General features: G+C 37.2%; 21 protein-coding genes, 6 long non-coding RNA genes and 3 pseudogenes across 53 annotated transcripts in view; 12 read left to right on the top strand and 18 right to left on the bottom strand.

Annotated features, from left to right (window-relative positions):
- Positions 1–101, bottom strand: part of LOC149047692 (uncharacterized) — a 14,047-nt gene extending 13,946 nt beyond the window's left edge. For 4 of the 5 annotated variants that reach the window (XR_016185787.1, XR_016185784.1, XR_016185786.1 and 1 more), the window contains exon 1: positions 1–100. This exon is cut by the window's left edge and continues 499 nt beyond it. This is a non-coding gene — a long non-coding RNA (uncharacterized LOC149047692). The other variant, XR_016185788.1, reaches the window with a different exon arrangement.
- Positions 102–15,062: 14,961 nt separating this feature from the next.
- On the top strand, positions 15,063–25,842 carry LOC113677008 (uncharacterized). Of its 4 annotated transcripts, none has more exons than XM_089203647.1 (4): positions 15,063–15,090; positions 21,476–21,595; positions 24,117–24,165; positions 24,633–25,842. In XM_089203647.1, the coding sequence occupies exons 3-4, from the start codon at positions 24,132–24,134 to the stop codon at positions 25,397–25,399; spliced, it is 801 nt and encodes a 266-aa protein (XP_089059773.1). In that variant the 5' UTR covers positions 15,063–15,090; positions 21,476–21,595; positions 24,117–24,131; the 3' UTR covers positions 25,400–25,842. The 4 variants fall into 4 exon arrangements, with proteins under 4 accessions (XP_089059773.1, XP_089059771.1, XP_089059772.1 ...); XM_089203645.1 differs by lacking the exon at positions 15,063–15,090 and having other exon boundaries at positions 21,463–21,595; positions 24,633–25,410; positions 25,705–25,805; XM_089203646.1 differs by lacking the exon at positions 15,063–15,090 and having other exon boundaries at positions 21,463–21,595; positions 24,142–24,165.
- Positions 25,843–27,808: 1,966 nt separating this feature from the next.
- Positions 27,809–28,538, top strand: LOC149047691 (uncharacterized; annotated as a pseudogene).
- A 536-nt stretch (positions 28,539–29,074) lies between these two features.
- LOC113676976 (mitoguardin 1) lies at positions 29,075–37,279 on the bottom strand. 2 transcript variants are annotated; one of them, XM_027193722.2, is made up of 13 exons: positions 36,948–37,279; positions 35,514–35,660; positions 35,303–35,389; positions 34,632–34,981; positions 34,033–34,124; positions 33,745–33,813; positions 33,214–33,286; positions 32,988–33,074; positions 32,022–32,120; positions 31,226–31,360; positions 30,702–30,755; positions 30,162–30,278; positions 29,075–29,988 (listed from the first exon to the last, which is right to left on the bottom strand). In XM_027193722.2, the coding sequence occupies exons 1-13, from the start codon at positions 37,123–37,125 to the stop codon at positions 29,752–29,754; spliced, it is 1,725 nt and encodes a 574-aa protein (XP_027049523.2). In that variant the 5' UTR covers positions 37,126–37,279; the 3' UTR covers positions 29,075–29,751. The 2 variants fall into 2 exon arrangements, with proteins under 2 accessions (XP_027049523.2, XP_027049524.2); XM_027193723.2 differs by having other exon boundaries at positions 35,303–35,353; positions 36,948–37,276.
- Positions 37,256–51,617, top strand: LOC113676975 (integrator complex subunit 5). The gene is made up of 25 exons (XM_027193721.2): positions 37,256–37,373; positions 37,645–37,849; positions 38,437–38,564; positions 39,058–39,109; positions 39,276–39,378; positions 39,693–39,788; positions 40,295–40,484; positions 40,638–40,770; positions 41,652–41,715; positions 42,123–42,223; positions 43,155–43,213; positions 43,396–43,568; positions 44,217–44,325; positions 45,172–45,294; positions 45,684–45,751; positions 46,419–46,639; positions 47,359–47,468; positions 47,614–47,647; positions 48,100–48,266; positions 48,697–48,911; positions 49,397–49,467; positions 49,871–50,019; positions 50,577–50,681; positions 50,920–50,980; positions 51,456–51,617. The coding sequence occupies exons 1-25, from the start codon at positions 37,269–37,271 to the stop codon at positions 51,557–51,559; spliced, it is 2,946 nt and encodes a 981-aa protein (XP_027049522.2). The 5' UTR covers positions 37,256–37,268; the 3' UTR covers positions 51,560–51,617.
- Positions 51,618–52,095: 478 nt separating this feature from the next.
- Positions 52,096–59,231, bottom strand: LOC113677014 (uncharacterized). Of its 6 annotated transcripts, none has more exons than XM_089203639.1 (4): positions 59,026–59,225; positions 58,506–58,747; positions 55,665–55,709; positions 52,096–54,377 (listed from the first exon to the last, which is right to left on the bottom strand). In XM_089203639.1, the coding sequence occupies exons 3-4, from the start codon at positions 55,675–55,677 to the stop codon at positions 52,273–52,275; spliced, it is 2,118 nt and encodes a 705-aa protein (XP_089059765.1). In that variant the 5' UTR covers positions 55,678–55,709; positions 58,506–58,747; positions 59,026–59,225; the 3' UTR covers positions 52,096–52,272. The 6 variants fall into 6 exon arrangements, with proteins under 6 accessions (XP_089059765.1, XP_089059767.1, XP_089059769.1 ...); XM_089203641.1 differs by lacking the exon at positions 59,026–59,225 and adding an exon at positions 56,179–56,236 and having other exon boundaries at positions 58,506–58,590; XM_089203643.1 differs by lacking the exon at positions 55,665–55,709 and having other exon boundaries at positions 59,026–59,231.
- A 742-nt stretch (positions 59,232–59,973) lies between these two features.
- On the bottom strand, positions 59,974–61,643 carry LOC149047690 (uncharacterized). Its single transcript, XM_089204293.1, has 3 exons — positions 61,595–61,643; positions 60,812–60,962; positions 59,974–60,401 (listed from the first exon to the last, which is right to left on the bottom strand). The coding sequence occupies exons 1-3, from the start codon at positions 61,641–61,643 to the stop codon at positions 60,107–60,109; spliced, it is 495 nt and encodes a 164-aa protein (XP_089060419.1). The 3' UTR covers positions 59,974–60,106.
- Positions 61,644–63,038: 1,395 nt separating this feature from the next.
- On the bottom strand, positions 63,039–65,285 carry LOC113677007 (uncharacterized). Its single transcript, XM_027193755.2, has one exon. The coding sequence runs from the start codon at positions 65,283–65,285 to the stop codon at positions 63,198–63,200; it is 2,088 nt and encodes a 695-aa protein (XP_027049556.2). The 3' UTR covers positions 63,039–63,197.
- A 2,948-nt stretch (positions 65,286–68,233) lies between these two features.
- On the top strand, positions 68,234–69,523 carry LOC113677003 (adenosine receptor A3-like). Its single transcript, XM_027193751.2, has one exon. The coding sequence runs from the start codon at positions 68,380–68,382 to the stop codon at positions 69,286–69,288; it is 909 nt and encodes a 302-aa protein (XP_027049552.2). The 5' UTR covers positions 68,234–68,379; the 3' UTR covers positions 69,289–69,523.
- Positions 69,524–71,944: 2,421 nt separating this feature from the next.
- On the bottom strand, positions 71,945–84,717 carry LOC113676978 (autophagy protein 5). The gene is made up of 8 exons (XM_027193725.2): positions 84,574–84,717; positions 84,237–84,364; positions 78,663–78,741; positions 77,961–78,038; positions 77,280–77,364; positions 76,000–76,094; positions 73,567–73,615; positions 71,945–73,258 (listed from the first exon to the last, which is right to left on the bottom strand). Exons 1-8 carry the CDS (start codon positions 84,682–84,684, stop codon positions 73,059–73,061), a joined length of 825 nt encoding a protein of 274 aa, XP_027049526.2. The 5' UTR covers positions 84,685–84,717; the 3' UTR covers positions 71,945–73,058.
- Positions 81,257–82,282, bottom strand: LOC149047689 (uncharacterized). The gene is made up of 2 exons (XR_016185783.1): positions 82,007–82,282; positions 81,257–81,520 (listed from the first exon to the last, which is right to left on the bottom strand). It is a non-coding gene; the product is annotated as an uncharacterized LOC149047689 (long non-coding RNA).
- LOC113676977 (dimethyladenosine transferase 1, mitochondrial) lies at positions 84,717–86,992 on the top strand. The gene has a single exon (XM_027193724.2). It carries the CDS (start codon positions 84,735–84,737, stop codon positions 85,824–85,826), a length of 1,092 nt encoding a protein of 363 aa, XP_027049525.2. The 5' UTR covers positions 84,717–84,734; the 3' UTR covers positions 85,827–86,992.
- On the bottom strand, positions 86,807–90,845 carry LOC113676980 (uncharacterized). Of its 2 annotated transcripts, none has more exons than XM_027193726.2 (4): positions 90,558–90,845; positions 88,512–88,763; positions 88,035–88,193; positions 86,807–87,411 (listed from the first exon to the last, which is right to left on the bottom strand). In XM_027193726.2, exons 1-4 carry the CDS (start codon positions 90,739–90,741, stop codon positions 87,194–87,196), a joined length of 813 nt encoding a protein of 270 aa, XP_027049527.2. In that variant the 5' UTR covers positions 90,742–90,845; the 3' UTR covers positions 86,807–87,193. The 2 variants fall into 2 exon arrangements, with proteins under 2 accessions (XP_027049527.2, XP_027049528.2); XM_027193727.2 differs by having other exon boundaries at positions 88,035–88,163; positions 90,558–90,840.
- LOC113676981 (uncharacterized) lies at positions 89,932–93,128 on the top strand. 2 transcript variants are annotated; one of them, XR_003446760.2, is made up of 3 exons: positions 89,932–90,226; positions 92,730–92,818; positions 92,930–93,128. It is a non-coding gene; the product is annotated as an uncharacterized LOC113676981 (long non-coding RNA). The 2 variants fall into 2 exon arrangements; XR_003446759.2 differs by lacking the exon at positions 89,932–90,226 and having other exon boundaries at positions 92,618–92,818.
- A 1,177-nt stretch (positions 93,129–94,305) lies between these two features.
- On the bottom strand, positions 94,306–94,953 carry LOC113677002 (uncharacterized). The gene is made up of 2 exons (XR_003446763.2): positions 94,625–94,953; positions 94,306–94,528 (listed from the first exon to the last, which is right to left on the bottom strand). It is a non-coding gene; the product is annotated as an uncharacterized LOC113677002 (long non-coding RNA).
- Positions 94,954–96,155: 1,202 nt separating this feature from the next.
- Positions 96,156–96,858, bottom strand: LOC113676999 (uncharacterized). Its single transcript, XR_003446762.2, has 2 exons — positions 96,506–96,858; positions 96,156–96,380 (listed from the first exon to the last, which is right to left on the bottom strand). It is a non-coding gene; the product is annotated as an uncharacterized LOC113676999 (long non-coding RNA).
- A 739-nt stretch (positions 96,859–97,597) lies between these two features.
- LOC113676985 (uncharacterized) lies at positions 97,598–106,688 on the bottom strand. Of its 5 annotated transcripts, none has more exons than XM_089203635.1 (5): positions 106,486–106,589; positions 103,087–103,182; positions 100,832–102,079; positions 100,425–100,484; positions 97,598–100,029 (listed from the first exon to the last, which is right to left on the bottom strand). In XM_089203635.1, exons 3-5 carry the CDS (start codon positions 101,945–101,947, stop codon positions 99,544–99,546), a joined length of 1,662 nt encoding a protein of 553 aa, XP_089059761.1. In that variant the 5' UTR covers positions 101,948–102,079; positions 103,087–103,182; positions 106,486–106,589; the 3' UTR covers positions 97,598–99,543. The 5 variants fall into 5 exon arrangements, with proteins under 5 accessions (XP_089059761.1, XP_089059763.1, XP_027049535.2 ...); XM_089203637.1 differs by lacking the exon at positions 106,486–106,589 and adding an exon at positions 104,841–105,131; XM_027193734.2 differs by lacking the exon at positions 103,087–103,182 and having other exon boundaries at positions 106,486–106,688.
- A 3,533-nt stretch (positions 106,689–110,221) lies between these two features.
- LOC113676994 (uncharacterized) lies at positions 110,222–125,070 on the bottom strand. Its single transcript, XM_027193744.2, has 14 exons — positions 124,036–125,070; positions 121,181–121,411; positions 120,538–120,770; positions 119,934–120,191; positions 119,132–119,450; positions 117,729–118,845; positions 117,294–117,486; positions 116,999–117,120; positions 116,344–116,533; positions 115,813–115,989; positions 115,445–115,605; positions 114,699–114,825; positions 114,280–114,353; positions 110,222–113,820 (listed from the first exon to the last, which is right to left on the bottom strand). The coding sequence occupies exons 1-14, from the start codon at positions 124,502–124,504 to the stop codon at positions 110,625–110,627; spliced, it is 6,867 nt and encodes a 2,288-aa protein (XP_027049545.2). The 5' UTR covers positions 124,505–125,070; the 3' UTR covers positions 110,222–110,624.
- A 1,137-nt stretch (positions 125,071–126,207) lies between these two features.
- LOC113676982 (cilia- and flagella-associated protein 157) lies at positions 126,208–132,630 on the bottom strand. The gene is made up of 7 exons (XM_027193728.2): positions 131,667–132,630; positions 130,731–130,998; positions 130,037–130,180; positions 129,404–129,541; positions 128,605–128,810; positions 127,938–128,130; positions 126,208–126,763 (listed from the first exon to the last, which is right to left on the bottom strand). The coding sequence occupies exons 1-7, from the start codon at positions 132,254–132,256 to the stop codon at positions 126,629–126,631; spliced, it is 1,674 nt and encodes a 557-aa protein (XP_027049529.2). The 5' UTR covers positions 132,257–132,630; the 3' UTR covers positions 126,208–126,628.
- A 7-nt stretch (positions 132,631–132,637) lies between these two features.
- LOC113676984 (uncharacterized) lies at positions 132,638–134,269 on the top strand. Its single transcript, XM_027193731.2, has 2 exons — positions 132,638–132,790; positions 133,236–134,269. Exons 1-2 carry the CDS (start codon positions 132,729–132,731, stop codon positions 133,936–133,938), a joined length of 765 nt encoding a protein of 254 aa, XP_027049532.2. The 5' UTR covers positions 132,638–132,728; the 3' UTR covers positions 133,939–134,269.
- Positions 134,270–134,503: 234 nt separating this feature from the next.
- LOC113676983 (deoxynucleotidyltransferase terminal-interacting protein 2) lies at positions 134,504–140,291 on the bottom strand. The gene is made up of 6 exons (XM_027193730.2): positions 139,937–140,291; positions 138,933–139,062; positions 138,632–138,727; positions 136,625–136,789; positions 135,602–135,711; positions 134,504–135,049 (listed from the first exon to the last, which is right to left on the bottom strand). The coding sequence occupies exons 1-6, from the start codon at positions 140,236–140,238 to the stop codon at positions 134,941–134,943; spliced, it is 912 nt and encodes a 303-aa protein (XP_027049531.2). The 5' UTR covers positions 140,239–140,291; the 3' UTR covers positions 134,504–134,940.
- A 1,925-nt stretch (positions 140,292–142,216) lies between these two features.
- LOC113677006 (T-box transcription factor TBX20) lies at positions 142,217–153,713 on the top strand. The gene is made up of 5 exons (XM_027193754.2): positions 142,217–142,914; positions 145,554–145,836; positions 146,989–147,129; positions 147,545–147,606; positions 152,948–153,713. The coding sequence occupies exons 1-5, from the start codon at positions 142,388–142,390 to the stop codon at positions 153,111–153,113; spliced, it is 1,179 nt and encodes a 392-aa protein (XP_027049555.2). The 5' UTR covers positions 142,217–142,387; the 3' UTR covers positions 153,114–153,713.
- A 3,574-nt stretch (positions 153,714–157,287) lies between these two features.
- On the top strand, positions 157,288–161,280 carry LOC149047688 (octopamine receptor beta-2R-like). Of its 3 annotated transcripts, none has more exons than XM_089202716.1 (3): positions 157,288–157,656; positions 157,889–158,012; positions 159,822–161,280. In XM_089202716.1, the coding sequence occupies exon 3, from the start codon at positions 159,860–159,862 to the stop codon at positions 160,949–160,951; it is 1,092 nt and encodes a 363-aa protein (XP_089058842.1). In that variant the 5' UTR covers positions 157,288–157,656; positions 157,889–158,012; positions 159,822–159,859; the 3' UTR covers positions 160,952–161,280. The 3 variants fall into 3 exon arrangements, with proteins under 3 accessions (XP_089058842.1, XP_089058843.1, XP_089058841.1); XM_089202717.1 differs by having other exon boundaries at positions 157,889–157,995; positions 159,822–161,279; XM_089202715.1 differs by having other exon boundaries at positions 157,889–159,705; positions 159,822–161,221.
- Positions 161,281–161,971: 691 nt separating this feature from the next.
- LOC149047687 (uncharacterized) lies at positions 161,972–163,017 on the top strand (annotated as a pseudogene).
- A 3,355-nt stretch (positions 163,018–166,372) lies between these two features.
- Positions 166,373–169,043, bottom strand: LOC149047686 (substance-K receptor-like). The gene has a single exon (XM_089203634.1). The coding sequence runs from the start codon at positions 168,145–168,147 to the stop codon at positions 167,062–167,064; it is 1,086 nt and encodes a 361-aa protein (XP_089059760.1). The 5' UTR covers positions 168,148–169,043; the 3' UTR covers positions 166,373–167,061.
- Positions 169,044–170,559: 1,516 nt separating this feature from the next.
- LOC149047685 (uncharacterized) lies at positions 170,560–175,891 on the top strand. 2 transcript variants are annotated; one of them, XR_016185781.1, is made up of 3 exons: positions 170,560–173,024; positions 173,550–173,665; positions 174,564–175,891. It is a non-coding gene; the product is annotated as an uncharacterized LOC149047685 (long non-coding RNA). The 2 variants fall into 2 exon arrangements; XR_016185780.1 differs by lacking the exon at positions 170,560–173,024 and having other exon boundaries at positions 173,031–173,665.
- An 845-nt stretch (positions 175,892–176,736) lies between these two features.
- LOC149047681 (dopamine receptor D2-like) lies at positions 176,737–202,774 on the bottom strand. 4 transcript variants are annotated; one of them, XM_089203632.1, is made up of 5 exons: positions 185,771–185,870; positions 184,275–184,579; positions 182,021–182,615; positions 181,626–181,758; positions 176,737–180,142 (listed from the first exon to the last, which is right to left on the bottom strand). In XM_089203632.1, exon 5 carries the CDS (start codon positions 180,116–180,118, stop codon positions 179,036–179,038), a length of 1,083 nt encoding a protein of 360 aa, XP_089059758.1. In that variant the 5' UTR covers positions 180,119–180,142; positions 181,626–181,758; positions 182,021–182,615; positions 184,275–184,579; positions 185,771–185,870; the 3' UTR covers positions 176,737–179,035. The 4 variants fall into 4 exon arrangements, with proteins under 4 accessions (XP_089059758.1, XP_089059755.1, XP_089059754.1 ...); XM_089203629.1 differs by lacking the exons at positions 181,626–181,758; positions 185,771–185,870 and adding an exon at positions 202,683–202,774; XM_089203628.1 differs by lacking the exon at positions 181,626–181,758.
- Positions 185,684–187,110, top strand: LOC149047684 (dopamine receptor D3-like). The gene is made up of 2 exons (XM_089203633.1): positions 185,684–186,583; positions 186,789–187,110. The coding sequence occupies exons 1-2, from the start codon at positions 185,730–185,732 to the stop codon at positions 187,000–187,002; spliced, it is 1,068 nt and encodes a 355-aa protein (XP_089059759.1). The 5' UTR covers positions 185,684–185,729; the 3' UTR covers positions 187,003–187,110.
- LOC149047683 (dopamine receptor D2-like) lies at positions 190,858–193,208 on the bottom strand. The gene has a single exon (XM_089203627.1). It carries the CDS (start codon positions 192,803–192,805, stop codon positions 191,714–191,716), a length of 1,092 nt encoding a protein of 363 aa, XP_089059753.1. The 5' UTR covers positions 192,806–193,208; the 3' UTR covers positions 190,858–191,713.
- LOC149047682 (uncharacterized) lies at positions 199,502–200,696 on the bottom strand (annotated as a pseudogene). The gene has a single exon (XR_016185779.1). The product of XR_016185779.1 is annotated as an uncharacterized LOC149047682 (transcript).
- Positions 202,775–210,000: the final 7,226 nt, after the last annotated feature.

Raw genomic sequence — 210,000 nt, 5'->3', positions numbered from 1 at the left:
TGCAGAAAACAATCGTGTTGTAAAGCCGAAATGTTACCAAGTTACACTTCGCTACTTAAAAGTTAAGCAATTTTCCTCAAGCTTTAACTGGAACAATACTTTTAATGCCCTACTAACCAACGGAGGCATAGGGAAAGGCATTGGTGACACCGGGAAAGGCATCAAGAAGAATGATATTCACGTTATGTAACTTGTTGTGTGACGAAAAAAACGTATCTTGACTTGTTCAAAGCATTAATCACAGTTGGCTTCCTTTTCACTTGAATTTTGTATCCACAGCCTAAGATGAGAAATTTAAAATTTCTATCAGCTGAAGTTCTTTTACTGCATATTATATCTATTCAATCGCACCCAATTCACGTGGAAAAAAGGCAAGTAGGAAAACACTGAGCTTCGAGAAACAGCCATGTTAAGGCTAATGTATTTACCATTCCTTAAATATTTACAATCAAGACCACTCGTTTAGGAGACCTTTTCTCAAAAGATCCACACGTGCAAATAATGCTGTTTTCCGTTCGAAATGTTTTTTTTCCTATTCAGTTGAACAACTGACTTAGCGTTTAAGCCGAGAAAAAAATCACAAAGTTTGAATTCTGGGATGTTGTCCACTGTTGGCTCCATCAAGTTACGATTCTGCACCATTGTCGCTCGTGAAAATCTATCTTAACGTCACGCACGTCACGCAGCTAGCTACAAACCATATATATAATTATTCTTGGTGCCTTTCCAAATGCCACTGACTCCCTCTCCGAAGCCTCCATTGTTTATTAAAGCAGTAAAAGATATGAGTTCAATCAACACTTTTGAAAAATTGCTTAAACTGTGAAGTAAACTGTTAACATTTCGGCTTTACAATACGATTGTCTCTGGAACAACAAATTATGTCTCTATATGAAGTATAAAAGCTGTTTCACCGCTGACCGCTCATATTTGGGTCGTTTTTTCTATCCCCGCTCGTCGCCCGTGATGTAGTAACTCCCAAAAAGTTATGCGCTTCTCTTGACACTGCAATCAGCAAGCCAGCGGATTCACTTTGCTAGCCAATGACAAGTCCTAAAAGATGCATGTGATCATGCGTGTGATCGGAAACAAAGAAGACTCCATTTGGCGCTCGCAGAAATTTTTTTTGGGATCACTTTCTGAAGGAGCTTAGAAACCAGGCTCAACTCAGTAGCCAAGCCTACTGAATTTGTGCCCAAGCCTTTTCTTGCTTGCGTGACATTTTTTGTCACATTAGAATACAAGGAACTTCGGCGAGTAGTAAACACAAGCTCAAATTTTTAAAGCAGCAAAGAGAAAAACGTTTTGAGACTGGAAGGTAAGTAAGTAAGTATTTTGGTGTTTTACAACCTAAATTTAGTGTTTCCTTTTGTAATTTTACAACGTAAATTGTCAAATCAATAACTCGTAAAGCTTACAGCTAAAATTTAACTCTTTATTAATAACCTTATACTTTCTTGATCTGATATCTCAATTAGCGATAACACCAGAAATAATTTGCTTTTGTGGTATATACTATATGTATACCTAACATGTTGAAGTTCGTTGTCATGAAATAATGCACTTAGCAACAATTAATCTGATTACACAAACTGAGTCAATGTTTAAATTGTTCCCTGGACTGCCTGGACTGCCTGGATTGCCTGGACATCTGAGGCAACTGATAATGCATTTTGGGAGTGGTAGGGATGCTTACTTCATAGTGGCTATGGCTGTACCTGTCCTTGAATTTGCCCTATTGTTTGTAATAGATTTTCCATGCATTGTCTGTTATTTTTTTTCAGGAAATTTTAGTCTGAAAGAAGAAAATTCTTTTACAGAAGAATCCTTTTCCTGTAACGTTTACAACTGTTGCTTACATTTGCCATATTTCTGATATTTTTATCATAACAGAATTTTTCACAAAAATTATTTGACATTGAATTCTTATACAAATACTGCAAGGTCAAGCCTGCCCACCAACCCATCAAGATGGTGTTGAAAACTGTAGTAAGGTCTATTGAATATAGTTAAAGCACTGAATTTCACTCCATGACTTAATACTACAAAATATGGGGCTTTTTTATGATTAGGTACCGAACAAAAAAAAAATGCTTTCTTGGCTCATTTGGATCAAGCCACCCAATATAATTGACAAAGATTATTTGACATTGGATTCTCATACAAATACTGCAAGGTCATGCCTGCCTACCAACCCATCAAGGTGGTGTTGAAAACTGCAGTAAGGTCTATCGAATATAGTTGGAGTACTGAATTTCACTTTATGACTTACAATTACAGAATATGGGGTTTTTAATATAACAAAACAAAAAAAGCTTTCTTGGCTCATTTGGATCAAGCCACCTAATATAATGCAATCAATGTCTTGTTTTCTATATCATGAGTCATTGCTCATTTGGAATTGATATTTAAATCTAAATTATAATCATTTAAATCCAACTGAATGTATTTCTTTTATTACTTTTCCACTGACTGCCAAACCAGCAAGCCTTGAGGCATTTAACTGTGAGGACTTTAAAAAAGGCCCTATATTGTTTACACATAGCTGTTTTGGGGGAGGGGAGTGGTAAAGTTTCAAATTTGGTTAAGAGTATGTAACATAATAATAATAATGATAATAATGTTAATAATAATAATAATTCATTTTTTCCATCCTTTGTTGCAAATGCATCTGACCCAGAGTCATTATTGGAACATATCAGAATAGCCTTTTTATTAATGCAAGGCCTCAGTGGTGCACAGATATGATATGAAAATAATTTTTGTGTGAGGCATCAGTCAATTTAGGAATTACCAAGTGTAAAATTTCAAGTCAATATGGTCCTGAAACTACTCATTTTTGTAGAGGGTGGAGCTGGGAGGGGTGGAGGGGTCGAAATTATTAGGTTTGCGTACCGTTTTCACTCTTTGCACCCTGAGCACTCATACACGCACACTTCAGATGGATGCTCAACACAACAGCGTCAAAAAATAATCAAGCAAATGACTAAGACGTGCAAAGCTTCCACGGTTAATATAAATTTACCGCTATAAAGAGTGAAAAGGCCTTACAGATTTTACACGTAGCTTCTTTAAAGGTACAACTGCCTATGACGTTCTAACAAGATTATCAAGTTGTCAAATACGTATTTTCATATGATTGATACCAATTGCTTTATTAAGTCGAAATAAGCTTAATGTCAAGAATAAATAAGCGGATTACTACACTTACGACGAATTTTGTGGTCCGTTAAAAAAAGTACTTGGTTCAGTTACGTAGTTCACCGAAAGGTTAATTTTTTTTGCCTGCTAGGATTTCTTTTAACATTGAATACATTTTCAAGACCTGTACTCGACGAGGTGCACTTCTTGCGATTGTTCTGCAATCTAGCGAGTCCTTCGGAAAAACGTCACCGAGAGCAGAGGTAAGACACTATTCAGAAGCAAGTATTTTCTAGGTTTGAACTTCCTTTCGGTTCCATTTGACCGTGAGTAGAGTTTAGAATTCTCGAAGAAAGCGTGTTTTAGCCAAAGGCAGAAGATTCGTATTTGAACGGAGCGCAGCGAGATAAGGTAATATTCTTTCACGCGAAAATGAAAAAAAAAATAGGGTTAATAGATAACTTCCCATTTGTTTTTTCTCGCGCAAGTAACAAAAATGTTCCCTTGCCTGTCCCCATCCAATCGCACTTCAACCAGTCGGGGGAGGTGAGTATAAAATTGTAAACAAATCATCAGAAGGCTTGGTTACCCAATTGAGCCTGGTATCTAAGCTCCTTCAGAAAGTGATCCCAAAAAAAATTTCTGCTTGGCGCTCATCTTTGAATGTACTTTTCATCGGTTGATCGCTCGTGTGTTAAGTTATTTCTTTTCTCAACAGTTTTGTTTAATAGAACATTTCTAAAGATAGATTTAATCGTGGTTTAATAGGAAAACGAGAGCAGCGCGAGTGTTGTAAAGAAAAGAAAGTCGTTGGCGCCGTGGAGTTAAAAGAAGGGACAACAGTTGACATACTGACTGGTACAAACAAGGGTCGAGTGGCCATTTATAAGGCTACGATTTTGAAAGTTTGTAGTGAGTAAAAATTGCGATATTCGTTACGTGATTAAAATATTATCAAAGAATAGATATAACGGCTTGAATTAAGCTTGCATAACGCTCGGCGCAACTGAGACTAGAATAGTTCTGAGAATCGAATCGGTCACTTGCATGCCGCAGTTTCTTAAGCTTATGCTTTACAATAAAATAAATCTATCAGTAAGGTTTCAAGATTACTTTAGTCACGTATGGGAACATTCAAGAGTCATAATACAAACTGTGATTAAACAAACCTTATTACATAAAGAAGCCCTCCTTGGTAAAAACAAAATAATGTGTTCAGCCCTTTTTTATTAAAATCTATGGGAGAGATGTATTGACTCCAATATAAAAGTCATTCAATATAACAGAGATTTCCCAATCCTAATGCACTTTGTTAAATTGAGATTCCAATGAATGCCATTTTACTTATAGCTATCAAAGGCCTTGTCTGAGCTTTTTCTATACATTTATATGTATTATTTTTTTCAAATTCAAATGTCATGGAATTTAGATACAAAATGGTCAAGCTTCTTGTAGACAACCTCATTCAAGGCCAACTCGTTGTGTGCCCAGGGAAAAAAAGACAAACAGTAGCTAAGTCTGCAGTTTAGGATAACTTCTTTCTCATTTATTGTTACAGTTACAGCAAGATTTTAATTAAAAAATCAATTCTATTTAACTGAAATTAACCCCTTCACTCCCTAGAGTGCTAGGTCAAAATTTGAGAAGAATTGTTTCTGAGGGCAAAAGGATTAATACCATTTGTATCATCATCCAAAATTAAATGATTCATTTTAAGACTATTTTTAGACAGATAGTATTTATTGCAACAAATATAATTGTATTTCATGGAAAAGAATCAATTATTCACAATTTGTGTCAAACCAAATTTAATGATTGATTAGGACTATTTTATATGAATAGCTGTAATTGAGGATTAATCTGTATAAAGTTTTCAAGAAAAGAAAAATAAATCAGATTCCATCTATGTTGATGTTAATAATTAATCAAAAATATTTTCATTCAATAAACTTCATTGAATACTTGAATTTCAGCTGGGATTTTTAATTTTTAGTATTTATTTCATATAAGTAGCCTCAAATTTTTGCTTAAAATTCCCAGTAATTCTTAAACATTCCTAGGAATTCCTGAAAATTCCTAGGAATATTTTAGATTTACAGCTTTTCAGGAAAAGTAATTGGTGTTCTGAGTTGGAATTCCAAGTCCTCTTGGATATAAACATGGAATTTCTGGGAATTTCTAGGAACTTCTAGGTTTTTAGAACCAGAGTTGTTATGATTGGGAATTCCCAGTCCGAATTTATAGTGAAAATTCACACCTTTTATTCCTAGGAATTCCTAAAATTCCAAAATCCATTTTGAAAGAGCATATTGAGATGACAATGAGAATCATACTGCTGTTCTTAATATTAGACTTATAGGTAAATATCCGATGCAATACATGAAGTATAATCATGTTATGGCTCAAATTTTTTCTAGCTACAAGTTTTCAAATCAGTTTCTTTTTAGTTATAATGTATATCAACCTTAAATGTTTGTTTCAGACAATGATTCATTTTAATTACAAGGCAAATTAAACTAGTTTCAAAACATTTACAGTCCAGTAATAATGTTAATTAAGTTGACTGAACATGCATTGTTGTTAAATTTGCTTTTTCCTTATTATTGACTCCTGAAGTCCTTTTTCAGTTGCTGGAGCAGTCTAAGAAGAGAGGGGACTGGAAAATTAGGTAAAATAATTTAAACCAGTTAAAGTTGCAGTAGTCTGACCAGACTACATGTAAATTGTAGCTAGTGATACATCATTACTATCATCAGGCACAAACAAATAATATTTCTAGTACTTTGATTTGTTTCTTTTCACACTAATTGAAATTTGTTTGTTTGTTTTTCTTCTTAGTCCCTCCTTCACACGAAAAACTTTACATTTTGTACTAGATTGCACAATCAAAATAAGCAGTGTCATTCAGCTTTATAATCATTTAGTAGTACATGGTTTCCAAATCAATATTACGGGCAACAAAGGGTTGAAGGAGAGGAGGGGAAGGGGCCCACTGTGCACGATTTGGAACCTGATGTGAACCAAGGTTATTTTTGTAAATGTATTTCGCTTAGCAAACAAAGAGTCTAGTTAAAAATGATAGGTTTTTATGAAGTTTATCAAAACAGTACCAGTTTTAGTTGTCCACAAAGAAACCCTGGATAAAATGGAGGCCTATATATAGGCATAAAAAATACACATTCAGTTATGAAATGCTACTATAGTTTGTATGAAACGCTATTATAGTTTGTGCTGGCTAAGTTTGTATTTCGTCTGAATAGGTTGAGGAACACAACAAGTTTTGTCACTGAACATCTCACAACAAATTATTAAACTTACGACGAAGCAATTCCTGAGACAAATTACTTAATTCCTGTGGATTATTGTTCATACTGAGTCAATGGCAAAGTCGTAATAGGAGACACGTGGGGAGAGGGGTGGAAGCGGAACTTCACTTTATCAAAACATTTCATAAAGCTGTACTTTTCAAAACTTATCTTTTTAAACAGAATTAGCCATTGTTAATAGCAAAAGTTCAGTGCAAACTGATCACTAATTACGTTAGCCATATTGCTGTTGATCTGAGTGAGTGAATGAGTGTCATTTGGTTTCATTTGTACAACTCGATTTTGATCCGAAATAATTCTCGGCAAATTCTGGAGTATTTCGAATCTTTTTCGGGTATGGTAATATATTATTGTAACACACCATTTCTGATCAAAATATACAGGTTAGGATCTTAATTCACACAGACTGTCACTGTGATTCCTTCTATGTATTTATTATATCAAAAATACATTAGAAAATTGACAATAATTTATGAATAAAGATAGTCGTGGAACTGTCACATGGATATTATGGATAGTTATTGACCACAAAAGCTCTGATTTCCTGCTGGCCATCTGCTCTGTATCTATGCAAGTGAGGTGAGTTGTCTATTTTTACACAATGATTTTTCACTATTTTGCGGCAAGAGCCAGGCTCAACTTTCTGTGCATTTACAAAGTATTTGTTTCAAACATTTTATATGTTTTTTGATAATTTGTGTCCTTTGCGTGTCAAGAAAGCAACATCTAAATCGAGAGTCAAAAAAAGCCAGCAATGGGGCAAAACAACTCCATTGGGAGTCAAACCCAGCGATGGGACAAGACAACTTCAGGAGGCAAACAAACCCAGCAGTGGGGCAATACAACTCCTTCTGAAGGTGAACAAACCCAGCAATGAGACAATACAACTCCTTTGGGAGGCAAACAAACCCAGCAATGGGACGAGACAACTCCTTTGGGAGGCAAACAAACCCAGCAATGGGATGATACAACTCTTTCGGGAATCAAACAAACCCAGCAGTAGGGAACAAAATTTACTTAATATACCATACATTGTGAATTTTGCCAAAATTAACTGTTGAACACCAAATTATTTGTGCAAACAATATAAACAATTGTGCATTTCAATAAATGCATTCATGAAAGTTGTACTTGGTTCTATATATAATCAAGTGCCCATTGATTGCAATGCATCTTTAGATAAAGAACTGTCAGTGTCTAAGATAAATTTACTGAAATGTGTCGGAAATCAAAAATATTCCTGATTGTGTTCAAAAGTTAAAAATCAAAGAGTAAGAGATAGAGAACCATCATGCATACCATTGAAAAAAATGTTACATTGACTAAATAGTATACAAATAAGAACCAAATGCCAAAAAATGCGAAGAAAAACATTACTTTTTTCTTCTGCTTTACATCACATTGCTAGAAATTTTAAGCTTAAATGGAACAAAGACAAGACAGTTTCTATAGTTTCTATTATAAGAAAACTATCAAATCAGCAGCTACATATGTATCTCCACAAAGAATATTAATGTCTGGTGATGTTGAATTAAATCTCGGTCCCATCATAGCTATTACTACTGAAAACATTTCCTTTAGTAACCCTAATTTTATATTGCACTGTAGAATGTTCAGAGATGGATTAAGACCATTAGATGTTGACGGTGGAGGTGATTGTTTATTTAAATCAATATCACACCAGTTATATGGTGATTCAAGTCATCATGTGGAAATCAGAGCCATAGGACTTGGTTATTTGACAGACAATCCTGAACGTTTCATAGAAAAAGTAGTTGTCATATGACTTGGTTACAGTATTTATCTGATAAGTCTATACAAGGTACCTGGACAGATAACATTAAAATACAAATGCAATGATTCTAAACATTCACATCATATAATTAAGTGAAAACTTTAGAAAATTGACATAAGTTGAACCTGTACATCCTGATTGTTAGAAAACTCAAAAACAATCTATTTAGGACATGTAGATGAAATGCATCATGTTTCATCATGCAAAGCTTTGTGTAATCCAAATTCAATTCAAACTGATTGTGAACCACCTAGTAATTCAACTAACAACAATGCTTGTACACTTTCTAGTCAAAAAAAAGTATCCAAAAATTCTCAATTAAATAATTGTAAATATAAAAGGCAACAAAAAGCTGAATACAGGAAACAATATTAATAGAATTTGTACACAATGACCCAAAAAAAGGCAAAACAAAATAAATTTCAAAGAAATTATAGAGCAACTCAAACATCTCCACAGAAAAAAGCAAAATGCAATGACTACCAAAGAAATTATAGACTGAAAAACTTCAAGTACACCTTAGAAAAAAGCAAAACATAATGAATACCAAAGAAATTACAGTGCTTCCAATATTTCTACTGAGTTATTAATTAAAAAATTCCATAAAATAGTGAGTCAAGGGCCACTGTAGATATGCACCTTGCTGTGACCAGTTGTGGTATAGACATAGTGTACTAAATGTTGACAAACTTTGACAGTCCAATCCTGACATTAAAATTTATCTGTGTGATAAAAGAAGAGTTGATAACAAAAAGTGGATTTGTATGTCAGCATCATTTGATTAAGAAAAAGATGCCACCATGTGCAGTCGCTAAAAAAAAGGAACCAGATTTTTTTTTACCTTAATTTATTAGAGTGTAGATTACTAACACCAAGAATTACATTTCAGAAATTAATGCAAGCACCTAGAGGAAGACAACTTAAGATACATGAAAATATTGTCAATGTACCAGCTAATGTAACTTTTACACTTGCTATGTTACCACAGGTACCAAGCCAAACTGCAACAATCAAAATTAATTTAAAAAGAAAGCTACAGTACAAAACTTCAGCATTGTCATTAAATGTCAGACCACATAAAGTTGTTCAGGGAACAAAATGGTTGATTACTAATAGCAGTTTATATAGAGATGAAGGTATAGTCTTTGATAAAGACTGAGTAGATAAGTACAATATAGAAATTGCTCAAAATAAAATTCATAACAATGATGGTTTACAATCAGAATCAGGTGATAAAAATGCTCACAGCAATAGCAGTTCTGACAAATTAGACAACAATGAGTTAAGTGAAGGTGAAGCAGAAATACTTGTATGTGTAACTGATACTATGTTAACAGCAACTGATTTTTTAGAAGATAGTGAATGGCAGAATATTTTAAACATAGCTCCAACTCAAGGCAATTGACCATTGAGTGTTTTTAGAGATAAATATTGTGAAGAATTAGCCAGATTAATTTGGACAGATTAATTTGTCATGATGAGGGATAGACAGATTAATCTGTCATGATGAGGGATATATGTTTTTGAATGCATTGAGAGGTTCACCTCCATACCTTGAAAAAGCTAAGAGAGATCTGTTTGCTATGATAAGACAGCTAGGATCCAGATCCAGCATATAATGATAAGATAATTAGTTGTCATAAGCCAGTACATTATCCTAACAGCCTGACATGGTAATTTTCCTGTTATGACCTTTGAATGACATGTGTTGCATACATACTGTTTTATATTAAATGATTATTGAATACTGAAATATATTTGGCAAGGGTACTTCTTGTTCATGCATGTTATTACTGATTTTTTTATAAAGTATTTAATTACTGACAGTACATATAAAATAAGGGCCTTCTCTCATTTTCCTCTTAATCTGGTTAATACACAATTCAACCCATCTGGCTTTCATGAATTTCTCATTGGGATGGGAAAGTAATTCTTTACCAGTGTAACTTTCACTGTATTCTAGCTGGTAATCTTCCTCTAGTACTGTAAGCATTGATGGTAAATCTGTTAGCAGTAAAAATGATTGTCTTGATAATTGTGACAAACTGCTATATAGTTGATTTCCAATACGCATTATTTGTTTCAAGTCATCAGGATTGCCAATTCGTTTCCTATTGTGGTATATTAATGCGCATAAACTAATTACAACACATTGTTGCCCTGCATTTTTTCCAAATACAACAATATCTCCTTAACTAGATGGTGCTTTTATTGTTTTACTGGGATCCACATGATGTATACCAGGACCAGGGTTTTCTCTATATCATTATAGAACTAGTTCTTTGTACAATTGCCTCTGTGAATTACACCCTTGTACTCACTATATGGGGAATTGCATGGAAAGAACCTTGAGTATTTGAGATATTTCTTTCCGTGTTTATCTCTACTTGAATTGTAGACATATCTCATTGAAAAGTTAACGTTTCTTTGTCTAAAATTGGTTTCCTTCTTATTTTTTGTTCGAACCTGACTCTTGTTTTATGTGTACTTTTCTTTCGTGTTGCATTATTTTTGATAAGATCATGGACTTTCGATGACTTTGATACGTTTTTACTTAATCGGGTCCGTAAATAACTGCAGTTTTCTAATTTTCTGAGAGAGACGTTTTAACATCCTCACTGGTACTCTGCCTGGTTCATGATCACGTTTATGGCCATGGCATTCACACACAACACGAGTACAATCATAATATACACTATTTGCACAACGAGATCTGAATTGTCGTACTTTTATTGACACTGTAACATCATTATGTATTTGTACATTGGTCATATTGACAACTTTTTCTAGTAGATCACAGTCATCAAGAGTGTTCATCATGTCTTCTACTAAGCACGTACAACTCCATGCGAAGAGCAAACCCACATTCATGATCGCTTGGAAAATAATAATAGTGATTATGTATGAAAAGCCAAATCGTACTTTACAAGTATTGAACCCATTAAAACCAATAACAGAAACAGAATATCTGACGGAAGAGCTTAGCTTAGATATTTAACCTTACTATTCAAGTTGCTTCTGTCAGTATCCTTACCCAATTCGCTGTTGTTAGCGCCACCTTCGAAGTTTTGTTCACAAACATTCTTGATTTTTTCAGCAAGTGAGGTGTTCGTCTCTGCATCATAGCTTGTTGTTAAATCGACTGTTACAGTTTTGCCAGCATTTTCGTAGTTTGAACTCACATATGGCTCATTTGTTCTCTCGTATAAGACAGGAATCTTTGTAACGCGGTTCTCATAATACAGTATTCTGTAAATTATGTTGTTTACAAAGAGCGGACACATGACAACACAAGTTGTCGCACTCTCATCACCAGTTTCCGCGGTTTACGCAAGGAACGCCTAGGACTATAACCCCCCTTTTGGCGGCCAAGAACGGATTGCAATTTAAGACTCGGGCTTTCTTACAGAAAGCCCGGTGGCCAATTTACGTTTTCAACTCAGTTGTTAACACTAAATTACCTGCTATACTCTCCCACCGACGTAGCACCACAGTTTCGTTAGAAACTTGCCCCCTTTTCTACGGAAGCCCGAGTAATTACAACCATGCTTGCCTGAGTGCATGCAGAGCTAATATGGATATCCAGTATGTATTAAATGTATATGCATGTGCAGTATATATAGTAAATTATACTTCAAAAGGACAAAAAGGTATGAGTGAACTGTTACGACAAGCCTATGTTGGAGTACGATGAGGAAATCACAGCATTAAACAACAAGTCAGAGATATTGAAACTAAATTTCTTAACTATATTGAATGCACAAGAAGCAGTGTAAATTGTATTACAATTACATATTAGAAAGGCATCTTGGCAAATCATATGTATTAGTACTTCACCTCCTGACAACAGGGTGGAACTTTTAAAACCAATCTATGATATTGAAAATATGGATGATGACAGTGAAGAAATCTTTATTAGTGGTTTGTTAAAGCGATATTGTAAACGCCCAGCAAAACTAGAAAACCTTACACTTGCAGACTGGGCTGCACGGTATGATAGAACTGAGAAACCATTTGTAAAACAAACAAATGAAATAGACGTTGATGGTCTTCCATTCCATGATAATAAAATTGAAGATAATAATGTTGAGTGTACAAAGAACACTTGTGGCAAAACGAAAAAGCGAATAGAAGCTAGAATAATAAGAAGTGTCTGGTACAATAAGGAAGCTGAACCTGAAAAACATTATTGGGAACTAATGATGTTGTTTACTCCATGGAGAAACGAAGAAACTGACTTGTGAGGAATACGTTCATTATACCAAGAACACTATATGTTACTTTATTATGTAATCAATGAACAAATGAAACAATACCCTGTCTGTAATGAAGACTTCAATGAAATCTAACAAGAAATGAGTATAATAGAAGATAGATATATTGATACAGCACCTTGTACACAAATAATTGAACAACAAGACCAAGCTGAAGGTGATCAGGACTTGCATCCTGACTTTAATGAAAACTATAATCTATCAGATGATTTAGGAATACCCTCAGTTGATAATACTGAACCTTTGATAATGAATGAATTACAAGATAATGAGTACAGACATATGGTACAAATATTGAACAAACAACAAAAGGAATTCTTTTATCATGTTCTTCACCTTATAAAAACATAAGATGAACCATTTCTCCGTTTCCTAATTGGAGGTGCAGGTGCAGGTGAATCACATCTTACCAAGGCTTTGTATCAAGCAGCACTGAAATATTATAATGCTAGACCTGGCGTCAACTTTGCTGAAACAAAAGTGTTAATTTTAGAACCTACTGGTAAAGCAGCCTAAAATATCAAAGGCAATACCAGTGTGTTCAATGTACAAATCAACAATAGACTTAAAGACATAAAAGGTATCCCACTGCCCTTTGGTGTTGTAAGTATTGTTGCTGTTGATGATTTATCTCAGTTACAACTTGTAATGGATGGCTATATATTTAAAGATATGGATAATGATGAATATGAAGTTCTTGCTACTAATATCTAGCAAGAACTTTTTCAGAATGTTTGAACTCGAACAAATAATGAGGCAAAGAGAAAGTAAAGTCTCTGCTGAAATGTTAAATGGGTTAACAGATGGAAAACAAACAACAGAAGATATTAATAACTTTGAAGAAAAGACAATTGCTAACACAATTCCAAACTATCCGAAACATGCACCACATCTCTATTCAAAATGCAAAAGTGAATGAGTTCAAAAACAAAGCACATAATGCTCTATCAGGAATTAAATGTTCTATAGAAGCACATGATGGTGTCACTGGAGCTGATTCACAAGAACTGAGGGAAAAAATATCTAAGCTAGTACCGAATGATCCCAGAAAAACAAAACAATTGTATTGTTTACTTAAACTAGCGGTAGGAGAAGGAACTGAGATATCTCTTAACACTAGAACAGATGACGGTATGACAAATAGTGCTGGTAATGTTGTCAAGCTGTATTACAAATACATCAGACAAACAAACCATCTGGCATAATATGGGTACCGTTTGACCATGCTGATGTTGGTGAGAAAACCAGACATGACAATAGACAGTTGTATGGCTAGAGTATTGATCCAACATGGACACCAATCAAGCCTGTTACCACACAGTTTGCTGTAGGCAGGACAAGATTAGTACAAGCTGTAAGAAAATAATATCTATTAAAACCTGTTGCTGCTAAAACCATTCATAGATCACGAGGTGATACTGAAACTAGAATTGTTGTGAATTGTTGAGACTAGAAGAGCAATACCTCACATACATTATGTTAGGCTAAGTAGAGTTTACCACTTTAGATGTCTTTATATCACTGATCTGTGTGAAAACAAAATCACTGTTTGTGGTGATGTTAAAAGAGAAATGCATCGTTTGAGAACTGAAAGGCAATTGTCTCTTTCAGTTACTCCTACATAAAAAGCACCTAGAATTACTTTCTCAGCATGTTTTCTAAATGCAAGATCTTTGCACAAACACATAAAAGATGTGCGTAAAGATAAGAATTATTTAAGTACTGTCGATGTTAATATTTTCTCAGAAACAACATTAACACAAATTGACGACGGTTGCAATTTATTTTTAATAGAAAACAACAGTTAATCACTGTTTGGAAATGATACCCTACCAAGACATTCACAAAACATGCGACCCTTTGGGAGTTCAGCAGTGTATAGCCGTCTTGACTATTATCCTGGATATCCATATTGCTTTAATAGATATGATGTAGAAATACGTATTTTAAGATTTTTGATAATTCCTCATGCAACAGAGGTAGGAATCTACAGATCAGCTGTAGTATCAATAGGAGACTTGTGTAGTGCTGTAAACTGACTCACAGAGTACACCACTTTGCAATTTCGTCATAAGAGACAATGCTTAAAGTCAGTTAGTAACATGTAGTACTACTGACAGTAATACTTGCATTGACTACATCTACAATACCCTACCTCAAGAACAAGTAAACATTCAAATTTTGTGCTTTACTGAATTGCTTAAATTAAAATTAGTTTTATGACTTGGTAAAATTGTTAATAAATAGTAAGTTTATTAATAGTTAGATCCTTATCAACTGTGTTCATAAAATGATGCTATTGCTGTGCATAGATTTCATCCAAAATCACTAAAAATGACTCAAGAGCAATTGAAGCGTTAACTCATTAGCTATGGTTTTCAGTTGAAACATATTTTCCATAGTTTGTTCTACTAGACATATCATACATTGGCAACAATGGCTACCAAAAAAAGGTGAGTGTTTCTCTTAACACTACACTCAAATAAACTAACATTATCTAATATATGTTTTTTTTTTCTTTTTAGCAACAAATCAAAACAAGACTCAGACTCAGGTATTAACAGGACAAAAGTAATTTTTTCTGTCATTTGTTGCTGAATTGTTTCATAAAGAATTCCTAGTCTTAATAAATATATAACAGATAGAAGTCGTCATGGACTGTAAATGGTGCTCAATACATTAAATTAGAGCTGAGCATATATATATATATATATATATATATATATAATGTCGGGATGTACATAAAAAATTACAGCAAAAAAAGATTCACTATTAAAAATGCTTGCGCATGTAATCATTGTTGGGCTGTCAAATTTCTATCCCTAAATGTTGAGAAACTAACTCAACGTTTTGTATTCTAAATGTTACAATTAAGTGCAGTTTAGGCTAGTGTCTCTTAAAGGAGAAATCTAATGTTTTTTTGTCTTTGGTTAACTCTTGAAATCTTGGAAAAGTCCACCAAAGCGTATCTTGTATGTCTGTGGTACGTCCTCGTTCTTGATGCTCGTGAAGTCAATGACGAAATTAACGACCGAAGTCTTGTTGCTACGGTTCCGAAATCATGGAGTTTTATTCGTATATGTATATTTATGTAAACGGAAAAATAAAACATTCATTAATTGTAATTTATTTTGCAGAAACAACACGTGAAGGATATGTACATTTATTATCAACAGTTAAAACAGCGAAAAATACTACAACAAACTACTTAAACTGTAATATCCAAACTTCTGAAGATGAAAAAGTTAAAATTGTCTGCTATTCTCCAAAAAAAAGAACCAACTTGCTGCAAGCAAAACACAAGGAGTGAAACGCTTGTCCACGACAAGCCTTTCATGTGATGCTTAATCACAGTGCAAAATTCCAAAGGATGCCAAAATTACACCTCCAGAAACAAGCTTCTCGTTTAACAAAGAACTCTCATCTCAGTTGCACAAAGTTAAAGAATGTCTCAGCCTAAATATCTATGAAACTGTTGACAGAAAAGTCAAAGTGATGGAGGAACCTGAAAACAAGACCTCTGTTGTGCATGACCAAAAAAACAATCTGTAAATCTGAGTGTATAGTTGCAGATAGTACTGACTCTATTAAACTAGTTTTTATGGGAAAGTATTATCGATAAAGTAAACGCTGGAAATAGTTACAAGTTTCAAAATGTAACAATTCGATTGTTTGATGATGAAAGGTTCCTTAATACCAACAAAGACACTATCGTTACTGAAATTCCCATCTTACCTGATGTCAACTTGGAAATCTAAGAATTCCAAGACAACTTAATCACCAGACAATGCTTAGATGTTCAAATTAACAAAAAACCTTCATGTTTTGTTTGTAATACTGAAATTGCTCAAACGAATTCGAATGAGGAAACAATAACATGAAACGACTGCAAGGTAACAACACTTAAAAGTGCAGTTCAAACCAAACTGATTGCCACTATAGTTGTGAAAAATACTGACATTGGTGAACTGTTGAACTTCACCTGTTTCAGCGATGGTATTGAAAATTTTCTAGAAACTATCAGCTGCAAAACATCCGTCAATGAAATCGAATAACAAGAACTTCAAATGTTATTTTTAAAATGTGGCCCCAAAGAAATTCGTATTAATCATGTCACACACGTAATTTCACAGTTTCTTCTTTGATTTATCTGTAATTATGAGTTCTTGTTTTTATAACGTTATTACATTGTTGGATTAACTAAGAACACTGACTTTAACAATGCAACTGAAACCTTGTTTTTATGGTTTTAAGTGTAAATGTTACACCCATTTCGAAACGTTGTTATATTGTTGGATTATAAGTTCTTGTTTTTATAACGTTATTATATTGTTGACACTTGTTGTTACATTATTGCATTGTTGACGCTGGTGAAATGTCCAATTTCACGTGCTTTAACAATGGAATTGAAACCTTGTTTTTTATCGTTTTTATTATACCTATTTCAAAACGTTATTATATTGTTGGAAATAAATACTGTTTACAAAGTTGCACATTGCACATTTTTCTGACGATTCAAAACAGGAATCCCACTCCAATAAAAAGTGCATATTACTGATAACAGCTTCAATGGCATTCTTCAGTTGGTTGAAATGAGAAATTTTATTAATTACATGAAAATTAATTCATCTTGACCCACTTTTACACAGCGCTAGCACTATGCAGGCTTTGGCTGCTTTTATTTTGTTTAAACAAAGAAGTAAAACAAGGAATAATACATCAAACTCTGAGACCTTATCTTTCAAACTGCACAGATCTTTGGTTCTCGCTATACTCATATGCAGATTTCTGTGTTATTTTGTGTTACCATCGCCACATTTGGACAACTCTCTGTCTTCATGATATATAGTTATTCGTATTACCTACATCGCATTTAAAATTTTCGTAAAAGAATAAAAAAAAGTTGACACTAGCTAAAAAATATATTGTTCTAGACGTTTCGGCTACTACTGTTACCTTCTTCAGCAAAGATAAAAATGCAAATGTCTAACGGCGTTCCGCTTTGTATATGTCCAAGATGCGTGATAAAACTAAATCTCGAAGGAATTCCTTAAGTGTAAAAATAGTCTCTAGAGTATTTCTAAAGGCTCTTAAAATTCTCAATGTTATTGTATATTTTTTGGTAGCGTTGTGTTCGTTTGTGACATTTCTATCTCGCACGGAATGTCAAGCTTCAAGAATTAGTCTCTGTCGCCACGCCGATGACTTGTCAACAATTTCAACACCATCCAAGTCTATTTGGTGACTGTGAAGCAAATGGCGTTTGGCCAACAAAGAGTTTTCATCCAATGTTGCTATGGCCTTTGTGTGTTCTTTCACGCGCGTTTTTAGTACGCGCGATGTCTCTAAACACAATCACAGCCTTTACATTTTCTCTTGTACACGCTTCCTCCGGAAGCCTCTTTCTTGTTCTTGTCATTAAGGATTTTTTTTTAGAGCCATTAGAAATACTCTAGAGACTATTGTTACACTTAAGAAATTTCTTCGAGATTTAGTTTTATCACACATCGTGGACATATACAAAGCAGGACGCCGTTAGACATTTGCATAGTTATCTTTGCTGAAGAAAGTAACAGTAGCAGCCGAAACGTCTAGAACAATATATTTTTCAGCCAGCATCAACTTTTTTTTATTCTTTTTACAAAAAATTTTATATATGCCTGGCTACACACCGAATATTTTCACATCGCTTTTATATAACGCGTAGAAGAATATCTTTTAACATTCCCTGACCATGAGGTAAATCGGCGAGAGCTTGGGGAAAAAAAAAAAGACATCAGCTCAAGGCCTTGACTGAATTATCCATTTAAGCAACATGCTACTGAAGGGCAACTTCAAACGTTTAAAGGCACAATTGTTTATTTTATTCTTTTTTTTTTTTTGTTAACAGGATTTCTGTACATGCCAAACAAAGACAGATCCATAAAAACTTTGTGGCTTTAAGGGACAAAGGACTTAGTGTTATTCAGTTTGCAGACACTCCGCATGTCACAAGAAAGTTCATTTTAGAAGTACTTGCACACAGCTGGTGGCTCTTTGTCCACAGTTTCATTCCCTGGACTGTTTTGCTTAGTGGGATGGCAACTACAGTTTTTTTTCGGAGATGCGGTATGTTGCGTTCATTTGTGGTCGAAATCCTCCAGTCCAAAAGTAAGTAGGGCGTTACTCTTCCTGTTTTCGTGCAGCTTCATCAACAAAAGGACTGCAAGCAATTATCAGTTTAGTTTTTTTTTTCGGAGAAACGGTATGTTGCGTTCATTTGTTTTCACGAAAGGTCATTAACCAAGTGGAATAATGCAAAAATACCGAAAATTTCAACACGTATATTTTCTATGCCTCGCCCAGCAAACAGAGAGCGATTAAGTACACCCAGGACCACTTCTGAGTTCATAGCATTCTGTCAAAGAATGAAACAACCCGATTACATTTATGATACTAGATCAATAGCCTGGAGGAACGTCATTGCTATTGAATGAGACGCGTTTGAATGTTTTCTTAAGCAGTCAAATTACTTTCTCGGAAAACGTCAACATACTAATACAAGTTATGTGGAACTTTGCGCTAAAGGTACACTTCCATCAGTTTAGTTAGCGTATTTTGAGTTCCTTGTAATAATGTTGAAAACAACAATGATCACGATTAAATAATAATAAAATGGTTGACCGATACACCGCGTTGATTAGGATCGTTATCAACTTCATTTTAACTTAAAACAGCCACGATTGCCTCCTACCGTCATTCCCTCGGTAACATTGTCTCGCATGAATTTTATTCATAGTACTGAAATTAGAAGTGTCTTAATTTTTTTCATTTTGAGAGGGAAGACCATCGTTATTTCAAAAAATAACTTCATAAAATAAGCTTTAGTTACTATTGGTTCCAGAACATGTTTCTCACTGAAGTCACCAAAGGAAAACTTTTAGTTATTCAGGTCTTCCGGCTGAAACGTTAAGGTGAGATCCACTCCGTTAGTTTATCTTTCCGTCTCGAGAAAACTTATTTCTGCACTTGAGTAAAACAATCGAACCAATGCTATGAACTTTGCTTAATGACTAATCAGAAAAACTACGAGAGCATTCATGATCAAAGGTAAAACAACAAAGCGCAAACTCTAACTCTAGCTAGGCTCACAATAAGAATAAAACACGACGCAGTGCCTCAGATACTTGTCAACCTTCCTGGCCAGTTATTTGAGAAAATACAGTTTTTACTTAACTCTTGAATTATATCTAATTAATAACATACGCATGACTGTCAAATGATTATAAATTAATTTATCTTGAAGGATTCACAGAATTCTTTCAGTTTGTCATCTGATCCCAAGAATTCCCAGGCGAGAACTAGAGAAACATACTGCGTCACTACATAGAAATGAGCCATGAAACCTTAAGGGTCCTGTGTTCACAAGAACGTCCAAAATCAGTTGAGCAGCGACACCATTTATACAGAGAGGCCCTTCTTTAGTCCCTGCTTATATAAAGTTACAGTTTAAAACTTCGAAAACGACACCACTAGTTACAATAGCTGCAAATTTAGTTGGGGTACAAGATTTTGACACTTTCACCCTAAGATCTCGTTAGTAGTTCTCCTTACTGTCTGCCATGAAACTTTTATAATGTTGGTTTGGAGAATTTGGCATTGAATCAACTAATAATCACCTGATTTATGTTTTTCTCTATATTCATAGCTTGTCTGCTCGATATTGTATTGATATTGTAAGAAGAAATTCTGTCTCAGTTTAAATAAGGATCGACTATAAATACTGTGTATTTTGGTTTTAAACATAGGTTAAAAGAGATAAAAATGTCAGTTGCTGGAAGTGGCAACAGACCTTAAGATAAGAAGTTTTAGCCTTTAAAACTCCCCACATGGCAGTAGTAAGGGCCTGTCGACATAAAGATAACATCAGCAATAAAAATATACAATACTGTAATGGAAATAATTGCATGTTCAGATGAAAACAATAAAATGGTAAGCGGCAAATAAAATTTTAAAACAGTAATTGAATACGCCTCAGTGTTATTCAGTTCGCAGACACTCAGCGTGTCACAAGAAAATTAATTTTAGAAGTACTTGCACACAGCTGTGTGGCTCTTTGTCCACAGTTTCATTCCCTGGGCTGTTTTGTTCGGTGGGATGGGAAATACAGTTTTTTTTTTCGGAGATGCGGTATGTTCCGTTCATTTGTGGTCGTAATCCTCCAGTCCAAAAATAACCAGAGTTTCCTGTTTTCGTGAAAGAGAAAAGAGAGAGCTCATTAACTTTTGTGGGTTTGTATGCAACGAAAAAATGACGAACATCGTTAGAGTAGAAAAATAAGGGAAAAACACCAGAAACACGATAAACTACTTTCACTTGCGGTCATTTCTGGTCTTTAAAATGAAAAACTAACATGAAAATATGCTACATGGTTGTTTTACTTTCGAACAAATTATTTGTTTCCAGTCTTAACGACGCATTAATTTTATTCGACCGTGACCAAATCTACAAGAACGCAAGAGTTGTCCGACATCCTAAGGCATGGTAATAAGTCATAAAGATTGTCAGATATTTTGCGAGTTTGGCCAAAGAGCTCATTGACCTTTGTGGGTTTGTGTGCATCGTAAAAATGACGAGCATAGAAAAATGAGGGAAAAACATAGGGAACACGATGTGCTGCTTTCACTTGCGGTCATTTAAATGACCGTGGGACGACCAGAAATTTCTGGTCATTAATGCGTTAGTATCCCGCTGAAAACAAGCTGTTTTGATCATAAATTCTTGTAATCTTTATTTCTCTGACCTTGCCCTGAAAAACGAAAGAGTACACCCGGGACCACTTCTGAGCACATAACATTCTGTCAAAGAATGAAACTAGCCAATCACAATACTAGATCAATAGAAGAACGTCAACAATATTGAACGCCCTTTTTTCCTTCTATCAACTATTTATTTTGCAGCCAACCTTAGCGACGAGTCATTGTTAGTCACTGGGATCCTACAGATAACATTTCTTGAGCATTTTAAACGATCATCTTCCTTCAACTTCAGCAACTTCTGAGAAAAGTCAAAGAGCTTTGGTAAGTTGATTTCTCATTTCACTTCACTTGTTATTGGTTGATCAACCAGCGAATGCATCTGCACAAATTTGTTCTTTGTGCGTAGAAGGCGACTTCAAGCGAGGCACTAGCTGCATGCCATTAGAGTCTATGGGACAGAGGCCGTAGACTGAACTCTAAAAATCGAAACTTGACGACATTCTTCTCTAAAACATTTTTGGTGAGCGAAATCGATGGCGTCGTTATTCTAAAGAGATGCTCTCAAAATACATAACGAAGAAGAATGTTTACTTTCGGTTCGAGACGCGTTTGAATGTTTCCTTAAGCAGTCAAATTACTTTCTCGGAAAACGTTAACATACCAACATAATTTATGAGGAGCTTTGCGCTAAGGTTACGCTTCCATTTGTTTAGTTGACGTATTTTGAGTTCGTTGAAATAATGTTAGAAAGTACAATGATCACGATAAAATAACGTGGCGTTGGTTCTTTACAATTCGTGTTCGTAATCAAACATTTACTTCGGCACAGGTATTACTTAAAAAAACTAAACTCGGTAGAATGGTTGAGCGATACACTGCGTTAGTTAGGATCGTTATCAACTTCAGTTTAACTTAAAGCAGCCAAGATTGCCTCCCACAGTCATTCTCTCGATAACATTGTCTCGCATAAATTTTCTTTATAGAACTTAAAATTAGAAGTGTCTTAATCTTTTCATTGTGGTGCAAGACCATCGAAGTTTGCCTTGTAAAGCAATGCACATCGTTATCGACTTCATAGCATTGAAAAACGTTGTTCGTTTTCAAAAGAAAGTCACAAATTTGCCACCGAAAAGTTTCGATCGACGTGCTGTTGTCGGTATGGAGGTGATTATCTCTATGGGAGAGTCAAAACAGCTTTACCAATGGCGACTATCATCAGACAAAGTAGACGCTCTCTATGATTTTAAAAGATGATTTTATGAAATGAATTTCGGCGTGCGAAAGTTTTTTTTGTCCAATTTAGGCAATTTTAATCAGGAAACATCAAAATATCTTTCGATTCGCCTTGTGAGAAGGGTTTTTACCTCAGTCATTTCAAAACAACTTCGTAAAATAAGCTTTAGTTACTAATGGTTAAAGAAAATTTTTCTCACTGCAGTCACTGAAGGGAACCTTTACTGTGATTCAGGTCTTCTGGCTGAAAAGATAACGTGAGATCCACTCCGTTAGTTTATCTTTTCCTCTTGAGAAAACTTGTCTATGCACTTGACGCAAATAAAACAATCGAACCAATGCTATGAACTTTGCTTAATAACTAATCAGAAAAACCACAAGAGCATTTATAATCAAAGTTCAAACAACAGAGCACAAACTCTAACGAGGAAAGGCTCACAGTAAGAATAAAAAACAGCAAACAGGAATATAAGTCATATAGCGCAAAAAAGGAGGTACAATTTTTTAGGAGTCAGTTATACAGAGGGTGCATCACATGCACTCAAACCACAAACCGAAGCAATACAAAAGTTAACAATGGCGTCCTTTTCTGTGTAGCTAAGTACTTCTAAGGAGGACTTACCAATGATAGGAGACAAGAGAATTTTCTCTGATTAGCAGCGGATTATTTCATTCCGAATTTATGGCAAATTTCCTTTTGAAGGATCTCGTTTGGTTACGTGAAGCGTCTCTGATTTCGAGGCGAAAAGCCTTTCCGTTCGTTTGGAAATCGTTTTTTGCATTTTTCCAAATGGAAATTCTTTTTCGAGAAATATTTTACCCCAGTTAGCGCGCTATATCATTTTTAGACTGAAGGAGGAGACCTATTAAGGAATCACTTCCGTTTTGATTTAAAACCTTCATATCTTTATCCGAGATCCAATATCTTTGCGTGAGCGGTATTTTAGTTTATTCCTCGTCCATCACCATATCTAGTTTGTGGAGTAGGGAATGTTGCATTTGCAAAGTGCTTATGGCTGTCTATTTCATTAGTTCGGTCGCATATGGAATTTCGAGCAGTGCAAGGTAAACGGACAAAAACTTACTTTTTTGTCCACCAAAGACAGATACTTAGTGCACAAGGGCACTTTGTTTTTGTTCAAAATATTCTTTATTATTTAAGCTTAACTCCTGAAGGTTCTCGATGAAGATAGATATGTATAATTATCCGGTAAACTATAACCCGTTCTCTTTTGAGATGTTTGTTTTTTTTTTCTAGAAAATCATGTGGCCACTTGAAACCAACACGACTCAAGTCTTCACGTAATTTTGGCCTGTTTCCAATAATCATTTCGGGGGAACTGAACAAAGATAAAATGAAAAGTGTTCTGACCCGCAGAGATATGGGCATACTTAGTCTCAATAAAAGGGTGCATGTCCTCAACTACATGGTCTAAGTTTGGATAATAGTATTAATTTTAAATGCCTATTGATGAATTGGTGATCAAGCACGGAGCTGGCAATCATTGTAAACGAGTGTTCGCTATTTCGCTACCCTCAATGAAGTACTATAAGGTTAATTTTGAGATAGTGTTCTCTCTTTTGCTAATTCCAGTGTGCTCTCTTTCAGTTGTTATCTTCGTTGATGTTTTCAGATTCTATGATGGGTGACGCTAAAGGTCAGTCGATTTTTTTTTATCAAAATTGTTATTTTTCTTATTTTGACGTTATCTTAAATGGCCCGCTCCTCTTTTTCCAGCTCTCTTGCACACATAAAAGAGCAAATTGATGGTTCGGTTAATTTTTAATTTAATACTTAAATTACAGTATCGGCAGAGAAAGGAAGATGCCGGCGTTATTTTCCCAGGTTTTGTAAACATCATTAAGGTGTGTTGTAGATCGGCCAGTGTTCTTTGATCTGCATGGAAGTTTTAATTGAAGTCTACATTACAGTAAATGGCTAATCTGTCTTCCTCAGGCCCCCCCCCCCCTACTATTTCGATCGTGTTTTGCTGTACTTCGAGACGAGAAAGCTATCCGCTAAGAAATGAAAAACAATCTCCTCCTCTCCTCTCCTGCTCTGACCCTGATACTCATTTCGCTGGAAATGTGTAAGGAATCTGAATGAATTCTTATTCCTTCCAAGAAACCAGAAAAAATCCCCAGACAGCGCGGAAGGTCACTTTTCATCTGAGTTCCTTTTCACCGGATGTAACTCCCTCTTCACAAATACCCTCTCTCAAACAAGGATCTTTCAGCAGCGCCTTGTTCAACGATCCAAAGAGTAAGATCATCTGCGATCTGGCCAAGGATTCCGATTATATCCAGGGCATGGTTAAAGGAACACTTGATCCCAATGTCTTTGGCGGCTACACGGTGCAGGATGCTGCTTATTGCTTCAATGCAGTTGATTCTTTCGAACAAGCTGCTGAGAAGATGCAAGAAGTTGGCAAACCTGAATTCGCTTTACTTTACAGGGCCCAATCAGAGAGTTACAAAAGCTACAACCAGTATTTTGTACAAACATGGCGGCTCCAAAATACAGACAGTGTGGTTATGGGGCCGGCAGCAGCAACGTACGTGGGATATGAGCGTGCCTTGAGCCAAAACGATCCCAAGTACCTGTGTATTGCCATGTTACCATGTACCATGCTATGGCCCTGGATTGCCGACCAACTCATCGCTTCAGTCGACAAGAACAACCCATATTACGTCTGGTTTGAAGACAACAAGCCAAGCCCGGGCCACAAAAGCCACCTGGAGAAGTTCGTAGATAACTTCTTTGTCCAAGTAGGGCCTGAGGAACAGCAGAAGTGCCTTTCCATTTTCCAAGAAGGTTTGGTTAACGAAGTGAATTTCTTCCGCAGTGCCTGCGATCAAACCCTGTTTTACTACTCGTCCTTCCAGGAGTAACTTGTAAAAAGATCTTAATTTTGTTGTTTGTGGTTGGAATTAGTGTGTCTGTGCTGCTTCAGATGATACCTCTGAAATAGAACTAAATAGGAAATTTGTCCAACCACAAAAATTACTCCTTTTTTATCGTATAGGAACATGTAGTTCCTGATGTAACTCCCTGATGACGGAGACGAAAGAGGGGGTAGGTACCTATACTCTTACACTAGAACCAGCTGGCCCTTTTTCACAGGCCATAATTCCTGATTATTTAGCCTGGACTTGAACATGACTTCAAGGCCTTGTAAACATACCAAACCTTTTTGTTACTTGAGTTTTAGTTTTTTTTTAACATCAAGATAACATCAACAATGTAGAATATACAATGCTGTAATGGAAATAATTGCATGTTCAGATGACAATTATATTTAATGGTAAAAGGCAAATAAAAATTTAAAACAGCAGTTGAATATGCCCTAATGTTATTTGCAGACACTCAACATGTCACAAGAAAGTTAATTTAAGATGTACTTTCACACAGCGGTGTGGCTCTTTGTCCGCAGTTTCATTCCCCTGAGCTGTTTTGTTCAGTGGAATTGCAACTACAGTATAACGTACTTTTTTTTTTTTTTTTTTCTGGAAACAAAAACTTCATACTCCTCAGGGGAAAGAAGCTTTCTCTTACCTATCCCCTCCCTCTCAGGGTCAACAGAAATCAAAATGTGGCCTCGAAATTATTGTTAATGTTTCATATCAAACTCATGGGGTACAAATAGTCTTAACATGAATATAGCGACCACGCCCAGTTCAACGCCCCACTCAAATCGAGTGTAATTTTCGAATATTTTACCATCGTGCGAATTCTCTACGGAAAAGCACTCAATGTACCTCTGAAATTTTAAACTATAATATTTTGGCTTTCTATTTCGCTAATTTTCTAACTTGAAGGTAAAGTTTTTCCCCCGTCATTTTTACCTTTTCTCGGAGCGGTTGCGTGAAATTAACAAGGCGTTTTTGATCAAAACACAACCAAGCGAAGGGTCTCAAACGATATCTCTTTTACGTAGGCGCAAATTAAAAATGTACCGCCAGAATCAAAAAGAGTAACAAATTTCCTTTGTTTTGATATGTAAAGTGTCGAACAAAAAGCAGATTTACTCCCATCATTTTTACCTTTTCTCCGAGCGGTTGCGTGAAATTAACAAGGCGTTTTTGATCAAAACACAACCAAGCGAAGGATTTCAAACGACACCTCTTTTACGCAGGCGCAAATTAAAAATGTACCGCCAGAATCAAAAAGAGTAACAAATTTCCTTTGTTTTGATATGTAAAGTGTCGAACAAAAAGCAGATTTACCCTCGTCAAATGGCGTTTCAAAACAGCTGTATCTTCCTCCTTTTGATTTTTTCCTGTTTTGTAAGCGTGAAAGCAGTAGGAGAGGGATCTGGAAAATCAGAGAGCGCTTCGGGAATTAATCTGCCATCGTTTACTTACGAGATAAACAAGTAAGATTTGTGAAGTTTGTCGCAGTATGAAGTCTAAATAAATGCCTTTTCTAAGCTTGTTGGCTGTATTTTTCGTAAACTTCCCCGATTAATTTTTCGTTTCAGCTTACTAATCTATACTATTTCAAAGCAATGTAAAGACGAAGACGGAGAAAACCATGAATTTCGGCCTACAAGACCCTTTATTCGTTCCATTAGGCAATTTTGATTAGGAAACATTAAACATCTTTCTTTTCGCCCCTTGGGAACGGTTTTTGGCTCACGTCATTTCAAAATAACTCCGTTAAATAAGCTTTAATTTATTTACTAGTGGTTATAGAAAATGTTTCTCACTGAGGGAAACCTTTAGTTGTTAAGGTCTTCGGGCTGAAACGTTGCATGAGATCCACTCCGTTAGTTTATCTTTTCATCTTGAGAAAACTTGTCTCTGCACTTGAATATTTGAATGACAGTATCTTTCTTTCCACCATTTTCTTCTTATTTTGACGCTATCTTAAGTGGTGCGCTTCTCCAGCTCTCTTCCACACACAAAAAGCCAAACTGATAGTTCGGTCAATTTTAATTTAATACGTCAATTAAAGTATCAGCAGAGGAAGCTAGATGCCGGCCTTATTTTCCCAGCTTTTGTAAACATCAGTGAGGTGTGTTGTAGATCGATCAGTGGTCTTTGATATGCATTGAGGTTTTAATTGAAGTTTACACTACAGTAAATGGCTAATCTGGCTTCCTCCCCCCCCCCCCCCCCCCTTCTTCCCTTTCTATTTCGATCGTATTTGACTTTACTTTGGAATGGAATTCGAGAAAGTTATCCGCAAAGAAAAGCGATCCCCTTCTCTCCTCGCCCGCTTTAAACCTGATTCTCATTTCGCTGGAAACGTGTAAGAAATTTTAATGAATTCTTTTTCCTTCCAAGAAACCGGGAGAAATGCCTCAGACAGCGCGGAAGGTCACATTTCATCTAACTTTCCTTTCACAAAGACCCTTTCTCAAACAAGAAGGATCTTTCAGTAGCACTTTGTTCAACGATCCAAATAGTGAGATCATCCGCAATCAGGCAAAGGAATCCAAGTTTATCCAGGGCATGGCTAAAGGATCACTTGACCCTAATGTCTATGGCGGCTACATGGTACAGGATGCTGCTTATTGCTTCGATGCAGTGGATTCTTACGAACAAGCTGCTGAGAAGATGCAAGAAGTTGGCAAACCTGAATTCTCTTTACTCTACAGGACCCAATCAGAGAGTTTCAAACGCTACAACCACGATTTTCTACAAAAAATGGCGGCTTCGAAATTCAGACAGCGTGGCTATGGGGCCGGCTGCAGCAACGTACGTGGGATATGAACGTGCCTTGAGCCAAAACGATCCCAAGTACCTTTGCATTGCCATGTTACCAAGTACCATGCTATGGCCCTGGATTGCCGGTCAACTCATCGCTTCAGTCGAGAAGAACAACCCATATTACGTCTGATTTGATGAAAACAAGCCAAGCGACCAAAGCCACCTGGAAAGGTTCGTAGATCACTTCTTTGTCCAAGTAGAGCCTGAGGAACAGCAGAAGTGCCTTTCCATTTTTCAAGGTTTGGTTAACGAGCTGGATTTCTTCCGCAGTGCCTGCGATCAAACCCTGTTTTACTACTCGTCCTTCCTGGAGTAACTTGTAAAAATACGTTAATGTTGTTGTTTGTGGTTGGAATCAGCGTGTCTGTGCTGCTTTAGATGATACCTCTGAAATAGAACTAACTCGGAAATTTGTCTAACAACAAAAATTACTCCTTTTTTATCGTATAGGAACATCTAACTTGACATTAGGACGGGGACGGAGTAGGGGGTGGGGACCTTTAATCTTGCACTAGAACCAGCTGTCCCTTTTTCACAGGCAGTAATTCCTGATTATTTAGCCTCGACTTAATCATAACTTCAAGGCATTGTAAACATACCAAGCCTTTTCGTTACTCGAGTTCTAGTTTTTAACCCTTTCACTCCCTTCAGATCTATTTAGTAATTCTCCTTACTGTCTGACATACAATTCTTAGTGATGGATTGGAGAATTTGTTGATGGATAAAGTAGTAATCCCTCAATTGATATTTTTTTTATCCTCATCACTTGTCTGCTTGATATTGCATTGATATTGTAAGAAGAAATTCTGTCTTGATCACTCATGGTAGTAAAACAAAGAGGTGAGGCTGGAATAATTGACGAGATCAGTAAAGTGTGTTTTTCTTGCTATGAGGGATAGATAAAGTTATTTTGTCTGTAATAATAAATAAGAAACAGTTACAAAAATGTCATTACACTCATCTGAAACACTAAAATAATTTAATGATATTGTCTTTAAGAGGGGACACAAAACCAAATGCTTTTGTTTCAAGTCCATGCATCTTTGTACAGCTCTGTACTCGTGAATCCTTTAAAAATCCTTAAAACCACTGTTGTTCATATGTACAATTGGCAAGCCATTTGTACCTCCAAGTCTTCTGACCTTGCCAAAACTGGCATGGAAAAGTGACTCTTGATACGAAATAGACAAGGGATATCAGGAGAAATCGAGAAAAAGTAAGATGTCCAATTTTCTAGCCACCAACAATAAAATGAAATATCTTATGATCATTTCCTATTTAAAATAATTACCAAGATTTGTGATCCACTGAGTGGCAAGATTTTCCCTCCAAGATAAAAATATACTCAAATATACTCCCAAAATCTTGCACTTCAACGTAACTGGCCTTAAATTAGAAATCCGAATTATTTCATCGCGCTATTTCCACTCTTAGCATCACGCAAGTCATTTTTCTTTTTGATTGACAAGGTTCGGCGGTATGGTTAAAAAAAAGCTTCTTTTGTCAAGTTGAATTGAAAACGTCTTCCTTTAGACGTGTTCTTCATTTTTTTGAACTTCTTTGCTAGGAGTGGTCGGTGCCTCGATCAGCGTTTCATCAAAAGAAGCAGCTGCTTGCAGAAGCTTGGTTTCACAGGTATCGCTATTCAATAACTGTTCGCTTCTTTCTTTGGCCAGCCTCACGATTGAGTCGCACAAGCTTTCAATTGACGAATAATCACAGGTTGTGAAGTCAAACAAGTCCCTGATGAAATCAAGGATAAGGCTCTGCAGAGGATGAAAATAATACTTTAAGGGTAGAAAATAAAGCCGCCTGCATGTCTACACAAAAATCAATCATCCTGAGCAGTTATTCGAGAAAATACAGTTTCTACTAAACTCTTGAATTATATCAAATTAATGACATACGCTTGACTGTCAAATGATTTAAATTAATTTACCTTGAAGTATTCACAGACTATTTTCAGTTTGTCATCTGATCCCAGGAATCCCCAGGCGAGAACTGGAGAAACATACTGCGCCACTACATAGAAATGAGCCATGAAACCGTAAGGGTCCTGTGTTCACAAAAACGTCCAAAATCAGTCGAGTATCAACACAATTTATACAGAGAGGCCCCTGTTTTGTCCCTGCTTATATAAAGTTACAGTTTCAAACAACAAAAACGACACCACTAGTTTCAATAGCTGCAACTTTTGTTGGTGTAAATTAGATTTGACACTTTCACTCCTAAGATCTCCTAAGTATTTCTCCTAACTGTCTGCCATGAAACTTTTGTGATGTCAGTTTAGAGAATTTGGAATTGGATCAACTTATAATCACCTGATTTATATTTTTCTTCATTCTCATAACACGTCTGCTTGATATGGTATTGATATTGTAAGAAGAAATTCTGTCTCAGTTTAAGTAAGGATCACCTATAAATACTGTGTATTTTGTAAAAATAATAAAACGATCTATGGCTGGAAGTGGCAACAGACCTTAAGATAAGAAGTTTTAGCCTTTAAAACTCCCCAGATGGCTGTTGTAAGGGCCTGTCAATATCAAAATAACATCAACAATAAAGAATGTACAATGCTGTAATGGAAATAATTGCAGAATGTTCAGATGACAACAGTAAAATGGTTAAAGGCAAATAAAATTTTAAAACTGTAGTTAAATAAAATGCCTTAGTGTTGTTTGCAGACACTTTGCATGTCACAAGAAAGTTAATTTAAGAAGTGCTTTCACACCGCAGTGTGGCTCTTTGTCCGCAGTTTCATTTCCTTGAGCTGTTTTGTTCAGTGGGATTGCAATTATGTACAGTATAATGTAGATTCTTTTTTTTCTGGAAACAAAAACTTCATTCTCCTCTAGGGGAAAGAAGCTTTTTCTTACCTATCCCCTCCCTCTCAGGGTCAACAGAAATCAAAATGTGGCCTTGAAATTATTGTTAGTGTACAATACAAACCCCTGTAAAAAAATGCATGAATACAGGCAAGCCTGAGTTTTTATTATCACATACTGTTTCCTTGATTCGAGCTGACAACCATCTGTTTTGAACAGCAGTGGCTACTGTGTAAGGAGGGGTGGCTAAGTCATCAAATGCATCTAATAGTACAAAGTCCAGAAGTACGTCATAGAACGAAATTTCAACCACCTTAAAAGAGACCACAGAACATAATTTTCAAACTGAATCATCATATGTTACATGGATTTGTACACATTCTTGGTAGTAGATCATTCAATGGGTACAACAGAGCATGAATAAGAAAGGAAAAGAGCTTGTCAGACATATCAAAATATCCAATACTTGACAAATTCAGATAATCTACACCATAACAATCACATTTTGGTAGCCAGGACAGGATCAAGTTGTGCCACTTTACACTGTAAATTCATTTCCTACTACACTACTAAGCTTACTTAAGGTGCGAGAATTTTTCCAGACCTCTACATGAGAGGCCTCACATAGAGTTTTGGAAAATCCTAGTTCCTGCAAATCAAAAACCAGAAGTATTCAGCACTATCTGTGCTCCCACAGGCAATATGACCCATAATGAACCAGTTTTTGCACCTTAATGCGACTTGTTGGAAATTCTGAGTAATTTCCCAAAATACTTTATTATTTTATCAGAAGACAAGACTGACTAAATAAAATTTGATGCTGACTCACATATGTCAACAGTATTTTGCAGCTTAAATTACAAATCACTCTAATCTTGGTCTGATTTGAACTTAATTCACTTAAATTAAGTTAAAGCATTTATTGTAAGTATACACTCCAAGATTTAAGCCACAGTGTTCATTGTTAGTCTTACTCCTCTCTCATTCAGCTCCTCTTTGATTTGCCCCCAGTTTTCTGCTGATGACGAGTACTCCACCAACTCATCAAATGCTGCTTGAAAGTCAGATGGATCCTATACAAAGTGAAGTCAGACAAACTGAACAGGGTTACATCATTCACATTTTCACCTTTGCACACATGCACTTCAGTGTACCCTGTTAAATCACAAGTTCACTGATACCCAATCAAGAAAAATCAGTAATAGAGAACAACGGTTCCCATTTCCAGCTGTTGGTAACTTGTTGGTCAACAGTTGGCTAAAAGGTTACCAACACATTACTAACACATTACCAACAGTCAGCTGACAGTGTTAAGTTGACCAAAATTTGATAGAAAACTGTAGTGCATTTAGGGGATTGGGAACTAGAAAAACTTTTCAATATGGCTGATGAATGAAATCAAGTTTTGCTAGACAATGCAAAAAAGTGGGCAAAAGCCATTATAGCTATTGAGAGTATAGTGCAAGGTATCTTTTTGAAATGACTTTTCCCCTTTTTATGTAGTTTTAGAAGTATTCAATTGGTAAATGTTTACGATCATTTTAGTTTATGACCCACTGACGGGTTACCGACAGGTTACTGAAAGGTTGCCAACAGGTTACCGACTGTTGGCCGACAGTTGGCCGACAGTCAGCTGAGACTTTGGCTAGAAACATAACAAAAACTGTGTCAGCCGACTGTTGGCCATCTGTCAGCCGACAGTTGGCCAACAGTCGGCTGACAGTATCTTTCAAGAACTGTTCTTCACTTTTACTGAAAAATTTAGCAGGAACTTTATAGTACACTGGTAGTAAAAGTAGATTGTAAAACTGCACCAGGAAATTTCTGTCATAAACTACTGTCAGTAGTAAAGATTAGGAGATATCTGCAACAGAAATAGTAAGTAATCACAGAAAGATATTCATACAATCAAATGCCAAAGTCTGCACTCAGTATTTTACCTTGCCTGCACTTTCAATGACAGCTGACAAAGCTTGTCTACCAGCATCAATGAACCACTGTCGTGTTTCTGAAGACAAAAACACCATCTTGAAAAAAAAGAGACAAAGAGGATCTGAGAAAAACAATTTAAAAATTGATGAAAGGACTTTCCAAAAAACTCATAGTGAACATGTCATATAGTTAATTAAATTTACTATCACTGAAAAAGATGAAAACAAATCAAACCTCAGAAGCCTGTCTCACACAGTGAACTTTGGCAAGAAATTCCATGTCACTTTCACATCCCACCTCATTTGTTCTAAAATAAATAAAAACAAACAAACAATGTTATAAATATGTTTTCAAAAAATTGGAAAGAATTAAATGAGATCTATCCAAGGACAAGAGCAAATATTGTTTGACTTTATATTTTGAAAACATGGGATCTTCTTAGTTTACCTCATCATGGGAAATAAATATTTATTTAATGATGACATGAAATAATGTATACAATGTATGAACTTAAAACAACTTAAATTAATACAAACTGAGGAAAAACTTGCTTTCCAATAAAACAAATTATAACATTAACACAAAACAAAGGAAAAGAATTTTGGCATGTTGTGACCATGCATAGGAACAAATTTAAGTTTAACTTAAATTTACTCTTATAGTGAATGAGTCATGTAAAAGGTACAGCTACTGTGATACACAAAACAAAACAAAATAAAAGGGGATTTTCCAATTTCATGTTACTTATTTTGTTAACCATTGCACCTGATCTTACGACAGCAGATACCATGACGAATGTAATGATGCAGTCCAGACACATAAAACTCAAGGTGACTAAAAGAGTAAACAAAAAAAACAATCAAAATATGTACAGCATACATTAAATCAATCTTCCAACTGTTGAACTTATGAAAGTTTGCATATACATAAACTATAATATTATGGTGGTAAAACACATGAAATTGTCACCATTATTGAATTATTTAATTACAGAGCTGTAGATACATGTAGTTTACTTGCTTGTGATAGAAGCACTAAATTCTATTGGTGTACCTATGACTTCCAGCTGTATGAAGAACAGCTTCCCTAAACAGCTTCAGTCGCTGTGACTCATTGACAAGTCTCTCATCAGTGATATCGTCAAACTACAGAACAAAATTGGTACAATATATGTTTTAACTCAGAAGAAACATCACACTATTTATATATTTAATGCTGTCTGATTGTTCAGCCCAAAAGCAGCATTGAGAAGCTAACAAAGTCACATAATTCTGGCAACCTGAGTACAAGTCATAATTTCATCATCATATGGTAAAGTAAAGAGAAAATTTTTTTTGTGAAAAGTCTGGAGGTCTACACATACAGTACCCATAAAATAAACCAGACAACTATCTGATAAAGTGCTGCCAAGAATTGGAATCTGTGACTAACACAAAAGGAAGACGGAAAGTTGGAGAGAAGGAGACAGAGAAAGAGCTAAAAAAAGACAAACAAACAAACAAACAAACAGGGTTAAATGGAAAAAATTGAAATAACTCCTGCTTGGTATTCCAAGGTGGCTTAAGGAGTATCATCTTTTAATTAAACTTCAATTACCTTTTAATATTTAATTATTCTACATTTAAATTGAATACTTCCAACAACAAAAGTACCTCTAACTGTGCATTATCAGATGCAGACACAAAGGAATCAGCATCAGAAGAGTTCTGATCCTCCAGATCTTCACTGAATTCCAAGGGTATTTGCTCCTGTAAACTCCCATCATCAATCCATGTCAACATGTTGCTTGGTGTCCGTGTTAAAGGTGTCTCCATGAGATCATACTGTTCAATCACTTTCCGCAGCTTTCTGGAACCACTAATCAAGGCATTCAGCTTTTTGTCCGCTTCAATAAGGAAGAATGAGTTTTTTCCTCCCTGAGAGAGACCTGGACGCCGCCATTCCATCACATAATCTGTAGCTTCATACCAATGTTCCAATGCCATGTCAAAGTTTTCAACACCTGTTTTGTATCACAAAATTCAATTGGTAGGTCACATATAGGAAAATAAACTTTAATACTTATATAAAACAAATAAGACACTTCTGTACAAAATGTAGTTAAAATCTTTATTATACATGTACCTCTTTACATTCAAGAGACTCTCAAAATGGTTGTACAACTTTAATTGACATTTAGACTGATATGTTTATATACATTCATGGAGTAATGTCCTTTGAATGAGAAACAATTAACCTGCACAGGATCATAGCTCCTTCGTACACAAGGACTTTGGAAAATCAGGAGTTTTAAAGTATTCAGGATTATGAATAAAAAACATACCTCTCTTTATAAGCTCCTCAACAATTTCTTCTTCATCTGTGATAACATCTCCTAGGTCAATAGCACTATCTTCAGAAACCCTTCCATCTGGTAGAAATTGATGTAATTTGTACTATCCAGTAATATTTTTATTTTAAGTAATATTAGGCTAAGCCTAAACTATACAGTTCATGAACTCTAGCAAGAAGAAAATAATCATCCAATTATTTACCATTAACTAGAACACCATCATCCAATGCAGCATTTGGTGATTGAAGATTTGCTGCATGTCTTCGGAACACAACTTCATTATCTAAGCTTGTTGTACTTCTAGGGGTGTGTCTGGAAGATTCACCAGCTGCAGATATCTTTGAGCTCCCTGTCAAAGGAAGGAAAATTTGAATAAATGAGTACAAAAATAAATCAAAAGACATAACAGGTGTACATATATATACAGCATAAATCAATCATTATCTGGTTGTTGATAGCAACTGTCAGTACTAATGAGGTTCACAGATTAAATAATTTTAAGCTACAAGTGTATGACTGATATTCTTGTAGAATGCTACACAGCAAAAGTACAGTAACCTATTTCATTGTTAGTAGTTTGCCCTTCTGTCAATTTTCTGCCACAAGTTGTTTCAAACTTGAAATCATACATTCTAATACATTGATGCAGTATGTGAAAAGAATTTAAATCCACTAATACAGTAACCATAGTGATACTGATCAAAAATAAAATTTCAATGTCTTTGCATACTGCATGACAAATAGGATAATAAACTTCTGGTGTTATTTATTGAGTGATTATAATACAGGTATGTATGCACTTATATTTTAATGTTTATCAGCTTTTTTGATCACAATTTCTTCAAAAAACCCTATATACACTGCACGTGCATCCGCAGTTTAAAGTACTTTTGACCTGAAATGATATATGGTGTTACAATAATAGGAGGTAACTAATACATATGTGAAAGAGGAATCATCATTATACATTACATAGACTCTCACATAGGCACTAAACAGTTATCGCTATCGTGGCCAAGCCGAATTTTTTTTGAATTTATGAAACCACCAGTATTGTTTCTGTCAATATTAACCACATATTTTGCGGTGAAAAACTTCTCCCTGAGCAACGTTCATTAATATTTGCCTGAAATTTAACAGACAACGAATTTCATACTAACTCTAATGACTTGCCATTTCAAGTACCTCGTCGCGCACGTGAAAAATATCAAAAATGTCCCTCAACAAACAATGAAATACTTTCAATATCATATTTTACTGAGTATCAACATTGTGTCACAGCCATGGAAAGGTTTTGTCAAATTATGCTTCTCCGATTTATTTATTGATAATCTGGCTATTTCATGATCAAAATAATTCCCAGTAAACAGTAAGTTTGAAGTACTCTCAGAAATAATGGGATAAAAAATAATTATACCTCTACCTGAACAAAATTGTACAAATTAATTTTTCTGAAAACAATGTAAGTTGTACAATGTACAATCAATATTGAAAGATAAACTGGAAACTAAATTATTGATGTGTGTGGGCTCGCTAGCTACTTTCGCGAATTTGATTTCTATCAGCTCAAGCCTAGTTTGTCGACATGAAGGAGGATTATTATTTAAATCAAACCACTTTGCCGTTCTACCTTTACCTGCTGTGAAAGTTCTCTTTCTTCTCAAAGGCCGATCGTTGTACGATGAGCTCTTTCCAGTTGATGGTTCACGGCGCTTCCGTTTCAAATATCGCGCTGTTAGAAACAGGAGAGTTCCTGCGCCAAGCGACAACGCAAACAAGGCAGTGATTTGCAACAATCGCGACGAACGAAACATGTTTCAAATCACGAGTCAGCTTACATGTCATCTCACTCACACAGTAAAAGTGAAAGAGCTTTTTCCACAGGAAAACAAGTTCCCATCCTAAACTATTGGTAACTTATAATGCTGCAAGGCGTGCAGATTCCAGCTGATGAAATATGAGCCCGTTATTATTACTTGTCTGCGGTGAGATTCCACACAAGAAAAAGACTGGAACGACTACTAGATGCAAAATGGCGGACAAAGCAGCGGAAGAATCCCAGGTAAATCTCGGAGCATTTTTTCAGGCCTTAAATAAGTCTGTTTAAATTCATCTTCTCCACCGTTGAACCCATAAATTTTTAATCTTATATTGATTAGCTCTACCTTACTTTGAACAAAATGGTTTGATTGGTTTGTTTTAGTTTACGAAATATGGTATGCATGCACGTTTTTGTAAATTTATCCAGAAATTGAATTGATTAACGCACAAACTCACATTTTGATTTTACAAGTGTACTTTCATAATTTTTTTTTAATTTGCCTGAAAACAAGAGTTTAAGGCTTCGTCTGCAGTCTTTTCTGAGTGGAAAGGATGAAACAGGGAAAATCTTGTCCAACGCTGAGAAAACACAGTGTGCGATTGCGCTGCTGCACTCTCTTCCTTGTGCAAGACATGCCGTTTTAGAGCAACTCTGCGATGTGTTTCATGAAGCTGTTCAAAAATATATGGTAGAGTTAGAAAGGCAAGCATTATCTGGTACGTTTTTTTTCCATGTGTGTTTGCATATTTGTCTACAGCTGTGTACTCCGTAAGATAATACAGCTGATTTTTCTGTTGTTGTTGAATTTCAAATTCTAACTTAGCCCGGTAACATTTTTGTTGTTGCACTTTGTCCATTGGCAGGTAATATGCTTAAGAAGCTCTCTTACTATGTGGAGATTGATTTTGAAAAGAGTTTGCAATTATCCTTCTTATAGTAGAGTGGTTTCATGATTTTACAGTTTTACAAACTACACAAGCACATCATTTTCATTTTCTGAATGGATGGAACCATCCTAATGTTATAGGGGGAGGCTTCAGTGCCTTTAAGAAATTATGGTTGTGTGTGTATGTGTGTGTGTGTGTAAATGTGTTATATGTCATGTGTTATATGTCACTGATGTATATTTGACTGTAGAACCTCATGTAGTGTCTGCCATCTTTAGACTGTAATAAGTTCTATCATCAGGGATGGGTGGTGAGAGAGGTCTAAGTATAAATTTCATGAAGTCTCAAAAAGAACATTTGATCAAACAAATGCATAAAGAGGACTATTTTGAGGTTAGTTTCTTAATGCATTTAAGGGACTACAGCTGTCTGTCATAGAGATACCCTGGACCCTGAGTTAATATCTGCTTTACAGAATGTCAGTGAAGTTGTATGCAGATTTGTTGATAATAACCCTACTGCCTGGGCACCACTTATTTGTCAGGTAATACTGACAGTGTTCAGATAGTTTGATTTTAAGGTTATGAATGCAGTAGCTCATCTTTTTATTGCATCTTTGCTGTCATCTTCCTCCTGAGCTAGGCAAATTACATTATTCTATTATGAGCTTCTATTGATCTGAAGAGGTAGACTCTCTCTACCTGTAGTTTTTATGTTTTCCTTTCTTCCTTTTTTTCTTTTTAATTTTAAAAAATTTTGTTTGATTTATTTTTTCTTTGGTTTCTTTTCTCTTTTTGTTACTGATTATTTAATTGTAACAAAAGCAAACTCTTCAAGAACCTTACTTCAGTGTCTTTGAGTGCAGTGCAGTGATACAAATTGTATGAATATGTATAGCATATGACCTTGTTATTTATTATAACTGCAGTTTTTAATTTTGAAATAAACCAGTTAATTACAAGTGAAAATAAATAGAAATTATTTTGCATCATGCACCTATTAAAACTCATAATCTATTTTTTTTTATTTATATATAGTGGTCTTTGAACCTTCTTGGGCAAGTTGTCACAAAGAATAATGGAAGGAGAGGTCAGTTTGACCAGCATTTTGATGATCAAGCTGAATATTTACACCCTTACACCCCTTGCCCATCTAATTGGATGATAAAAGGTTTATGCAAATGTCTATACTTGTGACAAAAACAAATTTCTTTCATCTTTTTTTAATATCATGAATAATTATATTTTCATTACAGCCACTGGCATAACTTTGTCTCTAAGTGAGGGTCTTCATAAGTGGATGTTATTTCCTGCTGTTCAAAGATTGATGGATATTACAGTCCATTGCAGTGCAAAATTGTAAGCTACCTTTATGTTTGTATGCATGCAGTGTAACATATTTCTTGTCAGTGTAAGAATGGCTTTAGGGTAATTTTGCTTCATAAGGTGTTTTATTCAGCTCTAAGAATAATTCATAGTTATTTAAAAATGCAAAGTAATGCACCTACATGTAATGTTTTCATTACAGAAGGCAGACATGATCATAGTCAATTGTTGTTATTTAAATCTTGTTAAAAAAAAAACAACCAAACAAATGATTATTGAGTTCCTTTTAGTTCAATTTTAACTTTTTATCAATAGCAACTATTGTTTTAAAATTTTTTATTTGCCAGAGTTAGCCGTGGTGAGGCTGACGTATGTGTGCAGTGTCTGCTTCAAATAGCAATGAACAGCTCTCCTCATTTGGACTGGGTTGTAGCTCATATTGGGTATGTGTATGAGATTTTCCTCTGTTTATGGAGAGAATCCTAGCACATATATCATGGCACCATGCACAGAAATACTTTACAAGTTCTTTGTAGGCCAAATGTGTAAGAGTCAGAGTTTCCCGAAATAATTATGCTTGTCAAAGTCACTGCAAGTCATTTATTAAGTTTTAATCATTCTTTTAACAACCCTTGGCATGTATTCATGTCTAAACACATGTGAATGCCTATTGAACTGTTTTAGCTGATTTCTAAACAGGTCTGTGTACATTTAATGTAAATTTATAGTAACGTAATAAATGTGATTTTAATGTAAATTTACTATAACAACATAATAAATTAACTTAAATTTGTAATAATGTAATAAATGTGATTTTAATGTAAACTATAATAATGTAATAAATTAATGTGATTTACAGTAACTTTTGTGAACATCATTAGTACATCAGTCTCTATTGATGATCTATTGTTTATGAGGTGAATATTAAAATACACATTTTTTGCTGCAGGTCTCATTTCCATCAGGTCTTTATTCCTAAGTTGCTGTCTGCCGCACTTAAAGAATACACAGCAAGTCATTCCCCAGGGGGAGGGGGTGGTGATACCTTTGTCATGACCCCTACTGTAGTGCATGTTCTGACATACCTTTCTCTTCAACATTCCCAAGAAGTCAAGAATAACCTGCTAGCCATGTTTCATGTAAGTGAAGCTGTTCTTGCTCTCTCTTAGTTACAAACCAAAGAAAAAAAATCAGCTGCTTTGAAGAATTCAGAATCAAAGAAAAATTTGAACCCCAGCATGAATATGTTTATCAAGACTGGTTTCAAGTATTTTTGTGTTTATGATTTTCAGGAAAGTATCGCAACCTCTCCAAAGTCCAATGTTGAAAGAGAAGAACAGTTATCCACTCTTCCTTTTCTTCTACACATTGCTACATCATCACCTGACTTACTGAGAGGAACTATCACTGAATTTATTACTGCCTGTAAGTATTGTTTTGTTTCTTTTTGGGTTTGATTATCATGGGGTGAATTCAATTTAAATTTATTTTCATAGGAACCCTAAGACCCTGCCCTCACCTTTCCTTTCATTGAAAAACATTTGAAAAAATCCATGTATAAGTGCGTGTAAGTCATGGTCCAAGTACATGTAGGGCAAGAAAAAGGTGAATGGCCATTGTTGCAGCTCTGTGATATGCTAGCTGAAATAAGAAAGGAAGGAAGAGAATTGATGTGTGTCTGTAGCTAAATACTTATTGACTGAGTCAGATCATGCCAGATGGTATAATGTTTGGGTTTTGGTCATGACACATTACAGACCTTGTTGCACCTTGTCCATACTTGATGACCTCAAGCTAAATATTTTCTATCAGGTCCTCCTACTTAGTCAATAAGTATGTGTACAGAGTACAAATTATGTACTATTTCATTCTTTTAATTTCTTAGTTAGTATGGAGCAGCTTGCAAAAAGACCAAACTTTGTGGTGGGAATTTTAGTTTTGATGTTTGAACCATCGAATGTGATTTGCAAAATTATATTGAGATGATATATAATGGGAATCATACAGCTGTTCTTAATATTAGGTTTATAATTAGGTAAATACCAAAGTAATACAGTTATGTTGTATAATTATGTTATGTTCAAATTTTTTCTTGTTACAAGTTTTCAAATCAGTTTCTTTCTAGTTGTAATATAAAACCTTAAAGTTTGTTTCAAACAATGATTCATTTTAATTACAAGGCAAATTAGAAACATGAAAATTAAACTGTTTCAAAACATTTACAGTCCAGTAATGATGGTGATGCCTGTTGATTTAGTTGACTGAACATGTATTGCTGTTAAATTTATTTTTTCCTATTTTTTTAGTGACTCCTGAAGTCCTTCTCCAGTTGCTGGAGCAGTCTAAGAAGAGAGGGGACTGGAAAATTAGGTAAAAAAAATTCAAATCAGATGAATAAAGCTGCAGTAGTTTGACCGGATTACACTGTAGCTAGTGACACATATTTTTTATCACACACAAACAAAATAATATTTCCAGCACTTTGATTTGTTTCTCACCATACTAATTATTGAAAATTTGTTTGTTTGTTTGTTTGTTTTCTTAGTCCCTCCTTTATGTGGAAAACTTTATATTTTGCACTAGATTGCACATTCCAAATATGCATGCAGTGTCATTCAGCTTTATCATCATTTAGTAGCACATTACCATTTACATATAGAATTAGAGAATTGTTTGACTTTAACTTTTAGTTCAATACTATCCATTGCCCGATAAGGAAATTATTTTTATTTATTGAAAACTTCTTGAAGATTTTACTTCCCCCCAATGTTCTTCAGCTTGGTGTCATCAGTTGTCAATGTCATAAAGAACATGGAGGAAGGAGCACTTGAAGTGTTTCAGCTTCTTCTTGAAAACTGTCAGAAGCCTACAGATAGAGGTATCAGTTAAAATACAAAATTTGGTGTTACTTTTTCCATATGCTGCCTGTTTTAGGAAAGATTTCCTTTAGATTTTGCTTATTCATTAGTACTACTGACAGTACTAACAGTGTTCATCAGTACTACAGCACTAACATTATGTCAGAATACACTATTAATACACACCATGTTTGTGGAATAGTTTGCTTGCTGAATTGCATGCTATCCCATCATTGACAATTTTTAAATGCGAATCTTAAGATCTACCTTTTTGGTCTGGCTTTTCTTGAATCATTTTAGACCAGAATTTTATTTTATCTAGTAAGTGTTTATGAGCATTATTTAGCCTGATTTGTTTTATTTTATTGTAAGTCTCATTTACATTTTATATGGTAGGCTTAGGTTGTTATAGAATATTTTTATCGGTGAATCATTGTAGAGCACTACTGATCATTTCTAACAAAAATGATCAGTAGTGCCTTACAATGATTCACACAGTATAGTAACTGTATGTAAATCACACAACAAAATACTCAAATTTTTATTATTATAATTATTATTATTATTATTAAATGTTTGGGTGAAGACTGTATGAAATCTCTACATGTATTTGATATGACAAAAGTGTTTTGAAGCTTTTGATTGAGAGAAAGTGCTCTGAAAGTAACAGAATGGAAAAAACGGAGACTGCATTTGCAGCAAAACATTCAATCAAATGAATTCTTGAAATCATTTCCAAGAGAGCATCAAGTTCTAACAATGATCACTCTATGTAATTTTTATAGTATGTTGAATAATTTCTGGATGCATGTTAGTTAATATACATTACACAAGTTTCTTGCATGCATTTGAAAATTGCTTATTTCCCATTGAATAGTCTTGTACTGTATAAAACAAAAGAGCATCTTACTGTCAATAATTTGTGGTCTTGTATTTCATAACTAACTGCAGAGTCAAAGGAGGTTGATTTGGCTCAAGCTGAATTGCAGAAAACATTCAGTTTAACAATGGTGAGTTATGTGACTTAATTAATAAGAAAGATGGGGAATAAATTGATTGATATATATGTCATGATGTGCTCTTAGATCTCATATTAACCATTGTAATGAATGATACACTATTGACTTGAATTATGTGTCATTTCCTTTGTACTTGAAAAAAGAAATTTAAGTCAAATGATGTAAATTTGCAGGGATTACTGCTGACTAGACTTAAAGACATTGCTATAGAGAGGCACAGCCTGTTTTACAAGAACACAACCATAGCTTCACTTGACACTAGAAAAACAGAGAGTGAATTTCTTACAGAAATGGCTCATCACACAAAAGATCTGTGCCAGGCACTTATCACGTCAACTAGGAACAAGTTAGTACTCCAGAAAAACATCTTTTCTGCTTTATGACAAGAAGTTCCATCGTGTATGTAAAAATTTAAGTTGGGGACATGATTAGTTTATTTTTTTGTGTGTGCATGTTTGTAAGCAAGCCTCCTCGGCCAATAGATCTTTTTTAATTAAATTTTTATTTCTTGGAGTCAAAATTAAGTTTTATTTCATAACCATTATGTACACCATAAGACAGTGCTGCTTAATTTTTCTCTAGTGTCCTTTGACTTTTAACAATATCCATACATATATCCACCAAACAGGTAATGAGAATAGCAAGATAATTTGATATTATCAACTGAGGTGATAACATAAATTGGCCACCATTAAGAGTTTCAAAGCTGACATTTTGGGCATTGGCTCTTTGTTAAACATCAGCTTTGAAACTCTCAATAGTGGCCAATTTACAACATCAACTCAGGTGATGATACCAAATTACCTACATTTGTTATACTCTCTCACCAATGTAGCACCATATGCAGTTATTTTAATGAGAATACTCAAACTTATCAGGTAGAAGTTATCTTGATCAAACACCAAATTCTCATAACTTATTACAAATGTACATGTACATCTCAATGGAGAAGTGGTCAAGTCATTTAAAAAACTTTTAATTTTTATGTTTACAGGGTTTCTAACACTTTTCAAATGTTAGTCACCATTGCCATTTACAGTGGAAGAACTTTAGCAGCAGGGATTCTCAACCATGTTCTGCTGAATAGTAGATCCAGTCAATCGGTAAGATGTCATCAATTTGTAACTTAAATGAAGTAGATAAGTATTAGCCTCTATTTGGCGCAAAAATATGCACATATAATTGTCTGCTGACATTATCTGGTCTGAGATGTAAACAGTTCTCTGTGCCTCCCTCCCTCCCCCCTTTAAAGGGTTAAGAGCTAATTTATAAATAGCTGAATTTTCTAAGATTTTACAACTTTCTGTAACTGTACTTGAAGTATCTGAAGTGTCAAAGGAAAGACAAGCATTGCTGCAGAGGAAGGAGGGCGGGGGGAGAGGGGTTGCATGCAATATGCAGTAGCATCAGATTCATGTACATACATAGATTTTAGCAAATTCTGCAAGGTGTTCTGTTTTACATGTGTACATAAGGACAGGTTACAGAGGCTGTATCAGTCAGTCTTGTATGCAGATTCAATTGAATACAAAGTGAACTGGTGCTTAAAACTGATAAAATTTGTGACTTTGCTTGTAAAAAGAATTCTTTAAAATGTCAGCATAATATTATAAATATGCCTGAAATGAAAAAAATGATATTAATGAGATGATATTAGATGACAGTCAGGTTTTAGTTCCTTAGCCTGAAATGAAAAAAATGATATTAATGAGATGATATTAGATGACAGTCAGGCTTTAGTTCCTTAGCTGTCAATTATCATTCATGACAGCCATTTATTTTAGGCTCTCATTAAAAATGATGGAGACCAATCAGTGGCCCATAGAAAGCATGTGCTGGGAAAAGGCAATTTTCATCAGTAGCTGATTACACTGAAATTTTGTCTTTTTGTCTGGATATTGACAGTTTACAGGTAGAGGTTTTATCTGACAGTGATGGTTTGTTCTTAGCTTCAGCTATTTGTTCAACTGCATTGCGATCTTGAGCTGTACTACACACAGCTGTTGGATGATGTTGTGAAAACATGTCTGTCAACTGGCAAGTATCCTGGCACTGCATCACACTCCAAGAAGGTACTGAGCCATCACATTTATCATTGTGAGGAAGTTAATTTTTCAGTTCTTTCAACCAAATCAACTTTTTGAAGTTGAGTCCAGCATTTTTAAGGTAGAATGAAAATGAAACTGTTGGATCCTGATATTTGCACTTTTGGACTAAAATTGGTCAGATCTCATGATTATTAATTTTAAAAAATGCATTTTCCAAGTAGTTACATTTGTCTTATCAGTTTTCACACAAACTGGAACTTAACTGCAAGCAAAATGAATCCTGGATGAGCTGAATGCGTTTATAAAGACGTTAGACGGAGAAAACAGTGATATAGACAAATAAAGACGAGAGACTTGATAAAGACAAACGTAGACAAATGTAATCTTATTTTGATCATGTCGTTTCTTTTAAGTTGCTGGGTTTGTTGAGTAATCTTCATGAATTAATTTCCATTGGAAGCAAAAATGCAAATCTGCTGAGGTACGTGATATTGCAAATAAAAAAAACATTGTTGCCAAGCTTAATAAAAGAAGACTTGTTATTCATTTGAAAGAGGTAAAATCATCTTATGAATGAAGAGGCCTAACTTGCTGTAGTGAATCATCACAGGGCTTTAAACTAGATCAAGAAATATAATTGATACATAAAACTTAATAAATGTATGACAAAGTCAGAAAAGAGAGACAAGAGCCATGTACCACCGACCTGCACCAACCCCTCCCTCACCCTCCCCCCTCTACTTCCTGCTTTCAGGATTTCTGTGACTGTTCACTGATACCCGTTTGCGCCCCTGCGGGGTCAGGCTGTTCAAATTGTGGTAGCACTATCTACTGGATAAATACATACTATGCTATACAGGGAATAGCGTTGCATGTATTGTCAACACATCCGCTGGATAGTGTTTTATCCACTGGATAGCGTTATCTGCCCCCAGAACAACTTTGCCTTGGTGGTGGGGAGAGGTATTTGAACTCAAACCCAGGCCATTCAATACAGACTCCAGTGCATTAAACACAGGACAACAGTGTTTTCTAGGAACTTTTTCAAGGAACACCTGTTTTCATGTATGTTAGCATGAATTTTAGTATAAAATTAAGTTTTATTTTTAATCATGAATAACAAATATCTTAATCTCCAACCAATACAGGTCAAAGATGTGTACATCACTTCAAAGACATCACAGCCTCCTGACTAATTTACTGATTCATCCAAACTTGGACGTCTCTTTGAAGTCTCTGGAGCTTCTTCTGTCGTTGGACAAAATTATGCCAGACAAAGTTTCTAACATGATGAAAATATGTAGTAACTGTGTGGGGCTGTTCTTCAAGTTGTTAAACAAACTGAGAAAACAAGATGGAAGCATAAGTGGTGAGAGCTTGTTATTGTTTGGATGATCAACACTCTGCATGGGTTTTGTGTCGGACTGCTTTGTGTGAAGATTATGATGAAGAAAGAATTTCAGCAAACAAATAATACCCCTAAGAATTTAGCTCCTTAGCTTACAACTGCATTTAGATATTTCTGTGTTTTTTCCGTTTCCTTCATGCCATCGTATCAAACAGAGGGAACTTAAAGACTTGTGGCCGATATTCACCTCAATTTTCTAGTCAATTTTAAAGTGCTGAAAGTTACTGAAATAGTGCAAGTAGATTTTAATTTAGTAGGCAAACATGGGCTAAAACCTCTTTTTAACGTTATTCTGCACTCCATCTAAAGGGACTTATATAGGAAGATTTCCAGTTTCTTCGCAATTAATTATCGCCTCCCAATTCATCACCTTTCCATTCTTAAGAGGAACAGGATGAATATTTTACCTGTATATCTAGTCCATGAAAGAATTGGCACACAGAATCCACCACACAAGAACACGTTTGTTTGTTTGTTTTTTCTTTGCAGATTATTTCATTAAAACCAAGTGCTAACCTAAAGAAAAAAGTTCAAAACCATGTCGGTCTAGTAGCAAAAATTCAGTAACCTTTAATAAGAGCACTTTTGAAGTCACCAGAAAAATGCAAGGGACTCTTTTGTGGCGAGCCTTTTCATCAAACACTAATTGTCTGAAAGGTTTTTAATTTGTTTCTTTGCAGAAACAGTGAAGTCCATCAAACTTTGCAGACAGATGGTTCTTCTTCTCTCCAAAGATGACAGATGCAGACTTTACTTGATGAGACTTCTGGTGGAGGGAACACTTAAAAAGGTAGGCTAGCAGAAGGAAAAGATTTCGGAAAAGTTAACCACACCAGTTCTATAAATTTTAGCTAGACCTGGGACAATACATTTGAGCATTTGAATTTTTCGTATCTCGGTAGCTTTTCATTTTGATGTCATTTTGCTTTTTATAGGAGCACGTTTCCTTATTTGGTGGAATTTTACCAGGTTAGTTAGAATATCAAACAAGCTTGAGAACTCTCAATTCATGCTGCTCAGAGTTTGCACTTTTAGGGATGTGGTTGATGTCTGGGCTGAATTTTTTTGGTGGATTTGCTTCAGTCTGTGCTTTAATGTTTAGTGCCACCAAATTAACTTAGATGTGGACGGTTAGAGACTATAGAGTACGCTATTCTGAGTATCTTTCCATCTGTTTGTGAATTACAATGATATTTTGTAAAATTTATTCGACTGGAGTCGAAACCATGGCTGAATTGCAGGGACTTGTCAGCCATGAGAATGGTTTCTGAGACCTGATTAGGAAAATCCCTGAATACCTCAGACATTCATCCTCCATAAGCGTGGTATCAGTTAAAATAAATTTGAATTTTTCTCAGTTGATAATTTCATACATGCACACTCCTGTGTCCATTTATTGATTGATTGATTTTGCGTAACAGCTGAACCAAGTGACTCAGAGAAGGACTTAACAAACATTAACGTGTCATTATTGGAGAGAAACAGAAACCCTCATATCTCTTCGCACCTTCCTTTAACTCCTTCGTCGGTTTTCTTCAGTGGAATTGTGGGTAACATAGAGAAAAACAACAGAATAAAGGCACCTGAGGTGAAGTACTGATTTAACCCTGGTTTAGGTTATTTTCTTATTACCTTTAATTCCACGAACAAGTTATCTCGAAATGAGGGAATTTTTTAATATCATTCTGAGTAGGAAAACATACAGACTGTAGTTGTGATGATGTTAAGTCAAAGAACAAATAACGATGATGTAGTATTAAAAGGCTGATAGCATTAAAATAAACCAAATATGGACATGAGCTGTCTTGCTTGATCAAATATTTTTCTTCTATCGTTTTGCGCCTAATTTTTCTTGTCTCCAGCTATTACTCTTGTCTCTCTTTTCCTATTTTGTCATATGTTTCATCATTGATTTGGTTTATTAATTGAGGAGAGGAACTGAGCGCGAATTGGTTCTATAGCTGACAAGTACTGGGAGATTCAATTTAAAAAAAATTGCATCTATTACATTTCTTTAGCCACAAGTATGGCAGCAGACGAGTCAAGTGTTTGTGGATGTTGTGTTCATGCTGTGCACGTGTGATCAGGGAGATGCAGACGGTTCTAACCTTGCTCTTCACCATAAATATGTGGACTCTTTATCGTTGCTGCTGATGGAGCTTGTGTGTCCAGATGTTGTACCCATTAGCTTTGATTGGCCAGATGATGAAAGTCTAAAGTTTACAATTGAACGGTAGGTTAACATAGGCATGTACTCGAGGAGGTGTTTCCCTGGGATATCAGATATCTTATAGATTTCAAGATCTCTTTCCCACCTAGTGTTAAAATTGGGATTGTACACCCTGCGGTACTTCAATTAGTTGTAGGAAACAATTCCCAGGGAATTTTTTAAAAAGAGCCTAAGGGATACGTTGACGGAAGTTCCTTGGGATTTCTGAACTCTATAAACATCCTTCCAATATGTGTATATTCAGCTCATCTTTTCAAAATATTTACCTTGTAAGAGGAACAATTGGTGAAGCAGATCTGAAAATTCAGAAGTTACTGGAGCCGTTTTCAATCTGATCGGGGAATGTAACGCTTATGTCGATGCGACAAAAATTTTCCGTAACATCATAAAATAAGCAATGTCAATATGATGGTATGGAAAATGTACGGTGTCGTTCGCCAACACCAAGAAAACTATCCAAACATACTTGATCTGATGATTTGTTACAGCGACTTACGGATAAAGAAAACATTTGACGATAATCCAATCCTGTGGGCTCTTGTAAGCATTGTGGCAAGAGGTATGTGGTTCCTTTTTTCTTGAATATTTTTGTTGATTGATACTTGTATACTTCTTGTGGTATGTGTTCTGTATTTAGCACCAATGGATTGTTTGATGGATCTACCCTTCAATTTTTTGGATTGTTCCGTTGATAATGTATCTACCCAAATTGATTTCCAATCATTATTGGATTTCATGACTGTTACCGCGAAACAGTACATCGCCCAACTAATACGTAGCTATTCACTTTAAGCTTTTTGTGATGATAGGCCTGACTGACTTGTACGTGCTCCCTCATTCCATTTAAAACTGCTGTTGTCTTGAGCGTACTGAACAGCTCATAACACTCACCTAAAGTAAACGGTATCATGTCAAGGAAAGTGCTGAGATTTCTCATAATTTATTTCATTACTCCTCATCAGGTGTCTCATCACTGTCCAAATGCAGCCCTCTAGTGTCCAGTCTGCTAGCAACTGTTATGTCCAACTGGGAAGTATATAGAGGCTCGACAGTTGACCAATCATCACTAAATTTTAAAGTCACGTGTTTCATAACAGACATTATGACAAAGGTGAGTAATGCAAAGAAGCGAAGTGCAAGCTGTATTCACATAGCAGAGCCTATGAAATACGTGACAATTAGTTGACGAAGAACTTTCGAGTGTTCTCCCTTATTTTAAGCATGACAGGTAAAATAATTTCCAAACCGGTAAAGCAATCCATTTACCCGTTGAATTTTCAAGAATTGCAAGCAATTTTAAACGGTAATAAGAGGTACTACAAGCGGTAAATGTTACCGGTTACTGCCTGAAAAGGAGAATACTGACTTCCTCGTCGAGAACAAGAAGTGTCCTTCTGCTCATTTCTGGGTTTTTACTCCATCGGTAGAGGAAACATTTGTGGATCTGTCCTCGTCATTCAGTTTCTTTGGTAATTTTGGGTTTGAAAAGAAAACTGAATCCTCTATACCACATTCGAAAGAGTTTTAAGTAATAACTAAATTTTTTGCTCCTCTGAGAGTCATTACGAAGGAATGAATATATCTCATGAATAGAGATGTAAGCCTGTGTCTCTTTCGGCTGAGGAAGAAAAACTTTGCTGCTCAGTAACACTGTGATTCTTTTTGTAGGCAAGTTGGTTGCCTCCTCCGCTTAGTCGGGTTGGTGCTGTATTTGGTCTCCTGAAGCCAAAGGAAATTTATACCATACTCAACACCATGTGGAAAGTCCTTAAGGTGAGTATATGGCATTGTTTACTTGTCTTTCTGGTGTGGTATAATATTTCCTAATATTTCAATTTACAAGGTTGTCACAGCCCTCGAATTAACAACACGTTTCACAGATAACTTTCGATGTTACATGAAAATCATGTCAACCACATGCATATCCAGAAAAATGAACAGCAAAACTTTCATTCGACGGTATAAGTCGAAAGACTGAGTTCTGTTCCATACATTGACGTTTCTCTTTAAGGAATTTCCTCCTCCAAGTTCTGCCATGACACCAGAAGCTACTCGGCAAAGGTGGCAGCAAGGTAACAAAACTTCTTATTTGGGGTGCATAATTCCTATTCTCTCGCATTCCGGACATATCTCCTTTTACTGTTACCTTCGAGCATCATGATATCTAAACGTTATCTTTGTTATTTTACGCACCTGCTGTGTTGTTTTGTGAGGCAGCAAGCTTTGTAATAAATGAAAATTATTTTAGTATCTTCATATTTTTGTCCTGTGACTAAAAAAGGGGAAGAGAGGAAAAATGAACGGAAGGTCTGTAATTTTGCCTTTGTAACACCGTTGTACAGGGAAATATCACGCTGCGAGTCAGTGCGAGTGACATCATCATTTTGTGAAGTCAAGATATCTAGTTTGCTATACATCTCATTATTAAGAAGAGTACTCTGAAACATTACGTGGCAAGCTAAGTAATGGCTCTGTCACCAAAATCGCGCTGAGCTTTAAAAAAAGATCGTCGCTCTAACCCACTGAGTTATGACTTCTTTTTTTCAGGAACAGCCTTCAAAACTCAAAAGGAAGTGGTGAAGGCGATCTTTGTGAAAAACATTGAAAAACTTGGTCATCATTATGCTCGTGTGTTTGACGAATCTTGGTAAATTTGTTTCTAAGACTTGTACCGTGCTAATGTAAATAAATTGTTAACTTTCAGTTACCTTTCATTTGTCATATTTTGTCTGTTTTGGTTCATTTTGTCTTTTTTTTGTCTTTTTTAATTTCTGCGGGATGCCAACGTTATCTAAAGGGGTCTTGTGTCGGATGGTGGTGGAGGTAATCCAACCACCCGACTACGATCCCACGATGTCGTGCCCAGTCGTCTCCCTTTGTTCTAAATGCTTGCGCACAAAGCTTTAGCTTCGAGTGTATAATCAGCAATGTGAAAAAAAAACAACAACAACAACAACAACAGCAAAAGAACGTTTTGTCGGTTTTTTTGTTTCGTTTTTTCCATTTGTCTGCTATTACGATTGGGACTTAAGTGACGGACGGACGGTCTTGAGAAGTGAATTGAATTGATAGATTGTTATATTCTTTTGTTGGTGGCCGGAAAATCCGTACTCTATGGCGATAACGGTCAATCTATTTCCCACGCTTTTAAATTTTCTGAAAAAGAAAACGCTATCCGACTCACAAGTTAAACTTTTGTTTCCGCATTTTAATTGTTTGATCTTTAAATATATTGCTTACACTGCTATTGATTATTGGGTTACTTCATTACGACAAAAATCACAGTATCGCAAAGAATCATCTGGGCCCTCGTAAGAGATTAATGGTGTTTCCAGCCTCCGAAAGACAAAACCTTAACGTCTCACTACGCGCTTTTGTCTTCACTCAGGTACTTGCCATGTTGGTCACGGCATTTGTACTGTTCATTGTCGAAACTATCGCACCGTCGTATCTCCCAGTTGTTGTTTCTCCAAGAAACTAAAATGCTATGTTGGTGTCCGGCTCCTGTCGTCGTCAGCTTTCTGAACGACTTTCTTCCGGTCTTTGCATCTTTCACTTCTTGAGCTTCCAAAGTTATTTCATGTTGGTGAGGACCTGGGGGAGTCTTTGTGGCGTCTGCCATTCGAAGTGTTAGTGGTCTATCTGTAGGTGCCGTTGGCAAAACACCAGAGCCTGCAAATGGTTCCCTATAGAGATAGCCGTAGGATTGTGATTTCATGAGCAGATCTTTCGTTGCTTCAAGTTCCTTCCACACGGCGCTGCCTTCTCCATGGATAGGCATGATGGGATAACGCTGACGCAAGACTCCAACACCTTTTATATCTGGAAAGAAGATCCGCGTTCCACTTGCTCGACAGATCCGCACGGTTTTGCCATCTCTTTCCAAAACACCAACGCTGTTTCTGGCTGTGTCTGCAGAATCGGTGCTGATCTCCTGCCCTGTGAAAAATGCAGAGGGTGTCTGGTAGTATTTCTTACTGTTGGTACCATTATAAGCCTTCTCGGGAGTTATTCCGCCAGAGCGACCGCCTTGAAATACTGTTTTTCCATACGCCTCTCTCTCTGAGCCTTTGTACTCAAGATTGAATGGATTCCATCTGTTTAGGGGCGTCATGTAGATTATTTCAAGTGGAATAGCGTACGTGTACTTCTGGGAGACCGTTGTGCAGCGTGGTTTCCTCTTTGGTCCTTTGCAAGTTTTCAGTTTCATTCCAGCTACTTTTGGTTGACTGGTCATAGCCACGTACAGGTTTGCATCTGAATAACCACGATGACGTATAGACTGTCCCATGGCGTCTCTTTCCAGCACTTTGAATAGTCGATGGTAGTAAGCAGCGTTCAGTTTTCCTGGTTTCTTGGGGTTCATACTCTGGGCAGCCAGGTTAAATGCTTCATCAGTCAGATTGCCGACATAGTTGTCCTTTCCAGGAATCTCTCCCATGAGTTTATCAAGCAAAGTGAATCTGGGATTATTATTGAATCCGTCGGACCACTTGTTGGAGTCTTTGGGATTGAGTTGGAATCTTGCTGCTCTGGTATTTATCTGTTGCTCATATTTCCGTTCGGCGGGAAGTCTTGAATGCAGCTCATCAACCATACGAAACCTGTTGAGTGGGACGTCTCGACTTAAGGGATGACACAGAATCCGATAATTCCATTGCGCAAAGACGGGGATGGTGCCATTGATTATATCTATAATTGTAGTTGGTAGAAAGGAAAAGTTCTCCAGATTGTCTTTTCTTCCGGTGTAAGAGGTAAAGCGAACTTTCTCTTGTAAGTCAAACCAGGATGTTGCGTCAATGAAATGTCGGTCGCTCTCGAAAGGTTCGTCAATATCTTCGGTTGCAGTGCCCCAGGCTCCCTCCAGGTAACAGAGTACTGGCTTGAAGTACTTTCTGTAATCTCTAACTGAATAATCTTGATCTTTCCACGCCTTGAACCATTCGCGCATCTCAACGACTTGTTCGTCTATCGTAGCTTTATTTTTGACTTCTGGTGGGACTTCTGGAAACGGAATTTCTTCAGTAGCATGGTAGTCTGTACTTTTTTTACTGGCCTTGAAGAGACGGTAATCGTTGTGCCTGGTCCTGAATTCCACTCCGTTAAGAACACCAATAAATTCTCCTAAACCAACTGTGCGAATATTATTGGCGTGTTCGTGAATTGCTAGAAGCCTGTTAGAAAATCCGTGCGTTTCCGAGTAGTAATTTCGCGTGCCATCGTGCCCAAGACGTACTTGCTTTACACCAGAGTCGCCATCAGATCTGATTCTTTCTTCGGTAAAAAACTGCTGCAACATCACCTGGCGGGACAGGGCACCCAAAATATTCCGGAATGTTTTTAGCTCTTTGGCAAGCTTCATGTCAGCATCCCCAATTGCATCTGCTACGTCGTTAAGGACGTCAGCGTAGCATGTACGACTTGCGCATGCCAAAACAACGAGTATTACTCGGAAGGGTGGATTCATTTCTATCGAGAGAGTGAAAATGTTGTCATTAATAAATGATTAGCAACCACTATAAAAAAAATCTACGATTTTATAAAGCGTCATACTGAGTGAGCAAAGCAAGGATTTCTTAGGAATATCATGTAACAAAGCTTCTTGGGTTTGGAACTTTGTTGAATGATTGTTTTACTTTCCAAGTTGTTGGAGCATAAAATTGTTGTATTGCCAGGATTTGAGCAACAATGTCCCATTTCGAGGACTTGTTAATCTGAGGGAACTGAGTGAAGTGACCGTCCTTTTTACGTGAGAAATGACCAAATAATAACAAAGAGTCTAAGCGAGTGACCGCTAAACAAGATGCCGCCAGATTTTATCTTTTATTTGTTTGAGTGTGTTTTCAAAAAGATTTCGAAGATGATCGAGATTCCCCAGCCTTGCACTGCCAGGTAAAACTCATTTTGCATATTTCTGAGTCAAACATCTGCGTGAGTCGTGGGTTAAAGAGTGCTCAAGGAGTTTCTCTTAGTGAGACCCTTGTTGATCTAAATCATGTTCACACATATCCACCAATATGTGATTATACGAGCAAAAGTCGTGTTAAACTAAATCGGAAAATGGAAAGATTTAACCTAAGCATGAATCCGCTATAATTCAAAACCAATATCACTTATCATATATACGTAATTCTTAATAGCATCCTAATAAACGTGATCATTCTTCGAAATTGACGACATGATATCCACATTAAAAGGTACCAAAAGTGTTTTCGCGATGACACTTTCCATTCAATAAATATATCGAGAGTTGTATATGCACTCGATTAAGGTTACTTATTGGTCCGGCTAATTTTTGCTTTCCTGAATATTTTTTTCCAAAGACCTACCCTATTTTGCGAAAAGGATTCAAACAAACGAATGTTGAAAACAATGGACTGAAATTGAAAAATATATCAGCGTAGAGAAATAACATGCACTACCTGATACTAGTACCTTTTGTTTAAAGCCTAAACCTTTTCCCTTGCAAAGCTTCTCTGACTAAGTACCCTCTCGTTTCGAAGTCCGCGGGAAAATGATTCTGACTCCAAAGAGTGTGTCCTCTTTAAGGGTTTTAGGCATGTCAAACTGCATGAGTCTACCTTAATGTTCATTTTAATTCAATATTCGTCGGTGTGTACTTGTTTTGCAATTCTTTACAGAAAGGTTGTTTGAACATATGGTTGTTTCCGTCAATTCATTAAATGGGAGCCTTTGAGATTGTACGATATTTAGAGCTGACATTGACCTAGCAAATTTCAGATGAACAGTTCTCACCATAACTAACCATATTGTTTGTGGAAGGAAGGTTTCACTGGGCACCTGAAAGAATACTCAACACATTACTTCTTTGTTTTCTTTTCAGCAGTTTGTTCAAGTTAAACTTTAAATATTTGAGTTTACAACGCTGACTATTGTTCCTGTTTAAATAGCTTTCTTTTCCCCAACTAAGTGCTGTTTGAAATATCATGTTTTTCGGTTTCTGTTTTCTCTAAAAGCATGTTTACTTACCTGTGTTGCCCAAAGCGACTGAAATGTTGTAAACTAGCTGATTACTTTCTTTTTCCTGTTAGCTGCAAAGTTTTTCTATCGTGAATTAAGGACAAGAAAAGACAACCACGTATGAAACGAGCCCGAGTATGATTTGTAGCATGTAACTGGCATGCTGTTAATCTTTTCTCATCTTGTTACGGTTTGAAATTGTTCAAGGTCACGTAGAGATATTGGCTGCATCGTGTTATGTTCATCAAATAAAATGACTTCTTGACTTTAAAAACAGTTTGCAGCTTACACTTTTGCTTGGTTAAAGCCTCTAGATCTCTTATGGTATTGTTAGATGGAGTTCATGACTAAAAAAAAAAAATCAAGAATAAATTGAAATAGAAGTCAATTATTGAATGACAGACTTTTAAATGTTCCCTACAAAGGAAATATATCTTTTCTCTTGCTGTAGTTCACCAGATGTCAATTTTCCCTCCAAGTTTCAATACGTAGAGATTTCTTTTTCATCCTTATCCTTTTTTTCTGAGGATCAGGATGATAGTGTATAATCTGCAGGAAAAATGAGCACAAGCATTTGTTTGTGCCCGGCGATGATAAATAACTCTACTGGTGTGCGAGTCTTCTTACTACATTAGCTTTAAACCGTTCCATTCTGCACATTTTCGGCTCTAGTTGTCTTCATACATTAATAATTTAACGTTGCATCATCAAAGTGGGGTATTTTTCCTATTACTCTATTAATTAATCTACTTGTTCCACAACTGCACCCTTATCAAAGACTGTCCAGCTTGAAAGTTCTACAAACAGCTCTTAGAAAAACCAAGCAAGTTTCATGTAGCTTAACTGAGCTCACCCTTACGGAGGAGAAAAGTTTGGACTTGAATAATACAGATCGTAAAGACCATTAATTAATATTTACACTAAACAGGATTTGTATGTCTACCTCCTATATTGGGGCTTTTGGCAATTAAAGGTTCTTCAATGGAGAAAAATTGTCCAACTTTCCAAAAGAATCCTACGAAGAAATTTTTTGCAGAGGTGGGATGTAAATATTGTTGTCAGCCGAACTTTTGATGACATTGGAAAAACACCTGAAGTTCCATTGATATTATAAAAACAAATAAAACGTTTCTTTTCATTTTAGTTTTGTCCTACTTGGAAAGACGAGATTTTAGATGCTCGTCAAGATTAATACAGTTTCATCTTGACTTATTTGTGTCAAACCAAGAACTTTTCCTTTTTTCAAGTTTTCGTTTCTCTAAAACGAGAAGCACGAATTTTCATTTATAAATCGACTTTTAACATAAATACTAAATAGATGTACCTTACTAGCACCCGTAATATTAAATTTCAAATAGTATGTATGTTCCCGAAGTAAAAAAACACTTTTTTCCCACAGGAAAACTAAATTGTGAGATTTTCGAAGGCTACGGTTTTTTCCTACATGTTCTTTTTTCACATTTAGCACAGACAGCAAAGTCCCCCTAATCTGTGAATCTAATAATGATCTTTAGACGATTTCGTTGTCATAGGACACCAACAGTTGAATACCTGAGAAAACTACCACTAATCGATGAGCCAGCTGCATTGTTGACAATTTTTTAAAAGACAATATATCTTCTTGAACGCCAGCTGAGTAACCACATACATTTTCATATGGAAAATTTCACTGGTGGGCTGCAAACTAGAGGCTGCATTACTGAAATGCAACAGAGAGGAAAAGAAGAAAATTCTAGCGGACAGTTCATGTTCTAATTACTCCTCCGGTTATCCGTAAAAACATTTTTAAGCAGTTGTTGTCGCTCGCAAATTACACTGGATTTCTCCTTTCGAAATTAAAGATTTGCATTTCGCAAATTACAGATTTCCATTTTGTGCACATAATACTGCCTTCGTCGTACTGCACGTTTTATAAAAACGTATAGAGGTTCAAATCCCTTGAGTTATTTATTTACAGCGGGAGAAAAAGGTCTACTGATAACAAAGAAAGTAGCACACTAGAAAATTTTGCCTTTTGTACTAAAAGAATCTCGTCCGGCTTTGAGTCCGAACAAGACAACCAAAAAGACAACCGCAGTAAGGCCGTAATTCTTATCTCAAGTTACACATTAAAAGTCACACTAGATCGTAGTTTCTTAAGTACTATTCAATTTCACATATCAAGATTTATTTTTTTTTATTGTAAAATTCTCACGGTAACGTTGCAGTAGCCATCAATACAGGTCAAAACAGTTCTAGTCAGTTGTTCGCGTGACTGATTGCTAGTCCTCAAAACATCAAGTTAAATTTGCCAGCTATGATTAGATAACATCATAAACTCCCGGATAATATTCTGCGATAAGTGCCGTCCCACTAATCGAAAATTTGGCATTCAGTTTAATCGTCTTGTTATGAGGGTTAGTCAAGGGATACTTGAACTCTTCGCGAGCTAAATTAATAATAGTTTAACATCATCGACGCCAGTTTGCAAAGGTAGGATAATGAGATGTTCGCAAACTCAAATAACAAATTCCATCGAGGTCAATAACTCCACTCAAAATACAGCTATCGTTTGTTGTTGATGTCATCAGTTTTATAGACGATTAAAATGAAATAAGAGTTAAGCTGATAACTTACTTCAGATTATCACTCGGTATAAAGTGGAGGCAAAGAAGCGATGGTAGATGATACGTCGTGTTGATCCAGAGAGGTTAACTTCATTCATTTGAACTTCTCGGTAAGTTTGCTCAATTTTATACATTTCCTCAAAGCGGTACACCGTCTGTGTTTCCACGCTTTAAACTATTTCCTGAGAAAGGCAAACGGCTTGTACGTGACGCGAGTTGCGGCCAAGATTAATACGTGACGCGTGAAGTTTACTGAAAAACGAGAGTGATTCGTGAATTTATGCACCGGTGTGAGGATTGATTTGCCTCCCGAAATATACATGACTAGTTTTCTTTCATTTTGTGAAAACCTCAAGATTTCTCTGAAATGCTGTTTACAGTATACGTGACGCGTGAACTGTCCTAAAATTCGTGCGTGAAACGAGATCAGGATCCCCTCTCTTTGCTAACCTCTTCCTAATCGTGAGTCGCACACGCCACGCTAAATTTAACCCTGTAAATCAACCTATACAAGAATAGAAATTATTTACCAAGGTTTATCGGCTTTTTGTGCAAAGGTAATTCCCCCATGCATATTTACTTCTAAGGACTGAACTTCGAAAACCTAACAGGTTAGGTGGAGTCTATTCCCAGAATAGGCCCAATAAAGCTCCGGTTTTCTTTTTTACAGTGAGTATATCCTCCGCTCAGACACTAACAAGGAAATTCCAGAAGCGCGCTTGCGGTGAGCGAAGTCAGTCTCGAATTTTCGTACTATATATGAATCGTGGGGTGATACGTGCTCAGCCTACAATTGACTCATGCGTGAATTTTCTTAAAAGTATCCGCATCTTGTTACCTACGTGTCCCATTGCATGTATGACGTACTGAACTCTGTTAAGGGCACACTGATCCATAAATTTCCGTTTCAGTTAAGGCGTATTTTGGATTTATGGCTAAAACTGGTATTATTTTTAGGGTTTTCCACTCTTTGTGAATGAAGTCTGTATTTGTTATTTTCTTTCTACAACAGGATGTAGCCTGCCGGGCAGGCCTTACATTGAAAAAGTCGTTACATACAGTCATCATCATTGTTCCTTCCTCTCCTTGTGAAGAATAGGGCCACTCCTTCTCACTCGATCTCACGGCCACGCTATCCTCTGCACATATGGCTGCCTCAATTCAGGTTTCTCAGTACTTGTTCCCTAAGCTCTTTTTCGACTGTTTTTTGCCACGTCTTGCCCGCCGGTCATCTTGGCCTTCCCTTGCCTGCTTTTGCCGGATTAAGAACAATGCGTGGGCTTGAATAGAGTTCCATTCGTTTGCTGTAAGGGTTGTTGACATTTCAGTGTCCTCTGGCACAACGCTATTGAGAAACAGCTTATTTTCTTCGTTTGTAACAATATCAGGATGCTCTCCCACCTTTCATCACTTTTAAAACGAAATTCTTGGGTTTTATAGCTGGTCAATTTCATGGGACATTTCAAACAAACGCTCCGGCTTCATCACAAATTACAAATATTCTAATAAATAACATGTTACGAGATAATTACGTTCTCGTGTGGTATGGAACGAGGATTAATGAACAAACTTTTAAATAAAGAAGAACTATAGATCTTAACTCAAAATATTTTAACCTGACACGGCAGCTCTGAATTTTTTGTCGAGAAATGTCAAAAGAAACGGGTTGAGTGCGGAGTTTAGGTAACCAACCATTAACCGCACCACAAAAACTTTAAATGGGATGTAGATGCTTCTGCAAAGGAAAGAGAGAAGACTGACACAGGAGCACGGTAACCAGCAGCATAATAAAGCCCCCACTAAGTAAAATATCGCCTTACCACTTTGTTCATTCTTCAAATACATCTTATTTTCTCCGGTGGAGCGCATTCTTCGGCTGTTATCTATGTCGACGTTTTTGTGGTAACTGGAAACGATAAGGTAAATGCCACTCGTAACCATGATTAGTAAAATGAAGTTCAGAACAGAGATGGGAAGAAAAAAGAGCGGAAGCAAGGAGACATAACAGAGCTCAATATGAACGAGCTCTTCATCTGTTTGCCATAACGGGAAGTGAGGCCAACAGTGAACTGTAAAGCCATATTATGAGGCTTACTGTCAAACCTTTCTTCCCAGTCGTGAATCCGCAAAGGCGAAAAGGATTCCCAGGATCACTGAGAATCTTGTATAGATCCACGCTGACGGCCAAAAGAGTCAAAATCGAGGTAGGGACAGTCGTGAGGTACAATGTGACCCGCGTCCTGCACATCATCTCTCTATTGTCCCAGATGCTCTTTGAAAATGAAAAGAGATGCTCTTTATTTCAAATGGCTCAACTATAGTGTCACTGTGAGAAGATCTGATAATGCTAACGAGAAAAAGATGTTTGTTGGATTCTTGCGCAGGTTTCTGTTAGCGACTATGGTATACAAAACTAAAAGGTTCCCCACGACTGCCGCTGCTACTATTAAAATGTGACACGTCGCGACTGAATATTCAAACCCTGTCCCGAAGTGAAAGCTGGGAGATCCTTTTCGCTCGATTTGTTTTCTGCTGACGTGTTAATTGTTCACTGTTAAGGTCACGAAAAGACTTTGGAGAAAACACGGCGAAACTTGCTATATTCTTTGAACCTTACAATGCGTCTCACTTTCGCCAAACAAAATAAGAAGTTCCTGATAAAGCGTGTCACTTCGTACGTTATATCACAACCAAACATGAAACCAGTCACGGTTCTTGAGAAGATATGTTTCAAAGAGGTCTTTTACACTCACCCAAACATGGCTGTTGGGGCAAGCTCTTTCTCTATTTTGCCCTGCACTATACTTATTCCTTAACTAATCCTGAAATACATGAGAATACAGCATTATGTCAAGGAAGGCCTTGCTGATAGAAAGCTAGGAGAATTTTACCAAGTTTTTCTTTTAAATTTTATTCATTGTAGAAACAATTTGTGGACTTCAAAGGAATTCATTCGGAAACAAGTTTGCCGATCGTATGGGTCAATTGAAATAAAACATTATGTACATCTGCAGTACCGGTATTTCTTTTCTGCCGTTCTTCGGAAGATAAAGTTAAAAAAAACATATGGTGCAGGTGGAGTCAAAAAAAACTTTTCACCGGCTGGAGTTTTGCCTGATGATGATGCGAACCATTTCACCTTCGTCATGTTATTTATTTAACCTGACCTCTATTTGCTAAGCTTTTAAAAAAAATGAAGAAGCAGGCTTTTTAGACCAAGATCATATAATTTATACCGCACTTTGCAAAGAACTCAAAGAACCCGATGTGAACACCCTTAAAACTGCGCTTTGTGGACTAAAACGAGGAAAAATATTTTCTTCACAGATGCAATATGTATAGGTAAACGTAAAATCAGGAAGGCAAACTAAGAAACTAAAAGAGGCGTTCATAGGGAAGAATTGTTTCTGTATTTTCTTACCTTATCATTCTTCCTTGTAAATTTTTTTATTGTGGTGTGGCGAATAAGTTTAAATGAAAATTACAAAAAAACATTAAAAAGGTAATGAATTCGGTAACACCGAAAAACTAAACACTTGGAAAACACACAAATATGACCTACTGGGACGTTTTCGCATTTGAGTTATTGCGTTAACAAATTTGATTCTGGTAAACGAAATATTCTCTGTAAGACAATTAACATCCAGTCTCCACCTGCAATTAGACTAAAAGCAAGCTGTAAAGTTCCCTGTAATTTACCTTCGCCGCACGATACGTTTGTATCAATTTGTTACGGTGACACCGAAATATCAGTTATCTTTAGTCTGTTTGTCTGTTTTATGTTAGCCAATTTGCAACGCCATCGTACATAGATTCATAGCACATAAACCTAACATGGCGCCTTTTTAGAATGTCACTTGGTTGCCAGGCGCTATTAGATTCCTTAAGATATCAAATATGTCTTATTTTAGTTGTTTTCTTTTCATCAAGATCAAATGATCTAGGTTTGTTTGGTCGTTTGGGTTTTTTCCGATTTCTATTGGAGAAGAACAGAACTTTCAAGCAAATGAAAAAATCACAGGTAGCGACCACTGTCGTATTCGTGGCTTTTCTGATTCGAGAGCAAACTTCAACTTCCTATGGTGACGCTCGCTGTAAACAAAACAAAACGGCCAGTCACTGGTTCCTCTTTCCATATGGTGAATAAGAATGAGGTAGCAGAACTCATACGCGTGCAAACAGGTGGAAAATACTGAATTGGGAATCGCATAGAGGTCTGGCGACAAATATTTCAAGGGGCTGCTGCGTTTCAAGCGAGAAAGACTGGTAAATTTTCTTTTTAGAGACTTCAACTGCTTCAGTCTCAACTGGCTTATCGCCATGAAAATACAGACCTAAGGAAAGCATTCAAACGACTTCTATTTAGAGTTCCACATTAATATCATTGTAAAAGGCAGAAAGCTGCAGTCAGTCATTCGTTGTAAAAAATTCCTGTTTGCAGAAGCTTTCAAAACTCGATAGAAGTATATCACCCAGCTATCTGCCTAAGCAGCATTAGATATGCAGATGCCGTTGATAAGCAAATTCTTTAAGGCACATAATTGTTCCCCTTTTTTATTTCAGCCTTTTCCCATGAGGCAATAACTACTATTTAATAAGTATAGTTTACTAAATTTTCCCAGTTTCTTGTTTGAAATAAAACTGAATATTTCTAACGATTCCCTTAAAGAAGAAGAAAAATAGTGCTGTGTCAAATGCCCCTCTAAGCGTTTAAATCTTCACTTAAGTACATTCCATGTTGGTCGAAACATTTGTACTTTTTCTCGTCGTACTCATCGCATTTGCGAATCACCCAGATGTCGTTTTTCCAAGCAACTCTAATGGTGTGTTGATGCCCAGCTCCCTGCGTCGTTAACTTTGTAATGTGCTTCCCCTTTGTCTTGGCGTCTTTCACCTCTTGTGGTGTTAAAGTGACTTCGTGAGTGTGTGCACCTGGGGGAGTTCTTGTGGCGTCTTCCATCTGAAGTGTGAGCGATCTCTCTGGTAGTGCTACTGACCCGACAGCAGAGCCCCCTAATGGTTCCCTGAAGAGGTATCCATAAGTTTTTGACTGCAGGAGAAGATCTTTCATAGCTCCAAGCTCTTTCCACACTGCGCTTCCCTCTCCATGAACAGGCATTATGGGGTAGCGCTGACGCAAAGATCCTATTCCTTTTATAGGTGGAAGGAAGACTCTGACTCCACTCGCTCGACAGATCCTCACCCTACCATTTCTGTCTAAAACGCCGACGCTTTCTCTGGTAGTGTCCGCGGCATCGACACTCACCTCCTTTCCCGTGAAAAATGCATCAGGGGTCTGATAAAACTTCCTGCTGTTAGTACCATTGTAAGCCTTCTTAGGGTTTCTGTCTCCATTTCTTCCATTTTCAAAGACTGTCTTTCCATATAGCTCTTTATCGGGTCCTTTGTACTCAATATCAAAGGGATTCCAATTGCTTAAGGGTGTCAGAAAAATTATTTCCATGGGAATGGCATATGAGACCTTCTGATTGACTTCTTTGCATCGGGAGTTTGGCTTTGGTCCCTTGCAGATCTTAAGATTCATTCCGGCCACTTTTGACTGACTGGTCAAGGCCACGTACAGGTTTGCATCTGAATAACCACGATGACGTATGGACTGACCCATGGCATCTCTCCCCATTACTTTGAACAGTCGATGATAATAAGCAGCGTTTAGCGTTCCTGTTTGTTTGGGATGAACAGTTTGGGCAGGCAGGTCGAACGCTTCATCTATTAGATTGCCTTGATAGTTGTCTTTTCCTGGAATCTCGCTCATGAGTTGATCCAGCAAGGTAAATTTGGGGTTAGAATTGAATCTTTCGGACCACTTTTTTTTGTCTTTGGGATTTAGTTGAAATCTTGCTGCTCTGAAGTTTTGGTGATCCGAGTAATTTCTTTGAGCTGGAACTCTGGAATACAACTCATCAACCATACGAAACCTGTTTGTGGGCATGTCACGCCTTAACGGATGGCAGAGAATTCGGTAATTCCATTGAGCGAAAACAGGTATAGTCTCATTAATTAATTCCATAATAGTAGTGGGTAGAAAGGAGAAGTTTTCCAAATTGTCTTTTCTCCCAGTATAAGAGGTGAAACGAATTTTCTCTTGTAATTCGAACCAAGTTTGAGCATCAATGAAATGCCGGTCGCTCTCAAATGGCTCGTCGATGTCCTTGGTCGCGGTTGACCATGCCCCTTCAAGGTAACAAAGTACAGGCTTGAAGTACTTTCTGTAGTCTCTAACGCTATAGTCTTGATCTTTCCACGCCTTGAACCACTCACGCATCTCAATGATCTCTTCTTCTACAGTAGGTTTACTTTTGACCTCTGGTGGAACATCGGGGAACGGAATCTCTTCTGTGGCGTGATACTCTTTGTTTTTCGTACTGGGCATGAACAGACGGTAATCATTATGCCTGGTCCTGAACTCCACACCATTGAGAACTCCAACGAATTCTCCTAACCCAACTGTGCGGATGTTGTTAGTGTGGTCGTGAATCGCTAAAAGCCTTTTAGCATATCCATGAGCTTCCGAAAAGTAATTTCGGGTTCCATCATTCGCAAGACGTACTTGCTTTACCCCAGAATCACCGTCGGATCTGATACGTTCTTCGACAAACAGCTGTTGCAACATCACCTGGCGGGACAGAGCTCTTAGAGTGTTTCGAAGAGACTTAATTTCAGCGGCAAGGTTTTTTTCTGGTTCATCCTTTTCGTCCTCAGCGCGGGAATCAAAGGCTCGAGAGGTAAGCAGATATAGAAAAGCCAATATATGGAAGATAGAAGCCATTTCTGTACCGGAGTAAAATAGGTTATGATCAATGAAAATAAAGAAAGTCATTTCCCTCAATCTTTAGATCGCTTTGTTGAGTTACTAGAACAACGTGATCTGGTCTCTTTTAAGACCTTCTGAAGAAATTGAAAATATCATAATCAAGAGTCTCGAATTGAGAGCAGATTTCTTGCTCAGATTGCGCATTTCATTTAATTCGTTAACATGTGGTGCGGGGGATCTGCGCGTACCATCGTAAGGGAAAGTTTTGATTCAGAAGAATTACAAAAAGAATTTAACTGACTAAAATTTCTTCAATTTAGTATCGGGAAGATTTACCAATGATTGTCTGTCGATACAGTACAATTCATACCTGACGTTATCGCAGCTCCAAAACTTAAAGTTAGGCTGAAGAAACCTTCTTATCTTCAGGACCTGTAAAAGGTTATGCGGTTTTGTTATACTGATTATTAGCTTTCATGCCATGCTGAATAATTATGAAGAAATATTTAGCAAGTTGAAAACTTATTTGATCACATGTAAGAATAGTTCAACATCTCGTTACTATGTTATATACTTTGAGAGGAGTATTTCCAACTGAAAAAAGAATACTCTTGAGTAGAAAAGCAAAAATAGTAATGACAAAGAATAGTGCAAGACAAATTTTTTCTTTGTTTCTGATCTCTCTCAGCTACTGGATATTTCAAGTTTACAAACAGGCCTGGTATTTTTATTCAATCAACTTTCAATTCTCTCCATTCAGTAGCTTAGTAGGTTCCGTAATCAAGTCCTATAGTCCCAGACAAAAAACACAATTACAACTTTCTCTGATACTTAAGAAAGTATAAATATTTGCTCATACGACTTTTAATCCCAAACATTGGTAGGAACAAAACCTGCTGCGGTAAAAGGCTTTAACCGACGAGGCTTTCATTTTAAAATGCTGAGAGAAATTGTAAATCGGACTTAGCTTTCTACAAATACCAGGAGTTATAATAACTTTTTGTTTACTTTAAAAGCGTTCTCTGTTTAAAGATCTCTCTTAAAAGAGTAAGCCGCGGCCAAAAAAATACTCAATAATTTATCCGTCAATTGCTCGATATTCTAAGTTTCCGTTTTCAAAATCTTTCTCATTTTCATTCCACTAACAATTTCCATCTTGCACCTTAAATTTCATAGTTTTTGCGGCTCTATATGCTCGACGCCGAAAGTTGATTAAGTTTTTTTTATGAAATTATTTGCTTTGTAATCATCCTGCCGTTTGAAACCTGTCTACTGTAATTAAAATGAATAAATACTCAACATCTCAGGAATAATTTCTCAATTTGGAATCAGAGAAAATTTGTTCTGATGTGAATTAAAAGATGCTGAGCGATATTGTTTAGCCCTGATGCAAGGTGATAGAGTATTTTAAAATCCTTTCAGATTTTAAAATAATATTGCTATTATTGTATAGGTCTTGTTAAATCAGATGCAGCAACAATTTAGTATATCCTTGCCTAGTTTCCATATTTGTCTTTGTAAAGTTATATTTGGCAATTGTATATCGAGCCCAAGACAAAATCTTAAATTCTACACTATATAGGCCTGATGTTTTTAGCTCTCGAAAGTTTACTTACATATCTTGAAAATTAGAGCCCAGATTGATTAAGAGAACCAAGTTAAAATTTGCAACAAATACAGCAACTTAAGTCTCAATGAGAACGCTTGAAATAACAGCTACATAAATTTCAAATCATGCATATGCCTCCCATGATATGTGCGCGTGAAAAGTCATTATTACTGTGTATTTTTGTCTCTAATAGCTATCTTCTTTCCTGTCAAATTATGGCGTGTAACATACGTAGATTACGGGCTTTAAGTTTTTTGAATTTGCGCAAGTTCCTCCAACAGCAAGAATAAACTTTGGCAACATTTAACGCCGCGAAAATTTACTGCATCCAATCAAATGAATCGGAGAATCCGAATTTAGTTTTAATTCGTATTGTTCGCATTAGGCCACCTACGACATCATCAATCGTGGATCGAGCTCTACCATGGATTACTCGTCGACAACAAGTTGTCAAGAAATTTAAAACATTTTATGGCTCTCTCCTTGTTTATGTGCTGCTAGTTAAGGAAGGAAATAGTTTAAATCCAGTTCCAAGCAAAATTTCATGTTGAACTGCAAAATTTATCGCCACAAAACACAAAAAATAATCATAAGTCTAAGAAAAAAAAGCGCCTCAGAATTTCCATTTCCATGGGGCGATGCATATTACAGGAATACATTTCTACAAGTTTCTGGCTGAGGGAGACGATAAGGAATCAATATCACTTTTACCCTCAAATCTACCAACAATTATTAACGTGCACTGAGCCAGTCGTAAATAAAAAAAAAAGATTATATTTTTTTCATTACTTCCATGCTTTCAAAGATAAATGGATGAACGAGCCGGGTGGCAAATGGAATTAAAATATCAAACAAGAAAGATGGACAATATAGCCTCCTTTTTTCCGTGGGAGGCGGGGGTTCCTCATAAAGACACATGTTACATTTCCCACTGCTTCATTTTCGTTTTAAAATCCAATTGCCTTAATTTTAATTTTTGATTGATAATATAACTAGTCTTTACTTTTCTTTTTGAGAACTTCCATCCATGTTTCCTCGCCAGAATTCCGAATAGTTAATTGTTGACTTATGTTCAATCATACCATTAGCACTTATTGAAATAACGCTGAGTCCGATACGAACGAGCCCTTGACAAGACATTCGGGAGAGATTAGCAATATAAGTCAATAAGCTTCCGCAAAGAAAAAATTGAATACTCACGATAGATGTGGCCAATAAATTTATTTTATTCTTTCAAAATGTGTTAAAGCAATACGTTAATACGTGTCACATTATCGATGGCAATCAAAAGATCAAGCCAACGAAAGGACAGAACTGATAAAGTCAGCTAAAGAATATTGACCTTTCCAGATAACTGATTCTAGAATTATAACTATGTAAATCAAATACTTTCTACTGTATTTTCAGAAACGTTGAGGCCTTTTAAGGCGGACAGAAGGAAACTTTGTTGACGATCTCCTCTAAAAACTGCAACGAAAAAAACCTAGACCGAAGACTGCCATGACGAGCTTGTTTAACCAAACTTTGAACAGCAAGACCAATGAACAGCAGATCAGAGTTAGCCAGGCAGATGACTTTAACAATCTCATAATCAAATGTGTTGTGAATGCAGTATTCTCGTTAACAGCTTTGGTGGGAAACGGTCTCGTTCTTGGCGCGATTTGGAAAACCCCTTCTTTGCACTCCCCTTCCAATATTCTCCTCTTTGGGCTCGCCTCATCAGATTTTGGCGTGGGTCTTATCGTGCAGCCATTGTATGTGACCCTACAGATCATTGAAGTTGTGACAAAAGAATACTTAACCTCTGCATGGACGTCGTACAGAATAACCCAAGCAATTTTTGTGTCAACAACGCTATTAACAATAACAGCAGTAAGCGTCGATAGATTTCTCGCTCTGCATCTTCATTTGAAATACAGGGCCGTGGTAACAGTCAAGCGAACTCTGATTGTTTTATTTCTGATATGGATAGCAAGCGTTGCATATGGTTTGACGGTTTTAATGGACTTATTACACCTGTCTTTCTGCGTTACGATCGTGTGTTCAAGTCTGATTGCAACTTCCATAGTCTATCACATCATTTTCAGAATCGCACGACGCCATCAAAGGCGCACCCAATTTCAAATGCAAGAAACTTTGAATAGAACGCGATTAAGGAAGCCCGCAGTCAATATGTTCTTGGTGTTTCTCTGGTTGTGTTTATTTTACACTCCCTATCTTTCCATAAGAATTGTCGTTAATATTGTTCGGTGGCCGTTCAGCTTGGTACGCCTCACTCTCAGTTGGTCAGCTGTCTTCGTTTATATCAATTCCTCCTTAAATCCTTTAATATACTGCTGGCGCATGCGTTACTTGCGCAGGGCGATAAGGAACTTTGCAAGAAACCAATTGCCCAGCGTTTACAAGTGATTATGCGAAAAGCAACTAACCTGATGAGTTTGAAGACGCGTCACAATACATTTATTTGGAATCATTTACTTCTCATGTAAATTATATGGACGACTTCGACTTACCTCAAGAGATTGTGTGAAGCATTTGAGTCTTAACACTGTCAGATGAATGAAAAATATTAGCCTTAGGCTTTCTGTTTTGTCTGGAGTTATTATTATTATTATTTTTATTATTATTGTTATCATCATCATCATCATTATTATTATTGCTATCATTTTTTGGCGGTGGAGTGGGGGTTGGGGCGGTTTATTGCCCTTTCTTCACTGACGCTCACGGTCGAGAGCCTCTAAACTTCGCCAAACTTCTTCCAAATCCGAAATAATGTTTCTCGTGAAAGAATTCTGAGCTAAATTATTTTAAAATAATTTATTAATTCTAAATTATTTTTTCCAGGGTCGAGGTAAAAAGTCACATAACTAACCAAGCATCATTGAGGTCAGCAATTAACGGCATTGATTTTCAAAATTAAGAAATCGTCAAGATCGAGCCGGGCTCGCTTTCTGTATTCTGAAAAATTGTGTTATGTTGCGCCATTGTTGGTTAACCCTTTAACTTCCAGGAATGACCAGGACAGAATTTCTCTTTACAATATCAGTACAATATCAAGCAGACAAGATGAGAATAAACAAAAATATCAACTAGGGGATTGCTAGTTGATCCAATACCAAATTCTTCGAACTACCACTATAAGAATGGAAAGGCAGGCTGTAAGGAGAATAACTATTGCGATCTCGGGAGTTAAAGGGTTAATCGATAACCCGATATTCAGTTCTTCCAATCAAATCCTCTTCCACGTACCCTAACTAGTGGAGTACAAGGGAAGACAAGAGTCTTCAAGGGTAGCGCTCAGAGGTTGCGCTTTCATGGCTGTGGTCTAGCAGCGCCCAGTGGCCCCTAGCGCCTAACTTTTGCTCATGGGCGACTTAGGAATTTTAGTTTTTCCATAAAAAGCATATGCTGGACACCCTGGATTTCACAGTTTCAGAGCTCTGGGCTCTCTTCAATTTTCCTTAGAGCACAACCTTAGCCTTTTGCCATCTTGACCGAAAAATGTCATCACGTCATCATGGTGAACACCACAAACCACAAACCGTAGGCAACCAAACATCACACATCAAATTTCACCACAGAACTATCGACCAATCAGCCGTTATTCTCAAATTAGTCCCGCCGCAGGAGCGCGCACTAAAATTAGAATTAACTAGACCCTGTGAGCAGGGTAACTGGGATACCTAGATGGTACTGGATCCTTGGAATCAAGTGTAGTGATACTACGGGTGTCGGATTAGTATACTGAAATAGTGAGCTCAAGTCTGGCTAAGGGCATACACCTATTTCAAAACATAGGCATGCTATGCATGCAAGAGTTATTTTTTGTAGGTTGGGTGGATTACTGGTGGTCTACATTCTTACAAAAGGAAAGAAGAGTATTAACGTGGAAACTGAACGAAAATGTCGAATTACCTCACACACAGGTATTTTGTGGTAGATTATGTGTGTTGTGCGAATAAATGTAACCAAAAATAAACTGTATTGGTGCCACAGATACCTGTTAGTACAAAATGCAGTCAGCAGACCGGATATAAAATATAGACTGGAGACTGCAGATTGGGTACAAAATGCAGACTGAGAATCTGAAGAGTTTTTACGTCTGGTAAATAATAACATGTCATCTTACAGCTTACCGAGCGTCACGCAATCGCTTTTCCTCGATCAGCCTTCACGATTATTTGCACTATTGTGGAAAATTCCTGGCCCATTTCTTGATGAAAATCGATCGTAATATAATTTCAAGCCTTCAATATACTCTTCTTACTTTGTGCGCGAGTTGGTTTGTCTGATGTCTGTACAGATTTTACCAACGTAACAAAAGTAGATGATGTGAATAACAGTGATGGTAAAGCAAGCTTAAAACGGCAGAAATCACCAGAAACTACAACGGATACACAGTTCGCGACTCAATCCGGTCCAAAATTACCGCTCAATAACATCTTTTAGCGTGGATTGGCGGCGAACAATACGACTTGTGTATGCGTCTGTAAGTATTTCGAGCGTTTGCGCTATAATGCTTCAGGTGATCGTAATCAGAACACGTTGAAATACAAAACGACCGACAAGAGTTTTCTAAGCAAAAATCTCGTGTTCGTCATGTGACCCGGACCTGTACGTGCATGACAGCGTCAATCATCATCAAGATAATACGTGATCAGCATGTGAACACCTTCACCCTCATTGGATCACAGTTAGTTGTCATGGTGTTGAGGGCGCAATGACCACTGGGTACTATTGCGCAATTTTTCCATTTTTTGGCGGAGGAGAAAAAAAAAGAAGACGACTATAAAACAAAGGCATTTTATGACTGGGCTACCACAGGTATCCCAGTAAAAAACATTCTCATTGGAAGAGGGGTATGTATGGGGGATATCACTACAATCTTAGGAAAAAAAAAAGGGAGTATGACCTTCCCCGTGCGTGCACCAATCGTTTCTAGCGCTCATTCATCCCTGCAATGTGTAGATTAGCGAACAACCTAGTGTAAATGTGCGTACATAATTCTATTGATTCTAAGCTTAGTAGTATTATCAATTTCCTTCAAGCATAACCTGTATTATAGTAGTTTATACATTTTCTTTATTTATTGTAAAATATTGGGCAATTCAGCCTTTTGGCTATCTATCTATCTATCTATCTATCTATCTATCTATCTATCTATCTATCTATCTATCTATCTATCTATCTATCTATCGATAAGTTCTCTAAGGTGATATTCTCTTGACAACGGTTGATTGTTGGCTTATGATTGACAGGTCACTTGGTTAGAATTTTCATGCATATATCGTTGGTATGGCTCTTGCTCTTTAATTGTTTTTACCAGGATCTCCTTGGATATCATCACGATGTCTTTTCCGACACACCGTTCCAAAACCGGCCATAGAGCCTTTGATTACAACCGAAACGAAAGCTTTACGCTTCGTGGAATCCTTCGCACCCGAGGTGCATAAAAAAAAACTTTCGTTTACCTCTAAGCAAAAGTGAAGAATTCAAAAGTAGGTTTATGAAGAACACGGGCTTTAAATTAAAACACCAGAATGTTATGGATAGTCTTGCGTACATTCAATATCTAAATGTCTTTAAAGTCACTGTTACTTTACAGTTGTTCTATCAATAAATTAAAAAAATAAATTCCTTTATACAAAGAAGGGAAGAGTAAAAAATCTCTCTCATTAAATTTTCCTGGACGTCATTACCCGCCTGGGAGTAGTTATTTTTTGTGAGTTAGAAAACAAATGAGTGTTATCTTGGTAACCTGTGGTGTACAGTATACCGCAGGTAGGGTACAGTATATCAGAGGTGGGTTACAGTATACAAGAGTTAGGGTACATTATACTGCAGGTAGGGTATAGTATACCAGAGGTAGGGTCCAATATACCAGAGGTAGGGTACAGTATAGTGAAAGTAGGGTACAGTATAGCGGAGGTAGGGTACAATATACTGCAGGTAGGGTACAGTATACCTGAAGTAGGGTACTTTTTTTGGCCAGGAGAGCTTTGGAAAAGGCATCATGCTTGTCTTGACTTTGAGTTCTCATTAACTGCTTCTTAGATTTTCCTTTCTTAAGCTATCATGATCATTGTTGTTTAGGGACACTTGATTGAAATGTGGTCAATAGGAGTTACCCCTTCCAATCCAAGACGATAAAATGAGTTTAGATGCCCCCTTCAATAACACTACACAACCCGGACGATAACAATGTACAAAAAGTTATCAGGATGACTAAAATGTTCACTGATCCAGTGTATAGGTGTCTCTAGAGGGGGCTCAATTCCTTGAATCAGAATCCTCCATTCATTGTCTATCTTTGCAATGCCATTAGCAAACACCTCAGGAGCAAACTCATGTAACAGATCACCAAGTGTGTGCTGCTCGCCTATCAATGAATGCAGATGAAATTTTTAATATCTAATTGAAAAATTTTGTTTTGGTTTCAATACAAACAGAGGAGAATTTGTTTTAGTCGTGAGAGCATACATTTCTACAATAGAGACCTTTACATTCTAGTACTTCATGGGTAGTTTACATTCCTAGGACATCTACAGGTTCAAGTATTTAGTACAAGTGAAACAATGGAGAATGCAGTTAAGCAATGGACTGAGGGAATAATTTTGCAGTATTTCAGTGACAGAAGATAAAAATCTTAAACATTCCAATCAGAGCTCTATGGAAGATGACACTTACCATTTTCATTAAAGGGTCTGAACAACTCCTGGATAAACTGTTTGTCAGGCTGCAAAATACAATGCACCCAATTATATAACACAATTAGAATGGGCGGAAATCACCAGCACTTCAAGATAAACAAACATAACATAAAACCATAATAACTTCTGCCACACTTGAGTTCTAGAGGTAACAGTTCATACCAGTAATAGTAGAAACCCTCAGTCTCAAATGGAGCAGACTTAACTCCTATACTCCTGAGATCCAATTAGCAATACTCCCTTCCTGATGCTTATATTTCACTATAAATCAGTTCAAAGAATTTGGTGTTTCATCAAGGAAAGTTTGACTGACACATGTATGTTTGTATTCTCTTTATTTTTGGGCTGGATAATACTATGAGATTTCAAGAAGTGTTCTGTTCTGATTTAACCTTTTACACCCCAACAGTGATAGGGATTTCAATTCTCCCAACAAATTCTCCCTTTAATCATAAATTAAGGTCATGAAAATAAAAGAAATGATTGTGAAATGAGGGAAACGACCTTTTAACGGTACACAGGTTCCAAACAAGGTACGTAATTTCCGGCCGTTTACCCGCGGGTAATCTGTTGATTTTGCATTAAACGCGCGCGGGGAGGGGAAGTGCGGGTTATGTGACAATTTTAAAATCCACCGGTAGTTGAATTGAAAAAACTTATCACCAACATGCGTTTCCACCTCTCAAATGAATTTTATTGTATTAAGAGTGCCACAAAGCGGCACAAAAACATGATGCCGACTCGAGTTTATTTCACGCATAATTAGTTACGTGACGAACAAATTGCTATCGGCACGCGTGAAAACGAAACCTCGATGGTGACAAAAATAATCCAAAGATATCCGGCGCATTAGTAACAAATTTCCATTTAACACTAGCTTGAGCTAAAGAGAATTTTCCCGTTTTAAGGGACTTGTTAGGCTCAATAGAACCGGAGATATCGACTTTTTCAGTAATCGCCGACAGTACTTTATAATTCAAGTTTTAACACTCACTCAGCTTTCTTTCAACAAATCAACATGGCGCTGAACGATCGCTCGCACAAAATGTGGCCACAAATTCGCATTCTGTCAAGTATGAACGTTGAGATTGGGACGTGGGCCGCTAGTGTTTTTACTGTATAATTTTATCAATAAAGTACATGCTAATATTGACACAGAATTGTGCACGCGTCTGAATTTCTTTGACCTTAAAACTCGACAAGGACGCTTTCAAGTTGTCGAAAGTTCAGAGATTCCAACCCTCCCGATTTGATCGGGAGTCTCCCGATTTGATGTCTTGCCTCCCGCTCTCCCGATTTTTACCAAATTCTCCCGATTTATCATAAAATTCTGAAAACTAGGGGAAAATTGCTAATCTTTAGAATTTTTGGCGATCTGTCACTGTGAAACACTCATATTATACTTACTTTCTTCGTGAAGAGCATTATGGTATGTTATAACTCAGGCCGGAATGATGTCAAAATTCAAGAAATGGCACTTGAGAGAACCTAAATTTGCAAAATTTCCCGGGGGCATGCCCCCTGACCCCCCTAGAAGCTCGTGCCTTTGGCACTAATAATTACTCCCTATTTTCCATCACATGGGGTTGGAATCTCTGAAAGTTAGATCAGACAGCTTCTAAAAGATTGAAATGTATCACCTTTAATGTCACGTTTTCGCCACCAATAAGTTGAATAACATAATGTGGGGGTTATCCACCAGTGCGGGTAATCGGCCGTGCGGATAAACGACCGGAAATTACGGTACATGAAATAAATGTCGCAGTGCTGTGTTATGGAACACTGTTTGTGACTATGAACAAGAAGTTGGACACTCAAGTCTCAATAATCTGGAAATAACACCTACTCACTACAGACTACTTAAAGGAATTCAAATTTAACATACTTTCCGCTTCTACTGCTTGCCTTATACACACCCATCTTGTTTTTACTTAGAAGTTACAATATATAACATTTTCTATTTTTGAATTCAAGTAATATTTAATACACAACATGCAATTTTCCTTCTTTCTTCTCACAAGCTTGTAGCTTTAAAACATTATTGTGTATAAATAAAGGTCATCTATTGATCTCTTTATCTATTCATCTGAAATCAGAAAGCTCTTGGTTTTTAGACAAATTCTCCTTGTCAGTGCCATAGGAAATGTGTAGAGAATACACATACTGATGTCAGTTAGGGTGTTGAGGGTTACAAAAGGGAAAAATTTAGTAGGCAAGATGAGCTAAGCATGCAATTTGGCTTCTAACAATTAAATCATCATTCTAATCTCACCAAAGCACAAATATTTGCACTAAAAGGTACTTTAAGTGTTCATCAAAAAGTATCCTCTTGTACTGTTTTCTGTGTCCCCAATGGGTGACCGCTTTATTGACATAATCCTGACGCAAGGAAAAGCCTTTAAAAGATTACCTGAAATATTTTGAAGGGGATATGTTTGAAGTAAGGATCATCTCCTGTTCTCTCCATCAGACGGCGATTTACAGCCCAAAACTGCTCAAATTTATCTGTTAGATTTAAAAACAAACTATCATTCATATGATATGTGCTCAATGATTCTCACAAGTTATGTGCAGTGAAAGCAATTACCAAGGGTGAAGTCTAAAAATTATGATTGAATGTAGCTTAAAATTGCTCCTTCTAGATTACACTTGAAGGTTTCTTATGAATGCACTGTGAAGCCACATGTTGGATGAGATGGAAATTTAAAAATATAATGATAAAATAATAATACTTATATGGTGCCGATATCAACATTGCTATTTTCATCAGTGCTTAAAAATAAAAATATTTCAAAATTACCCAGACTACTTAAATTGTAAAAAAAAACTGCATAAAACCTACTAAAATCAAGATTAAAAAGTACATAAAATCACAAAAAAGCTTTCTGAAATAAAAATGTCTTGAGTGTTTTTTAAAAGAAGCCAATGAAGGGCTACCCGTACTCCTAATTGCATAGGGCAATGAATTCCATAGTTAAGGAGCAGCAGCAGCAAAAGATCGATCTCCTAACGTTGTTAAAGTCTTGAATTTCACAGGGTTTAGTAGCAGTCCATCACAGTCAGAGCATAACTTGTACTTACATGCTTCTTTTAAGACTAATAAGTTCCTGGAGATAAAAAGGCGCTAAGCCATTGATAGCCTTATACGTCAACAATAACATCTTAAAGTCTATTTGGAATTTAACCAGCAAAATTGGAGTCTTTGTTCCCCATGAGGTTTACAAGTCAATTTTCAAGCTAGGAGGCTAATTTGGTTGAAGTTTATCCTATTTCCTTAACATTAAGCATCTAGGACCAAAGCTACTCCCATCAGTTGGGGTTTCAGTCCATTGCAACTAACTACTTAGAATTTCATTTATCCAATTTGTTTTGAGGCAGAATTTATTTCAGGGTAACTCTTTTTCATCCTATACTGACAAATAGGAGCCAAATTTGTCTGGAAAACACTGTTATTCAAAGATTGTACTGCATCCCTAGATGCAACACTTATTCACAGGTAAATATGGTACACAGTTCTCTTTATTACATATTATCACCTCTGAGTGGGGGAGTTTGTTCTCTCAGGAACAATTCTCTGCCTCTAGTAGAGAAAAAGAACTGAGACAAACGTGGACAAATATTTTGCAGGGAGCTTGTGTTTGGGATTTGTAAAACTATGTTTTGGTACAAAATACAACATTCTTCACTCACCATTACTTAAACCAAGCCATAGTTGCTTATGATCTTTCTTCTGCATCGAGTTTATAACTTGTGATCTATGCTTCAAATTGTCTGCCTGGCAAATGAAAAGTACATAACCAAATGAATGTACAAATAAATACTTTTCACAGATAATTATGAACTATTTGATAAAATATTCTCCTCAAAAGTTTTCAAATTTGCAGAACTATGACCTGTATTGGATAATCAACATCCTAAACCTTTCTGTTCATGATTTTCAAACATTAACAAGGCATAAGAAATTGTTAAAAATCAAATTGACTGTATCCAAAATTATCCAAATCACATTTATGGGTAAAACTGTTTACCACCCCGATTCAGTTGTTAATGTTTATAAACAAATATGGAAAACAAAACTATGGATCAGAGCTGTCCTAAAAACCCAAAGAGTGACTAGCATCCAATTTCTTCACACAGTAATACTGTTGAATCATTCATTTTTAAAGTTAGTGTAGATCATGATAATAAAGGAAATGATCACCAACCTAAGAGGCTTCAACTGTTTAGAAAATTATCCTTGTCAGTAACAAAGAAACAGTAAAAAGAAGGTTATGGAAAATATAGATACAGATGTTAGGCTGCAAAGGGTTAAATCTTTCATATTGTTACCTAAACTAATAAACTATTACTAAACATTTACTTAACTGTTACCTCTTTCACAGCAGACATAAAATGTGACTCTATAGCTTCTTTTCCAGGACATCTCATCACTTCAGTTTCTGGAAATTTCTGCAGATTGAATTTTAGAGTATCTATTACAAACTCAGTACAAGGTCTCCATTACATTGTAATTACATTTGTATACTCTGAAGGTTCCAGCAATTCAAATGACTGAGTTAATACCACAAATAAGATGTAAGTTTCCCTTGGTTGGGAAAAAAATTGAAACATTTCTGTTGTTAATGAAGAAGCTCAAATTGTTCTCAAATTAGTCTCTTTATCCACATTACACTTTTGATATCTAACAGTATACAGACAGTTTATCACATATGACCTTGGCTAGTATTAATGTAAATAAAGACCTAACTCAGCACCAAGTTCTCTGTAACTTGTTGAAAGAAAAAAAAAACATTGGAATCAATATCAGTGTCTGAGTAACTGTGCACCTACCCCTCCCCACACCAAACCAACTTTAACTAGTTATCAGGGAGTTAACTGTTCTTGGGTTAAGAGAGGGGTAGGTGTTCAGACACAGACAATGATCCTAACAGTGCATGTAACCCAAAGGTTTGGAGTCCACCTCCTCATGGAACACCATAAGGTTTCAACCATAAAAAAGATGAATTTATAAGTTTGTGATGTAAATACGTTTACCAAGTTCAGCTATTTGGAAATTCGATATTTGCTAATTACCTGGAAATGAACTGTAAGATTCCATGGTAAAGAAGCAGATGAACCATGTAGGTCAAACAGGACACCAATAGGATAGTGCCTAAAGTGCAGTAAAACATAGATCACATGACTTTGTCCATTAATTCCTCTGGATCAATTAGGGCAATTGAAAGGAAGAAAGGAAAAAAGGAAGTCGCTTGTTGTTCTGATTAGCAGCATATATACGTAATAAGTAATGAATCAATGTTCACTAGTTGAGTGCAAGTAAATTCATCATTGATAATAAAGACATAGTGTTCAAAGGGATTACACTCATGTATTCCAGATACTGGCTCAGTGCCACTAACAAATGAGCTACAAAGCTAGGCAAATCTTGGGAAATGTAAGACATAATGAATCAATATTCACTGGTTGACTGCAAGCAAATTCATCATTGATAATTAAGACTCAGTGAAAAAAATTCAGGGTTCAAAAAGAATTACACTCATGCATTCCAGATACTGTATTTACTCGTGTATAAGTCAACCTTTTATGACCAAAAAATCACCCTCGACTTATACACAAAGACCTGATTTGAGCAATCCAAGAAATTAGCATAAAATTTACCTGAAGTCCATTGGGAAGACCAAGTTTATAAAACCAGTTCTAATTGTGTTTGAATTTTGTCACTTTTTACCGCATTCTTCCTCAACAAAAATGTTTGAAATAATAAATTTTAAGTGGCTTAACAAAAAGCTACTGGAGCTGATTTTTATTGTGACTTCAGACTGTAGAGCAGACATTTTTGCCTCCAGCTTTGCTGCTGTTAACAGTGCTGAACTTTTGTTTTCATTGAATGATTTCAGTGGCTTGGTGACCTGGCTCACATGGTCTTGTATGTTACCTGTGATCCTTCAAAGTTCTTCGGTTCTCCTTCGGTCTAATTAATCTTCCTTCAATCTCAGCATTAAGATAGAGGCAATATTAATGCAAGATTTCATTTTCAATATGATTCACAAAATATAGTAAAATACTTCTCCAGTAAATCGAAGTGCTCATATATACTTAAATCGTGGTGATATCAACAAGTGCTAATAAACTTCACAGCATATGGTTACATTTTGCTCGGCATTTTTTTTAATTCCCTGTGTTTTCAATACATTCTCCAAAATAAGAGTTACTTCTTTGACTTGAAATAAAGAAAAATCTGATTTTTGACCTTGAAAATGAGGGGTCGACTTATAAACGAGTTCAACTTATACACAAGTAAATACAGTACTAGCTCAGTGCCACTAACAAATGAGCTACAAAGCAAGGCAAATCTTGAGAAAAATGCAACTTTTGATTGGTTCTTAAATCCTTGTAAATGAATTTGAAAACATATAACAAACATGGTTAAAATTGTTTACTAGACTTATTTTTTATTCCGAAATTTTCTTGACCCTTTAACCACTGAGAGTGACTGGCATGTAATTTCTCCCAACAGTATAACCCTTGCAACACACAGTCAGGTTATGAGAATAAAGGAAATGATCACCAACCAAAGATTTTCTTGATTGATAAACAAATTCTCTTTGTCAGCACCTTAGGAAATGTATAGGAAAAAGTATGGAGAATATGCATGCGGATGTTAGGGTGTAAAATTTTAATTCCACGCAATATCTACAAAATCTAACTAACCTTTCAGACATGACCTGGTTAAATCACCTAAAAAATTGACCTTTGAAAAATGACCTGTTTAAACAACCTTGAGAATTGGCCTTGTCTTATATGGTAGAAAAATCCTCACCATGTTGTGAGAATACCTGCACTAACACCCATTCATAAATCCTTTAGTCCAAAACTGTAACCTCTAAGAAAGATCAGCAACTAATTTCTCCTGACAGTATCGTGGTTGAATAAAAAATTAAGGTCAGATGAATTAAGGAAATGATCGGCAACTCTAGAGGCTCTTGACTGATTAGCAAAGTTTCTTTATGAGTACCTTGGTAAACGTATGGAAAACTTGCAAACTAATATTAAGGTAGAACCCTTGTGAAATGGCTTTTGGAATTCCTGGGAATTTATTCCTAGGAATTCCTAGGAATAAAGGTGTGAATTTTCACAGTAAATTCGGACTGGGAATTCCTAGGAATTCCTAGGAATTCCTAGGAATTCCCAACCATAACAACTCTGGTTCTAAAAACCTAGAAATTCCCAGAAATTCCAAGTTTATAGCCAACAGGACTTGGAATTCCTAGGAATTCCAACTCAGAGAACCAATGACTTTCCCTGAAAAGCTGTAAATCTAAAAAATTCCTAGGAATTTCTGGGAATTTTTGGGAATTTTTAGGAATGTTTAAGAATTACTGGGAATTTTAAGCAAAAATTTGAGGCTAATGATAAAAAAACCCAGCTAAAATTCAAGTATTCAATGAAATTTATTTAGAAGCTTAATTAAGGCTTACATGTAAAATATTTTTGATTAATTATTAACATCAATGTGTGGTAATATTAGGATGGAATTTGGTTTATTTTTCTTTTCTTGAAAACTTCATACAGATTAATCCTAAATTACAGCTATTCATGTAAAATAGTTCTAATCAATCATTAAATTTGGTTTGACACAAATTGTGAATAAAATCTGTTGATTATTTTCCATAGAATACAATATCTTAAGTTATATTTGAAAACCAAACACTCTTGGGAGTGAAGGGGCTAATTACAGACAAATAAAATTGATTTTTTGATTAAAATCTTGTTGTAACTGTAACAATAAATTAGAATGAAGTTATCCTAAACTGCAAACTTAGCTGCTGTTTGTACTGTTTGTATTTTTTTTCCTGGGCTCACAATGAGTTGGCCTTGAGTGAGGTTGTCTGCAAGAACCTTGACCATTTTGTATCTGGATTCCTTGACATCTGAATTTGAAAAAAATAATATATTAAAATATGTATATTTAAAGCTCAGACCAGGCTTTTAAGATGGCTATGAGGAAAAGGGCATTCATTGGATTCTCAAATTGAGAAATCTCTGTTATATTGAGTGACTTTTATATTGGAGTTAGTACATCTCTCTCATGGATTTTACTAAAAAAGGACTGAATACATTATTTTGTTTTTACCAAGGAGGGCTTCTTTATGTACTAAGGTTTGTTTAATAACAGTTCCTATTATGAATCTTGAATGTTCCCAAACGTGACTAGAGGAATCTTGAAACCTTACTGATAGGTTTATTTCATTGTAAAGCATAAGCTTAAGAAACTGCGGCATGCAAGTGACCGATTCGATTCTCAGAATTATTCTAGTTTCAGTTGCGCCGAGCGTTATGTAAGCTTAATTCAACCCGCTACATCTATTCTTTTATAAGATTTTGATCACGTAACGAATATCACAATTTTTACTCACCACAAACTTTCAAAATTGTAGCTTTACAGATGGCCACTCGACCCTTGTTTGTACCAGTAAATATGTCAACTGTTGTCCCTTCTTTTAACTCCACGGCGCCAACGACTTTCTTTTCTTTTACAACACTCATGCTATTATCATTTTCCCATTGAACAACAATAAAAGCTATCTTTAGAAATGTTATATTAAGCAAAACAGTTGAGAAAAGCAATCAACCGATGAAAAGTACATTCAAAGATGAGCGCCAAATGGAGTCTTCTTTGTTTCCGATCACGGGCATGATCACGTGGATCTTTTAGGACTTGTCATTGGCTAGCAAAGTGAATCCGCTGGCTTGCCGATTGCAGTGTTAAGAGAAGCACTCAACTTTATTCTGACTTCTCCGACCGGTTCTCTGCTTCTAGAAGATGGATACCTTGGTGATATAAATAAAGATGTGAGCTCACTCTATGTAGAAATAATCGACAAGAATCGATCATATTACAAATGCACGATTTGTGGCTGAAAGTTGTCGAGGAAACAAAGACTCGAAACTCACTTGAGTCGTGTCAATGGCAAAGGTGAGAAATAACACAAGCCAATCACAGTTTTGAATGCGACTACAAATCGTCTTTTACCCTCATATTTATAAAAGAAGGATACCACATTCGGAAGTATAAGAGATACATAGATGATCCCAGTGTACCAGTACCTAAATCTACAAAGCTTGACCGTAGCAAGTGTTCAGCAACACGTTCCAACACCGCCATCTCGATTCCTTAGTCAGTCGTTTCCACTGAACTTAAAGCAGTAGTGACAACAGAGTAGAGTGCGTCTTACAAAGGAGAAACATTTGTACAAGAGACAGAAGTAGCTATATGCAATTACAGAGGTGCGTTGGAACTCTGGTCCACAAATAGTTATGCACTGCCCGAAGTATAAAACAATTTTGTTGATAGCTGACAGACAGAAAAGAACAACAAGTAAACTTTTTATTATTGAAGTGTGACTAGCACTTTTCATTTTTGTATAAAGAAGGACTTGTAATTTGCACCAAAAATAAAAAGATGTAATATTTTTTGGGAGATCCAGTGATTGGGACATTTAAGAAATTAAGTTATGAAAGGAAACTTGGTTGGTACTTCTCACTACTAACAAGTCTTGTTGAAAAATATTTTCAGATCAGAGTGTCAAACAAAGTAAATTGAAGACATCATTTAAAAGATGTTTTTTCTCAAAGGGAACATTGACTACCTCTGTCTTGTCTGCATGCCAAATGTTTGCAAAGTGTGTGGATGATCCACAAGTATTGGAACTCTTACAAAAATGTTTTGTAAGAATAAAAACAGCAAAATAAATTACAGCAATTAGTCATGAAAATAGAGCAAAAAACTGAAAAAAAAAGCAGCAACAACAATCATGAAAAAAGAAAGATTAATCAGGTGTTGAATTGTTTGTCTAAGGCATGAAATTTCTACTAAAAGTATTGTCAACAAAAAGTCTCTGACAGCGTTTGAGGCAACTGAGCTTGACTGTTCCAAGGTTTTCTAACAAAGGTAACCAGTAATGTAGGTTAGGGAAGTAAGATAACAATGTAATTATTGTTAATTATTGTGGAAGTTGAAAAATTTCCATTTAACATAACTGACAGCTGGTTCATAAGAAAATCCATATTAATGTAAAGATTTACTAAAACTTAGTTGAATAATAAATTTCATGATCTTTAAGTTATAAACATGTACATGTATGTACATCTCTTGGTGTGTTTTGTATAGCATACCTTTTATTGAGCCAAAGTTTTAAGCCTCTGAAATTACTCTTTTTCTTAAAACCTTCACATTCAAGGTATTGAGAATTTCTTAGAATTTATGTGGACCTCAGGGTATTAAAATTGCCTCAAATTCAATTCCCAAAAATTCCCAAGAGATCCACACTTCTTAAATTATAGGTAGTTTGTAAAGCTGAGAATTCCAAGGAATTCCTAGGGATTCCAAGTCCTCACAAAACTGGAGTCTTCCTTTCCCAGAAATTCCCAGTAATTCCAAGCTTTTTAAATCAGAGTTAATTTGCATAGTTGGGAATTTTTGAGAATTCCTAGGAATTCCCAGAAAACTGGGAATTCAGTTCGCAAGGGAAATACTAGAGCAAATCAAACATATACAAATTGACCTGCGGATAAGATAAGAAGTAATGACTAGCCTGTATTTTTCACACACTTTCGCCTTTAAGGTAGAATCTTAGAGACACCTACCATTTCAATGGCTGTCCATCATATTCAAACCACACTTCATCAACACTTTCATTACTGATTGCCCTTTGGAAATGTCGTTGAACTTTATCCGTGACAAGAGTCAGGTAACTCAGTCTTGGGACCAACAGCTGAAAGACATATTGAACCAGTTATTTTCTACCTACAGAAATTATTATAAGAGATCCATCATGGGATTTCAGAAACACAGAAAGAAAAATGTTTCCGACTGCTATGAAGAAATTACACTGAAGAGAAATAACTCACTGCTAAAACAGCTCAATGCATTCAACTTGGCACTTAAACCACCTCAATTTACATAGGGTAAAACAATACTTACGTAGTAAGGATCTGGCTGTTCTACGGTAACCACCTCATCTGAACTTAAATTAAAACAGACAGGTAATCTTCCGTCCCATATGTATCGTAATACCTCCCTGTCCTCCGCCATCTTGAAACTAAAACATTCCCAGCAATCAATGCGAACTATTACATAACAACATGGCAGCTAAGTGGAAGAGTTTATCGTGGATGGTTAAAAGTTTTTATTCCTTAAATAGGACTCTTTCGTTGTACCATTCACAAAAATCATCCTTGGTGAGATACAATTACAATGATTTATATACGCAATTGAAGAGAAACTACAAATACATTCTAGACGAGAAATTGGCCGCTAAAATTGCAAAAAGGCTTGAACCTTTACGAGACGAATCAATAGTTGTAACAAATCCTGGGACGGGAGTTCTTGTGAAAGCATTATTGAAAGCCGGAGCGAGTCATGTTATTGGACTTGAACCGGAGAGGAAATTCCATCTGTCGTTAACAGACCTCAAATCGGAACTTCCAGAAGGGGAAAGATTTGAAATCCTTCATGGTGATTTCAGTAAAATCGACCCTCATCTAATGAAGAAAGATGTCTGCATCCCTCCAGCTATTTCATCCGAGGATGTGCTTCGATCGGTTAAACCCCAGCCGTGGGAATCCGATCATTTAGCAGCGAGATTTATTGGTATCGAGGCTGCTGTTAACCCTGACGTTGTGCACCGAAATTTGTTAAGGCATCTTGGGGCAATAGCAGCAAAGAACGGCATCTTCCACAAAGGGAGGAGTGAACTGGCTTTTTTCTTTGCAGAGGATCGAGCGCATAAAATCACTGCTCAGTTTGGGAGTAAATATTACAACAGACAGTCAATCATGTTGGAAATGTTTTGCGATGTAAATATTTTACTCCGAGAACCCTGTTCAATGTTTTATCCTGTTCAAAGAAAAGAAAAAGATAGTTTTCTGACATTGGTGAGTATTATACCTAAAAAAAAACCAAGTGTGGACATAGCAAGGGAAGATCTGGAATATTTAAACTACTTTATCAGACTTCTTTTGGTTAAACCAAAAAGCAAAGTGTTAGATGTAATGGAAACTATTAGCCCAGGAAGCCATACGATTTTTGATGAGCTAGAGTTTGCAGATGATCTTACAGTAAGAGACCTTTGTACTGAGCAGATCAGTCAGCTAGCTAGTGCTTTTTTCCACTGGAGAGGAAGATCACTGAATTTTTTCTATGATGTAGGAAGTCATGAAGTAAGAACAAAGTAGGAATTGAGTAACCCCAAGCTCTCTACCTGTAATTATCAATAAACCTCATTCTGATTGTTCGTATTGGCTTTTTAGTGACCAACTCAGACCTTCACCCCGGGTGCTTGCCTGAATGTTTTTTCTTTCATTTTTTCACTATTTTGCTGATTCTTTAAAAATTCCATTCTAACAGGGAACATAATTTAGGAAATGAGAAGTCTGGCTAGAAAGAACTTATAAGCAAAAAAATTATTATTTTTGATAGCCTGATCTGGTTGGCTGGTTCTGACTTATGGTATGTAACCTGAGAGAGGTGAATAAAATGCCCCTTGTTCCCCTCCCCCTCTTACCAACCATATTCTTTGTGACAAACTTAAATGCCCATTTTTTAATAATTGTAAGGAAAAACAATCAATTTGATGTCACTATTAAGTCTGGGCAAGGTGACATTCTTTGGTATCTTGTTTGACAATGAACTTCAAAGTAAGAAAATTGGCCATTCTTAAGAGAAATCTAAGGTAAAAATCATTTTAAGTCTATTGAATGTAAATCATAATATTTGTTGAGCCTTTGATGTGTATGGTTTTCACATTTTTTTGGTTTCTGGGGTTCCTTCAATTGAAAGGTCAATTTTTTTGTGGAGAAACTATATAACATGTAAATCAAGAAGGGTGGAGATTGATCATGGAAATTTTCTCTGAGGCCCCTTTAGTCATGTAGCAGACCTTCTGATTAACAGGAGAAGTGTTTGATGGGGTTAAAAGGATTATGTGCTGAATGTGATGGCATGATTTCAGTCAGTTTCATTTGTTTCTGCCTGTTACAATGATGATTGATGGCAGAATGTAACAAAATTACAAGCCTATCCCTGAGCCACTTTGTGGAAAGGGGCTCTAATAAGGCTAATAATTTTGGTCCCTTTTTACATTCTTTTCTTTCCTAGCATATGGTGGTTAATATCAGAGTCTGTAGGGTGTCTGTAGGATGCAGCAAACAAGAACTTTGTAAGAGTGAGTCTATTTTATTAACAGATCAGTTCCTTTGGAATAAGCTTGTCATACACGCTTGTCAAGATAATTTTTTTAAGGAAGTTAAATTACTTCATACCTTAGGGAGTGAGTTCTTGTGAAAATCACCCCTTAATGACTAAAGCTGTTTGTTGTCGAATATTACAACTGTAATGATAATTTTTAATGCAGTTTGATATTTGAGCCTTGTTTTGTGACCTTGCCCATGTTTGCCAATGTTAAATAGCAGTAATAATTTTTAATGCAGTTTGATATTTGAGCCCTGTTTTGCGGCCTTGCCCATGTTTGCCAATGTTAAACGGCAGTAATTAACAGCTGGTAGCATTGTTCCAACAATGTGTGATGTTGGTGGTACAGGTATTATCCAGATGTCAAAAGTGTTCTTGGTACCATGAAAATTATCACCAGTACCACAAAACCCACTATAAAACCAGCTAACATGTTATCGAGTTGCTTCTGTTGGATTTGAAGCTGTTCCTCTACCTCTTCCTTTAACCTCTCATAACATTCTCTTCCCTTTTTTAACAGTTCTTTGTATTCCTTAAGTTTTTGCCTCAACACCTCACTTCCTTGGCCTCCTATTAAGTTTAAAACAAAATTACAGGATCAATGTGAGTATCTGAGCAACTAAGCACCTACCCCTCCCCTAACGTAACAACAATTCAAAGGTGCTAGTAGTTCATTGTTGTTGGGTGAGGGGAGGGGTAGGGGTGCAGTCGTGTAGAAACTGACATTGAGCAAAATTACTTATGCATTTCCAATACCCCTTACATGGGGCTATGGAAAAATATTTACTGTTCAGCAGATGGTAACAGCATACTCGTGACTCACGGAAGGACTTTTCATTCAAATGGGAAATTGAATTGATGGGATGCATTTTTCAAAAGGCATCATTTCATCAAACTAATATCTGTGAAGAGAGAAATTTTAAGCCCACCTTTCAGATACAGTGATTTTAAAGATCTTTAATTTTTTTTTTAGAATTCCCTTCCATGAATCGTGAAAGGAAAAGTTATTTCCCGCGAAACGTGCGTGAGGGGAGCCCACGAGGGGAGTCCACGAGGGAAGCCCACGAGGGCTGATCATAGGCCTAAGCTACATGGGTCCTACATGTACAAAAGTTAAGAGAGCCAGATGGTGACCCAAAAAAATCAACAAACGAAAAAAATACTGGTACCAAAAAGGTTATTTAAGACCGTACCTTGTATGTCATCCAGCATTTCTTTAATAATCTCAATCTTGATGGCATTTTTCTCGAGTCGTTCCTCGTGGCTCGTTAGAATCTGCTTGTGCTGCTCAAACCTTCTCCAGGGGTCACTGAGTTTAACCTCTGAAACGAGACAGTGAGGCAACTCAATAGCTGGAGAACGAAAAATGGAAAGCATTTGCTTACAAAATTAGAACTCAATTTTTGATAGTAAAGTAGATGGTATACCGGTACCGGAACTCTGAGACATTCGAATCTTAGCGCAATGCAGGACAGTCTTTTGACGCTAATGGCTGGGCTACGAAAAGTCTCCTGAAGCTTAATAGTCCCGGAAAGAACAGCATTGTTCCCAACTGCTTGGTAACCTGAATCATTTTCAAGTCGATTTTGCTGAAACAGTTTTATCGGCCATTAAGATGTGCCTCCAAGCTGAAAACCTCTAGATTCAGTTTACGTTCTCCCCTTGCTCGCCTTGCTGATTTTCTTCTCGCTCGTTGGCTAGTTTTCTAATAAAATTTTCTATTTCTTGTATCTTTGCATCATGATCCTCGAGGAATTTCTTTTGGTCATCCAAGACACGCTCCAACGTGTCTAATTTCGTGAATAGTTCATCTGAGGATGGCAGTGTTTTAGTTTCATGTGTTGCACCGTAGTCTTTGGTTGGTTTCTGATCGTCTTCACTGGGTAACAACTTCTGCTCTAGAGAGATGGTCCTGGAAGACCCTGTGCAAAAATGAGTCAATAATTAATAAACACACACACAAAAAAGACCTCATCATATAAATGCATATCAAATCAAACAGTCAATTTGCTGGTACATATTTTAAGGACTTAAATGAGGCAATCTACGATATCCTTGTTATCCGTGACATCAAGCTCTCCGCATTGAACGCGCAGAATGACTCGACTCGCTCCAAGCCTTTCTTTCACCTAACATATTTAAGGGGGTAAGTTTCTGAAGAAACTGGGGTGCTGCGTCGGTGGAAGAGTATAACAGGGTAATTAAGTGTTATCAACTGAGTTGGTAGGAGTTTAAAAGCTGACGTTTCTAGCGTTAGCCCTGCGTCAGAGTAGTTTCACCTTGGAAACGTATACCCATACGGGCCAAAAACATTCTTTTGGTTGTTTTCAATTACTTTACATGTTTCCACTTGTCTTCTTTACTCTTGACTTGATAATGACGTGAAGCAACGTCGAAACGTCGTCAAAATGCCTTTTCAAACAGTTTTAAAACGTTTTTTTGCATCTTTATGAAGTTCTTACGTTTAATTTTGCAATCAAACGAACCAAAACAATACAAAAATATAACTAAATAATTAAAACAACTTTAAATTCTCTACATAGTTGTATTCTTCTTTGCTTTTTCTTCTTGCTTCCTTCTTGGCCGGTGAAATATCTCGAAAGAGATCAATTTGTTTGAAAACTTCAATAACTGTTCTAGTAGTAACTGTTGCATTACGAAAAGCCGTTTTTCCGCTCTTGTACAATTGACCAATCTCAGTACAACTAGTGCTTAGTATACTTCATGATATGGATATAACCCTATTTACAGCTTACTTACAAGAAAATGATATTCAGGAAAACGCATTGTGAAAATCATGTCAAACATCAAAATCCTAATAGTTTTACTGATGACGAAAATCTTCATATCTTAGCAATATTTGGTAAATGATAATAAAAAAAAGATTGTCTTTCGATCCTCAGTCTGAACGATCTGTTAAAAAATAGTACTTAAACACTGAAAACATATTGACTGATATATATGTAAAATGAGCTGAGAAAGCTAGTTCATTTGCCAAGGTTTTAATGTCATAATTGACTCTTGTGCTTGAAAAAGATACTGAAAATGTTAAGGGGAATAAAATGTGACAGTTAAATGAAAATGAATATTCCTGACCGGACTTTCAGTGGGTGGCTTTTATATTATTTTCATTTCGGAAGTTCACCGATTCTGCACCCTTTCTTCAAGGAAGAAGTTATTATAAACAGGCAATCTCTGAATAAGTTGTTTAATTTTGGAACCAAAATTTAACCATTCTGGACTAAAATGTGATCCGCCTTCATTTGACAGTCAAAGAAGGATTGTATTGGGATATCTCGCTCTTTGATCGTCGCTGTTAGCGCTCAAAGAAACTTAAACGGGAATTCAGTTTTATGAAAACATCTTCGTTAGAAAAAGCGTTATGGTAAGTGTGCCCAACAAATGTAGTATTTGCCGATCTCAATTTAAGATTATCTATCATAAGATGTAGTAATAATGATAATAACGAAGCATCTTTGATCCTAACGCTCAGTGACATCTTGAAGTCACGGAGCATATGAGACAATCATTGTAAAAATATTGCCATCATCGCGTATGTGAAAAGTTTACAAACAATATTCTTGGTTGGAGTCAACAACATGCGTCAAATTCGAGTTGCTTTCTTTAAAGATGAACCGGAATTTACCACGAACAACTGTTTTGTTAACCGTGTAAACTCACAAACGGTAAATAAGAGATATTTTTAAAATATTTACCATGTTTTGCCTTTTCGTGCGATAACTCAAGTTTTTCACGCCATTCCTTGAATTTTACCAACAACTGACCCATTTGTTTGTAGAGTATTACTCGAGTAGAACTCGCCCGAAAAAAACGAATTTTTGACGCTGGATAAAAATTATTGTTTGAAAGGCTCAAAATTAAGCTGGAAAAAGACCGCATATGTTTATTATTCAAATTAGTTCATTCGTTTGTAGTTTCTTGTGCTGCCCGTTGTTTTTACTGAAGTTTTGCACCTGTGAACAGCAATGCCTCTTCATTGGTAGAGAAGTTTATTATCTTCTTTTGTGATAAGATTGGACCATTGTAATGAATTCATCACTTATCAAAATTGCCTTTTTAATGCAGGTGTCACGTTTGAAAAGCTCCTAAACATTTTACAAGCCCGTAACATCCGCGCCTCCTTACGCGAAAGGATTAACAGACACTCTGCCACAAAACATACTTCATAATACTAATAACTGGAACAAAATTTCTACGCGTAATCCCGACTTAACGTTTTCAAATTTTGACTGGGAAAAAAACGTTACTTTCAAGACGTGTGGCGCCTAAAATTATTTTGAAATTAGGGCCTGTTTACATGGAGGTGGGGGACCCCAGGTAGGTGAGGTAACCTGCCTAGTCGTGGTCAAAAAATAAAAATGCCTTTACATGCAATCTTACAACCCCGGGGTGCTGGGGTGAGGTTTCTTGAGGTTGTTGTTACGCTTGCAATTAAGGAGTTTGAGCAGAGGCGTCCCAAGCTCATATCTCGAAAAAGACGAAAGATTAATTCTCGGACACAAATGTATTTATTCATGAAAGCGTCACGCGTTGTGTTACGCAGTGTTTGGTTTCGCGAGAAACCGTTGACTTAATTCGTTATACGGAGTAGTTTGGGAAACCAAATATAGTCGATTTACAACGCTAAATATTCCGAAATGTGAAAATTTTTACATTCCTTGTGTGTCCGTTGCGGTTTCTGGTGAATTCTGCCATGAGACGGCTAGGAAATGTAAAAAGTTTTAAAACATACATGTTTCGCTTTTGAGCTTTTTGCCATGAACGCTACCCTGGCTAGGCGAGTTACCCCACCTTGAGACGTTTACATGGCAAATTGTCACCCCGGCTGACAGGGTTACCCTACCTGACAGACAGGACAACCCGCCTAGGCGGGTCACCCCACCTATCATGTGAAGGTGATCAAAATAAAATAAGAAATTATATGGACAGGCGGGTTACCTCACCTACCAGGGGTCCCACACCTCCATGTAAACAGGCCCTTAGTGCCATACTTAAGATAGTGCATTCAACAACTCTTATCTTTAAATTGATTCTTTTCTTGTCACCAAAGATGCTTGAAATATCAACTGGGCCTTTCCTCTTTTGACGGTCGGTTGTAAGAAATATTTTAGGTTGCCATTGGCTGGAAACAATTTGGAAGTATGAAGAATTTATTTTGTATTAAAATGTCGGTTTAAGAAAAATGTGAAACACCCGGCATCTGATAATTTTTTAAAGAAAAATTTGCATCAAAGCTACATGGACATGGCTGACTGCCTTAACTCCAACCTTCCCTTAATTATAAGTGGGAAGCAATGCAGCTTTTCCCTAAGTCAGTTCTTATGAAGGATTTTACTTAAAATGACTCAAACCGCTGTTGAAGTTTTGAAAGATTGATTTTAAGGGCGCGAACTGTAAAGTTAAAGAGAGGCGTAGTTAGCAGGAGATAAGGCCAGGAGAGCCAGGAGGGCCAGGAGGGCCAGGAGAGCTCCGACCCTCCCATTATTTTTCTATAATTTTTCTGACGACAAAATTCTGTGAAAAAAGAGGATTCTCACCTGGCAAAATTTCACTCATTACAGTAATTACTCAACATGCACCCATTACATATTTAGTGTGCCCAAAACATATTTCAGACGCCATAAAACCTCTAATAACATTTAATTTTGGTATTCAGAGACAATTTCAGCCAATTTTTAAACTCAACTGAATGGCTGTTTATGCAGTGCGTGATCAACCGATGTGAATAAAGGTATAAAACGCACAAACTTCCCTGGGCAGAGCTCAGTTTATCTTTCATTGCTGCTGTTTTTCTCACGCTTCGGAGATTGTTGAAACGATGGATTCTCGAAGAGTCACTTTCCTCTTATTCTGTGTTTTGATTTCAGCCTTCATGATCTGTCAAACAGAAGCAGTGTTGGGTCCTCGTCATCCTGGATCACTAAGGATGAAAAAAGATAGAGAATTATTTCAGAAGGTACGGTGTTGTCAACTGGGTCTATTGCCTTGCTCTTGTAGACCAATAATGATGTTTAGACCAACGACGTTTATTTGATTACTGTTAAAGCCTTTTTTTCATATCTTTCAGCGTTCATTTTATCAAGCGAACACTGTCCGTGACATTTGTGTGGCTATGAGGGAAGTTTGTGAACAAGAAAATGACGATCAAAACGGACTCTTTCAATAAGTTCTTTAAGCAGTAAAGATTATTTCAAACTGAAGTGTAATCTCGTCCGGTATCCATGTCAGAGCGATAAATAACAAATAATAAATCGTTTGAAATATCACTAACTGTTTCCAGAATGTTTCTTTCTGTTCACGGACTCTCGGTCACTTCTTCAATTCAGCCGCGAAATTCTCCTCATCATATATCCATATTATCATACCCCTCTCCCGCTGTCTGACATGTCTTGAGTTTAGAGTTCCACTCTCGCAGATTCCACGCCTAAATTAGATAGCCTCCCGCACTTTCCTTATTTGCCCGTTGGGTACCCGTATCGTTTTCTTGAGTATGAACTGTGACGACATATACTACAGTCCTCAAGCTCCGTAGGCAGGTGTGGCCGTTAGCAAAGCGTTAAAATATGGAGAATTTTCACTTTTCAATTAGGGGACAAAACAATAGAAACCAAAGGGTCCACTCATTTTGTCCTGGTGCAAACTATCTTAATAAAGATTCCAAGTAATGAGGTGGAGGTGGAGGCGGAGCGGAATAAGACAATTTTCACCAATCATCCCTAACAATTACGAACATGTAAAGTGTTGCTCTTAGTACATGCTATTATCATATGTCATTTGGATCATTTCCATCACGGCAGGAGACGATCAATATGTTACTAAATATGATGATGATGTTAATAATAATAATAACAACAATGATAATAATGATATTAATAATGATAATAATAATAATAGTAACTGACATTATAATATTCATTGTGACTGTCGATATTATTACCCATCAGAGTAATTTCCATTCAAAATATCCTCATTACGTTCGAGGATAAACTTTAGGGAAGGAATACTATTAGTGCCCGTTTGAAGGTTTCTGTGGGCTTATCGCCATGTACTTTAAAACCGGGAAAGCTGGTTTGTGTCTCTACTCTTACAATTGCGTTTCCATGGTTTTTTTCAAGTCTGACTTTGATATGTTGGGTTCCACGATAAAATCTGGAACGCACTAAGGTTTTAAATTCATTTCGGACTTATCTTCCCTTGCACTTTGCCTTTTTTCAACTCTTTTCATTTACTAAATATTTTCCTTTCTTTAAAGCCCAACTAGTATGATTTAAACTTTATCCCATTAAAGGAAAAGTTTTTTCAGGAACACTTAAGAGATATTATCAATACGAGATGATATGTTTATAACGCGGGCTCATTGTTTCCTTTACCTCCCGACAAGAGTTACTCAGTAGTCAAACGAACATACCCTCCCCCACCCTTCAAACAAATTAAAAGTAGCCATTGAATTTTACGATTGATTTTATTTATTTTACTATCTTTCCTTACAATCCGTGATCCACAATATTCTACGAAACTTTACATATAGTTTTGATTATTATAACACGATGCAAAGAAGCTTTAAACTTGTTATGAGATGTTTTCATCACTTTCTTTTTCCTCCTTCACAGACGCCCCTCATAGCCACGCATAAATCTCGAATAGTCCGTCCTTCGTCAAATGAGTTCTGCAAAATAAAAAACAAAGAAACAAAACAAAAGGAAAAATGTGGTTACGTTAATGGCGTTGGAGAGTGATGAAGAAGCCTGTATGGACACTGAACCTGGTTGAAGTTCCCTTCATCCACTTCTGGTGAAAACTTTGAGTATCTTTTCCCATCTGAGGGTGGGGCAGGGCCGAGGACTGCTTTACTTTGAGTGATAAAAGATGCTGACACCAAAATACACATTAGAAAAACGGCTGCTCGGAAATCCATCCTGACACGTCTCAGTTTTGTGGAGTATAACTTTACTTGTCTCAGGCTGAGCCACAGCTTCCTTGTTTTATTCTTTTCAGTCAGCTACCGAAAGAATTGAGAATATTCACAAAAGGTCTGTGTTTAACGAGTAATCTTTTCAATCTATCAATCCGTATCTTCTCCTTATCTTAACAAAATGTGAGGAATTTGGCAGGTGTGAATGAAGTGTGTCTATAGGACGCCGAATGTAACACCGTAATTACTTTGATAGGCCCAAGGGGATGCTTAAAATTGGCCAAAGCTTCAGGATGGGGGGAAGTTTAGGAGATGGCTACTGATCAGAAACTCAATGATGAAAAACAAAATTGTTGTTAATACCTTTCACTTTACCACTCACCGTCGCTCAGCTGTAAATTTAATAAACTCTTAGCGCGCTTCATTCATTGAATGAATGAAAAATTTACAATATTCAAAAGAAAATATTGAAAGTAAGAAACTGACAATTTCGATCCATGTCAAGGGTCCACTCATTTTGTCCCGGTGCAAACTATCTCAATAAAGATTCCAAGTAATGAGGTGGAGGCGGAGCGGAATACGACAATTTTCATTAATTATCCCTAACAACTACGAATATGTAAAATCAAGCCGGCATAGGGAAGCTCAGGGTAGCGTTTGCTCTGAGTACATGCTATTATCAAATATTATTTGGATCATTTCCATTATGGCAGGAGACGATTAATATATTACAAACTATGATGATGATGTTAATAATAGTAATAACAACAATTATAATAATGATAATAATAATAATGATATCAATAATGATAATAATAATAGTAACTACCTTGGTAATATTCGATGTGACTGTCGATATTATTGATGAACCCATCAGAGTAATTTCCATTCAAAATATCCTCATTACGTTCGAGGATAAACTTTAGGGAAGGAATACTATTAGTGCCCGTTTGAAGGTTTCAGTGGGCTTATCGCCATGTACTTTAAAACCGGGAAAGCTGGTTTGTGTCTCTACCCTTACAATTGTGTTTCTACGGTTTTTTTTAAGTCTGACTTTGATATGTTGGGTTCCACGATAAAATCTGGAACGCACTAAGGTTTTAAATTCATTTCGGACATATCTTCCCTTGCGCTTTACCTGGTTTTCAACTATTTTCATTTACTAAATATTTTCCTTTCTTTAAGGCCCAACTAGTATGATTTAAACTATATCCCATTAAAGGAAAAGTTTTTTCAGTAACACTTAAGAGATACTATCAACACGAGATGATATGTTTATAACGCGGGCTCATTGTTTCTTTTACCTCCCGACAAGAGTTACTCAGTAGTCAAACGAACATACCCGCTCCCACCCTTCAAACAAATTGAAAGTAGCCACCAATTTGAAATTTTACGGTCGATTTTAATTATTTTACTATATTTCCTTACAATCCGTGATCCACAATATTCTCCGAAACTTTACATATAGTTTTGATTATTATAACTTGACGCAAAGAAGCTCTAAACTTGTTGTGAGGTGTTTTCATCACTTTCTTTTTCCTCCTTCACAGACGTCCCTCATAGCCACGCATAAATCTCGAATAGTCCTTCCTTCGTCAAGCGAGTTCTGTAAAATAAAAAAAACAAAACAAAACAAAAGGAAAGTGTGACTACATCAACGGCGTTGGAGAGTGACGAAGAAGCCTGTATGGAGCTCATATTTCTTAAAGTAACGAACATAAGACACTGAACCTGGTTGAAGTTTCCTTCATCCGCTTCTGGTGAAAACTTTGAGTATCTTTTCCCAGAATTGTTCCCAAGGCTTATGACTGCTCTGCTTTGAGTGACGAAAGATGCTGACACCAAAATACACATTAGAAAAAAGGCTGCTTGGAAATCCATCCTGACACGTCTCAGTTTGTGGAGTATAACTTTAATTGTCTCAGGTTGTGTCACAGCTCCTTTGTTTTATTCTTTTCAGTCAGCTACCGAAAGAATTGAGAATATTCACAAAAGGTCTGTGTTTAACGAGTAATCTTTTCAATCTATCAATCCGTATCTTCTCTTTATCTTAACATAACGTGAGGACTTTGGCAGGTGTGAATGAAGTGTGTCTATAGGACGCCGAATGTAACACCGTAATTACTTTGATAGGCCCAAGGGGATGCTTAAAATTGACGAAAGCTTCAGGATAGGGGGGAAGTTTAGGAAATAGCTACTAATCAGAAACTCAGTGATGAAAAACAAAATTGTTGTTAATAACTTTCACGTTACCACTCACCGTCGCCCAGCCGTAAATTTAATGAACTTTTAGCGCGCTATACATTTCTTTGGATGGAAAATTTACAATATTCAGAAGAAAATATTGAAATTAAGAAACTGACGATTTCAATCCATGTTTATCTCGATACTGTCCACATACCAGGCTAAAAGAAAAGTCGATCTTAAACTTTTTGTTTAAGGGCAGTAGTGAAAGGGTGGCTTCCTAGAGAGAGGGATTGAGGCCTTTTAGAAATTTGAGGTTCTAGATAGGGGGTTTGTTACAAAAGGCGGATCATTCAAACATTAACGCAAGGTACAATTTTATTCCAATCAACACAGTTTTGGTCTTAGTGATGACAAGGAAGGCAAGGGAAGACGCACGAAAATATATTTTATTATGGATCAAGCTTGCATGTACGCAAGTGGAACCCGGTAATTTTTTTTTCCCTTACTTACGGAGTACTTCCTCCAATTCAGTATATTACCGGGAAGCAATATTTTGAAATTTCATCACTACGTCGTGCAATAACTCATCGACAGGGTCTTGCGATACTGTGAACACAAAATCCCTCTCACCACATGTAAAATCATTCTCGCTTTATTCTCTACTTAACTTAGCATAATCAGTGCAAATAATGCTGTGAACATTTGGTTATTTTTTGATTTGTTTTTTTACAAATTTAAGGAACCAATAGACACATTTTCAAAAAAATCGTTACTAAAAAATGCAATTGGTGTTTATAGCAATAAAAATGGAAAAATAATATTCTGGAAATGGTTTTAACGACCTCACCAACGATGTTATCTAAGGTCAGTCATCAAAAACATATCTTCTAATCTAACACAATGCATACAAATTTCTCATCTTAAACGCAGTTGCGTGCACAGAGCCATACAAATAGTGAATTAATTATCTTCCAGAAGTTTATAACTACTTTGCCAACTATGCTACCCCAGGTTATTTAAAGGCAAATTGGTGAAATTAAACTCAAGCCAAAGAAGCTAAATGCATTTGCGTGCATCCATGTAATTCAGCAATTGCTAAAACACTGCTTAGGAAGATTAAATTTTGTAATAACTTAAACATGGCTAGAAATCGAGGACATCACTTTACCATATAAATGAATTCGCCACAAGATACTAGCATACACCAATCAATATATCGACATTGCAATCCTCTTAACCGATGCCCATCACACGAGTAATACTTTCATCACTTCGAAGCAATCTAAACTTGACTAACGTTGGCAGGGGCGTAGCCAGCTTTCAGTTCAACGTTTTATAGGCCTGTACCCTAAGAAAGTACAATTTTCATTTTAAAATTTGCAAAAGTCATACTACTAGGCTTACGGAACAACTGACCTTGGCAGAGAACACATGTTTTTAGAATGTTCACCAAAACAATCTCACGAGACATTCGAAATGAACAACACAGTACTTGAAACACAACCAATCTTCGAGAACTAAAACCTAAACAAAACCTCCCGTTGAGTACTTTAAGCAAGGTCAAGGACAAACTCAAACACAACCAGCGATGACAATCATCGTACGAGAGTTAAGCCCAACTATAAGGGTCCAAGACGCATCACTCAAAGGGTAAAAGACCCTTTGAGTAATGTGAGACTCGCATAAAGATTTCAAGATAATCTAACAGGCCTAAACAATTCTCAAACATTTAGCCAGAACATTCCTAGTTTTAGTAGTTCCCAAACATTTCGAATTTTGGTAATTCATGACAATATTATAAAAGTCCACCGGGCGGAAAAAATTGTGGGCCCAGGCCTATAGGAGTATAGATTAGCCACGCCCCTGATAAGCATAAAATGTGTTTTTCTTGTTTATGATTCACTCTTTCAAACCAATATGAAATATAAATTTTATGATTTACGATAATTCTCTATGCAGCTATCACATACTGGGTTCACCTCCAAAACTTTGCAAGAAATTCATACAAACGTTACCCTAAAGTTTTAAAACTATTCCACCGGCCAAAGGTATAAAATATATCTGTCATGTCTATAAAATAACGGACATCTGATGTCAATCAATTAAACCTACGTTCAACCAAGTAATCAAAATGTAAAAAGTCAGTTTAGAAAAATATTAAGTTTTGGAAATAAATAGTTCTTTGATTACAGATTTGTTTAGTTTTTCCCAGTACACAGTAGTGCCTTTTTGTAACTAGCCTTTTGAAAAAAAAAGCTTCATCACTTAGGATTTCCTTTTTTCTTACTTTTAATTTTCAGTTTGAACTTTGGACAAACTGGCGCTGGATGGGAAGAAATTCTTACAACCAGCACCTTAATAGGCAGCATGTAATTTTTGTAGATTAGGAGGTGAGAAAAATAGATATAACGCTTCAGCGGATTTTGAAAAGATTACGATTCGAGCGGACTAGTTGCAACCTTCTAATAATCAATCACTGGAACGTTTTGCATGCCTGCGGACGCAGCATACCAGCCTCTTAAGCAGTCAGTAGTATTACTCACTCTTTTTTAACAGTTATTGTTTCGTTATGAAAGTAAAGTTCAGTCATCCAGACTGGACGTAAACTTTGGCCGGCGAACACAACGCTTCTTTCTCTTGTCAGTTATGACGTCACCACCACCTGGCTGACTGTTGTGACAAACATTTCCGACGTATGTCACCTCCACGTGTTTTCCTTTTTCTTTTCGGATCACAAATCGCACCTTCACGTTACACTCTGGTCGCTTGCATTCTGCACCTCCTCTGAAGAACACCGCTGAGTGGATTTTGCGAGAGTTTTCTGATCTTACGTGATTATTCTTGAAGCGCAAACTGCACCATGGGTTGCTTTCTTTGACTTTGCTAAGGAAGATTCGTGTCCAGTCGCCACTCAATAATCGGCCACCGCTGGGGAATGTGTTGATTGGAATCCTCTTCCAGTCTTCTTTGGACAGCTTAAATCTCGCCGTAGTTCCGTCGATATTCTTGCGGAAATACTTTTCATGTTTACCATCTTCATCGCCATCATCTGATGAGTCAGAATCGTCCTATGAAAACGAAAAACCAAGGTTACTTTTATTCTGACTACATTATTTACCCTGACTATATTTATTTTCTGCATAGACCTTTTGTTCTAAATATTTCTTCTGCATTTACATACTTGCCATTGTCCTGTCCTATAATCTGCCGAACCCCTATTATTTAGCCTAACACTTCACCCGATATACTCTTCACTGCAAAGATTCCATCTTAATTCCCTGATGATGCCGTAGATCGGCAAAAGCTCGGAAAACTAAATTTTCGTAGCATACCTGGCCTCACTTGATTCACACGTCTGACTTTTGACGCTATGCTACTCAAGGACAACATCCAACGCTTGACTAAAGCTAACAATTATCATAATCAATTTTTATCGAGTACGACTGACAACGGCAAAACCTACCAATTCATGGTATTCTTTCTGTTGCAGATCCTGTCTGATTCCATGGGCGGTGGATTCAAACTGTTTGAAAAATAATACCAAGTCTATTTTTTTGCCATGAATAGTATTACCTCTATTGATCATCATTATCATTACTGATATTATTATTATTTTTATAATTATTGCTCTTGTTGTTGCTGTTTTTTGATGTTCTTAGTGTTATCGCTGTTATTGTTGTAGTTACGGTTTCTGTTACTTTTGTTGTTGTTATCACTAAAAAATGGCAACAACAAAAGTTATATTTAATAGATGGAAAATAAAACTACAGACTACAGTAAAATGCATTTGGTAAGAATATTTCAAAGATAATGGTAGCAAAACAAAACATTAAAAGAAAGACATAAAAACCCAGATATGTCACAGCTCACCTTGCCTGCTGCATCGCTCATGACCTCACCATTCCATGTTGAAGGAACCATGATGACAGAAGGACGTTCATTTCTCAAACCAAAGGCGGGAAAATGAGAGGAACCTGGATCGGAATGATGACAAGAACAATTACAACTGGGTCTTGGCTGAGCTCCTATCTCATACGGGGTCAAGGCTCTGTGGGTACCCCTGAAGGTATTCATTTGGAGACCTGGTGCCTTTTCTTGATTAAGCACATCGTATGGTGGTGACAATCTATCAGGACCCAATTGATCACGCGGAATTGTCCCGTAAGTACTCGACTGGTAAGCGGCCAGTCCCGCTGGTGAAGGTGTCACTTCTGGTTTGCTCCGGGTTCTTTCGCAGGGGTCATAGCCACTGTCGTAAACATAACTAACAGGAGTCCCAGCTTGGGAGGTCTGTGAAATTGCTCCTCCTTCTTGGGTATCACTCTCCATGGGATAATAGTAAACTTCATGACTACCACCGTTTTCGTAAACTGGAACCGTGTACACGTTCAAAATTTTTCCATGGGGCATCTCCTCGGAGACACTCGTGGGATACGAATCCTCTGGCAGAAGTGGCTTCTCGATAGAACCAATCGATTTGATTTCGTATGGAATCTTTATCGCCCCGTTAGATCTTTGCCCACAAGTATTCGAATGGTAAGCTTCATCTGGCCGCGATTTCTCGATTCCATTCGGCTTGCTTCCGAAAGGAATCGGTTTCTCGATAGTTCCAATCGATTTGATTTCGTAAGGAATCTTGACCGTTGCATAAGACATTTGGCCCGAAGTATTCCCATGGTAGGCATCAGCAGGCAGCGTTTTCACGACGGTTGCCATCGATTTCACTTCGTAAGCGATCGTGTTGTTGGTCGTTATTCCCTCGTACACACTCATTTCCACACAAGGTGTCTTTCCATATACATCCAACTGGCCCGATTCCATCATTAAACCGTTGTTGTTCTCAGCAGAAACACGTACGAGTGTTTCCATCTGTCCATTAGCGTGATTCATCAATCTTAAACTTTCTTCTTCGCGACAGCAAGATTCGTCAGAAGCCAGCGGCTCCAATTTTGGACAAACGCTTGTAATGTCGTGTAGTGAATACATATCAGCCAAAAACAGTTCAGTATTTTCCTCAGAGTGCCAAAGAAACGTGAACACTTAACTTGCTGTATGCGGTGAATACTTCGGCATAGCTCTTTGGAAACTAGTTTTGGGCTGTGGTGATCACGGGTCCAACTGGAAAGAGAGCAAGAAAGCCACAGAAATAAAAGATCAGTAAACTTCAAACATTCAATTGATTGGCCTTGTGTGTAACTTGCAATAAAGGTTTTCTCTCACAATTATTGAGTCATTTCGTTACACTGGCAAGAAAACTGAAGCTCATTCTTGGCCATTGAAAAACGAAATAGTGACTGCGGACGTAAATAATCGTTTCATTTTCGAGTGTTTTTATCTCAAGCAATTGTTCATTTTAGTAGAAGTCAAAACAGAGGTATCGATCTTTTTTTCCGTTTCGTCGCAATAATATAAAAATATTCTTTCAGTTTTAGCCGGAAGCGCCAGAGCGAAGGGTCACTCTTGAGATATAAGCATGTGATTAGCCTCTCGATAACCAAAGATTTTTTTCTACCTTGCATGACATATGTATGTGTTCTATTAGGAATAAATGTGAGACCTCTGCACAATTCAAGAAGCTTTAACGGGTCCTTTTTTTCTGAATGCGAGCCAAGTTTACTGATTTCGATTAATGAAGTAAGGCACAGGGAAAAGGAGGCATTGTAACTAGTTGTAGTAAATCAAAAGTCGGTCAATCAACGCATACGACCGAGCTCAAAATTTACTTTCTTTCTTTCCTATCTCCTCACTGGACGGTGTCGCCCTTGCTAATCGTAGCAGTATGCCAGCTGCTATCACAATCGAACCTAGCACATAGCTTTAGCTCAACGACAAATTTCCTCTACATTTGTATCTCAGTTGGTAGAGCATCCTACGCGAAATCAGGTCTAAGTTTCGAATCCTCGTGGGATGCTTAAATTTTTTTTCCCACGCTCGTGACTGATACTTGCAGCGGTAGACATAATATAACAAAGTTCATTTTCTTACATCCTATACAAAGATAAATTCGCCTATATCGATACGGCCATTTCCGGTTCAAGACTGAATTCTCCCCAACTATGTTTTGAGAAATATACTGGCACTCGTACCTAGAATTAGTATTTTATCTGTAAACAGAAACTTCTGACCTTCTTAGTCGAGTGAACAAAAACATTCCAAGCAGTAACGATGTCTCACGGTTATGTCTCACAGTTATGTCTTCCTTTCACCGTCTTCACGCATTTCTTTTGTGACAACGGCACCAATACGATGAAAATGAAAATAGAATTATGACGTAAATATAAGATGGTTCTTCGTTCTTATTAACGCTATCGTGTTGTAAGTCCCAAGGATTTTTAATCTCTTTGAAGTTATCAAGCTCTTTTTGTCTGTGTGACATTCAGTACGATAGCTTTGTTTAAAGTAACTTAGCCACTTATGCCTATTTTACTTTGAATTTTCGGTACGTATTGATGTCATTGTGACTTGTTTTCAATGCAGGTTATCAATCTCAAATCAACAAATTTTGTACTTTACACATCTTATCAACTTAACAGAACTTTTTCCTTTTTTTTTTTTTTTTTTTTTTTTTTTTTAATATGAGCGCCTAGCACAGGAGACTTCTATTCTTTTTACGTCACAGGGAAAGATAAATGAAATGCAATCTCGTTGAAAACCTCCGCTTAAAATTTCCAGTCTGCATGATCATTGCGTGACCTCCTTTTTATCGCTCTGGTGATGTGGTAAGTGCGAACTGACCTGTGGAAACCAGTGGTAAAATCCGGGCACGCAGTGTTGTAATATGAGTTCCGCTTTGCGGTCACATATTATTTTTAAGATAATGCGCTCGTAAATTAACCGCTCTAATATCATAGATCTTATATACAGCATATATTCCGCTCAGCGTAGGGAAGGAAATACTCACAATTTAGTTTAAACCAAAAAGTTGTAAGTTAACAAGTTCGACAGTCAACTGAAAGACATGACGACGGAACCTAGCACTACGTGCTGCTTAAATTTCAGCTGTGTTTAAACAAAAATAATTACAAATTCCGCTATGCAAATTCTTCAGATCGCAACACGTAAGTTCCGATTCTAGATTTTTCCTTTCTTTACGAAAACGAAATCTATGACATTTTTTCCGGCTAATCCAGATAAACTCGTAGGATTCCGGGTCAAAGGAAACTTGAGAGGGCAGAACGTTTGTGCTCATTTCTTTATTTAAATCAAAATATAGGTCTACTTTGGAAATTCCAGCTATTAAAATCAACTGAAAACAAAATTTTACGTCCTCAAGACGTAGAGGTTATTAAAAGACGTTCTACAAGTGGATAATCCTTGTTCAATTCAAGCATTAACAACAGCACGTTCGAACCCTAGATTCTGCCGCGTCATTGTCTCTCACGTGCTGATACTTTCACAGATAAATCTGCCGCGTTTAGAAACCAACGAAATTGTCCAATTATAGCTTTACTAGTGCAGTCTGGTCATAAAATCCGGTAAGGGAATAAAACGTGATTGCATAACAACGACATTATTGTGTAAACTAAACAGAGAGATTATTATTCACATCCACGTGGAATTAGCATTCATGCGCATCAATATTTTGCATATTTTGCATGATAATATTACTACACGCGCTGGTCACAAACCCAGGGCAAAAAGACAACTTTTAGATGACAACTACTACTACAATTGTAAAGTTCTTGATTGCAGTGCACTGCTTCATGCTCCTCGATCCCTTACTACAGGAATGTGATTCCGTGCCTTCAGCCTGGAGACTGAACTCAAAACATCTTCTGTAAAGGTTTTATTAACTAACCTTCGATCTAATAAATACCATCTGAATCTGAGGTATTCGAAAAATTAAAAAAAAACCTATTAATGAAATCGCTCTACCAACCTTTATGGAGGGTTGTTTTCGTGTCTCAATTACCAACTTGTCCAGTTTTAAAACGAGATCTCTATTTCTGTGATCATTCCACATTTGAGGTATTTCAACATAATCAGTGTCGATCGAACACAACCTCCCGATCAAATCACACTAGTATGTTCAGGACCTTCTTCATGTAAATCAAGCTAAACGATATTTGAGTCCAGACGCTGTTTAAGGAAACAAAAAGAGCTGTGTATTGAAAGTAAAGCGACAGAAGAACAGAAACGTACCTTCTAGGAATGACACGCCTCCTAACTCAATGAATTCGATGCGTGACACAAAGCAAAGCACTGCGTTGGGTCATGTGGGCAGGTGGGTGGGGGTCAAGGGAAGGTTACGCGCGAGAACAAATAAGCGATGAAAACCAAACCGTATTTTCTGATTCGTCAAGCCTCATTTCCCATTTTACGTTAAAAAATAAGATAGGATTGCCAGATAGATCGAAAAAGTAGGGGTTTTCCTAAGCGACAGACTACCCATAGATTTTATCGCAAACTAAGACCGTGACTAATTCACCGGAAACCTCCAGAACACTTACTGTTGTCGAGGGCAACCTCTTTATTCATGATTAGTGTTTGACGTGTAACCAGAATATAGTGTCCACATGACCTGACGCATGACTTATGAAACAGAAAAGCTGACTGATCTTGAATTCACACTGTGTAAGCGAATCGAGAAAAACAACAAAATGGCAGCCAAGATGTGTTTAACCAAAGCTGCCTTATTAAACAAAGTATAAAACATTGCGACACAATAGAACATCCCAAGACAATTAATAGTGTCTATTACGCAGTTGACAATCAGCTCTTATTGAGCAACTAAACGACACAAAGTCCAGCGGAACTTAGCGATCTGTCGCTCGTCTCTGATATCAGCCCTAAAGCGAGATTAATTACGAAATTCAAATCACGCTTCAAAATACTCTGCTTCAAATGAATCAGTAATTTCCTGCTACATCACAGTTATGATAAAAATGCGCCCTTATTTAACAGCCACCACAACGAAATAACGGCGACTTCACATGGAGAGTGACCTTGATCTTACTGCGCGCTGATTTCATGCGGAATGCTGCGAAAAACTATGCATGGTTTCGCCTGAAGACACATAGATTTGCATCGTGGCGCAAAGTAACTAAGACACATTTTGTTTCATCATCTAAAGGTTTCACTAAGCGAAAATGTTATTCTCGTAATGGCAACAGATGACGAAAATACACACAAAGTAATTTTAGGCTAAACAATTGTGTCCAAATCAAGAACTCGGTTCATTTCTTCGTAGTAGCGGAATGTGATTCCGTGATGCTGGCCTGTTATCCGAAAACACGAAACAGCGCCATACTAGAACAAGCTGAAGAACTCAATGATTAGACTGGCCGATGTTATGATATCAGAAAGAACCAAGTACAAAAAAGGTGTCTAGAAATAGATAAGCTTCAAACGGGAATAGTTCGGTAAACATTCAACACAGACACGATCTCATTCTCCGGTTTCAGCGGAAATAAAGTCCTGCTCGGTTCGCAAGCGAATCTAACGGGGAACAGAATCAGTCCCATGTTCAAATATTAATAAACCGCTTTGAATTATTGAAGAAGTATCTTTAAAAGGCTACTCACCAAAAGCGGGTATTTTTGGTTCTGTTTGCGTAGAACTTCGAAGCTGCTCACAGACACACAATACAAACAGGCATGCCGTTCTGAGTCACCGAGTTTACGTTATTAATAGAAGCATACCGGACGGGTTATATTTGTTTGGGACCGTGTGTCACTCAAGAGGGACTGGGGCGGCCCGATCAGCTCGAGGTGAGGGTGGTTTGGAATATTAAAGTTATATACTAATAAAAATAATATATACGTGTAAGTTATAGAATGTAAAGTAAATAAAGTGGGTCTGAAAAATTGGTTTTCTGAGAGAGACTATCCAGTCCCCCCTTACCCCTCCCCCCCTTCCCACCAGCGAAATCAACCGTGAGAGCGGAAAACTCTTTCATTGCCAATTATGCTCCGCATGGGCTTAAAGTTCTGTTTTCTTTAAAATCATCTCAAGCAATTTTCCTGTTTGGTTTGTGGTAGACCAACTTTACTATGTTAAATCATAAGGAATGCGAGCCTATCAATACATCATTTGCGCGTTTAAGACATGTGGAATTAACTTTAAACAATCGATAACATTCCTTGATTAATCTGTTGGACTCCACGTGGCCGATGGATGGTTCACATTAGTTTAAACTTCCGGCAACGAATGAACTGTGGACTCTCTCGTAACTCTGATTATAAAAGAGTCGATTGTTTAACACAATAGGAACCGCAGACGAGAATAAACAACGGCCAGAGTTTCGAAGAGGAGTATACGAACACCGGAGAACGAATATTTCAAGAAGAACAGCTGACCAAATACATGCTTTCACTTCCGGTGATGTGCACGCTGAATGAGATTACACAAAAATATGAGGAAGTTTTTACATTGATTGACAGCAGAGGTTGGCCCGGGCCAACTTCCTCATCTTCCAGGAACAAAAGGAATGAACCGAGCGTTAAAGCGCTCTTTAAGCAGTGAAGAAGGAAAAATGAAACGAAACGTAACGATATTTTGTTAGTATCATACTCAGAGAAAAGGCGCAATTTTTTCGCGCTTCGCGCTCGCCTAGCGCTTGTTTCGTTCGCCTGTGAAACTAAAAAAAAATTACGCCTGTTTTGCAGGCTACGGCTGACGTTACATTTGGACATTAGTTCTCTTGGCCCTATATAAAAGGCCGCTGACAAATGATTGAAAAGAAATCGGTATAGAGCGTTAGCGTTTCCGACGTCTTGCTTAGAAGAGAAAGAAATAAGGTATATCTTAATTCAGTTGAATTGTGATGCAACAGTTTCTTTGACTTCCGGTTCTTGTTGAACTTATCAACTTCCACTCAACGCTGATAAAAATATCCAAGCTTATGACTGAGGCCCGGGCCGTACTAGAGCTTCTTTTGTTTGTTAAGCGAAAAATCTGTCAACAAGTAGCGTAAAGTAAGTGCGACCTTGCCAAATTTTGCGGATCGCCAAAATCCTCAAAGGAGCCGATATTCTGCTTCTTGTTTTTCCAACTAGTTAGCTGTCATCGTTCGCAAGATATGTCTAGTTGCAATTTAAGCGAGAATAAACTTTGGTCCGATAGTGTAGTTTGGCGCGCGCGATGGCAGGACACAACAATTTTTTCGTTGTCCATCTGGCCCTCAGTTTTCCTCTGGGAAGCGAGGAATTTTGAGCCAAGTTTTTATTCGAATGTCTATGACTCGTACCCTGGCCCGGTCATTGCATGGCGGCAATTTGGAGAACGATCGGCTTCAACGAGTACTCTCCTTCCATTGGAATTATCGAAGCTAGCACAAGTGGTGCAAGCTGCAACCAAGCGAAGTACGGTACATGGTCTAACCGCTGGTCGCCGGGAAGACCTAAATTAAGGACGGTTTCGAAAGCGAGCTCTATTTAAGTGAAGTCTTTGTCTTCTTCGTCTTCTTCGTCTTCTTCGTCTAAAGGATGAGACTGGCCGCATAGAAGCTTGTTGATAATGTAATTACAATACAGAAAACCCTACGAAAAAACCCGCAGAGCCGCGAAGATAATCATTCGACCCCAGTCCTTTCTTGCCCAGTAATTCGAGCGGGAAATTTTCCTTATCTTTAATAGAGGAAGATGGGTTTGTGATTGACGTGTGTGTCAATCAATGAAGTTTTGGCCAGAGGATACTAATTTGATGCGACCGCCGCCAAAAATTGGAAATCGCAAAATTTTTGCCGATATTTTGGCTGGCGTAAAATTGGGAAATATTTAATTCGCTTTAGTGCGACCCGGCCCTTAACCCCTTTCAGACGAATTGGCACATTATCCAACCTAAAAAAACTTACTTTGATTAGAGTGCCCAATTTTTTATGACTGATGTATTTCCCTTTTTAAAGGCAAAAAATCCAATTAACGTTAATCCAATAGATTAGCGAATTATGTGGGAGACCGAAAGATTCGCTCCGTATCCCGAAAAATTCCATATCCGGGATGCCGTCGATAATCCGGGAGAGTTGACACCGAAACTCCCTAATCCCTTCTCTGCTAAAATGCTCTGTCTTTTGATTTGAATAATACCCAATGATAACAATTATTGTGATGATAATACTTACTTCTCAACTTTTTCGTCTCAAATTCGTATTGCGTGGCAAGACCAGGAAGCGGTTGTTTATATTCTGAAATGACGGTTAAAGTAAAGTAGGAGCTCCAGTAAAAAAATGACAAAGTTTCTCGAGTACAGAGTTGACGCTAAAAAAAATTCATAGAATGCGTTATTTCAACAGTATTTCGGTTCGCTTTCCCGTCACGTCATAAATATGCATCCTATTGACTCATACTCGAAATTTTTATTTGAACCACTCGGTCCCGCGCGCAATCCCGTTAAAAAACCATAAGCGGGACCTTGCGCTTATACGATACCCTGAGCCAGGCTCTCTGTCAGTGGGGACGAGCCAAAAAGGGAACGACCCGGAACATGCCAGCTAGGAATCAACGTAAGCCATAATTTTCCCTCACCCAGTAAAAAAAGCAATGTTGCGGGATTTTTTTTTGTGTGGATTGTCATATGACTCACTGTAATAAATATCTTCGATCTCTTAATTTTCGGGACTTTATTTATTTTCCGTGAATTCATTTTCGCACATCTAGGCTATATGGTGAGCCCGCAAATTCAAAAGCCATACAGCGTTATACTCAAGCGCATTTGGTGTCTGGAATATAACTCGTCACGGTACCACACAGATCAGCAATAAGGAAGACTTAGGTTCGGGTAAGTTATTTGACTTTCAGAGTTGTTCGGGAATTATAATTCTCTGGTTTACCAATAAAGTACGGAGAGAATATTAGAGAATGAATATCGCTCGCGTTTACTCTCACGTGTCCTCTTGAGAGAGCAGGAAATAACCAAAAGCGAATTGCGCTGTCTGATACTGTCAGGCTGAGGAGAATCAAAACTCTCTCTCTCGTAAGTTTAAATTTTACTACGAGTTTCAGGACAATATATCCGGCTTGAATGAGGGACGGACCAAATTGTACTGTGTGACCATTCCAGGGGGCATCGAGAGAAATTTCAGCGGACCATTGTTTTAGTTTCAGGGAATTTCTGAATCTTACGGAAACTGTACTTTCTCAATCTATAGACGAGCGAATACCCAGCCTGTGTAACCCGTTGAATTCTGATGGCTAAAAAACTAACAGATTTCTCTTACGGTTTTTTCCTGTACAGCTTTCAAAATGGAATTTTTTCTTTGAGATTGTATGTTGTAAACGATCTTTTCACGTCTCCGGCACAAGGAAACACAACGAATAATAATGAGGTCGTTTTGGTAGAAATTTATCACATGAAATAAGTGTCTCCTGTGCATAAAAATTTTGAAAACTAATTAATAGAAAGAAAATTGAAAGGGAAAGCTGCAACAACATATAGAAAACACGGAAATTGTTCTTGAAATAAAATGCTCTTGTCACGTTTCTCCAGCTGTCTTGAACTGTTTCCAGTTAAAGTCTGTCTTAGACAGAGAAATATGGCTGCGTTTTAACTCTGAGAATATTAGCATATGTCCATCTTAATTATTTTGTCGAATTTCTTGCAACTAAGTTGATCAAATGGAAAGTCGTATTGGCATTTTCTTCTCAGAAAGCAGGAATGTGTTGACTCCTTGTATTATTTCCAAGAAAAGTCTAATTAACTGATATATTTGAGTAGGGTAGACCTCTCACTCGCAATCGCCTGAAATTTTTTTTGGTGATTTCACGATGCCTTCTAAGCTTGCTCTTTTTTCTAAATCGTAAGAACCTTTTCGTTTTGTAAAACGCATCTGAAATGGGCTTATTTTGACTGGGGAATGACTTTTTGCTTTCTCAACTTTCTCAATTTTTCCTCCGCTAGAGTTATTTAGCTCTGGGATCTCGCCGTTTTTAGAGGAGGCATCCCTCCAACTGCCGTTGGCCTTTGTAGGAGTTTTTATTTCATTTGCAGTCGGCATCTCTTCAAATACTTCCTCTTGATCTTCAGCTAAAACCTCTAAAGGTTCACTTGGGAGCTCAAACGACTTTCTCCTTCTACCCGGTAAGCGGAAATGCCGTTGCTTAGAAGTTTTTACATCAGAGCCGTCTGAAGCTGAATGAGCCTCTTTGGGTTTTTCAAAGGCCTGCTTTTTGTTTTTTACCAGATTACCGTCATTTCGGCTCTTAATTTGTAGAATACTTCTTCTTTTATCAGCAGGTTTAGATTTTGGTTTAGTGACACTGGCATCTCGCATTAGTTGTTTTCGTTCTTCAAGCGAAAGCGACGTTGCTTCTTTTCTAGTTGATCTTTCTCTGGATTGTTGTTTTCCAAGATCCAACAAAGTCATTTTACGATTTTCTGATTGAGGTACAATGAACTCTGTGTTGCCGTTTTGAGTGATGCTGGGGTTTCTATCTTCTTTTTTCTGCGTATGCGTGTCCATATCTTTAAGGCTTCCATTTGCCGTTGATTGCTCCTTCCCAGAATTGACAAGCTTACGAAGTTCCCCATTACTTGCAGTCATTTGCTTTTCTTTCTGGCAATTTCCGAGATTTTTCGCGTCCACATTCTCACCTTGGACGTCATTGTATAGAAAAACTTCGTTTTCATGGGAATAGGTCTGAACAGAATTCGATACCTTAATGATTTCATCACTGTTTCCTTGAGATGATTCTGTTTCATCAGAAACGTGGTTTTTTCGGACGTCAGATTCGCAGCAGGGATGATCTTCAGCAATCTCTTTCTCAGGCTCGTTTTCACTGTTTCTTCCCACGTCAGTCACGTCTTGATCTTTTGCGATGCAACTGTCTGATGTTTTACCAAGTAAAGCCAGACTTTCAGCATCGTTGACACTGTTGTCATCAATGGGCACATGTACTGTAAAACCGTCCTCCTGCGATGAAGCGTCTTTTGTGATGGTATTTTCGTGAAGAAGCTCAGGCGACTCTTCATTGTTTTCCTCTTCTGTCTTACCCTTTGAATGCTCAGCTAGAGATTCGCGAGGGATTTCTCTCTTAGTCTGAATTCTTGACTTCACTGGACTTTGTTCGGTTATGCTCTGCCGTAGTGCTTTGTCGCCGTCTCTGCCGCTTGCCGAACGTCCAGACCTATTTCTTTTCACTCCGTTTCTTCGATGATCTACACTCTTTGTCTTTGCCACTGGTGGCCGCGTTCTTGACCTTTCCAAATCAACACTCTTGCTTTTTGTGGCAAGTCGTTTTGAAATTCTTTGTGACGATATTGCATCAGAGTTTCGTTTACTTGACAAGTTTTCTTTTCGATTAGTCGCACGAGAAGTATTAGGGTTACTTGTTTCGTTTTGCCTCGTAATGTATGTTCGCGTTGAACTTCCTTGTCGTTGTTGTGTCTTTGTCTTTGCCACCTTCGAGTCAGCACTTCCAGAAGTCCTATCCTTTCGTCTCGTGTTACTCGTTGACGCCGCTATATCGACGCTCTTCGCTTGTGAAACTCGTCCATGCCTTACAAGGCCATCCGTTGTCGATCTTCGTTTAGAGCTGCTTTGAACAGTTTCTACGCTTTTACTTTTCCCCTGCTGCTGCTTGGTCCTTTGGGTCGGGGGCAGGGAAGGTTTAAAAGCAGTTTTACGGCGTTCTTCTTGATTATGTGTTTTCCTTTCTTTATGCGCCTTCTTTTGACTCTCAGTGGAGGAGTCGCTGCTTGTGTCATTGATTAACATGTCCAATGTTTCACATAAAGTTTCCAGTTCCTCATCTTTGTGCTCGTCTTTGGCTTTTCGACTCGTTTTGTTCTTCTTAGGTTTGTCTGTTGTCTCTTTCTCCGAGTCAGCCTCTCTCTCGTTGTCTGTAGAGCTTCCTAAGGTGTCAATAAGATTTCCCAAAACGGAGGACAGTTGGTCTGCTTCATCTAGAACGGCCTCTTGCGGCGAGCGAACCTCTAACCGCTCAGAATGCGAATTTACTGCACTACTTGTGGGGAAATCTTCTTCATCTGAAGTGATGCCAACAGTGGAAATTTCCGAGTGTATTGGATTCTCCATAAGTAGATCGCACGACACCTCTTGTTCTTCGACGCGCCTTTGAGAGAATCGCCTTGTAAATGGCGAGAAAATAGGTCCGCAGTTATCGCTAGTTTCAGTTGACTCTAGACATGTGTCTTCACTCACACAACGACGAAGATTTCCTGGTTTCTTTTCATCTACTCTATCCGAATGACTAGTTTCAGGCAACTCTAGAAGCATGTTTTCACTCACAGAACGACGAAGATTACCAGGTTTGTTTTCATCCTCTTTTTCCGTATGCTTATGCAGCTTTTGTGATGAATTATCGCTGTCAGTAAATCGTGATGAAGTTGGCCCAAGGTTATCGCAAGTTGCACCTGCTTCCAAAAGAGTATTTTCGCTCACAGAACGACGAAGATTACTTGGTTTGTTTTCATCCACCTGGTCCGAATGGACTTGCTGTTTTTGTGATTGTTCATCTCTGTCAATTACTCGTGATGAAATTATCTCAAAGTTATCGCAAGGTTCACTTGATTCCAAAAGTGAGTTTTCACTCACAGAGCGCCGCAATTTGTTTGGCTTGTTGACGTTACCTTGATCCAGATGACTGCGCAGTTTCTGTGACAATTCCCTTTTCCTGGATGATGAATATTCCTTCAGTGAAGTCCCAGACACGCCAGTTTTCGCTCTTAGCCGAATGTTTACCTCATCCAGCGATACTGTTCTTTGCAATACTCTTAAACCTCTACTGTCATTAGTGCCACCAGATTTTGTCTTCGTGCTCAAATTGTTCCTAGGTGAAGATAAAGCTTCTTTCAGTTCCAGTATTCTCTCTGCCAAATCTGAGGAATTCGCCCTACGCAGGTTCGGAGCATCTCTCTTTGGGGGAACACTGCTCTCTACTTTAATTTTCTCCTCTGTTATACTAACAAATAAACAAAGAAATAATTTTAAAACTAATGAAATCTTGAAATTTGGCATTAGATTCAACGCTTTGTAGCATATTATATCAGCTTCCTAAACAAAGCAGTTTGTACGTCTTATCGCTACCTTTTATGTGCAGTTTTTCACAGTAACAAAAGTTCATCTTCTTGTATGGCTATTTTTATATTAGTACCATTACTTGGTCTCTCTCGCTGTAGGCGCTCAATTTTGCGTTTATTTGCTTCTGACCCTAAAGAAGGAGTTTTTAAACCGAGATATGCTTTTTGATTATCCACAACCTTTACAAGTAGCCCAAGTCACCTGTTTAAGAAGTCAAATTCATAAACATTTCTTTGAGAAAAAAAGGGTCCTAAAACGAAAATCTGTACTCCAAGAAGAGGGCACGGTGCATCAGAAGAAAGCTGAGCAGCCGAGCAAAAAAAAAAAAAAAAACATGTACCTCAGGTACTTGTTAAGCAGTATCATTGGTCCCTCAGTCTGCTTCGATAACGGAAATACAATGAAACTGCCAATCTGCAAGAAGAGAAACCTTATATGACTAAAGATAATATCACTGTGGCCTTAGGATCAATAGAAATGAGCAACTTGAAATGGTTCATGAGAATGAACTTTTACTTCTTGAGAATAATTTGAGAACTTTCACTCTCTCTCAACTCATCCTTCCTTCCCTCTCTCCCCCCCCCCCAAAAAAAAAAAAAAAATACCCTACAGCTGGTTGTCTAAGCGCTGCAATCTTCACATGCTAATAGGAGGTTATTCAGGAATTAACGGTCGTAAAGCCAGTCTTCTCCGCATTTGTTACAACAGACCGCCTAAAAGAATACCGCTTTTTAAATTGCAGTTAAATTGAAGTGATACCTCTGTCCAACCGCTTGAAGTCATGAACAGCTTGGCGTTCCTCAAAGACCAAACGTGTTTTCTAAACCTCACTCTTCCCTTGAAAATCCTGTAGTATCTTTCATCGGTCGGGTTTTTCTGAATTTGCCTGGAAAATTGTAGAAAACAAATATGAAATAGGTCAATCTAAGAAAACATGTCATTTAAACCCTAGGTGGAATTTTTAAAATTATTTTCAAACTTAAAACGAAGGGGACATTCGTGTTATACAGAACGGAGGGACTGGCCATGATGGGTAAACAGAGATTTTTTTAAATCTAAGTTCTTTTGCATACATTTTACCATGAAGAACTCGAGAGGAAAAAATAAAGGATAGGAAAGCAACAAGGCCAGACCCAGAATGGACGTTGAAGTTTCAGATGTAAAATCTTCCTAGTCAAAGTTTAAAATAATCCAAAGTCAAAGTTTAAAATAATCCAAAAACTATTCCATATGATTTTGTAGGGAAACTCATTTCTACACCAGCATTATAAAACCATAACAAAATATTAACCTATCCGCAGTAATAAGCACGATTGTAATATCGTTATCTGAACAGCCCTGTGTTTGATAATTCACTAAATGTTGAAATGTTTCCTTATGCCAGACGAGAAACTGTCACCACATGCAACATATTGTGAACCGTAACCTAAATTGTGATACTATGCACCATCTTTTTTGCCGCCAAACACCCGGAAAATATAGTAAAAGATTTCAAAATTTTGTACCTGAAGAGACTTATCATGTATTTAATGGACCGCCTTGCTCTCTCAGCTGTAGTACTGTTCAGTAGATTCACCAGTTTTTCCTCCATCGCTTCAGAAGGCAACACGGACGACCGCCGCTTTTGTTTTGAGAGTTTGGTACGAACAGGCTGCATCTCTTTCGCCTTAAAAATAAAAACATTTCGATCGTTAGCCCTTGTCAGAGATTCGTGGGCTAGTACTTACTTGGTAAGAAGTACCAGAAAATGTCGCATCTGGCCCTGCAATATTGAATCTTCGCGTTCACACGTGTACACTAATCTCGATTATGCGATTAGTAGATCATTGACTATGACCAACACAATGAGCCCCATCCTCTCTTCCAATCTTACCTCTCCCTTTATCTTTGTGGTATGCTCATTCTCGTTTTCTTTTCTCTTGTCTTGATGCTCTGCAACTTGGGCAATGACCGTTTTTTGCCAAATAGGAGAATTAAAGTCCTTTGTTACATGTCCATTTGGTAACGAAGTAGAACACGTTCTATCATCGGCAGATGGTTCGTCCTGTAACTAGATTAAAAAAAAAAATATAAAAAATTTTCAGGTCTCAGGTGCTAGGTTCAGTTGCATGAGGAATGGCGTGAGGCTGAAAAAAAGGTGCCCAACTCAGTGATAACAGATTGAAAGGCATAGGCCAGGAAAGGTAAAAGAATCTATTCTCATCTGCTCGATATGAAAAAAATTTTTTAGTCACAAAAAAGGCAAGCGAACTCGCAAAACAGGAAAAGAAAGGATGAAACTTTTGCATCAAAATAACAAATTTTCGATAAAAGATCACACCTATTTGCGCCCATCCTTTAAAGATACTTATATGTTTATGAAACAATTATCAATGCAAGTGAAATTGCTGATTGTAATGCTTACCTTTAATTTAAGCCTTTCTAGTGAAGGAGAGGAAATTAAAAGCTTTTCATCTTTCTTCATCTGCAAAGTCTTCTTCTTGTCTGAGGGAAGTGTTGGTTTTACATCAAATGCATCTTCCACTTTCTGATTTCCTTTCTCTTCTTCGTTGTCGACGTTTATCATTCTTGGTTTCCTTTCAGAGCCATCAACACTTGAAAGAAGAGAAATTACAACATCTAAGAGAATAATTTATTCACGGAAAAGGGCCATGAGCAAAATAAATTAGAATCATCACGACAGTTAAGTACATGTACGTACCAATCCTGTAAATGTTTTTCTCACTCCACAGTCCAGTGCTAAAGCGAAATTCATCGAACATGCATGCAGGACAAACTGACAAAGGCCATTTTTACTTTTAATTTGAATTAAAGACCGGGACGTGAGCTGTATGCAGTAACTAGCAAGCAAACCGGTTGCCTTAGTGACCCACAGTGTGTTAAAACATCCTTCAATTAACAGACCAGCCCGACGGGACATATTTTTCCCGTAAGCTAGCTATAGCTAGGAACTGATGCTTGCGATTACAAATTTTCATTAATACAGAGTAACGGTAGACATAGGAAAAATGATAATTTCCATTTACATGGTAAATCTCGTGTGTTAAAATCAGTCATACCTATCTCTCGGCCTTTTCAAGGGAGTTGCATTTCCATTCATCTTGTCTAAGGTGGGTTTCATGTCATTCAATGTGTTGTAACGATTAACAACATCGCGGACGCGACCACTACTTCTCCCAAGCTAAAAGAAAATTAAAAATTGATGAAGCATAACGCTTGCTCAAGAAAATTTGAAGTCTGTGTATTCTATCAGAGGAAACAAAGAATTGAAACAACTAGAAGAACACTCCAAGCGACGGAAAATTTGTGAAGGAAGGCCTTAATTTGTCATAAATAAAAATATTAGCACCTTACCCAAGATCCCTTTCGGTCCGTTCCTATTTTGGGTATTATTCCGTCAATCAGCAGAGGTGTTGCCATGACTAACATGGCGGCATCCCGCACTACTGACGTTACACTATGTTCGTGCGCCTTTTCGTTTTCTTTGTCGTTTTCAGGGCTCAGTTTTGACAGGACCGGCATGGCACGTTTGGCTACGGGAGACAACCTGTGTTGACAAAACCAAACGAGAGAAAAGATGTCAACTGACTCGACAGCGATTAATAAATAGAGAGCAATAACTGCGACTTGAAATCCACAAAGCCCAAAGGTGTTGATGATTTAGCAGAGAGACAAGGTCACTTTTAGCTTTAGTGCAGATGTTTTTCCTTCCCTTTCCTAACTGAGAAGCAAACGAAGCCTGTCCGTCATCTTAATATTTTCCTTTACGCGTTAAAACTAAATACTTACGCCGCTATCTCATCCAATAAACTTTTCTTTATGGATTTCTTGTTTTGCGGAGTAGTTTGTTGTTTTTTGTTGTGTAAATTCTTGTCTTGTTCTCTCTTCTTAGCCTCGTCTTCTTTCTTCTTCCTTTTCCTTTCGTCTTCTTCTTTCCTCTTCTTATCGTCTTCATGTTTTCTCTTCTCCTCATCCTTTTTCTTTCGTTGTTCTTCTTTCTTTCTCTTCTCTTCCTCCTTTTGCTTCTTTTTCTCATCCTCTCTCTTGATCTTTGCCTTTTCCTCCACTTCCCTATTGTCATTTTTATTCATTCTATTTTTCCCTCCTTCACCACAAGGTTCACCGTTCAAGTGAAGTTCTTGTCTTTTTGAGTCAGACCCTTTACTCGCAAGCTTTTCATTCTTTATATTTACATTTGGAGCAGTGTCTCCTTTGGATCTAGCTTCCATCTCTCGTATAATGTCCTTTGTAGATCTTCTTGTGTACTGCTGTCTCGAGAATGATCCTGCAGGGCGCCTTTTCAAGGAATCATCCCTCGCAAATCCTGCCTTCTCTTCCTCTTTCCGTGGAACACTTTTAAAGGCCACTCCGTTCACACATGTATCCTCCATTTTTTCCTGCTCTTCTCCTTGCTTTATCTTCGGCAATTTATTTTCTTTGTCAGAATGATAATCTGATTCTCCTGCGCTTTTCCTTCTAGTTTTACTCCTTCCAAACCCAAAGAAACCTCTTTTGCGGCGAGTGTTTTCTTTCGGATTTTCCGGATTGTCTTTCGTCATAGATCGCTTTCTTGCGGATTTTTTCCTTGTGTCTTTGAGTTCATCGCCTGAACTACCCACAGTGGAGCTCCTACTACGTCTAGCTGAATCTTTTATCCTCACACGCTTTGTTTTTGTTTTGAACACTTCATCATCACTGTCAAATGTACTGGCGCGAACTCTGCTGTCGAGTGGTGCAGATTGTGTAGAGGATAGGGGGTTATGCGAGACTAAGTTTTCCACGCTAGATCCCGAAGTTGATCTCATTCTAGTTGCAGCAATATCTAGATGGGAACCTGCTCGGCCTCGTGCCCGACCTTTAGATGAAGTATACTTCGCACCAGTACTGATTCTTCTTCTACGAGAAGCTGGAAAAAGAGAGGAAAAAAAACGAGGAATAAGTATATGATCATATACATAAATGTAGTTAACACCCTTGCATAAACCTTGCATGAAGTGTTTTCTCTCCTTTGGACCGATGCTGTAAAGACCCAACATTCAATCAAACTGATTGGATATCTCAACAGTAATCTGAGTTTAGAGGGGAAATGTATTGTCCCATCTCTCTAGGCAAAGATACAAGCTCGTTTTGACGAGCGCACGAAGGGACACGAACACCAACGACTTAGCTACTGACAAAAGCTCTAAATTTACCTTTGTTTGATACAGTTATCTGAGGGCTTCCGACACTGAAATCGGCGTTCACTGGATCATCAGTGTCAAACAAATGGTACACCTCTCGAATTCGTTTCTGTGTAATGTGCAGATATCGTGTAGCCGGGTTTATTGTATACTTTGCGTGATCTTTGTGGAGATTTTCCGAGCTGGTCCCTGAAAGTAGTCGGTAGATGTTCTCCCGCTCACTGAGTATCTGCAGCGGTGGTTTGTCCTGTGCAAATGAACGAATCATCCATGCCGCATCTAGTGCACTCAGAACACCGCGAGCGCAGCCAGATCCAGTGGGCCAAAAAGGCTGAAGAAAGGAAGATGAAAATCTTTTCAAAGCTGCGCACATTTTTGAACATATGTAAAACAGGAATTATAACGCATGAAAAACTGAAAACCTCTGCTAAGCACGAGTCGTCGATCACGAGCATGAGCAACTACAGTTAAAAATTCTTTCCCGTAAAATGAAACATTTTATTTTTCCTTTTCACTTTCTCTCTTTTCTGGTTCATATTTTGCAATTCTTTTATCACCATCCCAAAATACTCGTCAGCCGCTACAGGTCGGGGGAGATATAACAAAACTTTAGTTTCAGCAATGAAGAAGTTAACTGTAAAACAACTACAAGTAGCCTTAATTAGCAAAAGTAATCGCTAAATAAGACAGATATTTCGGCTGTGTTAAAATTAATTTAAACTCTCTTTGCCTTCATGCAACAAAACCGTATTTTCTTCAAAAGTGTTCAACGGATGTAGAAGAAGGAAATAGTAATGAGAATTTGGAGACTGACCTCTAATAAGCTGTCGCCTACCAAGCCAACAAGCAACTTGCTTCCTTTTCTCTCAATGATCCTAGCAGCGTGTTCAGCTTTTTTGATCGAAGTGAAATCAAATGCAGCAATATCTGGTTGATTATTGCCGACAATTTTCAGCTCCAAGTTCCTCAGGGTTCCTTTTGTAGCATACTTGACCACATCTGTGACATACTCCAGTAATTTGGAGTGATCAATGTTGCTCGGTGAGAGAAGCTTTGCAGAAGGGCCAAAATCCTGTAGAAATTGATAAAACCAGTAAAAATTGGCATCAGTTTCATCTTTATTAGATAATCGCATGTTTTTTTGAGGACCCATCACGATTTAAGCAGTGTGAAGTAATTCTACAGTAGCAAGAGAAGTGCGGAGAGTATCCTTTCTAGCTATAATTTCCTATCCTTTTAAGGTGTAGCCTGTTGACCAATACAAACCCTGTGATATTAGTAACTTTCTTTTTGGCTACAATATCTCCATCTCCATCTCCCAACGGAAGCAGTGTGGCCGATTGGTTAAGGTGCATGCTGATCTAAATACTAATAGACTGACCAGGAGATAACAGCATGAACAAATTCCATTCATTTACCTCTTTTAGAGCTCCTCTTTTAAGTAAGCTTGCTTTACCAGCAGTCATGACAAAATAGTGTGTTTCATCTTTGTAATAAACAATATTTTCCAGCTTGATTCCCTTCTGTTTAAAGAGCTCATCAAAAAACTGCGGATTAAACTGATACGCGATGCCACTAATCTCCTCCACATTAGCTTCGTCTTCTGTGCAGTGATTCACAAAGTTTGCCGTTATTCCGATGGCGAGCGTCCCTAAAAAAGCAATTGATCCACAATTCACATCGAGCGTTATCACTGCAAGCGCATTTTTCTTTCATCTTCGCCTTTGGCTGATTTTTCAATTGTGTCACAAAGAATCGCCTGTCAGCTAAGAGAGGTAAAGCTCGATTTCCCTACCTGGGATCATGAATAAATGAATCTGAGGTCCAACGATTTGCACAACTTCGTGGTCTATATGTATATAATTTATGTTAAGTATTTAAAATTAATAAGATATTGAGTATAATGTTTTTTCTGACCACACTCAAGTCCCTCTTTGCAAATTATGGCGTTATTTGAGGGTGACAAAGTCCTAATTGATACTCAATTTAAATTTTTTTTGGGGGGTTCAGTTCAGATCATTAATGGAGGAGAATTTTAAAACGAAGTAAGTCTTCACTTACCTCTCATTTCTATTTGTTGGAAACCAGGAATAACATTCTTTTTGCCATCGGCGCCAATGAGGACGTCAAATTCATACTCACTAACAGGGTGGGACGCGGGGGACACTTTGCACCTCCACCCATCCTCCACTGAGTTCGGTTCGATCACACCGTCGAATGTGACACTAGTATACAGCTTGGCACCAAAGATAAGTGCAGTTTTGAGGAGAACAGATTGAAGTCGGCGAATACCTAGAAAAAAGCATGTTTAATGAGGCATGTCTTTCTGTAAGGGTGACTGAAAATTATTTGCAGAAAGGGAAACGCTCTTCGAAATTTTCCGCTCAGGCTTGGAACTTTCGAAAAACAATATTGGTATTCGGGGTGATATCAAAGTCGACGATTGTCATAAAGTTAAATAACTAGCAGTTGACTCGTCCACTAAGTCTACTAACAACAAGCGTGTAAGCAAGATCGCTGTGGTCAAGATCGGGCGGAGGGCGGATATGGAGCTTGCCCGCAGATTATTTGACAGGGTGCGTAATTTCCTGCCCTCTCTTCTACTTTTTTTTTTGGTTTGTTTTTTTTTTACAGCAGGGGTGGTGAAAAAATCTGATTTCTTGTTTTCTCGTTCAAAGTACGGTATGCAAGCTATTTTTTCACTTTCGAGGGCACGTGTTGGAGGTGTTCAATAAATAACATCTGTTTCATTTTGTCTTCTGAGAAAAATAAAGTTCCATACTGAATTGGAGAAAAAATGAACTATGTAGACTAAACATTCACATTAAATTAAGTTGAAAAAATGAACTACTGCCGATATTTTTATGTCCTGGAGGCAAAAAGAGAATTAATATTATTCCTCCCGTGGTATATTTAGATGCCTATATATAAACTGGCGTGATCGTGCTGAAAAAGATCTTATACCGAATACACTAACCTTGGCAAAGGTCAATCTCCCACCGGTCGGTTGTTTTTTTTAAATGCCCGTCTTACACAATTTCTTAAAAAGTTTCAATTAATTGCCCGTTAAAACGCTACCGTAAGTGTTGAGTCTCTGGCCTAAGGCTCTTAATGAAAAAAACTCTTTCTTTTCATTATTTGGTAACAGAATTTTAAATATTCATTTTTAAATTAAACGCAAATTAGACGCGCCATATCACGTAAAGTCTTTCTTCGGCGAAGATGAGAGGAAAGTTGTAAAATGGCCAACTGGTCAAATTGACGAAGTGAACTCTCTTTACTTAACTCAGTGAAAACATAGAGTGTAAATTGTTTTTAAACACAGAGAGCATTAGTTAAATTATTTATGTATGTTTAATGCATTCTTCTTTCCGAATGCTGATACAAATTGCCTGAAGACAAACTGTAATTGATTTGGCAAGGAGATCAGCATGTCAGAACATATCAATTTTTTTTTAAACAAGAAATGGCTGCGGTGAAGTGCTTCACCTTCGCACGAATTCGTAATTGTTACTTTTTACTTTTGCGTCATCCAAGAGTACGGAGATACCGGGGACGAACAAAACGTTAATTAGTTTTAAAATAACATAAACAGTGATATCAACAATTAAAAATATAAATGAAAGACATGCAGTCCAAATTTTGCGTTTCATAAACACAGAACCAAACAGATAATTTAAGCCTCTTGGGCTGAGTCAGCACAAGTTAAAGATAAGTTGAAACAAAAAATAATTTTGTAAGCCTAGATGGCAACAACCTACAAAATCAATGTCGCAATTGTCTAATGTGCTTTAATTTTGTCTGAAAGTTATTGTGGCTATTCCAAATATAGTTTAATTCAAACTTTCGCAAAAGAACCGAAGATCTTGTAAAGCTGGTTTTGAACAGCTTGAGGAAAGAATGCTAGCACTTTTTTATTGCTGAATCTTTCTTGCTTGAGACAGGTGCGAAGCCAGTGTTAATAAACAGCCAATTAAAATTGCGATTCCTGTATTTATTTAGCTTTTAAGCGTAAACACTGCAAGGAAACAAACAACTTCAAAATTTTGAATATGTGATGATCTTGGCGTAAAGGCCAGATTTAATCATATCCAAGCTTGGAAAATGATTCCCCTCAAATATCATCGCTGATAATAAACTCCTTTCGTGTAAATGTATGTGAGTAGGCGACTGGATCGAATTTCTTACGTTATTATTTTCTGGAAAATTACCTATATCTGCTTCGCTTTACGTTAACATGATAAACAATCCGCCATATTCACAAAAACAAATGGTATAGTCGCGGATTATAAGCGCTTATAATGTCGCCAGGAAACTTGACCTTAATAGTTGGAACACAGATGAGATAAATGTCCTTGACAGCTATCCATGTAATACGGCATTTATCTACAACGGTTGCTATAAGTTGCTTTCAACAGCTTTCGACGGACCGAAAGTATGGTGTTTTCACAACGTGATTGTCCTCTTCCAAAGAGTGAATTAATTCAAACAAACAACAAATTGGTGTTCAGTTATGAAAATAAAAAAGCGACCGGAAATTTTTACGAAAATTTTCAAATGACAGACACAAGGAAATACCCTCAAACTTTTCATTGTTCAGAAACATACAAAAGGTCATGTTTTACAGGCAAGAATCAGAGCTGCTGGCGGTGGAAGGAAATACCGATATTATATTGTTTTCAAAGCTTTAGCATCGTCAATTATATATTTGGTTTATCATATGCGATTACGTGAGACTAGGCGGTATGGAAATAAGTCTATACACACATACAAGTTCTTACTGAATCAGTCGATGATTTGCACAAACCTGAAACCTTAAGTGTGCACTCAAAGATCTATGAACATTAGTGACACGCAAAACCATTAGTGAAACCATTAATCACAAACAAAAATTGCCTTGATAATACTCTACTTACTAATGTGGTCGATAGAGCCAGAGCAGAACTTTCCGTAGAATTTCTTTGCTCCAAGTGAGCGGAAATCCGTAAGGAGAAATGGCCAAAGATGAAGAACATTATTTCGTACAAAAGACTCTCTCTTCTCCACAATCACAACCCGTGCACCAAGCAGAGCAACTTCAACAGCAGTTCTCAAGCCGATCGGACCTGCACCAATGATTAATACTTGAGTGTCTTCGCATATTTTTCCTTTGCCGTATTCCTTCTGATTAGCCCGACAATCTAACAGTTCCCAAAGAGATTTACACCTCCACGTTTGAAGTTTTCCCTTAAGCAACGAATAAAATTCGCGCGGATTATCAGATTTGATTCCAAGAAGTTTCACCAGTTGTCCAAAAGCACTTGTGATTTCGGGACAATCTTGAGCGTCCATAAATTTGAAGAATAAATCTTCAACGGTTTCATTACTTTTACGGTCATTTTCCATCGTGATTTTTTTGTAAAACGCAATTCGTTTGCATTCATGCGGGCTCAAGTTAACCCAGTAATTTAACAGCACAAAACCAAGACAACCAAGTGTTCGGCACGGTATTTACAACACATCGCAACGGATATAAATTTCAAATTCAGTGGCAATACAGTATGTCACGTCTGTTTATTCACATCAGTGGTCAATCATCCGTAACTGCTTTGTTTTCTCAACAATTGACAGATGTCATCGATGTTTGAAAAATTCCGTAGTGAAGTTGGTCGGCGGCCGTTGCGGAACTCAAAACGATCAAAATATATTTCAAATCTTTGTTGAAGCTTTAAGAAGTTTACGCTCATATTCTTACTGTTATCGTTTTATTACTGATCATTGTGGAGCAATTGCATCTAGCCTTATCAAACAAGGTTCATGATTTGCAAGAAGATACAAAGGCATTTCCCTCAGGAGACCAGTCGCTTCGACGAATTATTTCGTTTCTCGCAATGCTGGAGTCTTAAGAGAGAAACAAAGATACTCAGTCAGTCCAGCTTAGAACATGTCCTTCATCTCCAGTGATAATGGATAAGTAAACATTTCGTGTTTCGTGACAGAAAAGCTTGTTTAAACTCAACATGCTGGTCTGTTCAAGAACTTTCTGATCGGAGCGAGCGTGAAGTTTTGTTTGGTAAGACTGGGGAGAGCATTCTCGTTACTCGCGAGAGTCACACGTATGATGTTCCGTGAAATTCGAGGGTTCTTGACTTACCGTAATATAGGAAAAGGTTCTTTCTGCTATGTTCTCTGATGATTTGTAAATGATACTTTTATGAAATTTAGCTCAAGCTGCAGTTACGGTGGAGCCGTTATCAAACTGTTTTCTGTGCTTTTGAACAAGAAGAGAAAACTCGTGAACTTCCTCCGGCTGAACGATAAACGCCGGCGACGTGGGTCATAAAGGTCAAAACTAAAAACCAGGAACCGAAAAGACACTTATGTCGAGTATCTGTGTACAACAAAGATGTTTGTTACTCTTACAATCTTCATTTCAGCTGCCTCAAGTGAATTCAGTACTTGGAATACCATTGGCATAGCAATGTTTTTTTTACTTCATTTTTAGCAAGTGGCACACTGATTGTTAATTAAGTCTGTTAAGGTTATCGAGGTGAAGTTACAAACAAAATGATTTGAAGGGAAACGACAATTGTTTGGAGGGTTTGAGCCACTGAAATCAGTTAAACAGTTTAATAAATGTAAGACAATTAGAAGAGAAAGGTCTTATAACTCAACTCCCATATAAATGAGTCTTGATGGGATGATGGCTTTTATGGCTAACCGGTTAAAAGTTTGGTCATTTTATGGCTAGCAGTTAATTTCTTTCCGCAATAATACTCTCCAAATGACGCATTGCACATAGACAAAGTCCTTACGGTTAACTTTTAACGCCACTAACAGTAAACCTCATTGCAACCCTCATAAATGCCTTCTCAATACATTGACGAGAGTAGCCCGTCCTTGGCTTCCAGATGGTAAATAAAACGCAACAGAAACGCCAGGCGAAAAGGAAGGAAGTTTGGGTCGAGTCGTGTAAAGGACTTTACGCGACCTCACCTCTACCTCCTCTCTCCTTTTTCTGCTCAGCGCGACTACTGCGCCCCGTCATATGTCCTATAGGCCTGAAACAAGCGATCTCCCGTTACCAAGGGTTATTCTCATCACAGACATTTGTCAAAATTACGGTGTTTATTGCACTCTAAGGATATATTTACACAATCCACGTGTCTAGCATCTACACACAAAACAAATACACTGCAAACAACAGGATTCAATCCGGACTGTTATCATAGGATAAAAATCTAAGCTTGCTAAGAATGTGTTACTCGGCAACTACAAGGACAAAATCGTTGTTCATTGTGGTAAAAAGTTTCCACGCGTGGAAAATGAGAGACTATGGCTGCATGTAGCAAGTCCACGTAGACAAAAGGACGTTCATTTCATTATCATTTGGACTGGGAAGTCCCCTCTAATAGCAGGGTTAAGGAAAGATTTGAACAACACAGCACTACAGATCCTATATGTGGCTTGAATGATCTCTGTCGGGAAAATAGTTAAAAATCCTGCAAATCTAGAGTCAATACAGCCGCGTCAAGGTATTCTACCACGTGACCCAGCGCCAACAGGTAGCTCTGTTCTGATTGGTGACTTATAGTCATGTGACAAAGAATGACCAGACGAGGTAGGGCTCCGTTTTGAAAGAAGCTGATCAGCGAAGAACATGGCCTGAGAGGAGAACAAACAAAGCGTTATAGCCGGGATTTTTCAGTTTGCGCTTTGTAATTCGTGATGATCTTTTACTTCCTTTTCTGTGCGCGTCACCTTTCACTTTATTCTTATCACAGAAGTGTTTATCTACATAAATGGTGAAACAGAGAATTAACTCTGAAGTGTAAATTAAAGTGCTATTTAAACCCATGAATAACCCACAGGGCGTTAGCCCTAATAAAGGGAAACAGGGAACCACACGAGGCAAAGAAAAAAATCTTTTGACCTCGGTGGGAATAGAACCCACGACCTCCGGATTAGATCTACCGTTACTCTGCCGACTGAGCTACGAGGTAGTAACGGTAGATCTAATCCGGAGGTCGTGGGTTCTATTCCCACCGAGGTCAAAAGATTTTTTTCTTTGCCTCGTGTGGTTCCCTGTTTCCCTTTATTAGGGCTAACGCCCTGTGGGTTATTCATGGATTTAAATAGCACTTTAATTTACAATTCAGAGTTAATTCTCTGTTTCACCATTTGTGTTCCCAGTGCTACGCGGCACAACATTCATATGTACCCTTACTTTCTCTTCGCCGCGATTCACCATCCTAAATCGTCCCCGACTTTCTCTGTGCGACCTCGTAGCTCAGTCGGCAGAGTAACGGTAGATCTAATCCGGAGGTCGTGGGTTCTATTCCCACCGAGGTCAAAAGATTTTTTTCTTTGCCTCGTGTGGTTCCCTGTTTCCCTTTATTAGGGCTAACGCCCTGTGGGTTATTCATGGGTTTAAATAGCACTTTAATTTACACTTCAGAGTTAATTCTCTGTTTCACCATTTGTGTTCCCAGTGCTACGCGGCACAACATTCATGTTTATCTACATAAGCAAACTAGTATCTAAAATTCTCCTTCTGATGATAACTTTCTGCGCAAAGCAAAACAAAACAAATAGGCAGAAGCCGTTGCCAATTGAAGTCACACAAGGTGACAATAGTAATGGGGGGACAAAGCCTGCCAACAAATTATTTTGCTAGAGCAAAAGCCTCTTGCAGATCACCTATGGATTCCAATAACTTAAAGCAATGTAGTAGTAATTCTCCACAATCAGGTGATGATCAAGGAGTTTGGTTATTTAAGAACCTTGTAGATAATTTATAACTTATAATCATTGGCAGTATGGTAATGAAAGCACTCACTTTTTGTGCACTGACTGTTTGTACACCAACACTTCTAGTCTGCCGACTGATAGGAGCCAATGGCGAAGAGGCCCCAGGCCTTTCTCCAAGCTTTGGATGAGACCTGGGAACTATTCCCAAATCACCTAGCTTGTAATGAGGAAGTGGACGATTCACTGCTGCTGCCACAGCCTGGGCCTTAGAGGGGAGTGTCCTGATATGCAACAAACATCAATGTCAGTATAAGTTATGTCTTGTTGTGTAAAAAGAATTCCTTCTTCAAAAGCAGACAATTCAAAGAAGTAAAATCTCACTTGAGATTTTATTGGACAGCAAAGCTTAACACACTGTTCATCAATGTTCATTTTTAAGGATGTTATTTAACCTCTTTCACTCCCAAAATCTTTTAGCAATTCATCTTACTGTCTGTCATACAATTCTCATGACGTTAGTTTGGAAAATTTTAGAATTGGGTCAACTAATAACCTCGTGATTTATATTTTTATTTATTCTTATTACTTTTCTTCTTGATATTGTAAGGAGAAATTCTTTCTTGGTCACTCGTAGGAGTTTAAGGTTGAGCTTATGTGGTGATATGCTTTATTACTATCAATTACTAATTAAAAGAAGTAATAAATCTTGACAACTTAAAAAATGAAAATTCAGAGCAGTCCTTCTGATTACTTACTCCTTTTTTCTATGAATGTGTCGTCCTATATCAGGGCTTGGGCTTGAGTATCCACTAGTCTTACGTGGTGGCATAAAATCTTTGGCACTGGGTCCCACACCAAATGTAACTGCATCATTCAAAATTCCTAGCAGTGTTTGAACAAGGTTCTCGCGTTGAGAGATGGCTTCTGCTTCATCAGGCTTTCCATTGACAACAGTGGGTGCCTGAAAACCAAGGGATGAAGGTATTTAATATTGAAATTTTAGCTTAACAGTTTCAGGAATATTCTTTATAACTGAGTTTGTTTGTTTGTTTAATGACCCATCAATGATTGCACTGCATTAATTGGCAAGGCTACCGTATTTTATTGTCAAAATCTGATGAAAACTTTTACAGTACACAGTTCCCAATTCTTAATTTATAAAGCAGTCTAAAGTGGTGCCCAATTCCTGTCTAAGGCATAAATTTAATTCCTGTTGAAGTCTACAGTTTTTAAAGTATAATTTTGTGCAATTGATTTCATTCCAGTTAATATATGAAGACCAAATGTTCACTTATTCAGTTAGGCTGCCTTTAACCCTAATTAACACCCAGAAGTGATTAACATGTAACTTTTCCCTATAAGGTCAGTACATTATAATCCACCAAACAGGTAATGAGAATTCTATCAGGTAGAGGTTGCTATGATATCTTGATCTAACACAAAATTGTTGTAACTACTGTAATCTATAAGGAAATGTGTAGCAGTTAGAGGGGAAAAATAACAATGAGATCTTGAGAGCTACAGTCCAAAACCATAATCAGTAACAGTTATTACCACTAATGAAGATCTAAGAGCTTGTGCTGCTTGAGACAAAATTCCAGTCAGTTCATCTTTCTTCTTCATGGACAGGTCTCTGTCCTTTGTAACTTTTGCAAGTTCACTCTCTAAGGACTCTTTTTTCTCTGTTGTGCTCTGCTCAAACATTAAAATGCAATAAAATTAATTACATTCATCTATACCTATAAGGTGTACCATATGTATCAACAACAAAAAACTTTTCTAAGGAATTCTAACATTTCAAATTTTTAAGAGAAAAAGTTTTGATTTAATATTTCAGCAATGTTAAAATAATACTTGGAGTATATAAAGAGCTGCTTACTAACTATCAACCTCAGAAAACTTAAACCAAGAAAAAGTTTTGTTAAGCAATTTATGTCAATAGGTTTGTTTATGAGTCACTCCTGCACTTCATTCATCTTAAGTCCTTGATCAGTGATTGGTCAAAATCAAATCAAAGGTGCATGAATATTTGCAAACTTTTTTGGTAAAACTAGAAAATTCAAAACTCTGTGAGAGGTTTGAAAAGGAATACATACCAAAAGCAGTTCATGATTTCAAACACCGTTATACATCAACTTTAAAGTACTTCCAGCAAACACAAATAAAAACAAAAGGAATCACACTCACTTTAAGCTCATCCTTCATACTGTCAACCTGAGCTCTCAGCAGATCAAGTTCACTCTCCAAGTCTTTTTTGTTTGCCTCACTCTCATCATATTCAAGTAACATCTCTTCTTGCTGCTTAGCTTTCTCTGCCAACATACGGATAATCTGAAAGAATACACACATGGCTTTTTTACATCCTGCAATTTGAAACTTAGGACCTTGAAGAGATAGGGAGGCTCCACATACATGTATTTCACCATTTCAGCAGATTGCAAGAGGGGTTCACTGTTAAGACCGCAAATACCACTTAAGCTGGTGATTTATGGATGAAAATAATACAAGTGGAGGACCTGCACAAATGAAAAGTGGCACTGCTGCTTATTACCTGCTTGTAATTAATAGACTGGTAACTCATACTCATTACACGTGATGCAATGTGTGCAAAAACCCACATTCCATCATTCCTTCAGCAGCTTTATTACTTATTTTCACAGCTCTACTGCTTAAATCTCCCACATCAACAGTACATGTAACTCCAGTTATAAAGATGTGGAGGAGAGAAACTATTTAAATGAAAAACAAATTTTATCAAAAATGAATGCAGATACAGCTTCCAGAGCTATCACTGGGTTACTGCTGATCACTTATGGAAAATTGTCACTAAGCTTTTTGATTACACAAACTCTGTACATGACAGTCTGCTGTTGGTAAGTACCTTTTGATTACTACTGTTCTTCTTAGCAAGCTCTTTCTCATTATGTTCCAGCATGTCAACCTGCATTTTCATTTTCTTCTCCTTTGTTCTAAGCTCATCATTTTCCTGGATAAGTTCCATAGTTTTATCAGACATTTTGGCCAGCTGAGCATTGATAGAGACATTCTCTCTAATGGTTCTTTTGGTTGTCTCAGCCATCTGTTTGTTTGATACTTTTCTAAATTCAGCAGCTACTTGATTCAGTCTTAGTACCATCTCTTTCTTCAACCTATGTACAAAGAAATGAAGGTAACAAGCATAAGTATCGTAGTGATTGTGATAACAGTCTGGTAGAAAAATGAACAGATGCCTTGTATACCCCTCTCCATTACACACCTCACAGCTTCTTACTTTGCACAACAGCACTTAAACTAGAGCCTGCTCACTTGCTCAGTCTAACTTTATGAAAATATGCCTTTCTGAGTGTTGTGAAACAAGACAGTTTAGGGAGAACACTCCTGTTTTTTAAAGAGAAACATGACATAGTGGTTACCTTTACAGCAATATAGACATGATGGACCATAGTCAAAGAGCTGCAAACTTTGAACTTTCTCAAAAATTTTTCCAACCATCACTAGTTAATAGTGATTTGGTCGGTAAAATTTTTGAAACAGTACACGTGGGATACTGATTGTGATTATCTACTCTGTCACCATCTGTGGTTAAGCATCTTGTATCTTAGCAATTTGCCTGCAGTCTCTATTACGTTTACCGCATCTGCTGAGGTTCTTTCATCTCAATCACCTCAAAAAACCAAGCCTGGCAAAGTTAGATATTTCTTAATGTCTAATTGACGTGGCATCGCACATAACAAATTAAATAACTCTCGCTAATTATGTTAAACAGGAGGCATAATGACGTGTATTTATTTCATACAAAGGGATTAAAATTACAGACCTATCTTTGTCCACGACGGCCTTTCTCTCCAGATTGTAAATAACCTCTTTATGATCCTTTTGTTGTTTTTCCAATTCCTCCTCCATCTTCGCAAACTTTGCCATCAAATCTTCTTTTTGAACACGGAATTCTTCTAAAGAGGCTAACTTTCCGCCCAGAACCATATTCTCTGAAGTTAACTGGTCCTTGATTTCCTGCATTTCAGTTCTTAAAGTCGCCAGTTGTACTTCGTACTGATCCTTCTCTCCATCCTTGGCCTGCTGTAATCCTATCAAACGATCTTGAAGATCAGCAATTTCGTCCGCTCTTTGTTCCAACTGTTTCTTCAAAAACGACACAATTTCCTTTTTATCCGTCGTTTGTTGCTCATACTGTGATCTGTAATCCTGATTAGCAATTTCAAGCTCGTCGCATTTTTTCTGATAGCGAACTAACCTTTCTTCTAAATCTCGTATCTGTATAAGAAAATATTCCTTCGAAAGTTCATTGAGCACATCACTCGATGGTGCTGCAGTAGGTGACTTTTTGGCACTCCTTTTACCACTCTTCTTCTTCTTTCCACTCTTCTTTCCCTTCTTTTTCGGGGGCATAACTCAAAACTATCGGGGAGTATTGAAACGGTAAACCACTTCGAATGAAATCTACAGTGTCACACACAGTCACAAAAAAAACAACATGGCGATCGTGGTTGTGGTTGCTATGGGAACTTCGAAGTATACAGCACACTTTTTCCATTACAGCGGATTTCATGAAACCCTTTATATGTCATGTAAGCACCATAACATGTGACAACAGTAAATTCTGGCGGTTTTGATAACTTGATCGTTATTTCAGTTTTTTTTTCTTGATCATAAAATGCGGAGAAGATGACTTAAAGTATCTCGTAACGCTCACTGTGTTCTGATTCCAGGCAAGATACCTGAGGATATTAGACCTATTGAATATATTGATTTCGCAAAGGGCTGTGGTTCGAAAAGGGTGCATTGTCTTGGCCGCTGGCCCGTGGTTAACGCTGTGAACTCATGGAGATTTTCTCGGACGTGACGATATCACCAAATACACATGGGTAAAGGTGACCACTGCGCCGTGTTTGGATGTCGAAATGATCGGAGGTATCCAGAAAGGTAATATTTTTCGCATGTGATCTTCAAGAATTGATGCCGAATTCCTGGAAATTTAGACGCCTGTCAGCGTGCTCATTGAACTGTGGTGCTTTTATAACATTAGTGCGTTTTAGGCATTCGTTTGTTGGTTTGTTTGTTTTGGCAGGAGTTATAAGTCTTTTCTTCAATATTATAAGGGATGTAATAACCCTTTACACCCCAACATCTGCATCCAAATTCTCCACTCAGCTCTCAACATTTCCCGAAGAACTGAAACGAAGAAGTTGTTTAACCATCAAGAGTTTCTTTATTTGTTCATCACTTCCTTTATTCTCACGACTTCAGTGTGTAATTCAAGGGTGATATTTTAAGGAGAAATTAGATGCTAGTCACTCTTGGGGCCATCAAGTTAATTAGCTTATACAAACAACTTATGGTGGCTGATGGAAATCCTTATTATTTGCAGGTGGGTTGTGAAACCCCATATACATTGTATGAAGTGGCATAAGCCGAATCAAAAGCACTTTAAAGTATGGGAGCGAATTATCAACCGCAAAAGCTTTCAGGTGACAGAAAACACAAAGGTATGCAGTAATCATTTTGTATTTGGCAAACCCTTGGGTGACCATTTGCACCCTGAGCTGTGGCTAAACGGATATGATACTGAGGAAACTCATAGTGAAGAAGTTTCAAGAATTCTGGAGTCCTTGACTAACGTTGATGTGCAGAGTGATATGTTCATAAACCCTCACACTATTAAAAGAGACACAACACATACCCAGACAAGCAATGGGAAATTTAAAATGCTCGATGTTCTTCCTAAAGACAATGCAGGAGTTCTACAGGCTGTACCTGAACAAAGTGCTGAAGTTTCAAGTGAAGACAATACAAAGGAAACAAGTGAGTTGCTGACATCAGTTTCAAATGCCTTGGAAAATGATCACACATACTGTATGTACGAGCAAAGTGGAGATTGTAAGGAAGACTTTGCTTGTCAAGCTAGATTATGCTTGAAGTGTAAAAAGGAACTTTTGTCTATTCTTGAGGAAAATGAAAGGCTTAAAAATGAAAACAAACAGCTACAAAAAGCTCTTGCTGAAGCAAATCAAGTCATTGTTGAAAGAACCAAGAGAGACTATGTGTTCTGTGTACAAAACAAAACATTCTGATTCAGCCCTTATGAATTTAAGCACTGGACTAGCTAACTTTGGTAATAAATCAAATGAATTAAAGCTCAATAGTACTAAAATCACTTACTGATTTACTTTCAGTGTAACTATGCAGTTAGGCTAGGCATGAACAGAAGGCATCAGCTGTAGTTGCATTTTCTTTGTAAGAAATTAACTATGATGTGTTGGGGTAGCAGAAACTGATATCTCATGAACAAACTGAGGGTAGTTGCATTCATCAGTTTGTAAAAAAAAAAAAAAAGATAGAAAAAGGTGTCATGAAGGTGTTAGATAGTAGAAAATTGTTTAATAAAATTGAATGACAATCTGATGTTGGATTTCAGAGCAAATAAATATTTGATCCATGGGAACTAGGGAACTATCAAATCATTGTCACTGTATTTGACTGACTTGTCAGGGAATTTCATAAACTTATGACAGTGGTGACCATGTAATAAATTGAAAAATGGGGCTGTTAACAAAGAGTTTATGCCATAGATATGCACATTATCTCTAGAAAAAGAGCTGGAGAATGAAATAAACTAATCTGACCACATCCAACAAATTTCAAGATGAGGGAGTTATTGTTTATTAAATGTTTCAGGTCATCATTGTGATGCCATGAGACCAGCTTTGGATTTATTGATAGACTATTATTTACTTACTTTTATCCCAATATTTTTTCATATTAATGTGTGATAGCTCAGGCTAGCCCAATATACTACCCTGTCTTCCTTTGAGTAAGGTTTTCCAGTCAAAATGATTGACTTAATTTCATTGTAGACATAACCTCTTAGGTGAGGGTTTCTGAAAACTTTGCAGATCTAAAATTGAATTTCGCTGAAATAACATTCAAATGTTTACTTACTAATTTGACAACTTGATCTTTGGTCCCTACTATTGAGGAAAATACATTTATTTCTTGACTGTTTTATAATGAATAAATAATTGAAAAGTGGCCCATCATAACCATAAAAATACTGTAGCATCAAAGTCACTGCCTCAACTTCTCATTGCAGTTTGTTTTCTTTTGTCCTTTTTCTGTTTATAAAACCCTTTCTTTCCACTTTGTTTTGCAGCTTGTATTTCTAGGTATTTTTTCTTGTTGTATCTGCAACAGACAAATACAGTGCATTACTATTCATGTAATTCCACCTACAACTGTATTTTTCCAAGGGAAGATAAACTGAGGCATGGTCTGTACTTGTGTCTCCATTGAAAAATGTTACTCGTAGTGAGAAAGAAAGTTTGCATATGAACCTTCAATGAAAAAAAAAGACTTTCAAAAGAAAGGACTAATGTGAGGTACTTGGACTAATATCAAGAGAAATTCAACAAAGCATAAAAAAATCTATCTTCATATGACAAAATAAATCAACTTTTTTAGTTTCTGTGACAAAACATTGTTGGAACTATGCAGGCATAAATTACCAGCTTTATAGAAGTGGCAAACATATGCACATACACATCAACTAATCACAATAAGCTTGCTACTAATGACCTAATAATAGTATGGGCATTCAGGGTTGTTAATTTTTCACGGTTTTCAACTTGTAACTGCTTGCTGTTTGTTAGAGTAATGAAATAAGTTCCTTTTTAGCCTAAAACCCCTTGTTACACTAACCAACACCATTGATATTACTGATTGAGTAATTGGAAATACCTCCTAAATTCAGCATCTGCAAGAAGCTCATCTATCATGTTAGTCTTTCGTTGCCGTTTTGGAATACGAGAGGAATAGAAGTCTGCTGTACCCTCCACAACTGTACCAATCTAAAAAACAGGACCAAAGATATGCTTATTCTAGTTCAATAACATTTTGTACATGTTAAGCAACAGACTTCCTCAAGTTGATATATTGTTGTTGCCCATATCAATAGACTCCTTGTGGTCATCCTAGATATTGTTTTAAACATTATTGTCACCTGTAGTTCCATGCACACTACTAAAACTATCGCATTCACAAATGTGAATTTCACAAGTTCATAACCCACCTTCCTATTACCAACAGCAATGGTTGTTTAACCGATTAATTATACTTGTTACCAATTGATAATCAACATGAAATAACAGTACTCCTGAATACAATCATAATGATATCACAAGGAAATACATGAAGTTAAACTGTGTTACTTTTCCTCAACAGGAGTGAGGACCACTTGAATTTACTTAAAAATTTAAGTTTCAGTCTATAATACACACAACAAAAAACAAGGGTTACACAAAAATCTTCTTCTATCAGCTTCTATTTCAGAATATTTGCAATGACAGCAGGTATGAGGGATAAAAACACTTTTTCCTTTGCTAAACTTTCCTCAAAAGTTGGTGCTTTGTGTGGTGGTTTTAAGCTGTCAGTTGTATTAATCCTTTAACTCCCTAGATCTCATTAGTAATTCTCCTTTGTGTCTGCTATACAGTTCTTTTAATGTTAGTTTGGAGAATTTGGGATTGTATAAACTTATAATCCCCTAATTGATATTTTTCTTCCTTCTCATCACTTGTCTGCTTGACATTGTATTGATATTGTAAGGAGAAATTCTGGCTTGGTCACTCATGGGAGTTACAAGGTTGAAACAAATCACATCTCAAATCAAAGAAATTATAGAAGGCTGTTTTAGTTCCTTGAAAGATTATGCATGCCATACTAGGATTACCTTAAAAGAATAATTAGTAATAATAGCATTACCTGGAAATATTTGGGTAACGCTGATGAATCGTTCTTCTTGTAATGGTGTTTCTTGTCTAAAACATTTCTCATCTTCATTAACTTCATGTCACGTTCAATCTCTGGTGTAATCTGAGTTGCTGGAAGATTAAACCACATTGGTCCTGCAGTCTCCTCTCTAGCTTTCTAGAATGCCCAAGGACACACAAAATTGGATTACATTGTGTACATCTAAATATCTCAATAAGCAACTGACCTCAAAATTTGACCAAAGAAAGCTAAAACTACATTTACATTCTTTACATGACCACTTTCAATAATTACAATTTTTGCCTGCAGTCTACAATTTTTCAGCTTTACTAAGGGCAGTTAAGGATCTATATGTAAATAACATAAATCCTAGCCCTTGTTGCTTGAAAGGAGGATAATGCTATCCAGCCATTATATCTCTATCTTATTCTAGTGGACAGCAATTTACTTGTTGGATAGTGTTTCCTGCCCTATGAACAACTGCATGGTAGGTCCTGGTCTATGAATCATATCGGTTAGATTGACACCATTCTCTGCTTCAATGCTGCTACTCATTTCTCATTGAAGTGATTAAATTTTAATTACAAACAAAAATGGCATGTGTTGTTGACAGCTGCTATCATTGATGAAAAACAACTTACATATATTATGTAGTTTCATTTCACTGGACATAAAAACAGGTTTTCAAAGTCAATTTCCTCTTAACATTTACATATGCATGTCAAGTTATCTTAAAGTTTTTGTCAACAAAATCTGGTCAAAATATTAGAAGTTTAGTTATTTTCGCTCTTTAATTAGAGAAAGTAGTCAAGTTTAATTTGCCAAAAAATTGTAAAATCATAAAAAGAATGTTAAATAAGTTGATAGAATGTTTTGGGAGAACCCATACAGAAGAGCAAAGGTGTCACAATCAGGGCCTCTAGCATAGCATTGGCATTTGCAGCAGGCTTTCATCTGTGATCTCTATTTGCATAATTTGTTTACATCATGTCTTGCACTTCGCAACAAAAGGGAATTTCTAACAAAATGTGCAAAAGGTTGGGAAAAGAGAGTCTTCATTAAACTAACAAAAAGAGGAAAGTTGTGAGAGAGCCCAAGCTAAATAAATAAAAGTCGAGTTTTTCTTTTATCCTAGCTTGCTTTGCCCACTTTTCCTTCTGTTTTTCCCAATGAACTTTAGATTTTGTGTAATTCATGTCCCTCTTTGGGTGAAATAACCTTTCCCGTAAATTTCAAAGGAGTTCTTTATCACAAGACTTGCAATGAGGTTCAATGTTGTATTTCATTGGACAGAGGCATGACCACTTTGACATGCCCTTCAATGAGGTGTGAAAACTGTGATTTCTTTAGAAGTCAAGTACTCATGGTTTTTTTTTACATGAGTTACCTCTACTTGAACAAATTAATGGGGTATGTAGATTTGCTGGATTTTTATGAAAATTGGCCAAAACATTCATCAGATATGAATGCACAAAAATGTGTGATGCTATGATGAAATTGGAAATATTTCTCTTGTAATATCACAAAGCCTGACAACAACCAAAATATTTCCTATTGTCCAACTTCGTAGCCTAACACACTTTGTTAGCCTATTATCTGCTGAGTGATCCTGTCCAATTTATTTTAGGGTTCACAGTAATATGGAGGCTGGTAATTCAGTAAAGCAAACACTGTCAGTGTTGAGTTTAAAGGCTGGTGCTCAACCACCTTAACAAGATTTTTGAAAAATTTTGTTATCTTTAACAGTGGCATATAGTTTTCTATGATGTCTTTAAAAGTAACATGCGAAGGACAATTTTTATGGAAAGCACCCTATTTTGTTGACAATAACCTTAGGAAACTTCATTTGAAGATAAAATATTTCTTTATTTCACCTCAAAAATAATCATCATTGTCATCATGAAGTTGTAAAGTATAGAAAGTCACTGCTTGAAACTAAAATCAAAATTGCTGTATCTTGGATTTATGAGGAAGTAATTAATAGAATGAAAATATTACCTTCCTCTGTTTTTTCTGAGCATATCGGGAAACATGCATTGGGGGAATAGACTGCTGTTTTTCAAAATCACTTGTGATCACACTTCTTTTCAACAGCTGAAAGAACAAAGGACATCATCATGCCAGTACTCAAAACCTTAACATTCAAATCATGACAAAAGCAATGTTAGTATAACAAAATTTAATATTTTATCAAGAATTTATTTCCAACTTCATTAATCATAAGTCTAAACAGTCATATGATTTGGTTGAAATCTCAAAAAATACACTTAAACCATATGATGGTAAGCAGTTGTTTTACCTCTCTGTTATTACAGATGTCATCAAAGCTTTTACTTGTTGTGACAGGTTTGAAGCTGTTTTTGTCAAACTTGAGATATAAATCTTGTGTATTGATACCAACTTGTAGCTCTGATGACAGCTCTGAAGGACTAAACAACAACAAACTCCGTTTAGTATGTATGTATGTATATATATGTGTGTATATTCAATGGGGAGCTTGTTACTCCGGAGTAAACATTACTAATTAAGTTAGATTCCTTTTTCTCTCTAATTTTTGTCACTTATTTGTATTCACAAGCCACCCATAGTTCTTTATTTGCCTTTCATTGTTTAACCCTTCACAGTTTGTAATTTAGACCTTTGTTGTATTACATAACCTCAATCCTAAAATTTCTGTTTTGTATATAAGTTGCAATCATTGTAAATAGATTTTTAGTTTTTAATTTTTAACCTGAAGAAGGCTGAACGGCTGAAATGTTGTGCATTGAACTCATCCAGAACAGTCAAGAGTTGGCCTCTTTTTTACCTCCTTATAGTGCACATACTACTTTTTTATGATACATATAATACATTCTGGCCAAAACTTAGAACAAACTGACTTGGAATGAAATCAAATGACCATAGATGGACGTGATCATAAAACATCTAAGCTGATTAGGCCATGTAAATCGAACTTGCTCAACTCCTTGTTAATCACCTGTAACCTGTAAAGTCACTCTATGTATGTAAGTCTTTGTGATTTTAAGACAGGCTGGCCCAGTTTAGCCCAAAGGTGGTTTAATTTAAAGGTGGCCTGCATAAACAACGAAGGCCACAAAGACAAAACTCGCCACACACCTAGAAAATTGGCAATAAGTCCCACTAAATTAGAGTGAATCGAACAGTGCTAAAGGCCAAAGAAAGCAACGATAACACCGAAATTTGATGGTATTTGTTGTTTCTCTCCCGTGATCAGATGTGTGAATTACAGAGAGCGAACCAGCTTACAGAAGTCGAATGGTAAACGTCTGAGGTACGACTTACTCTTTTACTTTTCGTTTAAATTCGTCTGGAATACTGAGAAATTCATCTGTTTCAGAGAGAGAGGAAGAATTCCCTGCATTTGCTAGTAGCTCATCTTGTGAACTTCCTATCCTGTCTACACAGAAAACTTGTTCATCATTCTCTTCTTCGTCTTCACTGTTTGTAGTTTTCAACGCAATGTAATCATTTTCTTTAGAGGTGAACTCAAGTGTTTCAATAACTCCAGTTTCATCTTGACTACTTCCTTCATTTTCGGAAGAAGTTACAGTTTTTTTCGCCTGAAGACGCTTGCTTCTTCTCATTTTTTCAGATTTTGGATTTTGTACCCACGCCGCACAAAGTTCAGCAGTAAGTTTATATTGCGGGCGCTTTGAAGACTCGTACCCAGTCTTATTTTTTTGTTTTTTCTAGTTCCAACCTTTCCCGGCTGCGCTCTCGCGCGGACAATTATTTGGACATTTATGAAAGTGGATACTTCTATTACGCGTGACAAGAAATTAAAGAGGGCATAATGATTTCTACGTCCTTTTTGCCGGAATCCCTTTCTCGCATTTGTTCAGGCCTTCGAAATATTAAAAACTGATAAGGCTAATCAAACTCGTCAGCGAGTACATGAACTAAAAAAAAGTGATCGAATCCTTCTTTTCTTTATTATTTTTTACATCCTGAGGTATCCCAAAAATAGTTTTCTTAGGCACTGTCATCTTTTCACTGTTGCTGATATGCTGAATTTTTCTTTTCCTCTTTTTACGAATGTTTCTCGCTACCAAAGTTAGCACGACGGAAGCTTGAAAGAAATGCTTCTAGAGCTACTTGGCGCTCAGTGTCTTACAATGGTAAAGAGAAAACAACACTTTTATTTAATTTTCCAATAAAGGATACGTCAGTATAAATGTACTCATAAACTAGAAACTTCTCGGCTCATTCAACTTCAAACTGAGAATTTTTCTTTTAATTAATTATTGACAATTGAATCTCTATAGATTAAATTGAAAGCTCTAAAAAAAAAAAAAGAAAAAAATTGAATACAAGCTCGTTCACAGAATCGAACATAAGGTTGAATTATATTTCGCTGTTTGTCAAAATAGGTTTCGTCGGTAAATCTCGCTCTTTCCAGGGCTGATAATCTGTAAGGCTGCCAGCTTGATTTTGAATAAGCTGCGCCAACCGTAGAAAAAGCTTTCAAATCGTTCAGAATTGTCTTCTTTTTCAAGCATCACCTTTTACACCTTGATTAGTCGCGAAATGAACTGATAATCCCACAGGGAAATCTATCCACTTCACACCTACTGAAAGGTAATTTCTCACCATCATTAACAATTTTGCTCAATGTCGTTTGGAAATCTTGACTTTAAGAGGATATTTGAGATTTCTGTGGCATAAGCTCTGGCGCTTTTGTGGAATTAGCAGCGTCACAAATTAAAGAGTCTTATGTGCATGTCGAGACTTGAAACATATTAAAGAGCTTTCGAGAGTTACGTGTTGCATTAAGGGTTTTTCCTGTTGAAAAGGATAGAGCAGGAAATAAACTTGGCCGATTAATCAGATCTGCCTTGAATTGATCGTTTACAAAAGATCATTGAGTGTGACGAAGTATTGTTTCAAAACATCTAGAGCAAAAGAAAAAAAGGAAAAAATTGGTCGGCACCATAAAACCAGAGTGATTATTGGCGTAATACAACTAAATATCGGATTAAATTTCTTTTTGCCACTTACAAAGACGTCGGTTTTTATTACGCTGTCGAGAAAGTCTTTAAACAGATACTCGATGTACAACACAATTAAACTTTCTTACTATTGTTATATTCGTGTTTGTGCGCAAAATGTGTCACAACTGAGTGCGCCGTGTTTTTCTTTTCATGCGCCGATGAATATTACCATCATCCACTTCATTTGCACAAATGGTTTCGCTGAGTTCCTAACTTTTAAATTATTGCACCCACAGGGATGCTTTGTTGAAGTCGCCTTATCTGGGCGCGATCAGCTGCGTCATAAGCCAGTTTAAAAAACTTTTAATTGGATAGTATTAATACTGCGCGATAAGACACAAAACCAGAAAACCGAGCTTTTTACACCTGCCCTTACCACAGGGAAAATATTTTGCGCAGATTGCCCAATGCTAAGCTGGCCCGCCCAATCACAAGTCGATGAATACATAGTCCCTGAGCAATTAACGCCCAACAGCGAATTGTTAGTGTGACACCTTCCTCACTTCAAAGCAGTTTTGTATAAACTTGACATCTCGGGGGTCAATTAAGGCGATTGTTTATAAAACCAGCCAATCAATTTACACTTGCCGCACGCGCAGGCTAGTTTTCATCTCAAGCCTCTGTTAACATAAACGCGGTAAAAAGGTGATACACGACTTAAAAGCCTTGCAGGTCACTTATTGACTTCTAAAGTGCGCGTCTAAGAAACGGAGACGAGGGATATAGAACCAGTTTTAAAACTATGAGCCTTTCAACAAGTGACACAGAAAACCTCTCACCTAAAGCTGCAGCTTTTTCTATCGCCAGCCTGCTAACTAAGACTTTTGATGAAAATTCCAGCACTCGAAAGACAAGTGAACTCAATCCGCCCTTAATGGATCTCAAAGAGAAAGGAAATTGGTGGAAGGACTGCCAACGTGATAAATCAGCACAAAAGACGAAATCACCTTCGTTCTTAAGGCTGGCGAGTGAAGATCATTCTATTAAGAACATTTTGAACAACGAACAGCCGCTCACTGAGAAATACGGAGAGATAAAAAGAAGTGGAATAAGAAGAAATACATCAATCCTTGATCCTTTACAGCAGTTTGCTGCTTGTTGTGACTTGGTTAGAAATCTAGACACCTTCAAGAACACTTCATCGTATTGCCCTCCCCAGAGGAGAGTTATGGAGTTGCACCGAGAGGTACAAGTCGCTATGCAACAAAGTGATCTGTGGTGGAAATTCTACGCTTGCGGTACAGAGATGGTGATTACTCGCACAGGAAGGTGAGAAAAATTCGTGTGTAGTGATACTTTGTGTGGCAAAATAATTCAGACTTTTCTTCATTGAGAGAATCATCAACAAAACCTAACTACAGATGAATTCTTCAAAAGTCACTTCAAATGTTTATGAAATACTTATCATCAAAAACGTATATGCTAAAATTCCTATTATGTTTTTCGACATGCCGGTGAAAATTATACAAATTATCTGAAATGAAATGTTATTAAATTGGTAAGAAACTCGGCCGCATTTTACCAAATTTTACGCCTTAAAAAAGTCAAGATCCGAGTTTCAATTTCTAAGTTCAATCTTCCTGACTTCTTCGGCTAAATTTTGTAGAATGGGAAAGACTTTAAGAGACTTGATATTGAAGTGAATGAAACTTCAGTGGTTTTGGTGTAAATTTTCTAACCACTCTTCTGAGACACTTTCACTACCTTTGCTGACACGAAAAAAGATTCTCGTAGCATATTAATTACGGTCTAATAACTGACAATCTCCTAAAGAAGTTACTTAGAACCCCAGTTCACTATCGTTTAAATTGGCCTTATTTTTGAAACGCAATCTAAAGCTTACATACAGGCTTTTTGCATTTCATTTAGTCAACGATTATTTTCACTGCGGGTAACTTGGTTTTCTTAATTCGCGTCTGATAATTGCTCAAAACATCCGACATGGCTAATTCCTGGGCTGAAATATGAAAAATAATGTATCCGCTTAATTCCTAAGTTGTTTTCAAGTATATCGTTTATAGCTTTCCATCCTTAAATGACGTCACGTTCTAAGATATTTTCTGTCGGCATTTTAACGCACGCTTTTGAATGCTGAGAGTGCGGTCGCGTGCCACAAGAATAGTATTTCTCTTTTCTATACCTTCCCCATGTGTAACTAACAAAGCAAATCTCTTTTTAGTTTCTTTTAAACTGTTGATTTGCTTTTTCTGCATGTGCCTTTCAAAGGGAGCCTTTTCTTCTGTCGAAAGTCGATTGTTTTAAGCAAGCAGGCGAGATTGGCGCCAGCCAAAAATAAGCCTATTATTCACAATTAAATCTTTTAATGCACTTTCTGCTCTTAAGATTTAACTTTTGTAGGGGTCTTACGATGACTTCTGAAGAATTCTGCATTTGATTGTAAATGCATAAAAAAAAGTTTGTGGTTGTATTTACCCTATGTCTGAACAAAAACTGGGCGCATGTATTTCATTCCTTCCTTCTACTTTTTTCTTATGTTTGTTATCAACAGCAATTCCAAACTATGTTACCTATATGACATTAAGAGAAAATAACTAAAACGACGTATCGCAAGATAGAGAGATAACTTTTTTTTATTTATTGTGCAGTGTTCTTGATACAAAATATACTAAAAAGGTTACAGTGTTATAAAATTTCTGGATCCTTTCAAATATTGCCATTATGTTCCCCCAGGTGTAGAGTTATTAAAATTCGGGTTAGTGACTTTTAATATGCAAAAAAATACCAGATATAATAAAGATAAGGATTATTCACATGTGGACACAAAGAGCTTTTTGATCGCTTATCTTCCCGAGTGCGGAATATCTACCGAAAATAATTCAATTGGCATGTCTTCTTTGATCAATCACGCTCAAACAAAAGTCGAAATCATAGGAAGATCCGATAGTACAAAACGGTGTGCCCCGAGGTATCAAAATATCGAGATAATGAACACAGGTCACAGATTAGCTTAAATGAATATGAGATTCAAGGGGCCATAGTCGTGACAATGAACTCGAGTTGGAAACATTATCGAGATGCAAAGGGGTAATGGACTGTCGATTTTAAGGTGGTACGGATTTTGTCTGTTTTCTTGAGAGCGTTATCGTCAAATGTATATATTTTTGCTTGTTTTTGATACCTGCATTTCACTTTCATCATACAAGGTTGTATCGATAAAATTGTTCCCCATCACGAGGATCGGCAATATTAGCAATATCACCGTTTTGATAATCTGTCTTTTGAGACATTAGTTGTTTATACAACTCCCAGATCTGCAGATCAGAAAAAGCGTAGGAGGTGGAAGCTACAGATAGTAACAAAACCACAAAAGGAGAAAGGCATATGGGTAACGTAAAGTAAACAACCACTTAAGGGTTTAAGGCAGATTGTCTCCTCCACGTGCCCCGCTCTCTATGGGTGTGTCTAATTGTTCGTGACTCCTACAATAATGACCGATGTTTTGCCTCTGCTAATGAGAAGAGAGGTCATTTGAACAGATGACAGTGATCGCATAGCATGTGCTTTAGATTACCCTAAATTTGACCCTTTTGTACTTTATTTTCATTGTGCCCGCCGTGATCGTAGCTCATACAACGCAGATATTTAGAACTCTTGATGCGTGCCGGTCATAACTACCGGTCTAACACGCTCACGCCTTAGGAGGGGTTTTGTCATCATCCTCAGAGGCTGGGCCTTAAAATCTATCGTTATCTAGCTGCTTTTCATGAAAAGGCTTTACAACAAGGCTTTCATCATGAAACAGCACCTTTAAATTGCATTTCACCTGCCTTCTTGAACCTATCTTGGCAAATGCGAGCAGATTGTTTATCAGGTGGATCACCCCACAGAGCACACATCCATCATTTATTTGAAATTATCTGATGCTAAACAGATTCATTTCTTTGCAGACGGATGTTTCCCACACTTGCGCTGTCTTTCCTCGGAATGGATCCTCGTTGCTATTACTCAGTGCATGTTGACATTGTCCCTGTAGATGGGTACGCGTATACGTTTGTGAACAATATGTGGCAAATAAACGGAATGGCAAGCGAGATGCACGCCTTACCCTACATACAGTCTTACCAAGCGGATGAAGTCGCTCATACAGGGCTCTACTGGATGAAAAATGGCGTAGACTTCAAGAAGGTTCGTCTCACAAATCGTCGCGTTGGCCCATTCAAAGATGGCGAGGTTAGTTGCTCACGATTACATCTTGGAACTATCTACGTAATTAAGCTGCTAGAGCTGATCTATCTAGCTGGAAGAAATTTTTTTTGTGTGGATATTTCCCCTAAAAGTAATTCTATTTGAGAATTTTGGGTTTTTGTATCTGAAAGATGCAGATAAAGAGAGCGCACTGTGTAACGTAACAGCGAAAAACAGAGAATCATGGGGTGGGCTCTAAGTGCGCATGCGTTATTTATAGCCACGGTGTCTGGCGAAGGAAATACTATGATTTTGGTTGAATTTCCAGCTGTTTTTTATCTTTTCAAACATACTACACGAACAGATCAAATGTTTCTAAGTTACTGCGGGTTAAGTTCACTGCGTGCTTTAACCCGCAAGAGCTGTCATAGGATATTAAGGAACTTTTTGGCGATAGCGAGATGACGATTTTGGTGATTTTCCACTGAACGATCTCATAACTTATTCATATATCGTTTCCTTTGTTTCCTTTGTGTTCGTGTTTCACCTCGTGTTTCTGCTTTATTTTCATGCTTCGAAGTTAAGCGTTTCAAAAAAACTTGATTATCTTAAAATCTTTGAACTAGCTGAAGATGACACCGTTTAGCTTTCAGAACGCTACATGTACATAATGCGAATGAAGGCAAGTGACAGCGAGGTATCTGAACACGACATGAAAAATATACCGCGTGGCCAAAAAGTTTTTTTAATGCAAAGTTCGCGCCGCGAACTAAAAGCGTAAAACTAATATCATCCAGACTTCTTGAATAATTCTGCGAAAGAAAAACCACCTAAGTTAAAACAGCAAAGAAACTTTTACTCTTTTTGCTTGTTTTAATTTTTGTAACAAAAATTCATTTTTAAGGACATACAGCAGGAAAAAATGGTTGACAGAGCGATTTTAAAGAAGATGCTGACGGTTGATTTTCATTTGCACAGTTTAAAAAGTAATATCTAGGATCTAATTCGGTATTAGTTTCAGTTTGAATATTCTCTTGAAAGTAGTAGAGTTTGTTTTTTTCAGAATTGAGGCATGATAGATATTCGATTCAGTCTCTTTCTCCCCATCTCACAAACCAAATGTTTCAAGGATGTCATTTTTTCTTTTCCGCGGAGAACTGGTTTGCCAAAAGTTTTGTCGTTTCTTGTCTCTTACAGCTCCATTTGAGTCCAAACAGAAAATACCAGCCAAGAATTCATGTTGTTGAAGAAACAGAAGAAGGTGTAAAGGTTTCATGTTCAACTTACGTGTTCCCTGAAACAACTTTTATCGCCGTAACAACTTACCAGAACGAAGAGGTATGTGTTCAGATTAAGTTCCATTTTACGGTACTCACTACAGCTCGAGTATCAAAAGGAAAAAATTACGGAAAGCACGACCTCATTTCTGATCTGTGTTAGTTCAAATTTCAGCAATTTTACTATACAATGGTTTTAGGGGTCTCGCCATTGCAGCCGTTTACAACAAAAAATTTAAGACTAGAAAATCTCATAAGTCAAATTTGTTCTAATGACAATCAATTTAGATTCTTCCCCCCTAATCTCCTATACCCTAACTTCGAGGATGTGTTGTCTAGATTCAAGGCTGTTACTCCGAATGCATTATCGCGTCTTGATCCTCATAAAGGGACTTTCAAATTGTGCTTAAAATGTCATTGGTTTTTGATATATTTTTGGTATGTTTGTTGACTTACGTTGTTTTGTTTTCTTTTAGTTGATTCAAATGAAAATCGACCATAACCCATTTGCCAAAGGCTTCCGAGACAAAGGAACAAGGTAAACATTAAATATTTCATGAAGTTTTATGATAAGCGTTCCCACAATGCAGACAGCTGAAATTGGATTGAAAATTGTGCCTGCTAAGTACGTTGTTGAAAAGATTGAAGACTGACAAAGTACAAGATATACCAGTCCGTCTTTATCGGAAATCTCACGCGCAAGATACCGAGATAGTCGAGCCGATTGCATTAAAGAACAATTTACATGCTTGCAAATAAAAACGGCCTAAAAAGATATTTTTTTAGCAATCGCAGAGTGGCGTGGATTACAGATAAAATTATTCAAACAATGCATATGAAATTAATTTATAAATTGCTATTAAGTCAAACTTCTGTGTTCTAAAATGCTTTCACTCACTGAGCTTACTATCACCTATTGTTGAAACAAACGGGAAATTGTGAAAAACGAGTATAGGAAAAAATATACAAATAACTTAAATCTAGTGAAAAATTTCACGAGGCATTCGCAAGCAGCTTTGTTATGCTTGCATCCAGCTATATCAATATGGCTCTGCAGTAATCTAAAATCGTATTTACACGAACACAGATCTGAAGTTTAGTCATGTTTGACTTATTTTTAATCATCATTGTGAGATTAATAACATTCTTAATAACTCTGAAGTGTAAAATTCTCACATTGGGCTGATCGAAAAGAATTTACTTCGCCTACAAGAAATCTTCAATTTCGTTTATCACGGTATTTTCTTGTTAAAAACGAGTAACCGTCATCAAATCGAAACGTCGTTTGATATTTCTGTGCACACCATAAACTTAATCAATTAACTCAGGAACTTTCTCTAAATATAACCAGTAGTTAGAGCATGTTAAATACTACACTGCTGAACATTTGCACACTTACTTCATCATCTCAAAATGTTTGCGCGACGCGGAAAACTCGACTATCGTGCAATGCATATTTCAAGCGGCTCTCTAGTATCTCATAGCTCACCTTACACAAGAGCTTTCCTCACGCGGGAATGGACTGAACACATTTGTCAGTAAATGATATTTTCAGACACAGTGAAAAAAAAAAAAAAACCAGTTCTCTTCATTTCACGTAATGAATTTTTTGTTCATCCCTTGTTTTCACACTTTATAACTTGAGGTGAATTTACATACGCCTTTCCCAGGCTTTGTTTTAGAAGACTGATTTGAGTTGACAAAGCCAAAGGCAATAACGACAACAATGATGAAGAGAATGCAAAGGATTGTAACACTCAAAAATATTGTATGATGATGTTAAGAAGAACAGGGAGACTTGGATCCATATAAATTTTTGATTAGTCAAAATATATACTTCTTGTTTGAAGTCCAGCTCAGATTGAAAGTGTCTTCTATAAAAAACATGGAGTAACGTTATGGAAACTGAAGTCATGCGATGATTTTTTTTTACACGTAACCACGTGGTCCGAAAGCTTCCAGAAGTAAACCACGAAAATAATTTTGTTCCTGTGCAAATGTGGCGTTTGTGATAGTCTGAAAACATATATTATTGAACTGCGTTGAACCTCTGTTCAGGAAACGAGTGAAACAACTTTCATGGAAAGCTTGCATCTACGATGAGATTCAGTAATTTTTTGCGTATGGTGTGTGTTGATTTCATATTCAGAGTTACGCTGAATACCAAAAGCTTTAATAAGAATGGAAGAAAGAACACCTATGTTTCTGTTTAAAATCAAATGCATTGCAGAAATTTATTAGTTTTAGAAAATTAATCTAAAGCCCTACTAAGAAACTTTACAGTTATTTAACTGGGACAGAATATTCACGGTCGATGACGGTATTTTTGCTTTCCAGACACAAAGCGGTTAATTAATCACTGAAATTTGCGTCAAATATATTAAAAAGATATGTACAAGCAGAGGCTAATTTGATTCGGATATGTGCCCTCGGGTCGTGCGGTTTACTTCAGTGAATCGAAAGCTGAACTTCAAATACCTATTTCCGGCTGACGAAAAGAGAACATTTTTGGTTTTATTTCCTTATAAGCATAATCAAGATGCCCAGTTAATGTTGTGGTTCTACTAAAACATCACGCAAGAGTGCATCAGGGGAACATTTGAAACTCTTTCGCCGTCCACTATGCCTTCATTGTTGAATCATTAGAAAAAGCTCTCGCTTGATGCCACGTGGGTTATTGTCCTTTGCTAAGGTGCGTGAAATTTTGTTTAGTGAACAGAATAGTAATTAACATATTTAGGCTTTTTTTTTTCTTCTTTTTTAAAGTCAAGAACAAGAATCAATTAAAAACCTACTGAAATATTACTTTTACTATTGGAAAAATATTACCTTGGAGTTTAAAGCGTATAAGAACTATACATGACCCTAATTTTTTATATATAAGCGATGTGAAAGGTGATAATATTACGAGGAATTATGTGCGACGTGATGTATTTTCTGCTTTTTTGTTCTCACCAATAGTGATATCATTTCCAGTTCTATTTTTCCAACGTGTTATAATGCTATTTGGCACATGGGGCCTTTCTCGTAAAAATTGTATAATTATAGTTACTTTTGAGCTAAGTTCATTGGTGTTTAATATATCCGAAAAGCCTCCGGAGAATAGAGGCTACCAAACTTTATAAATAAAATCAATTAAGCTTTTGATAAGCTTCTCGAGAGCCATGAATTTCTGAAGGCCTGGATTTGTTTACATGACTGCTAAGTTTATAGTTCAACATTATTGAGAAATTCCCCGTTAAAGTTACAAGTACTATGAGAGTTAACACAAAAGATTCTTTTGTTCAGCCTCGTGTCGCGTGCCGACATTGATCCCTTTCTGTTTTCTTTGCTTCATGAAACAAAGAGAAATTAAGAAAAATGCTTTACCATTCACAAACGTCTTGTGAATAACATACAAACACGAAAACATAATTTTTCTCAATATCACAACCTGCTTGTTACATTTTTCCGTCATTTTCAGTTGTTTGAGAATGAAAGAAGAATAAAACAAAAAATGATGTGTTAAAGTGGCACTTCACGATATCTGTTATCTGTATCGACACGAGACACGTAACGCTCTCTATCCGAAATAAAAGAAAAGTGGAGAGTTAAGTGATATATTAATCTCTAAAAATTTAATTTGTCCATAAGAATAATAAACTTTTATTCACTCGTGCCGTGTGTCGCGTGCCAAGCGAACTAAATAGCCAATTAGAACACTGTTCAAGCTGTTAATCGCCTATGTACCGATCTAATAAAATATGATAAGTGAAATTTGTGGGATGCATCTATTTACGGGTAACATCTCTTTTCGAGCTCCAGGCAACAGGCTGGGTGGAAAATCAAAAAGCGTTTAGTTATGTAGTAAAAGATGCATTTGTTCTGTGGCAAGGTGTTCAGTGAACCAAATTTATCAAACGATTTCCCACAAGAAAGCATCATTTGACACACCCTAAATATATCTCGATAACACTGAAAACAAATTTTTCGTCATTTTGTCTCTGATCTTGTGTTGCTTTTATAAGGATTTTTCCACTTGATTAAAGAGTTTTTCCTTTATAATTCCTTGGAATCTTATCTGCGTGTTTTGATACATTTTTGACATCTTTGAGTATCAGACTGTTTTTTTTATTATCATTTCAATCGATTGTCGCTGCTGTGATTTTTTTAAGTTTTCCAGTTCAGGGTCATTCGTTAAAGACCAAGTTGAAATTTATTCAGGCAACATTAGAAGAAGCATATCGAAAATATTTATCAAGATCATGTTTCAGTGCGGTTTTTCCCATTATATGTTTGAAGCAACTTACTTGCATGTTACCTTTTTTGAAAGATGTCGCGAAACACTTGGGACATTGGCTCGGGTTAGATTTATTTATTAAGATGTGTTTATTACAATTCTAACCACAGCCCACCTAGCTGACACTCGCTGCAAAGTTTGAGAACAAAACTTTTGCACCATACGATTCTATCGAGGATATTTTTCCCGGCTTGAACCACGCTTAAAAATTCTTACATAGACTCAGCGTTTTTCAAAGTCGAATTCCACAAGTTGCGTAGATTATTGCTGGAGCAGGTACAACTCTCTTATGTTGGAACTTTCTGGAGGTTAATTTAAAGGGGCCATTGGTTAGCCCAACTCTCCTTTGATTTGATGATTCTTTCCAAATACAAAGCTCGAGGTCTAATAACCCGCGTGTGAAATCAAAACTTATTCATATCATTATCATTATCAAGCATGTTGAATGTGTGCTTCGTTTTCTTGGGTGTGAACCTGCATGAGGTTATTTTGATCCGTCACTCTTGCTCAATTGTAACACATGGTCCAACTTTAATTAACTGTTATATAAGCGACTTTTTAGAATAAGCTTAGAGCCAATAATAACGAAACAGAATATTAAAAATCATAGCAAATGATCTTTGGAGATACACAATTTTAGATGTAAGGCGTGATTTCATTTCATTCAAAACGCCCTCTGTAACCTGAAATCTGCCTAGTCCTGATACATCTTAATGAGCAGGTCTTCGGTTAAACAAGCATTAGTTTGAAAAAGCTCATATTTTCTATACAATTTTGTTGCAAACTGAAAAGCAACAATCCCATTTGTTTTACGATTTAGCGAAGCATGACACATTTAAGTTAGATGAAATATTTGGTCTTGTTTGTTTACCCTCGTGTCGCGTGCCATTAAAACAACTAATTAAAGTTAATATTTCGCAAAATGCTTCGCAGCGCGACTCCAAGCTGAGAGAATATCACTATTGTAGCACGAACGTGTGCCATGTTTGAGCACCCAGCTGAGCCACTGTTTCGCATTATGCACGCTACATTTGCGCATGTGTTGAGTCGCGTGGATTGGCCACGTGTAGAAGTTTGAGGAAGTTCAGAGCTCACTGCAATAAATTTCAATAATGTAAAACGACGTGGCAATATGATCAAAACGGACCACTTCTAAGGATATTGTTGTATTTTTCATCAAAGATTGGCGATGCGTCGGTCATATGTTTACTAATTTACTTTTATCCCTTTGTCGGTCAGACTGACAGACTTTTCAAGCTAACTTCCTCAAAAGAAACGTAGAATTCATTCATTCATTCATTCGAAACACAAAAATGCTTTAATTTAATAATTTTCCCTCACAGTACTAAACATGTACTTAAAAAAAATTCAAATTTTAACCTTGAGTATCATCTTGTTCTTCCCTAGATCTACACAACTAACTTTTTAAGCGATTGCTGAATCATTTTAACTACGATTTAGCTATCTAGCATTAGAAGTTAAGTAAATCATAGAATAAGTAGGTCAAATATTAAATCTAATGAAAATCTTACAGTAACTTAGACAATATTAATGATTAGGGTTCCAAAGCTTTTAATTCTACTTTATTTTTCCGTTTCAGACGCAGATATCTTCCATATGAACATAGAGATGATGTCTCGGATAGTTCCCAGGCTTCTTTGAGCGCACTCTGCTTTTCAACAACAAGAAATGTCGAAAGAACACCGGAAACCACGCTCGTACCTGCACCACTTCACTTAAAGCTTCATGATTTGTCACAATACTGAGACTTCTATCAACAGAGGAATTTCGCATGTTTACTTGCTTCTCCTTGCAACGCCAAGAAATGCATTAGATATGAACTCAGCGAAATAAATATATAAAAAAAATAAAACATGTTGAGAGAAAAGAAAGCAGAAGAAACCTCAACGTAAGCAAATGTGACAGAACTGAATGTTTTGTTGAAAAACTTTACTTTTTTTAAAATACCCATTAAAAAAATGCCGTATCATGCGATATCAACCGAGGTATTGCCGGTTGACTCGATCCAGGCCTTCAGTTCGTAAACGGACAGCGATAAGCAAGCCAAGCTCCCTTACTTTTCGCTGTTAGGTTTTATCGCGCCCTTATACAATTTAGAGAGGGGACTAGCGCCGCATGGCATGTCATTGGAATTTCTGATTAAGAACCGAAAGTCAGGTTGGCTGACGCGAATAGGTTTTCCTGTTAATTTCAATTAATGTATACAAGGAAAACGCATTTTGACCAAGAAACAAAGAAAATTTTTGTAAAAAGTTAACGATTACGGGATCTTTTGGCTTTATTTGATGCAAATGGTTAAGTTACACATGATATCATAATAATAAAAGTGCGACTGTTTGATTTTAGTTAGACTAGTTTCACCTATAAACTTGGGAGGAGTAACACTAGCTAATCTGGCCACACCCATATTAGAGGAGTTCTTTTCTTCATTAATTGACATACTGCCAAGTGCATCCAAAGATCAAAGCTTTGAACAATCGCTGAAACTGGCAATGTTCTAGAATATTAAATTCCGTTTGTTGCTCACTTTTAAATGAATATGTTCCCTTTTCCCTTTTTCAGAAACCAACCATTTGCATTATTATGAATGAAGAGGATCGGAGAGCGGAATAAATATATCGGTTTATTTTTTATCCCAAATATTTTGCTTTGAACGTGAACATAAGAAGACACTAGCTGATGGCTCACACGAAATACTTCATTCTTGTACAAAGACTCACTCTCGTTGGTGGCCATTTTAAGGCCCATTGTTCACAGATGCAGCTTTTGCATGCCCTCTCAATTAAATGCAATTTTTAAACTTTGTCGCAATTTCCTATATCTAAACAACTGAGTGCAATTAATGACGGAGTAAAAGTGTATTTAAGATCGATGGCAAGAAGACTAAGATTTTAAGTGAAAAGTGCCTTTGGCGCGCGCTGATTGGCTAGTTCGGGAGTGAATAGCAAGTACTATTTACTTCCGAGCAGCCGAGGAGACAAAATCGCGCGTCGAGAGTTTAATTTTCTACCATTTTTCGTATCTGTGAAGTCTATACTGAAACAATCATTCCACTCAGTAGAAGTGGTGGAAATTTTCTTCGCGGCTTCGTGGTTCGGTAGATATCCACCCTTATTCGCCTCCACTTCGGTGAATAATTGTTTAAAATTTTTAATTGGGACCTTAAGTAGTCAAGACGGCATAGCCGAGGAAGACGTCGATTAAAAAAAGGGAATTTATATATTTTTAGTTAGTATTTCGCGAATGGCTGGATGTGTCTACTGTCTCTCACGGAGCCATATCAAGTTCAAGTGGAAACGTTAGCGTTTCCATTCCCATCATCATCATCGCTCGTTGCGCCAGTAGGCGCATAAGGCCGTCATATTGTCCGCCCAACTCCCCCTGTCGTATGCCGCCGCCTTGGCCACAATCCACCTCTTCCACCTCACCTGCACCTTGCCTCTCTCTCTTTCAACAGTCCTTGTCCAAGTCATAGGCATTAGCATTGAAAACTGTTCAGTTTTCTTTGATCGGTCTTTGTTATCTTCCATGTTTCACAACCATATAGCAGGACTGGTTTCCATTCTCAGACCACATGAATTTAAGTGATTTCACGTTGTTGTTTTGCAGAGGATGGCAAAGAAATGTACAGAGTTTTATAACACTCGCATAAAACAAACGGATTATATGCCACCATATGCATGGGTCTGTTCGATAATAGAACACACAAGACGTCAGTCCATATGTGATAAGAACATTAATGAAACTCAATTATCAGTGATTCCTAACTCTTCAAACCCCAAGACTGACTAACATCAAATTTCTCCCAACAATATCAGCCTAAATCACACATCAAGGTCGTGAGAATAAAGGAAATGATCACCAACGAAAGAATCTTTTGATTGGCAAACAAATTCTCCTTGTTAGCAGCTTAGGAAATGTATAAAGAGCAGTATGGGAATATGTATACTGATTTTAGGGTGTAAAGGGTTAACTGAACAGACGCACGCACGAGAACGTGGAATAACTTTGTTAATCTGATTCAAGAGAATATAATCACTTCATAATCTGTTGTCTGATAATGGTATTTCGCTTCCGGATTGACGCTGACTGCGGTAACAACTTCTTTTTCAACCGCACACAATTGTATTTTATTGTTGAGCTGGAAGATGGATCCATTTCATTTGAAGTGGCCTTGTTATCTAAACAACAGCCGCATTGACTGTTTTTAATTTCAATCCAAGTCACTTTTGGAGGAAGACTTTTACATTAAAATAGTACACCAAAATATAACCACACAGATATTCTGTTTATGGTAACTGGTTGGAGCAGAGAAAATCGACGTATCAAGGTATCGTTGTGGATGAAAGAGGGTATTTTACACACGGGGAATAGGTCTGGTAAGCTGTACCTAAATGGGTCGATCAATAGAGCTGTACGCCATACTGACGAGGATCTAATGCGCTGAGCTCAAGAAAGCTGTCTAAGGCTGTGAACTTTGAATGGTCAGAAGTACTTAACGTCACCAATCTTTGTGCCATTTGGGTACTGGATTATCTCAGTATCTTTCCCAAATGTACAATTATACAACCATTTGGTTCGCAATATCTTATTAAAATAAAACCGATCCGCTGTTTATGTAGAAAAGCTGACTGCAATACCTATGGGTAATGAAAAATCACTCAATGTTAAATGATCGAAGCTTCTTTGACACTTGTGGCGGCCACATGGCCAATTCTAGACGCAAATAATGCGAAATGTAAATGTAGATCATATATCATGGACGCAATGACGACTCCGAAAGCACAAATGAGGACTTAAATTATTTATTTCTTTATTACAAGTTTCCTTCAACATACTCTGTCATTTCATATAAAAATTGGCACGTAGGAATCAATTTCCTTTCCAGCCTGTCACTCCACTAACGGGGAAGTCCTATGATGAAATCCATTGATAAAATGGAAAGTAGATTTTTAAACTAACCATCCCGTATAATTTTTCCTCTAATGAAAATATAGTTATGTTAAATAATACATCAGTTTACCTTTGAGAAAGACAGTTGCTCGTCTGTTTGTTAAATAATCTTACCTTCAACGGAAACAAACGCTGCATTTAATGGTATAATGGTGATAAAAAATGTTCTAAAAGGGGAAAAATTAAATCAATCAATTGTGGATGAAGAAGAATAATTAGTATATAGACAATTTTCTTCGACAAAAAACAGCTGCTTTGTTTTCACCACTTCCCGTATAGTTTTGTGAAGCCGATCAACCTGTAAAGGAGGACTCAGAAGAGGTGGATCTTCTTTTAAAATTGTTAGTGTTATTTATTTGTTATGTTATTATTTTTTTTGCAGAAAAAAGAAATAATCACTTTCGAAAATTTGTAGCATGCTCTTGATGAAATGTAGAATATTCGTTAATTAAAACTATAAATTTTTTATAAATGCACTTTTATATATGATGTTCATCATCTGTCCATCAAAGAAGCTTTACTGTGCCATAGGTCGTGCAAAATATCAACCCACGAAATATCTGCGACTTAAAAGCTAATTTTGTCTGAGGAAATGAGTAATTTTTAAGTCACACGTGAGCTTGTTTTGTTGGAGACTGGCGCCAGCAACGCTGGTCCAATTCCGTGTACAAGGCCGGCCGCCACCTTAGCGCAATAAGTCGCTCTGTGTATGAGAGAACTGGTTTCTGGATCATTCATCCAAGTATTGATTAAAGTATGAATTTGAAACATGTCTGCCTTTATTGACATTCGTTCCTGTTAAAGAGGAGTAAAGGGGGTTAGTTTCTAGAGAAACTGTGATACTGTGCTGGTGGAAGGGTAGTACAAGGTGTTTTGGCTTTATCAATGTAAATGTAAATTGGCCTCCGTAGAAAAAGTTAAATTATGAATTGTCCACTATCGATTCGCACTGACAAAGGACTGACGCTCGAAACGTCAACTCAAGAAAATTTCTACAGTGGCCAAGTTACACCATCAACTCAGTTGATAAAACCAGTGAAAGAAGAACAATTATATTAAGCTGCAGAGGATCCACTACAAAGTCATATCAATCAAGGAACCTTTTTCACTTAGGTTTCCTGTCTTTAATGGTAATATTCGGTTTTTCTCTTTCCCCTTTAATTAAGAGCGGCACAATATCCGGAACTCCTACCGTCTGAAATTATTTGAATACCGTTATCGCAGTTGTTTATTTGTTGCAAAATCGAGACTCAAAAGCGGGCACTAATATATCGGATCTTTTTTTATCAAAGGTTTGCATCCAGAACTTGTCATTTCTTGATGGTCGTTTTTCAGGTAAAGATCGACAATGCTGGTGATTTATGCATTTGTATCAATCAACTTCGATGCTGACGATTTGTTGTCGTTTGAAACTGAGGTCCATTAGGTCGAGTATTTTTTCGGAAAATGCAATTAGATCTTATACTCTTGATAACGAAACGTCGGCAGGCAGGCAGGCTCGGAAAGTGAACGATTCTAATCTTTCATTAGGTGATTTATTTACATTGCTTCGGTTTTTTTAATACAGTTGGACTTCTGGTTTTCAAGGCGTGGCTTTGAGGCAGCAAGGAAGGCCAACTTTTGAACAGCTTTGATGATACTGGAAATAAACGCTACTCACGGTAAAAGATAAGGGTATGTTTCAACGAAAGGTAACAGAAGTTTGGCGTGTTTAATTTTTTTTACGTGTTTAAAAGTTAATTTTCCTTCCAGGTTTGACACGTATCGACAGCAAAGCGCTAACGAATGATGAGTTGGCCAGCGAGTGGGCTCTTATTAGCGCGTGCCCGCGAGATCTCTATTAAGGGCCTGACACTAAGAGTGCCAGACTCCAGCAGCTCTCCTTGCGACACGTCTCAAATCTTATCCACGGTTTGTTGTTCTCGAGAGTCTAAAAAAAGAGGCTAAAAACCTGACAAGAATTCTACTTTGGAAGCAAATGAAATTCAAGCTTTTAAAAGAGTCGAAATAATCTTAAGGGAAAGGATAATCAAAGATCTTTGCCCCTCTCTCTTGCCATCAAATTTGCGTGTTTCGTAAGATTGTGAGCTTGAAGGCGATGCTGAAATACATGCAGAGCCATTTCGAAACTCACAGTTATATTTCGGATCAAATAGACTGTAATCATTTATCTTACTTGTTTTCGTGCATATTGAATTTTCTTTTTCTGAAATTTATTTTTTAGATCGAGGGGAATAATTAGCGAACTTAAAATATTAAACGGAATCAAATTGCATTTTCAATGAGATAGTCCATGGATTTTTAAATTTTACTCATAGTGTGTATTTTGACTGCGAAGAAAAAGCCTAAATATGTATTATTCAATTCGCTTAACTTGCAAAACAAACAAAGGACAAGTGTCTGTTTTTTCATTCGTGTGAACGGTGGGCCCCAATAAAACTTAATATTTTGGTTCCGTTATATTTGCTGCACCAAAAAATTATTTTCTTACGAAATTCAGAATAACATAGAGGGTAACACCATCGTGAATGAAGCCATTCTTTTGTTTTCATAAAACTGTCGCCGATGAGTGAAGGTCTCTCTGCACTATAATCTATCATCAAAACGGCAAATTGATTAAAAAAAAGCCAGGTAACTTTGCCATATATTTATGTTATTATAGTTTTACAGTATTTCAAATGCCGCTTTACTGTATTATGCGCACTCCAGCTAGGTATTGAATGTTTTATGCGACCGCCGAGCGAGTAATTTTGAATCGAATTGAATTGACTAAACTGCAAAACATCATAGGAAGGCTTACAAACATGAACAAGAAAATCAGTCCTTTTTTTTCTTCATCAGCCTACAAAGTGGGTATTGCTGGAAATAAAAAGTCAACCTTAGAATGTGTAAGAATATGGAACAAACATTGCAAATCAGGAGACCACAGCTCACCGACGCGCCACGGCAATATGAGTTTTAAGTTACGTCTATATGTGACGAGACGAATTCAAAACTACCTTTAAATAGTGCAAACAAAACTCTGTTGGCTGTGTCGGCTCCTTTGGCTGACAGTTTTCAAAATTTATATCTATCCATCCGAAGGATTATTCTTCAATAATAAATATTATGAGTAATTCCTAACTTAAGTAAATTAATTGCTTTCGAGGCCATTATTTGTCTTCGATACATTAGCTCATTATTCCTGATATTTAAGTTATTAGAAACACTTGAGGATGGGTAAAGAATGATTGAAAGACAATTCGTCGCGGCTCTGGAAGTTTTCAAATACTATCAATTTTTAATAACTTTCGTAAATTCGCCATAAATGTGGAATTTCAGAAAACGCCAAAATCTAACTGTCGACATCCAATGGCACAAAAAACGTTTGATTGATTCCTAAAGGTAAGAGTGCAATGATATGCAAATTAGCTACCATGGATTAAGTTTATATATCTCTTTCTAGAAGCAGTTACACAAGTCACCTGTGATAGACATTTCTATGTAACGCTCTTTTTCAGCCCCTCAAGAGTTATCCAACGCGTGGAGTAACACAGAAATGTCGTTATTTACCAACACTACCACAAATGGAACCAGTATTACCGCCGAGAACGCAATTGAACAATATGAAGAACCAAAAGCTCTGTACATTTTCCGTTTAACCCTCTTCTCCGTGATCATCTCGGCCAGTTTAATCGGCAACTCGATGGTTTGTTATGCTGTGTGTACCATACCTTCCCGCAAGCCTCTGTCCTACCATCTCGTCGCTAACATGGCCTTCGCAGAAATTCTAAGCAGTGTTTGTTTGGCCGTCATGTTTGCGAGCGGGCAGAATCCAACTGACGTCGTTCTTCAAGAGGCCGCATGCATTTTGAATCCGTTGCAAGTAGTTGCTCTTCTCGTTGTGATCTACTCACTGGCTGCCATCGCTTTTTATCGTTACAGATTCATTGTAAACCCTCTTCCACGCGGACCATTCGTTAAGAAGATTACAATTCTGACCATATCTGGGCTGTGGCTGTTGTCATTTGCAATCGCCTGCCCCTTTTTCTTCGGTCTCAGATTTAGAAATGGTGAATGCATAGAGCTGCCTGTCGCAAACAATGAGTACTATGTAATAATTAGATTCATCCTGAATTACGCTTTACCTTATGTGATAATGCTGGCATCTTACGGAGCCGTGGCGTGGAACCTGAATAGGCGGATTGGACAGATAGAAAAGAGGACCCGAAACTCGACGGTCGCATCAATTGACCAAACTCAAGCTGAACTCGAAGTTATGCAAGACAACGAGCAGCAAAGATACGCTCCATGTGAGAAGAACGAAACAAAAAAAGGAATGGTTGAGCAAAAGAACCGAAGAGGTACTAAACACGAAACTACAGACTTGGAGAGAGATTTACTGAAGATGATTTTTGTACTTATTATTACTTTTGTTGTTTGTTATTTTCCGTATCAAGCCCATTATGTGTGGGAGAGAGTTTGCAACATCACTGCGTATCAATTTAAATATCATCAACTCTTTATTGATTATAATTTTATTTTGATTTGCCTTCCCAGCGCCTTACATCCTTTGTGTTATGGAACAATGAACAGTTTCTTTGCTAAGGCGTTCTCCAAAATTATTCTCTGCAAATCCGTGCAATCTTAGGTGAAAATTGAAATAGTATATTTGTATATTAAGTGCATGTGTGGTCCTCAGAACCTGACCAGGTTAAGAATCGCAGCTCAAGCTAGCTTATCGCTTTAATAATGGTAGTCAGCATTAGCAAAACTCTATTTAACCAATCCGAAGATCAAAGTGTGAAAAGTTTATTCTCGTGTATATTTCGATAAAGTTTTGATATTTTACTTGTGTAAAGAAATGCCATAACAGCACAGGATTATATTTGAGTGAAGTAGCATGGCTGGCGAGGAAACGCTCCAAACGTAAATTAATCTTTTTACACTATGCAAAACATGGAATAAAGAAGAATTGCATTACCTCCAGTAAAAGTGGTTGACATCTCCAATCCAACTTTTACCATGAAGTCCTGTATAGGAAAGATTGACCAATGTAAATTCTCAAGAACAGATTATTATTCATCTTTAATATTGCTGACCTATCTTTCAACGTTTCTCCCCTGTACTAAGAAATACCTGGGAAAATACCTGGGAAATTTTCGACACTTCTTTGGCTTTTCTTAACATCAGAATTTCAATCGAAGGCAAAGGTCTACGTACTAGTGTTTACTACAAACCTACAGATTCACAGTTACTTGTATTCGTCTTCGCATCCATCACACATCAAGAATTCCATACCTTTTTCACAGTATCTCAGACTTCGTCGTCTATGTAGTGACGACTCTGATTTTTCTGAAAAATTAAAGGCTATGTGCCAGTTTTTCGATAAACCTGGCCATCCTACGGTTTTTTTCGTTCAAGCGGGCCACCGCAGGGTCCAACAAATTGATCGACAGTCGGCACTACAAACGGCTGAGAAAGAAAATACTGATCGCTTTCTTTCACTCTAACATTTCATTCTGACAACCACGCAGTTACAAGTTGGGCGCGCGTAGATATGGAATTTCTCTTCGAGTATATTGTCATAATTTTACAAGAAGTCTGAGACCAGGTTAATTCGTGGAGTCTTAAGAACAGACTGGTTGTCCACGAAGGTAAATTCGAAGCAATGATTTTGAGCACTAAGCCCTTCATAGGTCCTATGAAACCTCTGAAGTGGGGCGACGACATCATTTGGCACGTATCCTCCTCTGAGTGCCTCGGAGTTACAATCGATGACAAATTATCTTGGTCTCAGCACTGATCGAACTAACTTGTTCTTCATTTCACATGAAAGTTAAACTGCTGAGACGTATAAGTTATCTACCCAAATCTATTTTAGAAACTATTTACTTTAAGACAGTAATCCCAAGTGCCTTATATGGAATTGTGATATGGGGGTCTGGCACCAAACTTAAAGAACTAGAAATGAAACATATTAGAATTGCTAGACCGATACATAACTTACCAAAATGTATGAAGGATGATGATATATTAGCAAGAGTTGGGTGGATGCCTCTTGAGTATTTCTATAAGTTTCGTATTCTAACTATCACTCACATGGCATTTTATGGCTTGGGCTTAGATGAAGTAAATTCCTTGGTTGTTACGTGTTCCAATAGTTAAAATCTCAGAAAATCGCTAAATATTTTAATTGATAGACCTAATACAGAACTTGGCCGTAGTTCTTTTGTACACAGGGCAGCAATTGCATGGAATTCATTACCGGATAATTTAAGACACTTTTCCGATCCAATTGCTTTTAAAAATAGGCTTAAAAAGGCAAAAAATGATGTTGTAAATATAAATTTTGGAAAGGGAGGTGGCTCTGTTGTTCATAATAACAATTCAACTTTCTACTATTTCTGATATATTATGACGCATTTATATTTGTATTCATTTTGTTTCTTATTTAGGACTTAACTCCAGGTTTATTAATCTTATTTTACGTTTATTTATCTTTTATCTTAAAATATAGTAGGTCCACATCAGCTGTAAGGTTGCCATTTTATAACCTACCTATCAAATAAAGATATGATGATGACAATGAAGATGACTCGATAGCTCACGAGTGATCGCAGCGATCGAGTCAGACGTCGAGTTGAACACGAGAAGAGAAATTTTATATCTACGCGCGTCCATGTATTGTTTTGTTTATCGTATAGACATAATAGCCCTTTATTGACAAGAAAAGTTGGACCAATGAATGAAAATGAAAGGATCGACAATCCCGAATAAAAATCGCAAAGTGTGTTGGCACCAAGCCTCATGATGAAAAAGCGCGTTGAAACACTACAAAAACAAACAATGGGCATAATTTTCAAAATACAGAATCCTTCCTTATTGACTTGGTTCTTACCAACAGAAGTAATCTTCCAAAATCGGCCTGTGGTAAATCTTCCATTTGATGATTTTCGTTCTCAGCCGCGAGAAATGCCATTACCAAAGAACACTGAATACGTAACTTGCCGTTTTTCTTTCCGTATTTTGGTATTTGTCCCCTTCTAGGAAAGTTTGAACGTCTGTCTCAGTAAGTGAAACCGATTTTTCAGTGTTTTAGAAGCCATAATCTGAAAAAGTTCCAACAAACGACCTTGGATTGAGAACAGTGAAGGCTACACCGTTCATTCACCAACCTGACCGAGTGGCGCGAAAGGCGAGTGACGTGTCAGCAGCTGATTGGCGATATCAAACACACGTGAAAAAATACGATATTTTTTCACGTGTGTTGTTACGGCTTTTCTTGGGGCTGGAAATCCTTGTATAACATCATAGTTTATGTGATAAAAGTTCTTATTATAACATTTCTAATGTGGATAGCCGCCTTTGAATCAAGAAAGTACAGTATGCTGCTGGTAAATTATCTTTCAAAGATGAAGTTGGCGTTACATTGCCATGCTTTATGACTTAGATTGGTTTAGAAAATTTGCGTCACCCTCCTGACCAACCGCATGATAGATTAAAACCAATCGCTAATCGATAACTCGTGTTTTCCTGCGCTTTCATTGGCTCCACGGGATGTTTATCTTGCTGACCATCGAAATTTTTTTATGAATTAAATCGAATAATGCTCCATCTTATTTCGGTGGTGAATTATTGATTAGGTTAGTATGGTATGCTGTACAGTCGGCCTAAATTTCGACCTTTCTTCGAATCGTTTCCATAAATCGATATTGACCTTAAATAAGCTGAACAAGACTTTAAAAATACTGCCAGGAAGCTGCCTAGTTTTTATTTCTTGGAGATTGTGCTGTGAAGAATCTTCTGCTACTATAAAAAGAAGTAAGCGTTACGAGTACTCTATATAACGCAGGTATTGAAGCAAAATTTCATAGTAAGATAGATGAACAGACACTTATAGGTAGAAATGTGATCGTAGAAAAAAACTTTAATTTATTGTAGAGCAGCTAAGGTAGCCTGATTATCATTCATTTTCATGGCGCTTGTTTCTTATGATGATGCTATCTCTTCATCAAATCATTCTTTGCGAAAGCATGACAAAAAGATATCAAAGCCTGTTCCTTATATGGAAGTTTTAAAATAGTAACTGTGTACGTGAAAACGTTTGTGATGAACCGTTGAGAAGAGGTTTTTTTTATTTACAAAATTTTGCGTCTGCGACCTTGTTGAGAGTATGAAAATTCCGATGAAGATCAAAGGACACAAAAAAATTATTTTAAAAAAGTTGGTCTTGTCAAACGACTGCGCGGGAAAATTTCACGGTGAATAGCGTAAACACAGCTTGTTGACACAACAACAAAAAGCTTAGAGCCCAAACCTTTCGCAAATGCAGAAATTTTTTTCTTTCAAACAAACCTGTGGCTTATAGATACCGTTGTATAATCAGAGGAATTTGAAATCGTTCTGAATAATTTAAGATATCATATATAGCGATGGAGTAGACTGATCGCCGCTCAATTCTCGCTAGATTTGCAAGCAGATTTTCACTTAGGTTTGTTTGGGGGAAAAAACACGCGAATATCAATTGTGACGTAGCAAGGGCTTTTAACAAATTTTACCGGTTCCTCATAAGCCGTCAAAGTGCTGCCAGGTTTTCCGTTCGCAAAACGTGCGTAAAGAAAACGTACGCGAGCAATTTTCACCGCCACGTAAAAATCAGTACCACGCCTTTTAACGTGAGAAAAATTTTGGCCTGCGCGAAGAAGTTGAAGACTGTGCAACTTTACTCTGCACTCTTACGATTGCAACGTGCGTAAAACGTACGTAGTAGGTAAACGTTCATCTCAAAGTACCAACGCATGTAATTTTTTTAAGCGCACGCTCACGCGCGTGGACAAACGCTACAGTGGCAATCCAGCTTAGTGGTATGACATTTTCCCGGTGTTTCGGGCGTTTGAGGGCCGCGATTTTCTTTAACATCTGGAATTTTCGCCAAGAAAAAGCCCTCAACTGCATACACGACCATCGAAGAAGACGCATTTTAACTCATCACTCGGAAAACTCACTCATAACTCGTAATAGTGTCATGATGCCGTTCAACCACACACTATCCCAGGAAACTCCTCTGCACATTTTAATTAAAATTGAACAGCACGTTTTCAAGACGGTTATCATATTATCGTTGAGATCGATGTGTCTATAACTCTGTCATTTTCTTTGAAAAGAACCAATGATCTCTTGAAATGAAGAGAAAAAAAATAGTTAGGTCCATCTTATGACTGACAACTCAGTTTTGTCATTTGTTAGAACTTGTAAATATAGTTATTATTTATGTACAGTCTGTACTTTAATGTTTGTATTAATACTCTTCAAAATTTGTTTAATTTCGACGAATATGTTATGTTTACCGACTGAAGGAACATCTGAGAGATGTTTAAAGGTAGATTTTCCCGTTTCCTTCTTTCATCTACCTTATGAGATCTATAATATTCTTTAGCTCTATCAGCTGTAAACAACCTCGAGGTTCTTGTCAACAAATTTGAACTGCAGGATGTTTTGACTTCTGATTGTCGCTATGTCTGGAGCCCTGAGGATGTTTAAAACACATCGACTCACACTCAGCGTTAAATATAATTACCCCAGGTTTTGTTTTCATGATGACTTTCCATCAAATGCGTGTGTTTCTTCCGAACAAAGACACGCTTGTAATGATTGTTCTCGAAGTTTCTCCCTCTTCTTTTCAACACAGATCCATATCCAATAACTGGAACATTTGCAGACTCAAACCCAGCGCTGATTTCGCTGCTTGCTGAAATTTTTATGTAACCCGACATATCTGTGGTTAATTTTTATTAAAATATGCGATGTATTTATAAAAGTACAAAATACACCATCTGTTTCGTATTTCTGGTCACTTGTTCCCTACGCCCGATAACCCGATCACTCGATTACTTGAAGCTCTTTCGCTTTCCCTATAAGTTCGATTTATTAGGAGTCAAATTATTTTCCTTTGCCCACAGAATCAGTTCTTTTCAGGCATTTTTATGTTGACAAAAATACCCCCCCATCCTTCCAAAAAACACACATTAAACTTTCCTGAAGTACTTCAGAGGACTTTTACAGTTATTGATCACATTTTAAAATCCTTTAATCAGCTTCGTCTCATTAAACCATATACTTCTATATACAATGGTTTAAATTATATATCATCTGGCAAATTTTGCTCAAGGAACTGAATGATCAGAAAATAATCTATGAGCTTCTAGTCTAAGTAATTTTCCAAGCAAAATCACCGATATGTGATTCTCAAGAGTTTTTATACAAAATGCATGTGGCGGCAGGAAGTCGTTATTTTCGACGACAAATTGAAAGGCTGGTTTGCTTCAATCTGATCTTGCTGAAAACGATCCCCAGCATAACTCAATTTTCAATACGTTACTGAAGGTATCCGTTTTACAGTGTTCCTGTGATTTAGGCAAAGGAGACTATTGATACGAGTGCTCTCACTGACGTGAATTGTATTTTTAAAATAAACATACTCTTACATATCAACCTCTACCACGCTTGCATCGTTATAATGGGTATTTTTTTTCAAAGTTGTTCGAAAGCAAACAGTTTTCCGCGAACAATCTTTTGCGGTATTTAAACTCTGGAACTCTCGACTGGAGGACATTCCTTTCGTGTCCAAGATGGCTGCCAGACATTTACAGCTGCCACACTGGGAGCGTAGAACTTTTATTGAGTTCGATTCAAAAATGAGTCAGTTTCACAGCTTGGTAAAGGTTTATCCAAAGTTCCACTTGCGACTTGAGGTACACATTAGTCATAAGGTCTACAAAGAATGATTTTGGAGAACGCCTTAGCAAAGAAACTGTTCATTGTTCCATAACAAAAAGGATGTAAGGCGCTGGGAAGGCAAATCAAAATAAAATTATAATCAATAAAGAGTTGATGATATCTAAATTGATACGCAGTGATGTTGCAAACTCTTTCCCAAACATAATGGGCTTGATACGGAAAATAGCAGGCAACAAAAATAATGATAAGCATAAAAATCATCTTAAGTAAATCTTTCTCTGGGTCTGTGTTTTCGGGTTTGCTTTCTCTTCGGTTATTCTGATCGAACACGACACTCTTTCGTTCCTTCATTCTCGTGTCCTCTCCCAAATCTTTTAGCTCCATTTGATCTTCGACAACACAAGACGATTCGGCAGTCGAGGTCCGATTTCTTTCGTTAATCTGTACAATTCGCATCTTCAAGTTCCACGCCACTGCTCCGTAGGATGCCAGCATTATCACATAAGGTAAAGCGTAGTTCAGGATGAATCTAATTATTGCATAGTACTCATTGTTTGTGACAGGCAGCTCGATGCATACACCATTTCTAAATCTGAGACCGAAGAAAAAGGGGCAGGCGATGGCAAATGACATCAGCCACAACCCAGATATGGTCAGAATTGTAATCTTCTTAACAGACGGTCCGCGTGGAAAAGGGTTTACAATGAATCTGTAACGATAAAAAGCGATGGCAGCCAGTGAGTAGATCACAACGAGAAGAGCAACTACTTGCAACGGATTCAAAATGCATGCGGCCTCTTGAAGAACGACGTCAGTTGGATTCTGCCCGCTCGCAAACATAACAGCCAAACAAACACTGCTTAGAATTTCTGCGAAGGCCATGTTAGCGACGAGATGGTAGGACAGAGGCTTGCGGGAAGGTATGGTACACACAGCATAACAAACCATCGAGTTGCCGATCACACTGGCCGAGATGATCACGGAGAAGAGGGTTAAACGGAAAATGTAAAGAGCTTTTGGTTCTTCATACTGTTCTATCCAGGAAACAGATCCCACCGTGGGGGGCTTGGTTGAGTTTGTGATGTACGAATTGTTGATAAACTCCATGTTTTTTGTCGTCCTCCCGCTCTTGTCGTTGGTCTTGTCCTCTTTGTTAACACCTTTACTGTGAGAGAGATAAGCAGACAACAGATACTGTAGTGCGAAGCCGTTTTCACAAAGACTTTTCCGCCGTCTTCCTCCCGACTGTTTTGTTGATATTCAACGTCACGAATGGCTTCAAATTTTAAACCTGTCAATATATGAATGACCAATTGTATTGATTTTAATTATAATTTAAGTTATCAATGCAGCTCTCGTATCTTGTATCTCGATATACATTAGCTGATGATAATGACTAGAATTACTCTTTTAAAGGCTTTTAAACATTTTCCCCGATGAATTCTTTGTTGAGTATTGACTGACACAAATGACACCAAATTTTCAGACCGTGAATGGCAAATGAATGACGAATCAGTGATAAATTATAAATGCCGGTCTCGTCAAAGATCGCTCCGAGAACAAAGAACGGCGCGAGTGTTCTTGGTATATTAAAAACCCAGCTGGTACAGAGCCATAATCATTGCATACTCATCAACTGCCAGAGATTCACGAAGTACATTGGTGGGCTTTAAATAAACTTGTAAACATTCTATGGGGTTTAAGTATGCCATCGTATTATAAGAGGAAGTTATCGAGGTAAATTATTGAAGATATCCTACCGATAGACAGAGATAAAACTCACTTCAGTTATCACTAGAATCTGCCTACAGCTTTTCATTTAGTTTTGTATGGGGAAAAACTCACGCGAGATATCGTAGCTACAGCTTTTAGCAAAATTCACTTCGGACAGGTTTGCAAATAACAATTTACTTCTCAATCAGCATATGAATTTTTTTAAAAGTAAACAGAGATTTATACTGCAGAGACAACTCAGATCAGAAAATATGAAACTGCTTTTTAACCAAACATTTGATAGTTTGATGAGGGCACAAGACGTCAGCCTGTTAAAAAAATAAGAGAAGCACCTCGAACTTTCTTCTCGTCACCCACACTGTTCACTCATAGCTGACTCATAGCTATGTTCTTTTGTTACCGCGCGCGTACGCTAGGAACCTCTACTGCACATTTGATCAAAATTGAACTGCACAATTTCATACCTGACGGTTATTTGCGAGGTTTGATCAGCTTGATCTAATTCCTGTCTTTTCTATCGAAAGAAACCGATGATAAAAAATAGATACCATCTCTTTATTGAAAACTCAAGAGTTGTATGTAGAATTAAAGTCTAAGTAGTTCAGGTTAGAACTTGAATGAAAATTTGCAATTGAATCAAGCGAATTTTTCGTATGTACTGACTGAGAGAACATCTGGCAGATGCTCAATGGTACATCAATCTTTCAATTTTCTTAAACCCTGGTCTCAAGTAGTCCGAACTATGAAGCGCCGCTACAACGCATGAGGCGGGACAACTCAGCGCTGTCAGCCGCGGAGAATCTTGCTTAAACGAAAAGGGAAAAACGTTCGGTTGTCAGACGTCTGATTGTTAATCAGTTTCTTGGCTTGTAAGTGAAAACTGAAACTGAAAAAAAACAGGATTTAAATGTCATCACATCAATCCTATTTTACCTGTGATTATTGTAAACTGTGATCTTCCAAAACAACGCATATTTAATCACATAAAGATGACGCAAGAACCTTCTAACTGCTTATCAGAACATAACCTCCTAAACCCGTGGAACTGTCAGAGAATATGATAGGCAACCGGAGGTCCTTCTAAAAAGAAAATCAGACTAAAGGTATATTTGAACCAAGCCTCAATGATACTCAATCTTTTATCCGCTTATCTTTGTTCCTAAATTTACAGAAAATAAAGTAATCCATGAGTTTCCAGTCTTTGTAACTTCCTTTAAGGAAGTCGTAGTAAGTAAGTAAGTAAATAAGTAAGTAAATCTTGATTTCAATAGGGTGCGCAATTACAGTCAAGACTGTATTCTCCCTTATGGCCCTATCAAACTGAATTGCAGTAATTCTGATTACAGACATTTATTATACTAAAATAGGAAGATACTAAGGATATTATAAAACTTAAGATTACATAGAACTTAAAATCACATTGATAAGAACTAAATATTCTGTCTGTTGTATATATTTAGTAGTATGGCATAAGAAATTATAACTCAATGTCTACCTAGCTCCTTAGCCGTCATTACGGATAACATTTAGAAAGTTTGATTTTTCACTCAACTGCTTTTGCTGACAACTTTTCCTCAGTTGGATCTGTTTACTAGAGGCTTGAAGGCTCTACATGTTGACAAGCACAGTTTCAGAAGTAATAACTGAGCGTATGCATAGAGTTTCAGCCGTTTGAAAGGTTGGTTTTGGACTTGACAGCTCTGGCTGACAACTTATCCTTAGCTCAGTCCGTTTATCATAGAGTCGCCAATTGCATACTCAAAACTGCATTGAAAAAAAATTATGATCAAAGCTGTGACCATGTTAAGGAGTATTTAGTCATTTCTCTTTGTTACATTGATCTGCCTGGATCAAATGCGAAACTGACTCTCGTCAAATGGACATCATTGACAATCGAACCCTGTATTGACGGGTTACCCACGGGGAATGGAGGGGTGGCTGCTTAATACAGGTTAACCGCTTAATACAGCTTCGACAGAATAGGGGCCAAACGCGATGAAAAAACAAAAAACATCTTTTTGTCCTAACAGTCCAAACAAGAAAGACATTTGAACTCAAAGTGCTAACATTTGTTCGGGAGATAAACATGGAAAATTTGACTTGAGAGATTATTATTGGTTTTTTTTGGTGTTTTCACTTTAAGTGGTCGTACAATGCAGGTGGAAACAATACAAACAAGCAGTTGGGACTCAGTCAAGGGTGACCACGACCGCTTAATAACGGTGGCGCATAAAGAGGTAAAAATTAAAATACTTGAGGAGAAAAAATTTCGAAACAAATTTCGGAACTTTGACCAATATGGTGCCCCTTAAACACAGCCGGGTCCGACTATACGTTGTATTAATGTCTATTATTCGAGAACAATACAAATTTTTCATGACGGTACTACGTTTAGTCTTGTGTTACAAACTCTAGAGTGTGTTGCATCAACACTTACATCAGCTCGCTGCTCGTCTCGTATTCGGCAAAGAACTGTTAGCCCACAGGTATTCATGTTTGAATTATCCTCCATCAAGTCCACAATGAAGCTCACTTTTATTCTAGAACTTTCTGAAAACTTAAATGTGTTCGAATATGCGAAGAAAAACAGACGCCTCAAGTAGAGGATATCAACAATAGCCTCTACTTGGTGCAAAAATATGTATGGATACAGTTTTTCGAGAGTGAAATTCGTTGAGAAACGAGAGATTCGAGGAACAGATTATGCCCAAGGACACACATACGATGATATTTTAGTGCAAAATGGAGGCTATTGTGTTAAGAGCGACGGTCAGGAAATATCGACCATTGAGTGGCAAGAGTTGAAAAATTAATTTCGCTTATTTTCTGACTATAAAAAGCTACTAAGAATAGAAGAAATTTCATGTATTTCTTTTTCTTCCGGAGCGCTTTAATTCTGAGAAAACTGAGAAAAACGAATTTGACCCGCGACGATCCCGAAAGGTCCCGCAAGCAAGTGTGAAATTGATATTTTAAACTGACTTTTGGTATTCAAGGAAAAACGATTCAAAGGATCATGACACCGAAATTTGATAGAGTGAGTGCCGTACTTTCCCAGAAACTATATGATTTATCTTTATTGTTGTTCATAAATAGCAAACAACGCGCAGGAAAGTGCTGTATTTTCAAACGTGAAAAATCCCGCAAATACCTCATTAATTCATATGTTTTTTTCCACTATGTGATATAATTCAGATTTTCCTTTTAACTATGTCGTTAGAGGGATTTAAGGTTTTCCTTGATAATATGTTAGAATCAGCATGGGTTTTCTTTACAGCGCCTCACGCGAAGGTTTTGAAATGACAGTAATTCATTCAAATTTTTTACAACGGCTGAGTAAACAATTCTTGTTGCGTGACCGTAACGTCAAGCGGAGTTTTTACACAGCAACACGAAAGCGTACTGAAAACGATTCTGGTGTGAGCTTTTCGTCCTTTTTTATTGAAAAAAAAGTAATCGGCCAAAGAGAGGTTATTTTTTCTCATTGTTAAGGTGGAAGTTTTCCTTTTCAGTGAAAGATGTTTCCCTGATAAATATCAGGATGTAATTTGATTAGCTCTCGGCTAACCTGTTTAACTTTTATACTTGTTTTTTCCGCTTCCTTTGGTTTCAGAAGAATCGGAACAGAAAGACAAAAATCATAGATTCTTTTTTAAATTGATATTTTCTTCAATTGTGAGGATTCATTTCTATTATTTGTTGAAGAAATGACAGAGTTGGCTAAAGCTCGAAGCAGTTTACTTGCCATAGTAAATTGAATTAGTCAATTAAATGCAAAGAGGGAATATTTAATTAGCGAAATTAGAGTGAATTTGTTTTGCTAGTTTTGTGTCATCATGGACGTTAAGTGCTCTTTTAGCTCCTTAGTCGGCGGTTCTTGCTCTTCTGACCCCAGAGATAGGAGCAGATCAACTGAGGTTATTCCATTTCTGAACTGCAAAAGAGACATCGCGGTTCATAAGTCTTCCTTGTCAATAAGTGACGTAGAAACTGAAATCGAACTTATTTTGGGAAGAGTATCTACATCCTTTTCTTCGGAGTTAGACCTTTCGGAATTAGCGATTTGTCCCCGGCACCGCTCATCCCTTGGTATTGGGTGGCGTCGAGGATCGAATCTGTGCTGAGTTCCTTCGCTAATCTCGAAGCACGGCGGACAAGCCCAAAAAACGCAAAGGCAGAACGAGGACTTGGCAAAAGTGCTTGTTATTTGATACAGAAGAAACTGGGAATTTTTATTCCAGTTGGTTCAGGTATGTATACATCATTTTTCATCTTTTTCAACCAAACAGACCAGCTCTAAAATGGCGGTCCAATCTGACACTTCAATTAAAGCACTTTGAAAGCACTTTTCTTTTTTTTTTTTTTTTGACTTTTTCAATAATTAAGTAGCCGTGACGGTCGCAAATTCAATAGCCTTTGTTTATTTACGTGTTTCTTTTCCTTTCATTATTCTAACATTTTATATTAGAAGCAAAAAGGTAAATTTAGAAGCCTTCACCGGACTCCTAAAATTACAGCTTTTTAAAGCAGATTTCCTGATGGCTTATAGATAGTTACAGGGAGGCTCAGCCCCTAAAGGGTACCTTTATCAGGCTTCAGGTATATCAAAGGGTAGGGAATTGAAGAGTTGAAGTATATGAAAGGGCAGGAAAATCTATCATTTAAGTTTTTTAAAACAGGTTCCCTTACTTGTGTAAATTAAGACCGTAGTTGTTCAGAATAGTGATTATATCGTATCAGCAAAAACCTGCATTTTCCATCGATTCACTCAACAGGTATTTGTCGCAACTGCCGGGTTAATCTTGACATGCAGAAAATAGGGGAGCTGCCCACAAAGCTTCCGGAGACCAAGAACCTTTCTTACGAGGAAACTGAGACCATTGAGACTTCTGTAAGTTCTGAACTGGCACTCAATGGAAATAGTGTTACTAACAATGGCACCAAACAAGGCCCGCGGGGCAAAAAAGATTAAAAAAAAATGGATAGGGACCTTATCATCACAAAATCTGCATGAGCGGGCCCCGTTTCCTTAATGCCTTTCCTTGAAATGTAACGAATAGGGATAGAAAGCACAAATTAACCGATTTCGTGGACCTCAGACTGTGTGCTGGTATCCAAGAAAACAATGCCATATGCTTATTTTGTGCCTTCTACGTCAGTTTTTCCTGAGTTCCGCAGATAATGAAGAGGTTTAATACCCCGTGCATTTTATGTCGCCCTTGCGTCTGCACACAGTTGAAATTTATTTAGCGGATTTTCTATTTTTATTCTCACCAAAATCTGAGAACTTGAAGCAATGGCAACAAGTTAAAGACCACGTAGTCCGCGATGGTAAGCTGAGGCCAAATTGGTCTTTTAAGAATAAAGGGTTCATTTAAAAAAAACTGCATTTTTGCTTCCAATTGCCCCCACCTACACACGCGCATCCCTCCACCTTATACCGCCTGGGATACGAGTTCATGTGATTTTCTCAAGGTTAAGAATACGGTGAATAACGCCCAGAAAAACGTTTCGGGTTTCCAATATACCACTCCGGTTTCCTTTACTACTCGCTTTAAAGTTCGTACTTATTTGTCATAATGAAAGGTATTTTATGTAATAAATTAGGCACTTTTTATCATAAATTAAGACAGCAAAAAAGGTTTTATTTTTAGTCCATAATAAAGGCAACAAAGATCAGGAGGGATTATTGATCTTTGTCTAAGTGTTGGTTAACTTTGATAATTATGTACCCAATTAATTTTTTTTTAATACAGTTTACGTTATATTTATTTTGCGTCCTTGTCTAGGGCGTGATGTGTAACCTTCCAATTGCTGCAAGTAGTCCTTGTTCGGTGGTAGCACATGACTTACTAGAGCAAGAAACTTCATTATATTTACCAGCAACCCTCCTAGAAGAAACCGAGACAAGCACTACAGGAATGAAGTTGGAAGAACCTATTGACCACCTTAGCGCAAAGCCAAGCAAGCGGTTTCAGCCGTTCTTGGTGAAATAGCGCCTAATGATCTAGATCTTCTCTGGGAATCTATTATGTCCTCAAAACAAAATGAAACTGGAAATTACACTTGTTCTAGTGGTTTGGATAAAGAATTGATGTACACGCCACTCAAGCTTTGAGCACCAAACCCAGCGACTTTTCCTAAAAATCATCTGGGGACATGTTAAAGTCGTCGTGACTTGTACGTCAGCATTGACGTTACCATGGCAACCGACTTTTGAGAGCCATCTTTTCCAAAACTTGCTGTTTTACTCATTTAATTATACCCTTACACTGTTCTCATACGACGTCAAGAAATACATTGTTAATATTGTGATTCCGTGACTGATCGACTCCCCAATATCACGTTTAGTCACGAAACAAAGAGTTTAGCGTTTCAAAATGGCCAAAACTCACCCAGTTTGGCTTTTCTATCTCACTCTTTAAGTAGAAACACAACTTTGCAACTGTAAAACCTACAAGGATTAAGAAAAATGAGTATTTGGGGATCAAATATCCACTTTCATGGATTTCGAAACTGGAAGTGTTTACACAATTACCGTCGACCCACCATGAAAATTCCTTAACTTCGATACCGCCTTATAGAGATTTCCTTCAATAACCCCAGCTAATTCCCAGGTATATTTTAGATGTATGTCTAAATGTGGGATTTAACTAGAATGAAGTCAATTTGGAGTTATACCACATGTGCAATATTGCCGTCGAAAATCAATAACAAAACGGAGTTTTTGTTATTCATAAAACCTATTCCTCATTTTTAAATAATTTCTGCTCGGTGAGTGTCGCTTTTGCTCTAAAAGAATCTTCTAGTAAAAGAAGAACAGTGATTCTGTTGGAATAAAGTGTCCAAATTTCTCCGTACGACTTTGTTTGCGAACGAGAGGCAAGTTGATGTATGCAAATTTCACGTAAATGATTAGCCAATTTTGTGACTCTGACCACAAAAACCGATATTCTAATTTTTCTAAAAAATAAAAAGCTTTTGGCAGGAACAATCCACATCAGGTATCTTATCTACCTAAAAGCTACTTATGGGCAAAAAACGAAAGAAAGCGATTTTTCAACTCTTGCCACGAAATTAAGATTTTGGTCGATATTTCCTGACCGTCGCTCTTAAGTATCCTTCAAACATTTTGTAACGCGCGTGAAAAAATGTTTGCGAATAGCTTACCGTTTGTTGCGTGGGAGGTTTACTTTTCCGTGTTCTCTAATAGGATTTTATGAACTAACAGAAATGTGCTTTGGATGTTCTCCAGCTTTAGCTGTGGAAATATTCGGTAACGTAATACTTTTAGACCAGTCGCACGCGAGCAAAAATATTTGATGGCTTCAAAGAAGGAATAATGGTATGATGTTGAGCATGATCTTATGAATCATCCGTACTGAGGGCTGAATTATTTGCCGAAGTCGAAGACTAATGTTGATAACGCAGACACGAGGTTTGATAATTTATGATATCATACGAAAACCAAATTCAGTAAGTGTTTCATCCTACATTTTTCCATTAGTAGTAATCTGCAAAAGACGACACTTCTCTCCGAGTCTGCATAAGTTTGAAAATTTAACACGGACTGAAGGCTTGAAAACGAAGCAGACTTTGAACGCAATATCCGCTGAGTGTCATATCCCCTGCAGATATTGTATTTATCATGTCAGCTTCATACTGTGTCACACGCTATTGTAAATTTATATATGCTCTCGACCAATCAGATTATACGTAGTAAGTCTAGGGTATAATAATTCCTCTTATCACGAACTTAACCTGGTCAAATTCTGTGTTATACCGCATGAAGACATTGTTAAATGAGAATTTACCACGAAACAAGATATTCGGATATTGAAATATTGCTTAGGGTTTTCAAAAATGTGCCGTCCGCTCAAATTGAAATAAAATGGTTTAGTTTTAAACTTAAACCATAACTCGATCCCTCCTATAAGAATTTGTTAAATTGATACTAGCTTCTTTTCTTTTTTTTTTTGCCCTTTTCATGAGCAAGTTTCATTTGCTTCTAACCAGGGCACCGCCTCCCGGTGGTCATTCCAGTTTTCGTGAATTTTCTAAAACACAGAAGTAATTTTGGGAATCTGGGCTAAATATGAAAGTTTCCATTTTTCGACCATAACTTACATTTTTGCGATTTTCACGTATTCAACTCAGTAGAAGCGTACTAAAGAGCGCCAAATCACTTTGGATAACTCTAAGACAAAATTAAGGCTCACATTAGTCATGGAATATTTGCTTGTCTTTTAGTCACACTACTAAGGATATGCAGCAAATCTCGAGAGATTCAAGCTAAGGGTTCGGGTTAAACCAGAGATGTTCTTTTATGTTAATATACCGAAAAATGGATCCTGAGGACTTTAACATAGACGATGAAATGTGCAAGTCATCAAATTAATTCCTTTTTATTTTTTTTATTCATTACAAAATTAACATTACAGCACTATTTAAATTATCACTGTGAACATTTCTAACAAAAAAGCAAAAAATAAAAAAAATTCCCAAGATGATGATAACTTTTCTAAAATTACACTTGCACTACATATTTATTCACCCTTCAGCAAGATATTATAAACTGATAATTTTTTACCCTTTAGCTCAGTCCTACTAAACATCATGCTTTCGTCTCAATAATTATACTTTTAATTTCGTACTTCATAACAATTCTGGCTTCAAATACTTTTGTCCTAAGTGGAATTTGGCTTCTTCTGCAGTCCCACAAAAACAATTTCCCGATCAATTAATTTATTTATTATTTTATTTTGCTATTTTAGTTTATCTTTGATTCCATGAAGTTATATTCGAGTTTCTTATTTTCAGTCTCCCTCTCCCCCCCCCCCCTTCCCCCACGAAACAATCGTCGTCCTCTTTTATAGAAATCATTTCATTCTTAGGCAGAGTAAATAAGTGGAAACAGCCAACTTAAAGATTATCTCCAATTTATCATGTATCATTATACAAAATTTATGATGTTGTATAACTTGAGGATTACAAACCTTTCTTTGGTTCATCTGATGCTACTTGCCGGCTCGCTTGCTCTGAAATTTCACTTTTAATTGACGAAAAAAAGCGATAGAGAAGTCCGGAAAATGGTCGGACATAGTAAAAGTTGGCAGATTAGCTCAGCTCCGTGTTTTGTACTCTGATTCAGCACGCTGTATCAACCAATGAAAGCGCACGTCATATCCGAACTTTATTATAATATAACGTAAATTAATGTCTGCTATACTTCGTAATTGGAGAGCTGTTCGATTGAGTTTTGTATAACCAAAACCAAACTGATAACATCGGCCAAGCAGATAAAACGTTGACATCACAAGTAGTCAACGACCTCAAAGGTGGAAAGTGGATTGAATGAAATCGCAATTGGTTTCAATTTTAGAGTCTGCATAAAGACCATGGCGCGAGTTCTCTGAATCAATCATAAAGCGCATTGAAGAATAACCAATGCAGTGCTGAATTGTTTTCAAATCTCCATCGAAAATTGCTCATGGTTCGCATGATTACTGAACAGAGACAAGTAGGTGACGTGCCTGTCATTTACAAACAACATGTCAAAAAACCGCAAACAACAAGCCAACAGTGAAAACAACTGACAATTTGGGAATAAATGGCCCATCAGCCTTCCAAAGTTTCATGAAAACCGTTTGTCAGTCGACAAAAGAAATCTCGTCATTGAAAAAGCATTCTTCTTTTTTCATATCACTTACATTTGTAAAGTTGCCCAAAAGTATCTTCTATTAACGTTGTCGCCGCAGATACACAGACTGCACAAGATGATAAGTCTGTATACGAAATAATGGCCTAGTTAACAAGTCAATTTTGAGATAAACTCACCATTCCTGAACGGCATAAAACACTGAGGAACTACTCAGTTGTCAAAACTTCCATTCTGAAACTGCTCTAGTAACAAGGCAAAACGAAGCTAAGAGTTTGCTCGAACTTGAACAAGGCGCTCTACGACTTAAGAAACATATTCATTATTGTGTTTTTAAGATCTACAAAGAATAATTTTGGAGAACGCCTCAGCAAAGAAACTTTTCATTGTTCCATTACACAAAGGTTGTAAGGCGCTGGGAAGGCAAATCAAAATAAAATTATAATCAATAAGGAGTCGATGATATCTTAATTGATACGCAGTGATGTTACAAACCCTTTCCCACACATAGTGGGCTTGATAAGGAAAATAACAAACGACGTAAATGATTCGCAGCTTTTGTAAAGGTTTATCCAAAGTTCCGCTTACGAATTGAGATACACATTATTCATAAGATCTACAAAGAATGATTTTGGAGAACGCCTTAGCAAAGAAACTGTTCATTGTTCCATAACACAAAGGATGTAAGGCGCTGGGAAGGCAAGTCAAAATAAAATTATAATCCCTAAAGAGTTGATGATATCTAAATTGATACGCAGTGATGTTACGAACCCTTTCCCACACATAATGGGCTTGATATGGAAAATAACAAACGACATAAATGATAATAAGCATAAAAATCATCTTAAGTAAATCTTTCTCTGGGTTTGTGCTTTCGGGTTTGCTGTCTCTTCGATTATTCTGATCGAGCACGACACTCTTTCGTTCCTTCATTCTCGTGTCCTCTGCCAAATCTTGTAGCTCCATTTGATCTTCGATTTGGACAACACAAGACGATTCGGCAGTCGAGGTCCGATTTCTTTCGTTAATCTGTACAATTCGCATCTTCAAGTTCCACGCCACTGCTCCGTAAGATGCCAGCATTATCACATAAGGTAAAGCGTAGTTCAGGATGAATCTGATAGCTACATAGGACCTATTGTTTACGACAGGCAGCTCCTCACAGTTACCATTTCTAAACCTGAGACCAAAGAAATAGGGGCAGCCGATTGCAAATGACAACAGCCACAGCCCAGATATGGTCAGAATTGTAATTGTCTTTACTGATGATGGTGTACGTGGAAGAGGGTTTACAATGAATCTGTAACGATAAAAAGCGATGGCAGCCAGTGAGTAGATCACAACGAGAAGAGCAACTACTTGCAACGGATTCAAAATGCATGCGGCCTCTTGAAGAACGACGTCAGTTGGATTCTGCCAGCTCGCAAACATAACAGCCAAACAAACACTGCTTAGAATTTCTGCGAAGGCCATGTTAGCGACGAGATGGTAGGACAGAGGCTTGCGGGAAGGTATGGTACACACAGCATAACAAACCATCGAGTTGCCGATTATACTGGCCGAGATGATCACGGAGAACAGGGTTAAACGGAAAATGTAAAGGGCTTCTGTTTCTTCATACTGTTCAGATCCCACCGTGAAGGGCTCGGTTGAGTTTGTGTTGTTTGTGAAGTTACTGATCAGCATCTTTTGGTCTTCTTCAGTTGACACCTTAAAAGGTTTAAATTATACTGTCAAATCAGAATATTTTAGACTTAATTTAAATTACACTGTTAGATCAGAATATTTAAGACTTTAGTAAGCTTTCGTGCCACTTCAAAGTTTATTGAGGCAAAAGGAACTATTCTAGCTATCGCGAGGATAAACATTAACACTAGTCCTTCAATTCATGGGAACCCATTTAATTTAGCAACTTAATCTGTTTCTCGATATCAATAACTTAAAACTGCCTTTCTTTTCCATTTACTCCAGTTTGTGCACGGATGAATATGTGTTTTAGTCTTCCTTCAAAGACTGTGTAGAATTTTTAACAATCGTTTATTAAATTAAGAGCCCTCACTTATTTTGATGAAAGATCCTTGAATACATCTAAAATGAAGTCCTTTTGTAACTTTAAGAGGGTTCAAGTTCTTTCCGCAAGTTGTAGAGGAACTGAACCAGGTAAAGTAACATGTGTGACTTACAAAGGTAACAAGCAGCTTCGTTGATCATTTTTTTATGCGCGTTTCTCGGCTTTGATAGAGTAACAAGTTGGAACGCGTTTCTCCGCACAATCGAATCCCTTTGTAATGTAAAACTCAAGATAACTAGTGCAGGTAATTGTAAGCCTCGAAAAAATTTTTAAATTATCGCCATTTAACACTAATTGTATTTTCAGCCGCAAACATCATAAAATATATTCCCTATGCTGTTCATAGTTTTGCGCACAGTCTGTTGGTACCTCATTAAAATTTCAATTACTTTTTGCTAAATGCCTTCATGGCAACAACATCTCGATTAATTGCGCGGTATTTGGGAGATAATTTAGCAGCGTTTCATGTCGAAAAAGAGCCAGTCTGAAAGGAAAGAATTCACAAATATCTTGATAATGAGCTTGAGGCCCAAGTAGCAACTAAATGCAGCATTCAGTGTGTATGTTTCTGGGAAGTTGTTCAGATGTCGAAGCAAAAGATGGTAAATTTGGTCGTTCGATGAATAGAAACGAGTATACTTGCCTTGTTTTCACCAAGTTCTTTTTCATAATAGTGTCCAGAAACTGAATCAGACTTACTCTTTTTCTGTGATGAATTGCTGAGTGGAAATTTGCCAGAATTACCAAAACTATTTCCTCCGTAATCAAGTTTTGTTTGAGTGCGTGAAAAAGTGCAAGAAAACGGCAGCTGGACTGTCGAAGTTAAAGTGCAAAGCGTTTTAAAAGATCTACAATCTGAACATAAGCATCAACATGTTCGCCAAAAGTTGGAAGAAATCACTCAGTAGCACAATAAAAAGTATCTTAAAAAATCGTAACTTGCATCTTTATCTTCGTTGGTGTTGTTGTTTTTCCTTGTTGTCGGGAGTTTTTTAAGTCCTTCCAAACTTACTTATGGTTAGGCTTTTTTGTACATCGTACGCGTTTGTCATTGAGGCTAAAAAAAATCGTCCTAAATTTGCCACTTTGAATGTTATTATTACAAAGAAGTACGTCAATAACCTTTGCCGTAAAAGCACTATCCAGCGCGTGGCGATTTTCTCCAGTTTTGGTGGGTTTGTAGCTGCACAACTGGTAAATTTTGAAACGTACGCGAAGAACCCATTTCAGTGCTGGGGATATCCATATTTAATTTCTAGCCAATCACAGACCGAAAATAAAAGAGAATACTGTGAACTACAAAACTACAAAAGGATCGCCACATCATAACTTAAAGGAAAACATACATCATTCTGCACTTCTCGTGACATGTATTTACAAGTTGGTCATGGAATCAGCTTGCGACCGAAATTCCTTTCTGCCGCAAAATTCAAGAGAGGAAAAATGCGGCAGAACCAAACGTACAAGGTCAGTTTAAGGGAGAATAAGCTAAAATAAACTATCTTGTATTAAACTACCTGTCGTTCACTCCTGCAGATTCGCTGAGTGCTTGCACTTAAGCTTCAACCTTTCGTTGTGACAGTCGCCTACTGACGAACAAAGCTCAACTGAAATATTAACGCCCAACGGACAATTATCACCTGCATAAAACACTGTTTGGGAAATGCAATTACATTTAAGCTCTAAAGCTGTCAGGATATAAATTAATGAAAAGGGCCGAGTTTTACGCAGAAAAAAGATGACAATTTATTTTGTGAGTAAGAATTGAAGTCCAAACAAGTCTTTAAGACATGATATTATATTTATTTCCTACCACCAACGGTTATTTGAACCATTGTTTATGGAAACTACAATTAAAGGCCCGAACTTTTCATCGAATAATTTCAATTACTGCCGTGACAAAACGTCGAGTGTCTTCTGCATTCGGACCACGTCCGCCGTCTTTTAGATTCTCTTAAAGCATCCTGGAAGCTTTAAACTTGTCTCCATCGGCGAAGTTTTTTTTTTCACCACGTCGCTTACACCCTTTGAATCCTAGTTGTCCATTTAAAATTCCGGGCAAAGATCTCCGCTACCAATAGCGGAAAAAACCATGGAGGCGTCTGCATAAACCTAAAGGGAAATAATTATCATATATATTAACACTGGAATAAGAAATAGCTCATTCACTCTTCCACCTGTATTCCATTTAACTGTTTGTGCATTAAACTAGTAATTAGTTGTAGCACAGAATACTTACGTATTAAGATATCGTTGGAGATGAAAGTGAGTATTTTACACACGGGAAATAGGACCTATAAGCTGTAGCTAAATGGGTTGATCAATAGAGCTGTACGCCATACTAACGAGAACTAAATGCGCTTAGCTCGAGAAAGCTGTCTAAGGCTGTGAACTTTTAATAAACAGAAGTACTCAACGTCACCAATATTTGTGCTCTTATAAATATGCACATCGTTCTTTTGGGTACTGGATTATCTCAGTATCATTCCCAAATGTACAATTGCACAACCTTTTGGTTCGCAATATCTTATTGAAATAAAACCAATCCGCTGTTTGTGTAGAAAAGCTGACTGCAATGCTTCTGGGATAACGAAAAATCACTCAATTTTAAATGATCGAAGCTTCTTGACACTAGCGGCGGCCACATGGTCAGTTCTAGACGCAAATAACGCGACATGCAAATGCAGATCATATATAATGGACAATGACGACTCGGAAAGTACAAATAAGAACTTAAATTATATATTTTTAATTACAAGTTTTCTTCAACCTACTTTTTCACTTCATATAAAAACTGGCACGTAGGAATCATTTTCAATGTCAGCCTGTCACTCCACTAACGGAGAAGTACTATGATGAAATCAATTTATAAAATAGAACGTAGATTTTGAAACTAACCATCCAGTAGAATTTTACTTTCATAAAAAATATTTATGTTAAATAATTCATCCTTTTACCTACGAGAAAAAAAAAGTTTTCTGAACGGTTTTTGTTCGGTAAACAGTTTTCGTCTGTTTATTAAACTATTTTTTCTTCAATGGAAACAAACGCTGCATTTAATAGTATAATGGTGATAAAAATGTTCCTTTAGAGAAAAAATTAAATCAATCAATTGTGAAGGAAGGAGAATAACTAGCATATAAACAATTTTCTTCCGCGAAAAACAGCTGCTTGTTTCCATGAGCTTGGTACGGTATTGAGCCGATGATTTTACGCAGACAAGGTTTTGCCAGCTAAGCAGCAAATTGCCACATAGGACTCACGCAATTTTTTACTACTTCCCGACAGTTTTGTGAAGCCGGTCCATCTATATATTTCCAAAGGAGGACTTGGCAAACGCAGCGTAGTCTTTCAGGGAATGGAATATTTTAATTCATGATTCAATCGTGACAAACGGAAGGGACAGGGGGAGGAGGAAAAAACTTAAGTGCCAATATGTTTCTGAGTGAGCCATAAAAAGCTCTTCATTTCTGTTCCTGGACTGCATTGGGCATCAAAGTTCGTCGTGCTCGTTCGATCCACCTTCCCATAATATGTTTCGAACCACGCCCATACTTGATATGCCACGTAATCATAAATAAAAATAATGATAAAAGAAAAAAAACTAGGAAAACACTCGGACCAGGTGGGTCGTCTTTAAATTGATATATTATTTTGTGCAGAAAAAAGAAATTTCACTTTCGAAAATTTGTAGCATGCGCTTGATGAAACGTAGGATATTTGATTAAAACTATAATTTTGTTATAAATGCATTTTATTTATGATGCTCACCATCTGTTCATCAAAGGAGCTTATCTGTACCACAGGCAGTGTAAAATATCAATCTCCATCTGACCCACGAAATATCTGCTTCTTAAAGCTAGTTTTGTGTGAGGAAATGAGTCATTTTTTAGTCCCGCGTGGCTTTGTTCTGTTGGAGACTGGCGCTAGAAGCGCTGGTCCATTTTCGTGTACGAGGCCAGCTGCCACCCTAGCGCAATAAGCTCTGCGTACGGGAGAACTGGTTTCCGGATCATCCATCCAAGTATTGATCAAAGTATGAATTTGAAACAAGACTTTCTTATTGAAATATGTCCCTGTAAAGAGTAATAAAGAGCGTAACTTTCTAAAGAAACTGTGATGTTGCGTTGGTAAAAGGGTAATACAAGGCATTTTGGCATTATCAAATGTCCTTATAATGTAAATTGGCCTCTGTAGAGAAAATTAAATTGTAAATTGTCCACTATCGATTCGCACTGACAAAGGACTGACGCTCGAAACTTCAGCTTTAGAACATTTCTACAGTGGCCAAGTTATATCATCAACTCAGTTGATAAAACCAGTGAAAGAAGAACAATTATATTACGCTAAAAAGGATCCATCTGCGACGAGAACGTAATTTAGAAGTTCAAATTAATCGCGCAGCTTTTTTCACTAAGGCTTCCTGTCATTAATCTTCTCAAATCTTCCCCGCGAGCGGAGAAATGTGCGTCCTTCCTAAGCTGTCTTCACATTCCCTAGTTATAAGTTTTTACACTCGCAGAGTGATAACAAAATGAAGTTTCTATGGATATGTGATCACCTAGGTATTCATTCCCAAAGTTTGTTGTTCTTGAGAGTCCAAAAAGAACTAAATCATCTGACAAAAATTCTACTTTGGAAGCAAATGAAATTCAAGCTTTAAAAGGGTCGATATAATCTTAAAGGGAAAGGGCAATCAACGATCTTTGCCCCTGACGAATTAAAAAACTACCTTTAAATTATGCAAACAAAAACTCCGTTGTGTCGGCTCATTAATTCCTTCAGCTGACAGTTTTGAAAATTTATATTTATCCATCCGAAGGATTATTCTTCTATGATAAAAAAAAACGAGTACTTGCTAACTTAAGTAAATAATTGCTCTCAAGGCCATTATTCGTCTTCGATGCATTAGCTCATTGTTCCTGATATTTTAAGTTATTAGAAACACTTGAGGATGGGTAAAGAATGACTGAAAGACAATTCGTCGCGGCTCTGGAAGTTTTGAAATGCTATAAATTTTTAATAACTTTCGTAAATTCGCCATAAATGTGGAATTTCAGAAATCCCCAAAATCTAACTGTCGACATCCAATGGCACAAAAAACGTTTGATTGATTCTTAAAGGTAAGTTTATATATCTCTTCCTAGTAGCAGTAACACAGGTCACCTGTGATAGAAGATTCTCGTTTTCAGCCCCTTAGGAGTTACTTATCACAGGAACACGGAAATGTCGTTATTTACCAACACTACCATAAATGGAATCAATACCTCCACCGTGAGCGCAATTGAACAATATGAAGAACCAAAAGCTCTGTACATTTTCCGTTTAACCCTCTTCTCCGTGATCATCTCGGCCAGTTTAATCGGCAACTCGATGGTTTGTTATGCTGTGTGTACCATACCTTCCCGCAAGCCTCTGCCCTACCATCTCGTCGCTAACATGGCCCTCGCAGAAATTCTAAGCAGCGTTTGTTTGGCCGTCATGTTTGTGAGCTGGCAACCGAGTCCAACTGACGTCGTTCTTCAAGAGGCCGCATGCATTTTGAATCCGTTGCAAGTAATTGTTCTTCTCGTTGTGATCTACTCACTGGCTGCCATCGCTTTTTATCGTTACAGATTCATTGTAAACCCTCTTCCACGCACACCATCATCAGTAAAGACAATTACAATTCTGACCATATCTGGGCTGTGGCTGATGTCATTTGCAATCGCCTGCCCCTATTTCTTTGGTCTCAGGTTTAGAAATGGTAACTGTGAGGAGCTGCCTGTCGTAAACAATAGGTCCTATGTAGCTATCAGATTCATCCTGAACTACGCTTTACCTTATGTGATAATGCTGGCATCTTGCGGAGCAGTGGCGTGGAACTTAAGGAGGCGAATTGCACAGATTGAAAGGCTAAATCGGGATTTGAATGTTGTACCCTCTCGTGTTGATGAAACTGAGCTCCAAGAGTTAAGAGATGGTACGAGAATGGAGAAAAGAAGGAGTGTTCTGCTCGATCAGAATAACCGAAGAGACAATAAACCCGAAAACACAGACCCGGAGAAAGATTTACTTAAGATGATTTTTATTCTTATCATTATTTTTGTATCGCTAAATAACTATTATCGATAATTGTAAAGTGTAATTAAGCACATTAAGCGTTACGTCACTAAGACTAATTAACTAGTTCGCTGCTAAATGGTGAAGACGTACGGACGGATCAATTGATTTCGAACCGTACCAATATATTGTCAACCATACAATAAAAAGGTTTGAATCACCGCATCGTACGCTCATCATTACAATTTTTGTTACGTGCTATTTTCCGTATCAAGCCCATTATGTGTGGGAAAGGGTTTGTAACATCACTGCGTATCAATTTAGATATCATCGACTCTTTATTGATTATAATTTTATTTTGATTTGCCTTCCCAGCGCCTTACATCCTTTGTGTTATGGAACAATGAACAGTTTCTTTGCTAAGGCGTTCTCCAAAATCATTCTTTGTAGATCTTGAAAACACAAGAATAAATATGTATCTCAAGTCGTAGAATGCCATGCTCGAGTTCGAACAAATTCTCAGGTTTGTTTTGCATTGTTATTAAAGCAGTTTCTGGGTGAAAGTTTTGTCAACATGAGTTGTTCCTCAGTGTTTTACGCCGTTCAGGACTGGTGAGTTTATCTCAAAATTGACTTGTGAACATATACAGACTTATCATGATGATGAATTTTTGTGCAGCTGCGTATCTGCGGCAACAACGATAGTGGAAGATACTGTCGAGCAACGTTACAAATGTTAAAAACTTTAATTTACTTCAAAACGGTTCAGAGACCGGTACTATCTTTATGCAACCTCTACTAATTTCGTTCTAACGTAACAAAACATGACAAATTTTTGGTCAAAAGTTCAAGATTTAAAACCAATGACCAACCTGGAACTTTCAGATGCGCTCGCTCACGATGCAAAACTTGTCCTTTCCTTCAAAACAGAAGAAAATGTCGGGACCCAAGAGATCCATTAAGATCACTGATCACTTCACGTGTGACAATGTCCTCTATTGCATAACTTGCACTTATTGCAAAAAGTTATACATCGGTGAAACAGGAAGACGACTAGGTGACCAATTCCGAGAACACCTTCGCGACAAAGAAGAGTGAAAAGGACGCATCCAAACAAGTCGCTAGACACTATAATCTCCCAAATCATTTTAAGCAGCATATTGTAGTTTGCGACCTTTCCCTCCGTCTAGGCAGTTCGGAAAGCCCCATAACACTAGAACAAAAATTTGTATTTCAAATCGGCACTCTTAATCTCCACGGTATCAATGAGAGCTTTTCATTCAACTAATTTATTCTTGTTTTCTCGCCAACATATTCCCACCAATAGCACAGACACATTTTCTGTATAGGCCTGTGGCAAATCTTTCAGTTGCCGATTTTCGTTCTCAGCCGCGTGAAATACTATTACCAAAGACACTGAATACGTAACTTGCGGTTTTTCTTTCCGTATTTCGGTTTTCTTCCCCTTTCAGGAAAGTTTGAGCGTCACTGTCTGTAAGCGATACGGATTTTTCAGTTTTTTAGCAGCCATAATTCGACAAAATTCCGACAAATGACCTTGGATTGAGAATGGTGAAGGCTACGCCGTTCATTCATTAACCTGACCGAGTGGCCCCGGCGAAAGGCGAGTGACTTGTCAGCAGCTGATGGTGAAAAAATATCGTATTTTTTCACGTGTTTTGTTACGGCTTTTCTTAGGGCTGAAAGTCCTTGTATTACATGATAAAAGTGTTTATTACAACAAGTCTAATTTGGATCTCCGCCTTTGAATCAAGAAGATACAGTATGCTGCTAGTAGATTATCTTTCAAAGATGAAGTTGGCGTTACATCACCATGCTTTACGCCTGGGATTAGTTTAGAAAATTTGCGCCATATTCCCGACCAATCGCATGATAGATTAAAACCAATCGCTGATTGCATTTTTTGACCACTCATGTTTTCCCACGCTCTCATTGGCTTCACGGGATGTTTATCTTCCTGACCATCCATTTTTTTTTAAGAATTCAATCGAATAACGCTCCATCGTATTTCGGTAGCGAATTATTGATTAGCTTAGTATGGTATAAATTTCGCCTTTCTTAGGATCATTCCAATAAATTGATATTTCGTTAACCAAGAAGATGCCAAGTGGCAGTAGATGCCAAATGTCATCTACTGCCAAGAAGCTACCTAGTATTTATTTCTCGGAGATTGTGCTGTAAAGAAACTTCTACTGGTATAAGAAGCAGAAAGCGTTACGAGTACTCTATATAACGTAGGTATTGAAGCAAAATTTCATAGTAAGATAGATATAAAGACACTTGTAGGTAGAAATGTGATCGTAGAAAAAATGTTAATTTGCTGTAAAGCAGCTAAGCTGAACTGATTGATTAGATTTCATTCATTTTCATGGAGCTTGTGATGATGCTATCTCCTTCATCAAATCATTCTTTGCGAAAGCATGGCAAGAAGATATCAAAACCTGTTCGTAATATGGAAGTTTAGGACTACTTTGAAAGGCATTAAATTTTAACTTAAATAGGAACCGTGTGCGCGAAAACGTTTGTAATGAACTGTTGAGAAAAGGTTCTTTTTTCATTTACAAAATTTTTCCGTCTGCGACTTTGTTGAGAGTATGAAAATGGTGACGGCAATCAAAGGACACAAAAAAATTATTTTAAAAAGCTGATCTTAACAAACGACCGCGCGGGAATATTTTATCGTGAATAGTGCAAACACAGCTTGTCGACACAACAACAAAAAACTAACAATCCAAACCTTTCGCAAATGCCAATATTTTTTTTCGGTAACTTTTTCTTTCAAACAACTTTGTGGCTTATAGATACCGTTGTATGATTAGAGGAAGTTGAAGTCGTTCTGAATAATTTAAGATATTGTAGTGGTGGACTAGACTGACTGCCGCTCAATTCTCGCTAGATTTGCAAGCAGATTTTCACTTAGGTTTGTTTGGGGCAAAAACACGCGAAATAGCGATTGTGACGTAGCAAGGGCTTTCAACAAATTTTACTTCCTCGTAAGCCGTTCAAGTGCTGCAAGTGTAAATGTGTATTCATAACCTCTAGTGTCGCGTGAGTTTTTCCATTCGTAAAACGTGCGTAAAGAAAACGTGCACGAGAATTTCCATTGCTTCGTAAAAATGAGTACCGCGCCTTTTAACGAGAGAAAATGTTCGCCCTGTATAGCAGATGAAGGCTGTGCAGGCTGTGCAACTTTACTCTACACTCTTACGATTGCAACGGGCGTGAAACATACGTAAGCGTCTAGAAAAGAACGTGGAAGTAGAAATATGACAATGTCAACGCACTTAAACGTTCACCTCAACGTACGTAATCTTTTTAAACGCACGTTCACGCGCGTGACAAACGCGACAGTCGAAATCCAGCTTAATGGCACGACATTTTGCCAGTGTTTCGAGCGTTTGAGGGCCGCGATTCTCCTTGAAATCTGCAATTTGCACTGAGAAAATCTCCTTGAAATCAGCAATTTGCACTAAGAAAAACCCCTTAACTGCATAAAACCATTGGAGAAGCCGCATTTTAACTCATCACTCGGACAACTCACTCATAACTCGTGACAATGTCATGATGCCTTACAACCACACACGTATGCCAGGAAACTCCTCCGTACATTTTAATTAAAATTGAACAGCACGTTTTCATGACGGTTATCATATTATTGTTGAGATCGATGCGTCTATACTTCTGTCATTTTCTTTGAAAAGAACCAATGATCACTGGAAATTAAGAGGACAAATACTTAAGTCCATCTTATGACTGACAACTCAGTTCTGTCATTTGATAGAACTTGTATATATAATTATTATTTATGTACAGTATTTAACTTTAATGTTTGTCTGAAAATTTGCGATTAATTTGTTATGTTTACCGACTGAAGGAATATCTGAGAGATGTTTAAAGGTAGATTCTTCCGTTTTTATCTTTCATCTACCTTATGAGACCTATAATATTCCTTAATTCTTTAGCTCTATTGAATTGCAGGATGTTTTGACTTCTGATCGCCACCATGTCTAGAGACCTGTGGGTGTTTAAAACACTTTAACTCACACTCAGCGTTCAATGTAATTACACCACGTTTTTTTTATGATGACTATCCATCAAGTGTAGGTGTCTCTCCCTTTCTGAGAAAAAAATCACGCAACAAGGACACGCTTGTGATGATGCGGTTTTACAAGACTGTTCGCGAAGTTTCTCCCCCTGCTGTTCAACACATGTAAATATCTAATAACTGGAACATTTGCGGACTCAAACCTGGCGCTGATTTGGCTGTTTGCTGAAACTTTTATTCAACCCGACATCTCTGTGGTTAATTTTATTAAAATGTGCAATGTATTAATAAAAATACAAAAAACACCATCTGTTTCATATTTTTGGTCACTTGTTCCCTACGCCCGATAACCCGATCACCCTATCACTTGAAACTCTTTCACTTTCCCTAAAGGTTGGATTTATCAGGAGTCAAATATATTTCTTATGCCTACAGAATCAGTTCTTTTCAGGCATATTTTAAGTTAACATGAATATTCTCCCATCTTTGCAAATAAACGCACATTAGGATTTCCTAAAGTATTTAAGAGAACTTTTACAGCTATTGATCACATTTGAAAATCCTTTATCAGCTTCCTCTCATCAAACCACCGGAAGCCTATATTTCTACATACAATAATTGAAACTATATAACATCGAGTAAATTTTCTTCAAGGAACTAAATGATCAGAAAATAATCTATGAGCTTCTAGTCTTAGTAATTTTCCTTGTGAAAGATGAGCATATTTACAAGCAAAGCCATGGATATGTAATTCTCAAGAATTTTTATACAAAATGCATGTGGCGGCAGGAAGTTGTTACTGAAGATATCCGTTGCATAGTGTTCCAGTGAGTTAGACTAAGAGGCTAGTGACGCTATAATATGTACATTTTTTTTCAAAGTTGTTCGGAAAAATACAGTTTTCCACGAACAACTTTTGCGGTATTTAAACTCTGAAACTCTTGACTAGAGGACTTCCCTATAGTGTTCAAGATGGCTGCCAGACATTTACAGATGCCACATTGGGAGCATAGAACTTTTACTGAGTTCGATTTAAAACTGAGTCCGTTTCGCAGCTTGGTAAAGGTTTATCCAAAGTTCCGCTTACGACTTGAGATAAACATTAATCAAAAGATCTACAAAGAATGATTTTGGAGAACGCCTTAGCAAAGAAACTGTTCATTGTTCCATAACACAAAGGATGTAAGGCGCTGGGAAGGCAAATCAAAATAAAATTATAATCAATAAAGAGTTGATGATATCTAAATTGATACGCAGTGATGTTACAAACCCTTTCCCACACATAATGGGCTTGATATGGAAAATAACAAACGACATAAATGATAATAAGCATAAAAATCATCTTAAGTAAGTCTTTCTCCGGGTCTGTGTTTTCGGGTTTGCTGTCTCTTCGGTTATTCTGATCGAACACGACACTCTTCCGTTCCTTCATTCTCGTGTCCTCTCTCAAATCTTTCAGCTCCATTTGATCTTCGATTTGGACAACACAAGACGATTTGGCAGTCGAGGTCCGATTTCTTTCGTTAATCTGTACAATTCGCATCTTCAAGTTCCACGCCACTGCTCCGTAGGATGCCAGCATTATGACATAAGGTAAAGCGTAGTTCAGGATGAATCTGATAGCTACATAGGACCTATCGTTTACGAAAGACAGCTCGATGCATTCACCATTTCTAAACCTGAGACCGAAGAAAAACGGGCAGGCGATTGAAAATGACAACAGCCACAGCCCAGATATGGTCAGAATTGTAATCTTCTTAACGGATGGTCCGCGTGGAAGAGGGTTTACAATAAATCTGTAACGATAAAAAGCGATGGCAGCCAGTGAGTAGATCACAACGAGGAGAGCAACTACTTGCAACGGATTCAAAATGCATGCGGCCTCTTGAAGAACGACGTCAGTTGGATTCTGCCCGCTCGCAAACATGACGGCCAAACAAACACTGCTTATAATTTCTGCGAAGGCCATGTTAGCGACGAGATGGTAGGACAGAGGCTTGCGGGAAGGTATGGTACACACAGCATAACAAACCATCGAGTTGCCGATCACACTGGCCGAGATGATCACGGAGAAGAGGGTTAAACGGAAAATGTACAGAGCTGTTGGTTCTTCATACTGTTCTATCCAGGAAACAGATTCCACCGAGGGGGGCTTGGTTGAGTTTGTGATGTTCGTATTGTTGATAAACTCCATCGTTTTTGCCGTCTTCCGGCTCTTGTCGTTCAGTATTCCTGTCCTCTTTGTTAACACCTTTATTGTGAGAGAGATAAGCAGACAACAGATAATGTAGTGCGAAGCTGTTTTCTCAAAGACTTTTGCTCCGTCTTCCTCTCCACTGTTTTGTTGATAGTCAACGTCACAAATGACTTGGAATTTTAAACCTGTCAATATATGAATGACGAATTTTCATATTGATTTTAATTATAATTAAAGTTATCATTGCTGTTCTCGTATCTTGTATCTCGATAAACATTAGCTGACGATAATCACCAGAATTACACTTTTAAAGGCTTTTAAACATTTTCCCCGATGAATTCTTTGTTGAGTATTGACTGACACAAATGACACCAAATTTTCAGACCGTGAGTGACAAATGAATGACGAATCAGTGATAAATTATAAATGCTGGTCTCGTCAAAGATCGCTCTAAGAACGGCGCGAGGCTTGGTATACTAAAAACCCAGCTGGTACAGAGCTATAATCATTGCAACAGTTTAAGATCACACAAACATCACAACTGCCAGAGATTCGCGAAGTACATTGGTGGACTTTAAATAAACTTGTAAACATTCTATATGGTTAAAGTATGCCATCGTACTATAAGAGGAAGTTATCGAAGTAAATTATTGAAGATATCCTACCGATAGACAGAGATAAAACTCACTTCAGTTATCACTAGAATCTACTTACAGCTTTTCACTTAGTTTTGTGTAGGGAAAAACTCACGCAAGATATCGATTATGACATAGCTACAGCTTTTAGCAAAATTCACTTCGGACAGGTTTGCAAATAACAATTTTCTTTTCAATCAGCATATGAATTTTTTTAAAAGGAAACATATGAATTTTTTTAAAAGGAAACAGAGATTTAAACTGCAGAGACAACTCAGACCGAAAAATATGAAACTGCTTTTTAACCAAGCATTTGATAGTATGATGAGAGCACAAGACGTCAGCCTGTTAAAAAATTAGAGAAGCACCTCGGCCTTTCTTGACCAACCGTGTTCACTCATAGCTAACACTAATGTTCTTTTGTTACCGCGTGCGTATGCTGGGAACCTCTACTGCACATTTGATCAAAATTGAACGGCACAATTTCATGCCTAACGGTTACTTGCGAGGTTTGATCAGCATGATCTAATTCCTGTCTTTTCTATCGAAAGAAACCGATGATAAAAAATAGATACCATCTCTTTATTGACAGCTCAGGAGCAGTATGTAGAATTAAAGTCTAAGTAGTTCAAGTTAGAACTTGAATGAAAATTTGCAATTGAATCAAATGAATTTTTCGTATTTATTGACTGAGAGAACATTTGGCAGATGCTCAATGACACATCAATCTTTGAATTTCCTTAAACCCCAGTCCAAAGCAATCCGACAGCGCCGCTAAAACGCGTAAGGCGGGACAACTAGTGTCTTCTCAGCGTTGTTAGCTGCGGAGAACCATGTTTGTACGAAAAGGAAAACACATTTGGTTCTCAGACGTCTGATTCTTAATTAGTTTCTTGGCTTGGAAGTTCATCACATTAATCTTATTTTACCACTGATTATTGTAAACTGTGATCTTCCTAAACAACGGATATTCAATCACGTAAAGATGACGCAAGAACCTTCTAACTACTTATCAGAACATAACCTCCTAAAAAAACACCATTTTGACTTAACAGTCCAAGAAAGAAAGACATTGGAACTCAAAGCGCTAACATTGGTTCGGGAGATAAACATGGAAAATTTGACTTGAGAGATTATTATTGGGTTTTTTTTAGAGTTTTCGCTTTAGGTGACCCTTCAATACACGTGGAAAACAATACAAACAAGCAGTTGGATAGATAGATAGATAGATAGATAGATAGATAGATAGATAGCTTTATTAAAAATCACATGGCAGCCCAGTAAGGCTGAATTGCATCATGATTATTATTTACAATGCAATACAGTGGCTAAAATTATAAATTATATTTACAGAGCATATTATTTACAAGAATAATACAAGAATAATACACAAATAATACACAGACCTATTGTCTACATATGGCTGGTAAATATGTCTGGGAGAAACGCTTGGTGCGCATTACTGGGTTAACAGACTGACGTTGATCTATATGATTATAAATAGTATAGTTCTTCAGTGGCAAAAAATGAGGAAGCTTGTGCTCCGTATTGGACACTATTGGTTCGAAAAATTTATTACATTGCTCGGTACGTCTATCCTTCAGTGAGTTCAGGTTAAACAATGAAAGGTTGGCGAGATATGATAGGCCAGGTGAAATTATAGATAGTGCGCGTTTTTGAACACGTTCTATGTCGTCACTTAAATAATCAGGCAGTGCATGATGGTAAAGACGAGCACAATATTCGAGTAGAGGCCTAATACAAATAAGATAGAAACTAATAATATCACGAACCAGAACTTTGGCGCGCTTAAGCAGTATGAGAAAGAACATCCGCTTATTAGCCTTTTTAAGTACGTCAGAAATATGACAATTCCATTGTAGGGTGCCGGCTATTGTTACGTCTAACACTTTAACGCTGTTTACTCGTTCAAGTTCCATAAAGTTGACAGTAATCGCATCAAACTGGTGTTGCGTCCTTTTAAAGTCAATCAGCATTTCTTTACACTTACCTGGGTTCAGCTAAAGCTTGTTTGTGATAGATCATTGCTCCACAGCTATAACAACGACTTGCATTGTACTTTGTCCTCCCCTTAGGACCACCTCTACTAGTGTTGTATCATCCACATATTTCCACGCCTCGTAGCCGGGTGTGTGGAGATCATTGATTATCAGTATGAAGAGCCAGGGTCCAAGTTTGGTGCCTCGAGGCACTCCAGATGGAACGGCTCCCCATTCCGAGAAACAGTCACTTGAAAGCTTTACACGCTGCTTCCTGCCCATGGGGAAGTCAGACCCGATGAGCAACCCCGCTCGGAATACGCAACAGCTAGGACTTAGTTAAGGGTGACCACGACCGCTCAATAATGTTGGCGCATAAAGAAGTAAAAGTTAAAATACTTAAGGGAACTTTGACAAGGACCACTTATTAATATGTAAACACTTAATACGGTGCCGCTTAACTCAGGTTCGACAGTATGTTGTATTAAATTCTATCATTCGAGAACAATAAAAATTTGTCGTGATGGTAATACGTTTAGCCTCGTGTGATAAACTCTTCAGTGAGTGTGGTGCATCTACACGTGCATCAGCTTGCTGCTCGTCTCGTCTTCGGCAAAGAACTATTGACCTACAGGTATTTATGCTTAAATTATCCTCCATCAAGTCCACAATCAAGCTCACTTTTATTCTAGAAATTTCTGAAAACTTAAATGTCTTCGAATATGTGAAGAAAAACAGACGCTTACTGCACCGTTGAGGAATGTGTTATCAAATAAACACTTTCGCCACGTGCAACAGATGGGAATTTGAAACGAAAGCTGGGTTAACCACCAAAATGGCCATCGTCATCTTTGCGAGGTTAGCTGATTCAGTTGGTTTTGTGATCAAGTACGGTTCGGAATGCTAAGATTTGCTTTGAATTCCAGGTTTAACGACAGGGTGCCTAATAAGATTATGTCGTGATGTAAACGACAATGTTGCGATTTTCACAAAATGAAAAGCTCCAAACTAATTTTCATATCCTCGAAAACAACAATCAACAATAGCCTCTACTTGGGGCAAAAAATTAAAATGCACGGATACAGTTTCTTGAGAGCGAAGCTCGAAGAGAAACGAGTGATTAGAGGAACAGATTATGCTCAAGGACACACTTACGAGGATATTTTTAGTACAAAATGGATGCTATTGTGTTTATTATCCTTCAAACATTTTTTAACGCACGTGAAAAAATGTTAACGAATAGCTTACCGTTTGTTGCGAGGGATGTTCACTTTTCAGTGTTCTCTGGTACGATTTTATGAACTAACAGACATGTGCTTTAGATGTTCTCCAGCTTCAGCTGGGGAAATATTCGGTAACGTGATAATGGGACGAGGTTGAGCATGATTTATAAGTGTTATTCGCCAGCCGGGAGGTCCGTATTGAGAAAAACTGTGCCCAAGGTCTCAACATTCATTTCAAAAAACCGCAAACGTAAGCTAACTGTGAAAACAACTGACAACTTAGGAATAGATGGCCCATTAGCCTTCAAAAGTTTCATGAAAACCATTTGTCGGTCGGCAAGAGATATCTCGTCATTGAAAAAAATTTCATGCGACGTGCGCATGCTCTAAATAGCAGCAGTTTCTAAATTTGGAGCTCTTTACAATTTATGTAATTCTAACTCGTCATCACTGCCTCAGGGATCCCATGACATAGCTAAGTGCATGCGCATAACCAGTGCTTTTGGCGCCCGAAATCAATTTGCAGGCTTCAGTGCTAAAGACAAAATTTTTGCTGTTTTTTCGCAATTTTTCGATTTTATCGAAGCAAAACATCGCTCAGTCGATTTTTAACAACGTTCTCCATATCCACAATACCAGACGAGTCACCAGCAGGGTTTTCAGGCTCAACAGTAGCTACGTCAAGTATGAACAACAACAATCTGATGAACGTCCTACAGAACCTAACCAGCACCTTATCAAGACTAACTCAGGCCTCGGAGGCGCAGATGATCCTAAAGATGCATATTACTCCGTCTGTATGGTGGAAGACGATGGACAATTCCTTAAGTTTGAATGGGAGGGAAACTATTTTCAGTTTACTTGTCTCCCAAATGGGCTTGCATCTGCCACGAGACCATTTACCAAATTGCTAAAACTAGTCTATGCTGGCCTCAGATCTCTGGGCCATTTTTGTATGGGCCACATTGATGACTCTTTTCTCATGAGATACATTTATGCATCCTGTGAGGAAAACATTGTGCAGATGGTTAATATGTTTCTCAAGTTGGGTTTTGTCATCCACCCTACAAAGTCAGTACTTATACCAACACAAGAACTAAAGTTTCTTGGTTTTCTGCTAAACAACATTTCGATGATTATACGCCTCCCACCCAGGAAGGTTACTTATGTCAGGCAGGCATATGAGGACCTATTACACCAACATAACCTTACCATTAGAGAGGTTGCTCATGTTATAGGTTTGATAGTATCCATTTTCCAAGGTGAACAATACGGGGAGTTGTTTTATAGATATTTGGAGCAAGACAAAATCCAGGCTTTATAGGATAATAGGGGTGATTCTGATGCACCCATGAGTCTGTCACAAGAGGCCAGATCCGATTTGCCCCGGTGGGTGAACAATGTGACTTTCGCTTTCCGAAACATTACGCAGACCAACCCTGACCTCACCCTTACTACTGATGCCTCTACAATAGGATGGGGGCAGTACGTGGGGATCAAAAAACCGGGGAATTATGGATTCTGGAAGAACAAGCTTACCATATCAATTACTTAGAACTGAAAGCAGTTCTGTTGGGTTCGAAATCCTTGTGCAGCACTATTCGTAACAAACACATTCGGATTCAATCTGACAATGCTGCGACAGTAGCATATGTAAATGCAATGGGGGTTATGAAATCCACTGACTGTAACAATGTGGCCAAGCAAATTTGGGAGTGGTGCCGCGAGAGAGTAATCTGGCTCAGTGCTTGTCACATACCTGGCTCAACTAATGTGGATGCCAACGCTGAATCTAGGAAAACTAACAGTTCAACTTAGTGATCCTTACATTCAGATGTGTTCGAAGATATAAACAAAATGTGGGGTCCGTTCCAAATAGATCTATTTGCATCCAGACTCAATTTTAAGGTTCCTAGTTATGTGTCATGGAAACTAGACCCTGGTGCAATATCTGTCAATGAATTCTTTATGAGGTAGACAGAATACTTTTTCTATGCTTTTCCACCTTTCAGTGTCATAGCGGCCTGTTTACAGAAAATAGAACAGGACCAAGCGACTGGTGTACTCCTAGTTCCAATTTGGTGGACCCAACCTTGGTTCTCCTGCATCTGTGAGTAGACTACACTGTCCTTCTTCCACGGTCACACCACCTACTGATACAACCTCACAATCATGCGTTGCATCCCCTCCGGGAATATATGAAACTAACGGCCCGCAAGCTCTCCGGAAAGGCCTACTGCAGAGAAATGTTTCAGACAAGGCTGCACAAATCATCCTCAAGTCCTGGTCCGCAGGGACATAGAAGCAGTACAAGCCTTGCATCACACAATGGATTGTTTTTTTTAAGCAAATGGAAGAGTGATCCTTACGACCCACCTTTGACAGCGGTTTTGTATTTTCTGGCCAGTCTCCATGACAAGAGACTGTCGTACACCACCATTAATACTGCCAGGAGTGCCATATCAGCCATTACTGTACTAGTGAACAATATGACCATTGGCACTCATCCACTCATTTCCAGGTTCATGAAAGGTGTATACAAGGGTTCCCCGCCAACTTCTCGGTACCAGTGACCTTGGGATGTGCAACCTGTTTTGACTTGTATTTCCTTTCTCAAACCCCATGAGAAGCTTGATCTGAAAACTCTCGCGCTAAAGTTGGTGATGTCGATGTCATTGGTCACTGTACAAAGAGGACAAAGCTTACACATCGTTGACAATGACTACATGAAAGAAGTGCCTGATGGATTCAACTTACAGGTAAGTCTCGTTTTCAATTTGAACAGGAATTCGCTATCAACAACAAGAAGATAATATTTTATCATGCACTTAAAGGGCCTTAGTCAAATTTAATTTCTTCTCAACAAGTAAGCATATTCCTTTAATCATATCACTTACATTTGTAACGTAGCTCAAAAGTATATTCTACTATCGTTGTTGCCGCAGATACGCAAGCTGCATAAACATTATCATTATGATAAGTCTGTGTATGAAATAATGGCCTAGTCAACAAGTCAATTTCGAGATAAACTCACCAGTCCTAAACGGCGAGGAGGAACAACTCAAGTTGAAAAATCTTTTATTCGGAAACGGCTCTAATAACAAGGCAAAATGAACCTAAGAATCTGCTCGAACTTGAAAAAGACACTCTACGACTTGAGAAACACATTCATCATTGTTTTTTTAAACGAAGAATGATTTTAGAGAACGCCTTAGCAAAGAAACTCTTCATTGTTCCATAACACAAAGGATGTAGGGGGATGGGAACGCAAATCAAAATAAAATTATAATCCATAAAGAGTTGATGATATCTAAATTGACGCACAGTGATGTTACAAACCCTTTCCCACACATAATGGGCTTGATACGGAAAGTAACAAACGACGTAAATGATAATAAGCATAAAAATCATCTTAAGTAAATCTTTCACCGGGTCTGTGTTTTCGGGTTTACTGTCTCTTCCGTTCATGATTCTGTTCGAGCAGAACATTTCTTCGTTTCTCGCGCCATCTCGAAACTCTCGGAGTTCAGTTTCAACAACACAAGAGGATGAAACATTCAAATCCCGATTTCTTTCGTTAATCTGTACAATTCGCCTCCTGAAGTTCCACGCCACTGCTCCGTAAGATGCCAGCATTATTACATAAGGTAAAGCGTAGTTAGGATGAATCTGATAGCTACATAGGACCTATTGTTTACTAAAGACAACTCCTCACAGTTACCATTTCTAAACCTGAGACCAAAGAAAAAGGAGCAGGCGATTGCAAATGACAACAGCCACAACCCAGATATGGTCAGAATTGTAATTGTCTTTACTGATGATGGTGTGCGTGGAAGAGGGTTTACAATGAATCTGTAACGATAAAAAGCGATGGCAGCCAGTGAGTAGATCACAACGAGAAGAGCAAATACTTGGAACGGATTCACAGTGCATGCAGCCTCTTGCAGAACGACGTTAGTTCGATTCTACCCGGTCGCAAAACATCATTGACGGCCAAACAAACGCTGCATAAAATTTCTGCGAAGGCCATGTTTAGGATAAACATAAACAACAGTCCTTCATTTCATGGAAACCCATTTAATTTAGCAACTTAATCTGTTTTTCTTTATCATTAAATTAAAACTGCCTTTCTTTTTCTTTCCTCTTGACAGTCTCCACGGATAAATATATGTTTCTTCCTTTAATTACTGCGTAGAATTTTTAACAATCATTAAATGGAAGTTAAGAGCCTTTATTTATTTTGATGAAAGACTTTTGAATGCTTTTAAAAATAGAGTTCTTTTACGACTATAAGAGAGTTCGAGGTCTTTAAAGAATATTTCAAGATACTGTGGGCCCTCACGGCGGTTTAGCCCCTCCATATTCCAGAGAGGAAAGCCGTTAAAACTTCCAGAATCTATGAGGATCTTTGCAGCTATCGTGACTGTTTCTTGGACAACTTCCAAATCGAAAATGTCATTATAATATTGTCTCTAAATTTAACCAATGTGTGATGCAAAAGGAACGTTTGTAGTGACTTGAAAATGTTATGTCCTTTCGCAAGTTTTACAGTAACTGAACCAGGGGAATGAACAGGTGTTACTTACAAATGTAATAAGGAGCTTCGTTGAGCTTCAAATCCATTAAAATTTTTTTTATGCGCGTTTCTCGGCTTAGATAGAGTATCAAGTTGTAATGCGTTTCTCCGCACAATCGAATCCGTCTATAATGTAAAACTCAAGATAACTTATGCAGCTAATTGAAAGCCTCGAAACAATTGTTGAATTATCACCATTTAACACTAATTGTATTTTTAGACGCAAACATTATAAAATATATTTCTCTACGCTTTAAATAGTTTTGGTACCTAATTAAAATTTCAATTACTTTTTCTTGCTAAATGCCTTTATGGCAACAATATCTCAATTAATCGCGCGGTATTTGAGAGATCATTTATTAGCGCTTCATGTTGAAAAAGAGCCAGTCTGAAAGCAAAGAATTCACCACAAATCTTCTAATATGGAGCTTGAGGCCCAAGTAGCAATTAAATAATGCAGCATTCAACTTGTATGTTTCTGGGAAGTTGTTTTAAGAGTTATTTCAGATCTCGAAACAAAAGATGGCAAATTTGGTCGTTCGATGAATAGAAACGAGTATACTTTTCCATGTTTTCACCAAGTACTTTTCATTTCAGTGTCCAGAAACTGAATCAGGTTCGCTCTTATTCTGAGGTAAATTTCTAAGTCGAAATTTTGCCAGAGTCGCCAAAACTGTTTGTCTCCGTAATTGTTTTTTGAATGGGTGAAAAAGTGCAAGGAAACGGCAGCTGGACTGTCGAAGTTAAAGTGCAAAGCGTTTTACAAGATCCACAATCTGAACATGAGAATCAACATATTCGCCAAAAGTTGAAGGAAATCATTCAGTAGCACAATAAAAAGTATTTGAAATCGTAACTTACATCTTTATCTTCGTTGGTATCGTTATTTCTTGTTGTCGATAGTTTTTGAAGTTCTCTCAAACTTACTTATGGTTAGGCTTTTTCGTACATCGTACAAGTTTGTTGTTGAGGCGGAAGGAAAAAAAGATCGTCCTAAATTTGCCACTTTGAATGTTATTATAACAAAGAAGTACCTTGAAATATGATAAACTTTGCCGTGAAAGCACTATCCAGCGCATGGCGATTTTCTTCTGTTTTGGTGGGTTTGTAACTGCACAACCCATTTCAGTGCTGTGATGTCCATCTTTCATTTCGAGCCACTCACAGACCGAAAATGAAAGACAATACTGTGAAATATTGTTTTAGTCGGTAAAACTACAAGAAGATCGCCACATCATAACTTACAGGAAAACATACATCATTCTGCACTTCTCAGGACATGTATAGTCATTACAATTTACAAGTTGGTAACGGTATCAGCTTACGACCGAAATTCCCCTTCGCCGCAAATTTCAAGAGAAGAAAAATGGGGCAGAAACAATCATACAAGGCCAGTTTAAGGGAGAATAAGCTAAAATAGACTATCTTGTATTAAACTACCTGTCGATCACTCCTGCAGATTCGCTGCGTGCTTGCACTTAAGCTTCAGCTTTTCATTGTGATAGTCGCTTACTGACGAACAAAGCTCAACTGAAATATTAACACCCAACGGAAAATTGTCACCTGCATAAAAAAATTGTTTGGAAAATGCAATTACATTTAAGCTCTAAAGCTGTCAGGATATAAACCAATGAAAAGGGCTGAGTTTTACGCAGCTTACCATTAAAAATGACAGTTAATTTTGAGTTCGTTCGGGTGCAGCAAAGTGTTTAATTAAGCACGTCCTACTAATTTGAAGAGTTTTGTTGAACGTGATATTTCTAATAAGAAATTCATTATCTCACCTTCAGTAAAGCGAGTATGAAAAAACAATTTGTGAAAAAAATATGCTCGTTTGTTTCCGCTATCAAAGTATTGAAAGCTGATCTTTCGATGGTCATCAACAAAAATAGTTGACACTTGTTAACGTACAGGAACATTGTTTAACCGTCATATGTACACATGTTTACCAAGGAAAAAGGATAAAACGTCGATCGCCTCTAATCTAATAGTACTGAACACGCACAAAAAAAACAAAATCATGTAATTACGCTAGATCAAATGTAACTTCTGAAAAGCTCTGTGGAAAATAAAAGCAGCATTGAAATTCTGTCATGAATGTTTTCAATGGCTTAAAACTCTTCCCTTCATGAATAAGCTTTTAAGGTTATTTTTCTTCAGTTTGAAACGCGTTCATTATCATATGCCAACATTATATACAACAACGGAAATTAAATGTCAAACTGATAACTATTTCGAATTAGTTACAGAAGCAAATACGAGATCGCAAGCTGTCACCGTTTAACAACTTCCTCCTTACATGTTAGAATAAGAAAGCTATCAAAACAATCGAAACACAAAGTTCTGCGGTGACAGTTTTTTTTCCTCGCACCGAGTTTTTTTCATTGATTTCAAATCGATGAATTAAATTCTTTCAACCCTTCCAAACCCGGTTTTTAAAAAAAGGACACCATCATTTCTTGTTGACAACTTTACTCCTTCATAACAACTTCAGCAGATGGGACAAGTGGAATCATTATTTGAAAAACTGAGAAAAAATCGGAAGCGAGCTCTGACCCGAGGCGAGAGACTCCTCGCATTGGATGATTTGGTTACCTTTTTAGTGTTTAGTAAAAGATGCAAAGCAATTAAGGTCACGAGGAAAACAAAGTAAAGTTTCGCCATTGAGGTTTAGTTTTGTGGTGACTTTTGCTCTTCCTTACGTGAAGATTGTTTAAATAAAGAGTCCACAGCATCTTGTGCAGTGGCACAAAATCCCCGAGAAAACCTTTCGTAACTCGTTAGAAAGTTTCCTCACAAACTTAAATTTCGCATTGAAGAACGAATTTCAATTTTCCATCTTTGAATACTCCTTTGGGTTCTTAATCGTTAATTGCGCCAATATTTTGAAGTGAGTAAGAATTGAAGTCCACGCAGTCTTCAAGACATGGCATTATATTTACTTTCTACAATCTTCGAATATTTGAACCATTGTTTGTGCAAACTACAATTAAAGGCCCGAACTTTTCATTGAATAAATTCAATTACTGCTGTGACAAAATGTCGAGTATCTTCTGTATTTGGACCACGTCCGCCGTCTTTTAATTTCACTGAAAGCCTCCTGGAAGTTTCAAAATTTGCCTCCATTGGCGAAGTTTTTTTCTTCACCAAATCGCTTACCCCCTTTCAATCCCAGTCGTCCATTTTAAAATTCCGGGCAAAGGTCTCCGCCACCAATAGCGGAAAAACCAAGGAAGCGTCTGCATAAACCTAAAAGGAAATAATTATCATATATCAAATGAGGTCTTAAATCATCTATTTCTTTCTTACAAGTTTTATTCAACATTTTCTCTCACTTCATATTCAAGCTGGTCTTTAAACATTGCGGTTTGAGTGTAATAAAAATTAGCACGTAGGAATCAATTTCCTTGTCAGTCTGTCACTCCATCCAGGGAAATCCTATGATGAAATCCATTGATAAAATGGAGAGTAGATTTTAAACTAACCATCACGTAAAATTTTTCCTTAAATAAAAAGATATTTGTGTTGAATAATTCATCCGTTTACCTACGAGAAAAAAAGATTTCTGAAGGGTTTTCGTTCGGTAAACAGTTGTTCATCTGTTTGTCATTTAATTTTACTTTCTACGGAAGCAAATGTCGCAGTAAATGGTTTAATGGTGATAAAAAATGTTCTTTAAGGGAAAAAATTAAATCAATCAATTGTAAGTGAAAAAGGATAATAAGCATATAGGCAATTTTCTTCGACAAAAAACAGCTGCTTTGTTTCCATGAGCTTGGTGCAGTATTGAGCCGATAATTTCACGCAGAGAAGATTTTGCTAGCTGGGCTGAAAATTGTCACATCGGACCCACGCAATTTTTCACTACTTCCCGTACAGTTTTGTGAAGCCGGTCAACCTATATATTTCCAAAGGAGGACTTAGCAAACACAGTGAGGTCTTTCAGGTAATGGAATATTTTAATTCATGATTCAATCGTGACAAACTGAAGGGCTTGCATGACAGGGAAAGGGGAGAAGCTTAACTTCAAATATGTTTCTGAGGATGCTTAAAATCTTCTTCATTTCTATTCCTGGACTGCATTGGGCATGAAAGTTCGTCGTGCTCGTTCGATCCACGCTCCCATAATATGTTTCGAACCATGCCTATACATGGTATGCTACGTAATCATAAATAAAAATAATGATAAAAGAAAAAAAAAGGGAAATACTCGGAAGAGGTGGGTCGTTTTTAAATTGTTATAATATTTTGTGAAGAAAAAAGAAGTCTCACTTTCGAAAATTTGTAGCATTCGCTTGATGAAATTTAGAATATTCGATTAAAACTATAAATTTTTTTATAAATGCTTTTTTATTTATGATGTTCATCATCCATTCATCAAAGAAGCTTTACTGTACCACAGCTTGTGCAAAATATCAACTTCTATCCAGCTGACCCACAAAATATCTGCTCCTTAAAAGTTAATTTTTTGTCAGGAAATGAGTAATCTTTAAGTCCCGCGTGGGTTTGTTCTGGTCCATTTTTATGTACGAGGCCGGCTGCCACCTTGACGCAATAAGCTCTGTGTACGGGAGAACTGGTTTCCGCATCATTCATGCAAGTATTGATCATGAATGATGAATTTGAAACAAGACTTTCTTATTGAAATATGTCCCTGTAAAGAGTAATAAAGAGCGTAAATTTCTATAGAAACTGTGATGCTGCGTTGGTGGAAGGGTAATACAAGGTTTTTCGGCATTGTCAAATGTTATTATAATGTAAATTGGCCTCCGTAGAGAAAACCAAATTGTAAATTGTCCACTATTGATTCGCACTGACAAAGAACTGACGCTCGAAACGTCAGCTTTAAAAAATTTCTACAGCGGCTAAGTTACGTATATACATTATAAAACCAGCGAACTGATAAAACCAGTGAAAGAAGAACGTTTATATTACGCCAGCACGTAATTTAGAAATTCAAATCAATCGCGGAACCTTTTTCAATTAGGTTTCCTGTCTTTAATCGTCTCAAATCTTCCGGCGGGCGGAGAAACGAGCGTCCTTCCTAGGATGTCTTCACATTCCCTAGTTATAAGCTTTTCTACTCCTAGAGTGATAACAAAATAAAGCTTCTATGGATTTGTGATCACCTAGGTATTCATTCCCAAAGTCTGTTGTTCTTGAGAGTCCAAAGAGAGCTGAATCATCTGACAAAAATTCTGCTTTGGAAGCAAATGAAATTCAAATTCAAATAGACTGTAATCATTTATCTTATTTGTTTTCGTGCGTATTGAATTTTCTTTTTCTGCAACCGAAATTTATTTTTGATCGAGGGGAATAATTAGCGAACTTAAAATGTTAAACGGAACCAAATGGCATTTTCAATACAACAATCCACTGATTTTTCAGTTTTATTTACTAATAGTATGTTTCTGATTGGGAAGAAAAAGCCTAAAAACGTATTATTCAATTCGCTTAACTTGCAAAACAAACAAGAGACAAGATTCTGATTTTTTATTCTTGCGGTCGGTGGGCCCCTATAAAACTCAGTATTTTGGTTCCGTTCTATTTGATGCACCAAAAAATATAATTTTTTATGAAAGTCCGAACAGCGCTGAGGGCAACGCATCGTGAATTAAGCTATTGTTCTGTTTTCATAGACTGTCGCAAACGAGCAAAGTTCCCTCTGTACAAATAGTACGTGTGGTGACAGAGAACAACCAATATCTATCATAAAAACGGCAAATTTATTAAAAGCAAGGGAACTTCGCCATTTATTTATGTTATTATAGTTTTATAGAATTTCGAATGCCGCTTTACCGTAGTAGGTGCACTCCAGCTAGGTATGGAATGTTTGACGCGAATCGCGAAAAGGTAATTTTGAATCGGGTTGTATTGACTGAACTGCAAAACACCATAAACTTGATGCAAGGAAATAGGTTTTTTTTTGTCCATCAGCCTACAAAGTGAGTTTTGCTGGCAATGAAAAGTCAAGCTCGGAATGTATAAGAATACGGAACAAACATTGCAAATCAGGAAACCACAGCTCACCAACGCGTCACGGCAATATGAGTTTTAAGTTAAGTCTATATGTGACGAGACGAATTCAAAAACTACCTTCAAATTATGAAAACAAAAACCCCGTTGTGTCGGCTCATTAACTCCTTCAGCCGACAGTTTTGAAAATTTATATCTATCCATCCGAAGGGTTATTCTTCCATGATAAAAATTATGAGTACTTCCTTCCTTCCACTTAAGTAAATAATTGCTATCAAGGCCATTATTTGTCTTTGATGCATTAGCTCATTGTTCCTGATATTTAAGAGTGTCTCTGTAAGAGCGGTCCGGTCGATTTTGCTTGAGACACGGATTTCGCTCGTTTCTCGTGTGTTGTAAGACATTCATGTACCTATACTAAAACCACAATCAGTTTGATCGGATCTCTTTATTTTTCAGAGTTTTACGGAAATTAAATTTCGCTCGAGCGAAGGCTTGTTGTGGCACTTTTCAAGACTTTAATTTCATACAACTTTAGAGGACAATTTACAAAAAACTACGGAACTCAGCAAAAAACAAATACCATAGCCATGTATATTAACTCTATCTTATCTATCGAGGCGACTTTCGTAAACATCACGTGTCAATCAAAGAAACAGGAAGACTTGAATGACACCTTATCGGTTCGCCTAAATCAAACACGCCAAAATCGATCAAATTCAAGGTAAATTTTTGAAAAAGTGAGGCGTTCTTAACTGATCCAACTAACATAGCTAGGAAGTAGGTGCCATAGAAAAGATAACTACAGAAAAAAACTTTGCGGCCCGACCTTTACGAGAACTTTATAACTCCGTGAACTTACCTAATTTTCGGCAATCTCCAAGTTTGGCCGCCATTTTGAGGGACTTGTCAACATGAAGCGTAACCGATATAAATAGGGCAGGTTAATCTAAAACCGTCAGAAATACATACGAAAGCAATTCAAATGAACTTTTCTTTCAATTCAAGCGGCAAAATTTGAAATTGTTCGTTAAACTTACAATCATCATGCGACCATTTCTTTCAACAATTCAAACACTACAACTAGTGTTCGAATTCCCCTCGTCGATTCCACCGCAAGAAATAACCTGTGCCACCCAAGCTTCGACTCGAATATCAAGTACGAATCAAATAACATAACTGCTTCATCTTCGCGGCAATATCACGCTGGTATTTTGATTTTCCGATCGACAAGAACGGTGATCAGGAATAGATCGGTTTGTTTACCTCGTAAACGTGACCTCTGACCAGCCGCTAAGTGAAAATAGCATAGCGCGGGGTGGGGTGGTTGGCGGGCTTATCGTCATAAGATATTCGAATGCATGCTCAAAAAGCTTTAGGACTATCAGTCTAAACAGTGAAGGCATGCTTCGAGGTACAGACAATTTTTGTTTTATTCTCATAACTTTCTCCTTTAAATTAGAACTGGTATTAATTAATAGAGTTATCAATATATTTTTAACCGGGGCACCCATATAACCTTTTTGCTTGTCATCAGTGGTATAAAATAAAATGTCTTTTCCACCAGAACCTTTTATTTATGCCCCATTGCACGGAATGAACACTATACTTAGAATGTTTGCTCTAAGTAATTTTTTCTGTTCCCAAGAATGTATGCAAAGTGATAGAGATTTGATTCATTCCGCTGACACGTTCTTTAAGTTATGGCGCGTGCAACACACCGGAATTGAAAATTCGTCGTAAAATCGCACGAACCCTAGAATGAGTTTAGGCAACTTTGACTTCTGGCGAGATTAAGAGGATGGTTCAAAGGACCCCTTGAGATTTTTTTCAGGACTATAACTGAGAATTGTTAATAACTATGATAATCGTCATCATTAGCGGACGGTGCTTTTTGCCCATTGTTGTCATCATTATCGTTATCACGCCGGAAGAAGTATAAAGCCGGCATGTCGCCTTACCTAGCTACACAGAAAATTGTTCTCTCTTTTGCTCCCCTTGGATCCTGGAAACTGTTACTATTAAGACGATCAACAAGAAAGCCTTTATAATTATTGAAACTTTTGATTAGCAGAATGTAGGAAAAAATCGGTGGGGAGAGTTTTTCGCGTATCTTATAATCTGAACGATAGTTTTAAATAAAACAAATAACAATTCATTCAATTTACCTTAGTTGTCTCGTGTTTAAAAGTGGCGTTTCTGGGGACCGTAGATTCTTCTCTAATTCTTCTTGTCTCAGCCAAGACTCACTATCATCAACTTTTTTCTTGTGCTTCTTACGGCATGAGACACAGTGAGCTGAGGTAAGCGATTGCAAATTTCTCAGTTAAAGTAAAGCCCAGTAGCATCCATCTGGAATTAAAAACCGACATGCACTGTTTACTTTTATTATTCTTAATCAAATAAGGGGTGTTTTAGTCTGCAAGTTTAATCATATCGGTTAATGAGAATCATACAAACTGAGGAAAACTGACCGCAAATAATTGTGAACCGTACGCATGAGTAAGTAGATTGCGTTGTCAGGTGATTTGATCTTCTACAAAAACATTATTGATTATCAACCGAGCAACTTTGTACATATTTCCATCTGTGATGAAAAGCACTTACGTTTTTCAACGTGATGTGTACTTAAGTACCCTTCATCTAATAAAGAATTTCTTCTCTTTTCGAGCAGATATGTCACGTGACAAAAATAGATAACAGAAAATGTTACTGAAGACCACCTGATTCAACTGGAATAATAACTCCAAACAGCTTTTGAACGTCCTGAGACGTATGCAAG

The sequence above is a fragment of the Pocillopora damicornis genome, chromosome 4, assembly GCF_964200805.1.
Source record: "Pocillopora damicornis chromosome 4, jaPocDami1.2, whole genome shotgun sequence".
In the NCBI taxonomy this organism is placed as follows: domain Eukaryota; kingdom Metazoa; phylum Cnidaria; class Anthozoa; order Scleractinia; family Pocilloporidae; genus Pocillopora; species Pocillopora damicornis.
This window is presented reverse-complemented; position numbering and strand designations above follow the sequence as displayed.

Coding starts and splice junctions, on each gene's coding strand:
- LOC113677008 (XM_089203647.1), top strand. CDS start 24,132: ATGTTTTCAGATTCTATGATGGGTGACGCTAAAG. Junction 24,166..24,632: donor TATGATGGGTGACGCTAAAG/GTCAGTCGATTT, acceptor ATTCCTTCCAAG/AAACCAGAAAAAATCCCCAG.
- LOC113676976 (XM_027193722.2), bottom strand. CDS start 37,125: ATGTTTCGTTCGTCGCGATTGTTGCAAATCACTGCCTTGTTTGCGTTG. Junction 34,125..34,631: donor CTGATAATGCACAGTTAGAG/GTACTTTTGTTG, acceptor TTTGTTCTGTAG/TTTGACGATATCACTGATGA. Junction 33,814..34,032: donor CATACAGCTGGAAGTCATAG/GTACACCAATAG, acceptor TTACTCTTTTAG/TCACCTTGAGTTTTATGTGT.
- LOC113676975 (XM_027193721.2), top strand. CDS start 37,269: ATGAGCCCGTTATTATTACTTGTCTGCGGTGAGATTCCACACAAGAAA. Junction 41,716..42,122: donor AGAGGGGACTGGAAAATTAG/GTAAAAAAAATT, acceptor AATGTTCTTCAG/CTTGGTGTCATCAGTTGTCA. Junction 45,295..45,683: donor CTGCATCACACTCCAAGAAG/GTACTGAGCCAT, acceptor GTTTCTTTTAAG/TTGCTGGGTTTGTTGAGTAA.
- LOC149047690 (XM_089204293.1), bottom strand. CDS start 61,643: ATGACGAAGGTGAAATGGTTCGCATCATCATCAGGCAAAACTCCAGCC. Junction 60,963..61,594: donor ATCAGGCAAAACTCCAGCCG/GTGAAAAGTTTT, acceptor TTGAATATTCAG/TCGCGACGTGTCACATTTTA. Junction 60,402..60,811: donor CTTCTCACAGTGACACTATA/GTTGAGCCATTT, acceptor TATCGTTTCCAG/TTACCACAAAAACGTCGACA.
- LOC113677007 (XM_027193755.2), bottom strand. CDS start 65,285: ATGGCTTCTATCTTCCATATATTGGCTTTTCTATATCTGCTTACCTCT.
- LOC113677003 (XM_027193751.2), top strand. CDS start 68,380: ATGACGAGCTTGTTTAACCAAACTTTGAACAGCAAGACCAATGAACAG.
- LOC113676978 (XM_027193725.2), bottom strand. CDS start 84,684: ATGGCGGAGGACAGGGAGGTATTACGATACATATGGGACGGAAGATTA. Junction 84,365..84,573: donor AACAGCCAGATCCTTACTAC/GTAAGTATTGTT, acceptor TATGTCTTTCAG/CTGTTGGTCCCAAGACTGAG. Junction 76,095..77,279: donor ATGGCTTGGTTTAAGTAATG/GTGAGTGAAGAA, acceptor TAAATCTAACAG/ATAAATTTGAGCAGTTTTGG.
- LOC113676977 (XM_027193724.2), top strand. CDS start 84,735: ATGGCAGCTAAGTGGAAGAGTTTATCGTGGATGGTTAAAAGTTTTTAT.
- LOC113676980 (XM_027193726.2), bottom strand. CDS start 90,741: ATGCGGTCTTTTTCCAGCTTAATTTTGAGCCTTTCAAACAATAATTTT. Junction 88,194..88,511: donor GCGAGAAGAAAATCAGCAAG/GCGAGCAAGGGG, acceptor TTCGTTCTCCAG/CTATTGAGTTGCCTCACTGT. Junction 87,412..88,034: donor AATGCTGGATGACATACAAG/GTACGGTCTTAA, acceptor TAAACTTAATAG/GAGGCCAAGGAAGTGAGGTG.
- LOC113676985 (XM_027193734.2), bottom strand. CDS start 101,947: ATGTATTCACTACACGACATTACAAGCGTTTGTCCAAAATTGGAGCCG. Junction 100,485..100,831: donor TGAGCGATGCAGCAGGCAAG/GTGAGCTGTGAC, acceptor TTTTTCAAACAG/TTTGAATCCACCGCCCATGG. Junction 100,030..100,424: donor AGAAAGAATACCATGAATTG/GTAGGTTTTGCC, acceptor TCGTTTTCATAG/GACGATTCTGACTCATCAGA.
- LOC113676994 (XM_027193744.2), bottom strand. CDS start 124,504: ATGGAAAATGACCGTAAAAGTAATGAAACCGTTGAAGATTTATTCTTC. Junction 121,412..124,035: donor TGGCTCTATCGACCACATTA/GTAAGTAGAGTA, acceptor GCTTTTTTCTAG/GTATTCGCCGACTTCAATCT. Junction 119,451..119,933: donor TAGGCGACAGCTTATTAGAG/GTCAGTCTCCAA, acceptor TCCTTTCTTCAG/CCTTTTTGGCCCACTGGATC.
- LOC113676982 (XM_027193728.2), bottom strand. CDS start 132,256: ATGCCCCCGAAAAAGAAGGGAAAGAAGAGTGGAAAGAAGAAGAAGAGT. Junction 130,181..130,730: donor AGAACAGTAGTAATCAAAAG/GTACTTACCAAC, acceptor GTATTCTTTCAG/ATTATCCGTATGTTGGCAGA. Junction 126,764..127,937: donor AAACAGTCAGTGCACAAAAA/GTGAGTGCTTTC, acceptor TTCTCCTCTCAG/GCCATGTTCTTCGCTGATCA.
- LOC113676984 (XM_027193731.2), top strand. CDS start 132,729: ATGGGTAAAGGTGACCACTGCGCCGTGTTTGGATGTCGAAATGATCGG. Junction 132,791..133,235: donor GATCGGAGGTATCCAGAAAG/GTAATATTTTTC, acceptor TATTATTTGCAG/GTGGGTTGTGAAACCCCATA.
- LOC113676983 (XM_027193730.2), bottom strand. CDS start 140,238: ATGAGAAGAAGCAAGCGTCTTCAGGCGAAAAAAACTGTAACTTCTTCC. Junction 138,728..138,932: donor ACATCTGTAATAACAGAGAG/GTAAAACAACTG, acceptor TTGTTCTTTCAG/CTGTTGAAAAGAAGTGTGAT. Junction 135,050..135,601: donor GCAGATGCTGAATTTAGGAG/GTATTTCCAATT, acceptor TGTCTGTTGCAG/ATACAACAAGAAAAAATACC.
- LOC113677006 (XM_027193754.2), top strand. CDS start 142,388: ATGAGCCTTTCAACAAGTGACACAGAAAACCTCTCACCTAAAGCTGCA. Junction 145,837..146,988: donor GCCCATTCAAAGATGGCGAG/GTTAGTTGCTCA, acceptor TGTCTCTTACAG/CTCCATTTGAGTCCAAACAG. Junction 147,130..147,544: donor CAACTTACCAGAACGAAGAG/GTATGTGTTCAG, acceptor GTTTTCTTTTAG/TTGATTCAAATGAAAATCGA.
- LOC149047688 (XM_089202716.1), top strand. CDS start 159,860: ATGTCGTTATTTACCAACACTACCACAAATGGAACCAGTATTACCGCC.
- LOC149047686 (XM_089203634.1), bottom strand. CDS start 168,147: ATGGAGTTTATCAACAATTCGTACATCACAAACTCAACCAAGCCCCCC.
- LOC149047681 (XM_089203629.1), bottom strand. CDS start 180,118: ATGCTGATCAGTAACTTCACAAACAACACAAACTCAACCGAGCCCTTC.
- LOC149047684 (XM_089203633.1), top strand. CDS start 185,730: ATGTCGTTATTTACCAACACTACCATAAATGGAATCAATACCTCCACC. Junction 186,584..186,788: donor ATGATTTTTATTCTTATCAT/TATTTTTGTATC, acceptor GCTCATCATTAC/AATTTTTGTTACGTGCTATT.
- LOC149047683 (XM_089203627.1), bottom strand. CDS start 192,805: ATGGAGTTTATCAACAATACGAACATCACAAACTCAACCAAGCCCCCC.